We start from the raw sequence: 243,793 nt of genomic DNA on the forward strand, positions 1-243,793 counted from the left end.
AAATAGAAAATCATTTATTTTTCTCAAAGTAAGATGTCAAATAAGCGTCACTTGGAATCTGCACTAATTTCAAAAACAATCCACAGTCTGATCCACCAGTCCATTAAAGCTTGGGTAGACAGTTTATTTTTGGTTACCGCACAAAAAATCCATAATAACTAATATGTCATTTGAACCGGGAATGAAACTCAACAGTCACCTCCTCCTCCAGAACTGTTTCCTGTACATTTTAGGAGTTAAAATGTGCTCCTCGAACAGCTGCAACATTGAAATTCTAGTTAGATATTAATGCATCAGTAATTATTACTCTATGCAACAGTGTGAAAGGTACCATACTGCATGAGAACTTTTCGTCTTGATAAAGTGGTGCTGATCAAAGCGTATTATGTTGATGATACTTTATAATACATGTACACAAAATATGTACAGGACTTTCGGTCATTAAAGGAGTATTTGTATGTTGTACAATCACTACCTTTAATAGGTAGCAAGCAAACAAAAGTTATTATAGGGCGCATTTAAGTCCAGAGTAGATTCAGTGTGTTTGACAGAAAAATAAGAATATTAGCATTTATAAATGTGTATACATAATGTATCATGTAATAGAAATAAATCCAGGAGAAAAATCTAACATGCAGGAGAAAAAAATTAATATTCTGTTTTTAAACAGTGTTAATATTGAAAGACTTGTGCAATCTGGAGGAGTATTCCAACAGCTTGGATGATAAAAACGAAAAGCCACTTCACCAGCTTTTGTTCTGGCCAATGGAGCAAGTAAAAGATGACCAAAGAAGTCACATTTCAGAAGAAGTTCATATTTTATATTTTTTAAAATACTTTTTTTTCAAAAGAATTTCCTTGAAAAGACTTTAATGTTTGAAATATTGTCTGAACGTGCTCTCACATGAACAGATGGTCAGCACATGCAAAATGCTGCAGATGCCATTTTTGCACTTGTGTTTCCCTCTCCCACCTACTGCTGCTCAAAAAAAAAAAAAAAAAAAAAAACTCTTTCCACACAACCTGCTTTTGCACCTAAATCTGGGCCTCGCTCAGAGATGCTCCTGCTAGGTATGAAATAATGATGCCACAATATGTGTGCTGAAGCTCTGCGGGGGCATATGTTGAGTCAGACGGCCGGGTGAGATCACCTGTCCGGCCAGAGGGGTCGGTGGGCCGTCTGGAGCCTGCTAATGATAAACCTCCAACATACTGACTGTCAGCTCATGGCGGGCCTTCTCCGAGCAGCAGATCCACACAGGCAGCCGCGGTCGCTTCTGCTCCACGTCTCAACCCATATTGACCCGGCGCGGCGGCTGACGGAAGGCCCTCTGAGCCAATCGCGTGGGGCCACGTGAGCCTCGTGCCAGCCCCCGTTGGGGGTGGAGCCGCGGCTGAGCCGGGTCGAGTCACCTTGCCGGCAGCGCTCTGCGTCGTGCTTTAATGAAGGCAGAGGGAAACTTTGGCTGGAGGTGTTTGTATGTAATCATGTCACATTTCCAAAGAGGCAGCAGATCGCTTCTGACTTCTCCAGCAGATGTTTGGAAATGGTGCTAATGTTGTGGATTATGTCTGTGGGTGAAGAAGCAGCGAGAAACTCTGATACTAATGACAGCTGAGTTAACTCAGTGAAAACGTGCTTTTAACACAAATACATGCATAAAATGTTTCTGATAACCAGTTTCATGGAAGTGTTACTGTCATCATATTAGCTATTCCCGTGACACATTACATTTTATTTAAGTTCATTCACACTTACTGGCAAAGTAAAAGTTCTATTTATTAAATTATAATTCACATTACTGCTGTGGTATCTAATAATGTCTTGCATTAAATTTAATACATTGTCTTGTCCTTTATAGTGAAAATATTTCAATGGTATTTCTAATTCGAGTGCAAATGTATGTTTCCGATATCAACAGATGACTTATTTGGCCTTGGTTCATTGCTCCTTTGGGTGTCGAAACATGCACGTGTGCAGGAGGGAAGAAGGCAGAGGTAAGCTTTAAAATGGCTGTGTAGGCTGCATGCTTATGTGGAAATTCTCCCATTGTTCATCAGAATCTTCTGTCGACAGCAGCTAACTGTTACAGCACCCGATCAGAACATTTCCTTGTTATAATGCCTGTCAGTAAGTAGCTTTAAGTTCAGCAAAGCAGGAGCTTTAATTAAGTAACAGATTCACATATTGTTCTGACAAAGCATTGATTACCAGCAGTCAAAGTGAACAACCTCCCAAGGCCTCCAGAAAACCTAAGACTTTTCTTAATTTTTATTTTTTTCCCTTTTTGCCTTTATTTGATTAGTGGGACAAAAGATAAAATAGTCTACAGAGTCATAAAATCCTGTCTGTGTGTATTGCAAACATTGTTTTGGTATCTAATGACTCTTTAACATATTAAACTCTTACTCAAAGCGTGGGAGGAAACAAATCAATAGAGTTCTAATCAAGTCTGGTCTTATGAAAGACACTAATGTCCACTGTTGCTTGTTGCTTAGCATGTGTTGCTCCTGTCTCTTTAAAGGTGGGGTATGCGATTCTGGAGGAAGATTGTTGATAATTTGAAGTCAACAGCCAAACAAATACACTCCTCCCTTTCTGTGCTCCTTCAGAAGATTTACTGTCCCTCTTGTTCCCCCCGTCCCCCTTCATCCTCCCCCTCCTCCTCTCGTCCTGTGCCCAGACAGGAATGCGACCGCTCGGTTATCGGCTGGAATGTTGATGGTTCGGTCCAAGCCGCTTGTTGTTTCCCGTTTACAGAGCCAGTGCTGTGTAGAAACACAGGATTTTTTTTTTCAGTGCACACACAGAACAGACAGCTACTGGACTGTGAGGAGATATTCACTGAATTTGACAAAAAGGGTACTGGATTGGAATTTTATACCCTCATCTTTCCTCATTGAGTAAAATAATCTGATTACACAAGAGTACTCCTTATTAACTTTGCAAACATTTTTAACACTTTAACCTGAAGGGTATAGACTGTCCCTGAGACAGCTTATATAACTGTCCTTCACAAACGCAGTCCTTAATGCACTATAGATCTAAAACCTCTCATCTGTCTCATACAGGGCCAAACTGTTCACGTTGCTAATGAAACACTGGAGTTTTAGCGTTTGAGGCATGCCGTCCTGGCTGTCTCCTTCTCTCTCCACGTCTCTCCATCTTCTCTTCCCCGCGGAGATTCTTCTCGGAGCGCCAGTCCCTAATCTAGCCCGGACCGCAGGAGGGACGACAGATCCGAAACGCTGTTTACAACCTCAGCTGCTGCGCTCGCTGGGCCGAACAAACACAGCCCTCCCACACGCTCGGTGCCACTTCTCTCCATGGCTGGCATCGTTTAACATTACGATATTTTCCTGGTGTTTGCCCACGGATGATGAGGCTCTCATTGCTACGCCTGTGCCAGATGAATCATAAACCTATACCATATGCCATCGCAATTTGCTGATGGGCCCAAGCTGTTTTGGTGGATATAAAATCCAGGGATTATGGAGGCTTGATCCTCAGTGAATGAAGGGAGAGAAGGACAGGGAGATAGAGAGAGTGATGGGGGGAAAGGTGGAGGGTGACGCTCCGTCTCTGCATTTCCATTGGTCCACAGGTCAGTGAGTGTGGAAAGGTAGAAGGCAGGCCTGCTGATTGACACCTCCCAAATTGTCTAATCTAGCAAAGGCTGCGAGGTATTAGCTCAACCTGCTGGTTTGTGAAAGCAAACAAACAATTTGGTGTGCACACAGACAACAACATGTTTGTCACCTTGTCCCCAGTGTCGTATGGTGGTAATTGAAGTAGCTGTCAAAAACAAAGGGACAAAAGCCTGCAGGGAATTACTGCTGTTGTTATTCTCCTCCCTGAAATCGAGAGTATTACACGTGGGCCAATCATCACTGTTGTTAGCGCTAAACCTCCTATTTTAGATAACGCATGTTTATTGACAAAAGGTGAGGAATTCCACAATGAAGGGAGATCATTTTGATTGTTAACCAAAAACAGGAATTAAAAGCTTAGTTTGCACTTAGTGAGAGTGAATGCTTTTGTTTTTCATTGCAGAATACCTGAAATCTGTCTAAAAATATCTGCATTCAACTTGAGGCAGTTCCTATATACCACAAGAACATCTGTTTTTAAAGGAGGCCCTCATTATGCAGAAAACATGTTATGTTCAGGTTAAATTCTTTGGTCTCTAATATTTTTGTAGGAATGTTTCCTTGTAAGTAAATAAAGATGGTTTTATATATTGTTAGAACCTGAACAAATGCGGCAGATATTCAGTGAGGCTCTGGTGAAAATAAAGGATGAGTTCAATTCAATAGAGATGCTAACCTGTGATGTGAATTTAAAAACGAAGGTTTGATTTTAGACTTCACTGGTAAGTTTACTGGGATTTAATGGAATCACGTAATATTTTCTCAGCACATATACAAATTCTATTCAATCAAGTTAATTAAACTTAATGTGTCTAGTATTTTAAGAATGTTTTCTTTCTGTTTCATTTTAATGCACTTTTTAAAGGTCACCCAGTCAAAACTTTGATACTTTTTAAAACTTAAATGTATAATTTCTTAAGTAATTGAACAGTGCACCACTGACGGACAGCTCTAAGTAACTTTTCAAACTGAGAAAATGTAAAAGGAAATCAAATTTGTTTGTAAAGTGACTGATCAGTTGTTGGTTAGTAAGTTAGTAAGTATGTTTATTTGATATGAAAAGTTTAATTGTTTTGAATCATTACAAAATTACTTTAACCTGTCTTTTCAAATGAAATGAAATCGCAAACTTTTAAAGCAGCCTGGACACAAACTTTTCAAAGATAAAACAAATAAGTTACTCCATTATATATCATTACCTCTTTCATTTTTATTTTTATTTTTTTATTTGCAGATACTCTTTGGTAAATAACAAATAGAAAATAGTTAAAGTTTGACTCATTTTCAACATTTCAACAAGTAAGTGGACGTTGAGTTTTTGTTTTGTGTGTGAAAAAAAAAATGCTCTGTTTTACTGCTTTAAGCAAATAATGGCAAAAAACAAAACCTTTGACAGCATTTTAAAATAGCCTATTAATGACTGAGATTTAGTTAGTGTGCAGTGTTAGCTTGTCTGTTTCCTCTGTTTATCAAATCTGAAGTGACAGCAGGTAGAGTTTGTTTTGTCTCTTGAATTCTGGCTAAGATGTGCAGATTTGTTCTTAGTTTTTTTAATTTTATTTGGTACCTTGGCAAAGATCCTCCCTCGACTTTAACCCTACAGTAGTCGTCCAATTGTGCAGATGTTGTGGAGGGAAAAAAAGGAGAGAGAAATATCGACACTGGACAGGCAAAAACGCCATTATTCAGAAATGTCAGTGTTCGTGTCTGGCGATGGGGTTGTTTTGTTTACATGTGGATTAAAGGTTGTCCTTCAAATCACTGTGACTGTTAAAAATGAACATATAGTTTCAGTATTTATATGGTTCACATCGGACATTCAAGTCTCAAGGAAAATAATCCTGTTTACACTGGGTATTCATCCTGGTGAGAAAGGTCAAAAACAAATAAATAAACAGGAAAAGAGGCTTAATTCATTTTCAGAATTTGATTAATATCAATATTTGGCTTATGGACTAAGAAGTCATGTCACGCCACTGACAGTGGAGGGAGGCTTAAGGATTATGTTCTGCAGTAGCATCTGAGCAGCTTTAATAGAAAAACCCTCCTAGTCCAACTTTCTATTTAACTTTACTGCACTTTGTAAAGGTCACCTGAACTTAAACCTTTGATACTTTTTAAAGCTTTAATGTATAATTTCTTAAGTAATTGCACAGTGGACTTAGGAGCACCAGTGACGAGAGACTGTGTTAACCGCCATAACTCAAACTAACAGCATGTATAAGCGATTACCTCGTACTTTTTAATTGAGTGGGTTCAGAGAAGCTCTAACTTCCGAGTTTTACGAGTCTGGGGTCTTTTAACTGCTCGGCCACAGTAATTCGATAATCATTTTCATTTGGTAGAATGCTGGCGATCAATCTGATGGATGACTTCATCAATCCTTATAACACAGTCGTATAGGCCGCGGAGTCTAAGTGTAAGTCGAGAGGCCATGAATCGTCCCTTTATGAATCACATTCCAACTAAAACTTGATTAGTGAGCTATTGCAGCAGGGAAATACAGCCGCACTTGATATTCATTAAGATAAGGTGTTACTGCCAGCGTTACACGGTTTGTGACAATAAATTTCCCATTTGCATGAAAATGGGCTCAGAAATTTAAATGGCAAAAATACAGTCTAGCTCATTGTAGCACAGTTTGGCAGCGAGGAGTGAAATAATTTATTCATGAGGCTGGCAGGATGTTGGGTGCTACCATCTGAAGTGTGTGCTGAAGAGTGCTGATACTGAATATCACTGTTTTCGCAGTATGTATTATCTCTTCAGAATGTATAGATGAATCGGTGCATTTAAATCAACATTTCAGGAGTTTGGCTGATCCTAAAATCCATGGAAAGTGCCTTAAATCAAACATGTCGAGGTCAAATTCCCACACCAACAACATAACAATTGACCAATTGGGTGCAAGTTGGCGAGCCAAAATCGCCCAAACAAATCACACGGTTGATCCCAGATTGATCATGTACAACACATACATGATAATTCCCTGGCTGCCTGCTCCTCTAACCCCGCTGGCCTGCCTTTGTTTTGCTTCAGCTCTGTCATGTGTCCAAACAATCGGTCAGTGAATCATATTTGTACCATCCTATTAATAATTGAGATTATCCTTGTGATTATCCTGTTTTGCACACAAGCTCCCCAAAGCACCAGATTATGCGGAAATAGTTACAGAGGACTTAGGTATGCTCGTAAACATAGGTAAATATTTTTAAAAATTGTATTTCTTCAGCTTTTGGTCACTCAGTTTCTAAAGATAAAGATCAAAACGCATCTTTTTTGACCAACTTTTTATTTACTTTTTGCATTCAAGTGTACATTCATACAAGTGAGTGAAATGTAGATGAAAATTAAGGACAATGACGAAGACATGCTAGTCCCCAGACATGTAATTTATTACTTTTACAGCTCTTGCCCTGCTGAACATCACCTAAAAATGTAACCTAATAGTTATATATACCATACCAGTGTGTTACCTGTGGCTTACCAGGTTTACAGGAATTTAATAGCAAAATATGGCAGAAATTCAATATAATATTCATACCTTTGTTTTCTATAGTGTATAATCACCTGAAAATAAGATTTTCTTTGTTTTTGTTGCCTTAGAATGAGTTGTTTCTATACAGAAAGCATGGATCTTCTTCCACTGAGGCCGACATGTTGCACCACCATGTTTCTACAGTTTCTAAAGGACTTCTGCAGCCACTGCATTCTTCACTTGCCTAGAGGGGTTAGGTGAGGGCGAGGTGTTTGCAAACTCTTTTCAAAATTCAAAATTGCACTTGCCGACACACATAAAGTTCACTAGTTAATCAGTCAGCATGTCAGTTTTGATTTTAGAGGAAGTTACATGGTGTAACCATTTTTGGTGAAACAACAGCTGGACACACCACATAACTCCTATAAATCATAAAGACACTTTTACGTTTCTCTTTGAGTACAACTTAAAAAAACAAGATACAACATGTTAAGTGAACTTTAGAGGGGTTGTTTTAAAAAGAGCCAGCCTGGCTGTTATAGTAATGCACCCAGACATTAGACTGGTACTAATTTTCTAATCTCTATCGAATAATTGTATCACCCAACAATGTGGAACTATTCCCTTAATATTCTAGGGACTTTCTATTATAAAATAATAATTTTCTTAGTTCCATGATGATCAAAATCTCCAAAAGATTTATTTTTGTTCTGTTCTGCTGTGAAAGAACATTCAGTATCCGTTTGACATTTCCTGTCATTTTCCTGTGTCAACAAGCAACAAATATATCTTCACTCTACATCTACCATTCAATAGTCACAATCCCAGTGACTGTGAACATTCTCCCCTGTCTGTATATTACAGTATATTTCTCCTCCTCATTGACTTGCTCCTCTATCAAATCCTTCTCGGACAATTGGCTGGGACAGCCTCAATCATCTCATCCGCCTGGATGGATGAAAGAGATTGACATTAAGATAAAGTGAGAGTGGGCCCCGGGGCTTTGTATGGCTCTGCGGTGAAGAAATCCATCTCCAGCACAAGATTCCCCTGACGTCTTCTCACCTGAGGAAGCCCCTGGGCGCAGGTTGACCTCATCCACAACCCACTATTCGTTTCACTACCAAACCTTCACTCCCCTGTCTCTGCTGGAGGACACACAGTCACTGATATGAAGCTCTCACTGTAGTCTTGGGTGAGGATCCGATGTCAGCAGGACCTCTGTGTTTCCTCTATTCACTGTGGAGAAGTCAATACAAGTAAAATTTAAAAAGAATAAAAATGTTTTTCTTTTGACAATTTTGCATCCCAAAAGCAGCAGATATCATTAAGTTTGCAGCTTTGGTCCATTTACTGAAAAAAGACCATAACCTATGTACAGTACCAGCCTCCATGCTGCATTTTATACAGTCTTCTTGTAAACCTATTTCATTATTTTACAGCCCAAAACATCCAAACAAACTCAACTTGACTTCGACTCACTATTAACACAGCATTGCAGGTTGCAGGCAGTCTGGTGCCATGCAGCCAACATGGCTTAAAAAGACTTAAACAGCGGGTGTCTTATTACTGTAGCTCATTTTGAAGAAATAACTGGTACTACTGAATCGAGCTCAAACATGCAACAATTTACTCAGTTGCCCAAACATTAGGATTAGTTGTTAAGCCTCTTCACACCAGGAAAATAACACCATTTAATTCTTTATTATAAGATTTAAAAATGTGATTTTTGAGATTGTGAGGAGCAGTGTGTTGACGAATGGCACTGCATTGTAATTACAGTTCTGCAAAGAAACACTTATGCAGAGGAGGGTTTTGTGGGTAGCCTAACTTGAGGTGGCAGAGGCCCTGTTCAGATCAGGCTTAAACATGCATCTTGACTGATCCGATCACAATTGGATGGCTCTGTAGGTGTGAATGCACCAAAGAAGCATTGAGGTTGCATTGACATCTGATTGCTCAGACCACATTTACTGAAGGCCCATCTACTCAACTGATGTCCTCTGTCTATGCAGCATTACATATTAATTTGTATAATAATGGCATCATATATCTATATGTGAAACAAGAAGAAGAAACCACAACAACAGGAAAAATGGATTCTTATGGATGGAGTACACACAAAATTCACTCTCTGCTCTGCCTCTACCCTCTTGATTTACAGAGCTTCCTGATGGACAAATAGCTTTACTTGTTACTTAACTAACCCCTAGCTAGCTGCATTCAGCTAGTTAGCTTAGTTAGCTCAGTTAGCCATGCAACTTGGAGTAGTGTTGGGGTAGTGTTGGTGTTACACCACTAGCCAGGAGGAGGGGGTCTAACAGATTTACAGGGATTTATTAGCAGAGAGGCAGTCTAATATTCATAGGTATGTTTTCATTGGTCTATAATCACCTGAAAATAAGAATCATTGTGTTTTTGTTATCTTAGAATGAGACGTTTATATCTACAGAGAGCAAGAGTGCGCTCCCACAGAGCCCAACATGTTGCACACCCATGTTCTCTGGTAGACGAATGTAAAATGGTTAGAATTGGAGGGAGAAATGAAGAGTTTGTAATCTGCAAGCTCACCACTAAATCCTATACATTGGTCCTAAATAAAGCTAATAAAGCTTTTTTAAGCTTTGAAGCTAAAAGGACCACTAGCTGCATGGCTATCTGTGCTAAGTAGCTGATGGCAGCTACTTGGAACTTACTTTATCAACAAGTAGGCTAAAGCTATCTGTCCATTAGAAAAGAGTTTAGGGAGTGAATAAAGTTATAAGTTGTGTTTTTGTATGGTAACCAGTTTTAATTATATGGTGTAAAGCATTGCGTTGTGTGGCCCAGCATGTCAGATGGGATAATTGGTTGATCCAACTTTCTGTTATGAGGCTGGTTTGAAACAGCTTCACATCAACATACATGTTTGCTGACATGCAGCACAGAGACGCATGTTCATGCCTTTAGCCTGCAGCCACTTCACTGACCTGAGCCCTGATAAACAGATGGATGTCTGAAGTTTCTTAACATTTTTAGCAGCCAATTATAATGTTTCAAACACAGTCAGTCCCTGACTTCTGTTCCACTTTGGTTCCATGAAGAGTGTAACACAGAGTTGTACTGGATTTACGGCTAATACACATATTCTGCCTATGGGGATTCAAGCCAATGAGATCAGTGAAAAATCCAAGGTCTTGGCTGCATTAAGAGGCTGTCTGGTCCCTCAGAGAGCTCAACCAGAGATCAGAGGTGTCTCTTGGGGTATTATTTGACAAAAACATACAGCATGCACTGACAACACATATGCATTTTCATTTGTAGTGTATGTACACTATAATCCTCCATATTTTATTTGTCTGGAGATACTGTTGTAATCTCCAATAGCGTGACCAAACTTCTGTGACCTCCAAACTTACACTGGAGGATCAATGGCTATTAAGTCAGTGATGTTGTCATGAGGGCCAAATGAAAATCTGGTGGGGAATCTGCTGACATATTACACAGCTTAACTCCTGCATTTCTTAAGGCAGGGAGTGGCAATCGGAAGTCACGCGAGGGCAGCTCTGCAGCTTATCCTGTTTCTGGTATATTCTTAATACTGTAATGCCTGGAAAACATACATGAAATGTCTTCCTGTACTCAACATGAGATGAGATTAAAATATGTAGAACATGTATTTATATGAAACTGGACAGGAGCAACTCATCAGTTGCAGGCACATGCTACTTTCGTAAATGCATGCATGCCAGTTTATTTTCTTATTAGTTCTTCATTCATATGATTAATTATGTTAATTTTATTATACTTTCTATAAATTATCAGAAATGTCTCTTGTCTCAGTATGATTCAACAGCACCACAAACTGAAAATTGATGATTAAGCTCTGCTCTCACAGACAGAGAGCAAAGACAGCAATGTACCAGTTGGCCGCTATGTTTTTATAGAGTCCCGACCTCAGAACCTGTGCATTGCTATCAGCTGTCTTACACTCAGAAGTGTCACAGACACCAAAAATATGAGAAAATAAGAAAATACAGGCACAGGGCAGGGCCTCTGCAGATCATGAGTGGTGACTGAGAGGGATTATTTTTGTATGGGTCCATTCAGTGTTTTGTTTTTGTAAGGAAAATCCTTCATAGTATGTCTTCAAAGGATAAGTCTTCTACTGTTCCATATTATTGTTATTGTCAGCAAATCCAATGAAGGCACCTCTGAACAGTTTCATCACCCTGTCTGTGGCTTCCCCAAGTCTAATGGCCACAAGAATCTTTAAAAAAAAACATTTACCTTAATCTAAAAAAAGGGCTAAATGTTTTCCCAAAACAGCTGGGCAAAGAAAAGAAGGAAATGGTGCATTTGTTGGGGACTGTTTTCAGTGGTGAAATAATAATACACTTCTGGTCTCAAGGGAGTATTTTAGGCAGCAGGGCTGTGTGTGTGGGATTGAGTCAAAATAAACTACAGTGTATGTGTTCATGGTAATGAAGGAACATGTCATGTAGTGCAGCAGTGTGCCTCAAATAATAATAATAACAAAAATCGAGAAAATCACCTTTTTATCCTTTAATTGTTACACAAATTTAAACTATATTGATGCTGTTGGCTAAAACATGTAGGGAAGTAATGGACATTATGTTTTAATATCAACGCATCAGAGACATCTCTCTCGTATACACAATTATAGAAAGCCTCAGGGACAGATAAGATTGAACTTTTTCTAAATCAAATCAAATCAAATGTTACATGTGGGGATTCTTGTCATTTGAACAAAGATTCATTCATAAATAGATATAAATTACATGTTGTACTACATGTCAATACTGACAAAATCTTTGTGTGTGTGTTCTGTGTGCATTATGAAGTAGTATATGTAGATAATTAAGTACAAAAATATAAAACTGCAACACCTGAAGCTCTTCTCAGATGACTCCTCAGTCATTTTGTGTCTTTAAGGCCGTGCACATTAATTACAAACCTCACTCAGAGGCTCTGTAACACAGCCAGTATTAACACAGCATGTCATTAATAAGGAAGGGAGAGTGACATGTGAAGGTCTCACATTGTGACTAATTGAAAAGGCATCAATCATCCGGGGCCATTTTACTTGCCTCAGCACCTGCTACTGTATGGAGGAGGTCACACTTTGAACAGGATCAAGACAACTTAATCTAGATAAATTAACAGTGCAGACTGTGCCAGGAGGAGGCCTGCCACATCCCTGATCTCATCCTGCACTTTCATACAAAGCTTTTATCTCATGGGATCAGCTCCACCCTGTCTCTTGCTCCTTCAGGAAAAGAATGTAGAGTGGTGTATGTATATATTTATATATATAAATATATATATATCCCTTGTTTAAGTCAAAGGAAATTATACAGTATTTCAAAACACATGTTCCCAAGAGTTTTTCAATGTTTCAAAGTGGTAGTGTTCAGAGTGGTGATACTCTGCTAAAATTACATGAAGTGAGATCTGAAAAGCAAAATTCTCAGCTCTGAATCACACAACAATCCTACCTGCTCCTGTAAATGTACTGTGTTATGGTCATTTTCTGGGAACGGGTGAAACAGAGAGGGTTATATCCAGTATTAAGGGTTTTTAGAAGTCATTTTTCAATGACAGTGCTGTTGGACTGGCTATTTAAGACTTTTTGAATCGTATCACAGGCATGAAACTCTCAACCTTCAAATCGTCCCATCCAGAAATTCAATCCAAGACATCCAATCAAGCTTATAACTCAGTGTTTGCACTTCTACTTGTGTTGGAATTTAAAGGTGCAATAATCAGTTCTGGAGAAAGAGGGGGCACCAACCCAAAGTGTCAGTATCTGACAACCTAAAAATGAGACTCAGCAATCACCTATCTTACTGACCTATGATTGGCCAAAGTCTCCCATCATGGGCTAGATTTTCTAAAGCCTAAAAACAGAGCCAAGAGGAGAGAGAATGTAATTTTCTCAAACCAAAAACAAACTGCCTGCCTGAGCTTTTAAAGCCGAGCTTGGTAGTTTTAGAACTCAAACTGAGTCCCTTTTGGTTTTTTAGATCAGTTCAACAACTTCATAGTGGTGTTTTCTTCATGATTGCAATGATGATGATGACATTCAGCACAATGGGACGGAAACAAAGTATGATTTTTCAGGATCAAACTGAAATTGCCGTTAGCTAACCCTATAGTCTTTATGTCCCATTTTTTCCTAAGAGTAACTAACATGAGTTCATGCTCTAGCGTCCTGTTATTACAGGACAAATCATGGTCTCCTGCTTTTTTCTTATTTCTGTTCTTGGAGGTAAGAGCTGAGGACTGGCACTAAGTGAAAAAAATCTTCTTTTTTTTTCTCCCAGTCTCCCAGTCTGTGTCACTATCAATGGTTTAAAATTAAAGAAGAGAATTTCCACTGCAGTGGTGAAAAATAATGTTTTATGTCTTCCTTTTATGTCTTCTAAGTCCTATTTTCTTATAGGATAATTTCCGTGTCTTATCTGCTTTCTTTCTTTTGCCTTACTTCATCACAAGTGACTGCAATATGAAATATTAGAATAATGGTGTCATGATGTTTATTATTTCTTAGATTACCCTATTACTGTCATGGTTCTGTTTTTTTGTTGATTTCCTGTTTTATTTTGGTAGTTCTGATCCTCTCTTGTGTGTCTGCTTTTTACTTCCTGTCTTTGTCTGTTTTCCCGCTCTTTTTGATTGTGATGTGTTTCACCTGTTTACCCACCTGTCTCTCATTAGTTCTCCCTATTTATTCCCTGTGTTTCTCTGTGCGTTTGTCAGTTCATGCTTGTTTTCAATACCAGTCAGCCTGCATCCCCTGTGTTTCCCTCCCGTGTTTCCACTGTGGTACTTTTTCACCTGGGCTGTTTTTTGAGTTTGTCTTTTGTGGATTCTGTTTTTCTTGGACTTTGGATTTTTACCTCCCTGCATTCTGTGTAAGCCTTTATTTCTTCTGTTTTATTTCATTACACCTATTTGAACATCTACATTTGGGTCCACCTTGTTAAATCATAACAACATAATCTTTTTTTTACACAGCATTTGCATTCAATGTTTTTTTTAAACTATGAATGCAACATTTAAAATGTATGTTATAAATTAGCAACATTGCATGCATCCAGTTAAAGTGTAATCAGAGATGTATGTAAGACCTTCTCACTCTGGAACAATCATGTGATGTGGAGAAGTTGTGGGAAACAAAATAAGAGAGATAAGTAGCTCAGGAGACAGGATGGAGGATCATCAATAACCCACCGGCCTGAACTCACTCCTGTGTTTTCTTTTCTACACTTGTCATGTATATTTCATTCTCGCGTCCCAGCGGCTCAGGCTAGGTCACCACTGAGCAGCGCTCCACAGAGGCTGCGGCTAAACAGATGTTTGGAATGGCAGATGAACACAATTTAGGCCTCACATATGCTGCACAATCAAGAGTTGGGAGTGATTTATTCATACCAGTGAATAATGTAAACACACTTTTTTAGCAAGCAGGCTCTGGTTCGAGTGTGTGCGACTCACGACAAACTGATGTTTGTGTCACAGGAAATATCAATCATGTTTCATTGTGAGGTTAACTATGGATGATTGTACAGATGCACACAGCAGCAGCCTCTTTTTCAGTCTTTTTATTGCATGCTTTAAGCTTTGAAACAGCGCTGCAGTTGAAAAGTTTAAGTTTAGTCTTTCCAAGTCAGAACAGGGTTGAGATCCTCTACAGTTTAATGCAATCCAATACAACAGATCTGCCACAATTTTCTGCATTTTCTTTAATTGCATTTATTTATTTATGAAGAAAACACACATTAATCAACGTTTCTGTGAATGTGCCAGTGTTAGCCAGCTGGCTAATTGTCAACTGCAGTCCTTTGGCGAGATGTTTTGAAACCTATAAAGTGATACATTTTATACTGTTCAGCTTTGTTGACATTGTCAGAGAGGTGTTAATTCAACTATATGTTTATCACTGAAGTAGTTTGTTGTTCTGGACTGGATTATCGTGAAATGTGTTGCCAATGTACAATTCCTTCTTCTTCGTGTTCATAACTGGAGCAGACAAAACATTAGAAACACTTCTCAGTATAATTTAATAATATTTTATGGTTTAATGCAAATTTACCTCTTAGTGTCAATCAAATCTTTGTAAAAGCTTTTTATGGCTGAGCTGTTGTGTCAGATTGCATTAGGTTTTACAGGTGTACCTAACAAAGTGGTCACTGAGTGTATTTACCATCAATCAGTACAAATCTTTGGCTCTAGAAAAGTGTGATTAAGAAAAAAATGCTCCTCCATGAGTAACTCCAGTCTGCAGTCTGCTAAAAAAAATGTCAAGGCACACACATTATGTCTTAATATATCCAGACTTGAGCACTACAGCCCTGTTTTGAGGTCATCATTCTGAAAATAAAATGTTTCTCTCTTATTGCCACTGGAATGAAGGGAATACTCTAGTTTGGTTTCTAGAGATTTGATTTGATATAAATTGCAGTATCAAAAATGAGTGGGCTCCACATCAGAGGTGGGACCAAGACTGACAGGTCCCAGGTCAAGCCTCAAGTCCTAAACTTACTTTGAGTCCTCAACACATCATAATGTATCAGTGAGTTTCCATCCTCACTGATTTACAAAGTTACTTAGCTTTAAAGCTGACATTAGCTAAACATTAGCATGCTAATTACGTTAATATTAGCCTCGACTCTACCGTGCTTTGCACAGCTTGGATGAAAATTATAGGGTAAAAGGCATTTTAAAGAGTTTTTAAAAAGCAAATTCTTCTGTAGGTCAGATGTCAGTGGCTAAATGTTGGTGATGTAAGTTCCAAATTTTAACCTTAATCCAAATGAAATTTGTAATGTAAGATGTAATGCTTTTGAAGCTGATCTACCTAAAAACATTGTCAAAGGTCAAAAGAGAAATAATAAATACAATAAGCTGTGTAACTGTAAATATTAATGTTCATGCAGCTGAATATCGTGATGTAAAAAAGATGGTTGAAACTCCCTGTTTCACATATGCCTTCGTATCAATAGGATAGAAATCAGCAGTGAATGAGTTAATTTCCTGCCCCCCATCTCGTTAAGAAGCCTGTGATGGTGAATGGTGAATTAGATATCTAAAATGACCAGTGTGATTGTAATGACAGCTCTCTGTAAGAATCATTTCATCTGCCTACATTACTTTGGAAGACGTGATTAATGAAGCGCAGCGTCCTTCACATTTCTCCTCCGCGCTCGCTCTCATTCCCAGATATACTGATCTGCTGACATTTACTTAAGTTTGGGCTAATGTATTAATTCCAAAGATAATTATTCAATATACTTTTGTCACTGTTGATATAGCTCAGCGTCACCCTGCGAGCTCTGCTCTGCTCTGAGAGCCTCTATATGACTTTGCCAGATGGGAAACCGACTCCAGCAGAGATCTCGTTCTTTGAAGAAGGCCATATGGGAGAAGTAGCATGGAGAGATAAGCAGACGTGAGACAAATGGTTCTCTGGGAAACAGACATACATTGTCTCACTGATACATCTTTGACATACTGGGCATACATACATATATATATATACATATATATGCATATATGCTGGTGTCCATTATATCCTTGTAATAGAGAGTACAACCACAAAACCATATGCCTGTTGTGTGCATTTGCCATCAAAATAAGCCTGCCAGCAGTGAACTGTAGCTACAACTGCAACAGTGAAGCTTAAGTGGTTTATCTAAAGAGCCGAGTTTGTTTAGTTGGTGCAACCATGCAAGCAGCAGGAATTCTAAATTACTTATATCAACACTTATGTGTCATGACATTTAATTATCTAAGATCGGAAATTAATATAACTAAATATGTGTTTGCAGTTCATCTAGATGTGGCATCAGACGTATTTTGTTGCCTCAAACTTTTTAAATGTCAATATGGACAATCTCAAGTTAACAATGAATCCATATTTTTGTATTTTTATGTCTGTTGATGTTGCTAATTGTTGCACAATGGTAATGACTGCTGGTCAACATAGTGATAATGAACTGCAATCAAATTTCATACTTTTTCTGTTGTCTGGCAATAGAAACGGAAAAAGAGGGAAAGGAAAACAACGACATTGTGAATTCAGCTGCATTAAAACACAGTAGGCCTATTAGGTGATTACAGAAAGCAGCAAGGTATAAGAGAGGTTCAGGCTGTCTCCCTTTTTCCATCCATCATCATCATCATCCTCTCTATAGTTTTGCTTTGATAATGAAGACGAAGTAAGAAACAAATGTGCATCACTAGAAATCACCAGCGTTTATATACGTTCACATGTGAATTTCACACTTGAGAGACACAACTGCTCTGGGAAAAATACACCAGACACACAAAGAAAGTGGAGCAGGGATGGGACCTGCATAATACACTCCAGACATGGACAGATTGTCTCTAACAGCTGTGATGAAGGTGGATGTTGTGTACATTTACCTTAAGTTAGCTAGTTGGATGGATGGATGGATGGATGGATGGATGGATGGATGATCCTTCTGTTGTAAAACGAACTGCTAAACCACAGGGTAAACAAGTTGCATTGTAACTCCATGGTTAGCACTCAAGCCAGAGCAATCAAATGGCCACATAGATTAGCATTGTCTTGACGGCAAACATCACGTCAGCATCACATTTGCTTGACAACAGCATTCATGCCACAATGAAGCATCTATATGGGATCCGTCTTGTTCGTGCAATTCGAAGCCCCAGCAGCAAGTGAGCGGCCAAACTTTTTGTGTAGTGTGCAGTTTTCCTGCAACTGTACTCAGAGTAAACAGGTGGCGCCGATCAGAGCAGAGAGGGAGCTGTGAAGTTGTCTAGTGGCAGTGTATGTACAGGTTGCCCATGAATAAACACTGCAGAAGGAGTTCACACCATGATCACACCATTCTACAAAATGTCGATGTAAATATGTATTCAGTGCTTTTTCACTGAGCACCAAGTTAAATTTACATTTGAAATTCGGTTTGTTTAAGTCATTGTATCCTACTCTCTTTCAATAAAAGTGATGCAGGACAGATTCTTTGATGTAAATGCATAAATGTCGGCGTGAAAGACTGCTTTACTTCATATTTTCTCAGGCAGAAAAATGAGAGTCCTTTGTGAAATAAGAGGAACTTTTTGCGCATGGAAAAGCAACTTATGGTCAATTTTTCAGAGATCATTGAAGTCGCTGGCTCGTATGAACCGTGGGGTCATCTGTCAAATAACACACTCCACCTTTCAACATGTTGGATTGCCAAAACATCTGGTTGAGCTCAAGTCTGCCTGAGCTGCTCAAATAGGATCCATATGCCATTGACTTCTCGTTTTTTTTTTTTCTTTACATTCTGTTTTTTATGTCTCGTAATTGTCAGCAGTATGGCACATACCCCAAGGAGCTGTAACACAACAGGTGTGGGGGTGTATGGGACGTCTATGAGAAATAACTTGGCAGAGGTCTCCGTTTCCCTTCAAAGTGTGATGAGATGGTATCGTGAAAGCTGAAAGAGTCCAGGAACCTGAAACTCCCACTGAGAATGAAACAGCTGATGAGGTGAAGAGAAAAGCTTGAGTGTTTCCTGCAGAAATATAATCTTTTTTTTATATCTGGTCTATGATATGGTGTAATGGAGCATGAATCATTATCTGACAGTAACCAGATGTTTGGTGATACATTGTTATATCTTACTGTTCCTCCTCTGGGGTCATAATTCTATCAGCCAGATAAGCAGGGAATCATTAAAGGCACCCGAAGGAGGTCTCACTGAAATCAAATATGGTTTTGTTTACATTCAGTGTTTCTCACCAGATCATTTTTTGTTCTAAAGCCTAACAAACATGTTCAATGTAACTCCTGCCTTGTTAAACATTTATTCATATTTTAGTGGAGAATACATTTCAAAGGCCACCAGTTGTCCTTATGTGGAATCAAATGAAGCTGAAGGACACTGAAGGTCTCTGAAGTAACGTATTCACCAACACGTCAGGTGATCTGATGCACAGGTAAGACTATCCTAAATGAGTTTAACTGGATAAACCCACCTCGTTCAATAAATCTGCTATATTAGCACAATAAATTGAAACGTTTAATTTAAACTTTAACAATAGATCCTTTTCACAGCAGCCATTTTGAAATTAAACTGTAATGTGAACAGGTTTTACCAGTGACACTAATTAAGGTTCAGGTCAAACAGAGTCAGGGTGCTGCTATTGTGCATGTTGGCTCACTGGAAAGACTCTGCTACACTAAATGGAACAGGACCTTAATTAGTATCATTGGTAACACCTGTGTTTACCCTGCTATTTCATATCTGCTGTGAAAAAGATCTATATCTAAAGATCTATAGCTAAAGCTCAGTAAATCCTGTCAGACAAATCTTTATAACTGATTGCAGATTCATTATATGATCATACAGATTGATGTAACTGTACACTGAATCCTACTGCAGTCTACAGGAATGTGTATCCCATTTTCCTCATCCAAGACCCTTGGAAAATCACTGACCTACTCAGCTCAAATTATATTGAAAAGGAAGGAGGCCATGTCTATTTACTGACAGCTGACTTGAACTTTAAATTAGGAGTTATGTTTGATGTGTGTGATAGTACAACCTTAAATTTTGATTAGACCTGGCCCCTAATACTCAGCCAAACTGTTAGTCAATGATAGGAGTCTTAGTCAATCTTCAATCAATTTCATTGATCTTGTCATTAGAGCCGTGAAGAAAGTATCAGGTGATTGTTGCAACATTAGCCTCTTCTCTTGTAACATGGAAGCCACTTACCAGTCCAGACTGGGACACAGCCTCAGACACCAGTAGAGGCCAGTTTTACAAAAGTGAAAACAGCACCATGGTGATTTACAGCGGCTCAGCAGGACTGTGATTCCAGGGACAACAAAGACATGGGTGACACTGAGAGACGTTAATTAGGGGAAGAGTGAGACTGTAGTGAGTTAATTAGTAAGCATACCTCATCCATTGTGTTGGTAAGTCCATAAATATTTGTTCTTGTAAAGTCAGCCCTGATGCCCCCCCAAATTTAAATAATTAAAATATCATAAATGAGTGATGTTTAGTCAGCTAATGGCAGGACCCAACAACTAATAGTTGACCAGAAAAATCTTAAGTCGTTGGCAGCCCTAATTTTGAATATGACAATATCACTGTGACCATAAGAAGATCAAGCAAGCCTCATAACTGCACAGTACACAGGCTACACACTTTTTTCAACATATATTCTCAATAAATTATTTCTTGATTTCCTTTTTTTTTTCTAAATGTCATGACTTCCTGGTTATCGACATCCACAGTAGAAAAACTGACAGAGGTTTGATTTTGTAGGACAATAGGCAGAACTGAATTCAACTGTTTCAGATCTTTGGTTTATTTGTAGTTGATGTAATATTATTTATCCATTTTTATCCATTATCCATTTTGTATCTTCTTAAAGTGGATGCCATTTGCATCAGAACTTGTCTCTGACCATCTGTTTTATGCTGCACACTGTGCTGTCAAAGTTAGCTCTGAGGATTTTAAAGGGCTGCATTTAAGCTCCAGATGTAAACACACATGAACTGCAGTGACATCTCCAGGAGGACTTGAACACCATCAGACGTACTAACAATCACACGAACCGAAGCAGAGGGGACGAGGACAGGAGGACGTTTGAGTGACCGTCAAAAGGGCTGGACCGTCCTTGAACCAGGCAAAGATTTACTATCTGAAAGGCCTTATCGTGTTTCAAACAAAGACTGTGAACATCGTTTCCTGTTTGCGTGTCAGTCTCTCACCACACAACACAAGAGGAAAACAGCAGGAGCGGGATGAAGCACATCACAGCGGCGTGCTTGTCATGCACCCAGCAAAGACGACATCACAGCAGTGCACACATCAGTGGGGTTGTGTGTCCGAGGCCATCTTGCAGATGTCTTTGTTGTGTCCTCTCTCTCCGGGCTGAGCTGGCCACTGTGTGTGTGTGATGGATACTAGGAGACACGGGGAGGCCGCCTGTGATATTTCAGCAGCTGTTTCCTTTATGCAGCTGCACCGCCGCAGACAGGACACTTCAAATCATGCTCATCGCTGCCACCACTGTGTGTGTGTGGCAGTCCGAAGGGATCTAGTGGCCGACGTCGCAGTGAGACACAACAGAGGGTCGAGGGGCACCCTACATCTATCACTGTGGATATTATCAGCACAGAGGAAACACAGGTCTACTGTGCAGGTCATGTGTATGTCTATGGGAAGAGTGTGGCACTAGCTATGTTGACATGGATGTTGTTATTCCACACATATGCATAATAAAAGCTAATCACATCAAAAATGCCTCATGAAACCTGCTCAGTGGGAATAACTTGACACACACAGGCAGAAATCTCATTCTGTTTGACAGAAGTGGAATAAACATGTAAAGATCCGTTCAAAAGATTCAATTTAGTCTTAGTTTCACCCTTCATTTTCCTGTTGTTTTTTAAATCATCTACTTTGTCTGTGCAACCTGGCCCACCTGAACAATACATTTGCTAATTTATGAGATATTGTGAATCTCATGAGGAGGTTTTTGGGTGGTGTTCTTGCTGTTAAAAACTGTAGTAACATTCTTCTACTCTTTTTAGTGTGTAAAGTGTAAACCAGGTTCAAAATACTCATATCCAATTCAAACTTTGCTCCGCCCTGAAAGGATTGTCTTCGCCGGGGAAATGACAGCATTGCCCATTTCTTCCAAAAGCTTAAAACAACCTATGGTTAAGGATGAATTTTCATTCTGAACCTCTGAAACAGTAGTTTGATAAAACAACTCAAGGTCCATCAAACCCCATTCCCTTATAAAAAAAAAAACAAACCAAAATGTGATTTGACTGAAAGCTCTTAAATGCAGAATATAGAAGTTCTGCTGCTCGGGATCTCTGTCACATCAAAACAATGACAAAAGACAAAGTCTGATGGCGCTGTGAATGGGGTCATGGGAGTTATTGTATTCATTGCTAAACAACCACAATTGCACAGTCACCTTGATTAAGTTATAGATTTGAACATTGTTGGAAACATTTGGGATAATCAAAGTATACAACTCAACAAAATATAGAGCATAGGTCTAGTTTCAGATATTTTAATGGAGAATGTTACATATTATAGCTGTGAGGTTTGGTTAAAAGCAAAAGTAAATTAAGTTGAAACAGTTTCATCAAAATTATGTTTACATTCAGAAAAAAGCAAAATAATGTGATGCTCTTATCGAGGACTCATAAAGTACATATGTATGTCTTTTTGGAATTCATCAAAAACATCTTTTAGTGCTGTTATACTGTAGAGACTGTCATGGGAAACTTTAATAGTGTAATTTCTAATAACGTAACTGCAGCAACTAAATCCCATCTGAACTTTCTGTGTTAAAAATGCCCTTTATAATGATCAATTAAGCCATTCATAATGAGAATACTTTATGTTTACTTTGAGGCAGCAGTTTATGGTATAAAATGTAACTGTGTATAAAATAATTCTTAATTTAGAGACTATAATCTGTCCATTGCAATTTTAACCACAGTAATTAAACAGCTGTAAATAGCATTTTGTTAGTACATTTATTTCTTGTTCTGGTCTAATGCTTTTTTATTTTTTTATTTTTATTTTAATGCTATCTTGCCCACAAACTCATATGGATGTATGAAACAATTAATCTTTGTATAAGAACAATAAAACTCCAGCAGGAGCAAAATGTTGGCTTCTCTATGAAACATCAGTATCAGTGACAGCCTTCAAAAACGCAGTTGAATCCAAATGTCAACACAGAGTTTTCCTGGCCACAACTACACACTTGTCTTTTATTTCCTCATTTATTTTTAATTTAAAGCTGAAACCACATTGGTGTGCCCATGAAAAATACAGATTTCACCCTTGTCCAGTTGAGGGAAAAAGATCCAATGAGGCAGAAAGACACATCAACAGGGAGGAGAGGGCAAAAGAGGAGAGAGGGGAAAAATCACACAGTGTGTCCTTTGAGCCGGTGTCACCCTGCTGGGCGGAGTTTGACATTCAGACCATGCGACAAGGCTCGACCCAGGGTGGACGGCCCCCCTGCAATATTAACTCTCATTTGGAGAGCAGCTGTGGCTATGAGCATGAAACATTGAAGGAAACAGCTGCCATGGATCCAGTGCCATCGCACCACCTCTCGCACTGTCTATTAAAGTGCCCTCCCCACTGTTCCCTTAAGCCTGCATGGAAAAGCACACAAACTGCCTCTTATTCCTCATGTAATTTCCCTTCTGACGGCCGTCTCTGGGCGACTCCGCCTGTCTGTGTGGTGCTCGAATGGCCTAGGAGATGTCACCAACATCTGGACGAGGAAAAGTGCTTTCAAGGCCTCTCTGTCTTGCTATTCAGCAGTTCGTGTGTGCTCAAATGTAATCAAGGAAATGACACAGAAAGCGTTGTATAAGGAGTAAATAAAGGCTATAAAGGGTACAGACAGTGATGTGTTTTCTAAGATAATACTGAAAGTTTAAACAGTAAACTGAAAGGCAGGAAGCAAAAATTGTTCTGTTTGCTGTTAAGATTTTCCTTGAAGATGAAAGAAAGTGTTATTTCAACAATAAATACAATACAAAGATTAAACCCAGAAATGAATTTATCCTGCCAACAGGTGTCTTTGTAGCCAGTCATACTTATTTATGTTTAGTATAAAGTCCAAAAACACACGGTGGCATATTCTTGCTGAGAATGACCTTTACCTGACGTGGAGCTGCTCTCCAGGTATCAAAAATGCAGCCACAGAGTTGTTTAAGGATAAGCTACACCCGACATGAACCACCGAGCACTATAGCATGAGAGCATAAGGCTGAGGCTACACGAAGAATACTCAGGGATAATTTTTCATAAAAATAAGACTTTAAAATAAAGACTTTTCCAAAAATAGTGGCAAGTCTTAACTGAGAGCAACGAGACAGAACGGCAACACACTGGGTGTCCAACCACAACCTTGTAACATTATTTAAACTTCCAACGTTCTTAATGTGAATATTCAGGCATGTTGAAATGCACAAGTTCGTGCCATTTACTCGCGTCGCTGTTGGTGTGTTATGGCCTTTAATCACTTATGACCCACTGTGTTTGGCAGTGGTGAATAGCCCTTGCCAAGTGCACATGTTTTGAGGTTCGGTGTCTCCGTCTTGTTCCTCTGCTCTCTGTCTGTGAGAGCTGCAGAGGCAGAAATGCACACAGAGACACATGTTGGCAGAACAGACTGAGGATCGCTTCAGCTGTATTCACACAAAATCTGCTGCTGTGTGGACGTCAAGCCATGTTTATCTGTACCGCAGAACATAACTGCAGGGCAACAATCAGAAAATAACATTTTATTTCTCTGATTCACTGCTTTGCTCATGCTAACGTCAGCTCTCTTAATTCACTTTCTATGTCTCTTTCTTTCAACTTTTAGTGGTGCATTTACAAACAATCCTGCATATTCTACCTTCAACTGATAGACATATACATTTCAGATTCAAGCCACAATCACAAGGCAAACTCAGTTCTTTTTATTCCAAGCAAACCTGATATGCATTATACTGCATTTCTATGATGAATATGCATTATATTACTATAAGACAGGAAATGTAAAAATCCTTGATGATGTGCTAGTGGGTCGACTATTTTTATAGCTCTGAAATTAGATTTATATTAATGAAAATGTTCTTTTAAAAACTGAATTACTACCGTTACTATTGTAGTCCTACAGGTGTTGAATTGGGTTGAGATCTGGTGATTCACATCATTATCATATTCATCAAACCACTCACTGAGCCGTCATGTATGGAAGCATTTCTCTGTTCATTTTTTCAGCTTTTCCCTTTAATTTCTCACCTGTCTGTATGGTGATATTCAGTGTGCACTGCTGCTGTAAACACTGATTCTCCCTGATGTTGCATTCAGGTGCCTCCCACTCCTCCTAACCCGTCATTATCCTCCACCCTGCAGTGTTGTAGCTATCACCACACGCCTGCCTGTTCTTCCTGAATCACTCTGAACGCTACAGCGACTCTGCTTCCATTTTACAATCACACGTTCATAAGACACGCTGTATCTTAAAAGACCCTCGCCTTGTAAAGGAGCTCCTCAGAGACACATGCTAATTTACTTTAGCCTCGGGAGGGGTCGGAGGCATGGGGGGGGTGGGAGCATTAAAGGTCGTCGGTGACTCCTAGTGACAGGCTGAAAGTAAGTCTGAACCTGAAGCTCCGCTGGGGCCTGGACCCCCTGGTGTTCTCCTAGTAGCTGTACAAGCTCCTGTCGTCCGTGCGGTGTGTCAGTGACTGATTCAAAGGCAAATGGCTTTGAATAATTGATCAGTCAGGTCACTGCGGCTGTGGATTATAACCATGTGAACACGCTCCGATTTGCGTCTGTGTGTTTAGCCGTAATGAAAAACAATGTTTAAAAAAAGTAAAAACATCCTGCACAACAAGAGCATGAATAGTAAATTCTCACCCTGCCATTGTGGATGTAAATGAGGCCCTGACTTTTTGCCAGCAACGTGGACAATTAAGCTGTTATTAATTATTCAAGAGTGGAAATAATTGATCAGCGAGGTTGAAGTGGCTGTGGATTGTAATGGCATGGGCACTGCCACTTTCACGGGGGACAATTAGCAACAGGGGTAATTACACTTACAGCCAATTTGTAATACCAGCGTCTCTTAATGCCACATGTGTACGCTGGTGTCGGCATGCAGGATCATGCTCCGACTCGACAGACTGTTTCATTCCAGGTGAAAGAGAGCTGAGGTGATTGCCCTGCATTTATAAACACAAATGATCTAAGCCATTCAGAGGTTAACAGCGGGAGAATGCAGGTATACTGAGCAGCTTCCATATGTGAATAAATGAGAGTCAGTTGATCGCATATGATCAAGGGACAACTTTTCAAAATGATAATGTCAGTAATAGTCAGTGGGTTTAACTTTGTGTCAAGCAAATATTTTGCATATCTAACTGGTAGCTCTTTCTTTGGCTGGTTCATCATTTGTATGCCTTAACCCTGATTCTGATTTTAGCCATTAATGTTTTAAATTATTTATTGCAGTGGCATTTGTTATTGCTCTACAGTGTTACATGGAAAAGGACAGTCCACCTCAAAATCTCTTACCTGTAGTGCTATTTATCCATCCAGATAGTTTTGGTGTGAGTTACTGAGTTTTGGAGATATCAGCTGCAGAGATTTCTATGTTCTCAAAAATGTAATGGGTCTAATTGGCAGTCAGGTTCTGGAGCTTACCAGATTTGAAATGTGGGATCCAGTGTTTTTTAAACCAACAGTCAGTAGCTGATATGAGGGGTGATGCCATCCCCCTTGTTAGCAAAGTAACCTAAATGCATCCTCCCTCTCCATCTCCCAATAGTGTAGAGAGTGCAGAGGCAGACGGGTTGTTTAGCTGAATTTGTTAGTCCAGTCTGCCAGACTCAGTGACCCTTCATCTGATTGATGTCTGTGCAGGTTAGAGTCTTTGGCCCCGACCATGCCTCTGAAATGTCTGTAAATCCACAGCGCTGTCCGTGGTGCTGAAGTAGCAGATGGACTTGCTCATGCCTCGTGCCCTTCTGTCATTTTTGTCTTGGATCTATAATAATCTTACTTCTAAACAAGCTTCTCAGCAACAAAAGAGCTGCTCATGAGTCAGTTCACTACTCAATAGAATACAAGAGCAATTTATGTTTTTTAATCTTCAGTAGTTTTGTCTCACATGCCCAAGGCATGTTACAGGAATACTTTGTTATATCTACTGTAAATCCAAATACCCCTTTGCACTAAAGCATTAGCTAATGATAAAACGTGAATGTGTGTACCTCATCTTGTCCTGTACTGTTGGAGCTGTGTAGTGAGTTGGTTGAGCGTTAATGCAAACCAGATACAATCATTTCTGCCCACTGTCATGGTTTGACCCATCACTTACATTTCCATATTGATTGCTCACCTTGTTTAAATGTCTCAGAAATGACCAGTTAGTATCTCATTTCCACTCGCCACAGTGGTAACATCAACTGATGAACTGAATCAGAGGAATCTCCCTATAATGTGTCACTGCAGAGGAGGTGACTGGTGAAAATGCATGGCATGTTGAGGAATTCACTATAGTCAGAGAAGACTGAAACACCAAAATATAGCATTTGTACAAGCCCTACACTCTGGTTGCTTTTTTTTTAAGACAAAATCTCCATAAAAGTATTTCAGCTTGTTCTCATTTGGGATGACATGCTACAAGGAAGAAATGAAGCTCAGAGATGCTTTAGAAGAAGCTTTCCTTGTGAATATTGTGTGTGTTTTCCTCTCCAAAGTCCTTGGCAGATTTCCAGTGTGAAACAGAAGAACGAACATCTACAACCAGACATAAACTTTTTTGTTTAGTTTGTTAAGGGGTGCATGAATAATTCATTATCTTGGAGCTGAATCGGGTGCCATTAAGAACACACAGAGCTAGGTAAATCAGGAACTATACTTGTGTGTGTACATGTTTGTCTGTATTTACACGAGTGGCTGAGAACATAACTAGTTCAATGTGATGGATTTTTCTGGCTGAAAAACTCCTCTGTTAATCTTAGTGTCTGGGATATGCTGGCAATATACTGTAGTAAAATCGCTGGCAGTGAGGATTGTATTTTTCGCCGGTGGTTTTATGGAGTAAACTCAAGTGATGCTGATGTTGTTGCCATTTGGCAGATCACTGCAAGGATGACTGCCTCACACGACCTTTTGTGTCAAGGTGGTAAAGGTCAATAGCACTGAGTGTTGTGATCCTGACGTGGGTGTTTTAGGAATATTCCACCAGCTCTGTTCAGCTCTGGATCTTACAGACCTGCGGATAATTAACAAAAATGTTAGGTAGACCACAAGGTGTAAATACAATAGGGAAACTGCCTCTGAAGTATTCGCTATTTGGCTGATATTGTATTCGAGATCAGTTTTTTTCAAGGTTTTTGTGTCCAAGGCACACCAAATGGCAACCCAAAGGCACACATGTATCTATGCAAAATAGCCTCTATAATCAACCAAATTACCAATCATTCAAGGCCTTTAAATTCCCCCCATCTGACAAATGTGTGAATGGTAGTTTGGTCCATTGGAAGGTTTTTAAAGGAATTTTTTTAGGGACAGATTTTGCCTTTGTTTTAGGAAATACTGATACAGTAAATTAAAGAATTATTCATAACTTTTTGTTAAGTTGAATATCTCAAGAAAGCTCAAGTAGAGGTGGCCTCAAGAAGTCATGAAAAATAAATTAAAATATTAAGTAGTAGTACTAAGTTTGAAATTACTATAAAAGATTTATGATCAATTTAAAAAAAAAAAAAGTAATCAGAACTAATAAAACAAAGCAATGGGCTTTAAATTATGTGTTCTTCTTCACTTATCTGACCTCATTTAACAGGTGCTGCACCGTCTTTGGTGACATGTCACATTAACACTGGAACATATCTTATATCGCTTCGCTGGTATGATTTATCGCAGTTGTGTAAAGGTTTGGGTGGCCCACAAAAGATTTTCAGATTTTAAATTTCACCCTGGCATTCTTAAGCTCGGGAACAGCTGCAATAATGTGCACTTGTCACAAAATCCCATGAAACACCAGCACTGCACATCGTTTGGGAAACAGTGCTCTAGACTGTGGTATTTTAAGGAGTAAAGTATTTTGAGCTCATTCTAAGTCAGACATATGATGTGAATATTATAATATTTTCTCCGTGATTCAGCAGGCATAATCTTGGCAGTTTTCTATGCGGGGTTTCTGAGCAATATTACTGACTAAATTAGTGACCAGGAAAGAGAACTCACAAACAAACATCCGCCTCTGCTCATACAGTGAATGCATAATAATGACTCAACATTAAGATAGCAAATAAAAAACAGTTGAGCCTGTTTAACTTCAAGTGAAACCACAATGGGCCTGATTCCTGCTCACTTTATTGTGGCTGTCTGATGCACACTCCCTCTCTCACTACCCCTCTCTTTCTCATTTCTCCCATGATTCATTTCCAATGTGCCCTTTGCAATTAAACCCGGGGGTTCCTCACTTAAGACAGACAGGCCAGGGGAGGCGGGTGTCAGCCGAGACCATCAGTCATGCATGGACGCCGCGCTGTGGCTCTGTGGATGTGCTTAAAAAACCAAAGCACTGCGCTGCAAACAACTGCTGGCTACCACACACACACGCGCACACACACACACAAGCACAGACACAGGCACACAAACAGTCAATTATCAATAAAATGGCACAACACCCCGTTTCTTCTGTACACTGCTTCTCTTTCAGTTGCTTCCTTTTCATACAGCGTTCCTGCCTCGCTCTCTCATCACTGTCTCTTCCACTTCCCCTCCCCTCTCTCTCTCCCCGCTATCTCTCATTGACGTTTTAGCACATTAATTGACTCATTATTCCGATTCGTACTCGGGGAGGGGGAAGGGGCCGTTGATTAACGAAGGCAGATGCCCAGTCTCTGTAGAGAAGCTCTGGATCACTGTTGTTTGTCCCATACGTTTACATGACTTATTAGAACAACTAGAGAAAGCTCACTGGAAGGAAGATTTGCTTGCCAATTATAGTTCTGATAATAAATTGTTTGTTAGGTCATTTATCAATCAAAAATGTCAAGCATTCTGCAAGCCAATCAGCATCCTAGAAGGGACAACTGGCAGCTACTAGCGTGGTTTTAGGTGTGACGACAGCGAGAAGAGTCCATGGAAGCGACTCATCTTGAGCAAACAATGGCGCCTCCTGAGGAGGTTAGTGTAGATACTGTGATAGCATGAGCTAAATCAGAACTGGTGAGTATTTCTTAATTGACAGAAGAACAAAGAACAGCACTCAAGTCTTTTCTTGATGGAAAAGATGTTTCGCTCTCCTCCTACTTCCAAAATAGTTTGATTTGATTGGTTAAAGTTAGCCCACATTAGACGTGATAGACAGATGGTTCATTCATTTTTTTGAAAGTGCCTGCCCTTTTCTGAACAGCATCTAAGGATGACTTCCCAGATGGTTCTGTGTAACAAACCATCTGGTGTGTCGGGTTAACAATATCTGCCACTGCCACATGTAGACAAAGTCAAAATTAATGATAATGTGAAAACAAAATCCCTGTCCGATTGTCAGGCATTATAATGTATATAAGAAGGTTACAAAAAAAAACCTGTATCTCAATTTACAAAAGCCAAAACTGAAACAGGAAATCTCCTCATGACTCATGGTCCTCACTCCCATCCCATAACTCTCTGTGTGATGCAAGCATAGGATTTTTGGGCCATATCTTTAACCCCATTGTTCCAAGGTGACAGCTCAACATTTAGCTGCCCTGACACGTCCAGTTAGCTACAAGCCCAAAGTTTACCTGACACAGGGTGGCCTACTTATTGTTTCTTGCCCCGATTCTTCTTCTACAACCCCACCCATCCAATCCACCACCATCACCAACACTCTGTCTCCTCAGCCCCCCCGTCCCTCCACCCTCCTCGTCCTATTTGAGAGAATTAGGAGGGAATCAATCATTTGTCGTGGGCCTACATGTTGTTACAGCCGGCTTTGCTTCACGGCCAGGGCAACTATCTCCTATCTCCAGGCAGACAGGATGGGGTGGCGGGGTGGCGGTTTGGGAGGGGGGTGGATATCATGTGGCGAGACCAGGAATTCAAAGTGACGCAGGTTGGAGCTCTGGTGGCCGTTGAGTTTCTCTGACAAACTGACTGCAACACCCCCAGGCTCTTCTTCCCTCTGCCTTCCTCTCTATCTGTCCGTCTCACTTCTCTGACGTCCCCTTCGCCGCCGCCACACTGTTCTGGCATTCAATGAGACGGGAAGCCGCCGCCATCACTGTTGTAGCAGCCAATGGGAGGCTGTCTGTCTCTTTGATCTGAGTTTTAATTGTCTGAGGTTGGGACGCTCAGGGAAACACAAGCTGCTTTGTGTACATGAGTGCTGCGTAAGCACTTATCAGTTTGGATCAGAATGGCCTATTTTAAAGGAGAACGGGGTGCAATTACAGTAAAAGTTGAGGCGGGACAAGAAGAAGGAGGTGTATACACAGAGGTTACGAGCATCCTGAGAGTGATGAGTTTTAACAGAGGCTGTCTCACTGGATCCACTTATGATTCAATCATAGCTGCTGCATAAAGACCCACCAGGATGGTGAACTTCAGTGGATCCAACAAACTGACCTGACAGTGTTTTAGTGTTTTTTTCTCATTGTTTTGGCGTTATTTTTCATCTGTGGAGTGTAACTAAGTACATTTACTCATGTCAGAGTCCTGTACGGGTCCAGTTTTGCAAACCCGCCCCTGCCCACACCAGCAAAGCTGAAATCCAGGACCGGCCCGTTACCCACAATAACCTCTGAGTCAAATCCGCACCCACCTGGAACTGTGAATATAAGCCTCGCAACCCGACTCACACCCGCGATTAAACGCACATACACAGTCACTCACTTGTGTTCTCAACTGGCGCAGTGCCACTGCTCCCGCTGCTGTCGATGTGTTTCCATAGTGACAACGAGCCTAGCGTGCAGCTATCTAAAGCTAATACTTCTTGAAACATTTTACGAGCAGCAAAGCCAGTGACCACGTTATTCTCACAGACTCAGAGCGAACCAAAATCCTCCTAAGAGCAAGAGTGTTGAGAAGGTTTTCCTTCTTCTTAATGTAAACTAAATGCTCCTGAAATTGAAAGAGAAAATTAAAAAAGACATAAATATAAGAATACAAGCATCAGTAAAATGCAAAAACTGAATCAATAAAGCGTACACCCAATGTACATGTACCACAACATACCAATCAGCAATAAAAAATCCAAACACACACAATTTTTGTACTTTTGATACTTGAAGTACATTTTCCTGATAATCCTTACATACTTTTACTAAAGTAAAGTTTGGAATGCTTTTTGACAGTGTGGTATTAGTACATTTTCAGAAGTAAAAGATCTGAATAATTCTGCCACCACAGCTTTCTGGCCTTCACTGTTTTGGTTCAGTCTCACCAGCTCTCATCAGGGTCATTTACAGACGCAGCAGGCAGCTCTTTTCAGTTAAAAAAGGTCTAAAAACAGACTGTACACTACTTGCATATGAGCTTAAGTCAGTGGAGAGCAAATAGAGCCACAAGGAGAGTAACTATTTGAGTTACATTCATCGGGTGGACATAAACAGAATTCAAAATTAATGCAATCGTTGCTCCCTGTCAGTTAGATGTTTGCTTACAAGTCATCAAATCAAGTAATGCAGGTTTAATAATACAACTCAAAATAAGAGAAAATAAAAACACATTCTGCTTGTGAATAAATAACAGGCAAAGGGACGAACAGAAAGAGCACACCTTTGGATTTTGAGATGTGTTTTTTTTTTATTAGAAATGAGTGGCTTTAAACAGTGGCTTTGTAATATAAAATTCATTTTGTTTCATGAAAGAAGACTTGTGATTTTTTTAAATGTTACAGCGCAACACAGCTTTCTTTATCTAAGATAGCACGTTCCATTTGTGTTCTGTAATTTTTGTCTTCATTTTGTCTTTTGATTTTTTTCTCTATTATTAATTCTTAAATCTGTTTATTGTCTTAACAATAGACCTTTGTCACTGGTGTCATATTGATATGAGATAGTAGGGTAAACACAGGTGTTATGATTAACACGCACAATATATAAAGTCTGCCACTGGGGGTCTCTCACATTAAAAGGATAACAATGAATGTAGTTTGATGACATCATGAAGTAGTGTGGGATCATGGGAGTTATTTTCTTCACTTTTAAACAACCACCATTGATGATGTAACTATCTGACATGACTCAAACAGAAATCATGGTCATGGATGAGATAATATTAAAGTTTTATTCAGTTAGTCACGTATACTAACTTCCTGTCTCACTCTCTGACATATCTGATGTATCCTGACGTATGTTTTCCCAACAGCTAGCTAGCAATGGCTAGCAGAAACGCACTGTTCCCTTGCATAAATTACAAATTTTAGGGATGCACTGATACTTTTTTCAGACTGAATACAAGCACAAGTACATTTGGGTACTTGCTGATACGAGTACTTAATAATGCCATTAAAATTCTTACAATAACTTTTAAAACATGTTTTATTTTCATGCTCACTCTCTAAATGTAACAAATCATTGTTGCTGTTTCGTGTTACAAGTGTAACCATAGTTACTGTACACATTACATTTTTAGGTTATTTGAAGTAAGTTGCTTTCCTGATTTTGTGTTCCTTATTAAGCTGTGCAGTTTACTGTGTATATTTCAGCATAATAATTTCACATCATTATTATGGACTTGCAGAATTAAGTTCACTATTATAAATGGTGTTATATATGATAATTATTTCATTATCATTTACAGCATTTAACTAGCGTTTTAATACTACATATTTACATGTGTGGTATTTAAGCTTCTTCTTCATGTCCCTCTTGTCTAAGAGCTAATTAGTTCCTACCTGTCATTGTTTAGGGGGGGGCAGGTATGAGTGTGGTGCCATGTGTGCAACAGTTTTATTGACCCTGCTGTGAACACTGAAGAGTGAAGTTGCGTGTCCTGCGCTGTCAGGCCGTTTTGATGAAGAATAAGTTCACAAAGAGAAGTTGCAGCAGTTTATTACGAAGAAAGTCGCGGCGGTGTTTTTTCTTCGTCTTCGGATTAATTTGCCAAGACATTTAACTAGTTTAAACCCGCCAGGACTCAGTGGACAGCGGCTGGCTGCGGTCTGCAGCTGCACTCTGTGTATTTATTTCAGTTTTACATGGACTTCCATGGGATTTTACGGACAGCTTCCAAAGTGTCTGCGGTCATTAGAGGATGACAGCGAGTCTCTCCCTGATGATGACGACACAACCAAAAAAAAAGAGGGTAAGCGTCAACAAACGTCTTGAACTCTGCATCATGGCGGGTCTTTAGAGGTTTACTTGTATCAGCGGCTGCTCTTCGTGATGGGGTATCTGGTGTGGGATATCAAAGTAGTTTTAAAAGTAGGAGTATGTGTACGGGACAGTATCTGACCGATACTCGATGCTGGTATCGGTATCGGTGCATCTCTGCACTGATATCTCTTTGAACATTGTTGGAAACAGAACTAATGTAAGAATGCAACTCAACAAAATATATAAGATCTAGCATTTTTAGACATTTTAATGTGCGAATGTTTTTAAAGTTGTTCCAGTTAGTGTAGCAGAGCCTCTCCAGTGAGCCAACATGCACGTTAGACTGCTGCATTGATGACATAGTTATATTTGTGGGTCAGTCTGCAAGTTAGCATCGCTGTGGTTCCCTCAACAAAAACCGTTGGGATTTTTCCAGTTTGGATTAGTGCTGGAAATCAACCCTGCAACCCAGTTTATAAAACTGCACGTTTTGTTCAGTAAGATAATCCCCACAAACAATCTGTGATTTTTGAAGTGCAAATGAAATCACCAGAGGTAAAATGCTAACCACCAAGTGACTAGCATTCAGTGTGATGATGTTGAAGGTCAGCTACAACCACTGTAGTGTAATTTAGCCACTTGTTAGCAACTGAAGGTGAAAATCTGTGTTGACACTACTGTTTCATATCAATATTGTGTGGTTTATGTGGCGAAAAACTGAAACTAAATAAAGCTAAAGTGAAACCTAAACACATTTTGCAGAAAACAATGAGTGTACAAGGAGTTGATCTGGTGACCTGGTTGACACAAACAAGAACTCACACAGCAGATGAGATGATAATCGACATAAACATAAACAGAACTACAAGAAAAAGTAAACTCACAGTGGGCATGATACACAGTTAAATATCTTATTACAAAAATAATGAGATGAATTAAACTGAAAATGTGTCCAGTCGCACCAGAGGGAGCTGAAAGTGCCTGTAAATCTGTGTTTGTAATGACGTCATTAGCTCTCAGCTGTTTAAATAGTTGATTAAGGCCTGTGCAGCTTGCACACCGACCCCTGACACCCACAACATCTGTTTTGTTTGTGTGGGCTGAAAAGCAGTTGCTCTCACACTGCGCAATATGTGCCTCCATAGCAAGGTGACATTAGCTCTGAGAACAACATACCCACTCCGATTAGCTGCACACTGGAGCGACTGCAGAGGTCTGACTCTTAAATGCAGCGATGCTCGACTGCTGCTGCACTCTGACTCCACGCCTGGGAGACGCAGTTTGAGAGGAAATATACATGTTTGAGTTTTGCTGATGCATTTTGTGTCCATGGCAGAATATTCAGGAGCGATCACATTTTCATATCAGCAGTAATTCAGAATAGAATATGAAGGTAGACTTCTCAAGAGAAAATCTGTTTACATTTGGTGTTTTCTTTTTTCATTTTTTTCCACATCCAAAAGGCATACCAACATTTTGTCACAAAATTATTTTGTCTTTGTACCTGTGTTCGGATAGAAGTCTAGAAGTCGGCGTGGTTTATACCAGTCACATTAAAAGGGGCAAATGTTTTCTAACCTAATAGTCATTGGCAATGCAATTGTTGTTTTGCCTGTGCATAAAAAATGATTTCCTAATGGCATATAATTAATTAGGAAATATATTTTCACATCCTCATACTGTACATTTCATCCATCTCTACCACTCTGTTTTTATTTTTATGTCTGTTTTATGTTTTATAAATCAAAAGATTCTGTTTTGCTTTGGAAATAGAAACTTTACAGTATACAAGTAGATATACTATTCTTCAGTGTAAGGGAATAATCTTGGTGCATTAAATCAGTGATTGATTGATGCAACTTTTTATCTCTGCTAAAGTAATTATAGGGCTGACTTTTTCCAAATAATAAGGAGAAAGGTTTTATACATAGAGATCAGTTTCCCCATCTTGAGGAGCGCTACTTAGCCTTTGTTCAATGTCTAAGGTAGGGTTCATAGAGTTTGAAAGATGTGATTGTTTACCAAGCAGAGAGGATACAATTAAAATTTGAGGAACACCAACTGGCTCAGTGAAACTTTTCTAATCTCCAAGAAAAACATCAGAATCTGTAATTTGGGAAAGCACAGATAATGCAATAGAAACATTCCTGCATAAGTGCTTAATCTTAATATTACAGTATAATATTATTATGATATATGATAATATTAATATAACGTTAACTACAGTAACATTGGCACATCAAGAAAAATGAATACAGCATCATTGCACTTTGACTTTTTCCTTCATTTGAAGGATATTTTTATATCTTTACTATAAAGAGTATTTATTTCCAATAGAATCGTTCAATTTATAAAAGTTTTTTTCAGTTTTTAAATGCTGACTGTTCCACCATTAAAGGGTGTGGCGACATTCAGTTCATAAAAACTTAATTTTAATTAAAAATAAAAAAGAGAGAGATGAAAAGTAGGGTAAGAGTTTTCTAAATTATGTCCCAATAATAAATTGACTTGATGCTTTAAAAGCACAACAGCTGCATTATCAAAGAAAATTAGTTTATAAAATACAACGTTTTCCCAATTTATAGTGATTTCCATTGTAAACTATGTCCATGTCCAGTCCTGCATCTGAATACAGATACAAAGACAGATTTTGTTGATTGGACAGAAACAGATACAGATAATGATGTCTCTGTACGCCTCTGTAACTGTTGCTGCTGTCTCTGAAAAGTCATCACAGGACATGTGTTAGATTTCAGCTTGTCTTCTAACAAGCTAACATTAGCATGTGCTAATATGTTTATTTGTTTTGGAGCATAATCTTCCACAGAGTCACCGCCCCCTCCCTCCTTTTGCTTTATCTAGACTTGCAGATGGTGACCTGCTCTAATAATAGTCACTTAAATAGGACATGACTTTCCGACGCACACATATGTTTGCTTCCTGCTCCCTCTCCCTCTCTCTCTCCCTCTCTCTCTCTCTCTGTCTGTCTCTTTCTCTCTCTTTGTGTGTTTGGCCCGTTTGTTTTGTATCTCACTTTGTGCGATGCAGCGCTGGCTGCTCGACTATCTTCCTCGCTTGTCGTACGCTCTGACGAACGACCCGCTCATGCAGAGCAGCCATGGTGCCGATGCCGGGCATGAAATGAAACGTTCTCTTTATCAGCTTGGCATGTCAACAGAGAGTGGGGGGGTTGATGGAGCGATGAGGGAGGGGGGGAGAGAAAGACAGAGACATTCATTGAGGATGGGGGAAAGAGTACAGAGAGAGATCAACACACATGGTTAATTCGCGATGAGCCCGGTCGGAGAAGTCACTTCACAATGCATATGCACATATGTGTACACATGCATCCATGTGAATGTAAACACATCAACACACACACACACACACACAAACACACTGTTGCTTCAGCCTCATATTCTGACACTGAAGCTTCTCTCTGCCCATATGGAGGGAGAGTCCCCGCCATATAAACATAATACTGTTAATGACGAGATAAAAGAAGAAGGATCTAAAAGTGTGTCCCTCAACTTCAGTAAATCCACGGGAATTCTTTTCAAGAATGTGGCCTGAATAATGTAAACTATAAAATTTCAGAACTAACATGTTTGTTGATCTGAACTACTTGACCTGATAAGATCTAAGAGATCTGATAATGACAAATGATGCAGGATTAAGAACTTCCTGTATGTTCTCTCATATTTCAGCATGGTGATGCTGCAGATGCCAGTTTAGCTTAGCTGTGCATTAATTAAGGATGTGATGGGATGTAAAAAAAAAAAAAAAGTAATACAGTAATATTAATTGAACGAAATGCTATAAAAAAAGTTGAGAAAATTCATACTTTCAAAGTAACTGCTTTTTACTAGATTTTTGAGTTGTGACTCAAACTCTTACGTTTTGAAAATAACTAAATAATGGTTTGCCAACCATTAGAGATAATGTATTTAGTTAAACATGAATTTTTGTGTTGTGAAGCCAACCCCCAAAAAATGTGTATTTCAAAAACTGTTCACAGTGAGCTGTGAACCTGATTTGTCTTTATCTAGGTGATTGAAAATTAAATTGTTGCAATTGAAAATATTAAAATATTGATGATTATTCACTTTCACTTAAACAGTTTTTGAAATATAAATTTTTGGTTTCTAAAACTCAAAGATTCAAGTTAACTGAAACAGGAAAAGAAAATTATGTAGTTGATTGGCAGAAAATGATCCACAGCTTCACTACTTGTGTACTTTTAAGTAACTTCCCAAATTAAAGATCCCAAATACTTCAAAGGTTCAATCTTAATTATCGTTAAAAACTGACTCCCTCTGGATTCTTTAACAGCTGTTCAGACAAAATAAGGTGCTGAAGGAACTCAACCTTGAGCTCTGGGAACATGTCCTTATTCACAGACACTGTGTAGACAGAACAATTTATAGACTAATCAGGTAAAATCAAAAAGACTTTACATACTTGTAAACTTGTCAAAACAGCAGGATCACTCTTATTTTTCACTTTAAAATCTGTATCTAATCACAACAAAAAGGGGCAATAAATAAGACAATCCTCTCAAATAAGTTTGTGAAAAAGGCCTAAAACAAGATTAAACAATTTATTGTAAGGAAGCTGCAATCTGAGCAGCTTTTATGATTTCCTTGAAGTCCTTTTACTTTCTAGGATGAATTGCAGTACAAGCTAGAGATCCAGCCCTGCATGGACAATGCACAGTACACAAACACTGCTTCTTGGCCTCAATCTAATAATTGCTCCATTTTCATTTGTCAGTGACGGCTGCTGCTGCTGCAGACTGCTAAAAGCAGCTTATAGGTGGGGGAAGCTTCAAATTCATCCTCTTTAAGTTTTTTAGCTTATGGAAAAAAAAGCATGACACAGATCTTACATATGTCAGGGATTATAATGTATGCTGGACTAACAGCACGCACGGTTGTGCCAGAACTGGGTGGAATGATCCCTGGGTTGTGACAGAGCCCTTTTCATTTTCACTGATGAGATTTGACTGTGATGGAACAGTGGTGGCGTAATACTGACTCCAACCAAAAGAGGGCTCTCTCAGCCTCCGGAGGCCTTTAGAGGTGGGGGGGCTCGCGACTGCAGAGAGGGGGCATGTAAAGCCATAGAGAGGGGTGATTTCTAAGAGGGTTTATCGGTTGGAAAATCTGAGTGGATGGATCAGATATAGTCAGAGCTGAAGAAATGTTGAGGGAGAGAAAATGAGAACATGCATGTCTGCACAAGCTGGCTTTGCATATTAGTGACCAGTGCACTGTAAAAATCATACAGGAATTTAGTGAAATCAGCTGATCTTTTCTCATTTACTTAACTTAAATATACAACTCTTATTTATTCAAGTTAATTAAACTTAAATTTTCTAGTATTTATTTTCAGAACACTTCAGAACTTATAAACATGAGTTTTTCTAACTTGAAATCTTTTGACTTGAAATGATGAGTTGAATGAAATAACTGAACAACCAACCAACCCTATGTCTCTAATAACTAAGATAAGTCACGGTTGCTTATTTTCGTAATATTGAAAATGCTAGAAAATGTTTATTTGTTTTGAATCATTACAAAATTACCTCAACTTGTCTTTTCAAATTCAGTCAACTTAAAATTTTAAGGCAGTTACTTTTTTTTACAGTGTGATGCTTCACTGTAAAAACAGACCAAAAAAAGGAGAAAATTCAACATTTCAAGACAACTTACTACAATCAGTTTTTGAGTTTGAGCCCACTTCAAACTGTCAAGTTATGAAAAAGCTTTACCATCTCATACTGTTTTGTTAAGATATTTTACTTTTCTTCTTTTTTCTTCTCTTCAAAAAAGTGTATTTGTTGAGTAAACCCATTGAAGTGAAAGTTAAAAATGATTAATAGTTAAATATTTTCAGCTGCATCCATTTAATTTTCAAGCACCCAAATAATGACAAATCAGCTTCACAACTCACTGTGAACAGAAAACTCAAAACTGAAAAAATTCTACTGAAGGCAGTTGCCTTGAAAATATGAGTTTTCTCAACTTTTACCTTGAGCATGCTTTGATTAAGATATCCCTTCTTTTTTATAGTTACAAACATATATGATGAAAACCAGCTGTATATCTCTTATACACATTATGATAAGTCATGATTGCTTTTTTTCACAATAATGAAACACTGAAACACTCCCTACAAATTTATTGTAATGTGTGACTCAAGAATTGTAAGTTTAAATTAATATCTTAAGCTTATTGAACATATTTTCTTAAGTAAGACTGAATTAATATGAAGCGTACTACTTAATATTAGTTTTGAATCGCTACAAAATCGCCTCAACTTGTCTTTTCAAATACAGTCCAACTTTTTTACAGTGTGATGCTTCCTGTTCCTACATAACTGCTCCAATGGAGCTGCTCAGTGGCTCACTATAAATCTCTGAGTTGTATTTTCAGCGCCCAGGTGTAACGTGTTTAACTGTGCTGGAAAAAGATCATTTTGTGTTCTCTGGATAAGAAAAACTGATAAAAGATGTTGTTTCTACTTGCTGCCATGTTGTAAAAAATTTCCACCTCAGCAACTACAAAAGTCACCTGTACTGAAACCTGGCACCACATGTGCAAAAGTCGTTGAAATTGGGCGTCCATGCTGGCCGTTTGTGATAAATTGACCATCCAGCGGAGACCATCACGGAGGTCAACGGCTGCCGCCATGAGAGCAGTCTGGGTGCTTTAACAGCTCCACTGTGGGCGACACCGATCTGACACACCTCACATCCCTCTCTATTGGAATAACGTGGGGGTGGTGTGACAGAACATGTTTCCCCCGTTGATATCTTGTTCCCCCGTCGGTGCCGTCCGACAGTCATAGTTGCCGCTCCGGGGAGAGCATGGCTTTATAATTGTAACCACATCCAATTAAATTTCCAATTCAGCCCCCTATTAATCAGGCCAGTGATCAGAGAGGCAGACGCTACAGAGCATTTCCTGCAGAGACCTGTGAAGGGAGCTGTGTCAGATTCACTACATGAGGATCGTTTCTGAGGGGAATGTTTTTCTGCCTCTGAGCGTTTGGGGTTAAACTACAGGGGGGATGTTAGTTCTGTGCCACCAAAGGTAACCAACCATTATTTGAGGGCTATATTCTCTTTCTCTCTAACTACCTACTCTTGGTACTGAAATATTCTCCCATCTATTTACCTAGATTAGGTCTTGCTGCAGGATTTCCTTGTTGTCCGGTGGCTTTTTTGTACGTCCTCGTGTTTAATTAAAAAAAAACCCAAAAAACTTTAATTATGCTCTGCAAAAATCATACAGTTCATCAATGAGGAGGTCTTGGATCAGCTAAATATATTAGGTTTACTGGACATGTTTTATCAAGTACTACTTAATTAATATGAGGTTTATTTGACCAAAAAAGTTTATTTGTGTTGAATCATTACAAAATTAATTGTTATAACTTATTTTCAATTTCAGTCAACTTAAAAACTTTTTTTTTTAATTAAAGCAAATTGTTTATTTTTACCAGCCACAGTGGGCATTAAAATTAGTTTACATGCCTTAGTCTGTCACTGTATAATAAATATGAAATGTCTATTTCTCAAGCCATCCATTTCATTACCTCATGACCATTCTTGACTTTTGTTTAATTTGTTTACTTTCACTGTGTATGTACCTCCTCAAGTAAATCCATTCGCACAACTTCTGACAAGTGAAAACAGAATTAAAATGTGCCTTCAGCAACTACTTATGCAAAGCTGTTTGACTTGGTGGAACAGGGATGGATTTAGTGATTTGGGGTCCCCAGGCAAACATCGTCTTGCTTTACTTTTCATCTTTAAATGAATATGTAGTTGTCAGCGGTAGAACTCTTAATAGTAAAACTATTAGTAGCATACAGTAAAAGTTTTATCTTTTTTTCCCTGCAAGTTTTTTCAGGGTATAAACTGTTTCATATCTAAACATTGTTTAAGTTCTTCCCTGCCACTGTCATCTTAGTACATATTCTAGGTGGGAACTGGTGGATCCAAACAATATGAGAAAGTAGCATGAAGTGAAAAACTTCTATTATGATAATAAAAACAAAATTTACGTGACTTGACTGGTATCAACTAATGGGGATCTTATTGAACAAATAAATATATCAGACTTCATAAATTTCCCTCCAGAGCCACAGAAGACATTGTGCAACTTTTTCTAGTGAAATTAATCCACATGAGTAAACTGAACTAAATGTGTGAAAATTGGTGGGGTGATCTTCTGTTTGCGTGGCCCTCCTTTTGTTCGTGATGAAAAAGAGCCCCAGTAATGCAGAATGCAGTAAAACTGTGGGGCCACATCTGTCCTGCACATTATATCAGTGAAATTTTGGCTGCCCATTATATAAATCATGCACCCATATGTAACCCAAAGTATTGGGGTGTGACAACTGAAATGATATTGGGACGCGGTAATAATCATAATCCATCTAATGGATCAGACAGGTCTAATCCACACATAGTTACAGTTGAGCTGGGGGGGCTGCTAAATCCACATGCAGCTGCCTGACAAACAATAACAGAAATGGAAGTCGCTGTGGCGAGCTACCTTTTTTGTAATCCCCGTGATGAGTTCAAGTGTAAGAGAAAGAGCTTTTTGTTGTCGGACAAAGCGTAATCTGCCTGACAGTGGGGGTCGCTACAAGTCAGTGACAGTCACCCCGTCATCTCTGAGGGAATTTGAACCAGCTTTAATCTAAAGCACCTTATAGCTGCAGCATTTATCACCTCAATCAAAGAGGTTTTACTTTCACCCCAACACATTTTCATCACATTTAGATGCTGATCAGTGGAATTTAAATGTATATCGGGTTTTACTTCAAATTATGAAATTAACCCTCCTGTCACAGGCAAACACCACGCACGAGGTGGCTTTTATAACAAAGCTGTCAGATGTCAGAAAATATATATGCTTTAACCCGAGTTTGAACTTACTTTAGTATGATTATGACAGACAAAAACAATTTCCCTGTCTTAAAAAACCTGAGGAGATTTTCATGCTTTACACATTTAACCCTTCTTAACTTTTCCAACCTGTTAGAGAGCCGGTTATCACATATTCATGCTGTGCAGCCAAACCTGCTGTTCAAACCTGCAGAGACGAATTTTTAATTGCAGAAGAGGTCTCAGAGTTTCCAAAGACTGAAGGTAATGTCAACATGTAAGGTGAATATTTGGAAAATGTGAATAAAAAAGAGAATATTTCTATTTGATGGAATGGTGCAGCCATAAAACATGAATATCATAGAGCGTCAATGAAGAGTTAGGAAAAGATAATGCAGAATATATATAATACAGTGAGACATAACATGATTTTAGCAAAATACTAAGCAAGCGACTTAAATATTATTTGTCTGGAATTGTAATGACTCTTTTCCTTTCTGCTGACGCTAATTTCTTGTTCAATTTGTCTGCATCATTCTGTCTGTGTGAGTAACATAATGTTAAGGAAGCTAAGATAGATAATAAAAGGAAATCTGACATGATCAAACTAGAAGAGTAAAGACCAGCAGCTTGTCTGGGAAAAAGCTGATTTTTGGGTCAGTGGTTAAGGGTGGGGTTAGGTTAAGGTTAGTGGTGATGGGTAGAGTCAGGGGAAGTCTCCAGGAAAAGAAAAGGGACCCAAGTCAATATGCATGTGTGTCCACGTTTCAAACAGAAGTTAAACTCAGCTGTGGGAGTGGGACGGGGGCATCAACAGAAGGTGTGAGTGCATTAACCTGGAGACTGTGTGGTCAGAGGCTGCAGAGGCCAACTGGACTGACTCATAAGTCCATTGTCACTCAGCATGTGAAACATGGATAAGCCCTCAGCCTGAACAATGTATCGCCCCCCCTGTAAAGGTATCTGACATGCTTTAGCTCAGATTAGTGTGTAAAATATAGGTTATCCTCTGATTTAGGTGACAAATGCACTTCGTAGAAATGTGATGGCGATTTAAGTGCCATTGTTTTAAAGCCTCACCCATAATAATGCTGTCTAATGATGTTTGTTTGTTGAACAATATGCAAATAGCTGTGATTGATATGTAGAATGGGGTGAGTCCAAATATAATAAACCATATTTCTTAGAAATAAACAGATGTTTAGGCATCTAAATGTTCTGCAGAACTGAAAACATTAACATTTGTTATATTAATCATCATGAGGTCACAGGTCAGAGCAATAGAAAATGCTTTAATCATCATTTTAGGCTAAACTGTTAGAAAAAACAATATTTTTGGAATAATTTGAATAGAAAATATTTATAAGTCAGTGGAAAATGGATTAAAGATCAATCAGTGGATACAATAATGCAAAGCAACTGGGCACAGAAATTAATTTAAACCATTAATTGCTCAATAACTCACTAACTGTACATATAATATTAGGCCGGGACAGAAGCTCTATTGTTTTATCACCCGTTGCTTTTAATTCACACATTTGCATTTGTGATAGGGGGTAATTAGGATCTATTTATTATTCACACAATCCCTCATAAAAGGCTAATGAGCATTTGTTTTGACGACAGTAAAAATGCAAGAGAAAACGATTTATATTTGTTAGCACTCACAGGTCATTATGCTGTAGCCATTTGTCTGGGGCGTAGCATCCCCTGCTTGATCTGAGTCAGGAAGAGAGCTCACTCATTCACTCCTCCTCTCAGGATGGACTGATCTGCCCGACAATGTGTCTTCCCACCGGGGGTCCATCTGTAATTCTTAGAGGCCTAGGGTTTATTTGTTTTTTTTTTCACCATTGTATGATTTCACACCTCACTTCCAGCTCAGCAGTGCTATTTCAAGCATTAATTCTTGATAATTCTCTTTGGCTTTTTTTTGTTTTGTCTTTTTGCAAGGTTTGTTTCTTTTTATTTCCTTTCTTTTATTTTTTTAAAAGCATCTTTTGTTATCTACCAGCATTTTTATTATTTTTTGTGTGGACCCTCAGAAAGACTAGAGGCTGATTTTTGGAAACTAAAAGTGATCCAAATAAAGAATAATGTAATGTAATTTAAGCAAGTAAGTAAATAAATACATTTATGGGAACAAAGGTGGAACTGTGGTGAGCTGAGCATCCAAGCCATAAACTGTCACGTCAAACAAACAAACTCTTAATTTGATGAAAAAGGGTGAGGCTGAGTTGAGTTTGGGGTGAGCAAACTTCCACAGGATGAGACATCTGTCTGTCAAACACACTCACCAATAAGACTGGTTAATACATTAAATTAGCCCTTAAGAACATATAAAATCAGAAACGACGCAACACTATTGGTATTTTGTATTTTCAGGAAATGGGAAGAAGTCATGTAAACATCAAGAGTTAAGACAAAGAAAAACTTGTATTATTAAGCCCAAACTATGGCCACTAACTGGAAAAAAAAAAAAAATCTCGACAAACAAAATATTTAGCTAGTGAGCCTAACTTGGTGTGTTGGACTAGCTAACCTCAATATTTAGCCAACAGTTACTTGGCTAGCTCAGCTTCAAACTAGCCAGACTAACTTGTAGGTATGTCAGACACGCATCTAGTTCACTTAAAAACCTTCTCGCACCTCATAATGAATGCCATTTGCCATTTATCTATTGAAAAGTTATTTAATTTTTGCCAGTCAAGGTTAGCTAAAATCTAAGTTCTCTAATTAAAGTAATTTTGTATTTGATATCAAAGTTTTTAAACCAATAATTGTCTCATAAACAACTGATGTGTTTGCACCAGTGTTATGTTGCCTCTATTAGCCCACTGCCTTCTGGGTTGTAACAAGGGGAAATATCAGAAAGCGCTGCCCCTGATGCAGAGCCGAGGCATTAATGGCTCAAAGGTGAGAGGGCCGGTGAACTAGCATGTCTTCACTCTCCCGGAGGCCTGCTGGCCTTCACCTGTTCCCTGTCCTCCTCTCATCCACCGAGTTTTCCCCCCTGCCCCTCAACAGACGTCTTATCAAACGTGACTGATTGCTGTAATCTGGACTGGAGCCATTAAGCAAATTACCTGAATCATTGCGAGGATTAGTCTCATTAACACATGATTAGCATCAAATTAAAATAATGAGTGTTTAACTTGTGATGTCTTCCAGTTGTTGGAACAGCTTGATCAGCCACGCCAGGCTGACAGAGGGGGCAGCCCTCCGTGTCAGGGATCCTGAGGTGACAGAGGCCGACCCTGGTGTGGAGGTGGACTCTCCGGTGCCAGACGACCAACCCCCAAAGTGAGTGTCCTCTGTGAGGTTTTTCACAAGAAAAATATTGCAACACTTTGTTTGGCTGAAACACAAGAGACCGTGGGAGTTTGGCCCCACTTTTCAAGGTCAAGCTAAAAAGGATGTTAAAAATCTGCACTTATGGTAACATGGAACTGATCATAATTTTAGTATATATACACTTGGCTGCCATTCATGCAATAAACCCGATACTAAACAGGATAAAAGCTGACACAATTTAGATAGATTCAAGAAACTTTTATTGTAATTTTCTTTGAGAACAAGATTGCAATTTTATCTCCAATCAGCCCCCACGTCACCAAGACATATTAAAATAACAGCATCAGAGTACCCAATAAACTAACAAGAAAGATAAGATTAGATCTGTTTGATTTTTAGCATTTAACTAACTAGCAAGTGCTGCCAAATGTTATTCTTGCATGGGGGAAAGTATTTTTACCCTGGGCATACTTTTGCTTGTCTCTGCCACTTCTTCGCCTACGCACCCATCAGCATCACTAGTCTATATCTCAATTTATGAGTGGACACAAACACAAGAGCATCCAGTTTTATTAAGTTTACTGCAGTTAAAGCATGCTTTTTGAAATGTCTCTGAAAACATTGTCCTCTTATAAAAAATAATGTACAAGAAAGTTGTGAGAGTTTACAGTAAATGTTGGAGAACTTTATGGGAGTTGTGATTTTGGAAAAATGTGTTACTGATTTTTAACATGCAACAGCAGGCTGACATAGAGAAACAAATAAGTAAACAATCAAACAAGTACTATAAACCAAATACATGCATTTGGTCACTCATTTACATGCTCTGACTTTCTGGGATCACTGTGCGTCCTTTGAAATTCAGTAGCACCATAGAACAACAACACAGAGACAAACTATCAAAGCTCTGTGTGCACATCACCTTGAAACTGGCCTGCAGCACCTTGAGCTTTCTCACAGATGTCAATCAAGACGCTCTGTGTCCCCAGAAGATACCCTGTAGTGAGCATCTTCAGGAAGAAGGGAAGGACATGATTTTGGGGCTGTTTTTATAGTGCAAATTTGTCTTTGTCATAGTTTTTTTGTGACTTTTTAAAAATTCCTCAGGGAGGCTTTTGGTTATTAACTCAAAAACTAATTCTCTTCTTCATATTAGCAAGAAAACCAGGGATGCTGAAGTCTTCAGAAGGTTTTGTATCACAACACTCAAGTGGACCTTTACGCTGGGGTTACTATACTACATAGTTAGAGGTTCTTTACACTGTCAAATATGGCTTGATATTTTTTGAAGGCAATTTTTCATTTCTAAAACTTTCTAGTTTGTAACTTTTTTACTCTTAAAATTCTGTAATAGTTGAAACTGTCTGCTTCTGCCTTTTTTCTGTTAGCTGAAAATATTTTGTTCTCATTTTAATTCATGCATGAACTGTATTAGAATATATATTCTATATATTCAATATACTCTTATTAACTCTCTCTGGTTTGTCCTACTTCTGGCTTCTGTCTGCTGTGGATGGATGAAATGGGACCATATGTAAATCCTGCACATAAATCTAAGAAAAGTTTCAATGCTTATGCCACTGAGTGCGAAATAAAGTTGTGCTTGATGTCCACATATAACCCCACATGCTCAGTGTGGATAACAGGATTGGACGAGGCTTTCTACTGTTTTCTCAAATCCTGGACTCTGCAGACATTCAGTAACATCTGTCAAACCATAATTAATCACCATTCGCAGATGTTGCTTTCTTGCAACCTGTTGACATTTCCCTAAAAAGCCCTTGCAACAGAGAACATCTGATTCCATGAATAAATAGTAAAATGCTGCATTATTATCATCCTCACAATCCAGCGTCACCCCCCCTTCACCTCACCAAGTGAAGATGAACAAATGGCTCGAAGCAGGCAGGGAGTGTAGTGCACCTTCTGCTTTTATCTCAACAGGAGATTTATTTTAATACCGCAAATGCATATTTAGTAACCGCTAAGTGTAGTTAAAAACTATAATGCTAACCTGCTGCTTGGAGATTATGGACCCTGAATGACATTATGTTTTATAAGAGGGGTGGGGGAGTATGCAAGTCAAGTGCTTGCCCAGCAGCACGATTTAATATCATACGCAGCGAGTACAATTCCTTTTTGCACTAATGAAAACAATAGCAGCACTAAACACTCCAGCCTACATTTAATTTAATCTTTGAGGGATTATCTTCCTCGGCTAATGTCAGAGTGTAAGACGGCCTGTGAATATTAAATACATTTCCTCTGCAGATGCTCCGACAACATCGGCGGGATAATGTCAACAGATTTTTTTCTGAGTTTCTTCATATGGGTGGAATTACTTCATGAAACATTTATGGGGAAGCGTTTGCCTTTGCGGAGTTCTCCATTATGCTTGAATGTCATGACACAAAGGGGGCGGGGTTTGAGGATAAAATTTGTGTTAATGGCCTTGTGTTCCTTTGGCTTTGGCTAAATTAAAGGGCTTAGCAAATCCATCTTAACCGTGACTGTACTGCAAGGGGTTGAAGGGAGGAGAAACTCACTGCAGTGTCATGCAGAATATTATAAATAGGGTCACTCAGAAGGTCTGAGTCAGTGCAGTTCAGTATCAACTAATTAAATTAAATTCTTGTGTAGTCTGAATAACTTTCATGTTAATGTTTATTGTTATCGGTCGCTTTTTAAGCAACTTAAAACCCAAACTATTTTGAATGAGGGATGCACAATATTGGATTTTTGCCTTTATCCAAAATGCTGATATTTTCTAACTCATTTTTGCCAACTGACCCTTTGCTATGCACCACCCTCCTTAGATACTGTTGCTATACCTGCCAAGCTTTCCATTCTCATAATGCATTTATGCAATTCATGGTGATAACAGTGGCAGACTTAACATCGTCATTGGGAGTTTAGAGATGTAAACAAAAGCAGATTTTCATTTCTAGGTGACGACTGTGGATTTGGTCAGCTAGAATAATGACTTGCAAGTAGATTTCATAACATCTCATATAACATTTGTGCTAAAACACTGAGGCTAAAGCTAGCTTACATCTCAGCAAACATTGGTCAGCGGGTGAATTAGGGCAGGTATATCCAAATGACAGAAGACAGAAATACACTCATCAACATGGGAAAAGGAAGTGCAGGGGCTCGATCAGTGCAGCAGACCGTCAGACATTTGCTCAGCCAGACTAGCAACACTGCATTTGAAGAGGAGAGGCGGAGCAGAGCCAGAGAGAGATGCGTGGTCATCGACTCACTTTGATTCTGCATCAGCCCGCATCCTCCCTCTCAAATCCCCCACATAACAAATGCAGATGCAGTGGTATCTAACAAGTTTAGTGGGAGGTGAAGTTACTGCAGCTGGTAAACTAGCATTAGTTAGCCATGCATGCTAACATTCACAGCTTATGTTAGAGCAGATGAAGACAGAGATAAAGCCATTCCCCATAACTGTGCTCTTGTGCTGCATGCTCAGACTGTATTGTTTGTTGTTTTGTTGTTGGTCATTTTTCCTCAGTTTTTGTGCTTCTACCAAGGGACAGTAGGCTATGTAGTTAAACTGTTTCTTTTCAGTCTGTTTAGATGATGATGCACATGGTGTTTTATTTTGGGAAATCTGACTGGATTCTCTGCGTCAGACTTCCTGCTTGCTCGATCTGTTCTGTGCAGCTTGATGCGACCTCTGTCAGAAATAGACCCTGCAGAGTCATCTTTAAGGAGAGTAATTATCCCTCAAGGTTTTATGCAGGATGTATACATCTTTAAATTCAGATAGGCCCACCACGTGTTGAAAAAAAGCATCATAAACTAACCCAGCAGTGTTCACTTGATTCCAAACATGGTGGGAGGCCTTAAAGGTGTTTATGCCCAGGGGTCCTTCTTTCTATAATCTGTTTGTAGACTGAATTTCTAGGTTGCAGTGCGGGATGTGAAGCTGTTTCATCTGCAGGAGAGACTAGCGCTGCTGGTATACTTTCTAAAACTCAGCAGCCAGCTGGAGTTTTAGAGTGTAAGTCAGCCTCAAAATGGCGTTTGCTATTTGCTGAAGTCACTGATAAAGTAGACAAACTTCACAGCCACAGCCAAAATGCACTAGCATTTGGTTAGTGGCTGACAATAATTTCCCCACATTGTTGCTACTTTATGTCTGTCTGAGCCCATCTGTGATCTCTGTAGCAGCGCACAGTATCTCTCACTGAGTGCACTGTTGTGTTGGTGCACTGTTTTCCCTTGCAAGTGAATGAAAAGTCATCCTAAGGACATAGCGACACCGCCTAATTGCAGTTGATTAATAAAATACTAGCGCGGGCAGCAGTTGGCAACTCCATTATTATGTTTCTCAAACAGATTAATTGCACTGAACAATATGAGCCTGCCACCAGTGATAGCGAGACTTTGGATACAAAGGCAGTCATCAAGACTGAGCCCGGCTCGCATTAGTCATTTTAAATAGCTCACTCAGTGATTACTCTCATGTACGATTTCAGTCTGAGGTTCAGGGATGTGGTGGTGTGAGTTTACAGATGCTCAGACTGCTAAAAGAAGTACAACTGACAGGACTTCATCAATACAAAACACATTAAAATCAGTGAAATCCAATCACTGTCAGTTTAATCAGTGTAAAAAGAATCGGTGTCTGTTTGTTGAAGCCCCGAATGCACACAAACGCACTCACAATGCTGCCTCTGGAGTTTGGGCTTGAAGCTCAGACTCAATTAATGAACTTAAGCTGAGGGGAAAAGGGGCTCCCTTCCTCACGACAGCAAATAGCCAAGGGCAATAGCCGATAACTAATGTGTGGAATATTGCAATTAGCATGGCAAAGTACTTACAGGGATCAAATTAAAAAATTCATTAACGCGCGCACTTAATTAAGAAACACTTTTCGGTTTACATGATAAATTATGACACCTATTAAATCTTCCACTACAAGCTGTAATGGCCTTCTTTGCTCCTGGGTATAGACAGTGTTTCCTTTCAGGTTCAAGGAACTCTCCAAGGACCTGAAGTATTTATTAAAGAGTTTTATTAGGAATAATGTTTCCCTGCGAGGGATACAGGAGCAGCCATTTTTAGGGTGTTTTTTCTCCCCCTTTTGCTGCTGTTGCGCCTCAGCATCTTGTCTGAACATGTCAGCCTTAATTGAAACAAGATTGGAAAGAGCCTTGAGTTGGATGTATTGTTAAAGGGGAATTAAAATAATGAATTAAGGGGAGTTAGATGAGAATAGCAACTTCCATGTTAGAGATGTAGCTATTATACAAGTCCTACAGCACTTTTCTCTGCAAGCTTGTTGAACTACTTTTGTCTGTTTGCTGTGAGGTTTAAACAAAACCTCTGCTCTGCTCAAAACCTCAGCCATAATTTATATTGATTAGGGCTGCAACTAACGACTATTCCCATCATCGATTAATCTGCCTATTATTTTCACAATTAATTGATTAAACTAATTGTTTAGAAGTGGCATCTTCAAGTTGCTTCTTTTGTCCAACCACAATTCAAGTCCACAATTTTTATTCTTACTAGAAAATTAAAGCATCAAATCTTTTCTGTAAAGATCTGATCCCTCTTAAAACAATGTATCTTCCAAACTAGTGTCTTTATAGAAGTATCATGCTCAGTTTTAAAAGGGTTTGTTTGGTTTTTCAAGTACAGCACCGCTGGCTGTGCTGTGACGCTTTGTGTCAGTTAACACCTTATAGCACACTAGACGTATCATATCTAAGAAGTAGTCAAGGTGCAGGAACCTGAAGTGATTGAATTTCTGCTTTCTGAAGATTAGATACATGTCAACAATAGGAAATGGGACAAGGCATCTTTATAAGAGAGACACACGCCAACCTTTATTAATGTATGTTAAGACACCACTGGTATGCAGACAGGTCTGGAATACGCTAAAATATTTCATAATCAATTTGAAACAGCTGATTTGCTAAAAATCATGAGAATCATTTAGTGATCAGAGACCAGTGAAGCTTGTAAGACTTTGCATCAGCTCAGAGTTTGTAAATGTTATCTCATGGACCTACAGATGATCACGATGTTGTTAAGATTATTAAACATAAAAGTCACCTAAACTGCAGTTAGGAGGCTTCCTGTTGATGAACCTCTGAAGATCTTTATAGTTGTAGGAGTTGTCTGAAGGAGGTGTGCTTACTTTTATTACCTGCAGCTTTAATAACCTTTTTTTTTCCTGGCAATGTCAACTACAAATTCATATTCCTCTTAGTAACCCTGTTTAATGTCGTAGTCATACAGATGAAAATAAACAAACCTCAATCGCCTATAAAATAGTCCCAATGGTGTTGAGAACTGGCACTGTTTTTATTCCAAGTCAAGACTAAACATTATTATTCTTTTGGTCTTTACCCCTCTACCCTGTTTAACCTTTATAAATTCACATGTTGGATGAATTAATATACTGCAGAGACACACACATGAATCCTGAGGAGTGGATTATATCCTCAGTCCAAATAGTTCTCATCATCTGCATAGGTTTGTTAATCAGTGGTTTGGCTGCAGGCTGCAGTATCCTCAAACCGAAATGACTGCGTCTTTATGCAGACTCACAGAGAAAAAGCTGTGTGAAGACGCCAGCTGATAAGCACACGATGTGTGTTGAAGTTTGGTTTCATTGTGGAGGCACCGCTGTGTTCAGAGGCGGCTGTTCAACTCCCTGAGCAGGGAAGCCCTGCGGCCTTAATCATCTCATTTATATACCAAGGATGATTCCACACACCAGTAAACATTAAACTGATCATCTCAAACAAGCAAGTAAATAAATCTCATTTGCAGAACGGCCCTCCACAGATGAACCTGTTGGTACACAACAGAATATGAGGAGAGGAAATTATATCAATGCAGGCGCCTGCGGTGGCCTTAATGTGCCAGTGCTTCCTCCCAACAGTCAAGAAGCTCTTGACAGGAGGCCTCTTGAACTTTGATTGGCTCAAGTGGCCATCCTTGACAGCCTCTTCATTTTGGTAATTTGAGTCTTCCACTGGATCCAAAATGGCTTCTGAGCCTGGCTGCATATGGATGTAGCATTTGCCATGATATAAATTCATCTACAGCATAAATTATATTGAAAAAAATCCCCTTGATGAATTTATAAGTCTGGCTCACAGGATGTGGGCTGTTGGAATAAGCCTGCCCATTGGTTGACTTATCAGTCCACATTTTCCTCCTTCTGCTAAATACATGTTACTGTTTTCATTGTTCTAGTTACAAGATGAAACAACATCAACCTCCGAGTTAGCAACTTAAATGCTGAAAATGGTGAGTTACCCGAATGCACAGCTGTAATCAAGCTAGCAACTGTTACCTTTTCTTTTGTGTGAATTCAGCCATTTTAATTTCCTACAGCTCGCTTCCTGCCTACATTCAAATGTCCCCTGCCCTTCACTATTTTGCAGGAGCACCGCCCAAGATTATTGTGATTGATTTGAAGAAAAAGCCAGAGTTTTTTTCTCCTAGTCCAGAATGATAATAGTGTAACCATTTACCCTCACTTTGCGTTATTTAATATTGTACCTCTGTATTTCCCCAAACATACAATATTTCAGTCTCTTAGCATGGATGGCGTGTCATGGAAGGGGGCTTCTAGTGGCGTCCAAACAAGCACCTCTATTGGAAGTAACTGATGAATGAATGAATGAATGACTATAAATTTTACTCGCTTACTGGCACTCTGACTTAAAAATTCTTGAAACCCAAGCCCAAAGAATTAAAGTATGTTATTTAAAAACTGCCACGAATAATTTAATGTTCTGAATCAACAAACATTAATACTATTCATTCCTAGCAAGTCCACACTTTGCTCCCCAGATCCACTTTGGTGGAAACCAATACGAGAGCATCCAGTCAAGCTGTAGGAGAGAACCATAAAGAACTAACATTTAAAGTTGCACAATGAATGGTAAAAAAAAAAATGGCATTACATTTCATGAAAAGCACTTGACTTTCTGAATGACTTGAATTTCAAAAGTTTAGGACTTGCGACTGAAGTGCAAAGACTTAAGACTTATTTGTGACTTGCAAAACAATGATTTGGTCCTATAGCTTTGCAAAATACCAAGGGAACAAATAGCTGAGTGACACGAAGGTGGGGGATGGTGCTCTGGTGGGTAGAAGGGAGACCCGTAGCATGTACCTGTGTCCATCCATGCTTCCTGGAGGTGTCTTCATACCATTTGTTAACTTTTGCAAAAAAAGACAATTTAACTTTTCCAAGTTTAATGTAATTTCAATTCCCATCACATCAATCATAAGTGAAGTGGATACTATCCAGTGTGTAGTCGTAGTTTGTGAGTTTCCAGTGGTTTACTCAATTTATGCCATTTTGTTTGAAAGCTGCAGACTAAACAGAAGTTCAGAGACAATTAAGATCTTGGGTGTTGAATCGGAGTATTGGACAGACAGGGAGTTCAGGGTTCAACAGTTCCCTTCTGTTCCTGTTTCTTGGCTGATCTTATATCAGCTATGTTTTTTTTTTTTTTTGCATTACATGGCTTTTGCTCCATCTTTCTTCATCAACCCTTTGGGTAAATAATTGCCAGACTGTGTGACAAAATGGCCGGTGGACAAGTCATGAGTGCGCAAATCTGCGGTTAATTTGAAGCCTTGATGCAGGCCCTGGCTCACTTCTGTTAGATTATTTCAAACAAGTGTCCAGAGCCATGTGCCATGACTAAATTATTAACTGTGTATTTCATAATGTTACTGACAATATGTTAACGTGTTTTTTCGCCTCCCCCCGCCGTGAACAGATGGGTCCTTTTACTTTATTTTCCACATCAAGTATGATTATTTCTTTGTGCCAAAAGCCACCTGCCGTTCCTTGGTCTCTGTTCTAATTATTTATGTTGGTAACACACAGCAGGACTTGTTATCAGTTGGATGGTATCTTAATAAAGGAAGGCACATCAACATATTGACATCATGTTCAAGGGGAAAATTTATCATCATGGAAAAGCGGGCAGAGGGGGGTACCAGAGCAGATCAGGCCATGTGCCAACACCTCCGAATCTGACCTCCTTTTGTTCCCCGACTCCTGAGTTCCCTCTCTAGCACACATCTGAGGAACCGTGTGATGATAATTAGGTGAAAGCCCATTAAAAAGTCAAATAAGAGAGAATACATTATCATTGAGGCACCAGGACCTGATGATTTTCTGTTGTGTGTGACAGAAAAGGACGAAGGCGTGCAACTGCTGCTTGGAAGAGACAAAAAGTAACTACTTGTTTGTTGCGCATACAGGGTGTGATCACTCCTGATATTGTTTCTTTTGTCCGCCTCACAGTGAAAAAGTTAACTGTGATGTAAATTTCTCCATCAGAGGGTGTACATGTGCATGCACACACACATACAACACACGATGTACTACTTATGTGTAGAACGTGGGGATTTCAGAGAGTATAAACAGAACTAATAACTGTCCATGTCCACAGCTGTCTGTGTGTACGCCTCCATTTGGGAGTGTAATAGAGCCCTTGCAGCTCACAATCTTTTGCTAAAGCTTGTCAACAAAAGTTGTGTGAACTCACAAGTGATTTCTTTATTGGACCGAGTTCTGGTGTATTTTCATACCAAAAAGACTTTACAGACAAGTCGTAGACAAAACAAATCTGAATCCAGTCTGTAATTTTGGCAAAGAATTAAATGGAGATGAAAAAGTACGAACATTTTGATTATAGACCAAAATTATCGCAGTTATCAGTATTATTGTGGTATTGTTGAAAACCTGTCAACAGTTTGAAATGGCATCTAGAGCTGAAATGATTTTTCTGATAATTAAAATATGAAATGGTATGAATTGTCTGGGATTTTACCATGATTCATCATGAAATCGATTATTGTTTAATCCTTATAGCAACATGAATCTTTTAACGCAGAGGTAGTTTGACAGTGGCCTCTAACCCAGACCCAGAGCAGTTCCAAAACTCAGTTTATATAAATGTTTTCTCATCTGCGACTAGAAGAAAGAAAATATGCAAAGAAAATATCAAGAAATGATTCATCTTTTGCTATCTGCTATAGATACCAAATTTTGTTTTAAACTTCACTTTAAATACTTTTTTTGTCACTCATGTATCATGACAATAAAAAGATGGTTGTTTATGAACTTTATAAGTAGTGCAGTGGTTAAGTTTTTGCAGCAGAGTCCACTCTGTCTCTATTCACACTTCACCTATTCACCACTTTCCTCCTCATACTCTGGTTTCTTTCCACAGTCCAAAGTCATGGTGATTACGAAATATAAGTTATTAGATCATGCCAAACTGATGAAAAAAAAATATTTCACAATGCTTTTTATAATGATCTCCTGACTTGTCCATATAAACTGAATGAAAAGAGAAAATACTGCACAGAAAAAAAAAGCCAAGGAAAAAAAGCCTTTTCCACCAGCGCTTATTAGGACACAAGGGAAACATTACATCAGTGATTCCCCACAGAGCTAGAGGATGAAGATTGAGTCAAATATTGCAAATAAAAGTAGCAATTAAGTTAAGTATTAATGGCATTTCAAAGCATCCTGTCGTGGGGATGGGTCACTCTTAATCAGTGTTCCACTGTTCTAAAATGTAGAACACTTACAATTAAACATACTCAATACTTTAATCCCCAGAGCTAAAATGAATACACCATAATTACAATTTCACATGTACAGCTCTGCTTGTTTCTAATGTGACTGGAAATGGGTTCAAAAATATGTCATTGATGACGGCCGCTGCATTATAATTACAGATTCCTCTATCCTTTCAAAGCTTCTCTATCCATCCCGGGCCAAATACAAAAGCCACTGTATTACCCCACGAGGGCAGTAAGCCATTGTAGCACTCCCATTACGAAGCCAGATTTAAAAGGGTTACAAAACCTTTATCTACCCATTTAAGAACATATATGGGCTCACGGTATCCACAAGAGTGCAGTGAGGAAAAGCCATTGTGGAGCTCAGACAATGCACTGACCATAAATCTATAATAGCCTTTAGGATTAAAGAATATGCTCTCTGAGTTTAATTACATATTGCTTCTGAGAGGTTTACCCCGCTGGGATGGAGAGGCACACTGCCGCTCCTGGTGACTGCAGATGAGGGACAGACGGCCGGAAAATTAACAGAAGGATTTATTTAATCTCAACTAGTGAAAGTTTTTCTGTGTTAATGCATCCCTGTTCGCTGCCATGTGGACAGAGTTAGGGTAAGAACAGGCCAACTTACAGTATATCTTTTAAAGACGGACATACGGCGCACACACATCTGTGCACGCGCACACACACACACACACATCAGACCCGCCTACTTTCACTACATTATGCACTCACTTATTTCCTCTTCCTGTTATTAAAATAGAAATTTTCATGCAAATAATTGTCCACTTGCGATAAGATTATAGTGAATAAACCTACATCTGTCTTGTAGAAAAGTGACAAGTGACAGTTCTGTTGTCAAACGACTGCGTGAAATTAAATTGGCAAAGAGCAGCTCTAAGTCCTGTTAGCATTCCTACAGTAACATCTTTTGTTATTTCTCCTTCTGCATCCTTTGATCAGGTGAGCTTCAGCATCGTTGCAGGTGAATATTCCCTATGCTGCTGAGCCTTTTGGAGGCGACAGGCTGTGTTGAGGAAACTGTCGAGGAGGGCCATATGTTTCCGCCGCTCTGAAGGGACAGAGCAGTGCTGAATGTAGGTTAACACCTGCTTCATAAATGCAATATTGGACTGAACTGTTTTTAAACTCCCGTTGTGCTGCAGAGCAGACACCTGGGTTTGTAGATGATTTGTATGAGCATTTTTTTGGTGATGAGTGTGCTTACTGAACACTTCGAGTCTTCGGGTTAGAGGATACTACCTGCAATGTCATGGGGAGGAATTCATTAAAACCCTGTGAGTAGTTGTTTGATTTATAGCAGGTCTTGGATCCCTTCCTTTGAATTATAAAGTCTCGCAATTAACAGATTGAAAGGACATTTAACCCTGTGTTGAGGGTGTGCCGAGAATTACAATGAAAGAAGCAGAAGTTTTGCAGCAAGAAAGTTTAAAACGAGAAACGCTTACCCAGTAGAAGTGCAGAAGTTACCCACAGTACTGTAGGACAGTAGGACAATAATTCAGTAAGTTATGGAAATGACTTCTATTGAGTACACTCCTTTGAAGAATATTGGGAAGATTATTACACTGGTTTAATTAGTATGCAAATGTATTTCTTTATGATCACTTTCCTTTTTTCTTCATTATATTTCATCTCTCTATTTATCCTTCAAGAAAGAGAAAGATTCACTTCACTTTGTCTTGTGTTAGAGTGCTAATTTATTGCTCTGTAATTAATTTCAAATACATTACCCATTAATCAGACACATCTGTACAATTATGTGAACAGAATTTCTTTTTCAGTGGCTGAACTTACCTGTCCATTCTGATGTCTCGCCCATTTACCATCAAGGACATTTAATTTGACAACTTGGCGGAGGTCAAACAAGCATTTGAAGTGATATTTTATTTGGCTGAAGTGTTTTTAGTGCCCATACAGTACTTCCCAGAGTTCTTGAAATCAATTATCATCATTCACTGGCTCGCCTTTTGTAATTTTAGCATTAAAAAAAAAAAGCAGACACAGCACTAGTTCTTAAACTGGGACTCAAGAGGCCTGTCAGAGGTCACACAAGATTTATCCCAGTGATTACAAATAAAATGTGACAAAATATATACAGTATACTACTATAGATTTACTCTAGAGTTTTCCCTGCCTGTCTAACTCGAAGGCTGGCTGCCTTTGTATTTTTAGCTGTCATCTTCGATGAAAATACCATCAGAAATGTTGGCTGCTTAACGATTGTGCCTTTTATTTTATTAGTGTGGAAGTAACAGGGTAATTCCCCATTCACAATTTCTGCAAGATCAATATAATCATGAGGCAAAAGAATGTGTGTTTAATGATATTTTAACCTGATCAGTAGTTCAAAAGCTGTTAAAAGAGCAGTGCTTGTCTCCCACTCCTAGTACTTTGTCCATGCATTAAATTTATTAAAAAGCAATCCTTCCATAATTAAGCTCTTAATCACTTCTGTACAAGCTGCTACTTTTCCATCCGTCTTTACCTGATTGATCCTCATGAGTCCTGATAATACGCTGATGATCTATTTTTCCTTGGTCCAGACCAAATGAAGTGAACTACAGGTGTGAAAACCCGCTCAGTTGAAGGTTAGGTCACCTCAGGGCGATGCTCTTAACCACAGGGGTTTCACCGAGGGACAGTCGATAAATTAATGTTTGAATGACACAAACCATATAACTTTGTAGTGACTTTTCTTTTGCTCCAGTTCATTTGTGTACCCTCAAGTTTGTAAGCAAAAAGTGAACTCATGATTTTTTTTCACTTAAGTGCAGGACATTTTAAAGGTGTGCGTCCAAACTGTGTATGCTGTGTGTGCAATGCACGCCACATGCGTTTTAGAAGAGTCAGAGAAAAACCCTGCTGAGGTATAAAAGATCAAGAGCCGATGGTGCAGTTTCCAGTCAACTACAGCAGATGACACCTGCAGAAGTCAGTATAAAAAGCTGTTCACCAGAGGGTCTCATCACATTGCAGCTATGAGGCTTAACAGGGAGATCAGTCAAACCTTAATCTCTCCATAGTTGTCCATGCATGCCTTCCTCTGCACCTCTATTCTTATTCAGATAATGTTTAATTCCCGTAATCCACGGCCCTTGGCTATGGTCTGAATTAATGTAAGCCCACAGACTTCACAGCTAAATGAAACAAGACCCTATTGTTGTCACAACAACGTATATATATTACAGCAAGGAGGAGGGGGGTTGATTAAATCGCCACCTTCCTGTGCACTGCTATCAATGCTTTGTTTTTTTAATCATTGCTGACTAATAAGAGCCCGCAGAGCATCCCAGCTCGCAATGAACAAGATCACATTGTGGCAGATCACCTGCGCTAACCTTCTGTCGAGTTACAATGCCTGTGATGTAGTGTGACTGCTTCAATCAAAGCAGCAGATTTGAATATCCACAAGACTTTCCAGTAACAGCCTCCATGTGAGATTTATGCCCTCATTGAGAAAATTACATTCACTCCCTGTCCTCACTGTTTGGCATCCATTACAGTTCATTATTATCTTCTGAAGCCATACAGCTCTGTAATAAAAAAAGGAAAAAAAGAAAAGCCGAAGTTTGTGCCTAGATTGAGGCATAAATTGTCCCGTCCCTGCTGTTGCAAAACACTTGGCCGTATCTAATTATTTTCTTTCTGCTCCTCGGTCTGTCTTTCTGTGAGTCCAAGCATACTTTTTGACCAAAGTTGTGCTGCTTGGCTTCACATTGGACTCACTTTCAGCCGTGCTAGCAGTGTGGTGCAAGAGATGGCGGCTTTGGTCGGTGCATCCGTCTCCTGATCCAAAACTGTGGTCCAGAGTGAAACATCTTGACAAGAACTTTCAGTTGTATTCACTTGTCTTGTAAACAATTCTTTAATCTCTATAAAAATTAGCACCTTAATTAATGCTAATTAAAGGTAAAGGTCAACTTTATTATCACATATTACAGAGTACAGCATACAGAGAGATTCATCTCTCCACCATTCCTACTCCAGACACACGTCTCTCTCTTAAAGGCCCTGTGCAAATTAAGGGTAGCAGTCGCAATTTTGCATTGCTTGTTTGCATCAAGTTCATCTTTGGTGAACTTTGAGGGGACAGAGGAACATCCTCAGTCGATAATGTGTGTTGCTCGCTGCAATGGCCGCTCCTGCGCATTCACCTGTGTATGACTGGGCCTTCACACAACGTCGAAAGCCTGGTTTGTCTCATACAGCTGCGGATTGGTTGACATTCAACTCACTTGAAAGCCTGGTGCGTCTCTTTCAGCCGCTAACCGTATCGTGCACGTCTGTATGAGTCGCCGAGGGGCAGTGACAGAGTGATGGTTTTTGACGAGCTGGGAATGAGAACGGGCTGGTGAGGCAGATGTCAACATCTATCTGAGGTGAAAATTCTGAATTGCTCATCTCACTCCTCCATGTGTAAGCAGGTGTCTGGTTTGCCCTTTGGAACAATTATAAAAGTATGTTTTTCATTTATTATTTATTTCTTCATCACCCGCTATCAAGTCCTCATGCTTGATGATATGAAATTTCAAGGAAAGCACAGGTGCAATTTGTTTTTTTTCTCTCCAAGTGTGTTAGTCATTTCAGTTGTTACCTTTGGCGTAGAGGGACATTAAGACAAATGTTTGGAGATGACAGTGGTAGCAGCTAGGCTAACAGCTGGGACAGCCATGGGAGCAGGTGATGTTGGGGCATGAGCAAGGGCTGATACTCCCACCACACACACACACACACACACACAGCGTCTCATCCCCCCCTCCACCTCCAACATGCTCGGTGAGGAGTCTTCATAAATAATCTTCCAGCAATCTGCCTCTCCCTCCACTCTCTTATTAATTACTTTTACGGCCAAAATCAAACATCTGTCATGCTAGAATATACAAATTAATTATGCAGCTTCTCCCCATCAAGATCCATATAACATTGTTCCTCAGAGCCTCACTGGCTTCAGAGGTACAGGCAGCAGAACAGGAAGTAAGATTGTTTATATTGTCGGTTTTATGTTTTAATTTCTTTAAAAAGATCTGAGACTTGCCTCTAAAGCTTTTTATATTCACTGTGCTGAGATTTAAAGAGATTCAAAAGACTGATTCAGAGAACCCAATGTGATTTTTATGTTTTTAACCTTAACTTACTCAGGGAAACTCAACCGAGCATAATCGCTCTTCTACTGAAACAAATCACTTGATCTTTTGCTATGTTTGGCAACACCATAGATCTATTTTTTAATCCCATCCAGTTCTTAGCTCCTTTTTTAATATCGTACTTGTAGTGAGACAAGATGCATAAAACGGTGCAATTTAAACTAAAATACTAAAACACTATGCATACACATCATTTATCTGGTTTTTCATCATATTTATACAGCTGCATGTTAGTGTGATTCTGTTTTCTTAGCTTGATTTCCTCTCCCACAGAGATGGACGTTAACACACTCTTGATCAGATGGTTTGCATGTGAATAAGCTAACTATGTCTGCTGCACTGCTTTATAAAAGAAAAGTGGAGAGGGAGAGTAATATTCATCTCACTGACTAATAGTTTATTAGACTATTAGAGGGCTGCCCTAAAAAAATAAGAAGTGACGCAGTGATACATCCTTCTTTGAACCTGTTCTTCTGCAGCTTGTTTTAAGAATATATGCTTCAGTATGTCAAAAAAACAATCAAGTCGATCAGTTCTTCATTAAAATAGACTGTGTGTTATTTTTTGACAGTCATTCTGACGAGATTAGATCTGTATCATGTGTAAAGGGGAAACATCACAGCTGGAACATTTTTAGTTGAAGTGTGGATGTAACCTGAAGTGTCAGTGCTGAGGTTTTTTGTACTGTCCTGTACATCCCTGGTTTATACCACTTTTCCTGCTAAATGACTGTGTGTGCAGAGAAAGATGATCTTTGAGGTCCACGGGCCCACTGACAGAAGACAGCTGTCTGCCCATCCTCCAGATCGGCTCTGAGGTGTCCTGGGACTCTGCCTGCTCGCAGGTCAGGACCCCAGAGGGGAGGCACCATTTGGTACCAGTTACCAAGCGGCAGGGGGGCACCGGTGCCTTCCTCCCTCCTTTCAGTCAAGGTAACGCCGGCCACGTGAACCCGGGCAGTTCCTGGCTGGCTGGCTGGCTGGCTGGCTGGCACGAGCAGGAGCTACCCATCATGCCACAGTGGTGAAGGGCCCGGTGACCTTGAGACAGGCCGGGCTCCTCCCCCTCGCTGTGCTGCAGACTGCTTATGAGAGGATGGATGGATGCACATTTTGTATGGCTTGTGACCGAACAAAACATGTGCTGCATGAGTGGAACTTGCTGTGATGCATTTTTAACCTGCCTTTATTGTGTAAAGGTTGACTGAGCACACAGTAAAACTGTTAGTGTGCTGGAAACGCTGTTTATCAGCAACACCCATCTTTAACTGTTCACACAGCTGCAGATGCATTTACACCCGACATGGTGGGAGATGCTGGATTGAACTTTGAGTGTTCAGTCTTACAGTCTTTACATGTTAGAATAATACTTTATAAATACAGGTGACACTGGAAAACAAGGACCTAGGTGACAGAAAATGGTGAATCAGATCATATTAAGCCTAAGAACTGTGTGGTAGACATGAGAGCATTAAGTGAATGAACTACAGGGAACTGTTTCTGAGTATTTGGCACATTCTGATTATTTATTGGTAGTTGTTTTCTCATGTATTCTCAGCTGGAGAAGTTTCAATACTACTTGGTACTGAGTTATTTCAATGGATACCTTGAAAGTATTGAGTACTGATGCCCAGCCCTAATTTAAGGGGAGGCTCTGCAAATGGAAAAAATGTTATATTAGTGGTTACATTACTTATGAAAAGAATATCACCCAGAGTAACCTTACTATCTGTGATTTGGTTAAAGAGAGAGATATCATGTAATTTATTAGCACAGAAACGGGACCCTGCCACTTCCCAGTAGCGTCCTGTTGGCCAGTTTTATATATCTACAGAAGACACACATTATCATGGTATCTTAGGGTGAATACATAGAAATACATTTTCAATTCAATTTCTGTAGTTTATTATAAGCTTAAGTGTACATTCAAGTGGTAAAAATTCTGCATTGTAAGACCACAAAGTAACCCCAGAAGATTGACTAAAGACACACTATGATAAGTTTCAAAGCATGGTCTTAAGATGCTGCTGGGGGCTGTGAAAATAACAAACAGGGCAGTTTATCTTCAAAAAGCTCCTGATGAAAGAGGGATGTGAACCTTGTCAATACCTACACAAATATCAAACACTACATGAAGAATCCTGAGATGCTTCAAATCTGAGAAAATCGTCCTGATAAATCCCATCAGCTTTAAAGTCACCTGTATCTGCACATGTATGTTAAGTGCGTACCTGCTGTTGGTGTGGTAATCTCAGTGCACAAGCCTTTTGTCTTTGTCATCAAACCAAAAGAAAACTTACCAATCCAAACAATTTATGACTGTTAAGCGTGGCAGCATATATTATGACAAACAACACATGCTCCATTATGCCAGCTGGTGTAATGATGTGGTAATGCCGGACTCATTAACTTCTGCACACAGTTTATGGTGGCCTTTTATGACAGAATTAATTGATTCACACATGCATTAAAACAAAAATAACTGGAATGAAAATGCAGTTGGATGCTGGCCTCTAATCTGTCATAAACACTTCTGGTGCTAAAGCGGGGTGACATTATTCATGTAAATGACTGGTCATATACGTAATAAACAACCCCAAACAAGCCTTCACAGCTAGTGTTGGATTTCTCACAGAGCACATACTACAGTGAAAAATCTGTATCTTTAACACCCGTTAATTACTATAGTCATGTTTTAATGTATGCAATTATTCCCAAGCATCTTGAATCCTATTTCTTCTCTCAAGGAATATTATTGTCAGTTGTGTCATTGCTGCTGGTGAGCTGTTTTGTTTGTTGTTAAACCATGTATGCTGATTAAAACTTTATTCATTATTTGTTCAAACAAGCCATTAAGATTAATTTGTAGTCACACACATTTTAATAGGCTGGATTTGACACCACAGATTGTGGTTAATCCCACAGATTTTACAGTCTTAATAACTTTTCAACAGTTTCTCTACAAATGCTGCATTACTTATACACTTTATTTATCCCTGAAACAGAAATAAGGTAATTAATTGATGGTTTTAAGCCAGATTTGTTGATTGAAAGTGGAGATGGGTGAGATTCAGTGCTTTAAATATTTTCCGTTCAACTTTTGTTCAAAGTTTTTGCACCTCTGGGCTGGCAACAGCCGTGTCCCCTCTGGTTAGCCCCATTATGTTTTCGGGTTGTCCATCCGTCCCATTCTTGTGAAGTTGATATTTCAGGAACGCCTTGCTTTGGATGGATGAACTGATTGGAATTTGGAAGGTCAAGATATTAAAGGACAAAATTAAGACTAATAGGTTAAAATAGTGATGTGATGATGTTTCATATCCAAAGAGTCAAAGGTCATCTTCACTGTGACATTGTAATGTTCAGCTCTCTATCACTCCTCTGTACTCAGCTATAAAAATAGTTTTCTGTGTGAAGACAGCACTGGACATTATTCGCTAGAATCACATTTAAATATAGTGATAAATTCTATTTTGTCAAAAAAACACATGTAATAGCTTTTATTAAGTTTTCAGCATATGTAAACTGCAGAAAAAGCCTCTCAAACTTTACTGAGACAGTCACGAGACATTAAAACTCCAAACAAAACCTTTTTCTATGCACAAAAACATTTGAGCTTTTATCTTTCCTGAGCTATTTCTTTGGCTGTACTGCAGCACATTTTTTCCAACTAAATCAGATGTAATAGCTTCTCTGACAATAGGTTTGTCCAATGCAACCTCCAAGCTGATTCATTACAAGGATGGCAGCATTATGTCTGATGTCTTCATCATGGTCAGGGCACAGTTTAGATCTCTTTTTCTTGGAACAGCCCAGTAAGGAACCTCTAAGGAAGAAAAGGGATTTTCATCCAGCATATGTGACAGTGAACGTCTGACATTTAATCAAAGATAGAGCTCGCATCAAAAAATGAGAAAGGGCTCAGGCTTCTGCCCCAGATGACTACTACCCAGCCATTACCAACAATTTGAGCCATATGTTTAAGAATTTCCCCTGAATCTCCGGGATGAAATGAAGAAAGGATTTAGCTGGGAGATAATTTTCTGTCCCTCGGCTGTGACGAGGGTCACATCAAATCGGTCCCAGCGTTCCATATTGAGGAAATGATTTTTATCTCTTTGGCTGGACTTAAAGGTAATTGTATACAAGCTGTGCTCCGCTTCAAAGCCATAATGAATTCCTTAATCCGAATCTCATTGTTATGAACCATGCAATTACTTACCCAAGGATGTATAATCCATCTTTTGAAGCTGGACAGATACTGTACTGTTTTTAGAAAAGGACGCTCAATCAGTGGATTGTGTGTAAATTTCTTTCACTGCAGTGTTTCACTCTCACTGCTCCAGTGTGTTTTCACAGAGTGTGATGTGTTTCTGTTGTTCATGTACACCCTCTTTTCTAAAATCAGAAAAATAACCCTGAAAAATCATTGTTTGCACATGATTAGGCCAACTGAAAGAAAGATTTTCTCGTCTTTGATACAGTCAACATAAAAGCCTTGTGTTTTGTTTTGTTTTTTTCAGAACAGCATTGGCATGGAATTATTTTTATCTGGAAGCAACCATTACTTTTTGTCATAAAAAAACAAAAACAAAACAGTAACAGCTAGAGGCGTGCACTTAGTAGAGTGCAGATAACCGCTGGGCAACATGTGGTGAAGCACCTACTGCAATGCCACCACATGTGCCAGGTGCAACCAGCAGAGATGTATCTGTATATATTTTTGGTGCTTTGAGCACCACAAGGCGAGTGCCATTTAGTTCCATAATATTCAAGAGAAAGCACATATCTCTGCAGCTGATATCTCCAAGACTCTGCAGCTCACACTAAAACAATCTAGATGGATAAATAGCACTACAGACCAGAGAAAAAAATATATTTTTGATTTGGGGGTGAACTGTCCCTTTAAACTTCTAAAACTACACTTGTAATTTCTAGCCAGTCTGTCCTGTGGAAAACAGTCTAATAAAATACAGATGTAACTGGTGACCAGGTCTGCACATAATTAATGTGAGTGTGTATAACAAAGTTCTTTTCATTTTTTTTAAGTATGCACTGAAGTGCCACTGAATAGAGCGGCTTAACCAAGTTTTTGGGACAAATGTGGAGACTTGTGCAAGCAGATGGAGAAGTTCTTTCTCATTTCATTTCGGGGGTAAAATATTGCAGGGAGACGCTTTGTTGCTGTAGCTCAGATTACAAGGAGCCTCGGCCACCGCGGCTCAACAGCCGCTCAAGATTTCATGTCTGGGGCAATCCTTGTCACAGCTTGTATCACCTCACCGACAGATGTCAGCGAAATCAGCGACAGCCGATCATGCTGATCCCCCCCGTAATCATGTGCGATGATCCCGTCGTGACACGGAGCTGTGGGAAATATGTCCGTCAATACCATCGCCGCAGGCAGATGCACCAGCATACTCCTGCCCATGCCTACCACCTGCCCCCCCCATCCCATCCCTCCTTCCTTCACCCTCCTCCTCCGCCCTCCTCCTTGCTCCTTCCTTCCTCCATCAGCTGTTGCCTTTTCTCTTGATCTCTCCATTAAGCATCTTCCCTCCTGGCGGCTGTATGTTTAACTGCTTATACATTTCTCTTTGACCCCTCTGACCCACGTGTTTCTCCTGGAGTGTCATTTTGAGTGTGATGACATGAATGATGTGGAGGCTTTCTGAGACACAGATCTGTAATGCGCGCACAGTAACATGGGGTAAAATCTGTGAGGAGAGCAGCATTGTTGCTATATTTCTGCTGACCTTGTGTTTTTGGCCAGGTCATGCATGTCATAATGCTCACAGAGGGCTGGACAGCTGCTGTCCCTGACCGGCCCTTCCTCCCCATGGCCAGAGAGTTGCAGCTCTGTGAAAAAGGCCACCGCACAAACACAGACTCCCTAAAACAGAATGTGGCATATGCTCGACTAAGGAAGCGGCATCAAACATTCTTGCAGAGCTCAGCTCTATGTGGCTTCTCTCCATGAAGGCCCTGCAAGGCAAAAGGTTTCCAAACAATTTCACGTTTTCATGTTGAAACCTTGCATGAAAAAAAAAAAGAGGACAAAAAAACTAGGGGAGCTTTGCATATTCACACATGCCGCGGGCTAGCACAGTTGCTGCTGCTAGCCTCTGTGTTTCCAGCAAAACCTTGACAAAGGTCACAAACAATTTGCCCGATCCCATTATTAAGAGAGCTTTAAACAAAAAAAAAAAAAAAAAAAGAAAGAAAGAAAGAAAAAACAGCTCTGATGATCACTTTGCCCAGCAGCTAGCTTCATCATCTGTAGCCATTCCAACATATGCTTGCAAGATAATAAAAAATGTGGCATTAAACATGGCAGCAGATTGAATTTTGTTCCAGGCTACATATAGCAAGTCAATCCTTCCCTCTGGAAACCTATTTAATATTAGGTAGTTAATGCCACCAGTCATGATGATGTTTCTTGCATAATATAATTTATAGTGGATAGAGGTCCATAAATGGGAGGCATTGTAAAATATTTCCATTATGTGGGGAATGTCAGTGGGTAATAAAGGCTTTATTCTACTTTTTATGGCTCTCAATCTGTTGTTGTTCCCAGCAATTTTTAAATCTGTTAAAATTCAGTGAATATCTTAATGTGCGTGTTAAAAGCAGGAAATATCAGTGAGTCTTTTACAAAGTGACTCTCGGGGCGCGACTTTTTGACTGGGAATAAAAAAGACTGCAAGTCCAGTAAAGTGAAAGTGCATCAGCTAGACTCCTCTTTATTACCCCGGCTTCTCCTTTTTATGCAGAAATTATACATCTTTCTTTAACAGTGCTGTAAAGGTTACACAGTCATTTAAGCAGCAGTTCAGACAGATTGATGTTTATGTCATTACAGCAGCGGATGAAATGTGCCTCTCTCCTCTCTTACTCCAACATAAAGCAGAAATGAGCTTCATCCATTGATGACATTGGAGATACAATGGAGTCAAAGTTGGGGAGAGGAAGACAGTGGTTATTACCTGTGCGGGGGGGGGGGGGTTACCTGCTACTGTTATAACATGACAGCAGTCACTTTGACTGGGAGTGTTGGGGCTCATTTTTTCTTCACAGTGACATATAGTTTTTTTTTCTTATGCATTAAAGACATATTCAGAAATATATTATTTCTATTGTCTTCTATCAGAGGGTATAACTGCAAGCCTACCTGTACTTCTGTCGTCCTTGTACCTTCAGCATCTTTTACTGTAGCTAATTAAACATTAGAAATCACTCAACCAGTACAATATACATCCTCTGAAGCTGCACAGTCCTCTTACATTAAAAAAAAAAAAGAAAATTGGTGATACAGAAACATACAGGGAGGGTGGATTTTACACCAGCCCTGTTTAGTCTGGTTGAACTGTGGAGCTTTTATCCCACTGGTGCGGTTTGTTTGGGTTGGTGTCAACGCTGGACTCAAACTCTGGTCCAAACCGTTCAGCTGCTCTCTCTCTGTGGTGGTACAGAGGCTGCACATTTGGGGGTTGTCTCACACTTTTTAAAGAAATATAATTACAAAAATACTAAAATCTAAAAGGTGAAAAGCTTTTTAAAAAAACAAAAAAACAGTTTGCTGTTAAAGGTATGATGCTCCAGGAACACTTGAGCAGCAAACAACATTTGTGCTGAGGTTGGAAATTACTGTATAGTGTAAAATTACATAATCCGTTTGCATTACAGGTATAATGTTTTTTCGGTTTTTGCAGTGGGAAAACAAGCTGACACATTAGTCGAGGCTGAGACACTCTCTGATGCTGTGAATTGTAGATTAGCTTGTTATGGCTTATGGGGTTGCACCTGTCCTGGGTGACAGTGCCAATAAAGTCCATTCATGTGCAGACATAATTATGGTCTTTTCCACTGGCAGTGATGCATTTCACACAATATTTGTGCCTTGATGCCTTGAAATCAAGCATCACTAGAATCAGATAAGGCGTACCCATGGCTTTACCCCAAACGTTGCAAAGGCTGATTCAAATAAACAAAAGACTTCTACAATTCACAATCTTGTTCCACAACAAATCCACCATCTTTGCTGTTGCCTCTGCTTGCTGCAGACAAGAATGTGTGGAAACAACAATAACATAATGTGCTATTTTGAACTACCAACACCAGCCTCCTTATTTCTGAATATGTGCAATTACTAAACTTTTTTTTAAAACCTACATACATTGACTTTATTTTCTTTTTTCTATTTTTTTTTTTTTTTTTTTTTTTTTATGAATAAGAAAGAAATAACAGATTTTTAACACTAAATTGTCAGCTTTGGCACAGGACAAAATCTCACTAGCACCCAATAACATCACACTTTCATTTGACTTTTGTCTTCAGTGGTAAGCAGTGCACTTCGCAATCATTTCATGTCCAGCTCTGATCGGCAGTGATGGAAACATGACACCCAGGTGGACATGCTAAATTTTGCCCCTTTTCAGTGGAGGCTATGAAGGCTTGTCACTTCTGTAGGTAACTAATGTGACTCTTTTGCTCCTTACACAGCTACTGGCTTGACTTGACTCATTTTGACTTGGTGCGTTAGCCTAGCACAGCATGTTTGCACCCGTTTAGTGCGTATTCAAGTGATGTCTTGAGTCAAGCAGCTGTAATATGGTGGATAAACACAATAATTTCCTATGAATTCTTCACAATAAAAGTCACCTGATATTTTGTTGTCTTAAATCTTTTATTATGAAACAGCAAAATCAGGAAATGTTGGGTTTTCATCAGCAGTAACTTAACATGACTCTAACAGCTGTACGGACACACAAAAGGGCAACTCGTCTACTGGCAATAGAAAACAAGTCAATCACTTATTCATAGTGAGTTTGCTTGTGTTTACATAACCTGCATATATGTGTTAATTTTGGTGTAAAACTGTATGTTAAGTGCTATAAAAGAGCACTGAAATAGTACAAGTACACATGGATTGCACTAAATTTCTGGACATGCAGCAATTTGCTAAAAATAGTCTATTTCTTCAATTTTCATGGCACTGTCACTTGTAGGGACTAATTAGTGGTGAAATGACACAGATACGGCCACTATTTAAGTCTTTCTTCTGCATGATTTACAACATTATTGCTGCTCTTTGTCTCCGTCCCCTAAAGGAATTATTTGCAGATTACAGCTCTCATTTCATTTATCGGAGCGTACAAAAAAGTTCTGATAACATTTAGGATTTCTTGTTATACTAATTTGGTTCTGCTGACATCATTTTTTAAAAAGAGGATTGTCTGCATGACTAATTTTGCGGTGGCGGAGGCTGCATGGACCGAGCACGCCACTGAACCCATAAAACAGCAGCAACAGTCCTATCATAACGCCATTGTATTCACTCAGCCAGAACGTCCCCTACTGCCCCCATCGCCATGTGCCACCATACTGTAGATAACTCTCTCCCTCAAAGACTTACCTTATCTGATTATGTACCGAGTGATCATGAGAGTTTCATATTATTCCTACTTGATTAATACAGACATAAACTTGTCTAGTCGAATCCCCTATTTTAGCATAATCAGCTTTCTGCAGATAGCTGGAGGCTCTTCAGGAACCCCCCCTCCCACTCACTCCTCCCCTCCCATTCCCCATCCCCCACCCCTCACCCCCATTACACTTGATGACATGTGTTTGTTTATTTATATTTCAGAATATCTGCCCACAAACGTCTGTCCAGCCCTCCCCAAGAAGGAATAATCCACAAGATGAAAATGTGTCTCAATATGTCTCAGTATGAGCTTAGCCTGTAAAACGCTGCAACTCGACCCCAAAAACTCATTCACAACGACCGCCACCCCCCCTTCTATCCCAAAAAAATACTCTCTAATAAATGCATGGTATGAATTAAGCATCGCCTTGTTTTTTTGGGATTTAAGGATCAGGCATCTGTAAACCACCTCTTTTAAAGTGCGCCAATATGCTTGGTGTAGTCTCTGGTGTTGTAATCTTGGGGAACGACATGAAATCAGATCAAAGTGGAGTTGGAAGGTGACGAGATGAAGATCTGCTCTTGTGTTTTTTTGACAACAGCTTGAGAGGCGGGACAGATTGTCATTCGCTTGGTTTTGGGCAGTCAGTGCATTCTGGTGGTTGGATTTTGGATCAGACAACGATATCTGATGATCTGATGATACAAATGTTCTTCTGTGAATTTTGCATTAACGCCATGAATCATTTTTCTTGGAAGTTGGAATTAGGTCATGTCTTGAAGCACATGTTTTGTTGGATATCTTTATCTTAAATGCAAAGAGAGAAGAAGAGTTTTTATTTAAAAAAAAAAACAACTTTGAAAAAACATTTGAACAATTCAGTTTATGAATAACTAACTGACAAAGCCGAGTAAAAGGTGATGACCTCAACTAAAAAACTATTATTCCAATTTTCAGTAGCTTCAAGTAAACCTTTCTAACCAACTTCTGACTTATAAATGAGAGCAAAAGTTTAGTGCTGCAGGTAATGACTAATATCATTACTTTTTTTTTTAATTGTCATGTTTAATCTAGGGCTGCAGTATCCGAAAATAGTGAAAAATATCCATCTCAGTATCTCAAAGTCCAAGGTGATGTCTTTAAATGTCTTGTCAGTTCAAAAAAGACAGTTAGTTTAATATAATACTAAAAGTAGAAATACATCTCCTTATTTGAGTGTCTGAAAAAAGCATTTTCAGCCATTTTTGCACGAAAAATTACTTGTTTAAAAAGATGAAATCAGAGAATTTGCACATTTTTTCTAAAAAAAAAAAAAGATTAAGTGATTATCAAAATAGTTGGCAAATAATTTAATAGTTGACAGCTAATTGATTAATTGACTAATTGCTGCACCTCTATAAAACTTCAGCAGTAAAACAAAACGTTGGACTTCTACAATGACCCCATTCGAACCTACATGGCCTGTCCTGCACACATGCATTAGTGTGAGCTCTATGCAGACTGGACACAATGTGCACCTCAGAATAAGTTGTAACTGCTGATATTATCATGTTACAATCCAGTCTTAGAGCACACTGGAGGCTAAACCTTGCCAGTGAAAACTTCTAGATCCACACAAAAGCATAAGAGCACAGAGAAAATCTTCTCTTTTTTTTAATAACAAAAGAAGTTTGCACTGAGGGCGACTATGGCTGAGCGGTCGTGCAACCTGGAGAGCTTCAGTGAGAGGAGGCGAGGGAACACAGGCAGGGAGGCAGGGACATCAGCGCGATCTGCAACACTAGTCACGGCAGATGGACATATCACAAGGCCCGGCGCGAAGTTGCTATAACACGTAATGTTGTTTGTGCCATGTTTCCAGTTCTCAGTGCTGGGCAACCGGCACAAAGGCCTGGATCCTGAACTGAAACAGCTTGACTCGGTGTAATGAAATTGCCTGGATCCCAAGTGCATCCTCCTTTCTGCATCGCTGTATCGGAACAATCGCGTTGCCAGACACAATGGGAAAAGCCCGAGAGGATGTTGAAGATGCTTCTCGCCGCTCTCGTTTTTTGGCGAAGATTTTAAATGAGATGCGATTTTCTCAGTTTTGTTGTGGTGGAAGTAATACTTGAGTGCATAAAAACACGCCAAGACTCATGGATACAGTTTGGTGAATATTGGTCTCCTCTGCTGCCTCCCCTCACTTCCCCCATCCTCTTTGCTTGTACCCCCCCCCCCCCCCACCTACTCAGCATGGAGCCATGTTAAAATGATCCTCCCTATTGTCTGCTGACGGTCAAAATCCAACAAAGCGGGTTTCACTTACCATGAGATGAAAAGATTATGAGCTCAAACATCACTTTAGTTATGGGTCAATAGCTTAGGGTTTTAATCTATCAGCCCCCAAACTGCACCATTGTCATCATCATCATCATCATCATCAAGGGGATCAGAACACTGGCACAGATGTCTTTGCTTAATCTTTAGGGTGCTGGGAAATATGCAAAAAGCATGAACTGCACAAGGATACAGAGATGTGAGAAACTTTCACTGACTAGCATCCTGAACTGTCACTGAGTCATGTGTAAGGCAACACAAAATGTTAGTGTGAAATTAATGTGGACTTTGAGATATTATCCACTAATCTAACGCTATCGTTTGTTTTCACTTGATGTCCCGGCTCCCATCTGTAGCCAGTTTGCACCAAACAATCTGTAATAATAAGAATAGAAATAAAAAGAAGGATGGCTACAATAATTATTCAAAAACATAAAATCAACAATGGGAAATATGTAAATAGGGCAGAGTCATAAAATGAAAGTCAAAGTAAAACAAATCTGTCAAAGAAAAAGGTCATTACATAAAATGTAAGTCTATAAAACCAAGTTTTAGTAGGTGGTTTAAAAGATGAAACAGATGTACCAACCAGAGCTTGAGACACACCAGGAGTGTGTGATTATAAATGTTATCCAGTTCATCTTCAATGTAGCTGGGAGCCAGAAACATCAGAAAAGGGATCGGTGAAGGCTTTAAAACTCGGTAGAAACCGCTGATCATGACTTATTTAAAATTTGAATGATTATGTGATGCATTTAATTGGACTAAGGAGGCAAAATGTGGCTAAAGAGAAGGGCTGATCTTTCGTGACTGCATATTTTATTTGGACATGCACAAGCCTCCAAAGGTCTGGGCCCAGCTCTAATTTGATGACTTTGGTTAAGGGCTTCATTTGTCTTGGCTAAAGAAATTTTGACATGTCTAATAAACCAGTCCTTCCAGGAAGTTGCGATGTTGATGAAAATTTTCCTGTGAATTCTGCACAACCTTTCAATTTTGTCCAAAGACAACTTTTACACAAAATTGATAGCTACGACTAATGTGAGAGCAGGGTGCTGCAGTACGTCACTTTAATGTTCAGTCTACCAGCACCTGTTGGGTTGATGACAATTTTACTGAAAACCAAGAACAATGAAGGAACAAACAAAATTCCACTGCATGCTTTTTCAACACATTTAACATTTGTCACTTTGCTAACATTCAGCATTTACCTTTGCCACAAAGCCAGGAAGTTCCAGAGGAACATTTAAACTGCAGCAGAATACTTTTACCTCTGATAACTAATATCTGTTAACTAATGCATATTTTATACATTAAACAGCAATTAAAATATGTTAAGTACTTTAGGAGCTTCTCTTTGAAGAGTGCATTATTGTTTTAGGAATGGGGGAATGCCTGTTGTTACAAAACTGCAATAAGTCGGAAAAATGTCCTATTCACTGAAAGTTCATTTGTCAGACAGCCCATTATCCCGAAAACAAATGCAGATTCTGACACTGCAAATTTGTCTGTTACAGTAAAATCACTTGAAATATTTGGTGTAAGGCCAAAATCCCTGCTGATTCAACACCATGGACAAAGCCAGTAGTCTCTGAACTTACTAACTTCTGGGAGAGTGTATATTTTCAGAGCAATGGATATTTGTTTTTAGGACAACAACGCTGTTGGGCAAATTGGCTTTTGGTCCAAATGGACATCAGAACAGTGACAAGGCACCTTAGGATTCAAGCCTGGTGAAGAAACAATGGAAACTGATCACCTAAATGAGAACATAGGAGAATAGGAACCAGAACAATACCTGATTTAAGTTATGACCACTGTGAGCCAAATGCATAAATTGTATTTTTATCAGGAGCTCGTAAATGAAGTCACAGCTTCATTAATTAAACATGAATCAGCCAATGGAGTTGAGTGTGTTTCGGGATTATGTCAGAAGATTTCTTGTCACTGCTATCATTTTATAAGTCCAGAATGGAGGTTTCATATGTAATAGTAGAGAACGTTTGAGAAATAGTGCAAAGGCATTGTGATGTGGAGACAGTTTTATGATTCAAACAAGGAGGTGGCTGATGTTAAAATGCAGGATGGTTGGAGAGAGAAGACCCAGACGTGAGAACAGAGCGATTCTATGTGAGTCTCCTTCAGTGAAGTCTATCGAAGCTCCATTTAGCATTTATAGCAGGACGTTCATGCCCTTATCCCGTCACCTATCACCTGCAGGGCACATCACACTTTAACAGTACTTTTTGCACCACTGTAGTGCTGCGCACAAAACAGCTGCTTTGGTAAGTGTCAAGCTAATGTCAAAAAATAACTTGTCCCTTAATATCTCGAGCAGGGGAGAGATCTACAGTCAGAAAATTAAAAACGCCCAGATGTGATTGATGTGGGACAGGAGTGAAGGTCTGGACCTCAAAGTATCTCTGACTCTGTCGTCTGCGTGGAGAGAGTGATTCTTTGCGTGCCGATTAAACTTTGAAGTATAAGGCCACATTAGCTTTTCTTCCAGTGATTTATCACCCAGTTCCCTTGACTGTGTCCGGGGGCTTCAGACTCGTGGGTGTGATTTATTGCTTCTGATTCATTTAAGTTCTTGAATAAACATTGTGTGAAGTTTCATTAATATCCTGAAAGGTTGAACAAAAATGATACCTGTGCTGAAGTGAAGTTCTGCAGTACTTTGTATGTAAATATCTCAGACAGGCCAAGGGTAAATGCATTTAGCAGATTAGAGGGGAAATAGCTGCATTATTTAACGGCAGTGCCAATCTTTAGTTACTCTAATGATGTATTCATGTTCGGTAATCACCATTAAATAAAGGTGAATTTGGTCTCTGGCTGTGTTTTGAATCACCCAGTCAAGTAATTTTATTTGCCTTGATGTAACTAAACTTTAACCATAGAGGTGGCAGATTAGAAAAATGCTCAAAAGAAGCATATTTGTAACGTTATCCTGACAATAGAGGTGTCGTCCAGAAGTGGTCATTTTGAAAGGCAAAAACTTTAAAAAATTCTGTTTAGTTTGGAAGTTTGGGATAAGATTTATGAAACATGATTTAAGTGGGACAGACTTACATCATTACATTATTATATACAAAGTTGTACTTAAAAGTAGTAAAAGAAGGAGTCATCCAAACTCACATTAACCTCACAAACCTGAGATGATCTTCAGTTTCCCACAGCATCAACTTTAGAAACCAGGACTGGTATATTCATCTTATTATGGAATCAGTTCCTCATTTAGGTCAACACTAAACTTTTCCCGCTCTTGCGTGCTGCCTGTTGGTTTCTTTATCTGCGATTAGTGATGTGATGCTCTCGCCGTAACTCCTCATAGTGGGTTGCACTTTTCTCTACAAAGAAGTGTCAGCTGAATAACGCTTTAAATCCGCAACATAATGATAGCCTCAAACCCACATGAAGCTAGCTTTCCACCTGACAGAAGCTGTTTACATTCAGCTTGTGAAATCCATCTCAACAGTCTGACTTTGGTGGAAATGATACATCGCATTAGCGTGGCTGGGATTTTAATTAACGCTAAAAACAAAAGGCATTTGCTCCTGCTCACTTTGACAGTGCAGATATGAAAAGTGAAGTCTGTGTCCATATGAAGTAGCTCATCCTGGTCTGCAATTCAGCTCAGGGATACTTCTTGGATGACGTGTGGCTGGTGCGGCGCTCAGTGTGGAAAACAGCAGCCATTAGTTCCATCATTAACATTCCTTTGTGCTGCACTGCCAGCACAGAAGGCTTCTTTAATTAAATCAGCAAGGAGCGCAACAACAGTCGCCATAAGGCGTTTATTTGTCTATACGTTCTGCCTGCGGTCGCGTTCGTCCAGGCACGCAGTCATGGGGTTATGGGGCATATTTTCACATTGAGCTCAAGGAAGGAACAGCTCCTCCTCATCTCAACGAATCTGAGTGCAGCTGCTTGTTTACTGGGTGATTCTTTGTGAGAGGACAACAACAGCATTTTTTACACTGCTTGCATCTCTGGAGCTCTGCTGCTGGCTAGTGTGTCTTTGTGTGTATGTGTGTGAACATTTTTAACTTGTCTGTTACCAGAACCCGCCGTGTTTCATGCTTAATATTGGATTTTATAGTGCAAATAGTAATAACAGTCATTATATTTGTGTAACACATTTCTTTACGACAAAACAGATGAAACAGAGTGAAGCAATACAAGATGTTAAAGGTACCACAAGGAATTATTTCGGAATATAGAAAAATGGTTATGTTTCCACAGTAACAACCACAAATATAATTTAAAAATAAAATTCGCTAAATAAAAATCTCCTGCTTTTATCTGGCTAATGTATGATTCACTGTAACTTTGCCTGGGAAAATGTAAACACAGGCTCATTTAATCTCATTTCATTAAGAACAACTATACAGAAATCTTCTGGCAGATAGTCTTATTAACTCAGGTGCATCATGTAGAGGCAGCAGTAATAAATTGAGATTTCGTAACCAGTTAAAAAATCCTTGTAGTAACTTTAACATAATGTGGTTAAACAAGATAAAAACAAAACATCCAACAGAATAAGACATTAACAAATAATAAAGAATAAAACTGGTAAACACAGAGTTAATAGGGGAACACAAATGCAAGTAAAAGAGTAACTTGTAAAACTAAGCAAAGAATTCTGAATAAATGTTTATTTTTCAATAAATTTTTGAAAGGCTCATTATTTTTTTTTAGCCCCTGGCTAGATGCCAGACTTTAGAGAAAAATATTACAAAACACAACAAAAGAACACAATTGTGTGCTTCCAACTTCATGGACACCGTTTGTGTTTGGCCCTCGCTATGTCAGCATGATAATGGCCCCACGCACAAAGCCAGCTCCATAAAGAAATCAGTGGCCGACTTCACTGATGCTGCTGTGGCTGACAATTAGGTTACAAAATTTTGGAAAAGACAGAAGAGCGGAGGCTGTTAGAGCAGCAGATTATATCCATGAATTATACCTACCAAAATATTTTGATTTACATCTAGATCTAGATGGTAAACCCAGATCAAGTAAAACTAAAACTACTAAAACTTAAACTAATGAGACACAGACTGTGATTTTTGTGACTTGTTTGACTAGTTAGAAAATCAAATGTTTTTGTTTTTATGTCTCATTTGGATTTGTGGGTCTAGTTTGACAATTAATTTGCTTATTTGAATTCAAAATTATTAATGCTTTTCAGGGACAGTCCCTGCAAAGTGAAATACTATTTTACAAGAAAGACAGGGCAGTAGATCCTGCTGGTTGATGTCTCAATCACGTTGTGCTTGTTTTGGCCTACAGAGGGGGCTGCTCATTACAGCAGCTTCACTTCACTTAATTTCACTTCACTCTTCTTCTTCTTCTACTTGCTTGTGCTAGTTATAGAGAAAACTGCTGTGGCCAGAAATGAGCATTTGTCAAGTGCATCCACAACATCACCACAATCCACCAGCACCACTAAACATCTTTTGGGAAGAAGAGTTAAGGAGAAAGAGGAGGAAGGTTTAAGGTATTATTACTAAAGCTGCCAATTTGTGAGTAAAGAGAGAAAGGAAGGAAGTGAAGGAAGAAAAATAAAAGGGGAGGAGATAGATTGGAGGAAAAGAAAAAGAGATTAAGATAAAGAGGAGCAGAAGGAGGAGGTGCATTGTGCCTGTTACTGGTGTCTTACAGTGTCTGATATTTTTGTCTCTGTAACAGTGTGTCAGTCTGGTTGTGCTGCTTGTTGCCTTCTCTGTCTTGTACATATAGATGTGAATGAGTGTGTAAAATGTCTTGAACCACAAAGCTGCTCTGTACATTGATTTTAGTAGCTCTTTATTTTGTCAAGCATTTTTCAGTTCATGTTTGGAAATCAGAAGCCTTTGCCTGTTTGCGTCTTCGCGCCCCCTCGTTGTTGCGTTCATGTCTTTCCATGCATGCTTGCGGACGCGCATGCCTGCACACATGTCGTTGCATCTGTGTTTATAATATGTGCATGTGCTCTGTGACAGAGTAGCAAAAGCACGGAAGGAATTCCCCAGCGTCCCAGGTGCCGGAGTGTGTGTTCAGTGGAGGGTGAGGACCATCTGCCGGGGCTGGGTGAAATCAGTGCAACATGCAGGTGCTGAGGTATTTACCCCAGCACGCAAGGTAAAAAACACAAAGCAGGGGGTGGGGGGGGTCACGACCCACAGAGAGCGGGGTGTTTGGCCTAGAAAATTCAGACCTCATGGTCAAATAAAGCATGCATAATTGAAAGGTCTGTCACTTTTTTTTTTTTTTTAGTTAGACCACAAACCACCATGGTGCCATGTATTTAACAGTGGTAATCTGTAAAATCCATATCCAATACATAATTCCATATGGAAATTTTGCTGCGGTCTATCTATGACAAAAACACACAGATCATTTAATAGACAGTTCTTGAAATTAGGGCTGCAGCTAGCAGTTATTTTAGTAGTCAGTATTCTTAACAGTTAGTATTCTTGATAAGAAATACTTTGGCCTTAATAAAGAGCAATAGTAAATATACACAAGAGAAAATAAGACAACAACTAATAAGAACAACTAATATTAAATGTAAAAACCAAACCAAACCCACTGAATATACCTGCTGTGTTGGATTGGTGTATTTTAGGCTCCAGTTGTGACTTACACCTCCTGGTATTTTGCTCTCTGGGGTACTTTATGCATCACTGTGAGGGAAGTGTATGTGGATATCATGATGTTCAGGCTTTCACCAACTGACTGTAGTGTTTTATGTTCTGTCATTATTTTCCTGAGGAAATCTTGGCTAACTTAAAGACATCATAACTAGCTGCCATATTAGATCTTTAATTAATAGATCATAATTTCCATCCATTGCCAATGGTCAATGCCAACACTGGAACTAACTTGCCTTATAGGTAGCAATGGAGACTGTGCAGTATTAGTGTGGAGTCTGGATGATGGGTGTTTGTGTAGCATGCATGACTGTAATGCAGAGTTCACCTCACATGACTGAACTGCAGTTAACTAATGTTAACTTTTCCAACCTTTAACCAATATTAAAGACGTTTGCATGGGCAGTTGTTGGTATTGAACCTAATCTGAGTTTTTTAGAAATTCTCAGTATTATAATATCTTGTCTTGAGATAGGATTGCATCTACCAGTATCACTTAGGATAACATTAAAGGCCACTGTGCAGCTATGATTAACCATTAAACCATTACTTAAATGCCTACAGTGGGTTCAGGGGGCTGGGCGTGAAGCAGGTTCTATGTAGGGACCCCAAAAGGCTCAGGCTGTCCATGGACTCGTTGTTAGCTGCTAAGATAGGATCCACAAATTCCACTTTGGAATGTTCAACAGTTTCAGATAAATTTCAAGCAGAGAATCCGAAATATAAAGCCCAAACCAGTGTGGCTGCCTGAATATTACACACTTATGAGATACAGTAGGGAAACCTAATCATTTCAGAACCATGAGCATTAATCTGCTGCTGTAACAGCCTCCACTCTTCTGGGAAAGCTTTCCAACAGATTTTGGAACCTGGCTGCAGGGATTTGCTCACAGACCTCACAGAGCTCCAGTTTGTTCCAAAGATGTTGGATGGGGTTGAGGTCAAGTAACTCTCTGTGCAGGATAGACAAGTTCTTCCACATCAAACGTGGGGAATCATAAGCTGGTTTGTGTTGTGTTGTTGTGTTGTTGGAAGCACACTATTGTCTGTAATATCATTGTATGCTCTTGCATGTGCTTAGCCTAACCCTAAAAAATAGTGGTGATGTTCAATCATATTGTATAAGTAAATTCGAGTTCCCCAAAATTTGTTTGACATCTTCAGTGCACTATGGAAGTATGGAATTTCATTTTAGTAGTTTCCAGGTCTGGATGAGTGTGGAAAAGAGGGAAAAGAGTGTGGAAATATCTCTGTTTCCAGACTATTGCCGCTATTTTGTTTTCTAAAATATAATATTCTGAGTGAGAGTGTTTTTGTGTTTTTCATGGCACATGCAGCAATATCTTTGAATTACATATATACTTAGCATTACAAATTAACAAATATTAAGCTTGTCTGAACATTTAGGAGCATTTATAAGCAAAGTAAATGGACTATTATTCCAGTGTAAGGAAATCAGTTCTTTTATTGCTTCATCCATTGTCATTTCCCTGAAAATACATTTTTCAATACATTTCCAGTTCGTATTTATAAAAGAGGCTCAAAAGTACAGTGGTACAAAGTATAGAGGGCACAGTAATATAGTATTATTTGTTCAATATATGAAGGTATATTGAGCTGAGAATTAGTGTAGTTTATGTTTGGCCAGAGATGTCTGATAGTGGGACATCATCCAACTTTCTGCGTAGGAGTTTTTACTGAACAGTCACAATAGTTAAATGCAAATTTCCCTGAGCTGATATAAAGCCTTGATGGTTTTCCAAATGGGAAAAGAAAGCTTGATGAAAACTTTGCATAAAATAGCAATTCTTTGTGGCAACATAATATCATACATAGTCAGAAAGTAACATACAGGTGAACAGTTGGATTTTAAAACCATTTATTTGCATAATAAACACCCAGTTATTTGTACGCGGGTGTTAAATATGGTCTGAAAAATCTACTGATGGTTGGTTTTGCGTCACTTGGTTTCAAATCTGCATTGATTATATATTTCTTTTTGTTTTAATGTTTTTCTCCCATCATTTTTATACATTAATATAAGCTAAAGCTGTACATTATAAATCCAGCCACCAGATCAAGATCATTCATCAAATTGGAAGGCGCAGTATACATGTCTAGTCCAGCACAGAGCAACAGCACACCAACGGTATGCCATCAATATATATAACACATGCTCATAGCATAAACCAATTAATTCTGCTTCCATTATTTATGATCTGCCTCAGTCATTGAGGACACTGGGATGTTGAAATACACACAGCTTAGAGCCCTCCAGTCTGCCATACATAATTCTTTCTGATGAATTGTTGTACAGATGTTTGCATGTTCTGTCTGCAGACTGCAGTACACGCGCTCAACAAAACCAAGCCTTTCACTGTAATCCTGCACGCAGGGAGGGCGGGTGGATAAAATTAAACAGATATGCTTATCTAAACTATTTATTAAAGAACCATATCCGAGATATAATCCTAATATGTTATCAAGAGCCGGGGGGATTTTGGACGTACGTGCAGCGCAGAAATCCAGGTGTACGGGGTCGTAAGTCGGGGGATTAGCAGAAAGGTTATTGTAATTTTTTAAATAACACAAAAGCAGATTTCATTATTAAAAGGCTGAACGGACCATCTGGGAGGAGGAAAGTACTTTGGTTTCATCCACTGCGCTGTGCTGTACTGTACCTCCATACACCAATTATTATTATTGTTTTTCATCAACTCAGACCAGCGGGTCAGTTTAAATGAAAAGCATTTACAAAAGCATATCTGATCATGTACTTGACTTGTAGCATGAGGACACCACGGTCTCTATGAATAGATTAACAGACTGTACTAGTCTGAGTTATATCAGAATCACTTTGTTCACCATGTACAATGGTTTGACAGTAGGAGTGGACAGCTTAACCTGTACAAAGGGCACACCGGCACAGACACCAGGATACAGATTGTTCTGTACCATTCGTATTGGTTTAACCTGGATTTTAAATGTTCCATCACTGCACTCTGCAGCACAATTCACTCTGTGTCAACCTGTAAATCTGTTCACCTTAATGTCACTGACAGACAATAAACACACGTGTGTAGGTTTCCCTTTTATGCATAAAGAATGCAACCATCAGCAGGACAAGTCAACATGTTTAATGCCATCTTCATTTTTTATACATTATCTTTGCATGGCAGCAGCAGCGTGGGTATCATTAGGAAAGATCATGATTATGGTAAACAAACTATGTTTATAATTTTAGGCAAGTAAACTATTTGGTTATGGCTAGAAAAAGATTGTGGTTAAGGTTTAAAAGAATGTTAGCAAGAATTGCTGGTGTGTGAACAAAGGTGCCACCAACCTGCCTCACACCCTAACTTTCTGCCTCACTGCAGGAAGAGTACACTACTGTCTGCACCAAGACATGACAGTTAAATGTGGGCAATATGGCCAAAATCATATATCACAGTATATGTATTTTATATCATGGTAATTGTATATATCACAGTACAGTACTTGTTCTGTAAATTCAATTAAGAAAATTACTGTACAGTGTTACAGATTTTAAGGTTGACGAGCAAATAAATACCAGTCTGGCTGGGATGCCTTCTGCTCTACGAGTTCACTCTCCTCCATGTTTATTTGTCAGTCTTATGAGGCCCAAATCATGTTACCTTGTGAGGCAGCTGGATTTGTGGTACAGATGTCACAATACCAGACTTTTAAACTTCAATGCTAGTATGAAAAAATTCTACTTGGTGCCCCTTTTGATACCACGACAAAAAGGGAAAAAAGTCCTGTGCACACATAACAGGATAATTCTTTCTTTTTAAAAAATTAACAACCTGCACACACTGCTAGTACAGAAAGAGTCACACAACACTGTCTGTTGTTTCTCTGTTTGCTGTCTAACTGTCTGATGGGAATTCTGAGGGAGATCAATCTTCAACATGAATTCAACATAAAATCTAATATGACAGCCTTCGTGGGACCGTTCACATTGTTTCAATGGCAGCTCAAAAAAAAGCTCATAGCAACAAAGATTATCAGCAAATATGGAGACAAATTAATAGGGTCTCATAAATTAGCATTTACACACAGTAGGACACACTTAGCCCTCGTAGAAAACAACCCCAAACACAGTACAAAGTGTAGAAAAAGTGCTGACGGATACAGACTCACTGTTTGCTGCGCTGCTGTGCTCATATTCGTCAACGACTCCCTAAGCAGACTCATGTGACACCAGCCACCTCGTTTTTGAACTGCGCTTGCAGCTTTCTGTGACAGGTACGCCAGTCGGCATCAACATATCCAGCCACAACAGCCGCGACTCACGGCCCGGAGGTTCATCCGTTCTGACGGATATTTTCTGTTTGTTGCCCGAGGGATTACAGGCCCCGAATGAAACAAAGGCACAAACATAATGTTTTGTGTTGGAGTTGCTTCTATCTCCTGTCTGCTGCAGAGACTATGCAGTGCAAAAGGTGATATTTTTTTTCCAGTCTTTTTTTGCTGTGTTGTTTTTTTCATCAAAATAATATTTCATGAACAGACTGGACATTTTGTACTTTAGCTTTATGAGTAAACATTTAAAGATATCTGCTTTACTTATATAGTTTTAACTTAAATCTTACAGTACTGTATAATGTTAGGGCTACTGACTTATGTGTTTACTGTGCCTGCTCAAAGTGCTGACATGATCCTAAAAGAAGAACCAGAAACACAAAAGACTGACTATTAAAAAAAAACGAAATGGCAACAAAAAGTTGGGAGTGAATGGTAGTGTCCTCAACTAGCTAAGATGTCTAGCTAATTTTTCATCAGAAACAATTCCTTCAGCAAACTTCACCAAACCTCACGGTTATGGTTGTGTTAAGTTGTGCTCAGTTGTGTGAAATTACCTGTTCTTTCATTCTCTGTATTGTTTTTACATAAGTTTACATCTGAAACACTAAAAATGTTCTTTGGTCACCAAATTTAGGGGCTTGTTGGCCTGTGAGGCCAGTGCTTAAACATATTAGTGTATACAGTTTTAGTTTTGCTGTAGTGACATTACTGCGCCTAGTCTCTGATCGATCACTAAAGCACTCATATATCAGCACAACTCACAATAAATCAGTGACCTAGAGAGCCTCCGCTGCTCGACATCATTTAAAAGTTAATATGGCCCTCAGGGACCGACAGAGGAGCAGGTGGGAAATACGGTGCATCTCCCTGTTAAGACAGATGATGTCTGCACATTTACACATGTGACACAGAAGTGGAACTTCATTGATTATTTAACAGAGTTTCCTCTGTCCTGTTAAGTTTATATCTACAGTTTTTAGTTTTGCTGCTTAGATATTAATGATATTTGCTGTAGTAACATTACTGCACACTTTGAAACATTTAAAATTACTGAAAGGAGCCTCTCTGATCAATAATTTTCAAGAAAACTCTCATGTATCAATACAAAACACAATTAAGAAATCACCTGGAAGGCGTGCGCTGCTCGACATAATTTCAAAGGTAATATAGCCTACAGGGATGGTTAGAGGTGTGGGTGCAGGTCATTTGTATATTTTGTAGCACCGTTTTTCAGCAGAGCACAACAGGATATTAGTGAATAAATATTAGATACACAGGAGATTGTTTTGTGTTTAGCTACACCTGCGGCCTTTGTTGTAACTCCCACAAATCCTCAAAATTAAAAACTCACTAATGAGGTTTCAAATATTAATTCTGAAAGAGAGTTTTGAAACAGTGAGTTTGTTTTAAATTTCAGGAAAAGTGGTGGACTGCATGATTAAACAAATTCAAAGTAAGTAATAAAAGGATTTTTATTTTGCCACACAGCAAATACAAACTGTTCATTCTCAGGATGCTTGCAGCAGAATCAAATGTGGTACACATTAAAACTGTACATCTACATCTTTGTTGTACTGCACCTGATATCAGCATCGTAAAAAGTCCAGCAAGTTTGTCATGCATTAAGACATTTAAAATAATCTTAACTCAAGCTTTCGATCGTTTCTTAAATGTTTCTTATTTCCTTCACGTTTTGTCAAGGACACCTGGTCAGGACTTTGCCTGCAGAGTGGATCAGACCCATGACCTTCTGCTGACAGGACACTCTCTTTCAACCATCAGGCCCAGCCTGCCACCTCACAACACGGTCAAATCCCCCAGACTGCTCATTTCACCACGGCAGTGCAGACTGTTGGTATTTACAGCTGATGAGCACGCTCAGTAGGGGCCCGTACGCTGATGTATGTGGAGAGTCACAGTCATGCTTTAGCAGGGGTAAATTCAGAGGCATCGCACAGTCGGGGCTCTCACAGCCCGCAATATTGTTTAGAGGGAGAAGGAGGTTGGGGCAGAAGGTCAGCCGCTCCATACACAACACAATTAGAGAAAGACACACTGTGGCGTGACTGACTGCATATCTAATATCACAGAGGACATTTCCAGTAAAGGACTCAGTAAAAGTCTGGACAGGACACATAACACTGAAAAAGGAGGAACAGCCAACATACTTCATATATCGATATACTATCATAATCGAAAATGTTTCCCAGATTTATTGATGCACCATTGAGTTACATATAGTTTCTGGTAGTTTAAAGGACCAGTGTGTAGGATTTAGTGGCATCTAGCGGTGAGCTTGCAGATTGCAAGCACCTTGTCTCACTCTCCCCTTTAAGCATGTATTTGATCCTACAGTGGCCATGAAAATCATGCAAAACACAAAAGGATGTATCTAGAGCCGGTGTTTGGTTTGTCCTTGTGCAATATAATAGACCCAGCGCCATTTGTAGATTCATTCATTCATTAATTTTATAAAACGATACTTATTTTCAGGTGATTATACACTCTTGAAAACATGCATTACTCATATAATAATATTATATTAATTTTGTGCCACATTCTGCCAGTAAATCTCCCTAAATCTTACACACTGGACCATTCAAACAATATGCTCTCTGATCTCTATCCTTTGAATATTAAACGCTGTAAAACTGGCTGTCGGATACTAAGCATTAGGGCTGCCACTTTTTCAACGAGTAAAGTTCAAACAAATGAGAACTAGGATGTAAATCATTCAAATTAACACAACCCATGTGGCCTAATCCCTAATTACCTTTTAGATTTCGGTTCGTTCGTGGTGCCTCTGCTGTCCCACCTGAGTGACAAGCTAACAGGTCACTACAGATTTGCTGTCGTGGTTATACTACTGTTGGAAGTTACATTTCACCAAGTTGGCAAACAGTCTGTGCCTGTGGTCAGCTTGTATTGTCGATGCTGATCTCACATCAAAACTCCACAGGAACTTAACAGTCCACACTTGTAGTATAATCCACTTCTGCAAACTGCAAAAAATACTCACCTTAGCTAATTTTTCATCAGAAACAATTCCTTCAGCAAACTTCACCAAACGTCACGGTTATGGTTGTGGTAAGTTGTGCTCAGTTGTGTGAAATTGCCTGTTCTTGTATTCTCTGTATTGTTTTTACATAAGGTTATTTAAAACACTAAAAATGTGCTTTGGTCACCAAATTTAAGGGCTTGTTGGCCTGTGAGGCCAGTGCTTAAACATATTAGTGTCTATTCCTGTAGCATTGGTTTTGGTTTTGGTCTCCTTGAACAGTGCTGGCTGTGTTTGCGAGAAGTCGACTACCAACATTCAGCTTTCATACCCTCTCAGAACATTGATGTTGCACAGTTTTTAAACCACAATGCCAGTGTTTTTCAAAGTAAACATATATCATTAATCCATTAGAACATAATTCCTTGGGTCTTGTCTTCCTGCTGTCTTTATAGCTTCATAAATTCCTTCCCATCAATATGTAGTGAAGAAAAAAAAGACCAAAAAAAGGACAAATTGAGAAAGAAAAAAAAAGTTGCTTCCGTTGTGTGATTTCAGTGTTGCTTTGCTCTTTTTTACAGTCCCACCCAGCCTGTTCTGGGTTAGGCTGAATGAAGGGACGTGTGCAAATGGCTGTCTGAGACTAACATCTTTGTTTGCAACAAATTAGTAATTACAAGACATGAAAAATGCTGCACATAAACTACAGAGACTCCACACCAAAAGACACTATCAGCAGTCTTCATGTCAGCCTCTGGCTCAGGTTTTCCATGTGGCCTCATACGGGTTGAAGAGTTTCAGTTAAGGACATTCAGAGGGAATTCATACTTCAGCAAATATCAGAGAGAGACACACAGATCTTTTATATTGCTTGGAAAACAGAATTAATTATCACCATAACAAATGTCTGCTGTCTTCATCTGTGGGTGTATGTGTTTATTAGTGTGTTCTTGTACTTGTGCGCCTGTGAGAAGCAGTTTGAGTTTCAGACATTTGGTGAGAGGACAGTTTTACAAAGTGAGGTTATTTTGAATCCTCCTCACTTCTTTGCTGCAGAAATTTATAACTTTTGAAATGAATGTGTCATTGTTGTATCTATCTTTATGGTTTAAGGTGCTGAAACGCTAAAAAAGTGTGGATTTACTGTGGCTGCAGATGCTCTCTGCTATTGAGAAATGTTGATCAGATTTGTCAGGTCGCACCTGTCCCGTTGACAGTGCCAGTGCTGTCTAACTTCATCTCTTCAATGAATAATATGTTTGAATCAGATGGTCTTTTGAGGATATTTTCACTTCACAAACACTTTGGATGCTCTGTCATCTTTGTTTCAGTTTATATGTACGGGAACTGTTTCTATTTGAAGGCAACACTATAAATTAAGTTCAGAGTTTTGGATGAGGATACACACACGGTCCAGTTTAGGAGAGTGTTGGAGATAAATTCAAGGTTAGTTTAAAGGAGAAATATGAAATATATTTACTGTGCTAGATCATAAAACAGAACAGAACATCTGTTTTTGTTTTAGCCACATTGCTCTTTTCACATTTATTCACCTTACATGGGGCTAAAATTAATACTGAATGTTTGCCGAATTAGTTAGCGGCTGTTTGTGAGTTTTAAGAAATCATTAACGACCTTTTAGAAAGAGATCAGACAGACAACTGAGTTATAAACAGCAACTTACAGAGTAGGACTCATCAACACTTGTCATTGTCAATGTGTAACGTTGCACTCGTGTAGATTTGGTGTCCGTGCAACCTGCAGGCAACCTGGGAGGAGGGGTCAGGGGAAACAACCTGCTTCAACCTATTTAAAATACTCTCTTGGATTGCAGTACCCATGTTTGAACGAAACCAGGAAAGGTTTACACTCCTCCTTGTTGGTAGTTTTAGCAGCACCTTTTCAGCACTGTGCAGATTACGATACAGTGCCACGCCGCCACCAGGCCGGCGCAGTGCCGCAACTGCTGTTACAAATAGAGAAAAGTCAAAATAAACAAAAATAATAGTAGTAAAGGTACAGGAGAAGTTTTGCTTAAACTGGGTAAGATAAAGGTTTGATGCTGAAATGTAATCGATAAAAATCCCTCACAAGTTGGACTGATACAAATTCTCTACCTCTTTGGGCTCTCCTCCTTGCTCTTCACAGATCAGTAGCAGTCCTCCAGCCCCGGCCCCAGTCCTGATGATGTAATTATTTCCCAGTGGCACCTGGGAGCCACGGCCGCCATTCGGAGGCATCGCTCACAGCCAAGTATGCAGATGTTTCTAATTGCTTTCCATTACCAAGAATAACAGCTGTTTATATCTATCAGCAAATAATTCACAAGAGTTCCAGACTGTTAGGATAACATATCCCACCTGGTCACCATCACCAGTTGTCAACAGCCGAGCACTGCGCTTGCCAGGCCTCTTGTTTACCGAATCCCCCGATAAGCTTGGGCTTAGAGTCACCTTCAGCCATCTTGCTTTGCACCTCTCAGGATTTCCTGTTTTATCTTACAAGTCAATCTTTTATTATCATCACAAAGAAGGACCGAAACTGACATTTTGCTCTTGTTATGATACCCTGTGCTGTAATAATGGCCAGTTATAGCAAAGGGGTTTTACATTTTTCGTGTTAAGCTCTGCTAAATATTTATCATGTTACCAATGGGTCATATAACCACCGTGTGATACTGTATAAATTCTCAAAAGCACGGTATCATAATATCATGATACATGGAAAGATTCATGGTAGTGGTTTATTTGTGAGGCATTGATAGTAGTGTTCTTAACTATCATCACTGCTCTGATTGCACAAAAAAGTAAACTATTTTTACTCAGATTTTGTGGATATGGTGGTGTGTTCTGTATACTATGGCAGTTTTCCTTAATTAGATTTAAAAAATAGCAATATATCACCACAACACTATTGCAATATATTGAATTAAGACCTTTGTATCGTACACATTGTGTTGCCAGATTCCTTGCAATACACACCCGCACATGTAAGCTGAAAAGTGTCACTAATAATGGCAAATCCACCAAATTGTGACCAGCTTTTCTGATGTTTTTAGTCTTTTTTTTTTTTTATCTTGTTTTGGTTTTACGGCACATTAATCATTGTGCTCAGACTTGGCGCTCTTGGCTGTTTTCAAAAGCAAACTCTGATCTGATCAAAATCTGATCTGCCCAAGCAGAGACAGATAAAGGTGCCATTTAGCAGCTGAAGAGACACACATTTTTCTCAGGAGTTGGTGGAGACCAAAGCCAAGCAAAAAGTAGAGTGACAATTGGACTTACATTCATCATCAGTTATGTTTTGTAAGCAGCAGAGTTGGGACCAAGTCATTGTTTAGCAAGTCTTTGCATTCAAGAACATAAAATTTAATATGCTGACATACTTACGATATCACTTTTGTACAAACTAAGTAGTTTTTAATGTTGCTGCAAACAAGTCGAAGTTAAAAGACCCAATCCAACCTCACCTTATGACTGAGCATCTCAAGGTCTTTCTAAAGGGGAACAGTCGGCAGCTGGTTCCACAACTTTGCCTCTCGCCTCGTTTGTTATACCGAGTTGTTGAGTTGTGCTGCCGGAGCGAGCAGGCTCACCGCGTGTCCACAGAGCTGTTTTATTTCTGAAGTGATGACTTGGTCGCATGGTGCTTTAAATATTATTGGCCTTGCAGCTCCTCTTACATTTCTTTTCATGGGGCATCAACCTTAATTTGGTCCAGCAGTGAAATCAGGAAAGCTCATCATTGTCCCTCCCTTTCACTTAACTGAAAGAACTTAAGATCTACGACGTCTCTCTTTATGCTTCAATCAAATTGTCAAATACAGGTCTATGGAGCATCCACCTGTGAGTTTAACCTTTTAGCTGTCACAGCCATCTTCCACAGCGATTCTAAACATTTAGTCTGATGCTTATTTTCTCTTACCTCTATTTATTGTTCATTTTGGATGGGGAATTAAATGTGAATTGAATGTACTGCAGTGGATTTGACAGTGTGTCCTGGAGACTGCACTTCTTCTCCAATCAACTGGGCTTTGATCCCTTTTTTTATTATTTACCATCAGCTGTGGTTTTTGGTATGTAATCTGAGTGATTCATAGACAGCAAATTTTGCTCTTCTCTGGCGTTTGAAATATTGCGAAAAAAATCCAAAGAAAATGCAAATTAGGCACATTTCCATTATCTGGCTTGGAACAAATAATTTAGGCTGTCAATGTGTTGTTTCATCAGACGTTGGTGGTATAGGCTACGTTAACTGGAAACAAAACTAGTTGCAGCCACAAAAGGCCTAGACGAAGACAAAAAAGAAGTAACAAAACCAGTCACCTTGACCACTTATGTGAGAAAAATCTAGAGCGGTAGGTGATTCAGGAACTGTCTTGAAGTGGAAACAGCTGATCAGTCATGTGTGTTAAATGTTCGCTTCATCAGAACTAGGGTTGCACATTTTCCTCAAGCTATAGTTTAAAACATTAACAAACAATATTTTTTCTCCTTCTAATTTTTTTCTCATTTTAAGCTTCCTTATTCAACAAATGGCTACACCAGGCAAAACAATGTCTGATTACTGCCATTGATAGACTATTGATTAAATCAGTTAATTCATTTCAAATCTGTTGTATGTTTCCGTCTCCCATTAATTGCATTCTTTTGAAAATGACAAAAAAAAAACACCTCAAGCGAGATTAAAAACTTTTCTGTGAAATTGAGGATGTATTTTTTAATTTTTCTGTTTCCATCAACATCTTCTAATGTGATACTTCAAACTGTGCAGAAAAATACACTAATGGAAACACTGCTAACCTTTTTAAAGTGAGACTTCTTGTAGCTGATGTTTCTTATTTCTCTGTTCAACCATGATGGCTGCTCATACAAACTATCCAGTTTCTCAGTTAACTGAAGGTAAATCTGTTGTAAAATCTGTGTCACTTCCTGTGTACCAGAGGTTTTCCCCCTGAGAATACCTAAACTTTACTGAACGTTAAGAGCAATACACAAAGTGAGATAAAAAAAAAACATGAAAAAACAGTGCAACAAAACATATTTAAATCAGAATGTCACAGATAATTACATTAAAAGTAACATGCTGACTAGACTGAACGGTGCGGCCTTCCCACAAATGAAGTCTGCCTTTCAAGCGCCATTCCTGTTGTCCCCCTGTTTCTGGCGGCGAGGCCCGGCCCAGTATTGTGTGTGTGCTCTGTCTGACACGCTGGCTGTTGGGAATGAGCCATCTGACGGGGAGTGACTGCCAACAAGAGCAGAATGTCATTATGAGTGGAGGCTGCTGCGGGCCTGCCACCATCATAGGGAATTCATCACCACAAGTGATGATGATAATGGACTTTGCTGCAAATGACTTTGGATGAGCAGTGTTTTTGGCAAGCGGCGCAGGGTCTGACTAGAATTTTTTCTCCGTACCTCAGAAACGGGGAGAAGGAAGCTCTGGGTGTCCCAGCTGGGCCGTGGGATGCCCTGTGGTTGAGGAATTGACATTGTGTAAATACATTGTGTTTGTGCTGGATTGGACTTCTGGGTTGTGTTACAGTCGGTGTTGACGAGTCAGTCAGGAACATTTTGATGAACTGTACTGTCTGGATCTAGCAGAATAAATTACATATTTACACTGGTGTTCAGTGATCTCAAGCTATTTTTATGACCTTAAAGGGACAGTTCACTCCAAAATCAAAAATGTTTTTCTCTACCCTGTGGTGTTGTTTATCCACATAGATTGGTTTGGTGTGAGTTACAGAGTTTTGGAGATATCAGCCATAGAGATGTCTGTCTTCTCTCTGATATAAAGGGACTAAGTGGCACTTGGCTTGTGGTGCTCAAAACACCGAAAAAATCCTTTTAAAGAATTCAAAACCACTGTCTCTTTCAAAAAATCATAACCTGGTTACTCAAGATAACTCAGACCTTGTTGTGAGCAGTTTTATGTGGGAACTAGAGGCTGCATTTTTTCGGGAATCCAGTGGGACAGGCATCAAGACTAGGACAGGACAAGAAAAAAAGAGGTAGAATCATAATAACACTATGTCATTTTTTCCTATATAAAAACATGGAGACAGACTTGTGTGGACTATGGAATGAAGGGAACAGGATGGGACAGGAATCATTCTTCCAGGATTGGGACAGGACATGAGTATTTTTGCACAAATGGAACGGGGCAGGAGTGAAAATCCACTTGAAAGGAACAAAGCAGTTCCAGTAAATTCTAAAAAAAGTTCTGATAGATCCGACTGCACAGAGAAAGTAGTTCCTTCATTAAAACTACTCACAACAAGGTCTGTAGATTATCTTGAGTAGCTGGATCATAATTTCTGGATTTCAAGTGTTTTTCTTTTGCCATCTAGTTCAATTATACTGGAGAGAAGACAGAAATATCGGTGGCCGATATCGCCAAACCTCTGGAATTTACCAAAACAGTATAGATGTATAAACAGCACTCCAGGCGAGAGGAAAATATGTGTTTCTGATTTGTGGGTGAACTGTCCCTTTAACCACATGAGTCATTCAGTCACACATTGATAAACATTTCCTATTTGGACTAATGACATTTCCAACAACATCACAAACACTGCTTTTTTACATTTTAATAAATCACTTTCCATAATTGGCCGGTTCCCTCATGTTCGCTCCTCTGAGAGCCCAGGGATTCAAAAATAATTGTCCAACTTTGCCAGAGTGCTCAGAGCAAAACTCATCAAGTGATAACTTTAACCGCCTAGTATCGCCTCCACGGGAGAACATAGCTTTGGGGAGGTGAAAAACTGTGACGACTCCATTATGATCTACAGGAAAAGGAACTATAACAAGGCCGGGGCTCATTATGAAAAGTGACAAACAACAGTTAGTTGGGATTGGGAGGTTTTATCACGATTCTTTGAAAGAATCCCTTTCAGTGAATATGAAATGCCTCATTAAAGAGGCACACTTGAAAGCTTGCACAATTCGACGTGAGATCAAAATGCAGGTTGCCGTCACGAGAGGGGAGATTTCATTTGCAAATTAAATAGTAGGTAGAACGGCTCAGTGATAGACTGTTGACCACATAATTAGCAGTTTCATCCCCTTTTTTCATAAATGCAACATTCTGTCATGCATATTCAAATATGCGCCCTGCGCTGCCATTTTAATTGGTTAAAGAGTTTCAACTGACAACAGAGACGGGAAGGATGGCGGCTCTTTTTTAGGCAACGCTCTGGCCTCGCCTGAAAGAGCCGTCAGTCTGTCTGTCATGCAAAACATCTTTCGGGGTTTGTTTACCAGGCATGTAGCGGAGTGAGTACTCTCTGGCAGCTAATGTGACAGTTGCACTCTGGCTTTCAGTTCAGTGGACATGTTGTTTTGGAGAGAAAGCAGGAGGATGGTACCCAACTTATCTGATTACCGATGATGTACATCACACATCCCCGACCGACTTCGCAGCGAGACAGCCAAGCGAGAAGGAAAGGATGTTGGATATCTGTAAACAAGGCTTGACTGACGTGGCGGCAGACAATTTGTGAGGCTCAGCTGAAGATCCGTGCCACATGCATGCCACTGAACTGAAGGGTATCAGAGTAAAGGCAGCCGCACAACAAGACACTGCGGGTCAAATCGGCGGTCATACGACACCTGATGAACAGCTTCATATGCAGCTTTATGGCACAGTCCTGACTGCTGACTCAACCCATGGATTGTATTGTAATGCATAACCCCTGATTAATACTGATTTAACATATATTCTATGTGTGACATGTTTCTTTCCTTCCACCTATTTTAATACAGATTTTGAATTTGTGTAAAAAAAAAAAAAAAACATCAACACCAGTGGAACTACCAGAAATTCTAAAAGATTTCAGGTTTTTGCACTTGTCATATGTAAAAGCGATTGTGTTTTCCATAAATCGTAAACCTAACCATAACTGTTGATGTAGAATCAGCAAAACATGACACCCAAATGTGATCGAACATCTTGTTCGAAAACTGCACCCATGCTGCTACAACAGCCTCCACTCTTCTGGTTTCAGGCTTTCCCCCAGATCTTTTGACCTGGCTGCAGGGATTTGATCCCATTCAGACACAAGAGCATGAGTGAGGTCCAACACTGATGCTGGGTGATAACGTCTGGCTCTCAGTCGGTGCTCCAGTTCATCCCAAAGGTGTTGGCTGGGGTTGAGGTCAGTGTTCTGTGTGGGTCAAGTTTATTCACTGCTGGTATTGACTACTAAAGTTCTGGTATCATGGCATCCTAATCCAGATGACTTGGTGGTTTAGGATAAATACCAGATGACTCCAGTGTTCCTGGTCTGGGTTCTAGTCTTTATTCCCAAATTTTTATTTGGTATTTTCAATTAAAATTAGCCCATAGTGCCACATGTAACCCTCAAAGGGTTCAGGGAAGCTGCATATCCATTGAATCTGCACAAACAAATGTGAAATCTAGCAGTTACGGAGCTCTTGTTCTGGTGCTACGAATTTAATTAATATATTATTGTGTATTTTGGGTAAAAAAGTTACTAATTATTTGCAGCTAGATTGTGTATTTTTTTTTACTGGCTCACTCACAGCCTTCTGTGTTACTACATGATTTGTAAAGCCAAATGACAGAAGTGCCATAAGCCTTGGAGAACATGGAACCATATGGAATGATATACAACTCCTCCAGCTTCTGTTTTTAACATGCAGTCAACATGCCACCTGATGTTCAGGTAAATAGCTGCTTATTTACCTGAATTCATTTGGGTTCCAGTCATATGGCAGTCATATCTCTCTCCACCTCTTTTACTGTAATAATTTCATCCATGGGTAGCTCATATTTCTTTCAGCATCATGTACCCTTATTTTTGTTATGGCTAAATAATGCCACAGGGACCTGCGTTAACTGTAACCAGCCGTAATCTCAATTTGCAATGCATATGTTTCAGAAAAGAGCCCCACAGTTAGTACACAAAACCCCCCATGAGCGCCCAGGCAGTGACTGCTGTGGCGGAGGTCCATTAATATGCATAGCTTTGCTAAAAGCTCCAAAGTGACCTACATGACAAGGTTCAGTATACACTCCAACTGTGTGCTACACTTGTGGGACTTAGCCGCACGTGTTACCTTAATTAGTGTCTTCTTGCCACGGATGGCTTTTTTCTGGAGAGGCTGTTGAACTTACCCGTACACTTGCATGCCGCGGTCGCCGCAGGTCGCCGCGGTCACTCCAAATGCCTGGCCCTCGACAGCTTGGGCACCTCTCCACAGCCGACAAAATGGTCGCCATTAGCCTGTAGAGGAGGGCCGCTAACATCCCCATTAGATGCACTTTAAACTCCTGCGGTGTGTCCCAGCCGTCAGACGATGACACTCCAGCTCTTCCAGGTAATCCTCGAGGCCCTTCACCGACAGGATGTATCAATTAACAGATTTGTTTGCTTTCCTCTCCTCCGACCTCATTTGCATAGCAGCCAGCTAACGCACTGCACAAGTTCAAGAGCACTGTTGACACTGTATTTTTGTTTTTTCCCTTTATACCCTGAAACAGTCGGCAGAGGGGCCAAAACTAAAAATTACCATACATATTACAACTCAGCTGCTCTGCTGATCTAAAAGTATCCAACAGAAGTGGTTCGGAGCACAGAAAGTTACAAGATGTTAGCAACCACTCCGGGGCGAAGCATTGTTGACACTCATTCCTGTTCAGTCTTCGTCAAAGGGGAACTTAGCATTTGCAATGCTAAAGGACAGCTGTTGCTGGCAGGCCTCTTTCTCACTGGCGGAGGCACCACTGTTTAGGGCGGTAATCTGTCAGGGCGGTGGCGTAGCCAATGTGCTCTACCCCTCGGTGGAAGCAGAGAAATGTGGCTCGGGGCTCTATGCATAGCAATGAGGCCAGACAGATGTAAAAATCCACTGTGGTTTTACAGCCTCAGTGCTCTCTCTGTCTGTTTGCCTGGATCCTCCCCATCAACCTTTTGAACGCATGCATTCCCATGATGCAACACTGTTGCAAGGACACATTTATGCTGTTTGAGTGGAGGCCTTCACCGTGATCCAGATAATTCGTATATTCCCTGACTGGTTTACATTTGTGGAAACAACACAGCAGAATAACATCTTAGTGAAAACCAGACACAACTAAACTCTCTTCTGTATTTCATGTGAATTCCTATTTACTTCTTATTTACTACTTAGTCTTATTTACTTACTCAGTTCTGGACCAATTTCAAAAAATGATTCCCCTTTCTACTAAGTTGTTTGTTAATATAGAAAACAGCAGACATAGAGGAATGAGACTGATGAGAGCAGTTACTCTGAAACATACAGTTAATGTGACATGCACTGTTAAATAAAACTATTTGTTTTAACTTCAAAAAGTCAGATGCTGGGCTGCCTTAAATTTTTAAGTCGACTGAATTTGATAAAACAAGTTGAGGTAAATTTTTAATGATTCAAAACAAACTTTTATAGTCAAGTAAATTTTTATTAATCCAATTCAATACTAACCTTCAGCATGGTTCACAGTGTTGCCATTATTATGAAAACAATTAACCATGATCATGAAAAACTAGACATGAGTACAAGTTTGCTGCTGAATTAACCAGGATTTGGTTTTATATTATATCAGGGGTAGTGTTGTAATGTGAGGCTCACCCAGGGAAACAATGAAACTAAAAGCAATTAAATGAGTTAGTGATTATAAAGCCCCCCAGAACAGTTTAGGATCTCATCCTTTGCTAATACTTAAAGCATGTATGTTGTATAAGAAGTATTTTGCATGTATTTGTTTATTATAAGTAGTAGAACTGGATTTTTAGTGACTTTTTTAAATGACCATGTAACATTCAGAAACTGTTGGGGCTTATAGAGAAAAAATACAGTTGTAGAAGTGATTATTATCACTGCTTCCCAAAACAACAGTGGCCTTTTACATTCAAGGACGATTTGCATTGAATCTGCACTTAAATGCAACATGCATTTAAGAAAGAAATACACAAACATACACACACACACACACTGACACTCCCACAGATAATTATCAGTACCACTTGCATACTGTTTTCATGATTAGGTGTCAAAGTTCGGTATTCGTTAATGATTGTCACCACACATCATCGCCTGGCTGTACAATTTGTGGTTAGTTGGGAATCAGTGCACTCAGGAGCTATAGATTTAGAAATGTCAATCACAATGAACGAGCAGGGAAATGGGGAGCGAAATGTAAACACTGAGGGAGTATTTTTGACACCACGCATAAGGACACGAGGCAAATTATCCAGGAAACGACGCCGTAAATATGGAGCCTATCCGGCTGCTTAATTTAGCTAAATATGCTAAGGTCTTCTTAATTATTACCACAGCAATTTCCATCACTGCTGCTGCTGGTTTAACCGCCGCATCCTGCAAATCAGTAAATTGCACAACTTTTCTTATTCCACACAAGCCTGCAACTATACTGATTTCTATAATTAACATGTATGTTTTTCTAATCAGACAGAATTTCTTGGAAACAACAAACAGAAGGCCTTGTAGCTGCATTACAGAAAATACAGAAAACCAAACCTTTTTCTCGTCTTCTCTCTGCTTCAGTAGCTTTGATCTAGTCTTTTATCATACAGAAAGCTTTAGTACATGTTATATTTTCTTGTTATTGATCCTATGTAATTTACCCTGATCAACACGTGGTATTTATTACTATTTAGACATAAAGATTAGTTCTAATCATCACCTCAGCTGTATATAATCCAGTTTATATCTATAGCATGTATAACTTGCGAATGTTTGACACAGGAACTGAGAAAATAGCACCCATAAATGTATTTTTTCTTTTTTTTATAACACACATGGATGCATTTAACTGTCCTGAAATCTTTGAATATCATCCTCCATTATATTTTTAAGCAGGTGTTTTTTCTGAATCTGAAATGCTGTCACTCTGCTTACTGTAAATACTGCACCATACATTCCCTCGCACGTAAAGCTTCTCAGTATAGATGAGTTGCGAAAGGGCCAGAAAATATTTCATCTAAAATATTTAACACAATAGTAGGGGTTCTATCAGGTCAGTGGTCAATAGCCTGAAAAATGTTGAAGACCCCAGTTCTATACTAACTAGAGTACGATCTAGACTTAAACTGGAATCCTGCAGTCCTACAAAAACTTACAGAAACTGGAGTCACATTTGTTGTGTTTCTGAGTTTTCATCCTGGTGGAATAACAGATTACATAAACTGCTCAATAAATAAATGTCTCATTCATTCATGCGTCTCTACTTTGATTGTTGCTGGGCAGGTTGATCCTAAATGAAACAAAGACAAAAATGTGGCGACTATGACTGTGGTTTGGAGAGACACAAATACAACTGCAGGTGAGATGACACCTGTGTAAAACCATTTCCTGTGAACAGAGCCCATTAGAAGCACACATCGTAAAACGAAGATGGACTACAGTAAGTGACAATGTGAATCATGGGGGCATATAAAGCAGCCTCTCAGCCAAACGCTAATGATTAATGAGGCACATGGGTAAACCTAGCTGCAGATTCCTTCCTTCTCCCACGTGCACTTGTCATCTGCAATAAAGTTTGCTCCTTCAGTTTGAAAACTTTAGAAAACATTTAGTATGACATGACTCCCTCCGTGTGAGGTCAACTTTTAGATCTTCAAACTAACAAGCAGGCGTCGTCAACTTTAAAATGTAGAAGGGCTTTAGGAAAACTTTAAATCCCCACTTGCAGAATCACAGCAAGAAACTCTTTAGGGCTTAATGTGATTAAAGAACCCCAAGGTGCATATTGAGTCCCTCTGGATCTTGGCTGAATCCCCAGTGAACTCCTAGTTTTTATGGTGTAAATCACACGTGGTATGTTTTCATGCCTCTTATCAACACTTCAGATTAGCGGGCCTGCAGTTCACACATTTTAGTTCTCGGCCTGTTAGGATCCTCAGAAACATGGTCCTTTGGACATGGTCACACTGCCAACAGATGGTGAGAGCATCTTAAGGCTTAGCGGATGGAGACAGACAGCAGATAGCTGAGTGCTTTGGTTAAAGAGACCCTTCCTCACCAACGGAAACTCTTCAAGACGGTGACACGGAATGTATGTTCCCCTGAGGCATAATTAATGTTTTTAAACTTATGTGACCACTTGGGGATGTCGTGGAGACGAAGCTTTCATCAGTAACTGAGGGAAAACTGAGACATATAAAGGCAGGCGTAATGACAGTCAGTATGACGTTTTTCTCAAAAGGGATTAAGATATCACTTGAGGTATGATGTTGATTAAGAATTAACACTTTATGGTGATAAAATGGATTAGAAACTTGCTTTGGAGTTAATCATCTTAAAAATCATATTAGTTCCAAAATAAAATGCTTGATGCTACTGTCTGTTGTGACTGCTTTAAGGTGCTTCGATAAGAAGGTACATTGATTGACTGATTTTTATTGAAGTGTCCTGCACCATATGGGTCACACACCATATGGGCTTACAAAACACAAATGAGGTACAAGGTACAAATTATTATCAGTTGTAAAAACACTATATAAAATGATATATTTACTATACATATAAGATAACACATTTCTAGTGCATCTACATTGTCAGCTTTTTTTTTTGCAACACTGTCTTTTATGTATCTGTGTTAATGCCGAACATTTCTGCAAAATTATCACTACCAACATATCAAACTCTCAGATATCTTTTTGAGGCAACTGAGCACAATTACATCTGGACAATGCAAAGCACTTGGTTACACTTAAACTTGGGGTAGGCAGGTTATTTTTGTCATCACTGGGAAAAATAATAACCTTTAAGCATAATATAATTAAAGTGGTCTGAGGGAAAGCTAGACTTCTGCTCCTCCTCTTGGCTCCGTTTTCAGGCATTAGAAAATCTTGCCTGTGACGGGAGACTTTGGCCAATCACAGGTCAGTAAGAAAGTTGATTGTTGAGTCTCAATCCCAAAACATCACAACCTGGGAATGAGACTCAGTAATCGACCTTCTTCAAGCCACCAATCCCCAAGCAACGCTAACTGACCCCTCCTAAATCCCGCCCTTTTTCGCTCTGTGGTCCAGTAACAGTTGAGCAACCTTAACACCTAGTGGAACCTCAGTCAACTTTCTCCTTAGTTACATCCTAAGTTAGTTAACGTTAGCAAAACGCTAGCAGTATGTTATGTCATGTCAACAGCATGTCATCCCACCGGGATAACTCCAGTTTCTGTTACCGTTGAAAATGGCTGCGCGCTGCTCTGTATATTGCCTTTTTTAGTTTAACATTTCAGTTATAGGTCTTAACTGAGAGTGCAGACCATTTGGTAGAAGGTTTTCAATCTCGTACAGCTATATACACTCACAGTGGAATCTCTTAGTGTTGTCCGCAACTCCACTGGGGACATTTAGGCTGAATAGAAACTGTTTCAATGGAAGCAAGATAGTTTTTTTTTTCTTTCTTGTTCATATGCTACAGTCTAGCCCAGGTTATTTCTTTTGGACAGATCACGGAAATAAAAACATTTCAGTATTAAAATATGAATAGTTATGTCATTTAACTCTGTTCACTTATGCAAGATTTCCCCTCAAACAATGCACAGACTCACACAAAAATAATCCATCTCAATCATTACCTTCAAACCCACCGGAAGTATGTGACAGCGCCTGCAGCTGCAAAGACTGCCTGTACTTTCTTATTGTCTGTTATCTTTCTGGTGTATCTACTCAACTGAGAAAACCTACATATACTACCAAGAAAGTCATAAAGAAAGATAAAACGTAGTTCAATAAATGACAAGAGTATGAAAATGTACAACTAACATGATACCAGTCTGTCCTCTTTTGGTCAAGGAGCACATGGACTGCGTTTTATCTGCACATCCTGATCATAAACACGCTGCAGCTGAACAATGCCTGTGTATACAGGAAGCTAGTTAAAGATGAGCGTCTCCTTTAGTCGTAGCGACTCACAATATGTCTAATGAGGCATCAGGATGAAGTAGTTTGTTGTCTCGTGTAACCAGATGGATGTAGGCTGTGATTAAAACCAATTAACTCTCCCCCAGATCTAAATAACTTTTCTGTCATTAATGCACATATTTTACACCTCATTAGAGGCACGGTGATTGGAGGTGGAAAAAAAAAATGAAAAAAAGAAAGGAGAGGAGAAAAAAGAGGGAGTCATTTGCATTTTAGATTCACAATATGCTTAGGATGGAAAAACAGGATCTGCATGCAGGGAGGAGAGAGAAAGGGAGATGATGGAAAGTGGCTTAAAACACTCCAGGCCACATCTGTGTGTGCTGAACGAGCTTCAGGAGGTGACACATGACTTCTTCTAATTAACTGTAAGATTTTTATTTTTTTTTTGGTTGTTGTAATGTGAATGGCCATCGCAATCATCCCCTCCCCCCCCTCCTCCTGCGCTGAAATGTGCATCGTGGGGTGAAACGGGCAAGATGTTAACTAATTTTATTTTTAATCTTCCCTTTTGCCGCCGAGCGTGTCGTTCGGGCATCGCATCTTCTGAAATTTCCTCGCCTCTTTCATGGAAACATATTGGGGCAGAATTCGCCAGCTGTCGGCCTCCTCTCCCTTCTGCTGCCATTATCCTCAGGCCCCACCCCGCCTTATGGCCAGCCAGCCTGCCAGGAACGGGGCCCGTCCAAAATCAAAAGGTGGCTCTTTTCAATTCAGGCCATCGTCACACGTCCCCACACCGTAACCCCCCTCCTCCTCCACCCCTCCACCCTACAGCCCCTCACCCCTCACCCTCCACCCATCCACCACCCGTGCATACAACCTAGACGCCTCAGAAACACGCGATCCATATTTGTTGCCACAATGCATATCATACACAAGACAGGACTTTGGCTCTCGAGCTCGTGGTAGTGCCTCTCATGTGACCATATGCCAACCTCTCCACCCCCACATCCCCTCCTCCCACTACTACCACTAAACTACCCTAACCAACCTCATCATCCCTCAACATGTTCATCTCTGCATCGAGATGCGCACATGCTATGGAAAAAAGTTAAACACCCTCCAGCCCACATTTCCAGTCCCATTCACACAGATCAGGACTTTCCTGTTCACTACAAACTTGATCGATGAACAATTTTGGGGTTCGGTAAAAAGTTTTCTTAAGAAGGTAACAGACCTCTACATCAACATTAAAGCTACAGTATGTAACATCATTAAAATGGTATTAAACTTATATTACTTATATTATTCCTAATATAAAAACTCTGCCTCTGTTAACTGGGCATATAAAAAGTTTATTCAAGGTAACAGTGTGTTTTCTACATGCCACTAGTTGCTTTAATAATAAGGTAAAACGTTATACATCAGAGTGAGGAAGGAAGTCAGCAAATGGGACTAAAACTTAAAGGATCAGTGCGTAGGATTTAGTGGCATCTAGAGGTTAGCTCGCAGATAGCAAACACCTCGTCTCACCCACTGTGGTTGCAAAGGGTTCATTCTGAGATAACAAAAACACAACTGTTCTTATTTTCAGGCGATTATTCGGTAATGAAAACCATACTGCAGTGTTTCTGCTCAGCGCTTCCCAGAAATCAGTAAATGAGATCTTTTTCCTTGAACTTTCCTTTTTAATAGTTTAAGTTTCTGTGTTGTTTTTGTTAAACCATGATGGATATTACGGCTCATCATTACTGATAATTAGCAAGTTCTCATGATGATGGAAAAAATGGAAAACGGATGACATTTTTGTTGACTTTTCTTTGACATTGTTGATCACTTCATCATATTCTTCAGGGTTGCAACTATATTTTCATAAATAATCTGTTAATCAAAAGTAAATTTGACAAAATGCCTGTTACAAAGAGATTAATTACAAACAACCAGAACACCTGTCATTAAATGAATCTACTTCAGCACTAGTCTGAACTTCCTGTTGGTCTTTAGAAGTGAATTATTAAGTCATTATTATTATGGTATCAGTGCTGCAGTGGACTGTCGTTAATATCTCCCCCACATTAAGTGAGTCTGTCTCCTGTGAAGCTCGTCCAGAGGATTATGTAAGGATGACTTACTTCCTCTGCCCTCAGGCTCTGTGTCATATGCTGCTTTAGGACCTGGGGGACCGAGGGGCCCGTCCCTGTTGTTCTCTAATGGAATCCATGCTTCCATGGAGATCTCGGAGACGTCTGTATGCAGCATTATTGCTCGTCACAGTCGGGACTTGTCAGAATGATATGAGTGTCTTTTGTCTGACTGGGACAGTGGTTGTCAAAATGGGGTTTGGGCTCTTGCAGCGTCCCTGAGGTGACTTCTCAGGATCCCTGAGAAACAGAGGAGGAGTATTTGAGTGTACGTCAATAGAAAAAATGCAACTAAGAGTTACAGCCAAAATACATGAACGCTGCGCATTTTTCTCCAGCACCCTCCAACATAAAAACTATATATTTCTGTGTAAAAGGGGAGTACAATTACAACTGATTACAATAAATACCTCATTGTCCCAGTTGCACACATCAGAGAAGCCTATGTGGTTTGTTGCGTTCGTTCCCCATGTGGACAGTTTTACTTTTTTCCGTTTTCTTTTTTTAATTTATTTACAGAGTTGCAGCACTGACCTTTGCACTCTTGTTCTGCTTTAAATTATCGGCTAACATGTTGAAAGGTTTGTGGTGAACATGCTGGTGTTTTAGGAAGAGGTCAGTTATATTTGGTGAGTGTTTCCTGCCGCTTGGGTTGCTCTCTCTCTCAAGGCCAGCTATCTGTTGTGGTTGGAACACGGGAACATGGCTGGCATTTCCTCATTAGGATATTCGTTAGCCTCATTTTGGCGCTGTCACAGCCAATCTCTGTTACATGTCTCCGACTCCATCGTTTCAGAGAGGGAGAAAGACAAGGGGTAGGAGAATCCATCCGAATATCTCAATAAATACTCTCTCCTCTATTCAAGGGCTCAGGGCTCATTAGGAGAATGAGGAGATTGTAAAAGGAGGCTCAGGTGGTTTGGGTAGATGGAGACAGTGGGAAGACATTTTCATATAGCAGAAAATAGATCGAAAACCAATATACAGACATCATTTACAGACATCATTGGCATAAAGAAAGCACTTACAGCATCTGTAAACATTAAATCTTTGATTATAGTGTTGTCTAGTAATATGCAACTTTTTCCTTAACAAAACAGTCTATAGGCTCTAAATATAATCCCTTTCAGTCATCACTACTGAGCCACTAGAAGTGTGTGGTGGTGGGTGCGTCTGCAGAGCCCTCACCTTCTGCTTTTATTTGCTTATTCTCTCATTATTTCGCTGTGTTTGGGACGCTTCACCGACCCAAAGTGTCAGTATTTGACATCCTGAGAATGAGATTCAACTATCTTTCTGCTGTGTTTATGAACAGCTCGGAAAATCCTATAAAGAACGTCGAAGTTCTGGCAGAATATCATGAAATGAAATAAATAAAAATTTAAAAAGTAAAAATATTCAGTCATTTTATAATGCAAACTTAAAATAAGTGCAATAATTGAAAGTCTGTTAAAAATTGCTTGATTAAATATAAAGTTCAGAAGCATGAGTCTCTTGTTGCATCTATTGTAGTGCTCAAAATAACGTGTTTAAAAACAGGTATAACTGTTCAATTTGACAAATCCAACATATTTAAGGGGACATTATTAATTTTAGGTCTGTGTCTGGGTCAGTCTGTCAGCCAGTCAAGTATGTGTGTTTGCGTGTGTGTCACTAAACTAATGTTATGCTCAGGCTTCTTTATTTATTTATTTATTTTGCTTGTGTACCGGCGTTAATTCGGTCTAACGAAAGCGCTCATTAGTTCTAATAAATCCTGTGACTTTGCCTTGTTCCACTGGAGCCTGACCTTTCTCCGTGCACTGCCCGTAAAATCTCCTGCTAGGATTTTCACTGTTTGATGCCTCCGTTAATTGGGCATGATTTGAGCTTTTTCTTCTGCTTTTGTCGCCGGTCGAATTCAGCATGGAGCTAATGGCAAATGTCACTGTGAATTGGCGGCTACATTAGCTGGGAGAGTGCGTCATTTTTTTTCTTTTTTTTTTCTCTCCTCCCAGATGATGTATGTACACTAAAACGGAGCTTCGGAAGGCCATCCTCCTCATTAATGGGGGACTTCCTTGAAAGCGAGCTACGCAACAGTTGTGGGCATCATGTGGAATTGTCAGAAACAACAGGATTATTTCAACCTCACTAGCTCTTGTCATTAGCCTGTGCCCTCCACATCTTAAACGCCACTAATGAACAACAACGATTTGCGGTGCAAAAAAAAAAAAAAAAAAAAAAAAATTGGCCGGGCAAAGATTATAAAGCAACAGGACGATCAGATCTAATTAAGCTTGTACACCTCAAACAGCATGGCATTTGGCTGAAAGGTCAAGAGAAATCCCCAGCCTTAATCTGTCGAACCTGTGCCTCCTAGCCCTCTTGGTTAGCGGATAATAGCAGCCAGCAAGAAATGAAACTGAAACTTAACCCCTGAAAGAGAAAAGCTCAACTTTGCTTTTTCTTTGAGGAAAGGTAGCAGCTATTGTTTGACATCATGATGATTCAAGTACAACAAAAGTGAAATGAGACTGCAACAACTCTGACAGCTGTGCAAATATTAAATGTAGAAGAGAAAATAAAGAAATATATATAAAATAACAAATGGGGTAAAGTAGCAGGATGTCAGTATAACAAAAGATAAGAGATTAGATGAGATAAAACTTTATTAATCATGAAGGAATTGCTTGTTCCAGCTTGCTCCAAAATTACAGTAACATAAGAATAAGTAAAATATAAAGTATATAAGGAGTAAATGCAAAGAAACAGTGCCTAATACAATAACACTGGAAGATCAGTTCAGTAGAAAAGTAAGCTAAAATAGAAAAAGTAGTATTGGTAGTTACATTGAAAAATAATATTTGCAGTGATATTGAGACGTAATTAAAAGTTATACTGCACCAGATAATGAATGTAAAAAATAGCTCAGGATATAATGTGTAATATTATGCATGATTAATGAAAAGTAACATTGCAAATGATGTAAAAATGTGACTTTGTACATAATAGAAAAATAATATTTCACATGGTATGAAAACATGTCTGTAGTATGTACAGTTATACAGTTTTTTAAGAGCAAACACAGTGAAAAGCTCCAAAATAAAGCAAAATAAGATTACACTGCACTGTGATCTTGAGCGGCTGAGTTATTTGAGGGGCAGTGATGTGTGAGAAGCTGTTCTTTTTAACTTGCCAGTGCTTTATTACAAACTAATCAAGTGTGTTGTACACTAGCATTTCCAGAGTAAATGTATGATCCAATTACTGGAGTTAAAAACACAATGGAAAGCATGTAAACACTTGAACTATTGTCCTCCCAGACACGCTGCAGACTTCTAACTTTATTCGTCAGCTCTGCCAAATAATGTGCTTTTGTCCTTATCTGTACACTCCCTCAAATTGTATTTTGTTAACAAACATGAAAAATAGCAGGCATCAGATTGCAGTCATTCGGTCACACACACTCTGACACACTCACACACACACACACACACACACACACACACCCTTGAGACTGTGTCCTCTCAGCTGATATTGCCTTCCATCCCAGCGGATCTATTTGGAGATTGAGGATTGGGACGGGCCATTTTCAAAATGCTATATTCACCCATCATGTGCTAAAAACATAGTCTGTCATAAAACTGATTATATTTTTTGCTGTTAATGTGCATTGTGGGGGAAAAAAAGGATGGCAGGCAGTGAGATGGAGGGGATGAGGGGGGGGATGATAGGGAGAACCTTGATTAAAGTAAGATGCATGCGCCTCTATGAATCAGAAAATATAAATCAAGAGTCAATGTAGCAGTGTGGATCTCGGCAGGCGGTGAGTAAACAGCCCATTAGATTTTACTGAGCATCATCACGCTCCGAAGTCTCTCTCTTCTCTCTCTTTTTGTAAAAGCCTTCTTTTCTGCAACTCCTGATTCCTTAATGCTTCACCAAACTGACTTTCTGCTTGACTTCTATAAATATGTAGCACTAAATATGTTGCGTTATACATCCTCGGGTTTCCTCGGGGAGAGAAAAAATGTGTTTGTCGGCATTGGTAAATAACTGCAGTCTGACAGACTGTGCCGTGACTGAGTTCCCCTCTGTGTTGGGTGTCTCTTCGGTGCCTTGTCTCCTCCAACATGATTCACCAGAGCAATAATTGGGCACTTAGGCATGCTCCGGTTTCTGCTTTTGCCCACATCATCATCACGCATGGACTTTGTCGTACCCCCTGCACATCGGGCAGTAGGGCAGCAAAGGTCCGTTTCAGGCGCAGCAGCAGCTGGACGATAGCAGATGCACTTCTCCGAAAAGAGAAGTGAGTGTAAGACGTGTGGCAGAAATCTGGGGGAATGGGGCGAGAAGGCGTCGTCAGGGCCCGGTTCATCTCTGCTGCTTGTCTTGTCTCGTCGAGCGTATGTGTCGTCCTCCCTGCTTCTTACAGGCAGCAGCTGAGCCAGTCGCAGTGGGGTCTGTGCACTCCCCACTCCACTCAGCCTGGCGTCCGCCGGCTCGGGGGCTGACATTTCCAGAGGTGCTAAGTCACTCAGCATCTTGTTACTCCCTCTGACAAGTCAGGCTGCATCATAGCGAGCGCCAGCAGACTTGAGCCGAGGCCAGGAGGAGAGGCCTCTTTCACACAAGTCACTGATCTTCCCTGCTGGAGGTGCCGAGATCTCAAGGTGTTTACAGAAGATCGGGCGAGGTGTCAATCACGCTTTTGGCCCGGCACGCTACCCCTGGTGCCAGTCAGGTGTGAGGAGTGGTGCGAGGGCGAGGCGGGGGATTGGTTGATGGAGGGGAAGGGCATCGCAGTGACAGCTCCGCGGTGTCAGCGGTCAGATTGCCCAAAACCAAACTTCATGGCTGATTTTCTTGGGTGCAGTGGTCGAGAGTGACACAAGTTCCCCACCCGGAGGTAAAAATAGAAGCTTGATGCACTTGTCATTTTGCACCGAGTGCAGTCGCAACACACCATGAAGGAGTCCGGGATCATCTGCTCATTCGGCCTGTCAGCCGGAGAGTTATTGGAGGGTTTAGAGAAAAGGTCACTCTACTGCTGAACTGACTGTTCACTCTTTTAGTGAAGGAGAGAGTCCAGTCATTACTGCATGCTGCTGCTACACTACAGCTGCAGTTTGAAATCATATCCCAAGAAATATTATTTTCAAAGATCAGATTAAACCCAAAGACTGTATATTAAATAGTGGATGGAGATTACAAATTAAACCAATGTGGAAGTGCCTTGAACCTGTATTCTTTCTGCTGCAGGGGCATCTCTACTGGTTGCAAGATGAGCCTAATTGTATGTACTCTTATGGGAAAATGAGCCTACTTCTCATTTGATGAATGACCTTAGTGACAAGTTTCCTAATGAGTTTATGGCCTTAGTCACTGGATTGAAGTCTTCTTCAATACAGCATGATGTTCATTTTGTAAATTATGGTCCCATTTATAGTAAACAGACAATAAAACAGGGTATGCTTGTAATTGACAATTCATTCTCTATCCATTGCAAAACAGGGCCTATTTCTCACCTAAGATGTTTTTGAAAACATATTTTAGTGTGCTGTTTGGTTCTAATATGTCAAAGATAGTGATCTGATTTCATCCAGGCAGCCATCATTGTGTTTCCAGTTTCCGACAGAGCATCCTGATCAAACTCAGATCGAACTGCTGAACTAGACAGTATTGATTAAAAAGGGATCAATTATCTGTAATCACATTGCCTATTTCTCTCTTAGAAACATTGAGAAACATATTTTAGTGTGCTGTTGTAATATGAGAAAGATTATTTCCTGCTGAATGGATGAGCTGAAACCAAACACAAGCACCATGCTGTTTGCAAAAAAAAAACAAAATGGCAGCCCCAGTAATGCCAAACTCAAGGCTTCAAAATGAAACCAAAACTAAAGGGTGACGTCATGGTTGGTTCACACTTGGTTTAACCTGTTCCATCAGCCATCAGACCATATGTAAGATGCAAAAAATCAATTTTGTTGCAATTATTACAAAGAATTTTCTTATGCAGGAGTCAATGGTGGACTCAAGGGGGTGCTGGGGGGGCAATCAAACCCCTTGGGGCCCCCATGTTTGTAAAACACCACAAAAGTGCTCTCTTGGATGTCCCTATGGTAGCTAAAACATGATTAATGTCCTCTAGATTGTCCAAGTGGCCACAGCCTTCAGTGTGCTGATGCCCCACCGCATACAGTTGGTGCCTATATTTTTGCCCCTGCCCCTTAGATAGCCTGAGTCCACCACTGGCAGGCAAGATACATTATACAGTATACTGACAGAAAGTGACTCAGTGGGATCTAATGTAGGAAGACTTTTCAAAAATCAAATTAGATCCCCCCACACAGTTTATACCTTTTCTGGCCTTTTTCAAAAACTTAATTCATCTCAGCCATTCACCGTGTTGGTGAGACAGTCCAAGTGATGTGATCCACTTTCCCGTTCCGAAACAACTGTCTTAACAAAGTAACACAACAGATGTAATTTGATGGCTCCATTTTTAATTCCTTTGAAGTCACTCAGACGAAGAGGGGAGGCAGAGAACCACTGTTCTATTATGTATGTGTTGCCATTACCCAGTGAAGAGCTCGGCCTGACAAGGTGGCGTATCCCATCATGAATTAATCACCCTGCGCTATTCATCAGAGGTGACTTTGAAATTTTGAACATTTTAAAACAGCCAGACTGATTTTTGAGGGCATAATTATTTAATCTTGAGGTTTACACAGTGCATTGTCAGCCATGCCTTGGCGTCCATTTGCCAATATGTATCTCTGAAGGATTCAATACTCTGCACACAAAGATTAACAGGAGAAAAATGGCTCTTCTCGGGAGAAGAAAGACAAATGAAAATGTTCTTTTTTTTGTCTCCTCTGAATTTATAGTAATAGCGGCCTTCCTTTCAGATTACTTTATACCGGCATTCTTTTTACTGAAAGCTATCACTACACAGGACAAGCAAGGCCTGCCTGATAAGCCTCACTCTCAAATTAATCTATTGGAAAAGAGGAATATTTGGCTATCAGCTCTAATTGTAACATGTTCCGCGAGGCTGATAGTAATGCATGTGGTGGAGACTACTAATTGAGATGGTGGAGACAAAGGGAACGTGCACGATTACAAAGAAGTACAATGAGAGAGAAGGGAGAGACAACCGGAGTGAAAGGGAAGGAGATGTTAGCTTGGTAAGGTGCGCAGAGCTTAGCTAAGTTCTACATAGGGCTCATATTGCATGTAGGATTCAATCCTGCTAAACCAATAAACTGAGCAGATAAAACACTTAAGTTATTCATTCACCTATTAACCTATTACCTCATTAACACCACAATGACTGGTCTGTTCCAGGTGTTCCTATAATTATAAAACTTTAGCATAAAGTACACTGTCTTGTCTGGTTTGACTTACAGCCATGTAAATCTTGTTGCTGGATTTTATTCTTTTCATAAATTTTAAAACATTTGAACGTACTTATGATGGACGGTACATTATGTTGTCAGCTGTACCATATCTTCAACTGGCTTGCTTACCCACATATTTGATGACCTACTAGATGTTTTCACTTGTAGTGCATTAGCCTTCTGCTACAACCAACAGCTGTATAAAGAAGGCTAATCTCTCAGCATATTAAAGCAATAGCATGCACACAACTTTTACTCAATACAATGCACACTGAAGTGTTACTATGAAGTCTAAGTCGGTGGTCGAACTGAGCATGTCAAAAAAAATAAATTTGGCAGTGTATGCAAAAGTATAAACAAAGGCTACTCCATATTCTCAATACACAAATCAAGACACCTGAGTATTGCGATATTATGTTTAGTTTTGGTCAGCGATATTTTTTGCTTCTTTTTTTAGCTTTTTAGCGTTTGCTCATTGACTTCCATAAAGCACATGCTAAGATGTTTGTGTGAAGTACTGGCTTTTAACAAAGTGTTAGCAAGGACACAATTGTCAGGACTGGTGGACTCAAGGGGGGCGTGGGCAGTTGCGCCCCCTGGTTCCCCTATGTTTGAAATAAACAAAAAACAATGCAAAAGTGCCCTCTTGGATGCCCCTAGGATGCCCCTGTGGTATGTAAAACATGATAAAGTGCCCTCAAGGATACCTTAGAGTGTAGAAAACTTGATGAAGTGCATCAAGACGTGGTGCCCCACTGCATACAACTGGTGCCCTTTTTATTTTCTTTGCCCCTGCCCCTCTGACAGCCTGAATCTGCCACTGATTGTCAGCATGGTGTATTCCAAAGTGTTAGCATGTAAACTACTATCAGTGAATGAAGCATTTGCATTGGGCACCTGTGTGAACAGTTTAGTATGGGCACATGGACGATTTTGTTGCCTATGTCCTCAATTAAGACCTAAATTGGCTGATGTGAGAATTTCTCAGTAATAGTCCTGTGACATTTTGTGTCCTCTCTTTGTTGGCAGGTATTTGGGTCTGCGTTCTCTTCTTTGTCTCTTGTTCGTACTTTCTTTGTATATCTCTGTCCTTTTTTACTTTCTTTATCTCTCTCTCTCTCTCCGTGTCCCTCTCTTTCTCCCTCTCTCTCTCTCAGTCTCTGTGAGAGGTTCAGTTTGGGGAGAGGATGTGGGGAACAGCTGGGCCCCATCACTTCTCATTGCGGGCCTGGGAGAGACGTAGCTGACAGAGTGATGCACAGAGCCTGTCCTTGCTAATGACTGCGCCATTCTCCATCATTATCACCATCATTAGGAAATTAGGGGGACAGAAGGTATTTACTGTAAACCTGCCACCTCCCAAGGAGAGATAAATAGAAACTGATAAATGCGATCGTGTGACGCTGCCTGTCTATTAACCTTCCCATTTTCCAGCTCCAGCATATGCACATTTAACAATCATTAATATTCTCTAATTGGGCCAGATTTTAGTGAGGAAAATACTCTTGAAGAAGGACTCTGTGTTTGAAACAAATACAGTTTTGTGTTACTGGTGTAGAACTGCAGCACTCTGGACAAACCACAACTTACAATGAGCTCTTGAAAGATGCTGCTGTCAAACTGGAGTTTATTTTATAAACAATAAAACAGCATTGTGATGTTTTTCTTTGGTCACCTGCTCCCAAAAAACATTATATTCTTTTCTTTTCTTTTTTTCCATTACCTTTTATGCTTCTTTTATTCATGGTTATTACACAGTGAAGGTTTACACTCAAAAGTCAACTCAAAAATTTGTTTTTAATTGTGCAACAGAGCCTTGCTTCATTTTAAGCCTGATTTAATTATTTTAAACTTAGAGTTTTGATAAACTCTGGTTAGATCTTAGATTTAATCAATATTCATTGGTGGCAACCCAGAATCCTACATTTTACTTTCTCGAGTAGGCAGTTTATATATAAAGGATCGCAATTTTGTATGTAGTTAAATCGCAAAAAATATATGAATAGATGGCAACTAACAATTATTGCATCAAGAGGTCTGTCCATTTATGCCTGATACGTAACTTGCAGGGAGACACCAAAGTTCTGTTACATACAGCCACTTTAGCTCTATCGTCTGACAGACTATATGCTAATTCACATATTGCTAAGTGTTTGGCAGCATTGCAGAGGCTGATTGTTCAGTGTCCTTACAGCTGGATAACAGCAGGTCAGGACTGCTGTCAAGGGCACACACACACACACACACACACACACACACACAGACATGCACAAAAAACACACAGGCACCCAGTTCTTGTTGGTCTGAGGGAATATGAGCTTGCTCAGCATATACTTACAGTATGTAACCGATGTTCTGTGTGGATGCTTACTGTATGAACCACACACACACACACACACACACACACTGACACAGACAAAGACAAAGACTCAGAATTAGCTGGGGGCAAGGAGACTGTTGATAAAGTAAGCTTTCACAACTGTTTAGCTTTTAGATTTCTAGAGTGACGTGTAACCTTGTTCCTCTCTTGAACAGCAGAATGTTTAACAGTTGTTTTGGTCAGTGCCACTTAGTCTCACTTTCACAACATGTTGTCTGATTATATTTATTTTATTTTATTTTATTTTATTTTATTTTATTTTATTTTTTTACACCGGTTAATTTGTCCTATAAGTTTTATGTTTTTGCCCACATTTCTTCTGGCTTTGAGTTTTGTTATCATTCAGTTTCTTTCTCTATCTCACCTTCAGAGTTTGTGCATCATTTGTCTTTCTTCTTTCTTCTCTTATCTAAACCTACACAAGTTTAGGGGATCAGTCAAATAAAAAAGAAAATGTTATGAAGTATTGTCTGACCTTGGGAACCACTGGTTTAGGGGTTTCTGTGGATTCCAGGTTTGTCTTATACAGTTTTACACCAAAATTAGCGCATACATGCGCACACACCTACTAAAAAATAGCCAATTGACTCCTTTCCCATTGCCAGGAGAAAAGTTTGTCCTCAGTGCATGGCATGCACACTCTACCAGCTGTGCTTTTGTAGCTTCTAACTGAATCTCTGGATTAGAGTGGTGTAAAAATTAGCATGTCCACCCGGGTGTCGTGTTTTCATTGCTGTCTATTGTAGCAGGAACCGATAAATACTTGTGCCTATTGTGGAATCATTTGACCGAGGAGTGACTGCCAGTCTTACTCAATGAAGACAAAAGCCAGATGTTAGTGGGTGTTAGTGGGTTAAAAATAAATATTTAGCTTACATGAGGATTCTGTGATCTTAACCTTCCTTACCATTGCCTGCATGTGGATCAAGTTATTTTATTTTTCACTGGGATCTGGAAACATTGAGAGCCATCGCCACAATGAATGCAGACGTTACCACTGAGTGGACTTTATTAGGCATTAAATGGGCACAGCTACCATTCCCAGTGATTCATAACTCATCTCAATGAGAATATTTTCAGCACGGGCGTACTGCATTTATGTGAAGCAGGATTGCATTGTGTTTATGGTTTGCATCAACACCAAAAAGTGATTTTGGGGCCCCCATCTGAGAGACATCTATCACATGTTCATTAAATAGCTGTATGATGATCTGGGAGTGTGTGAGTAGGTTGACGAGGGACAAAAAACGTCCTCCTCAAATCACTGACAAGGCCTTGGTGGACGGCATCAATGCAGCTGATGAAATTAGATAACACAAGTGTAATTTTATAATGAAAAACAAAAACGCTGATGTGCATTTGATGCAGCAATTAGGGGGGTTTCTAATGATGATAATTTGAGTTTTAATTCTGAACCCACTAGTGACTGGCAGAGTCTATCAATTACTGCATTAAAACAGGCCCCAGCTGCAGCAGCCACGGCAGCCGCCTCCCAAATTGTCGTCTAAACTGCTGTCGTCTCCTCTCCCATCGCTCGCCGCCGTAATTGCAGTTTAACCAGTTCATCATAATCACACAACAGTTTCCCCTCCCGGTAGAACGGGGATGTGATTTTCACTTCAGAGTGTGTTTGTGTGTACAGATGGCTGTTTCGAGACATATACGGGTGGGTGTGTTTTACAGGCTAACACTGTGTTTAATCTAATTGGTTATAGTTAAACTCCTTGGTTAAGTTACCGTTTTATTCATTGTTTCATTTCTCTGACTGACAAAAACACATCTGTCATTAGGTCCTGCAAATAACATAGATTATTAAAAATAGTTCTAGTATTTTTTCAATTCAAAACTAAATCAGAGACTATCTGACATATCTCGTTTTCTCTCTATCCATCTATCAGAGTCAGGTCATCAGGGTAATGAACTGTGATTGGCTGACGGCTACTCTTTTCATTGAGTTGAAGAGTGCAAGTTGTCAAAGTAGAATTTGGTCTTTATTGTCAAAAATGAAAGAAGTTGCCTTGAAATTGATAGTTTTCTCAACTTTTTTTTACCATGATTCAAGGGTTAAAAGAGTTCCACGTCAGCTTGCAGCTTTTTATAAATGAGATAAAAGTAGAGGCCTTTAGTGATCATTTTGTGTCGCTGCAGAGTGTAAAAAATGTGTTTTAAAAAACTCAGAAATCCTTGTACCTAACCAATATACACATAATCACTGATGTATACACAGAGAAATGATTAAAATCTAAAAATAGGGTTTCTGTAGCTCCTTTCATTTGGAAAATCTCACTCTCCTCCCTTGTCTAATTTTTCTCTTTGAAAGAGCAAAAGCAAATTTCAAGGTAGAACAACTCGAGCATGGTTTTCTGCATCTCAGCCACATGCCACTTAGCATGATCAGCATTTCCACCGCCAGCTGCAGGCTGGAAGACAAACAGGGCGAGTGTGTCACACCGGATACTAACCAAGGCAAGCGTGAGCGTGCACTCCTCACTTATTGGCCGCTTGTAGTGTTGGTGATCTGTAAGATGAAGCTCATTCTGCTGTTTCGGGCATCGTAAATCACTGTGGATAGAAGCATCAGCTGAATGCCTACAGTGCCAAAATGCTTCTGTTCAGCTGAGAGGGAAAATAACCATGAAGTCTGGTCACTGTGCACACTACAGTAGCAATTTACTGATGATAAATCAGGGGATGAGAACACTGTAAATAAAGAGTGGACCCACTTAACATCCTGTGACGTGTCCTCCACACGTGGGACCAAAAGAAGAGACATCATTATGCTTTCTGTAGTCTTTCTGTAGTCAGACGTCCTTTGGAGACTGTCAGTCTCTCATGACCTCCATTCTGCATTAACATTATGAACTTTGGATAGGAATGTTCTTGATGAATTTATGGCAAAATAATATGGTGGAGGGGCACACAGAAGTCTTGCAAAGTATGCACAGCTGTATTCTGGGTTGATTTCTCCACCAAACGAGAAAATTTCTCCTTTGAGCCACAGATTTGTCATACAGGTATTACATGTCATACCTTGTTAACTGGTTTGCTAGTTTAGTGAAGACTTGTGAAAGTATTCGAAGCAAACCTGCTGTGTGCGGTCACTGGGTCCAGGTGTTGGTCAGCAATGTAGCTCTAATGCATCAGCTAATTGTTGGTGAATTTTCTCATCCAGTTATTCACCTCAACTCCAGAAAACTGAGCCTTTATTTGGAGCAAGATTCTATTTGCAGCAGAACTGGTAGCACTTTATTTGAAGGGATGTGCATGAGACTGTCATGACCTTGTCTTAACCATGTCACAACATCTGTCATGAACATGAAGGAGTCCCTATGAATGTTTGACTCTTGCTGTCGGGTGTCATTTGGTCAGTGATGTAGACATTGTTTGAGAAGTCTTTGTTATGGCAACTTGACCAGTCTGTTACTTCCAAACTGCTGGATAAATTACGGGGATTAGCCCCAAAATAAACTGAGCAAGAGCGTTAAGCTAATGCTACCACTGGTGTTGTACTTTTACAACATCAGCTCTGTGTGATCGTATCCCTTCCAGAAGCTTTGTAATGCACTTTGAACTGCAGTGTCTTTTTGGAGAAAATTAATCCAAGTCGAAATAAAATTTGCAATGATGACTATAATGAGCTCAGCCCTGCAGCTGGCATCACATGACCACGGTACTGCAGTAATGCAGCTATCGCCACTACCCGAATCTGTAAAATTGATGTTTCTTTTCTTCTAGCAGCTTAAAACACAGCCCAGTCTTTACTTGTGTTGTCAGTTGGAACTTGGCCATTATTGGAGTACAGGCCTTTATTTGAGATAAGTATATCTATTTAAAGATGCAGATACAAAATGGAAATAGGCCAACTTTCGGGTTGTTAAAGGAACCTTTAATGGTGCTAGGTTGTCTCTGGACTCCTCACCTCTCTTAGCTTCGCAGTATAGAGCTCTCTCTTCATTGAACTTTCGCTAAGAAAGATGACAAGTCTCTTTTCCAAAATATACGCGTATTCCTTTAAATACACACACACTGAAGAACATAACTATAGACACCACCCTAACCCTTCATTAGTCCTATATAATCACACCATCTTAAATCACACCACGCATCCAAACATCCCTCTTTCTCAGACCCATGAAGCTTGATTGGCGATGTTCAGCTCGCATCCAAATATTTCCAGAAGAGCAGACGAAGAAAGAAGTCGGGAGGCTGGATCAGCTGGCCTGTGATCTCCTGTGCGAGCCAAGCTGTCTGATTGGCTGGAGGGCTGGAGGGCCATCTTGCCTCCCTGGCAGGCAAGTGGCTCAAGCAGTTTGGTTGAGGAGGTGTGTGTGTATGTGTGTGTGTGTGTGTGTGTGTGTGTGTATGTATGGGGGTGAGAGGGGGGTAAGAACTTGGAAAAGCAGAGGGTGAAAATGTGTGGGTGTTGGAGTGTTGGGAGGGGAGGGTTTTATGACTGAGAACTGTGAAGATGAGGAAGAGATAGCTTTTCAGTGTGTGTGTGTGTGTGTGTGTTTGCATGTGTGCATTGTAGCATATGTGTGTTTGACTGTACGTGTGTGTGTGCATAAGAGAATCTGCAGGTCCTTAAAAAATATGAAAATGTCTGAAATTGGCTAATTTAAGGCCTGAAAAATACAAAACAAATAGTAAAAATTCAAGTTTTTTCACTTTGTAACTTCACTTTGATGTTTCTTAAGCAGTATGTCTACTTTTAAACTAATACAAAATGGGTTACAAGTACAGTCTGCTTACTAAACATATGTACTTGTACATGACACATTTATTTCCTCACAGACTTTTTCATACTTTGCATATTTATAGTTGCGCAACTTTCAGTCACTCATGACCTTAGAAGTTTCGTATTTTTTCAGGTTTATCTGATCATTTTTCGTCTTAAAAGGAGAAATCTAATATTTCCTGTAATGAAATGACCATGATATGTCATCAGAAATGAAAAAAAAAACAACTCTACAGCCACTGTATCATTTGAAGTTTCCATTGTGGGATTGACTGTTATTATTTGGCCGATTCATGTTTGTCAGGTTTTCAAACTTTCAAAGGTTTATGAGTTGTGTCAGTAATAATCTCTCAGAAGGAGTAGATGGTAAAATAATAAGATAACATTGACAGACAAAGGACGCTTATTAACAGCTGATAAACTTGCATTGTAGGACTCATCATCACTTGTTATTGTCAGTTTACAGTGTTACATTTGTCTTGTACTCCTACAGTATTTCTGCAGCCTGGCTGAGCTTCCTCAAGCCTGGTGAGAAGGGAGTGGGGGAAACAATTTGTTTCAACCATAGATCGTATTTTAAATAGGATTTCAGCCTATTTATTTGGACTGCTGTACTCACTTTAGACCATGCAATTGTTACATATTGGTCCTTTAAAGTTAGTCTTAAAAGTCCTACCATCTGCTTTCTCTGAACTTTCAGATACGTCTGTTTGAGCTTACTTTGATTTAGTCCTTCTGAAGGAACACATTACAGACAGCACAGCAGTAAAATACCACCTGAGAGACTGCAGGAGACACGCACTCACGTACTCTATGTGTGTATATGTGGGCTTGCTTGTGAGAATGTGTGTATTTAACCGTGTTCAGTCTGAATGAGACCGATTAAACTAAAGGAACGACCATTTCATTGCTCAGTTATGATTCTGCAGGTAACAGACGTGATAAAACCAGATAATCTAATTCTTCCATCCTTCATTATCATAAAATTGAATGTTTCCTCTGATTAGAGTATAAAAGAAGCAATGAGATTTTGTTTTATCTAGTTTTATGTCTATACTTGTGTGTGTGTGTGTGTGTGTGTGTGTGTGTGTGTGTGTGTGTGTGTGTGTACAGTCTCATTTTTAAAAAAGTGGATAGAAATGTGTTCCCATTAAGACCGTTGGTGAGATCCAACACTGATTGTCATGTTGAAATAAGGAAGTAACAAACACAAACTGTTTCCAAAAAGTTGAAGGCACACTATCGTTGTGTGCCGTAGCATCCCATCACTGAAACTGAGCAACTGAGGATGACTGTCCTCTTCATGTATCTGCAGCTTTTGTCTGTGTAAAAAAAATAACAAAAGAAGTTCATTTGAATATCCATATCCAAACCCCACATGAGGAAGTGTTGGTTTGTTTGTGGACATTGAAATATTTGCAGCTCATGGTGTATTTTTGTAGACTGTGTACAGAAAACTAATTTCCAAACCTCAGATGGTGAAGCCGAGCCTGTGGATGGGCGGGTCAGAGCGTAGCAGCAGGCCAGTGTTGGCTCTGCTCTGGGCTGTAGCAGGGACACAGTACAGGCTGAAATGTTAAACCAAGGTCCTTTGTGTTATTGCTGACATTATGTTTCATTCCCTAATTCCCCCCCGGCGTGCACTTTTGATGATCGTACAGCACACGCAGACACAGACACTGAGTGGGCGTAGTGGAGTAGGACAGATAATGACCAGTACTTGTACCGTAATGGCCGCTAACGCCAGAACAGCGGGGGCTTTTGACCCTCCCACTTCAGCTGCCAGGTCCTCATCTTAAAAGACATTGTCTTTCCCCCAGTCATTTCACAGTGCATGTGGAGTTTGACTTTTCAAGACTTATTTTGTTGGAAAAATACAGACTTTGCAGTGTCAGTGCTAGCTTAAAAGTGCAGTCTGAGCTAACAAAGTGATAAATTGTCTCCCTGGAGAATTTGTTTTTCATACTGAATAAGGAACCGTGTCTTAAAATCCTTGTGTGAGAGGAATATGTGCCTTCAGCACAGAAAGTTTATGTGTGAATCCTAATACACCGAGATTGATCATAAAAAGCTGCAGACTGATCAAGTGTTTTGTGTTGCCTTACATTTCAAGTCAGATATTCCGCACACTTTAAAGGCTGATGGCTGTGGATGTAACATGACCATTCTTTCTAAGTTGTGTTTCAGATCACTTAATGAATGTAAGTCCAGTATTGACTCTCTCTGTTTCAGGTCTTTATTGACTCCCGAATCAAATATCTGGCTCTTTAGCTGCTCAATGCTATGTTCACCAGCTAGTCCCTCATTGTATCTGTCTGCAGTTCAGTGCTGAACAGGTAGCGTCCTGTCTGCCTGAAAGCAGCTGCCAGACAGATGTGGGTCAGACAGCAAAACAATGAGCTTGCTATAAAGCTGTAGATTCAGGTGATAATTCTCTGCTGGATTTTTATTACAATCAACCTCTTTCACATTGTCACTCTTGTTATTTAATAGATAGAAAAAATGTCAGTTATAGATGCTTTAACTCTAACTATAACTAAATTTGTTTTATTTGCCTAAACTCAGTGGCAGCGAACTGTTTCATGTGATGAACAAGAGTTTCAGTGTTCATTTAAAGTCATATGTGAGTCTATTTAAAACAACGTAATAGACATTAATGGATAAATTTCACAATTTTCAGCCTAGTCATCCACTTCATATCTGTCTCCCAGAGCAGAAAAACTTGAACCCTAATCAGCGCAGTTGTCCACAACAGGCACATAACAGCTTGTACTTTACGGGGGACTGCCCATTGGTCCGACGGCCCATTACTCCAAAACCCCAATAGTTCCATAAATGTCCCATTGAACATGCTCTCCCTGCAGTTGGGCTATGGTTAGGGCAAGGTTGGTGTTTACCCAAACGACACAGGTGACACATGCACGCACTGAGGTAAAATTCTCATGATTTTATTCCAGCATTGGAAATTTGACTGCAAGAATAAAAATCGCCAAAAAGATAGTCTACTGAGGGCAAGCCCCCTCACAGATTTAGTACCATGGACCTGGCAGTCACTAAACTGCTTTTGGACTAACGTGCCTTTGGATCAATGGGTGTGTTGGAATAAAATTTGAGCATGTCATTAGGGTCAACACTAACCTAACCCAACTGCAGGGAGAGTGTGTATTTTTGGATTAATGACACCTCTCTCTGAACATAACTGTGTCTTTTTAGGCTTCATGTCTATTTTCTTCTGACTCAAGTGTGCTGTAAAGACTGACAGAAGACTGCAACCAATGAAATGCTGCTTTCATATGTGGCCACACAACAATTTAAAACACAACTGTGGACTTAACCTTTCACAATATCCAGTGGTGGTGTCAGTCCATGTGTTTTCTCTGTGTGTGTGTGTGTGTGGGTGCGTGTGGTATGACATCATCCAGTGTGGGGCTTCGTTGCCGTGACACCCATGGCCTTCTGGAGCCCAGACACCCCCTGTGGAGACCAGAGAGACGTGTCACCTTGATCAGTGTGTCCCCGGGAGACTGCCACACAACACACACACACTCAAATTTAAATCACTATGGTTGTGGGGACATCCACTAACTACATTCATCCCCCATATCAACATCTACTTGTTACTACTAATAATAATGCGACATAAACCCTAGATCCAACCAAGTACCTGTTCCCTTACTTTAGAATAGTTTCCTTACCTTCCTATCCTTCAGAGGACACATCCTTAACCCGTCTTTGCAATTAGTCCCATAAAAAAGACCAAACACTATTTTCACATTTTGTAAAGCAGAGAAAAGTAAACTTTTCTAACAATTTTCTGCTCAAGTTTTTCTAGTCATTAAGATAAATTTCCATTTGCAGATTTCCATCTTATTTCAGTAATAATTGAGATAATACCACATTATTATTTTTGGCCAAGATGATTACACTGTAAATATTGACACAGATTAGATAATTATCCCTGTGAGGACATTTTGTCACAGCAACAGTAAAAATTAAAAGGATTCTAGAGACAAAGCAATAAAATAGAATAAATAAAACAGAAAAACGTTCAACAAGTTGTGTGTTGCGAGCATGGCTGGCTGTATGGTACTTACTGTACATGCCGTTCAGCAGTGGAGTTGCACATATGGATGGATATATGAAAAGGCAGCATCGAGCTTTACGTGATCAAGATGATTTCAAAGCCCTCAAATCAATTAAGAGCCAGGAGACAATATGGACGTCGGCTGGCCAGCGGCTGCAGCCTCCCACCAGGGAAATCTTAATCTTCTCTTTCCAAGCACGACTTCCAAGGACGGGTGTGATGTCTCGCGAGTGGAGGGGTGGAGGGTGGGCGGTGGCGGCAGGGAGCAGTGCTCTCCAGAGCAGCCGGTGTCTCTCTTGTGACAGGTGATAAAGTTTGAAATGCCAACCCAGTGCACTCCGGGCGCAGGTGTGGAGAAAATGTCCAGGAATAGCCAAACCCTCTGTTCACAAGTCTCATGACACCGCTGCAACAAATATCGCCCCCGCAGAACAACCGCCGGACTGGAGACAATGATACGTGTCACCTTGGGTTCGTGTCTTTTTGTGTGTGCTTCCTCCTGCAGTATTGGTTGGGATCCTTGCATCAAGGCCAGTAGTGATTCCTTCATCTTTCATTTTCATAAATAAAATAAAATCCTCATCTGAGAAGTGGTGTGACAGTGGCATTCAGAAAAAAAGGCAAATTGGCGCTTGTGTTATAAATGTAAAAGTCCTTATTTCTTATTTCCAGATAGAGTTAGAGGTGTAGGACCTTTGTTATAGAGTGAAGCAGACCAAACAAAATATAACTTGATCATACTCATTATTGGGACCATTATCAAATGATGCATTGATTGAACCTTCATTTGACCGGTTGCCACAATGTAAACATCACCATATTTAAAGGACAAGTGTGCATCTAGAAGTGAGCTTGCAGACTGCAAACAAGGAGGACAGTGAAACTCAAACTACACGAAAGACCATGTCTAGAGCAAGTTTTTGTTTTGTCTGTTCTGGTCTACTGTAGAAACATGGCTGTGCAACGTGGCAGACCTGTGGAGGCAAACCTGCTCCCTCTGTAGATAAATGCCTCACTCTGAGGCAGCAAAACCACAACAATTCTTATTTTCAGGTGTGGAAACATACGCGTGAATATAATATTCCATTTCTGCCATATTCTGGTAAAACACTGAACACTATTTTGACTTTTAACATTTTAGGTACAAATAATTACAGTATAATCCATGGGAGCATAGCCAGAGCGTGATTGCAAAATGGTAAATAGATAATTTTGGGTATGAACCCAGTGAACACTAGTTTGGTGAAATGCATGTGCATAAAGCTGAATGTTATCTACCTTCCTGTAATAAAAAAATAAAAAATGCAATAAAAACTGTAATATAAGCACTCTACATCTGTTAAAAACATGCACATTTACTTACTAATGTTACAGAGCTCAGTTTTACTACGTCTTAGGTCTGACTTTGCTCTGCGTAAATGAAAAATCTCCATATATACTGGTAGGCAGAGGTAGAGCTCGGCTTTGATTGGCTTGCCGTTCCATATCAGTGACATCATCCTTGGTCCAAGTAAAGCCTCAGCAGTTTCCTCATGTGGAGGCAGACAATGGCCTTTTGAATGTTACACTGTAGACCCAAATAAATACACTGTAGCATGCAGTTCCTTGTAATTTCGGACAGCTGTTGTTCTTATCGCAGCTCATTTTACCGTTTATGCCGATGTTTTACTATTCTCACATTAGCCTCCTGACCACAGTCTCTCTGTGGCGACAGAGGCTTCAAGATGTTTTCAAATCTCTGCTGCTAATGTCTTGCTGGGGGTGGCCATCTGTTTTTGCATCTCCCACCGAAGCTGTGCCGGGGACGGGCTCCTGGCTCCCGTCTTCACTCAGCTTCTGTTGGGGGTAATAATGTGTGCTGGTTCTGGGAGCCCAACTGGTGTCCATGAGTTTGTCCTTTACCGCCACTCATCCTTGTCCCAGTCACGCCACAGCGAGGGCAGAGAGCCATGCCGTGATGGAGTGGACTTCAGGGGGCTGCTTTTCATCGCTGTGAGAGGATTCTGGGCAGCCAAAGTGGAGTCACACTCTCCACACGCTGCAGTGTCTCTCCTCTGTATCATGTTATTAGAGCTGCATCTTATCTTACTTTGTAATGTAACATTTCAGGCTCTCATCATTACACTCTTATCCAAAGGGGCATATTCAGATCGAGACTGCAGACAGTCTATTAAGCTTCAGTTTTGGTGAGTTGCAGGTGTAAACATAAGCATGCATCTGCCTAAACAGGCTGCATCGAAGGGTTTTTCTATCTTTCTTTAAAGATCCATTTACCTATTGTTACCTACCTTTATATCTTCCACATGTGGCAGTCACCCCTCTGCAACCATTTAAATGCAGTTGAAATAATGATTATATGAAATATAAAAATACTGTATACAAAACAAGAATGCTGTTATATAACAAGATTATAAATTATTGCTTTCATAAGTTATTTGCTACCATTAGTCAGGAAGGTTAGAAATCAATTACTGTGACTTCATTACATATCTCTCTGGATTTCTGACTATCAAAACTAGTCTGTCATCCTGGAACAAAATTACGAATGTTCTGGATGTTTGTCCGTCAGAACATTTTTCTTAATTTAATGTATTTCATGCAAAAACAGCATGTAGGGGTGGAACGTAATACAGAGACGCTTCCTTCCAAAGTGTAAACCAATGAGCAGTGGGAAACAACATAGTTTGATGAAAAAGTAAATCACTTGTTTTTTGTTTGTTTGTTTGTTTGTTTGTTTGTTTTTGGCTCTACCTAGCAGTACATGATAAGGTAGCCACCAAAGATCAACTGTTTTCTTTAGAGCAAAAGTCATGAAGGTTCAGTGATTTTAAACAAAATCCATTTTGGTGTCACCATTACGAATAAATGAGTCTGTAGTATTTTCACAACACATCCTCATACCTACATGACAGAATAGGCTGATTGCCAGTGACTCCTAAAACAACTTATACAACCAGTGGAGAGCATCAGCAGTGATGGGCTTACTAGACCTTAACTATGTTACATAAGTCATGTTATGTAATTCACCTGACATTGAACTAACTTTGTAAAATGTGCAACCTGGTCAAAATGGATAACTTTGTAAAATGGTCACAGTTTGGTCAGGTTTATGCAAAGATCATGCTTAGAGGTACAATAAGTATGTTACGTATGTCACATGACAGAAGTGACGTCACTACGTAAGGAAATATAAGCAACTTACAACTTTAAATAACTTCACATTACTTTTTAGTTTCACAGTCTCATTTGTGTGTTTGTTACCTTCTGTTCTCGCTCTTTATACCTCTCCTGTCATACTACAACTACAACACCCACTACAGATTGGCGCCTGACAATAAACACAAATATGAGTTGTTATGAGCTACTTGCACATTCAATATAGAGGCTTGTTCTTCTGACAAGATTCTGAATTCTTCCTCACAAAATCCAAATAATCAATACAGGGCAGTGCATATTACCGGTGCAGACAAACATCCCTGTGCGCTTTGATTTATAGTTAATGATGGAGCGCCATATAAAAAATAAAAGAGGAAAAGTAGCTAAGAGAATGAGTACAAAACTCTGTCTGGAAATACGGAGGGAGAAAGTGAAGTGATTCAGGTTTTTATCTCATTCTCCACTTTGTTTTATAGTTTTATTAACCGCAATCAGTCTAATACATGGGGCTATTATTACAAACATTATGACGTTTGTAAAGGACACTGTAGAATCTTTATTTCAGTCTTCATTCAGTTTTATCAGTCAAGTTATTTGGTTTGCCCTTAACTTCTGGTTCATCTGGCCAATCCTGGAACAAAAAAGTAGTTCTCCAAATCAATCAAGCCATCAGTGGAGCAAAGTCAGGACTTCCTCTCAGGCCTTGCTTCTGCAAATGTGCTGATTTTGACAGTGAGCCATTAAAGGGGTGACTTGAGCCATAGATCAGGGTAATTGTGGCATTAGGCTGCAAATTGGAGTTAAAATAACCAGATGCAGGGGCAGATAGCCACGTCCCACTCCAGTGACGGTTATCCCAAGTTCAAGGAGAGTTCAAGCATAGAGAAGATACTGTAACCCGGCCGGGTCCGAGCGCGCAGACTCCTCCAGAAATTATCCTCACAAATATACGATTTCCGAAGGGTGTAATTGTCTTCACGCTTATGGTCATTCATGCCTCATTTCATTTTCCATAAGTCTATATTTTCCTTGGCCTATTACAAGGGTATGTTGCACCTAAGGCTGGAAGATGATACGGCCCTCTCTTTTTGAAGCTTTTCTCTGAAAACTCCTGTCAATATGGATTGTAAGAGATGGCGGTCGTGTAAACTTTTATGATGGCAATCAAGATCCGCAGCACCGCCCACCTTCACCACCCCTCCCAGCCCCCCATTCCCCATCCAATCCCACATTCCTGCACCCCAGCCTTAACGGGGAGAAACATGGGATGTGACAGTGGCCATTAGGAGACTATTGTCCAATGATTTTCACCTCTGACATCAATCTTCACTGTTTCCTGGTGCGTACTTGTGTTTTTCAAACATGACCTCTGACAGGAAATCATTGTAACATGCATCACAGCATGTTATTGCCATGGTGAGGATTCAGTCACTCTATAGTGGAAGTTGCCTTCTGTATTTAAGGGAAGTAATACACTATATTTACTATAAGTAAATAACAAGCTGAACGTTGAATGAAATTAGACAAAACATACCCTAACTAAACACCATACACCTAACAGTATAAATTAGACAAAAACTAGATATAATGTTCTTTATTAGACAGTATTAGACCGTTTATTAGACCCTTATTAGAATTTATTAGGGCATAATTATAGCAAAAGTGTATTGCAGACTGAAGTGTATTATTTTTCACTTTTAGACCTTTACTAGATGTTTTTGGAGGGTAATTACAACAGAACTTTACTGTAAACTAAAGTGTATTATTTCCCACTGTTAGACCCTTATTCAGCTTTATTAGAGGGTAATCAAGGACACATTATAACAGAACTGTACTGTAAAGTCCAACGTCCACTTTGATCAAATGACATTATCTGTGTACACTTTTACAGTAAGTCTGTGCGATCACCCACAGACAGAATTTTCCTCTAACTCTGTAATTCTGGCCTTTTCCTGGTAATTTTAGTTCACAAACAGGGAAGAAGCAGATGTGTGAAAGTGCAGTTCTGTTGTAGTGTTTCCATAATTACTTTATAATAAAGTCTCAAAAAGGCTTAAATATTGTCTTCTGAATAACATTATTTCTAGTTTTGGTTTAATGTCATACAAAGTACGGCTTGTTAAGTTTTATTCGAGTACAGTGACATAAAATGTGACCAATGTAATAGATATGTATGGATCTTTTTTAATCAAGTATTTCAACAGCACATATTTTAGCAACCAGTTATCGAAGTTTATGCAATAATCACTTTAAAAACAGTCATGATTTTTTATTTTGTGCCATATTTAGTCTTTTTTGACAATGACAATTCATAGAATGTAGAAATAAAATTTAGAAGAAAAAGCAAAATCTGGGAAGAAAATCTTTACATGCCATTTGCAGTTACTTCTGCAACATAAATAAGCTCAATGCCAGGCGTGCTGTGAATAAGAACCCTTAATATTATCCATCAAAATTATGAGAATTTGTTTTCATTTTCTGCTTGATTTCATTTTTTAAACTGGTGGATACATCATTTTGCAACAAATCTCGTGTTGTTTTCTTAAACATCACCTAATTATTGTTTTTCATATAAACTGTCTAATGCTACAAGCTGCTGAATTACTTTTAAGACAATCCCAAAGAATCATCCTTTCAATTGCATCACTTCATTAGCTTCTACAATGGGACAATGAGTCCAATTACCCAGAATCCCCATTCCCGCTCTCTATGGCTCCATCTCTGACCGTCTGCGGGGGCTGGCTCAGTGCCAGGGTGCATTCAGCGTGCTCTGATTCACCGTAGTTATCTAAAATGTTCATTATTTTGCAATTTATTCAGACGGTGTGACAGCGTTTAAGTTTTGCCCAGTTTTCTCAAATTCAGATGAGGCCAGAGGCAGAATGGCTAAATGAATGGTCACACGGATTGGCTAATATGGAAATGTGTCTGCAATTAAAGAAGATGTTGTGAGGTTAAAAGGAAGAAGGGATATTTTTATGGCCACGTGAATTAAAATATTTGAATTGAACATATAATTTTCCCAGCCCCAACACATCAAACGAAAAAACAATCACCTTGTTTTCAGCCACTTTAATAAAAGGCCCAGAGAGGAAGCCAAGCTTGACAAAACTTTTTACATGAAGGTGGGGAGGAAGGGGTTGGAGGGGTCGGGGTGGGGAGGGTGACGGGGGGTCCGTGGCTTTAGGCAATGACTAAAACACAATCAACCTTCTCCCCATCTCCTCACACTGCCGTGGCCCCCAAGCCCCCCGCTAATTAAAGTGATACAACATCTCACAGGCCAGTGCGCACATCTAATGGGCTGGGTGAGGCCCTCCTGCCTCATATACTCTCGCTCTATAGCTGTGACCACACACACACACACACACACACACACACACACACACACACACACACACACACACACACACACACACACTCACTGCCTCCAAAGATCATGAACCCAGCATGGTAGCAGCGATCAAAGCCTCTTATCCTGACCTCAACATCCAATGTGTATCTGACCTTAAACAGGGGCCTTGTCATGTATTTAGGCTCAAAATCGCTCTGCTACACTGATACAGGAACAGATACAGAGAACAGGGAACATGCTGGTGTCCTGTGGCACTCAAGTAGTGCATGATTTCTTCTGAATGAGACAGAGGGGAGCAGAACAGGAGAAAATAACCAAGAAAAGAAAAAAATGTTTCATTTCAGACAGAGCGAGCTGAAGAGGAAGATGTAAATCACTCAGTTTAATGTTTTCTGTAACAAGGATTTTAGTTTTTGCTGAATTTAGTGAAAGCCATGTAGTTCTAAAACATCAGCTTTCATGAAAATTCAAGAAAAACAGCATTTATATAGCATTTGATTTATATAGTTTAATGGTTTCTGTTATGTGTAAGCTGTGTGTTTCTTTCTGTAAGGGTTAGTATTAAAATTAGCCATGATTACAGCTTTTGGTTTCTTTAATGATTTTTGTCTTATCCATCACTTACAGGAGCATAAAAACCTTCAGCTGGGTTCAAAATGCAGAAATCATTAAACTTCAAATGACAAGGCTTTACACAACAATAGTGGTTGCAGTGTTATTTCACTCAATCCTGATATAGACGGCCACAATCAAATACTAAATAATGGAATGGAAGGAAAACTAAAGGAAGATATAGAGAGAAACAAAAGTAGGAAAAGAACCTGACCATGAAAGTGATAAAAAGAATTAAACTATTTTGATTAAACCATAATTTTCATGCAAAATAGCAGAAAATTGTGATTTCAGCCTCTCAAATATGGAGACTTCCTGCTTTTCTTTGTTTATTATTACTGAACTGAATATCTTTGGGTGTTGAACTGACAAAACAAAACATATACAGACACCACTAGGACGGGGAAACTGGGACATTTTTCACTATCTTCTGACATTTTATAGATGTTGCAGCCCTAAATAAAGCATGAGAACTTTAGTCTTAATTGTTATTGATAACTGCTGATAAATCTTAAAAAGAAATGTACATGGGCAAGTAAAAGTTGACTTTTGGCAACAGAGAAAAAAAAAAAAAACATTGACAATGGCCAGCATTTAAATATTGTATCCAGTGATTAAGAGGAAGGAAAGACAGAAGACTGAATGGACTAAAGCAAGAGCTGCCAACAAATTTTAAAAAATGACAAAAATTAGAAAGAAAGAAAGAAAGAAAGAAAGAGAGAGAGCGTAAAATATAAGAACAAAGAAAGAAATAGAATATTAAAAAAGCAAGGAAGCCATCACTGTAAGGATTGGCATTATAAAAAAAAAGAGAAAGACAGGCGCTAATGAAAGTAAGACAAACAGAAGTAAAATCTTAAAGAAAGTAAAACAGGAAGAAAGAGAAAATAGCAGGAGAAAAAATACATAGAAATGCTTCTTAAACAAAGGGGAAAAAGCATCCAAGACAGACAGAAATATAAATATCAATACAAAGAAGAAGAAAGAAAGGGAATGAAAGACAAACAGAGATACAATGATGGACTTCTGAGATGGAGATGGAGAGAAAACAAAGACGAGGCGAAGCAAACACTCATCAAGCAGCCTGTGTTTGGTCATTTGGAAACTCTTCTTCTTCTTGGATGATGTTCCCTTGAACCCAGTGTGTGTGCGTGTGTGTGTGCTTGTGCGTGTTGGTGCGCGCACGCACACACTGGCCACCGCGACTCGAGTTTCGCCTGCCAACATCAAAAATGAAGTGGTCAGCGGACAGCTTGGCTTGTCACAGGAAGCAGTAGGCAGCCATGCCACATGTAGCTCAGAGGACAGGCCAAGGAGGGGCGGGGGGAGGAGGGGGGAGGAGGAGGGGGAGTTGGGGGGGTGTCTGAGAGGAAAATAAAGGGGATCAGGCAGTGAGGAAGCATCTTCGAACACCCCCTAACCTGATCTCATCACGCCACATCTGTTCAGCAGTGAACCCGTGAGGTGCAGGTGCTCGTGGTGTCGTCATCCATATTTGATGAGCATTACAGGTTTTCTGTGTATGACTTAAATTTTACATTAAATTTTCCTCCAGTTACCCCCCCCCCCCTACATTCATCATCAGTACTGAATCTGTCTTTTGACTTTGTTAACTTGGACTCATACTTACTACAAAAGCACCATGCATGTGTTGTTAAAGAGGCAAACACCAAGGTAGATCATTGAAGCTGCTGTTCTTCTAATAGCCACTAGATGCTGGCGCTATAATATCATTATAATGATCATTTTTAGGCGTTTTACAGCATACAAGCGAAAATGACATCATGCAGTACAACAAAATCACAGCAGACAACCATAATAGTGCAATAAATGAAGAATAAAGAAAAGCAGGTTGAAAAAAACTGGATCAAATAAACCAACTTGAGGTCAGCTGTATGGTAAAAGTGTGATTTGAGAAGCAATTTCAAAGAGGATGTAGACTCAGGGCTTTAATAGAAAAGACTTGGTCAACCCTGGTCCTTAGCAATACTTTAAAAGTGAGCAATGACATTTCAAAATTAGTTTTAAAAAAGCAGGTGTAAACTGCCCCAAACTGTTCAAACAAACGTCAGTGTGTTCGTCTGTTTGATTCGGTTCGTTCAGGCTGCTGTGAAAACTGTCAACTGAACTGTGATCAGGACCAGGACCACTTGAAAAGGGGGTCATAGTTCAGTACATATTGGACACTGGTGCAGCTGATTTTCTTGTGTGAAAGCTACCGGACCAACCACAAGATATTTTGATACTAGATGTGTTATTTTAGAATTAATTCAAAAGCTAAACTATTATTAAATCCAAGATCCTAGATCAATTGGCAGCTATGGTAATCTGTGTGCATAAAAGCACGTGAGTGATGTATTGGAAATTTCGCTGGATACATCAGAGAGTTTATTTTTAAAAAGTTGTGAAACATAGCTGCTGTGGACCAGAACTAAAAGGCAGTAATGGCATGGCAGGTTTATTTGTGTAACATTCAACAAGGAAATTCAAAGTGCTTTACATAAGACATAAAAGAATTAAGACAAGCTATAACACTGTGTCAAATGACTCTGTGTAATAAGAAACATCATAGTGATAGTGATGTGTAAATAGACAATTATTTGTTAGCCCTAACAACTTACTCAGGTGCGAATACATACACATATATCAATACTGTATGTTCAGCTTGTCCTTTTAACCCCCAAGTGTCTAAAAACAGTCAGTTAATTCTGCTTTAAACAGCAAACCATGTAATAACTTCCACAAGGTAAAACAAAAACTTTAGAAATTTAGAGGAACCAAATAAGACAAATGTTAAGCAATTACTATCCTAACAACGCCATTACTGGTAACATCTTATAATGATGATGTTGCAGAAATGCGACACATATTCTTTTAAAAACGCTCTATCTGCATTTGGATTTATATGTTTTCTTTTGTTATCTCATGTGACTGTTGTAACAGCAGGAGCGGAGCAGCCTGCCCCTGTCTGTATGTTGAGGTGGCATTCAGACTCAGAGGGCTCCTGTAATTGGGGAGACAAAGAAAGAAGAGCGAGCGAGGTTTTAACAATCCCACGTCAGCAAGGCTCCATCAGCCGTGAAACAAAAGGGACCCAGTGATTTATCCAGCAGAAGGAGGGGGGGGCGAAGGCAGCGAGGAATTATCCGGAAAGGTCATCCTCAATTTCTGTCCAGAAATGATCTTTTCCCACTATGTAATAAACATTTATCTGATCCCTTTATTGGCTTTATTAGATCTGACAGTTTAGTTAAGCCATTTCCAGCCGCCGCCGCGGGTCGTGACAGTTAACGTTGCGCAAAAACTTCCATTGCCCAGGATTGTATTCAGTGGACTGAGGGGGCAAGGACAGTAGGTCTGGGCCTGGCATTATTACCACTGTGAAACAAAGGCTCTGCAGTCCTGCTCGTGCACATTTAGATGCCCATAAATATCCCTGCAGCACACGGCAGAGCAGAACATCCAGACACCACAGCAGACTGGGTGTCGTGTTTAAGGAGAACATCTGAATGTCAACTGGACGTGATTATTGTTAAAGCTGCACTTATGTAAGAGCTAACTGGGCGTGACACAAATAATGTAAACACCTCGTGACAAAGAACCTGATTTTAGCAAGAATATATTTTAAACACTCAATGCAACAAATGTGGGTTGCATTTGTTGAACGACAGCTGCAGCTGACCACCACAGGTCTGGCAATCACTGCATTCATATGTGAGTGTTTAAAGCAATATGCAACAACAAACAGAGCTATTAAGATGCCAAATTAACTTGAAAACAGAATTCTGAATTAAAACTCCTGAGACTGAGCTGTCCTTCATGCACAGTATGTTCATTTGGGATTAGAAAATGTTTGGATCTGGATCAAAATACCTGAAGTTAAATTACTGGATACATGTGCCAGATAATTAAAAACAGTAAGGGCAGTAGTTCTTGAGATAGTTGCGACTGAACTTTAAAAGAAAGTCCAATCTCACCTTGTTAATAAATCTTATGATAATGTAATCTGAATAATTCTGATCCCCTCTCTCACACTTCCTGGATTCAGGATGTACTGTATGTATATGATGAGGATAGAAAAGATAAAGTATTATCTGTGAGGGGCAGTTGCTAAATTTGACAACATTTGATCTATGTTCCCTGCCCTGGAACAGGTAGAAAAGCTGTCACTTTAGTTTATAGCTGTAATCGTATCAATTTTATCCTGAATTCACAGAATTTATATCAACGCTTATTGAAAACTTAAATAAAGAAGACCATAAATTACAAAAAGAAGAGGAAATCCTTTAAACAAATTAATGGGTCTTTTTTGTTTGTGTGTTTTTTACCCTTTTTATTCTGTCAAATGTACTTAACATCTCCTAAAGGTTTTGTGATATCCGGTGAATAAACTGACATCCAGACAACAGAACAGAAACAATTGCCTCAGTGGAAGTAATTAATTTGTCATCAGGAACAGTGCTAACAAGATGACAGTATGCAGTGGTTATATGTTAAAATTCACAGTGAAACAGCATTTATAACCTTTGTATTCCATAATGTGTTGTACTTTGAAGTGAAACATTTGGTGCAGGTGGGGTATCATTTCTCGATGGATTTGATCAAATCGTTCATGCTTTTGTGTTTTGTTTTTGTTTGTTTTTGATCATTCACATGACTTAGAAAGCATGAGCCTCTGGAGGAGACGGCTTGTGTTGTTAGATTAGATGATGAGTGATTCATTGAGATCACGACCACTCAAGTTTAAATAAAGATTTTTCAAGCTGATGTCCCAACACACACCTCTAACTCATGATATTGGACTGCAAACCAGTACGACATACAAACTAATCGTGAGAGTTTAGCTAGTCGCCCCAATTTACAGTTTTAATGGAAATGTTTATATATTGAGTGCACGATGAGATATCAAAAATATGAAAATGAGACAGGAAACGTATAGGAGATGCAATGTCAGTCAAGCTATTTGGAGTCCAACAGCAAATACACAAATGCATTTGAAAAATCAGTCAGTATCCTATCCTTTAAAGTGCGTACATTTTTTGTACAGGTGTTTCTTTATCAAAGGTCATACAGTGTATCATTCATGGGCTTCAGTAGAACTAACACCAGACACTTCTTTTTAGTTTCCTTGGGGTAAAATGTATCAATACAATTAATGCATGCACTGGATGAAAACTAGAAAATATATTCTTACTTCACTGTCTTTAACTATTCAAACAATTGTAAATATTGTAGCATCTCTGTGTTAGTTTTTGCAGTGAGATTTCATTATGACATGTTTGACTGCCTCCAGTATGTGCACAAAAAAAGAAACAAAAAAAACGTCATCTTTAGAAGTAATGGACATCATGTCCGAATGTTGTCCACACGCCAGTATGCTGGAAGTAATGAAAGTAACCTGCCCTCTAGTGATTAGCAGGTTACAAATCCTTTATAAACGCTGATAAATGTTGCTTTAAGACGCTCTGCTGTCCCTCTGTAATGACAGCCAATCCTGCTATTGATGCTTGCATCAGTATGCAGCGATAATGGTGCGGTTGCAGAAGCAGTTGGGGTTGTAAACAACGTCTGTCATTCAGTTTAATAGACTTGGGGGCATTGTAATGGCTTTGTACCGCTTTCACATTCACTGCACCAAATGTGTAGAGTAAAGCGCCGGAAGATCATTTTACCTTGAAAATAGATTAAATAAACCTTTCATCTCTTTCATAGCTCTATCTTCAAGGACGCCCCCCTGCTAACACGCCACCCCTCAACCCCCCCACCCCACCCTCCACACTGCAACTGCAGAATGTATTCTGTCTCTATTTCAATCATTTGTGCAGGCAAATGACAAAAGGTCTTTGAAATGAATTCTTATTTGTCTATTTGAATGTTTCTGTATTTACTCAGCTGTCGTCGGGTGAAATACAGTCCATCTCCGCCACATTACCAGCCGCCTCCTCCCCCGGCTTGACTGATAAGAACACCACATACAGTATTTTCAATCCTCTTCCAAATAATGACCAGCCTGTGTGCTCATGTTCCTCCTATTTGAGAAAGTGCTTCTTATTAGGGAGATTTATGAGGCCTCCACGTCGCCACTCTTGTGGTGGACCAGCCACCTCAGAATTAGTCATTGGCATCCCAAGGTTAATTAGGTTGATCATGTCTTTAAATAGCAGGATCATCATTGCTCTTCCTCTTTCGCCTGGCTCTCTACTCCCTCTGGTTCCCTCTGCCGGATTGCAGCAAGACTGCTCATCGGCTGGGCTCCCATTCAGGAGCTGTCAGGGCTTTTTTTTTCTTTCTTTTTTTTTTTTTTTTTTTTTTTTACCAAATCCTGGCTCTCAATGTGGGGCAGGCGGGCTAAGTTAGCGCGAAAGTGAAGTTGTCACTCAGAGACAGAGGAGGTGCGGTGCAGTGTGGGCCGGAGGAGCTAACGGTTTGCCTGCGCCTCGCCTCCAATCCAGACCATCTGTGGCCCCAGCTGGAGTGCCAGCGATGGTCTGGCACTTGTACCGCGCCATATTTACAGATCTAAACACAAATGGCTACTGCCTGATTGTTTCACGATTCATTAGTCAGACAAGCTCGGCTCTCGCGCCAGCCCAGCTGTTACAGAGTAAACCTTTGTCACTTAATAGGGCTGCTTATTGCCTCCCCATCAAACGTATTGATCTGTGGCCTCCTCCTTTAAGGTGAGGTGACTGGGAGCACGGGGACAGACAGGAGGAGGAGACAGTGACACAGCAGGGTCAAGAGGATGTACGGAGGGTTTATTAAAACATGATCCACCAGGAGAGACGTGAATGAGAACAGAAAAAAATCTGCAATTGATTTTAAGCAGCTTTTTTTCGTATCACACGGTCTGTATGTTCTCTACAGAAGTCGCTCGCTGTTCACCTCGTGCAAGATTTAACTTCAGCCAGACACACAGCTTGAAATCACATCTTGAATTTGGTCAACATTGTTTGAAATCAGCTCTTTTAGTGTTTGATTGGCTTACAGGCTCTCAGATTTTTTTTTAATCAAATAGGACTCACTTGCCAGCTCAGAAGAGACTCAGGTACCAATACTACAGAAAAAGTCTACTACCGAATATAATGTCATGAGTGGAAACGTATAATTTCTGCCATGTATGGTACCAAAAATTTAGCTTTTACCCCAGACATGCTGAGCTCTTCGAGGCATGTCCAGTAGCTTTTTTGTCGACAGGTTGTGGAGTTTTACCAGCGCCAGATCTGACTGCAAAGATGTATAATCGAGTTTTAAATAACCCACACACCCATATAATAGCCATAACTGGATTTAAAGGTCCACTGTGTAAGATTTACAGGGATCTATTGGCAGAAGAAGGCAGAAGTGGAATATAATATTCACAAGTATGTTTTCATTAGTATATAATCACCTGAAAAGAAGACTTATTGTGTTTTTGTTTCCTTAGAATGAGTTGTTTATATCTACAGAGGGCACAGATCCTCTTCCATAGAGGCCTCCATGGTGAACCGCAATTTTTCTACTGTAGCCCAGAACGGACAAACCAAACACTGACTCTTGAGATGGCCGTCAGTGTTTTTACAAGTTTTGCAGTCAATGTAGGTTCTCCTACATACCAGGAAGGGAAGGGTGAGGCCGTTAATTTGCAATCTGCAAGCTCACCGCTAGATGCAAAGGCAGATCTATAAAGAAATTATTTTCCTAGTTTGATGTAGAGCAGCAGTTTTCAATGTCTGGGCCACAATTTAGCTGAATTTCTGGATGTCTATGGCATAATGATTATACTGTTCGAGCCCATAGACTTTCAACAGCTGAGCCAGTATAGCCTCATATTGCTGTTTTACATAACCTCAAACTATACCAAATAAATAAAAAAGGTCTGTCGAAAAGTATTTATTAGTTTCTGATTCTGGACTCTTTTAGACTCTTCTGTGTGACCTCCTTTTTACAACTAATGTAACAGATAACTGAGAGATTCCCTGAAATGGTTTGGCCTTCCCGCCCCCACCTCCCACTGGAAAACCTCTGGTGCGGAAGAATTTGACTGGCCCGCGCAGAGCCCTGACCACAACCACATCCAGCACCTTTGAGATTAACTGGAACACCGACTGTAAGCCAGACCTTATCACCCACCATCAGCTGGACCTCACTAAACCTCTTGTGGCTGAATGGGAGCAATTTCTTGAAGCTAGGTTCCAAAATCTGATGGAAAACGTGAAAACAGAAGACTGGAGGTTGTTACAGCAGCATATCATGACATCCTTAGCAATCACATAAGGATGTAATGTTCAGTGTATTAATATCTTCGCTAAATGCATGTGTCACAGAGATTTTAGTGTATTTATGTCACCATTCGTTAGGCGCTGTAGCTTGCACAAACTACTCTCTTTCCTGTTTCTGATGTCAAAATCAGGTAATAGGTGAACGTGAAAGGTTGGAGTAAGGTTGAGCCCAGATTAACAAGAGCCAAGGCCCTACGGGAACAGCATCCTCAGCAGTATGTGTGTCACTGCAAAATAAAAGCTGTCCTCAAACTTACGGACCCATTCCTTAGAAGACAAAGAGAGGGGAAAAAAAACAAAAAAGTCAATCCTCGGGTCAAGCGTTTTACACTGGTTAGTGGAGGAGGGTGTATTGATTTCACATTAAGAGCACCGGGACGGTCTCCACACTATCAAAGTAATTCACTGATCTGGACCTCAAAGACAAGCTCAGCTATTGGCTTTCTGCCATTTTCGATCCGGCTCAGTAGAATCTATGAACAGCAGCTGAGCGTGCGGCGTATGGCAGTCTAAGCGGCGACATTGATCCGATAGTGTTTTTGTGTGTAAATTTGTCGCAGCTGATCACGAGGAAAAAGAAATTAGACTTCTTAAGGGTGGAGGTCGGCGGGGTCAGGGGTCAGGTGGAGGGGGATAACAATGGTGAAAGTAGGGAAACCCCAAAGGATCGGATTTAACACCGTGATATTTGTATTGACTCGCTGTCCTCCCTACTACAACATGTGTCTACAGACGTACTGTCTCTCTCTACAGTGACATGTATACGGTAGAATAAGCATTACATGTCTCAGAACTTTAAATACCTGATTTAATTAACATGTTATTAGCTAATTAGCGCATGTTGATTAATGCTCTATTAATTCTCCTCTGACCCAACTGAATCCTCAATGGCTACATTGGACATCAAAGTGGCAAACGGTGTAATTAGCAGCCTGAGCTCTGGCGGGTTTGCAGCTGTGCAGAATTAAGATCATTTACAAATCAAAGCCAAAATTTCTTATTGTGTTGTTTTTCTGTTGTTTGCTTGTTTAACAGACTCACTGTACTGTGTAAACTTTGTCTGCATGCATTCATGTGTCTCATTGGGTCTTTTTAGCTCCTTCCCATGTGTGTGCACATGTTTATGCAGTAGTGGAAGATTTTCAGAGTCGTCAGTTTTACTTGTTTAGATCCAAATCATACCAGAAATCATTTCAGGCATTTTTTTTATATAGAGCAATTCTTGGCCACACTTTTAACAATATTATTTACTATTTATTAAGGTGACAAAGGTGAAGAAAAATTTCCTTTTAACAGGCAGAAACCTCAAGCTGAACCAGACTGCATAAGCAAACCTCTGCATAAGTAAGAAACAAAGTGTACTTAAAGTATCAAAAGTAAAAGTATCATTATGCTGAGTTGTCTTTTTCAGTGTTACATTATTTATTATTCTTTATGCTTTAACATTAAACAGTACTACAGCGTTGTAGCTGGTTGAGAGGGAGCTAATTTTGACAATTTATTTACTTATCAATTCTGCATATTTTACCTGAACTAGTAGATACACCTTTCAAGTAAATATAGTGGAGTAGGTATAATATTTCCTTTGGAATTGTAGTGAATCAGAAGCACGAAGTAACATAGAATGGAAATTCTCAAGTAAAGAACAAGTACCTCAAAATTGTTCATAAATATTGTACTGTAAGCTACTACAAGGAGTTTTCAGCTGGTCAGCAGGTTTATTTAATGTCCATTTATTCCTTTCTTTGTTGTGAATGCACACTTAGATTGAGAGCAGTAATCACACACATGTACTTTCTTAAGTAACACCTCAACTTCAAGTAAACTGCCCTAAACTTATTCAGGTTTTGGGCTTGCTTTTTTACTCACACACCATCATGGTCACCAGAATCAAGACCCACAGTAAATATTTTGCAGTAGTAGTAGCAGTATTGACAGGTTAACCTGCTAACTGGATTTTTGTGTAGCTAATGTTAGCAGTTGGTCCTGTAAATGTTTTTAAAATAGATTTCAAGTCTTTGGATGAAAATGACATTTTCACAGCTGAAGGTAGAACTTGCATACTGTGATGTTGTTCTTTTCTAATTCAAAGACAAAATAATGGGGACATTTCCTCCCAGGGAAGCTTTTTTTTTTACGAGTGGCCGTGATAATGAATTGTCTGTAGTGAGACTCGTGAAGTGTTGTAATGTGTAAGCACTGTGCATGGTAGTATAACATTCTTTATTTTAAAATGCATTTTAAAATTTTAATCCTGCTAATAATCCCAGTTTTTACCGCATTAGTAATCAGATTACATCATTGTTTCCTGTAACTGTAATGCATTGTTAGATATAATCTGTACTCCCCGAGCCTGCTTATGTGTCAGTATGTGTGTTTAAGACAAGGTGTTTATGCAAATGTGGGTTTGCATATGTGCAATTGTGCACGCATCCCTGGGACTGGAGGGGTGTGCGTGACTCTGCGTGTGTGTGTCTCTGTGTATGTGTGTGTTGCTTTTCTGCACACACAGACACACACATACACACACAAACACACACGGACAGCTCAGGCTTTGTACAGCTGCCGACCCTCAGAGAGGCGTGCTGGGGGCAGCGTGAGCCTCCAGTGCATCTATCATCACGCTGACAGGGCTGCCGTCCCCACACACTGTTCAAAGTGAGATCTTCAGTATGGCTGCTTAGCAAATAATTGATGGGGTGCTTCCCGGTTTTTAAGGAGAGGAGCAGTTAGACGGCAGGCCAGCGACGAGCACTTTTAAAGTGACGCGTGAATCACTCTTTCATGACCCATAAAGCCATCTGGAATAACAAAGCACCCGGCTCCCGTTTGGGTCTTTATTCAGAGTTTCAGAGAGTTACCAGGGATCTTTCTTATTTTAGGCAACCATGCCTTGTTCCTGGTTCCCTGGTAGTTCAATTTTTCTCCTGTTACCACAATGTCTTTCTCAGGCATCTTGTCATATGTTGTCAGTAAGGTTTCATAGAAGTCATGTTTGTACTTATGTACCTATTTGTCTGTTACACAAATAGCTGTGAAGTAAATGTCTTGAAATGAAAGCTGTCTAAAAGCTGCTGCTACTAGATGCTTTTTGAATTTTTGAGCAATAACTACACACATTGGCCCAAGGTGGCAGGGATTTGCATCTCCATCACAACAGGCCTACCCACTTGTAGTGATGGCGAATTAACACTCCTGTAAAGTCTCCCCAAAAAAGTTCCCAGTTTTTTTTTTTATTCAAATGCTTTTGCTTGCAAAAAACAACTGATTTCCTGAAGCAGCAAAATAAGAAAATGTTGCAGTAATTTAAGACGCCTACTCTTTGGAAGAAGGCACACCTGAAACAGTAAAATAAAGCCAGTATCTGAAAGTACAAACAGTGACACAAGAGAGAAACTAAACTTCAAACGACAGACATTCAATTAGAAGCTACAGAAGTACTGAGAGCTGACCACACGGAGACTTTTGAAGACATCTCTCCCTCTGCTCTACTGCGCAGACATGAGCTGAGTCTTACAAGGGGAGAAGGGGAGCTGTCACGGGTCGCCCGCAGTCAGCAAGACGTCACTGCAGCTCGCTTGGAGGTGGGTCTGGCGTGCTTTGGCCCCACTCCATAGAAGGTTCATGTCCCAGCTTGGCACATTAAAAGTGGTAACAGAAATGCAAATCACCGTGGCGCGGTTTGACTTGGCATGGCCAAAAGTTCCAACCCCATAAGGCTGAGTCAGCTAATAAAATGTCATTAACAGCAGTTACTTTAGCAACAAGTATAGTAGCTATCATTTGGGCTTGTCATTTTTGAGAAGTCCAAATGCTACCACTTTAGCTGAGGAAAAGGAAAATACTTATGACTCACATGTATAACAATGTCATTAAAGATGACATAATTGAACGAATGATACCTATTGACAACACTCATAAACATTCATAAAGACTCCTTTGGTGTCATTTCATGGCTATGATTATATGAGTTGCCAAACTTTCAGTCGGTTAAACTCCTGACCTCCCAAAAACCATGGTCTAACACTTTAAAGTATTTGCTGGGTAGAAAATCAAATAGATCTGAAATGGTCTCAAGCTGCTACATGCAGAACCACAAAAGTTCTTTGTGTCCTGTTCCAGGAGAAAATAACTCATCTTGGCCTGACATCTGTATTGACAGAACATAGTGAACAGTGAAGTGTGATGCCTGCAACGTCTGCGTGCTGTCTCTCCACTTCCTGTTATTGTCCAGCATGTTTGAATGGCGTCTGGAGCCCACTGCACCTTCCCAGCAGATGGACTGCAAATATGGCCTCTGATTTATCTGGCCACTGATTAACTGTGAGAAAACAACACTCCACCAAATGTGTATGTGTATGTGTGTGGTGGGTGGCGGTGGTGGGGAGGACGCTAATATATTCATGAAAATGTATTCATAAAAAATGATAATTGTGATCGAAACCCCTCCGTGGCTCAGAGGATGAGTCAATAAAAAGCAGGCGAAATTGACAGGCGCCTGTTATATGGACAGCACTTGCAATAACAGATGGGGGGGCAGAGGGATGGACTGTGCACGGGCGCCTGATTGATCACACCAAAGTGGGTGAGTGTTAAAATGTTACGCAACAAGCTTTTATTTCCTTCCCTTGCACTACCTCATCATACATGATTATTCTACGGTGAGAGGAATATTTTGTTCAGTCTATTTTCAGGATGCTACAGCTCAGATCTTAACACTTTCTGTCATTATTCGCTTGTAATCATGTGATACAAAGTCATTTAGGGTTAATCCGAGGTAATTCCACTCACTTTAAGACTGGGTTGCTCCAACAAAGATTTATTTAATCTAAGATTAGTGCCAATCAGAGTTCAGAAGAACTAACTTTAAAATGAGTAAATCCAGATTTAAAATTAAGCACAGCTCTGTTGCACAATTAAAAAATTAATCTCAGTTTAGTAAATCCAAGTTTGCTGTTGTTGGTGTAAATTAAAATTAGAGTTTAATCAATATGGAAATGCTTGCTAGTCCAAGTTAAATTAAATAAATAAACATACATTTCAGTCCTGTCATAAGTAAAAAGGGTTGTTTGCTAGCTAGCTAAAGGATTTTTAAAAATATTAAATTGTATACTAGTCGGTTAAAAAGTCAACTAAGCTATCGTTCGCTAGCTAGCTAGCTTGATTGTTTGCTTGACAGCTAAAAAGTCAGTTAACCTCATCTTGTTCATCTATGCATGATGCTTCAACACAGAAGCTCTAATTTTTGAAAATGACGAATAATTATCAACTGGAGTGACACAAAAAACAAAACAAGCCTAAACTGGGTTGCGTCTCTTCCCTTAACTTAATAGTAGCTTAAACTGGAGTTTAAATACTTTTCAACCCAAATCCAATATAGTCTTCTCACCGTGTAATTTAGGGTCTCATTATCATAATAGTAAGCATATAAAAAGTTAGAGATCAGCTTTTCATCCAAATTCGAAATATTGTCATCCAAGTTTTGGCACACTTTCCTGTATTGGGTTTAAATTAGGCATGTTTGTGCTCAGAGATTTATTGCAAAACTTACGCAATTAATTCTTCAAACTAATCATAAGAAAACCATGTCAGTTGCTTTGTGGTTTCAGCAAAACTTCAGCTGTTCTCTGAGTCGGAGAGCTGAAGACATTATATCACTTTCATTGGTCCAAATCAATGTCGGTTTAAGTGTACGCTATATTTAGAACATTTTCCCTGCTTTACATTTGCTGTTGGACAGCTTTTATCAACAGTGAATTGTTAGTTCAAGTACGAATAAATGCATTAAAACACAGAAGTCATGCTGAAATCAAACAGTAACACAAACTAACAAACAAGCACATACTCCTACAACAAGACTGTTTCTGTCCATGGAGTCTGGTGGTTGTAAAGAGAGCAGAGACCACGACAAGTTTCAAGTTTCTAGACGCTTTAAAGTTTTGGTGCAAGAAAATTGATTAATTAATTAGTTAATCTAGGTTTAGATTCAAAACTACACTGAGGTTTAAATTTAATCTTGATTAATTTTAAGCTAGTTGAAAAGTTTGGCACAACATAATTGATAAAACAGTGATTTAAACAGGTTTAAAAATGAATCCATGTTGGTGCAACCCAGCCTAAGTGGCAAATGTTAACATGTAGAAAATGACACAGCTTCATACTTTGAGATGAGTTTGCACTCTTTTTCCCCCCACAAAGTTTTTTTTACTCGTCAGACTTCAGCTCCCTCGTTGTGTGAGCGTTAAGCGGCGAGTTGGACAAGACTCAGACATAGATGAATGTCAGCCATTATCGCGGGCGGCCATTTGTGCTGGTATTTGACTCACTAATGATCGTCTTCCAGGCAGGGTTCATCAGCCTCAACACAGACACCCACACACACACACACACTGAGACTCGGATTCAAACTTGGGGCTAATTTGTCCCTCTAGTTTATCATTTCACCATAACAATCAGCTCATCCACACACACACACACCCTCCCACTTTGCCTTTTAAAGCACTCAGTCAGTATATGTGTTTTATGTGTTTTGCGGAAGGACTTTGGCAACAGGTCTTTCAGTGTTGGAGGTATTTTATCAGTCCTGGTGGACTCTTGGCCCGGTCGGACCCCCCGCTGGCCTGTGCCAGCCTCGTGTGTTGGCAGGTCCACCTGGACGCAGCACCTGCTTCCGTCACTGGGCATGGCAGGCTGATGAGTGCTGGGAGGAGGGTATTTGTTTATTTGCAAGTGCCTTAGGAATAAATCACAAACAACTCAAGCTGTGCAGGGACAAATCTTTATGTGAGAATAAAACAGTTTTATCAAGAAAAAACACAAACCTTTAGTAGGTTGGAACATAATTTGGACCATTATTATTCAGAGGCAAAAATCATCTCACTGTTTGTGTTAAAATTGAATAGGTGGACCTAAATAACTTTTTCAGAGAACAACTATTTGAAACTCTGGTCAAAATGTGAATATGAAACTTGTTCTTTTTCTTACTTATTCCCACCTGGGAGCAGCAGAACAAGACGAAAACACAACATTGATGTATTATCAACTCATATAATTGGTGAAAGTGGCCCATTTAAACATCCAGCAGATGTGGAAGAACATTTGGAGTTGTTGTTTCTGGCCACCCGATGACATGAAGTCTAATATTCCCTCCCCTGTTTTAGTTCCAGAAACTTTACAAACTAAAGCTCTGAACACATTTGTTTGTTGTATAATGACTTTGAATTGATTGCCAGTTCGGTACTTCGCAATACCAAACCTTGTGAACAAATAGTGGGTGTTTAAGATCTGAATAATACATGCTTCAGCTGCATGGCCAAATTCTTAGATTATTCAGACGCTCATTTTGAGTTAAATTGATATATTTTATCTGTACAGTCCAAACTCACAAATGTGTCTCAGAGTGCCAGATAATCTGCACAACATGAGTGTGTTTTGGCAAGAATCTGGCGATACGATACTTATTACAACACAGGGGTTATGATTCAATATATTATGATACTGGGATACTGTAAGCAAGGCGATGTGCATGTTTTTTCACCCAATTTTAGGAAAATATCACAGTATAAAGAACACTTTTTGAAAATAGGTAACACAACACACTGATCAGTCTACTGCTTAGGAATTTTTGGGCTACACTGACTGATGACATGTTCAGGAAGAGGAGTCGGGACCACATGACCTAAAACTCCAACATTCAGTGGTTCACACTAAAAGTTCACACTAAAATCAAAATTACATATTTTCCCCCCGGCCTGTAGTGCTATTTATGTTTGTGGCTTGTGGTACTCAAAGCTAAAAAAAAAAAATACATTAGAAAAATTAAAAACCAGTGTCGCTTTCCAAAAATTGTGACCCGGTTATTCAAGATAATACACAGACTTTCTTGTGAGCAGTTTCATGTAGGAATTTTCCTTCTACTGCTTTCTTCTTTCTAATGGAAAAAAAGTAGTCCCAGTAGATTCTACTGCAAGAAAAAATACATGAAACTGCTCACAACAACGTCTGTGGATTATCTTGGGTGTTTGGCGTTTTGTGCACCACAGGATTTAGTTCCATTATGCTGGACAGAGGGCAGACATCTAAACAATATCTTCAGAACTCAGTAACTCACACCAAAACAATAGATGGATAAATAGTGTTATAAGCCACAAGAAAAATATGTATTTTTGATTTGGGGGTGAACTCTCCCTTTAAACTCAGTGTTAAAGCACAAGAAATCCCCATGTGCTCGAGCTTAATGTGTCAACAGAAAACTATTTTATATCAAAAACAAATTAATCAGCTGATAAAAGCAAGGTCTTCGGGAGTTCAAACTCAAGCTGAAGCATGAAGGCAATAATAAAAGTTACAACACAGTTTTGATTGGTTGTAACATTGTTTTTTAATACTAAATCACTATGTTGCCATGTGTGACCGCCACACAGTGGTGCAGATGAGGGGAGTGTGTTGGGGGGTATAAATGGAGAGTCGACAGAGAGAGACAGACAGAGTTGGCAGCATCGTCTGAGCCCTTCAGTAAGGTCAGTTCGCTCGCCCCACTCCAAAATATCCCTGGGAGAGAGAGAGGGGAAGTACATTATACCTAATGATGCCTCGCCAAGAGTTGCTGAGTGTTGGGCATCGGGCGGGAGAACAGGGGGAGATATATGGCCAGGGCCCAGGAGGTGAGACAGAGGGGGGGGGGGTGAGGGGAGAGAGTGAACCCGACTGTGAAGACTCGTCTCCATGAAAGTCAGTCTGTCTGTACATGCAAACACGCCAGAGATCGATTGAAAGTGGATTTTTGAATGTTTTTTTTTTTTGCATCAAAGCCTCTGCCAATATTCATCCATGTCATCAAAAACATGTCACTCATTTAAATGTAGACACTACATCTACATCTTTTTCTGATTTTGGCACCACGTCCTCGGTAAACTGGGATTTTCACAACACAGAAAATGGGCCTTTTAACTGTATATGTAAGATCAGAGCTAAAGAAATTGGCGCTACTGTATAATTTTGAAAAAGTACAAGTTGCTCAGTTTTGACAGTTTTATCAAGTTCTTGTGTATCAAAGTGATTTTTAAATGTGTGACCAGTCCCAGCTGTACTTTGTCCATATGTCGCTAAAACAGACTCTGATAGAGTAACCATCAGGGGATCAACAAATGGCATACTGCAGAATGGCACAGCAAAAATCAGCCTTTTCAGTGAAAGGAACACATTTTTAGAATGCCAAGAGAAATAAAAACCTAAACTGATCTGAAAACATTCAGTAAAAAGGTGAAACACTGGCTGAAACAAAACCAAACCTTTGACAACACTGATTTTTGTCTATGCATTTTTACTGTCTATTTTGTACTTCATTTTACCAATGAATTTGTTGTTTTTATGTAATGATTTTTTAGTAGAAAAGCCTAACCAGGTTTCAAATTAGCCTCGGCTATAAACTCTCCATGCAACACATCTGTATCTCGTAACCTGCTACAGTATTTCTTGCATTGTCCCTGACAAACAAAATTCTGACTTGGAAATTCCATTGTTCACTGTCCCGTGTCTGGTGGAGGAATGTTTATTCCTTTGGGAACAGAATATTTGACAAAATCATTTAGGCTGGAAGGGCCGCATACAGTAGAAGCTTTCAGAGCATTCACACTTGGATCTGGCTCAGGATTCAGTAGGGATTGGATAGAGGCTTTTGATGCAGTAACCAAGGAGTCTAAACAAGTGGTTGCCAAACTTTTTCTGCCATGACCTGCTTTAGAAACTGAAAAATATTCATTCCCCCGCTACCCCATTATTATTATCAATCATAACTGGGGAAACAAGTTAAGTTCTGGTGAAATAAAGGTCAGATAGCATCAGCAAACTCTCAATAAACTGTTGTTTCCCCTCAATAAATCATATATATTCAACTTTGTTTCATTATATATTTTCTATATTCTGTATTTTTCCTTTACTCATCCACGCCCCCTCTGCAGTCGTTCTATGGCCGCCCTGAAACAACATGTGAGTCAGTCGGAAATGAGACGCAAACAGCGGTCCACTGTGTCAGACTTGTGGCTCTGTAACAATGTCACAGTATTTCCTCCTTCATCTTACTGTAATTCCCAGAGGACTTTGTCACTTCAACATAAACATGTCGTTTTTAGGCATTTGCTGAAATGACTGATGCTGTCATATTTTAGGGAGGTCAATCTGTTACACACACACACACTCATACACACACACATCCACAGCTGACTGAGAGCAGCTCTGCAGCGCTCCAACACAATTGAGATACATGAACAAATATGAATATTTAATATTTAAGTGTTGATATTAATTATTCATAACGCCGGCACTTTGCAAATGGATTAAATTAATTATGTTGATAGAATTAGACTAGATTTGGGGGTTAATATAATAATGTTTGTATTATATTTGCTGTAATGGATTCAGAGCCATCTCCTATTAATTGGATTGATGACAGTTCAAAGCCGCCAGGGTCATTTGTGCATCATCAAGGCTTTACATTAGTCAAGTCGGATGAAGTGTGTGCACGACTTTTATAAGCGGAGATGCTGGATAGAGTCTCCTTCTAATGTGGTCCAAAACTTGACTCTGTCAGTGAAGTACCGGTTCAAAAGCGTGTTGAGAATCATGCAAATTCTCCTTCATTTGTCCTTTGTTAACACCATAGATTAGGTATTTACATTATTCATTAATTACACAGTAAAATTAAATTAGTTTTATAAGCCAGTACTTGAATGTATCTCAACAAACTGTACAATTCTTTGCAAATATAAATCCAAAATGCTGTCTGTACTGAATATAAACATGTATACAGACACAAACTGTTTATGATCTAATACTTAATCCATTTATTATCCATTTAACTTAAAACCTTACATGTGAGCACATACTTGCCAGTAAAGTATGTACTGTAAAATGTATGGAGCCCAAAGTGTTACCAGACAAATCAAGTATATAACCAAATATGACTGAACTGATTTTTGTTGGTTGTGGCTCAGTAAAGAATGAAGAGAGAGTAAATGACCTGCCTTTTGTCATAAAATCTCTGTCATTGCTACCCTAGTTTTAGGTGGCACACAACAGTCTGATCTTAAAGTAGTCCTCCTACGAACTTACTTGTTCAGTACGAGCTCAGTACAGGCAAACCTTTCACTATGGTTGTTTTTCCTGGTGTAGCTGGTCAGTGTGTTTGAAGCAGCATTAAATCAGCAGTTATTTTAGTAAATTTGGAGTTCATTTAATCTCCAAATTAATTAAAACAATTAATTTAAGTTAGTTTACTTGCTGTTTACTTCCACACTGAGATAATAACATGTTTGTGGCAAGAGAAGAATATAAAAGAAATGCATTTTAAAACTGCGATCAGAATAGTAAAACAAACGGTGGCCTAAAGGCTGGGGATGTTCGCTGCATGTCGTCCCCCCATCTTGCCTCATTTCCTGTCACCTCTCTTACTATTTGCAAACATGTACACCAAAAAAGAAATTTAAAACAACCATGAGTAACAGTGGCATCAGGTGGCAGGGTTTCTCGCTCTGCGTGTGTGTGTGTGTGTGTGTGTGTGTGTGTGTATTTTGCCTGTGTGATGTAAGAACTTAGCAACATCCTCCAAGCTGTGGTTCATGCTGTGAGCTCCTGACCTGCAGGGGGGCGGAGGGGGAAACCCTGTAGCAGCCACAGCATAAATTAGCCAATTAGACACCTCCTTTAACTTAGCAACAGCATAATGTGTTTCATATCCAAGTCCCGTCACTCCCTCCTCCTGTCAAGGTTACCGCAAGTTGACCTTTGACCTCCCAGGGCTGTTAGGCAAGATGATAGGGAGACATAACGTTTAAATGTGAGCAGAGACATTTTTTTATTTGTTTTGAATATTTTACTTAACGTCATTTTCACACTTTTTTGTCAGAGTTGTATTCATTAGATGTTTTCAGTTGGCCTCTCATAGATTTTTAACCTGGTTGACATTTTTTCATATTAGTCCAACTTTTTTACAGTTTGAAACCTTTCCTTTCTGTTTTCTGTGAGGTGAAATGACTAATTTTGCTAATGGAGTTTGCATGATTTTGAAAGAGTTCCTGTTTAACCCCACTTCAAAAAGTCCAAAGTATCCCACTCAATTTTTAGGTTCAGTCTCTTCAAATGAAATTGTTGCAAATTCGTTTTAAAGCAAACTCAGAAATCTATCCCCAACTTGGTGTTCAGACAGTTTTACCACCCTGACAAGAATACAAATCTACAGGAAACTATGAATCATTCTCAATATTTGCCACTTAATTGGGCAAATTTGAAAATGTGGAATATCAGCAGAAAGTACCGGAGATCAGCAGCTTCAATCCAAAGACAACCCTTAAAAGCCTCCCATCAGTCAAACTCTAGTTTCAAGTGGTCCTGTCCCTCCTTCCAGCCCTGTGCCAACACACTTCCTCGCCTTTAAAATCATATTACATTTGCTGAGGCTTGCGTATAAATTTTCCCTGCGTCTCATCAGGGCCCCCCGCTCAGTATGGCCTCTCCTCTGACTGATATTGGCTCATCATACTTAATCTAGGGTGAAATTTCCTAGTCTGTGCTAAATGACTTGCAGCCTTCACGAGAGAGGAGATATTTATTTTTCTCAGGGCTAATGACCTGTCCCCCGGACCCACCCACTGATGGTTATTTACTAGGGCCCAGATGCTTGGGCTCAAAATGAGTGGTAATGTCAGCGGGCGCCATCCTTCATCGGGCCGCCCCTGATTGAATCCGAGTGATCCCATTGACATTGACTCTGTGACTTTTAAGGCCATTACCTTCCACCGCCCACGATGATCACCTCATCATCGCTTCCGAGCTGACAGCTGATTAGCAACAAATTACTGACAGGAGAAGGCTCTGACACCGGGTGCAAGAGGTTGGAGTGTGTGTGCGTGTGTGCGTGCCTGTGTGTATGTGTGTGTGTGTGCAGAAAGAGGTGGAGGAGGGGAGGGGGGGTTGCCAAGGAGTCAGGGGCCTCCTCTTCCTCCTCACACACACACACACACATAGACAGAGTCAGACACCCCGCATACACTCAAAGTAATAGCCGTGTCTATGATGCAGCGGTGCCCTCGCCACTAAGCTCATGGTAATGTAATAAGTGTGGAGGGAAAACGCCAGGGCTCATATGGTTAGCCTTCCAGCAACGAGTACACAAGCAGCTGCTCCTCATTGGTGGAGAGGGAGCGCACTTTAAATACTGAGGCTTTCTGTTCAGAGGTGATGTGGTTGATCCATAAAGACACACTGTAGACAGTGAGGCTTCACCACTTAGAGCTTGACATGGATAATGAAAAGTAGACCTTATTGTACAAGCTTGTAAGCTCATTAACAAGTTTATGCTTTTGAACCAAATTTGCTCATTTGTCTTGGATATGTAAAATGCATTGTATTTATTTATTTATGCCTGTGCATGGGCAAAGAGAAAGGCCAAAAAAATTCCCATTAGTAAAGCAAGTTATTATTTATATAACAGGATCTTTCAAAATAGTAGTTACGAAAGACCTTTCTATACAGATGTGCTGGCTTGACTTGACTCAGTTTGACTCTGCATCAACCCAGCACAGCAGGGATTAACTTAGGATGTGCGTGTCTAGAGTCGAGTGCCTTTAAACTGCATTTATGTTCCTGTAAATTCTTCACAATTAAAGTCTCCCATTGTTTTGTTCTTTAAAAGCTACCATTGTGAGGCAGCCAAATCAGGAAATGTTGTTTTCATCAGCAGTAACTTAGCACTGCTCCTATCCAGCTGAAAGTGAATATGTAACAGTAAAATAAGGCAGATACCTGAAAGTAATAATGGTGACACAGGGGAGTAACTAAACTTCAAACCACAGAGATTCAGTTAGAAGCTACAAAAGTACTGAGAGCTGAACACACAGACTTTTAAAAACATCTGTCTCTCGACTGTCCTGCACAGACATGAGTCTTGTAACACCTGCTTTTATGAGTGAGAAGAGCAAGGGTCATCAAAACAATGGGCCTGGAGGCAGGTAAGTGGCCCCACTCCGGACACGGTCAATAAATCGGGTGCGACTTGGCACAAGTCGACATATTATAAGTGTTAATGGAAATGCAAATCAGTGTGGCATGGTTGGCCAAAATACATTGATTCATCTTTCAACTAATTCAACTCAGATTTGTTGCAGTTTCCCTTAAAAAGTAATGATGGATTGCAGTAAGTATCGAGCAGGTGGGACCACATAATATACTAACCCTAACCCTACCTATCTAATGTCAAAGGTTCCTCTGGGATATTCAGGGCTACATTAGGGTCTTGATACAAGGTCAAAGAGGTTCTCATATATTTCAGTTCCCTTACCTTTTATTTTATTTTCCTACTGCAAATTTAAAGCAAGACTGTCTAACCTTTCCAGAATAGCAGCCACTGTGGCTACAAGTGGTAACTCAAGATAATGGCACATTGAATTCCCCATAATTTCCAAAGATTCTCTTGAGTCAGTTGATTCACTTTTAAAAGTCATTTTAATCATAATTTGAATCATGAAAATCACCAAACTGTCTCAGTAATGTCAGCAACATAATATCTACGCAAAGTTAGCTAACATTCACTAACATTAGCCACCACAAACTACTAATAATACCAGAACATGTAGCCGTAGCTTCAAAACATCTGAGTGTACTGAATTGAGCAAAGTTATTTTAATACCTAGAAATATAACTTTTCATTCATGCATTATAGCTGTGCATCTTTTAAAACTGTCTTGATTCTCACAACAGATCTCTGATCAAAAAAATCAGGAAAAAAAAAGACTGCATGCTTAAATAGAGACTATTATTATTATTATTTTTAATAAAGTTGTGACCTGTCATTTTTAGACAGCTGTTTCATCTTTCAGCAACAAAAATTCTGACTTAATGCCTTCAAGGATCCTCCAAAAAGCCTCCAGTCGGTCACAGACATCCACTTCCTCCTGAGGCACAAACAAACCGCCCTCGCCTCCTGGAGGAGCATCTGTCTGGGCCTCCAGCCCTCAAGGACCAGACAAGATGGCGGGAGATGAGCAGGGAGATGCTCCATTTGCTGCCAACAGGATCCATTTTTAATGCTTGGGAGCAATTTAAAGCCCCCTTTTAATTACACATAGGTCCCAGTATGCCAGGAGTCATGGATGGAGGGAGTGGGAAGTGTTTGAGGGCTCAGTGGCCTCATAGGTGCTTTGGTTCTGGTCTGGGGACCTCAGTGAGATGCTGGAGTTGACGGCTGACCCCGACACTGTGAGTTCTTCAAGAAGTTCAAAGTCCCAAAAGTGCCAGAGGGGAGGATGAAATGGTCTCCACTTGTGTCTCTCAGGGACAGATACGGGACTGAACTGGCTGGAAAAGCACTTTCCTGCAATTACAGAGGCAGAACATCTCACATATGTCCCACCGGTGGATCATCATGATGGGTCAGGACTGGAGATGTTAAGAAAGGCTGACACAGGTGGATTCTTACCTCTTAGATGCCCTCCTGGGGGGATCAGGGGGCAGTGAAGTTACATGCAGAGCTGTGGCACTGCTGAAAGTTTCAAACTTAAAACAACTAAAATCTATGAAATGGAGTCAGTGCTGACTTCAAACTTTGAAGAACCTGTTTATTAGTGACCCTTTTATTGTACCTGGCATGTGCATGGTACTTCATATTGATCCAAAGGAAATGTTCAGCAGTTAAGAGTAAGAGGACAGTGGTTGTCATGGGTATAACAAATAGACTTGTGTTTTCAGATAACTGAAGTCTTTGTGCCTCACCATTTAAACACTGGGTTTGGACTCGATCGCTACATGTGAACTGTTGAAAGACGCAATCCAAGAACTCATCAATGCTTTGCAGAGGCCCAAAAGATATCAAGCGGAATAGATATCTGGTCAGGTCAGGGTCAGCTCAGTTGACCATCAGTGAGCTACAGCCAATGAGGGCAGATACCGAAGGAGAGAGATAGAGCATCACAGCAGCAGATAGAAACATATGCAACACAACAAAAAACATGTCAACAAGAAAACTGCGGTCCACAACTTGGTCTCCTTGTTTCTTGTAGACAACCATGTTGGTAGAAATAAAATGTTGCACGCATCGTATTTCAGCATTTCCCGTGTCACTCCCCACGTATATTTTAGTGTCAAAACAGCTTGGAGAGCAGACAGACTCCTCTTGCTGAAAGATCTTGTAATGTGTGACGTCCTGTCGCTGATAAGTCACAACCAACCTTAAGGCTCCTGATTAAAAGACAGAATGTTGTGTAGTGTGAACAGTGCAGCGATATGACTTTAAAAGTCATGAATTGTGGCCAAGGTGATTAAGTGATTAATACATTTTACTGAGCATCGCAAAATCTCAGAAATTACTATCTGTCTTACCACAGCCTGATCAGTTATACCAGTGGGGCATATGGGCATGTTCTCAACCACCATATGGAACGTGGTATCCAGTTCTTGCAATACATCCATGATTTGTAACCGTACTATGAGGAATGTGGATTATCGTTTTAGTTAAGAGTATATTTGCAGTTTATCTTAGGTTTGTTTTGGCCGTAGAATATATTATACAGAATGTGCATTAGTCAATCACTGCCATAGAGTTTTGTCATGTTTTTTTTGTTTGATCATTTAAGTTTCAATCATGAATTCAGATGTCTTATGATGGCATGTTGCAGCTTTTCATGGTTAAATTTATTGTCAAAATCATTTATTCAGCTATATGCACATGGACTTTACTGCATCAGGTAACTGTATAGATTTCAGGTATTTTCACCATTGTTTTTCCTTTAAAATAATTATTTAATGTAATAAGGTTAATGGACTTGTTTACAACCTGTCTGATCATCTAAGTTCTCATGTTCTCGCCTCAGTGTCACTGTCCCCACATCTCAGTAAATAAATTTCTGATTATTATCAAATATAAAAAGGTTTGATTGAAGTAACACTCGGGTTATAAAACGGCTGAATTTACCAAAAGATGACTGAGGCCAGTGTGTGTGATAGTAAATGTTTTAGCTGCTGCCAGAAGACCTTTGAGTGCAGTGTGTGTTCAGCAGCATTATGCTTGATGCCATACATCATCCTCTGTATTACACTGTCTCTCTGTTTGTCTGCTCCCTCCCCTCAGCCTCAGCCTGCTGTAGCTGAACTCTGGTCGCCGCGATGCATCACGGCCGCTGTTTGATCGGCGGGGGGGTCGCGGGCCGAGGTTACCCTGGGCTCAGACCCAGTCTTCTCAGTCTCCGGCCTCTGAGAACATCAGGGCATTTAAGACAGTGATGAAGCCTTCCCTCTGGTGGATTGGGTCACATTGGCGTGTCTGTCACTTAGCCCGGCTGACTCTCCCCTCTCTATCTCCCTTTCTGTCTGCCTGTCAGGATGGCAGATGACAGCGGGGGCCACCGGGGGAATCGCTGGCTCCTGGTGAAGCTCCATTTGCTGCCCTCCGTGGAGAATCCCCCCCACCAGCTGTATTTCAAGACCATCGCACTGCTGTCACGGCAAAGACTCGGCAACAAGGCGAGGCCTCTCCCATAAAACATCAAAAGCGTCCGCTGCAATGAAAACACAAGTGAGGGGGGCCTTGTCAATCTTTACAGCCCTTCTTCTAAGTGACTGTAGCCCACCGCCACTACACACAGCTTCCACGCTATTCATTCATTTTTCATGCTGCACAGTCGGTGATCCAAAATGTGCCATCTATTCTGCAGCTGACATGTCCAAATGTCTGAGTTACCGTATAATGCCGCACATAACGGAGCTGTCTGTGAAAAGTTTTATGATATGGAAATATGTTAAGAGCCTCTGTGATGAATAGACATTATGGGGCCAGAAATAACACCAGCGCAACCCTGGTGCATGCTTTGTTGTGGACATTCAAAGCCGTTTTTACGTGATATTTGAGTGACATGCTCTCATATTGTTGTACAAAACATTCACTAGTGTACAACACTGAGTCATTAAAGCAGTTAAATATAGTTGATAGGGTTTAGCAGCAGGACATGTTTAAACTGAAGTTTGCGCAGTAACTGTGACAATGGGCAATACCTGTGGCAACTAAATTTGCAAAAACAACCAAATTTGTTGAAAATGTGCACTACCTCCCCAATGAACTATACACAAAGTCTAATCTTTTAAATATTTTTGAAACCTGTTTTGTTTATATCCACCAACTGTTGATTGATGGAGTGATATAATGTTGGCAGGACCCCATGCACAAGATATGAGCAAAACAGGGGCTTCTTCATAAAAACTTTCCTCACTCTAGCCCTATTACTCTTAAGTCTACGGGTCGGTTGGTTTGTTCACATTCTGAAAACAGCTTAATTGGCAAGTGACCTCTGAAGGTTGTTTTTTCTTTGTAGTAAAGTCAGAAGTAGGATGACGATCTTAAACCTTCTCAACAAGTCTTAGAGATGAGATTGTTCTGAATCAGGGGTCTCAAACTGTTACTTTGAATTGGTCATTAATATCCCTGATGAAAATGGGTAGCTGAGCATTCTCGGTTTTGTCTGTGTTTTCGTCAAGTACAGAATTGTGTTTTTACTTCAGTTGTATAGGGGTAGGAGATCAGTTATTGAGAGAAGTGCTGATTGATTTGAAGAAGTGGAGGAACAGAATGAAAAACGTCTGATGGCCCAGTGGTTCATGTTTTAATTTAGGCAGAACAATTTGACGTTGTTCCAGGTTGTTCAAGTCTGCCATTTGAAGGGGTCTTTAAAAATCACTACATCAGCACTGTATTCACTAATCAATAACCCTAAAATAGTCCTGTAAAGACCTGAGGACCATCCAGAATAGCCTTTTGAAGCACAAATGTCTTCACTGTGAAGGTCTCCAAGTCAACATAGTTCTCATAGAGATAGGAGCACACACACACACACACACCACCCCCACAGAGATGAATCCTGTATGCATTATGTCCAGACTGACACGTAAAGAGGCCCTAGATTAACTGCTCCCCCCTCCAGACTTTTTTATCCCCTCCGTTCCAGGGGCCACGCTCATTTACATAAACAGATAATACTTGATAAAAATTTCCATTAGACAAAGGTGAAATGGATCAATTTCTGCTGCCAAGATAAATCTCACGTTTTACACCGACAGGGTCATTACACAAGCCACATTTCAGGAATAATGTATTTAAAAAGTCCGCCGATAGCGGCCATTTCCCGCTTTCCAATTACCTTAAAGAAAAGCTTATTCTGTGGACAATAAAGCACATTACGGCACAATATGATACAGTCCATAAAGATCAGCGTGTTTGATGAGAGGTTAGCGAAAGCTCAGCATATTTCGGAGGGGATGTCACAACCCCGTGGTTATCGCTGACACCTCGCTGTGCTCGCCATGCAAATGTCCTATTACGCCCAGTCCAAATAGATTAAGAGGCCTGTTCAGAAATAAACACTTTTTTTCCTGTTTTTTTTTTTTTTCTCTCTCGGCAGCGAAGGTGGGAAGAGAGAAAGATGGGAGGGGAGGAAGAAGAGGAAGATAGGGTGGTTGGTTGAGGAGGTGGGGAGGTGGTGGGGGTGAGGTGGATTGACAGGACAGCGAGGTGATGCCAGCGGTCCGGGGCAGGGAGAGAACGGAAAAACTCATTAGTTTGCTTCCACCCCAATTCGCCGCTCTGCCTTTGACCTTGAGACATCCACTCCCCTCCGTGCCCTGCCCACTCACCCCCCACCATCCACTCCCCCCACCCTCACCCTCACCCCTCGCCTCCTATTTTAGGTGAATCACACTGCGGGGTTCGGATGACAGTGAGAGGGGGCAGTCAGACCACAGGAGCTGAATGAGGCTTCCTGCACGCTGCAGAATATTTCAAGCTGTTTCCCACTAAAATACACTTGTTTCAAAAATTTTCTAGAATTTTTTGTCTGTATCCTAAAATAAAATATTACCAAAAATACTTGAAACAAGTTAATTTTCTAAAATATTGAGCTTGAATGTCCATTCTTAACATGGAAACAAAAGCTGCGAAAAATCTTTTCACAAAGTCCCTGTTTTTTTTCCAGAGCTTTCAGCCACATCTCGTGGACTTCCTTAGTTGGTGGACTTCGTTCTCAGTTCTCATGGATGATGTTCTGTGTTCTCTTTATGACCACCTGTTAATACATGACCAAAATTGCAGAGCACATGACAGTTTCAGCAGAGCAGATTTTATTTACAGAGATAGGGTAAAAAATGTGGGTTAAAGCTTCAGAAAAACTAAGTAAGTGGACTTTATGATATGAATTGTTTGTCAAAAAAAAGCTGGAATATTCTTACTGCACCAGAGGGGTCTTTCTCACATTAAAACAATAACAAGAACATGACGTGGCGTGGGATCATGGGAGTTGTTAGCAGTTCTTCACCATTAAACAGCCACCATAGCTGCTGAAAATCTATCTGACATGATGTTCATGGACGAGGCATTATTAAAGTTTTGCTCATGTTATGTTTAGTCATGTTTGCTGCCCAGAAACCATAACTAGCAACTAGCTAGCAACAGCTAGCAGAACATGTACCCTTACCTTGACTAGATTACGGATTTCACTGCATTTGATCATTGTTGGTAACATTTGTGATAATGGAAGTACACAGCTCAACAAGATATATGACAAAGGACTAGTATTTTTAGACATTTTAAGGCAGAAATGTTACATATTAAAGGTTTAATCTTCGTGAACAACAAATGTTGTGTCTCTATATTGGAGATGCCCAAACTTTTTCCCTTTGAGGACCAAAACAGAAACGTAATGGTGAGCCGAGGGGCCAAAAGCAAACACGTATTCTATTGTATTGTTAAGATGCAAAATAAAAGTAGCACACCATGTTCTGATTCTAAAAAATATGAATAACAATTAGGGAGCTTTTTTTCCCAAAAAAAATAAAGCTAAGATTTTACAAGCCTCTCATTTATTTATTTATTTATTTATTTATTTATTTTCAATAGAAGCACCTGTGGGCCAAATCTAAGCCTTATGGCGGCCCAAGTTTGGCCTGCAGGCCCCACTTTGAGCAACTCTGCTTTGTTTAATTCAGATCAGAGGTTGATCATGTGTGAATAGTGTATGGTGGTATGTGAATGGTGTTAGAATATTAAAATCTTCATGTTTGAAGACATGATTCATTTATTCAAGCACTGTATTTACATAACTACAATTTTTAGATAATTCCACTTGATTATTTTCACTTTGTGTAACTTTGTACTGTAATCCTAGCCAACTCCTACTACATTTCAGAATAAAATACCCTTATTATTCCACTTCATTAACACCCATCCTGCCGTATTCAACATACAAGGACTACAGATTGGGGTCTCTGTTGATCCCAGGAATAAAACTACTGTAAGAAACAACTTTCAAAGCAAAATGTTAGTTTATCTATTTCCTATAACATTATTAGATATATCATTAATGTCATCCATGTATCATTGGGAAATTTCCAGTGAAAAATAGAATCTTTTGATTTATAAAACTTTTTTTTTTTTTTTTCAGTTTCATGTTTTTCAATATCCCCAGTTAAAGGGGGAGGGAGGGAGCTTCAGGCAGTTCATAAAACTTAGTTTAGATAAACAGATAATTCTTTAGATAATTTTATTGGTTGGACAGATACAAATAATGACGTCTGCGTGTACCACAGTCAGTAGGATTAAGCTTCATTTGTCATCATTTGTTACTTTGCAGGTTGATTTTTTGGCACGCTAAACATGCAGGACATATACACATGATATGATACTAAATATTAACCACCTAAAATATATAATAGTACTAATATAAGAGCTGTTTTTACACCACCCACCATAGACCAGTTAAAATGATCTTTACATGTGAGTGCATCAATCATTTCTAACAGTATAAAAGAAGTTCATTTGTATAGTGAGTTCTTTTGTTACTTCCGGTACACCTTTCAGTCAATATTTCTATTTTATGAAGTAAAATTTGACTTTAATTTGTAATGGATTTTACACTGTCATGTTCTTTTTGCTCAAAACGGAAAAAGGATTGTCCTTTGTTATTGTCCACCTGGACTTTTTGACGTCACTTTCAGTTTACATTGTTTAGAGATAGTTTACATCCATACAGGGTCAGATATGAAAACAAATGATCATGGATGTGTTCTGTATGAACGCAGCCGGAGTGCCTGTAACAGATCCAACATGACCTCTCCTGAGGTGACAGGTTGAGGGCTAACCACCCCCACTGTCTTTGTATGTGTATGCATGTGTGTGTGTGTGTGTCTTTCTCTCCATTGTACAGACAGAACAACCCGTCTACTGTGAACAAAGTGTCTCTCCGCTGTCCTGGCTGGAAACCCAAAGTCTGCTCACAGCCTCTGACCTGAGGAGAACACACACTGAACTTCTGAGGTATTCATTTTGTGTTAAAATGAGCTGCAGTGTCCCCTGCGTGGCAGCATGTGCTGTGGACTCACAGGGTCGAGATGCCTGCAGAGATGAGGGAGGAAACAAAAGAAATCATCAGCAGAGATCTTCTCTGTCCCACCAACCACCACCACCACCACCCCACACCCACACCCCCTTTAACGCCAGGAGACATGAAACCCATTATCTTGATGGGATCAGGCAGCATCCATCTTAATACTGGACTGCATATGATGACAATGATGATCCTCAGAGCAACATGCCACCAGCTCCAGAGCTTCCTGGCGGCAGGTTTGGAGCGAATCCCATGAGAAAAACCTTTTTAAATAACGCACTTACAAAAAGGCTCGGCTTGTATCTCAATCTGGTTTAATCCAGCTGTGAATTATTTATCAAACCCGATCTCGTGTGTGTCTGTCCATCCACACATCCATTTTTCATCGTCCTCGGGTCCCAATCCTGTCATTTCCTTAATCATAACTTCAATTATTACCCTGATCTAATGCACTAACTTTTAATAAATCATACCAGTTGAAACAGCCCCCAATTGGTGCCTTATTTATTATTGGCCTGATGCAGGAGCCAGTTTTGGGGGTCTCATGCACTTAAGCTCATGCAGGGAGTTGATGTCTCTATGGAGGATGCAGACAGAGATACCATAGCGCCACCTGCTGCCTGTAGAGGGAAGTCGAGACATCATTTTCCTCTCAGTCTCGTCTCTGATTCATTGCTCTGCAGCTGTGAGTCTTTTGTTGTAGCCACACAGTGAAACAGCAAGTAACAACAACTGGGTTTAATGTGTGATTCACTGGACGTAAGTCACACAGCTGCTCATTCAGACATTTATTCTTGCTGACATGGACAAATTATTTCATTATTGATAAATCTGATGATTATTTTCTTAATTAATTGATTAGCTGTTTGGTTGAATTGGCAGAAAAGGGTAAAAAAAATGCTGATGAGTGTTTCCCAAACATTTCTTGTTTTGTCCACGACCCAAAGATAGTTTACTGTCATAGAGGACTAAAGAAACCAGAAAATATTCTCATCTTGTCAAAAAAGTTAATAGATTATTAAAATAGTTGGCAATTAATTCAACAGTTGATAACTAACCATTTAATCGACTAATCGCTGCAGCTCTACATTGTTTAGGTGGTTTTGGTGTTTTTTATTTAAATTTACTTGCTTTTAAATGTACAAAGAGAATAAGTTGAATTAAGTCAGACCACCTTTGTTTTGTGTCATTCCCCCTTTTCTCTCCCCTCTTATCTTCTGTCAGCCCTCAAGTATTAAATAAAAGCAAGAGATCCTTTAAAAAAACATAAAATAGCATGTAAAACAATAATAAAAATTATGTTATAAATTAAAATAAATTGAAAATTTGTAATTGATCGTGCTCTGGAATACAAGGTTGACTTGTAATACTATAGGCTTGTACAATATGGTTTTTAAAAAATCATATTACAAATGTTTTGACAGATATTACAATTGCAATATGACTTATGGTCAGAGGGAATTTTCATCTTTGCATTACAATTTTCATTTTCACTGGAAAAAAATCTTACAATCATGATAATGTGACATTTGTTGAGGTCTGTACCAAATAAACATGCTGTTGTCACATTTTACCTTTATTGAAAAAAAAAAAACTTCCTTGATTTGGATATTGCAATTTCAATAATTCTGTATTTCAATTTATTGTGCAGCCCTCATGCTGACTGATGGAAAAAATACATGGTTTTCATTTTCCTCTTTCTTTTATCTCTTTAAAATGTTGAAAAATGAAAAACATCAGAAAGACATAAAGGTTTAGTATATTTTACATCTAAGGAGGTGGAGAACTGAGTCAAATGAGCAGAGTTACATTAATTCTAATGATGATAATATTTGTCATTATATCCTACATGGCCACATACTGTACAGTCAGTGTCTCGTCACTGACGGACAGATTAGATTCATCAGTTGTTTTATCAGAAGCAGCTCATGTTTCAGTGTGTGGCCTTCTGCTGCTCTGCTGCTGCGTTCACGTCCACAGCAGGTACAGAGTGACCTCCACAGGACGCAAAGTGAACTGCAGCCTCGTGTCTGTCAGTCAAACCACATCTAAACATGATCACTGATGATTTCCAGCAGCAGCTCATTTGTTGTTGTTTTTTTACTTTTTACTCATTTCAGCAACGAACCTCAAGAATCAAAGAGTTCAAACATCTCGTGTGTTTAATGGATAAGATGGAGTGGCACTGAATGAGGGTCTGTTAAGTTGAACAAGTTTCTGTCTTTACTTTGAGGAGATCCATCAGTTTAATTTTACTTCCAAGATAGATTTACGCAGCAATTAACGTCCACCAGTTTGATAAATTTCAGTGAAGAGGCTGCTGTTTATCGCCCACACTCAGAAAGTTTGATTCTCAGACTCATATGTAATATCCAAATTAATTCTCTCTTCAGCTGCCCAGTGATAAATAAAAGACATCACAAATTACTGCAGTATTTTCTCATGAATCTTCTTATATAGACTAAATAGCTACAGAATGAAAACGCTTTTACTTTTTTACAGCGCAGTAGAGTTGGAGCTGAGATACATTAATATGGTGACACAGAACATAATGTATTTCCGTACTCAGCACAAATGCCAAATGTATATTTTTGACACTAGTGCTGCATCCTAACATGTTAAACATAAACTATCTATTAAATAAATTAATTTAAATCTTGTGCTATATCATTGGCTCTGAACTTGTCAGCCAATCTCATATGCTTAAGCATAATTTTGTTTATTGTACTACTATATATAAAATAGGATTTAAAAAAAATACTGTCAGTGTCGTAGCTATCATTTTAGGTAATGAGTTTGAATTCTGCAAATACAACCTCCAAATCATAGACTGACTTTCCACCAAAAACACTGTAAGATTTTCTGACAATTAATTATATTTTTCACATTTAATTGACTAATTTACTACTGACTGTCTAAACATTATTTTTTTTAAAACTCTTTCCATACCATTAGAAATAATAATTCTGGTAGAGACATAGTTCATCAATTCATCTGATTTTAGAAGAAGGCGACATATTTTATTAATCCCTCTGCAGGAAATTACTTGTTTTTACAATGTTGCTATTTACACACATAGGCCTGATAATGCGCACATGCATCAGTGCAGAGATGTCAGAGCGAGGGGGCTGTTGCCACATACATGCAGTGAAGTGCTCTGAGCGGTTAGCGGGTCAGTGTCTTGCTCAAGGGCAGTGCCCATAAAGTCCACACTCAGGACTGACTGTCAAGTCAAGTCCCTACAGACCGGGTGACTGCCGCCCCTGATGTGATTGGAATTTTTTTTATTTCTGCCTACAAACATTTTAAAAATATTTGTAAACCAAACCAAAGCAATTTCTTTTTAATTCTCCACACCTGTTATTAAGCCTTTATGGTGTGCAAGAACTATGTTGAAATTGTTACCTGTGAATATATGAAGTCTAAAACTTAAATATAATAATATTAATGATAAATGCATCCTTGTGTTTTTGTGTTTTTTTTTTAAAAAAACAACACATAAGACATGACTTTGGTGTCCCTCTCTTGGTGTAACTTTTTCTGTCCCTCATCAAAAATCACTGCAGTGAATTCACCTGAAATAGTTTCAGATTTGTTATACTGATGGTTTTATTTTGTAAATACTCTATGTACATATACCAGTAGTGAAAAGATTGCTAAAAATCTGTAGTCAAGTAGAAGTACTGTTAAATTACTAAAATATTACTCAACTAAAAGCAAAAATACTGGTCTTAAAACAATACTGAAGTCAAAGTACAAAGCACTCTTCTTCTTCTTCTTCTTCTTCTACTTCTTCTTCTTCTTCTTTTTTTTTTTTAGTTACCAGTGGATTACAGTTGATTCAGTACAAGTAAAATTACAGACTTGAAAAAATGCTCAAAAAAGTACCCAAAAAATTATTTAATTACAGTGATTTGAGCAGCTCTGATTTGTTACTTCCACTCCAGCATATACATACCATGCAGTGGTATCACGCCAAAGCTTAGACCTGCTGCCTCCCCAGATGTGAACAGTGCACAGTTCTCATTCAGCAGTCAAGTTTGCAAAAATATAGCCTATATGTGACATTTGGTAACACTTCCAAAATGAAGCTTAGCTGACAAAGATTTCAGCGCAGTTTGGTTAGACTGAGCCAAGAAATCTACGTGGTTAGGTTTAGGAAAACATGATCATTTTGGTTAAAATAACTTCCTTAAAACGTTCAACACTAACTAATGGTCTCCTTTGTGAAAGTCCTGATCCATTCAAGCCAGCCTCCTCTCTTCGCAGTCTTCCTCTCTCTTTACGTGCGTCCTCCCATCAGTATCACCCCCTGCTGGCACTGCACCTGCACGTGTGTACTTAGCTTAGCACGCCTTGGTGAGGTGACACGGTATCCTCTGTTGGGTCAACTGGTCTGTTACACGGCAGTTCATGTATTTTTATTTAACCTTCACTTGACCAGGCAAGTCCAATGGAAGTATTAACAAGTATGACAAAAGGAAAGGCCAAAGAAAGCTAACGACAGAGACACAAAGGCACAAAAGGTGGAGCACAAAACACTTTCCACCTTTGTCTGAGCATTAAGGAAAGACAACAAATACACATCTTATGATCTGCTGGAACGGCCGCAAGAAATCAAACAAACATCCTTCAGTTTTCCACGTCATGTCAGAAACCCAAAGCAAGTTGTTTTAGGTGAGTTGTTACCAAAGGTGCGGAGGTACAAGTAACAATCACAAAATGCTTTTTGGTTATGAAAAACACACAATTACATCATTTTTAAAATCTAAATCTTCAAGAAAACCAATCTGCGTCCCATGTAACCCTGCAGAAAGAGGATAACTGCAACAGCGCATATGCAGGTCTAATCTACAGTCAGTTGTATATTAAAGGACTTATTGTGGTATTGTTCTGAAAATAAAGCACCCTGCATACAAACTCTTAGTGTCAAAAAGCTTAAACAGTTTGTCTGAGTGATGAGGATGGGCTTACTATTTCTGATCCGTGAAGGATTACCAGGAAGTTATGTCCAGCTGCAAAAAGTGCAACACATCGCAGCAGTTGTTGCTGTTCGAAGGCATTAATCTCATTCGTAACAGCAGCTAAGTGTCCTAAAACAACCACTCTGCCCTCCGCCTTAATCCCTCCACTGTTGTAAAAATTGTTTTCGCTTTTCTTTGGAATCCCGGCAGGAATTACAAGATAGGGAACCAGATGTATCTTCTAAGACTAAAAAAAAAAAAAAGTAAAAGGAAGCATGGAGATTAACACTAATACCTTTCAATATTGTTATACAGATGAAACTTTCCAAAAAAAAAAGAAAAAAGTACAAGAAGACTAAGCAATAATGCCATTTCATTCCCAGAAAGAGCTCAGTGGCCCAGATGCTACGAGGATAGATTCAGACATTAGTGCCGGAGCATTTGTTGATGAAACATTTCATTTTTACTTCATTCGTGATGCACTGCTCTGCATATGGCATCCAGGCAGAAACATAAAGTGAAGTTGTTGTATGATATTTCTGTTTTTTTTTTTATTTGATTTGATTATTTATGAGGAAAATACACATTTTTAATCAACGTGGACATTTTGTAAAATATCAGTGTTAATGTTTCTGCACAGACCCAGCACACCTAAAAAGAGACACAACACAAAAACATATTCAAAAACAACAAAAATGTCAGTTTTTTTAATCCAGATTATTTTAAACAGCACAATCAAATAGCCAAGATTTAGATTTAATCTCAACCTGTACTTCTTATGACACTAAAAACAATCAGTCAGAAGTATCTTGGATTTTAAACAAGTTCGCTGTCTGTCTGTATGCCTCTATGGGACTTTTCTTCAGACAGGTACCATCTTGACAAAAACTATGGAAATAGATATCACTCAGAGACTGACATGATTGGACAAACAAATACTGGTCTGGATGTTAAATTTTCTACATGGGAAAACACGAAGGGGTTCCTTACGGGCCAAACCACGCTGCATTAGATATTATCAGAAGAAACCTACAAGATTCCTCCTCATGAAGCATTCATTTTGTGAACTGGTCTTGACATCCCCTTATATAAAACTTCAAATTACTATATTTAAATATTAAACAGGTCCTTACCACATGTCGAAGCATAGACACTGAAATGCTGCCATGTGTAATATAAAAATCTAGAAATATTTTTTGCTTTTCAACCAAATGTAGCTAAATTTCATCCTAGTCTGGACTATCTAGACTTTCTGACTTGCAAAGTACTTCATACTGAGTCAGTATGAATATGATTATTACATTTGGTGCCCACGATCTGTAGCAGAGATAAACTGGATTTTGCATGATGTTTGGTATTGTTCCCTCATGCAGAGTCTGTTCCTCAGGTTGGTTCTTTTCAGGAACATGTAAACAGAGTATTTTCACACTCCCTTGGTCTGTGGCAGTCTGACTTCACCCCCCGCTCTGTGGGAAGAGCAAAGAGCTGTCCCCGGCACTTTGTGTCAAGGCCTGAAGCACGGTCAGCCAGAGACATCCAGACGTCCTCGATGTGAGGAGAAGAGAATGGGAGAGGAAGAGAAACTCTGTGTGACACTGAGGGGGGAGACGAGGAGGAGGTGGAGGAGGAGGGGGGGAGGGAAAGGCGAGGCCGCATCAGACGACTGCCGAGATGCATCCAAGTGTCAGTGTCCCAAAATAGTGGCGAGCAACGACCAGACTGAAGACACCAAACAAACAACAGCTCTCAGATCAAGTAAACATCGGCTAACACACAAGACACGACAAACTGTGAAGCCTCCCTCTGTCTTCCGGTCTCGTTAATCAGAGCTACGGAGAAAGCAATCGGAGGGGACACCCGTCCTATTAGAGGAGGCTGTGGCCGTCTCTTCCCCTCCTCTGACCGAGGTCCTCGCAAACACTTTGCCTTCGAAAAAAAAAAAAAAAAAAAAAACGTTGACAAGCTCCCTCTGTGTGGTGCTGTGTGGACACAGAGGACAGAGTCTCGTCTCCAGCAGATGTCTTGTGGCGCCGACTATAAATAAAGCCAATGAGACCAGCCGGCCGCTGACGAGCACAAGCCGCCGCGAGGCCGTGTTAGCTTTGCAAAGGGCCTGTCTAGTCTTGGCACGGCAGGCGGGCTAACATTTGGCGGGCCCTGCGTCGAAGCCTGTGATGCCTGTGAGCTTTGTGTTCAGGGTTTGAGAGGAAAATAAAGATTGTAGCCCCTAGATTTGAGGTTTTATCAAAGTTGTTTACCATGTAGGAGCAACAGGGAGAGGAAACGGTGGAGGCTGAGGTGCACAAAAGGAGCTACGAAGTGCCTGAAGAAACAAAAACGGGGATGCAGTGGAAAACATGTCATGCATTGTTAATTTCTTCTCTGTGCAGTATCATATAGTCAATTTAGCACGCGTTTAACATCAGTGAGATAAAGTATAACATCTAATCTATTTACCACACCGTAATGTGCCATCAAATACAGTGTAACAGTCAAAGAGGAGCACACCAGTGAAGCCTTGTGTTTCATTGATGACCCTGACAATCCCAAAGGACATTGGTAGCCCGAGGGCCTGTCTGTCTCTATTTAAACCAGTCTAACAGCGCCTTGTTTGGAAAGGACAGACTTTCACTTGCCAAGACAGTGTAGGCAACCTCAATTAAGATGTAATGCAGTGCCATTTTATTGCACATTTCACTGTAAGACGTATCCACAGTTAACGTTTTATGAAGGAAAATATCCCAAGTCGGCCATAACATGGAGTACTTACTGTATCTCTGTGATAATAATCACAAATGTGATATTTCCACACCGATAAAATGTCTGATACACAAATCACCTCCTGCTTTTATAAGAAACATTCAGAGTATAAGTAGGAGCACTTTAATTTCATGTTCCATTACTCGCCGCCTAAACGCACAATTACATCGTGGCACATTTCTCTATGTTAAGTCTGACAGAAAAATGGAGGGCAGAAATCATAGACAAAGATTCATAAAAAAAAAAAAAATGACGACAGATTGTCGCAGTGAATCAGTGAGGAGTCAGGAAGAAGGTGTTGGGGCGGGAGAAGGGGAGTGGTCCTTATGAAAAACAGGCTTCAGTGCATGTAAGAGGTGTGTCCTCTATCAGGACTGTACCACCGTCTGATCGTGAATCCTGTTTGGACAGCTGGAGTGACCTTAAGCCACTGCATTATCCTAAAGGAAACAACCAAAGCACATAAAATTACTTAAACTCTGTCATTTCTGACCTTTGTGAAAATTAATATGTCAGAGGAGGTTGTGACTGCACGCAATTTTGGTGGCTGGACGTTTGCACGGTGTGTGTATTCCATGTAGTCTAAGCTGAGGTGAAAACAAAACTGATCTCAATCATTATACTCTCAGTCACAAATGATCAACAAATTAATTGTTTTTTTCCCAATGCAATTGTGTCAGCGCTACATGTTGCACTTCCTCGAATGGCCACTAGATGCTGCCTCCATGACAACCTGGACTGCACTGTGGAAAAACCTCCAACTTCTCTCTTTTTATGAGTCAGTCAATATTTTGGAGAATTTGTGATTTCTCTTTGTTGCTGGGAGAAGATCGATACTCACTGTGTTACTGGAAACTATTAGCTAACCGGCAGCCCGGCTCTGTCCCATGTTAAAAAATATACCTACCAAGATCTAAGGCTCACAAATTGTGTCTCATTTATGTTTTAAAACAATTTTATGTTTTTTTTGCAAATGCTGCCCAGAACCTTGTCATCACTGTGGCAACTGGTGGATATGCACTAGATAAGATTGAAAAACTGTTTTTTGTCAAGAAATGGTTCCAGCTTGTAATCCCCTCTAAAACTAGAAATTGTTATTTTAACATTTCTGTTTGTGTACTGATTAAACACACAAGATACGATGTATGAATAAAGGTGCTTTCAGACAGCGAGCTCCTGGCCACTACACCACAGGCTGCTGCTACCCACAGAGTAAAATCTCGTGATGAAGCTAAGAGGAGATGTTCAGCAAATATGATACCTGATTACATTGAAAACATGGCGACAGCAGCTATTTTAACTGTCTGAAAGAAACTTTAGAGAGCTTTAGAGGCGCTGGTACTATACTTATATGTCCTATTGGATCTACTGGACTTTCTTTTATTCTAAGCTGGGCTAATGGCTTCCTGACTGTGGCCACCAACTTTAGTTTTAATTTTGTAGCTGCAGCCATCATTCTGGTCACTAAACAATCATTGAGTAAACTAATGAGATCTGAGAGTGAGGCGATGCTTTTAAAAATTAAGTCAGATAGAGAAAACTTTTCATTATTGCCAGAAGCAAAAACAGCTGAAGTCATTGTGTGCAAAGTGGGAAGACAGTTAGGTGTTTAACAGATTCAGAACTCCAGGAAAGAAAGCAGAAGGAAAAGACATATTGTACATATTCCTTAATGTGTTGTCTATTTTCAGCTTCTTTTACTACCTAAACCATTTATATCAAATCACTGCCAACTGTAAGCTTAGAAAAATCAATTAATAACAATGAGCAGCGACTGCAGCAGCAGGAGATTCGTGTTGTTTGCCCTTGCATGCATGAGTTACTATCTTAACTTGGCAGCTGACACTTTGCCAGAGTGGATGTGCTGAGAGGTGTATTAGAAGTGATAATGAAGAACACACTTCCAGTTGAGAATGAGGCAATTAAAGTGGGGTGTAAACAGCAGAGGGACGAGTGAGTGTGACTTCCCTCCTGAGGGAATCCTCCAACATCTCTCATACCTGAGAGGTCTGTGTCGCTCTGAAGACGATTCCTGATGACAGGCAGCGACAGGAAGATGTAACACAGCGGCACGCTGCAGCGGGATGACAGTCAGGAGACTGGGAGAGCTGCACTGAACAGTCTGCATTTAATATGGACCACACCTGCATATCCAAGCATACTTTTAAGCTATATTTTATAAATTATGAAACCTTGCAAGAAGCCTACAGGGCTAGATATTAGATATTATATAGCTGATTTCACAGGCTGAGTCATAATCCTTGTGCAGAGTAAGCTGAACTTAATGTGCAAAATTGGTGGAGTGCCCCTTTAAAATTTAAAACATAAATTCCATTATGCATAAATTAATCTGGGGATGACATGGGAGTCTGAGTGTTTAAAATGCTGACTATGTAATTGCAGTATCTCCCCCTCACAATCCCGCAGGCCTGTAAAGGCCTATACTAATAAAAGCAAAAATGACAAATAAATACTTGAGTACTTACTTGTTATTACTATGTGATTAAATAAGTATTCCATACTCATGGGTCAGACCCATTGACATAAATTAAGATGGACGATGCATCTCCACCTCCTCCCTCTAACTATCCTGGATACAAGTGCTGCTAATTTGCACGGGTGTCATCATTTGGAGCCTGAGTCTGCACAGTAGTGAACTGCGCTGGAGCTGCACGTTTGAGTTCCTGTCCACACAGCCAGCTGACTGAACCATGAGTAGAGCTCTGCTGACAATCATGATGTGAATCCCTCTTTTTATAGCATCAAATAACATAAAATAATTTAAACCAAACTTATCACAAAAATGAACACCTGGACAAACATCAACGTGATAAGAACTACCTGAAATGACAGAAACCGTGCCAATTTTATTTGACTTTTTTTTTTTATCTTTTATGTTCTATTTGCTAAAATAGAGGGGATGCAGTTTATGACCTACACTGCAACCAACCACCAGGGGGAGGGATCAACATATTTTTGTTTTGCTTTTGGGGAACCATCATATTGTCCATGTTGGACCACACACATCTTCAAAGTAGCTTTCAGTTACACACCTGTAAAGTTTTGTGACTGCAGCTTTAACAGTTGTGATACTATTGCGCAAAAACAAAATCTATGGTCAGATGCATTAACACCTGACAAAGTACTAAAAATCATTTGTTGCCATGATGACATATGCATGCACACACACACACACACACACACCATAAATTGTTGCTTTCAGTAGGCTATACACATATATAATAAAAAGTGAACATTGTGTTTTTGCCCTAAAAACGAAATGTAAATCTGTGTGGCCTGGCAATGTAGGCTCAGTATACCAAATATTGTTCTATTTGCTGTATTTTCTAGTGTGTAACTTTTAGCTGTTAAAATATTCAAAATATAGAGTCTGAAAGTTCATTGATAATCTTTAGACAAACAAACAAAAAAAATGACTTTGCGTCCAATTAAAAGTTTTTTTAATCTTTCAAGCGCTTTCAACCGCACCACGCTGCATGGTTTGGTCCAACATGTTTAGGTCTGTTATTTTCACTCAGGCAGTCTTGGGGCACAGCAGAGGGGTCCATTACTGATGACGTCTCTGGTGATTTGGAAGATGTTGTAGCCGAAACTTGATAACCACTACGTTGTTTTTTGAATTAATGTTAATATATGTCTACAAATGCGAAGCACGTATCATAAGCCCCAAAATGGCACAAACTGCACGTACACCAAACTGAAAGGTGAGTTTGTCGTGAATTTGTTTGCTGTAAACAAAGCGGCGTGTTAGCTAGCCACTGTTAGCCTGTTCAGACAAACGAGCTGTAATTAGCCTCTGGCTGCCAGACCGCTTTGAAAATTTGTTTATTTAAAGATTGACTTGATTAGAATTAGTGCTATTTACATGATGAGACTTAACCTAAAATGGGTTATACTTCAGCTGGTTCTTTGGGCACAATCGGCGTATAATAATTTACAGAGCAAGCACTTCCTGTCACAAAATCACACTTTTATTAGTGCCCATGGCTAACATTAACTGTCTGTGTAACGATAGCCAATCGGTAGGGAACTAGTTACATCGAGGAGGATCGCTTGTAGAAATATAAACTTTATTGATAAACGCTGTTCGGTCTATCATCTGCTTACTGAATTTAGTTTGGATCCTGAAAAAAAAAAAAACTCTTGAGTAATGTCCTGGAAGCTTGAATGTTTGGCTAACACCTTAAACCGAAACTTGCCATATCACTTAAATAACAGAGTTTGGTGATGGTGGATATAGTCAGTGCTGCAGTTTCAAAGCAGCAAATTGGTGTTAGCTAGGAGATGGTAGAACTTATATAAAACGATATACCGAGAATCAGCTTTCCTTTGCCTGCACTTGTTGAATTCAGGAAACCATTAAAGGTACAGTTTCAGTACGTAGGTCACTGGTATGCCAGCTTCACGGACAGTTAAACCTTGAAACATTGGCTGTTAGATCTTACAAGCCACAGTCACCACGGTGTAATGTTGAACCACAGTTGTTCTGTAAGATGCAACCTTAATTAGGTCTAATATGATATGACTTTTTTATTCTCAGCTTCAGGTCTGACTAAAGCAGACTCCTCCGGCTCAGCCATGCCTCAGAAACTACAAAAGAGCGCCCAGACTTCACACTACATTGAGCTGGGAGGTTATCAGTATTGGCCTGTGCTGGTGCCCCGAGGTATCAGACTGTACACCTACGAACAGATCCCACTGTTTCTGAGGGAGAACCCCTACATCACAGATGGATACAGAGCGTACCTGCCCTCCAGGCTGTGCATCAAAAGGTGAGGAACAAAGATCAGAACAGGGGCTCAGCAGGATTTCATTACATAAGACAGAGATATAGTGAATACAAAATCAAATGCTGGTTCATGTCTTCATAGAGTGGCTAAGATGGTGTGCTGTCATGTTGGTTGACAGTAGCCCGTCTTATACAGAAATCTGGCTTTGTGTGTTTATACTGAACCGAGCAGTGTTGGTATAATTACACACCAGTGTGTCCTTTTGCACAGTGTGCTGGCATTGTGGAACCAAAAGAGTAATGACATAATACAGCCGCACACCAGTGAATAGGTGATTTTGCTCAACTACTCTGTTCTAATCACTCACAGAGCTGATAACCTCATGAATTTATAATGGAAAGCTTTTTATGTGTTATGGAATAAATGGGCCGTCACTTCTTCTGCCACAGATAAAAGTTAAAAAGATTGCATTGTGTGATGATCTGTGGGGAGGGATTCCTCTCCTTCTGCCTGTATGTGTCTGCCAAATGCATGCAGTGCTGTGTCAGTGCTGTTCGCTTGTGTACCTCAATCTCTCAGCTTAAAACAACTGACAAATTTATGTAATAATTTAAAGAAGACAGTCATTAACAGCGCAATATTCCCTCATTGAACAGGCTGTGTAAAAGGGGCGAGCGTTTGTGTACAGCAGTAAGTTTCTTACCATCTATAGTTGCTTTATTATCTCTCGTCTTGTCCTGTTTCCCATGACTGGGAAGTCAGAGTACAGTCAAGTCCAGAGGTTGCCTTTGAGATTATTCAAAATAGCTGTTGCATATTTCATGCATATCTTTTTTTCTTTTTTAAGAGAAACTGCTGTAAGGGGTGGATGACTTCTTTATGACAGTGTAGAAAAAGCAAATGTTTTCTTTTTTCCTGTGGCTGGTGGTTTTCTCTGTTGTTTATTTTGCCAACATATATGCTGATATTCATAGAGACTGCTGGCTGTGATAGGCCAATATTTGACCAATAATATCGATAAAATGATATATCCACGGGGCTTTAATTCTCATCTTACCCTACAGGTTAGCTTTCCTATTTGTCTACTTACTGACAATATTTAACTCCTGAAAAAGTCAATGGCTTGAAGCAATTTTGATCCTGTGAAGCAACAGAAGTTTGCTGGTTATATCTAATTAATACCTAATTACACTAAATTCTAAATCTTAAACCTTGCAGGAGTCACAGGATTGACTGTCTGTTTGTTCATACAGCTGGAAGATGTTTGAATTTAAATACCGTGGGCTGTGTGGTTGAGATTACTGATCTCAGTCTGTTGTAAAAGTTGATTTTGTGAGGAGAATGGCATATTTTGAGTGATTGTTTTAAAGTTTGTTAATCCTCTCTGCAGCCTCTTCATTCTGTCCAATGAGACGGTGAATATCTGGAGCCATCTGTTAGGCTTCCTGCTCTTCTTCTGTACCGGGGTGTACAACATGTCCTCGGTGCTGCCGGCCGTCGGCGCCTCCAGAGAGGACTACGTCATCTATTCCATCGGACTCTTCTGCTTCCAGGTACAGAACCAAGTTTTACAGTTTACTTCAGATGTGACAATTGGTTGAAATGTCTGGTATCCTAACCAGACCTCTTACGTTTACATTTACATCACTAGTTTATCAGACCCATTGGTAAATTACTTTGCTGATTTTACACTAAGGCTGAGCTCTAGTTAAGATTAACGCTGGTATCTATAATGTCTTTTTGAGTTCATGTAGTGTTAATAAGTCCCTCTGTATGGTGGACTATTTTAAAATGCAAAGACAGCTCAGTAATACTGCCTCTCCTTAGTCAGCTGTGCTCAAATGTTGATCATCTTGTTGGGTCAGATCTGTGCACTTAATGCTGCCAATTATGGACTGCTCAATATAGAGACATAAATTGGGAATGACTAAGCCTGTGGAGTCAAATAACGATAGTTTTCCCAATGTTGTAGTGAATTCTTTAACTAAACAGCAGGATTCAACACAACCATCATATTTTATGTCACTGAAACACCATATTAAATACTTCTCACCTCTGGAAATGTGTAGATGATAAATTAAAAGATTGTTTTATCTCTGGAAAGTTGCACATTTCGGATTTAAAGGGATAGCTTGGATTTTTTGAAGTGGGGTTATATGAGGTACTTATCCATGGCCACTGTATTACCAATATGTAGAGAGCTTGGAGAAGCAAAGAGGGGCAACAGCACAGAAGCTAAGTATTGTAGTGCTGTGGACAGCATCAGCAGCAAAATGTATTTTAGCCACTTAAACTGATATTGATTTTTTTAGGTGTCCACTATATTTAGAATTTTTTCACTACTTTACCTTGCTGTCAGACAGCCTTTTCTGACAGGAAACTGCTAAAACACTAAATATAATATACACTAACTGATATTTTAAATAGGGCTTTTTATAAGTGGCTAAAATACATTTTGCTGCTTACCCTGTCCACAGCAGTACATTGCCAGTACTGTGTGAGTTGGACTAACCCCCATTTACTGTAGACACTACAGTGACTATCAGTAAGTACTTCATACAACCCCACTTCAAAACATCTCTCTAATGACAAAGCATGAACTTGAACATGGTCATCAAATCCTATCAGTTTGTTGTTCAGTTAATAAAAATGAATAACGATTAATTGCAAAAGATGCTTCAGGTCTGTTTCTGTCATCTTTACAGTATGTTTAGCCAAGTTTACCTAGGCAGGGCTCATTTTATGTTATGTAATGTGTTCCAGGCTCATTAACAACAAGGTTCTCCTTGTGTTGAGCAATGTGGTGCTGTCAAATTAGCCAAATATCTTGGAAACTGAATATGTGGCAATTGCATGGTGTTACCTTAATCTGAGTGGCTACAGAAGGACATCAGACCTTATCCAAAATATTGGCAGTTATTGTCAACAAATGAAAAATAATCAGTCCAGCAGTTGGCTGGACCAGGCTTGACAACCAGAGTCTTCAAGTCCAATTTAAAAAAAGTCTATTAAAAAAGGCTGAATTTTGAGATGAAATGGTTAGGACACCTCTCGTTAAATCATAAATATTTTTCTACTTGTTATCTTGCTATCCTTTTCCTGACTCTCCCGTTGTCGTCTCCTCTGGATCTTTCCATCTTTTCCGTCTTCAGCTGTGCATGCTGTGTTCGGTGGGTTATCACCTGTTCTGTTGCCACCGCTCTGAGAAGACCAGCCGCCGCTGGATGGCGCTGGACTATGCGGGGGTTTCCATCGGCATCTTGGGCTGCTACGTCCCCGGAGTCTTCTACACCTTCTACTGCAATAATGTAAGTTCATCTTCAGCCTGCGGTTCACTAATCTGACTATATCTGCATGCCAGTGTAGAGATTTTATTTAATTTATGTTGATATGGTAGATGGATTACTTCACCCTTTAACGTACCAGATCAGATAAAATAACAGACTTTAATGATCCCACACAGAGAAATTGAGGTGTTTCAGCAGCAAGAATAGATGCATAGTATCAATAATAATAGTATAAATAACTTAACAAAAATATATACAAATGAAACATAAAAAATATTAAAAACTATATACACATATAGACATAAAGTGTATTAAATTAAAAAATAGTGAAAAATAAAATGAGGAGACAAGGAAGTTGAAATAAAAAAAATAAATGCAGAATCTGTGTGTTTGAACAAAAATTGCATGTAACTGAAGTCTGATCACACGTGAGTTATGTTTCGGTTGGCCAGGCAGCTCAGTTGGTAGAGTGTATGCTGTGACTCCGTAGGTTTGATTCCCGCCTGCTGCTTTTTGCTGAATGTCATCTTCCCACTCTCCCTCCCCCTTTCCTGTCATATCTTCAGCTGTCCTATCCGAATGAAGGCATAAAAGACCCCCAAGAATATATTTTTTAAAAAGTTTTGTTTGCGCCAGAAAAACTCAGCATCAGAAGCAAGGTCAAAGTTAAACTCTCCAGACAGATTAGTCGCTTGCTTTGTCACGTCTTACATATGCCGCACCACCGTCTCCCTCTGAAGCTGCATCCAAAGATCCAGAGCATCGGTTTAAATCCTTGAGAAAAGGATAAATGTGAAAAGCCACTTTCCAATCCTTTGTGACTCAATTTCACTCTGGCTCAGTTTAATTGTAAATGGCTTATTCTCCTTGTGGAGTGCAGTTCACAATCATCAAACAAACTGCTCCGCTGTTGCAATCTTGTTTCCATACATCTCCTCTGCACTCACAGTTATTTTTCTTTTATCTGCTTTTCTTCAGAGTACATATTTCTTAACTCTTCCATGATCTAATGGAAGCCATGCTGTGACTTTTGCTGTCTTTTGAAAGTTTTCAACACTGCTTTGCTACCAATACCAAAACAATACAGTTTCTGATACCTTTACTTCTTATATTTGAAAAGGTTTGTCTACAAAAGTCTTTGTTGACATTATAAAGGAGAAGAGGTAAAAGAAGTGAAGTTCTCATATGTTACATTTTGTCTAAACTAGAACTGGGCTCTATTTGAAAAATTATGATACCAGTCCAAGCAAAACCATACAAATTGGCAATTTCTCTCCATGCAGATTAAAAAATAATCAAATGCAGGACAATTTGATTGAAGAAATTTTGATATTACTTGGTTCTGGAATATTTTGGTCGATACCTCAAAGGTGTTGGGTTCTGATACCCAGCTATAGTCTAAATGCAAGCAACAAAATTAGCTTGATCACTGGCCTGAATTCATCCTGATATTATCTTCCTACAACAACCTTTACAGCTTGTTGCCATTTTTCTTTTGATGTTTTACATGAATGTGGTTGAGTAGCCAGCAGGCTATGCCGGAAGATGACACTGAAGTCCTTGATCCCTCCTACAAAGCTGTGACTGGTCACTTTTTTCCCTCCAACTGGGGAAAGAGTCATCAGTGGGCACAACACACTGAGATGTGTGCGTTGATTCTGAGGTCTGGAATCAGACTGTCGCTTTTTTGGTATTCCTGAAGATTTCAGGCACCTTGTGGTCTTCCTCAGTAAGATGGAACTGGGTGTGATGGGGACCTTGTGATGAGAATTAGTTTGTCAGACTGCTATTTACTGAGTCCAGAATAAACTTTAAATGACAAATTTATGGTTTAGAGTGGGAACTATCTGATCAGAGGATAACTAAGTAGATATTTTGGAGCCCAAAAGTTTTTGATACTTGCAAACAGACACATTTCTGTTGGTACCAAAAAAGCACTGTGCTCTGATACTCAGCCGAATTTGCTGCTCATATTGTTGGTAATCAGAGGATGGAGGCTTATTTTACTGTTTATTTTCCTCCTCCACTCAACTGCACCTTCATGCACATTATAGATAATGTAAATATGTTTACGTGAGCTTCACTGCACGTTTCACCGCTTTAACGCCTAACCACCGTTCTCCCTGGAGACTCTTAGCACAGATCCTGGGCCTGAGAGGCAGTAATTGAATAAAGCTGAAGTGGAGCCCACAGTCTGGCTCTGCTGATTGACTCATTGTTCCTGGTGAATAAGCAACACGACACCTTTGCTGTGCTTGCCGTTTGGAAAACAGCCTCCGATGACACAAGCCTGTTAAGTTCCTTATTCCAGCCGCCCACCACCATGTTATTTTTTTTCCCTTCCTGGTTGCTTCTCTTTTCATTTTTTATTTATTTATTTATTTTTTTACTCCTGAAGTATTTGGCCGTGCTCCTTACTGTTCGCTTTCCCCCGCATATTGGAAGCGCCGGGTTATTTTGCCCCCAGAACGCAGCTGAAATCTGCTCCAGCCTAAACCAGATGGCTGCGTTCACGGAGCGGTCCGTCACTCCTGTTCCCCACCATATGACGTTCGCAAGTCTGGGAGCTGTCTCAGCGAAAGGGGCCCCCCGTCCTTGCCAAGACTAGGGCTCCGCTTCTGGGTGGCTCCACTCCTGTGGCAAGCCAAGTCCCTAAAGAAAAACTGATTTTTATATTTAGCCATTCAAACTCTTGTCTCGTCAGAGTGTTTTAGAAATGCAGATTTGGAGGAGAGAACATGGTGTCTGTTAGGAGAAGAGCTTAAAAAAATTGGCTGGAGCCGAGCGGGGCCTTGTTCCTGGTGCAAATTTATTCACTGTGAAATTCAGCAGGACTCGTTACATGAGGACGTGTGACTGGACGGAGGCCTACATCCACACAAATGGACAGAAGGGACGGAGACGAGGCTGTCCAGACTGTGCACACAGTTACTTATAGAAGTTAAAGTAACAGCGAGGACTGTACATTTGGTTTAGTATGTTAAAAAACAGTTGGAGGCCGTTTTTAGCACATGTATAGATCGTCACTGTTTTACCGAGGAAGTTTGTTATATTATCGTGTGCCAGTACAATGAACCCATACATGAAATGGTAGAGATCAAACACCCTGAGGTGTTATTTTAAAAAAAAGTGAAAAATGGCACAGAAATCCTCAAGTGATTTGGATCACAGAAGGCAGTTTATGGCCTCAACAAACAATTATTTTTATTCTTGATTAATCTGTATTATTTTTTTCAGTTAATTAAAGAGAAGAAAACAGTGAAAATACTCATTGTTTCCAGTCTCCAGGGACCAAGGTGAAGTTTTAAAATAGTTTTTTTTTTTGATGTATCTGACCAACAGTGACTCTGCCTTCAAATGTCACTCGTGATTCGGACATGGGAAGTCGTGTACAAAACCCGTGAACTCAAAGCTTTCAGAAATTTCCACTTACAAGATTGTTAATCCCACAAGAGGGGGGCGTTCATATGGACTCTTCCAGTGAACACAGCAAACACGACCCCATTTGAAGGCGGCATGCAAACCAAAGATGATATAAAACAGAGAAAAGCAGCAAATCCTCACATTTGAGAAGCTTGAATAAGCAAACATTTGCCAGTGTCGCTAGATAAATGAAAACTTTCTGTCAATTGATAATTACAACAGGCTTATTAGTGTCTGATAACATTATCGAAAGGATCTCTGCAGAGATAGATTATTGTTTCTGAAGAGTAAAGAATAAAGGGGTGGGTGGGAGCGGGTTAAAATGTTTATTGGGTTTTGCATAAACATAGAACTACAGATATTGGACGCGCTGACATTTTCATTAAAAAAAAAAAAATGGAAAGAAAACAAAAATATAACAGCCATGATTATACATGTCTGTTGTTGAAGAGGGGTGCATACCAGTCAGTTATCTTGTGATTCATTTGCATTTTCCACTGTGTCATAAATCATCCATTCCTTACATTTATGAATAAAAACATTTTCTCTCAGTCTAAGCAGATAGGTCATTTTTTTCCTGTAGTATAAATGGCACCTCCCAGAAATGTGTGTGTGGTTTGGGTCTCTATTCCCACATATCCTCCAACATGAATGTTGTGAACCAGTTTGTTTGCCCTTTATTTTAGGTGTGATGAAATAGCGGGTTGGATTTTTCCACCCAAACTCCCTCCATGTCCTTGAACATGTCATGGTAGAGTATGTTGCGCTCTGTACATGCTGAGCTGTTCTTACATTGTAATTACAGTATTGGGTTCCTGTTTAGCTTTCATGTGCATACATGAAGAAGCTTTACACTTTTTTGGTGTAGTGCAGAAATTGTCTTAAATAACCTCCCATTGTATGTTCATGGCATTAGATCAACTATTACATTTCATATTTTTAAATTTTGTATTTCCTTGATAAAATAATCCCTACACTGTAAATATCTAAAAAAAAAAAGTCCTAAATCTTTAGTTTGACTTTGCACAGCATGAATGTGTTACAGTGTACATTTATGTGTAATAATGTAATATTTTACCTGCAAAGACTCTTGAACCTGCAGAATCTTGACAACAGAGGAAATGTAAAGATGTCCTAGTGAGAAATATCAGTGTACTCACTATGAACAAGATGTGTGTTTATAATTGAGTACATGGTGTGATTTAACCACTGAGCTTCTTGTCCCCGCAGTACTGGCGGCAGGTGTACCTGGTGACTGTCCTGGCTATGATCCTGGCCGTCTTCTTCGCTCAGATTCACCCTCATTACCTCAGCAAGCAGTGGAAGCAGCTGCGCTCGCTCATCTTCTGCTCGGTGGCTGGATACGGCCTCATCCCCACCGTCCACTGGATCTGCATCACTGGAGGCTTCTCCTCGGAGCTTGTCCAGGTGAGCACGCTCAGCTTTGTCTCAGTAACCAGAATATTCACCGCTTTGTTTGCTTTTTTTTTTTTAATGAGTGCTTAAAATTGACGTTCAGCTGTTTCAAACTTGAATGTAACACATATATGTTTACCTTTTAAATTTAGTATCAGTTCATCTCTAAAAGATTAGCAGCTCTTGCCAATAATTAGACTTGGACAACATGGTGCTGAACCGTGTTTCTCTAATAATTGTCTTTATGTTATTAATAATAACTCATTTAACAGGATTATGAGTCATTTTTTCAGTTTGTTGATTGGTGTTGCATACAGACATCATTTGATATTTTACTGACCTGTTCTGAGTTCTCTGAGTGTTTTGTTGCTGCTGTTCAGTTTTATCCACACGTCAGTAAAATATTTTTTTTCCCTTCAGGCTTTTGTTCCTCGAGTCCTGGGGATGTACTTCATCGCTGCATTAGCTCTCATTTTCTACGTTTCAAAAGTACCAGAACGCTACTTCCCAGGTGAGACCACTGTTTGATTTCCTCTGTTGTCCAGAGCAGCTTTTCTCAGTCATTGACTTGTGACTCAATAGTTGATCAGAAATTATCAATATTAAAATGCTGATGTCTAAAACACTCATGGTTGTAGTTTATTTTTGAAAGGAATGTTTGAAAGGAAATTTTAAGCATCATCAGTGTCTCCTTCTCATCACATTTTAAGTGTCTTTAGAGCTGTAAAGTATGTGTGTTAGTGTGCACGCATGTGTGTATCTCATGTAGATTATCTTCTAAATCACAAATAATTTCTGTGTTTCAGTAACTTTTTTAATTTTTTTTTTCCTTGCTCTTTTCCTCTGTGATGCTGCCACAGGTCAGCTGAACTACCTGGGCTCCAGTCACCAGGTGTGGCACCTGCTGCTGGTGCTGATGTTCTACTGGTGGCACCAGTCGTCATGTTTCATCATGGCGTACAGACACAGCCAGCCCTGCCCCGACGCCCCCCAACACACCTAAGACGCTGTCCTGCCACTCCGGGATCCCCGACTCTCTTCAACTGTAAGCAGCACCATTATTCCATTATATTTCTCTTTGTCCTTGTTATTGTTACCTCTGTGAACAATAGCAAAGGTGAAAGGTGAAACCAGGTTTTGATCAGTTGTGTTGCACCAGTTTGTCTGTCAGTTGAGTAAGTTTATGACACAGTGAGCAAAAACACTCTAAATATTAAAGTTCTTTACCTTATATTAATAAGTGATCCTCACTGAATTAATACGGAAGCTGAGAACATATATGCGACATAAAACATAACATGCTTAAAGTTTTTAATTGCTGTTGAGATTACAAGTTAATTATGTCACTATCTCAAAGCAATTAAGTTTGTTTCTTTGTGATAACGTGTTAATTTATCATGAAAAAACATGATATTAAAAAAAATATGTTGGATTTCTCTAGATAATTAATCATGAGAAAATGATCACTGAAATACACTCATCAGTGAAGCTGCAGCCAGGACAGTACTCTCCTAAACTGACGAGGTCTGATCTAACTTTCTGAGCTCAGTCCTGATGCACTGATCAGTAATTAGTACCAGGTCTGCAACCAGGTTTATTTTCATTGCCGATATTTCAGTCCTGTCACAATCATGCCAAAACTGTTTGGACCTATTTTTGAAGTTCTGTAATTATTATTTTCATTATTGATCTATGCTCATTTTTGGGGTTTATTGATCAGCGTTTTCCAAAGCCCAAGATGACGTCTTCAAATGTCTTGCTTTGTCCAAAACCCACAAGTATTCAGTTAACTGTGAGAGAGGAGTAAAGAAATCAGAAAATATTCACATTTAAGAATCTGAAATCAGAGAATTTGGACAGTCTTTTCTGACAAAAATTTTACTTGAACCCATTAATCCATTACCAAAATAGTTGGTAATTAATTTAATAATCATTAATCATTGCAGCTTTAATTAGTCCTCCTTGATCTGACACTTAGTTTAAATCAGATGCTGTATTAGACGCCATCTATACATGCTGGCACGGCGCTCCTTATCCCTGATAAACGTAAGTAAAAAGGGAAACAACCTTTTGTGTTCTTGCGATAACATGTTGATTATTTTATCTCAAGATAGCAAAATAATTAATCTGTGACCTCCAGATAACAGCATTAAAACATATTTTACCAACAAAGTATTGAGGTTTGTTACTCCACCCCCATAATTGTTGTATTTCATTGTTTAAACCTGTTTTGTTCTCTCTCTCTCTTTAGGTTGGTGAATGTCTGCAGCGTATTCCTGCAGGAAGGCAGTGAGACACCATGGACAGGCCTTCAGTCCATCTCAGCGTCACCGCAGATGGACACATTCTTACCTGCCAGTGTCTTCAGTCTACCTGACCTGTGAGTCTGTAAACGGGAATCAGACCTGTGACCTCCAGGATGTGAGGTGACACATGTTGAGTGTATGTTGATATAAAACAGGAGCTCTCGAGCGAATGTAGGTTAACATTCACAGTGGCCGAAACTAATTTTTACTACAAAACACAGAAACTCTGCAGTCAAACAACAAAAATCTCCTGAATTTGAAGCAACTGTACTTTTAGTCAAGTAGCATTTGCCACACGTTTCTGTAAGTGCCTGTAAATGAAATCATGTAGCTCTTGTTAAATTAAATTAACTTAATGTAAAGTTTTTCTACTAGAAAATTTTAAACACCCCCAAAAAACAATCTATTTTGAATATAGTTCCAGTTTGTGATAGTGCTTTTAAAATTAGGTAAACTGCCTTTGGCCTTCCCTCAGTAAATTATTAAATGAAATAACCTTTAAAGGGAAAATTAAATGTTTTGGGTGTTGATGTCAGCACTCTGCTCACATGCACGCATACTTTTAGCTTACCTGTGCAAACACGCTGATAGAAGTGTAGAGGTCTGCTAAACCCGGTTCATTTCCAAACTATTAAAAAGTTGTTTGTGGTGACGCTGAGATACTTCTGCATGAAAACAAGCAAAAACTAAGCAGAATCTGTCCACACAATTCATGTTTAGGTAGAAAAAAACCAAAGAGTCAGAAGTAAAGCTCCAAATGTAACCTTCAGCTTATATATTACGTTGTTCATTTTGTCCTTCAGTGTTACTGTTTTGTGCTGCTGAGTGATACAAACAACTTGACTGTTTTAGTCCCAGGAAATGTATTGAGTCTAACTGCAGGTACTATAAAGACCTGTGAGCTGCAGATGTGTTAGTACCTGACGCTCCATGTTGTCTTGTGTTCGGCTGGTCTGCCTCTGTGTTCAGACTGACTTATTTCAGAGCTAAATACAGTTTATTAAAACTGCAGAAACCCTAATTACATACCAGATAAAGTGATTATTTTATTGTATTATTATTTTCCAGCTCTATCCAGTGAAGGTTAAGGCTTATTAAAATAGTGTGTGGTGAATTTATATGTGTTAAGGAGCAGCTTGTCCTCTAGGGGCTGCTAGTGAGACTTTTAGACCCTAAAACTGTGTCTCAGTTCTAAACGTTAAACTTACCGACGTTGATTTCTACAATATGAAGTTATGTTGACTGTGAATTACTGAGAGGCTTGTACGTTCATTTCTTGGAGACTAAAAGATACAAGTTGAGAAAATTATTTTCTACAGAAATCACAGTGAGCAGTGATAAATAACTTAAAAGAGCTTCAGCCAATTTTAAATCACATTTTTTTTGGAGTGTTTATTTTCCACAGATTCTGCATCATGTTTTGTACTTTTGTCTTGAGATGTAGCATCTCATGCCCGTCGTCACTGCTCAAAAATCAATTGATTTGATTTTTACTGTAATTGCAGTCAGTTTAAAATAAGTTAGAAACTGGGACACGTTTTTTTTTTTTCAAGCACTGATTCAACATTTTGAAAATTTGTACCCACATGAATTGCAGTTCATATTGCAACTGCAACTCTCGTCTGTTCAGTGCAGCCCTGCTGTTATCTACTGTAAGTTCAGATGACTTTACTACTTTTTGTTGTTGTTAAAATAGTTGGAACTACATTAGACACTATTTTTGCGAACTGCTTTTTCTGCCTGAAGTGCAGAGACAATGTTTCACTGTTGGTAAATTCAAACTTTTTTTTTTTTTTCAGACACAATAATCCACAGTACTTTTTCTCCAGCTCATTTAGGGTGATGTGCAATGTTTAAGGTCAACTGTTGTTTTGTATTTTAATGTCTTCATTCCAAAATGCAACACGTCCGTGTCCGAAAGAAATCTTAACTGCTCAAAATTACAAAAATATCTTTCAAGAGTCTTAATGCTCAAAACGTTACAGCATGTTCCATTAGCATCCAGGTAACTCTTAGCCATCGCATTTTGGAATGAAAGTCATTTGTTCTCTGTGATATTTAAGGTTTTTAAGTTTCAGACCGATACAGATGTTCTCTGGTTACAATTTCAGATTCTTTTTTGTTGTTCTGTATTTAAATTATTCATTATGAACTTGCTCTGTACAGTCTAACATTTACTCTAAGGTGTTTTGTCTTTGATAAGCTCTAAGAGACATCAGCTGTGTGTCCAAGACTCATTTTGTAGCAGCAGAAATTTTGTATCTTGACTTTTCATACTGGAGCAATCAAACTGCTGAACTTGACTTTAAATAAAATTAACCATGTTTAAAATTAAGTGTAAAACTGCTTTGTTTTAAAGTCCACTTAACAGCATCCACCTCGAGCTGCACTGAGATGACTTTTATTGCATCATACAGCAGTATAGCATGATAAATACAATAATAGATTTACCCTTGTGAAAAAAAGATGGAAAGTAGTTGTATCGAATGATTCCACTGGTGAAAACACAGTAACCTGCAGGTTTAATTCAAACAGATGTGCCAATGGTTAGGAAGGTAAATGCAGTGCTTAAGGCCATTGATGTCGAGCACACAGAACTAGTTCATGGAAGAATTCAGCGCTGAAAAGTGCATTCATGAACACAAATGACCTGATTTCATATCACAGATTTCTCCAGCTGTCCTGAATTGTTTTTCCCTTTATGAATACGCCAATTCACGTTCTGCAGTGGAAAGACCTGTGTTAAAGAATAACTGGTGATATTTTACGTTGTTCTTGTCAACAATTAACCTGAAAAGACCAAAACCAAAAATGAACTGATCCTGCTGACAACTGATATATCTTATTCGTCCTTGCCATAGAGCTCCATGGTTGTCCAAAAACTGTTAAAAACACATCAGTGAGCCACACCGTTGCACTGTTGATCCTTCAGTACCATGAACACACACACTGTCATGTATTTTGACTCGGTCCCACATACACTATCCTACTGCCAGAAATACTCATTAAGGCACCAAATGTGAATTAATCCACAGCTGAAAATAGTCACTAACAAATGCACCTTTTTCTCCTGTTTCAGTAACACCGATCACTACAGTGACCAGTGGTTTTAGGACATTACTGAACCTTTTTTAAATTGAAAATAAGTATTTGTGGTCTGGTTTGGGGCAAAAAAACTATCACTGAGAGTTAGATTACACCAAAAATAAACTGCTTACCTCAGTTTTAACTTAGCATAAAGACTGAAACAGCTAGCTCTGTTAAGGTAGCAACATTCATAATATCTCATTTGTTGTTGTGTGATTACATTGGATTAAGCACTGAGCTGTCTCTTATCTGGGCCCAGTAACTTCCTGGTGTCACTGTGAGGTTACCAGGAAGCCAGAGGACTCGAGGTTATCACTGCTCCAAGCCAAGAAATACTGTTGTATACCACAGAGTCGCATTAAAATTTTTTGCATTCATTATTGAGCTTTACAGATGCTTGTAGGTATATTTTGGTACAGATGGACACATCCAGGCCAACTATTTCCCTGTTTCCAGTCTTTATGCTAAGCTACCAGTCTTCTGAAGTTATCTCTCAGCAACAACGTTAGCAGAATAAGTGTATTTCACAATTTCAAACTATTCCTTTAAAGATTTCCATCTTTAGTAGGAACCAATATGCTTAGGGCTAAGAGCCAAAGACAGAGTAAGGAAGTCAGGAAGTACTGAGAAAAGCCAACACATTGTTGGTTTTGGTCTTTCCATGGGATTTGTTGGCAATAACAGTATACAGTATATGGAATTACCGCCAGCCCTATCCTTTAACTAATGGTGCAGTTCCTGTTATGTTTAAGCATAAATTACTCTGAAAATGTTATGACATCTAATGTTGGGAGCATGTACATTGCTGAAAAAATAGCGGTACAGCTTGTGAGTTTCTGCAGGGGTCAAAGTTCCCAAAACACAAACCTAGACTAGTGCTCTAATGTGGCTTTGTGTTTTAATTTTTTCTTACTTCTAATAGAATGTGTTGAGTTGTAACTTTAAAAAAAATAAAGTTAACAGTACTTACATTGAAGTTTACTGCTAAAATAAACAGTTAAGAGCCTAAATTTAATCCTGAACCAATTAACAAATCCAACTTTTTTTAAGGAAGTACAATAAAATTCGATCCCTTCTAAAATTCAAAGTGTAATGCAACACAACTGACAGCCACATTAGGCTGCATAAAGACTACTGTGAAATTATGCATAGAGAAAGGTCTAATAAGGACAAAACAAAGTGGTTAAGGTCAACTCCCAAACGATTCCACCGACATTAAAGGCCAACGCAGGCCAACTGTGTCGTGGTTCCCGAGGTACTGTGGAGCAAGGCAGAGCCCAGCTCAGGTAAGGCTTTGTGGTGCTAAAAACAACATATCGGTAGATCAGAAGGCAGGCCGAAGAGCTTTTTGCAGCGAGCCAAGCGGTCAAACGTTAAGCTTATAATGACAGTACAATTTTCGAGTGGGCTTTCCTTTTCTCCTGGTTCAAACGTCTTTACAAGCGTTAAGGATGCAGCATTAAAGGCTTCTCAGCAAACAGGTACAGCTGAAAGATATGTGGAAACATCACTATCACTCCACAGGATTTAGGTTTTTGTTATTGAAACTAAGAGATGTATTAAAATGTTCTCTAAAAAAAAAAAAAAAAAGAGTTACGACGCGGTTAGCTTGTCATTTCATTGATTGGTTGAAGATGTTCCCAAACCAAGAAAAAAGCTCAGGGGTTATTTAACAGCAATTGGCTGAGTGGGAGGATGCAGGAAAAATCACTGCTTCGAGGGAAAAGGGGCAGCTCCGAACGGGTCCAACTCCCCCGTCTGCGAGGGCGGCGGCTGCTGCTGCTGAGGTCCACTGTGGACGACCATTTGTGTGAAGGGCACTGCCCCGAAATCATCCATGATTCTGCTTTCTCCCAGAGCACCATGAAGAGAACCCGTCCAGGACTTGCCATTGGCCGAGCCCAAGTCGCCCTTGCCGTCAGTGAGTCCTTGATACTGGCCATGCCGGCTGCCGTCCTGAGGATGGAAAGGTTTGGCTCCAAATGGGTCTAAAAGGGCCTCGTCTACCGGCAGAGATGCTCCTTTGTCTTTCCCTTCGGCCATGGTTATATCAACACTGATATTCTCTTTAGAGTCAGAGGTGCTGAGGAACTCGTTGCTGCTCTGTGAGTCTCTCCGGCCAACCTTTTTGTGTCTGCGGACTCTCTCAGGTGTGCGATAAGTTGGCTTGTTGGTCTTGCGGCCTCCGGTAGGCGTACCGTGGTGGCGTTTGCCGTTGCTGCCACCTGCTGTGGCCTCCTGCTTGGTTTTTCTCTGGCGTGACGACAGTTTCTGGAGGCTGCGCTGCTTCAGCCTCTGTTGCTGAGGGCTGGACTCCTCATAAGATGTCCGGAAAATGTCTTCTGCGCTTCTAGAGGTGGTGGGAGGAGGTTCAGTGGGGCCCGGCTGGAAGGGAGAGAAGCCGAAAATGTCAGTGCCCTCAGGAGAAATGGGTGGCGTTTGGCCCATGGGAACATCACTCTTCCCAGACTTTGAGAGGTTCCGGTTGAATGGCGCTTTGGTAAAAACATCAAACTCGTCCGCAGCTTTCTGCTCATGGCTGACTTGCCTAAAAGGCGCTTTGGCAAAGATGTCCGAGCTTTCTGGGGGCGCACCAGGTGAGGGTCCTCCGAGAAAAGGAACAGCACCAAAAACATCCACAGCATCCATAGCTGGAGCAGCTCTCGCTCCGCTGGGTGACTCAGGAGGGGTGATCAGAGTCATGCCTGAATCCTTGCGAGGACTCCTCCTGGTGGCAGCCGGAGCTGCTTTACCAACCGCAGCTTTCTTTGAGCGGCTCTTCACCCTGCTGGGATCGTAGTCCGAGTCAGAGCTATGCTTGTCTTCGTCCTCCTCTCCCTCTTCTTCAGAGTCCATCAGTAGAGGCCTCTGTCCTAAATTCTCTGGCTCAGTGTCTTCACCATGCTCACTGTTCAGGCCCTCCTCCTCCTCCAGCTCTTCATCCTCACTGCTTTTTGGCGAAGGGGGATCGGACTCAAAGTCGCTGTCGGACTCTTCACCAGGTCTGCAGTTGCTCTTTCTGCCTGGTTTGTGTTCCTTGACCGCTGCCGGCTGCAGACCCTCTGCAGTGGTTGAGATGGGTGCAGGAACGCTGACTTGCTCATTGGTCTGCTCAGTCTTTCTCACATCAGTACCTGCAGAAACAAGACACATGCAAGAGTTAACCAGTCATCATGTATTTTCAAGTTTTAATCTCAAACCCTTCCAGATGTTTTTAACTTTGATGTTTGAGGGTGAGGATCTCTTGACCCTTTGCCATTTAGCTGTCTAGGCTTACCATAGACAGATTGCATACTACTGCACTGAAAAAGCAAACAGGCAGAAGCATGGCTGCTTGTAATGCTAGCAAGACAGATGAGTAGTAGTTTGGTCTAAGGAAGAAACTACTATACTCCTCCAGATATGGAACAAAGAGCGCATCAGATGGCACATGTCAACAATACACAAAAACACTAAGGTTTCCCTTCAATTTTAAATTTGCCCCTCTTATGACAAACTGGCAGTAATCTGTGTGGAAGCACCTCGGCTCCAGAGGAACTATATATAATGTGAACAAAAAGACGACTGAAGCCCCATCAGAGCTGAAATAGACCAGAATAAGAAATGGGTGGTCTTTAAAATGAACTGAAGATGTGAACGTGAAACAAATTCCTTTTTCCCTTTTCTGCTGATACACTTTTTGGTCCATTTTAAGATCATGGAGTTCGGATGGATGACTATTATGTGAAAACACCCTGAAATATCAAGATGAGTGACAGAAGGAGAATCTTGATGCCAGAAGAAGTTTTCATTTCTGAAGAACATTTCTTTGGCACCTTTGACCCCTGTCATATGTATTACTGAAATCAGGATTACTTGGCTTACGTTTGGAAGTCCACAAATACAAATCCCAACAGTTTGTCCAATACTGAAGCAGAAGGAGCGGCGAAGGAGAAATCACAAAACTCAATATGGTCTAAAAGCTGCTCTGACTTCTCTACTCTGACCCTGCAATAAGATGAGTAGGCTTAGAGGCAGGAGAAATGAGATGCCCAGCTTTTCAAGATTCATAAAGTTGCTTTTAAATTTAAATCTCTTGGTGAGAAGATTTAAGCTGTCAGTCATCTTTAGACTTAAAAAAATAAATCTTTGTTCTGCAATTACTACTTCATGCTTGTGCATTTCTATAAATTCTTGCTCGTATTTGGCATTTGCTAAAAACTTTGTGCCTTGTGTAAATTTATTTCCAAGAGATTTGCATAATGACAACTTAGAAATTAGCCTAATTAGCAAGTGGATAGTCTCCAATTATATTGAAAATAAATTGTTCCATACACAATGAGCCAATTTATTGTTCCCTATTAGTGGAAGCTCTACATTAGAAAGCAGAGAAGGGACCCCCTGCTGTGAACACGAAAATGGAAACCTCTCCACGTCTTCAACCATCCAAACTGGCAGGACGTGATGACAGATTAGCCAAAAGCTTTGTTTTTGATAAATGAAACAAGGCAGCAATAAAAGATAAAAAAGTCTCTGGAATAAAAGGCGAGGTGCTCCTCTACATCTGTTCACTCCACCCGACTTGTCCCAGATTACAACTTGTAATCAAATTCACCTCTTGGAGTGAGACAATCTCACACCATCTCACATCTTTAATCAGGAGAGAAGATGACAGACTGACACACAGATTTGTTTTGTCGATGTTCCTTTGGGTAAAAGCTGAAGGATTACATGCTGCGTCTGATCTCTTAAAGATACAAATAAGTGGTGAAAACATGCATGTGATTGTTCTCTTGTCTGATGGAAGATAAAGTCTGTTAGAAATGTCTGACAACAGGCAGGAGCTTAGTGAAGTTTCCTCCCTCACACAGCAACGCTGCTGCTGAACCTAGATTGATTTGATGAAGCTGCAGAGGCGAACATTTACAAGACTAGTTGACTCTGAACCAAAAGGTTACTGGGAACAATTTTTTTTCACAGCAAAATACTAAGTGTAATTCATCAAAATGATGAATTACAATAGAGCTGAATTGATGAGCATAATGTGTTATATTATTATTAAGACTACTATTAAGAAAATTGATGCTAAATGTCCCTTACATCAGTTTTTTAAATGTTAAATTAGCTGTTTTTTTCTCCCTTTTATGTCATCCAGTCATTTTAAATTTGCATTGTTAAATACCTGAAGGTGTTGGTCTGACCCTGAGATACCTTTTTTGGACATTTTGTAGACTCAACAATAAATCATAAAGGAAAATAATCATTAGTTGAGTCCCTAAGTACATGGCATTGCAGTTATAATTATTATTAAAAAGAATAAAATAAACATACTTAATACAGTATAGCACATTTTCTTACATTCACACTGAATGCAAAAGCTGCTTCTGTTTGAGAAATCTTTTTTTCAACCACTGGAGCTGAGAAACAGATCAAATTTCTCTGATTTTATTCTAACATCACACTATGGAAATCCATAAATAGAAGGTCAATCAGCAGACAACCTGCAAGAATGTAAATGACCCCAGTGTGAAATCACTTTATAAAGATATGGTACTATTTAAGTTTGTTGACACAGTCTGCTGTTGATTTTTACAAACTGAATCGCAGCCTGCAGACTTGAATAACAGGATTAGATGGATTAAAATATCATCGAATTATGAGCCCATCTGGGGTCACAGCAGAGGATTCACACTTTTACAAAAGGTTTGGTAAAGATGTCAGTTGTACCACGTGTCATGCCATTCTACAGTACATCATACATTATTATTACTGTAGTATATTTGATCAACTAAATAACCATATGTTAACCTGAATTGTAAAGACAATTGTATGTCAAAATGAGAACAGAAATTACTGTATGTAACTGTTTTTTTTTTTTTTTAAATATGCATATTTCAAGACCCAACTGGTAATTTGTTGCACTTTATCAGGCGTACTTATATACATAATTGAGGACTTTTAGTAAAAGAAACAGCTCCTGGCTTCTTGACTATCCTAAAAAGATATTCTGATGCTTCCACCTCAATGAGCCATCTGTAATTGTTTGTGTTACAAATTATGCAGCTACACAAGAGAAGTAACACTAAAAACAGAGTACAGTCTACAATTAGAGATGAACATGAAGAAACTGAGGTCATAATGAAATTGTCACTTGTTAAAATGCATTTAAAGGAAAAAAAAAAAAATGAAGCCAGGGAAAAATGTTACAACTTAAATTTACCAAACCAAACTGTAAGGATGTAACAACATGTATATCAAATATCATGACTTTTTTTTTTTCTTTTTTACAAATGCTTAGATCATGGCTGGCTACTTTTATTTAATCAAAGAAGAAAAACAGATTAACTTTATATTGAAAGAAAACATTTTATGCCAACAAAAATGCTGTAAACATCAGATTTACTATTTAATAAAGGACATTTTTCAAGTTGTCCTTTTCTTTATTTTTTAATATTGCAATAAATATAACATTGAGTAATTTTTATAATGGTTTTATCATAAACTGAGCATTTGGTTTATCAGGACTTTAACATGAACGATGCAGGCCACGTGTCTCGAAGAGTAAGCTGCTTACGTTTGAATGTTACACACATCTCACACACACCTCTTTGCCCAGGACAAACATGGTCGACTTGTTTTGTGCGTTAAGGTTTGTTTTGACCATCACCTTCCCTACATTAAATCTGTTTAGATTTGTTGTAATTTGATTAGAGAACAGGGAGCTCAAACAAAGACAGCCATGCTAACATCAGGAACATCTTGCACGTGGTGTAGTGGTGGAGAGACTCTAAACTTCCCAATACTTTAAAGAGCTATAAAAAAGGAACCAAGGTGAATATTGATTTTGAATGTTTTTTATTTATCAGTAACATTCTATAAAGAAATACATTCACACTCACAGTATGATACAGGACCTTTTACATAGTCTGTTGCAAAAACAAGATATGTAGAAGACAATTTATTGATCTATAGGTTTTTATTCTTTCTGCAGGAGCGGTACCAGGAGCTGCTGATATCGAGTATAACTAAAACTGAAGAGTTATGGCATTATGACCTCAAATAAAAAAAAATTCCCAAAGTTTTAGTGATCTGTTCTGGGTCTTCCAGCAGGATGTAAAGCTGACAAAAAAAACAGACCCCGAGACGCAGTGGCAAAAGCACAGAAAACTTGCAAATGTAAACAATATATAACAACATATTCAATGTCTATGTTTGCTTGTTCGTCCCACAAATCCTGGGATAATATTTCACGTTTCCTCACACTTTAAAAAAAGAAAATAAAGTGCAGTTAATGGCTCTGGTCGTCCCTTTCATTTTTCTTTTTGGCTTTGATGGTTTGCCTGTCCAAACTATAGATCCATCCACCAATACACATGAACAAGATGTTTCTGAGTATGGCTGTCTTACTAAATGAAAAATGAATAGAAACAAGCAAATAATAAAAAGAACTGAACTGAAATGAAGCAAGTATATATTTTTTTTTTTCCACAAAGGCTCAATAAAAGCAGGCGGTGATATGAGCGCAAACATAAAGTGGAACAGAAGCATCAAGTAATGTTTACTTTTCTCCAAACTTACCTTTAGCTAAACATGAATTACATTTTACCAGTTAATATATTTGTACAAAAATGTGTATGATTCATGTCTGCATGGATGACTAAGATGGGTCACGTTCTCACTTGCTGCTTTAAGGCGGAATAACAGCAGCACAGCGAGGGTTAAAAAACATACAGCCCTTTAGGATTGTATGGATTTGAAGAAAAAATAAATCAAAATGTTCACCATTTTGACAGATATCATCAGCACACTCTCATCAAGCATTCCTTTCAGGACGACAATTTACATTTACACTACTGAATGTGCCATCAGCCAGTTGTGTGCGACAGAAAGAAAAATAACACAGTTTAGAGTACCACGTTGCGTCAGTTCTCATTAAAGTCTATCTACATAATGTAGGAACAATGCTCAGTACTGTGCAGAATAACTTGTTCACCTGCCTCCAGTACTTTTAACATACTTTCTGATAAAACCTCTCTGACTGGTAGCTGGTTACCACAGAGGGTCATCAATTACACTAACGCATCAGTGCCAGATACATTTAATTTACCTGCCAGCTGGTTTTAATGTCTTTCCTTTAATCTAAACTTTGGGAACTGTGAAAAAAAACAACTGCTGCTCAATTCCACTAAACAACATTTCATTCTACAGTGAAATGAGACAAAGATGAAATTCTTTTGTAATCGCTGTGGGGAAAAAGCAAAAAATGTGTCAGCATTGTTGGGCAGGTAAATAAAAATGCCACGCAAAGGCACTTTGTATCTAGAAAAGGAAAACATAAGACTTCCACGACAAAACAAACCCTTACGATTGTTTAAAAAAAGTTGATGCTTAAAAAGAGGAGTCGAAATGTGCAGTCACACCGCCAGCAACTTACTTGCTGTCATACTGTCTGTCCTGGCAATGCTAGATGGTCAACAACTGCTCTGTCATTCAATGCAACAACAATTAGTTGATTAAAGCTACTACAAGGAGTTCTTACGGATTATTAAAGAGCCTTAATTTAATACAGATGCCTCTACATAAGCAAACGAGACAACTAGTTATTTCTAATACCTGCTACCAGTTCGGATTCTTCTTGTAATCAGATGAAACTAGCCTTCGTTCATGTTTTTTATCAGTCAAAGTTGTAGCGAGTAGTTAACATTTGCCCATGAAAAAGAGGAAGAAGAAAAAGAAGATTTTTATTTAGATCATTTTATTTTTGATAGTAATATTTGGTGGTTATTACTGTGTTAACACTATTCCTTTTGTCTACAGGGGCCTCCAAAAATCAACAATATATTAACGTTACGTAGATGCGGGTCATAGCAGCAGTCACACTGTAAGAATTTTGTCCTAAATTTTGGTCTTTGGTCTATACATCCGTTGTCAGGGGATTCATCTCACATGGTGGTCTAAAAACACTGTCTTAGATTGACAACATTAGTTTTCAATTTTGTCTTATAACTGTCAACTTTTGTCTCGTACGGTCTAAAATCACACTCTGCGTAGGCCCCTTTATTTTTAAGACAGAAGCACTGTAACAGAGTGGAATGATTTGACAGGATGGACTTTAACTTATGAAACTAAACCTACTGTTACAGCAATTCTGCCTCTGAGAAAATTTTAAACATCAACATCAACAGCTGATCAAACACTGGTGTTGCCATGTCAACCAAAGTTCACCCAAATAAGGACAGAGACACTACGGCAGGAAATAAGCCTGACTGATTAACACTAATGAGACGGTGTTTTTAAAAGTTGCCAGCAGTGTGTTAGCACAAGAATATTTAACACCTGTTACCTAAATAACCAGCTGACAGACACTGTGATGGCACAAACACAGAAAGCTAAAAGGCTGATCAAAAATTAGTTGCAAATTTTTTCATGCCAGCCTGCAGGAATGACACCCAGTCCCGAAAAAGGGGGTTTATTTCACCTTGCTGGGTTTTAAATTCAGTACAAAAGTCCCTTCAATCTGTTTGGTTTCTGTTTTTGGTTTCTGATCCAATTTGAACTCAAATATAATTTTATATTCTTTAAGTAACAAGTGAAGACAATAAAATATTTCCACACCTACATTCAAGTGCTTAGAGGGTTATATTGCATCATTATCTTGTCTTATTCTGCACTAAACTGTAGCCACTGGACTTGCATTAAGCCTGCATGATTAAGGACACAAGAGATGAACTGACTGTAGAAAAAAAAGTCTACTCTCACTCTCCTCTAGAAAATCTCTAAGTGTTTTAGCGTTGATACTGTTCATCATTAAATATAGTCTATGAGTTACAAACAGCGTTTCTAAATTACCTATCAAAACGTAACCAATTCACATTTAAGGAGCAGGAGGAGTACAGAGGCACAGAAGCTTATTGCTGCCACCGATGTAATATATGTAGAAATACTGCACTTTGATATTCACATTGTTATACCAAGGCTATGATCTGTGTCGGGGTTAAACCACATGCAGTCTGACTGGTTAGTGAAGCCAAATGAGAAGTAATCATCAGGTTATATTCGAGTGGATGTCAACATCGGCCTCCACAGTAAAGTGCACGGTCCACACAAGAACATTTGAGGCTTCGTCACAACAATAAAAAAAAAATATTTTGCAATTTGTGAGGAATCTTTGCATCGCAGTTTCAATGGCCGAAGAGGGTTGATGGAGTTTGAATGTAAACAAACGGCAAAGAGCCACAACTTTGGAAGTTCAAGCCTCGTCTTTTTTTGCCCCCAACTGGAGTTTAGAGTACCAGAGCTGAGCGATGTTTGGGTTAAATTGGTATTCGGATGTGTTCATCATGATGAAGAGCTGAATTTTTTGTTTGTTACCAAATTGATTAGGACTTACTATGAAGAAGCCAAGCCTGAAAAGGGAGGGATGGGTTTGACGGGATTATTACAGTGCCAGACACTGAAGTTCAGAGGAAGCATTTGACAGTCAATTCATATTCTCATGCTCATTTGCTCAACATAAATTCTAAACATTACAAGCCTGATTGTACAATTGAGAGCTAGATCACTTAAACATTACAAATAATTACTCTGGGAGGGAAAGAATTAGTCACAACCAAGAAAACAGGATTGGACAAACTACCCTATTCCAAAAGCTACAGCCACTAATAAAGAGGGGGGTGTCATGACTCTAAGAAACAATATCAATTTTCGACAAAAACTTAAATCACAACATCCCCACTAATTAATGAACCATTTCCTTCTGGAATCAAAGTAAAACACAACCAAAGAGGTCGATGTGAGCTGTAACTACAACAAAATGTTTCACACTTGCTGAACACCCAATAAGGAGCTTCATTAAGAGAAGTACACACTGTATTTGCTTCACATGGTGCTCTAATACGTTCTGTGAAATTCTATTCTCAAATACTACAACTCCATACAGTTTAAACAGCATGAAGAAGCCTTGAGACAAAAACCATATGCTTATGATTCATGACATTTGTTCAAAGCCGTAGCTTTTAATTAGATGGCCTATGCATGTATTCATTTTTTTTAACCAGTAAAGGACAACTGTGAAATTTTAACATCACTCAGCCCTAATAAGTACCAGCCACATGTTGTGTTCTTCACACCGACAAATTGTCACTTCAGCCTTGTTATGTTCATATTGCTTTTAGTGCCGATGGAACTACAGCAACTTTCTCCAGCTGTGCTCTTTGTTGGACACAGTGAGTTGGAACTTTTTGCTCTTTTTCTTTTTAAATGCACTGAAATAAAAATTGTAATTTTATGCAAAGCGCCTCAGCATGAGAATATACTTCTTTAGCCTGCATAGTAAGACTCCTATGCATTAGTACCTTGCTCCAGCCAGTTTGATCTAGACAGGGAATGTTACCCCAAATCCTGGCAGAGTTAGTGCCTTGCTTCACCCAGTGAGCTGTAGAGGAGACTCAATACTTATTCCAGCTGACTTGCATAAAGGTTTTGTTACAGCATGGCAATTAAAAAGCCCAGTATTAAAAGCCAGACCGGATTGCAGTGAACTCAGAAAGTGTTTTTATCACTTCACTGATGCACCCACTACTCCTGCTTTTCTTCCTAATTCAGTCACAGAAAAGCAGAAGCCTCGGCTCACCCTTTCCTTACATTTATGCTGACAACAGAAGAACATCTGATCTGCCAACTAACATTAGGAAACAAAACAAAAATCTGACCGATCATTGGTTTTTAACGCCCCACTGTGGGGTCTGTGTGGCATAGGAGCTCCTGACTGGAGGTCAGGTGGGAACAGAAGAGCTGGACAGAGGGAGAGGGGGCAGGAGAGGGCAGAGAAAGGGCAGGTGGCTCCACAGTGCTGGGTCCTCATGGTAGAGACTCCTAAGACTTGCCTGCGCTGGCCACAAACGGGACTGAGCCGAACAGGTCCTCTGGTGGTAGGGGCTTGGCAGTGGAGGCAGCAGGCTGCGATCGGTCCGTTTCCACACTGGCTGTTCTCTCCACTGGCTTTTCTGTATATAGAAAATCACACAGCATAAGATACTTAGATCATCTACAACTATAACACCTTGGCAAGTTGTTTTATTGAATCACATGGACCTTGGAAAACAAAAAATCTTTAGAAATGTTTAATCTGTATCTGGTTATACAGAAAATACACATGCATGCATGAATACATGTGCCAAAATGTCTTTCTGTCAACACAAAAGTCATCTCAAAGACAAATGTTGTGATGTCAAGAAATCTTAAAAAATTCTGAATCTACCCAAAGACTAATCACTTCCTTTAAATTTAACTGAATGCTTTTAAACACTATAACAAAATAAGTGAAGGGGTCACTTGCTTGCTCTGAGCATGTCAAATTCCCGGTCGATGAGCTCCTCCTCTGTCAACTTGGAGAAGTTGTCTTCTCCAAAAGGGTTCCATCCCGACATGTCAGGGGGATTACTGACTGTACTGTTGCTGCTCTGAGCGGGTGGCGTGATCCCATCTGAAGCAAGCAGGAGGTTTCTACTGTGGAAACAGAACAACAGCGATAACCTGTTACGGGTTGGATTCACCTCCAATACACATTTCTACAATGATGACAGATAAATGAGTCTGTAAAATAATATCCAAGACCAAAATATACAAGTTCAAGGAAGAACTTTTGGCGGAAAATTTCTGAAGCTTAGGAGGTTTGCCTGTCACACATAAGTTCACAAATCTCAGATAACAGGCAGAAGTGACAAGTGTGGTTTTAATGTTGAGATGAAATTAAAAATGCCTTTTAAACCCTTTTAGATCACATCTCTGGTCATATTGTATTTATCTATTTAATAATATGTGCTCAAACCCCCTAAAAAATGTGAATTTATTTTTATTTTTCTAGCAAAATCCAATCATGCTTTCTTCTTGTAAAACAAAAAATGTGTGACATCTACTCATTAATCACTCTTCAGTTTTTTTGCAACAAAGAGCCGAGATTCATTAGTTAGCTACATAGCAAAAGCATGGTACATAAGGTTATGACACTCCCACTTTTTGAGATTCAAGTCAAATTCCCCCCAGTGTTATATCTTGCCTGCCAAACTCATTTCACTCAGAAAAATGTCACAATACGTAAGCTGGATACTTTCGAAGTGCTGTTTTATTCAAACTTAATTTTTTTTTATGCAAATAATGAAAATTCTCAAATTCTACTTTATTTTGGGAAAATTAAGTGTGTAAGGTTGGTCTCTAGGCTACTGTGGGAAGAGTATGGAATTGAGATTTAATCTAAGTGGCTGTGTGTAATACAAAGTTAATTAAATCCTTGTAGTAGGAAATAAAATGAACCTAAGTTTTTGATATGTAACAGTGAAAACTAGGGATGCACGGACTGTAAAATTCTGGGCCAATATCATTTGTTTGTTTTTGGTGGTTATTTTGTTTTTGTTGTTATTAGTTTCTGTTTTGTGCCAGGAGAACAAAGAAATCTTCATCATGAAACACACAGCATCCATTGCAGGAGTTGTGTCCAGCCAGTGGCTTCTTCTCAGAAACAGTAGCTACGTATACTGGCTACTGTTGTCCATCCGCAAATGACCAACATAACATTTAGAGGGCACAAAATTGATGCTGAAGATAAAAATGGGCCACTGCCATCAGTAAATGTCACTTTACTTGCCGATAAGCCATTAGTAGTCAACAAGGTCAATGTTGGCCAATAACAATATTCAGGCAATAGATCAGTGTATCCTTAATGAAAACTCAAAACCTTTGCAGAAAAATCAACTACCTGTGATTTGAGGGGATTTCTAAAAAGCCATGGACATAATTTTTAATAATTTGTTTCTATATAGAATTACATATAAAAAAGTTCAGGGGACGTTACCTGGGGTTAGTGTATGAGGGATCCACAGGTGATGGTCCGCCCATCTGGCCAGGTGCAGCTCCAGTTCCTGCAGGGGGTGTGGTCGTGTTATAGGAACCCAGCGGGATCTGGAACTCAAGAGGGGAGGACATATAGGGGAGAGGCTGCTGAGCGGGATGATGCTGTTGCTGCTGCTGATGTTGTTGATGATGATGCTGCTGCTGCTGCTGCTGCTGCTGCTGTTGTTGCTGTTGCTGCTGCTGCTGCTGCTGCTGCTGGACAAAAGCCTGTTGGTACTGGTGCAGCTGTTAGGGAAGGAAGAGAGGGAGAAGAGGGGGGAGGGAATGAGGGACGGAGCTTTGATTTCATGGCACACAATGATGGCAACGAGATGATGAAATGTTGTTAGAAACCAGTTCTGGATTTGAAAAGCTGGGGACACATTGGAGGGGAGGGGTGCAGGAATGAAAGTCAAACAGCAAGTAGGACAACAAACTGAACACATGAACTAAGTTCCAAATGTAAAAAGGATGAACTCAAACACCAGCTGAAAACCTTAAAGCTGCGTTCATTGATTTTTTCGGGGATGAGCACTCTCAACATATCATTAGTTAGTTTCCTGTGTAAACATCCAACAGAAGCAGAGCAAGATTAAAAGCCCCTTTCCACTGGACAAAAACAACTCACTATCATCTGGCTTTTGTCTTTAACAGGAAAGGGCACAATCAGCATTCATTCTCAGGTCAAATGACTCTGCAGTAGTCACAGGTACTTATCAGCTCCAGCTCTGATTGGCAGTTATGGAAACAACCAGGTGGGCATGCTAATTTTCTCCTTTTCTGCAAAGTATAAAGAGGGCTTGCCACCTTTGTTGGTAACTTCAGCTCCATTTTCATACACATGTATACACTGTTTTGACTCAGTACATGATGGACGGTGTGTATTTATAATGCACTTGTCTTTAGTAGCATGTCTGAACAGTTTAACATTTTATTTCCTATAAACTCTTCACAATAAATGTCATTTTGTTATCAAAAAACTTTTATTAAGAAGCAGCAAAATCAGGAAATGTTGGGGTTTCATCTGCAGTTGAAAGCAATCATGAAACAGTAAAACAGAACAGATACCTGAAAGTATAAACAGCAATGAAGGACAGAAACTAAAATTTAAACCACAGAGATTCTGAAGCTACAAAAGTGCTGAGAGCTGAAGACACAGGGACGTTTAAAAACACCTTTCTCTTAGCTCTCCAGGACAGAAATGAAACAGAAAAGCACTTGCCAACTGGCAAAGGGAAAAGGGTCAAAACCTTCATATACCTGCCAATTTTGGTGTAAAAACAGTGTAACATTCATTTGGATCATTCTGCTGAATTCCAGTATTCATTCTCTTTTAGTTGTTGTTTGGTCTCCATCAACTCCAATTAATTAAAAATGAACCTCTTATTTTTTGTTTCCTTTTTTGTTGCTTTTATTTCAGGCTTCTAATCAGATTCTTGTTTCTTTAAATCTTAATGTTGCTATTGTTGCTCAGATGTTTTCTTAAGCAATTCTGTACACACCACTGTTGTGCTTTTAAAGAACTGTACAAAAAAACTGATCTGATGTCATCAAACCATATAACAAATTTGCAGTCACTTAGCAAGGATTCCTTGCCACAATAAGGAGCAGGTCTAAGATCACAGAGGAAATACTGCTTTTAAACAGTTAGCAGGTATCTTGGGAATAAGAACAGTAATTTTGAGAGGTGCTCTCTTCCCCTGTGAACTGCTTCATATGTCAGGATGCAACACAGAGGAAACTGCTCGATTTCACCCTCTGTTCGATCCCCTCGTGGCTTCGCTCAGACCAGATTGCCTCTGAAATAAAACAGATGGTACGCATTCGGTGGGAAACAGACTAAAAATTGCGCCGCCCTAGCAGTACGCATTTGGAGGACCTGTGTTTGTGTGTTTGATTCAGTAGCTGCGTAAATACTAGTTTTCTGAATATTTGGACAGAGTCAGTAGGAAGTTTGAGCGTCTGCTTCCAATGCTGCTTGGCACAGAAATAAAGCGACTCGACTGAAGAGGACTGGCTGCCAGTGTTTGGAACAGAGAGAGCAATTTTAGGGCATTCTGACATTAAATGAAATGTTCAGCTCTGTGTTATTTCATGCTGTGTCTCCATGTGTTTCGCTGTCATTTGCTCAAACTATTTACTGCAGTTTTGGATAAAATCTTCTGCTCTGAAATTCTGTCGTGATTTTGAGTTTGAAGCTTTCTCAAATGCTTGGAGGAACTTGAATGCAAACAAAAGCAAATTCAATTTGATGACCGCCCATTTTAGCGCAGTCCATCAAATTCAAATCTTGGCAGCTGTGGTGCCAGGTTCAGAGTTCTGATAAAACTCACCATGGCTGCGTACTGAGCCTGGGCCTGGGCTTGAGCGACCTGCTGCTGGTACATCGGCTGCATCATCATCTGTTGCTGCTGCTGGAGGAGGGCCTGCTGCTGCTGAAGCTGGAGGGACTGCTGCACAGCCTGTTGGTACTGAGGAGGGTTGTCAAGAGATTAAATATCTCAACTTTTGCTCTTAGTGACGGCTCAAGCTTAACTTTGACTTCCACAATGATGTGTTGCATGTTTGTCAGTCGTGGTGGATGTACCTGGAGGTATTGGAGTTGCTGTGCATTTATATGTTGTTGTTGCACTGCTTGTTGTTGTTGGTGGTGATGCTGCTGCTGTTGTAGCTGCTGTAGACGCAGGTCGCCAGGCTGTAGCTGCTGCAGGACTCGGTGTTGTTGACTGCTAGGCTGGGGCTGCACGGATGGCTGCCCGGAGCCAGGGGTGGGAGCTGAGTGGACAAGTCAGATCAATTTTATTTATAGAGTCCAATATCACAAATCAGTTTACCTCAAGGGTTTTTATTGTGATTTGTAGTGTAGACTGATGGATTTATTACTTGGAACACCACATCAAGCACAAAAATCACATCAAGTAAACTATAACTGAAAGCCTGATAAATGCTTCAAGCAAGTTCAAGGAAATTTTGCTGTAGATGAACTTTTATCTCAGTACTTTTTCAGATTTTACTCTTGAAAACACACACAACACAAAAGTACACACACATGCACTATTATCACATCCCAAATAAATGTACAAGAGATAATACTTAAAACACAATCTATGATAAACTTGATTAAGGCTTTGGCACCTGTAAATAGTAGTGAGTGATAAATCCCGAACTCTCTGTTTTTGTCTATAATTCTTTTGTCTGGAAGAACCATTTGTGAGTATACTGTAAGAACTGCCATTTCTTTAACCTGGTTTGTGCATCTTTAAACAAATTTACACTTTTGTGGTAAAATAGGTTCTTCTTTTCTTTTCTTTTTTTCATTTTTTGTGTAGAGATGAGACCACACTTTCAAGATGATGGAAACTTCTACAGATATAAAATATAACTAATGTCCAACAAACCTTTCTGGCCGTTGCTGACAGGTGCTGAAGGCACGGTCATCTTTACTGGGGTGACAGTGGCGAGGGGCAGGACATTACTGTTTGCTGCTTTTGGCCTCTGTCTGGGAGCTATTGATGTTTCCGTGGGGCCCACAGAGTCTGTTATCCTGGAAAGAAGGAGTCAAAAATTGTGATTTTATTTTTCTTACCCATTATCAATAAATAATGACTTTCAACATCTGGACTGTATTTATTAAGTTAATGTTTATTTGTATAGTATAGATACATATACAATAAAAACTAAGCCACACACCACAGCATTTATAGCCTCAGCTAATTTGCAGTGTCTGTCATTAAATGGGCTTTTATATCACATAAATCTCACCAACAAATATACAACAGACAGTAAAAATGTCAGCTGGGTTTGCACTTTGCACCATCCTGATGTCTAGTGTGTTATTCTGTATAGATATAGAGTATACTAAATTTAGATATAAAAAGATATAAATTATTCTTTAAAGTACATTAAATTACTTTTTTTCTTTTCTTATTCTATTTTGTAAATTATCTGAAGGTATGTTTTACGTTTATAGCGGACACTTTTTTGAAGCTTTTCCACTGTATCAGACAGTGGTGCAAATAAAAGACAAAATGTGCTTTAATAATTTCTGAAAAAATAAAGAGAACATCTTTGACTTTGGCATAAATAAATAAAATACTAATGCCACTTAATGTCAACGAGGTGTCCTGAGAACAGTTATTCGTTTACAGCACGTATAAAGAGGATTGACAACAGAGGATCAGTGCCAATGCTAGTTTGTATTATAAGAAAACTAAAATAACAAAATGTGTTGTCAGTGAGCAATACCTGGCTTTTGTCATACTCTTCTTAGCAGCGACCTCACTAGCCGTTAGAGGCTCTGGTAGCGACGTAGGGATGGGAGAGTTCTGGAAAAAAGGGCAGGAGAATTATGTTAATAAGCAAATGACTGCAAAGGCTATAGCCAAGCTGATTGCTTCATTTTGGTGACTTACAAAGAGATTTGGCACTGGACAATCTTTTCCAGCTAATTTGAAGGCAAAGTAGGACACTTGGTAAATGTCTGGTCTCTTCTCCTGGTCTGGTTCGAGCATATATCCTGGAAAAGACAGAGAGGTCATTTCATGCAGCAGAACAATAGTGGCTGATTCAATGTAGTTAATGTGCATCTTCTCGCTTTGACCACTTGGTGGAGCTGTTGGTCAAATAATTGAAAAAAGGAAGCTACTCTGTGGGCTGCATTTAGGGGAAGTGAGATAACTCCAGCAAGGCTGTCATGACCGACAGTCCATGACTGGTTCAAACAGGCTTGAGTTGTGTTAAAGCATAACAACAAAAGTAAGGTTATAGATTGCTCTGTGGGTGAACACAGCGGAGAGGGAACACTGTCAGCACAACACAGCAAAACAAGATTGTGGGCACAAATTACAATTTAGCTAATGGCAGAAAATACATTAAATGACAAACAAAAATTGAGCTCCTTCTGGAAAACCACACTAGAAGTTCCCAAACTTCTGTACTGCATTCTGTGTAATTGGGTTCCTAACTATAATTTGACATAGTCAAGCCTAAAGTCAAGTTACATCATATGGAGAAAGCATTCCACCTTAAACACGCCTTATCCTCCATAACAGTATAAACTAAAAAATATAGCAGAATAAGTACTACCACACTGTTGACAAACAAATCATCAGAGCAAACACATACTGTTTAAAAAGGAGAAACAGAAGTAATAGTTAATAGTGATAGTAAGTGATTCTGAGGTAGTAACTAAATGCTCCTAAATCAATAGAATCCAAATTATGACATAAATCCATGTTAAGTAACAAAACTTACTGATTAAACAGTGCAACTTGAAGGAGAATTTGGAGTTATCTGGAACAATAAAGGTTCCGTCACATATGGCAACTTGACTCTCCCCAAATGGAAGTGCGAAGAAACACAGCTTGTACAACAAGCATCCAAGTGCCTGTGGAGAAAACAGAAATAGTGTTGTAAAACAACTGAGCAAAGTAACTTTTCAGGTTGGGCATTGCTTAAAATGTTCAATGCCACTGCCAATATGATACCTGAGTTTTGGTGCCATATTGTATTGCGCCATATATTTTGGCATATATTCAACAAATAGTCCAACCTCACTGCATCACAGTTTAAATTTGTGTAAATGCTAAAGCAATAAAGGACCTTTGCCTAAATAAAAGCAGATGATACAAGAAGTCAATATATGATATAAAAGAAGAAGCTGCAAGACTTAACTGTTTGGTTAATTTTATGTTACAATAAACAGCTGTGTTGTTTGTAAGACTTGAAGGAAAATTACCTACTGTACTCATCAGCACTAATCACAGATATCAGAAATATTCTTGAAAAACAGACTTCTACATCCACTCAACATGTTAAAGTACAATCCAGCCTAGCGGGAAGTGAAGCCCAAACCCTTGAAATGTTGTTGCACTGAGAAGCACAGCCTGCTACGCAAAGAATTAATGTTCCTTATGTTGATGGCTAAAAAGCTGCTTTTAAAAAGAGGCCCAGAGTCTGCTCCCCTGGCAATATGGCTGTCCAAACACATCCACATGCAAAAGTGCTCTGCTCCCAAATCATATATTCACTTGGCACTATATTTGGCTCCAGCATCTTTTTGTTGATGATGCACTTGGAGATGAAAGAGACTTTGGAATTAGCGACAGTGTTTAGGGAATGTTTTTTAAGCGCTCTATCTGAAGACGGATATTCTTCACAGTTCTCCACTCAACAAGCTAATCCAGTCTGATACTAAACTCCTAATCCGTGTCAGACAGCATATCCGCCAACAACCCCCAAATGCTTGGATAAATTCATGTGACATTTGTCTGAAGCACAATGTATAAAACAGAGGAGTTTTAAACATGTGGCTAAACATAGAACAGGAAGTGAGAATGCAGCGGGTAGTCCACAGGAAGTTGGTGTTTTTGTTGAACATTGCACAGTAGTTGTCTTCCTACAACCAGAGGGCTGTATATCTGTTTACATTAATATGTGTTTACATTAATGCAAACACATGGACACACATACATACATATATATATATAAAATAAAACTATCAGTGCAGACTAATCCATAGTGGCAGGTTCATTAAAGGAAATATGACAAGACTGGTTTCAGTGCCTGGCAGGTAGACAATTACCCAAAGCCACAATAAATCAGCAAGGGACAGGTCACCCTAGATTCAGAAATGCATACTTCTCCTCTTACCTGTGATACTGTTTATCTATCTAGATTGTTTTGGTGCAAGTTGCAGAGTTTTGCTGATGTCAGTCTTGGTGATGTCTGCCTTATCTCAAATAAAACAAAACTAGACAAAACAATTCATTTGAAAAACTCAACAGCAATGTTTGTTTCCAGAAATCGTGACCCTGTAACTCAAGATAATCCACAGACCTCATTGTAAATAGTTTCATGCAGGAATCATTTCCTTTAGTCCAAATTACATTTGCCGTACATTGCAGCTGAGTTTTCAAATTAATTTTTTGTGTCATCTAGTTTAATTTTATCCTAGTCTGTGGAAGAGCCCAGAGCTTGAAATGTCACACAATTCTAATGCAAATAAATACCTTTCCTTCTCTGTTCAGGTATTTTTATGGTCCAGCACCCATCCCATTGGGCTTATGGATGTGCCTGTCTTTCTCATTTTTTCATAACATTCTAGACAGGGCTGACAGGTAGAGTGTCTCACTCATCTGTCATCTCCACCAACATGATTTGGTAGAGGGAGAACAGAGGGAGAACAGAAAAAAAGACAGATGATTTAAGAGCATGTAGCATTTGTAAGAGGTGCTGGATTGACACATATGTATTACTAACATGATATCAATATATCATTTGTTTAAAACTTGGCAAGAGGAAATGTATACATTTTTGATTTGGGGGTGAACTGTCCCTTTAACTAACTTCATTATCAAAATTGTATATTGTGTTTAGCTTAAGGTTGGGCTGATGGACATGGTCCTATGCCAATACGGTAAGCAGTTAAACTTACATTTTTAATTTGCACTGGTTAACACACAGTGTTTTATCATGTGTGGTCATGATAAAAACATCTGGAACAGGTCTTGATTCAAAGTTGAACAAACAGAATGTGGAAAAGCACAAGCAAAGTGCATAAGTTTATATGCACAAAGTGTCCCATCAGTGGTGACATCTTTATATCTGGACTGATTTAACTCACTGGGTTTTTAGTGCATCAGTTTGTACCGCTCCTCAAAATGGCTGCTGGCCAAGCAGTTGCTCCTGCCTCTCTGCCTCGCACCTCTAAAACAGCCAAGGCCTATTTCACACAAGCTTATCAAGGTCCTCAAGTAGGCCTAATTACCTCAAACTGGGGAAAATAGAAGAGGACAGACAGAAGGAAGGGAGGAATAGGATGAGGCGGAGTCCTGGTTTTGTCCTGAATGATGTTGTTTAATGTTTTATGAGGGAAAAACACTGTTGGAGAGCTGGTGGAGGCAAACAGCCCAGGGTGAGCCAGCAGAGAGAGACAGAGAGAGAAGAGAGGAGGAACCTGTCGGGGCGGAGTGACGCCCAGGACACTGCCAGGACAAACCAGCCCTGCAGGGTGCATAACACACACAGACACAGATACTGTACACACATACAAAGTAGGGCCTTACCCATATATCAGCTTTAGTGGTGATGGCTTTCCCTGCGTATAAGTTAATCATCTCCGGCGAGCGATATGAAAGGGTTGTGTACCTGTGAGACACAACAACAGGAAGTAGTCAATGATAGGTCAATGTTCAAGGGACTAAGCACCAGAGTACATTTACTTGAATATAGCACTTGAGCACAGCTTTTTTTGGCCACATGGGTGCAGCTGAAACAAGTTGTGAACACAGCAGACATATCATCACCTCATAAGTTAGTCTGGCAATTCTGTTGGCAAACAATTGTATTTAATTTATTTTTTTTACACAAACAGTAATGGAGCTACTTTATCATACATCTGGATTCTTGTTTCTGTTCACTTATGAATGTAAGTCCAATATTGACTCTCTTTTGGACTTTAGCAGCTCCTGAGGGAAATATGTGGCTCTTTAGCAGCTTAATGCTCCACTATGTTTACCACCCAGTTTCTCACTGTTTGTCTGTTGTCTGCTGATGAGCAGGTAGCGTACGTTTTGTTTTGTTTACTGGTGAAACATCTGTTTGCTGAGGGTGCACCAAACGAATGAGGTTGCAGCCTAGCATTTTATTTTGTTTTCTATTCAGAGTCATTCTGATAACATGCTGGCTGTGTTTGAAATTAATCCAGCTGAGTTATGAAAATGCAAAGCCTGTCTGAGTCACCACAGTTCAGAGGACTGCTGGTTTCTGTATGACCAGCGTCACAAAGGAGAGTTTACACTCGGCCATATATTGCCGATAAGCACCACATATCACACTTTACTGCAGTTATAAATGTGTGAAAAGTTAACAGAGCAGATCTGAGTGGACTGCTGGGATTTAACACTACACAGACAGAATGCATACACTGACAGTGGGGGCTGTGACCACAGTTATCATGCGGCTCTTTGCCATTTTCTCTTGTGTGGCTGTGTGATATTTGCAATCATGAAATTTATGGCTGTATGATCTGATGAGTGAGTTCTGGTTATTTTTCTGCTTTTGACCCACATAAAAACAATTAGCAAATAAAGTCCAACTAAATTTCCTATTGGTTCACACCCTCTCATTAGAACTGTCTCCTGCTGCCTCACTCTTTTCTTGCACTACCTGGGAAGTTGGCTCTATAACTCTATTAAAATGTTAATAACATTACAAGATATTTGCATCCCAGAATCCATGTCATAATATCTTGAAGGATTAGTTTGACCAGTCAGTGACATTCAGTGGTACAAACTCTTCCTTGATAGATCTTGGACTGTTGTTAATTACTATCTCAGAAGCACAGAATTCTGAGGGGGTAGGGTCCTAAAACTGAAAGTGAAAATGCAGAAAAGTTTTATTAGAGTTTTATTTTTTAAAGTACTGGATTTCTCACAAAGTTCCTGTGGGGCAAAAGGCCCATTTTATGCTTGTATTTTTGGCAATGGTTTTACATGACAGACCACTCTGACAAGTAAAACAATATTGTTCCAGCAGTCAGAATATAGAAGTGGCAGGTATATATTATGGTTTTACTGTATTAAGTGACATGCAGAGCATGTCTTTCGCTGATGAAAAAACTTACTTCTTAATCTCATCCTCCACAGCGGTTACTCCGTCTTTATGTGGCTGCAAAACCTTGTGAGTGGCACTGCCGAAGTCACAGAGCACATAATTTCCCTGGTCGTTTAGCAGGATGTTTTCAACCTGGTGAGGGAACAAACAGATCTTCGACTTAAACAATGCAAAGAGACTTATTAAAACTGGTTTTAACTGCTTCTCCTGTAGGTTTGTTCGATTATAGGTTTTCCCCTAAGATTTCTAACTGGTCTGACAATGACCAAACAAATCTGCATCCAGTGTAATTCAGCAAAAGCTAGACTGCGGTCGTGATTGAGACACATCATTCTATCAAAAATCACATCAGCTGTGACTGAAATGACTGTGGCAGACGGATGAACAAACAACCAACCAAGCCGAATCTCATCTCTAATTACATCATAATGGGCATGGATGACAATTAGTGGATAAAGTCGCTTGTACAAACTCACAAATCCCACACCCACACACAAAACTGATTTAATACACAGTGATGAAGTAGTGCGACAAGGCCTCATTACAGTAATTCTGGCACAGGAGTCTATTCATAGTATGTTTCCTGGTAGACAGAAGACAAATAAAATGTCTGTCAGAAAATAGATCTGTTGCTTATTTGCATGTTATCAGATGTTTCTTATTTGGATTTCAGGCATCAGTTTTTAAATAAAACTTTAATTTTCAGAGATTACAAGCCTGATAGCAACAACAGCAAAGAAAGGTGTGAGAAATAATTGAGTAAACTATAGAAAGAAATGATGGCAGGTGGAGGAAAGATGAGGAAACATGTAGTGAAGAGACACAAAGTAATAAAGATGAAACTGTCTGAAAGTGCAACAAGGGCACAAGATGTAAAATGTCAAGCCAGTAAGACATTTGTCTGAACTCTGACACAGAAGAGGAGGAGAGACCAAAAAGAGGATCAAGAGAAAAAGATTTCAAACTGTCCAAAGAAAACCGAGCTAATGAAAGCAACACAGAGTGTCTCAATACTGTTGACAGCTCAGGGCTAAGGGGCTTTTTTTGCACTCTCACTTCCCCTGGCAATGCGTGACTGGGCCTCCGTGGTCTTTTGTGTCCCTGCGATGTTATGTAAGCCATGTAGGCTGAACAGATAGATACAGACAGCGAACAGAGGACAGGCCTGTGGAGCTGAAGGGACCGCACTGTTTAGAGGCTTGTCCAACTGGACAGAGTACAGCGGCCCACTGATGGGGCACTGAGGAGAATTCAACCAGGGTGGGAAATTACCAACAGGCCTCCGAGCATCAGCAAAATGAGGGTAAATCTGGCTTATTGCCACCGTTGACTTGAAAATCTATTCTAAAAATCAAGTTAGCTGAAAGTTGGTGAGGAATTTCAAGACGTAGCAGCTACTGTGACTTGTATAAAGACTTTGGTGCTCTGACAAGAGTAGGTGGAGGAGAAAGAGGAAAGGGAGGTGGATGAGCAACAAACAGGGGGTAATGGACAAGAAGGAGAGGAAATAAGCGAACAAGCTGGCAAAGGAAGCGGTGGAGCATAAGAGGAAGCAGAGGAGTTAGAACAAGTAGTGAAGTGAAACCAAAGCGTTCTTTCTTCTGCTGACCAAGCAGATTTTCATCACTTAAGTTTGAAAACATCACTGTTGACACAAATGTAATAAATTACTGTTCAATCCACAAGTCCCTTATTTTGATATTGTTGTTTGATATCTTTGGAAAGCCTTGCTGCAGATCTTGTGCAGAAAACTGCGCTTCAAAACAGTGTGAGGGTTTTTTTGGTTTCTGTTGAGGAAGTTTGTAGGTGAAACGCTTTCCTTTAACCGCTCCCAGTTAACCCAGAGTTATTCTTTCACCGATTCTGTTCTGGTTTCCAGGAACATTAATTTTTCCTTAGTCAGGACCTTTCACATCTACTAGTTGTAAAGTGAATATAGCAGATAGAGAGCCATACCAGAATTAATATGTACCACCCACTACCACTGTATTGTACGATTATTAGTGTTTTTCTTGAGGAAATCTTGAAGATCTGTGTTTACTGATGATTTTTGCCAAGGGTTGGAGTAAGTGCTTAAACAATCAATCAATAAAAGTGGTAAGTCATTCAGCAGAAAATTATTTGGCCACAATGAATGGTTTAAGTGACAGCTGCAACAGATTCTGATTCGGTAATGACTGTCAGAGAAGTCAGCTTAACCACTTTTGAGCCAGCCGGCAAGTACAACCTTGTCTGTAACTGTCGTCCACTGTGATTGACTCTCGACAGTGCTGTCAACAGGCTGGCAGTAGAGACGCTTCGTGGTCGTGTCGTGGTCATGTTATAACTTAACTATGAGCAGAACACACACTTTTCACATCAGAGATGACAAACACAGGCATACAAACATGAGGTAGGCTAAAACATGGGACTCATGGAGGCTGATATATGGCTTTAGTGTGACAAACTGAAAAAAGGAAAGAATCTGAGTTGCCCTGCAGCCTTACTTTAATTCAATTATCAAGCCCAAGTTAGAGAAAAGAATCTGGCTCCACCTTTCAAAAAAGTGAGGACTTGAAGCTTTTCTGTTAAATACCCCTGTAAACTGTTTTGGACGACTGGAATGACAAAGCAAGCAACCTGAAGGGCTCTTGGAAAACTGATATGTTCATTTTCTTACTCTTAATCAAAAAACATTGACACTGAAACAATCATTAGTCACATCCAAATAGTAAATTAAGGGGTCCTACTGAAGACACAGAGGAAGGAGGAGAAGGCAGATCCTCACCTTGAGGTCTCTGTGGATGATCGGCGTCTTGCATTGGTGCAAGCGGGCCACGGCCTCACAGGCATCACAGAAAATGTGGAGGACCTCAGCCTCACTGAAACCCACATTCAACCGTTGGTTCATCTGCTTCACCACCTGACCCGCTGCAGGAGAGAGGGGAAAGGACATCTATAGGATTCAACACAGCTCAGGCTGGGAAACAATACAAGCCAGCATGTTTGGTGTTTTGATGCTTGCAAACAAAATTTTCCAGCTGGGTGGTTTCAGTCCTGTATAGTGTTTACATTCACACACTCTTGTTGAACCTGACCTGATTAATACTCAGAATTTACAGTACAGCAAATGCCATCTAAATACCTTAGATCTTTTGATATTATCAAGTCAGGTAAGGCTGTATTTTGTGTTACCCTAACAAAAAACCACAAGCATAAAAAAGGAGAAACTGCATGTGTTGTTTGAGTACACGACATTATCTTCTGCTTTTATCTTATACTCAGCAGAATGTGAGCAGGATCAAAGTTTCAATCTGTTTCTACGTAAACCAAGTACATCACCATGTCAAGGCTTCTTCTAACTATCTGATTATGAGCAGTATCCTCAGTAATGTTTGGGGGTAAACTTGTCCAATGAGTGCAAAACTGCTCAAAATAGCCCTCTAAAAAGCCAAGTGGAGCCAGTGAGCTGCCATGATCAACAGAGGGGCACACACAAAAGACAGTAGCAACAAAAAAGGATTTAACTATTTGACATATTAAAAAATACAAAACGACCGACTTTCGTCTACAAGCCAGTTAAACTACATATCCTGATAAACTAAATGAAGGTGAATGTGGAATGCCTTTGTTATCAAATGTGTACAATATAAAGCTGTTTTTTTAAGGCAGGTGTTGCTGTTATTTCAAAAAGAGGTGATGTGATTTGAAGATCAACCATCAATCACCATCATACAGTATACAACAAGGACAGAATACATAAAATTCAGACTGGTTAAAAAAAACCAAAAAAACATCAAGTTGAAACAATTCCTGTAGTTTTGCTTCAACTTAAATAAAGCTAAATTGTGAATGTGTATGAAACATGTTGGTCATACCAGAACATGTGTGCTTATGAACAGAGAAGCTGTACCTTTACAGTATTCCATGAGGATCAGGACCTCCCAGACACTGTCCGACACTGCATTGATTGTGGAGTCCAGGTAGCCGACAATGTTCTTATGGCCTGACAGCTCCTTCTGCATACAGGATAAAAAGATGAAACTGATCAGGAAAGGAAGACGCAGAAGTATTCAACAAGTGTTGAGCAGGAAAAAAAAATTAAGATCCTACTAAATATGGAAGATGTGTGGATCTCCAGAATTTAATTGTTAAAGACACTGCTTCTATTACATATACCTCAAAAAAGAAAAGAAATACAAGAGAGCTATTAAAGCGATTACAAAGGATATATGTGGATTGTGTACCCACACTTTTGTTACTTTCAGACAGTGCTGAAGAGTATTCATGCTGGGACTTGTGCAGTGTTTCTGCTATATTTTGTCAGCAGTGAGACACTGCTACTCAATGTATAATTTGAAATGAAGAAGGAAAAAAACTGCAGTCTGGGATAATGCTCTACTGTTTCTTTATGTCTTTATAAGAAACAAATGTAAACTGCATTGAAGATGGCAGAAAAATCGATCATGTAAGAAAAGTTACAGATAAACCAATTACATCCCTTTAAATTTCAGACAATTGAATCAGTTTAGTTTCAGGCAAAACAAAAAAAAACACCATGTTGAACTCTGAATACAAATTTCAAACCCAAGAAGTTCAGCATCCAGCTGAATTCAGTCCAATCTTTGCAGTCAAGCTACTGTGTGTGGCAAGAATGCTTGTTGTATTCTTTCATGTTCTTACGCCATGCTGATCTCCTAACACCACTAATCTTTCTTCACTAGATTCATTCGCTGGATTAAACCATCAATGTTTGTGTTGTGTTGGTTGTTAAATGCCAGCGTGAGAAGAAGAGAGACTGCTGTGTGTTGTGGAAACCGACACACCTAAGGCAACGTCCCAACAGGCCAGAACTGTGTCAATGTTTAAGGTCAGCTCTGTGTGTGTCTGTGTGCGTGCATGTGTGTGTGGGTGAGCATTACACAGCTGATGAGGCAGTGAACAGACACACAAAGCTGGCCAAACAGCTCAGAGTGAGCTGTTCACTGACACACTCGGGTCAAACGTTCAAGATGAGACATCTGCTGTTGTCCAAGCAGTACATGTCTGGTATATTATAGAATAAAGGAGAATATTGAACTTTGAATGACATAAAACACCTTGAATTATTGGCTGTAATCTTGTCGGTGCCACCTCTGTGTGACAGATCAAAAGCATTTGTCAGTGGACCAGGTGCATTAATACAGTGTCACCCAGAACACAGCCAGGAGCCTTTTGCTCTTGCCAGACTGGTAATGCTGGAAAACAGGATGGGTTAGAATGATGGAATGAAGCCATTTATATGCACCTTCTTTTATGAGAGCACAAGTCTTTATGAGGGCTTGTGTCCCATTTGAAACAGGAATTATGTGCTTAAATTAAAAATCTGAAAACTGAGAATGCCCTCATGAAATTTTCAGATAATGAGCACAGTGTCTTCAAGTGCAAATAAAGCCCTTGGTGCACAAAAAGTGAGAGAAATAGGTTTTCCAGATGGGGAAGGATTGGAGAAAAATGCAGCTAAAACCAAGACCTGAGCTTGTGCTTTTAAGCACTTTTATTTTCTACTCCAATAAGCTGTGTTCAGTACACAACTCATACAAATTTCTTCTTCAATTAAGGTTTATAATTATGATTAACACAAGCTACAGCTGCACAATTAAGCACAGGTAATAACATATTTTAATTTCCTCTTCCATAATCAATATTTGTGTAACTGAAACTAATGTGCAATGAACAAGCATATTTAAAACAAAGCTCTTGCAATAAAGATGAGCAGGAATACTTCAGTTGAGTTGAGAGGTAACTTTAAGATAAACACTGCAATGCTCTTCTCACCATGATAGTGATCTCTCTCTTGTAGACATTTAGGTCCGGGACGTTGTTGACGTACATCCTTTTAAGAGCACAGCGGACCCCGCTGTGTGTACGAGCCAGAAACACCACTGAGAAGCCTCCTGGAAAAACACAAGATGACAAGTTAGCATTACATCAGCATACTCGAGCCCATTTCACACATGAACATTATTTTACGGTGATGATGTGATGTTACCAGGGTTCACAAAGAGGTCTACAGTGTGGGAAAACTGCTCATTGACCATAAAGGGTAAATTAAGCAATGTTCACATGAGACTTGATTCCCCCACATGTGAATAGAATAGAATTTGGCTCATGTTCCTGTAAGACATTTTAGAATTAAGACCCATGTCACAGGCAAATTTTACATGTACATGGGTAGTGAGTTCTACCACCACTAACTCCTTTTCCCCACAAACATCTCATTATTCCTACAGATTTATAATTTCTGTTGAGCTGCCCATGAACAGACATTTCATGCATTCAAGTGGTACAGCTGTGCTTCTCAGTGGACAACGGTGAAGGACTGCAGGTGTTGTCAGGTGTGAATGTTGAACATATATGGGTTAAAAACACATCAGTGCTTTAAATGTACACTCAGATCTTCTCTTAAAATAAATATGGAAAGTTACCATTTTCATTTTGTTTTCAACACAAGTAACACTCTGCTCATATCGTATAATGTATAATCAAGAACCCTAAACCTGTCACTTATTTTCTTATCTTATTTTGATTTATGTAATTTGTATTAGAATTAATCTAGCCTCTTCAATTGTGAGCACAATTGGTTAATTGCGTATTTTTGTGACAGAATGTGTAAGTATAGGTTATACGTTGATGTCCAATGTTTGCATAACACTGGGAAAATTAAAAAAAGGATTTGAATAATAAGCCGATGTAGAAAAATGTGTATCAATCAGATGAGGTGTAATCAAGGATTTATAAAAGACTTCCAAGAGCTGATTTTTTTAATAGCAACTGAGCTAATTGGTCATTTCATGAGCAAATAAGCTGAGCTCATTTAGCTTGCATTGGCCAAACTCCAACTGGGTTAAATCCTAGAGTAAGTGGAGCTATTTTCTTTATAAATATAGCAAAGTTTTACAAGTAAAGTTGAAACTGTATTGGGTGAGTGGATTTTAGGTGGGAAGTGAGCTTTCTGGTGAGGTAGTTGACTGTGTTGACAGGGATGAGATGTTTAGCTTGGGTGCCAGTGACTGTCGTCACGGTCCTGTGTGCCTCTCTAGGTGAATGGACACCAGCGCTGTGATGGGACAGTCCCTGGTCTCATTAAGAGGGGTTCAGTGAGTCACTGAGTGGTGGGCATCAAAGTCCATTGACTGACGAAGAGAAAGAAAGGATCAACAATGGCACGCTTGTTGCCTAACAAGTTACCTTAGATCAGCTGAAAAACAGCATGGATTTAGATTGGGAATGAGCAGAAGGGGAGGGGAGATGGAGAGGCCGGTGGGCACAAAGGCCCTCATTGAAGAGCCCATCAGCACTATGTTTAAACAGATTTCAGCTGTTGTGTTGTTGTTGCTGTTGTTGTTAACACAGTGCAACATAAAAATCCTAGGTACAAATAATTCATGCAGGTTAAATCTGTATGTCACCACAAGGACAGTAAACAAAAGATAGCAGAAAGTCAGGCAAAGCAAACATAAATAAACTGAAGCATTGTGTTTGCTTGTATATAGTCACAACAGTGAGAGTTACTGTAGCAGACATCATCAGATTAGAAAGGATGACTGATGCCGTTCTGCAGCACAGAGGGATGAACAGGCAGCTAATGAGACAAAAGACAACCTGCTGTAACAGAGCTGCGGCTGTTCATAAAGCGAGGCACAGCAGTGGATAGTGTAAATAAGAGACCACCATGAACCACTAATACAATACATTTTGACAGGGACTAGTAAAATCTGTTCCGTCTCTAGTTTTTGTTTGCCTAATTTCAGAAACAGTATCTTAGACTGGCACTCCTGCTGACAGACAGTTGCAAGGTCAGGGTTAAATGCACATATACAAATGATGAAAAACTAGCGCAAAGACAATTAAAAAAAATACAAACTGCTGAAACAACAAAAAAGCAGGTTATTATGCTGATGCCGCTGAAATGGGTGACATACACAGAATGACATCGAAAACCTATTGAAAAGGAAACAAAATACCGGAAAAGTGCCAGGATTCGACTTGTATTCTAAAAGGCAAGTATAAGAGCAGTTACAATAAAATAAATAAAAATGTCTGATGATATTTGCAGCATGAATGAATGGAGCCACCCAGCAGCTGTATCTGCAGACCTACAACCATCTCAAAAAATATACAACTAAAACAGAAATTCTGTCAAGACAAAGTACAAGAGCCAAAGCTGTTTACGCCTGCTGGATGCTGTTCATTGATTTGCCTTGGTCTGCCCTGTGTGCTAAGGTTAGTTTGATGGTCACTCCAAACTGCGGGCCAGGGTTAAATTGATTTCCTCTAACGAGGCAGCAGAGTGCAGAGCCATCCAGAGACTTGGGGGAGTGGGAGAGCACTTAAAGCTGAAAACTGAATCATATGACCTAGTCTTATGAAAAGGCTACTTTGAAAACAGCAGGGTGCACCCATTTATCAAGACTTTCTGCAAGCCGAAACTCAATAATATGTGATACAGCCTTATCTTCTATATGACCCTGTCGTATAAGAAAAAGCTACCTGTGAGTCATCTTGTGCGAATCTCAAGCTTTATGTCTTCCTTTGACATGAAGATGTAGGATGCAGATGAAGTAAAGATCAAACTTAAGGCAAGAATGGAGCAAAGAGCATGTGGGGGTTGCAAGGGTACGATGACAGATTTTACAAGGCAAAATCCATTTGCTTGGGCAAAGGGCAGGATGTTTTTAGCATGCATGGACAAGATACAAAAAAACAATTAACCTTCTCCAAAACAGAAAACTGAACAAACTAGAGAGCTACACTTAACAACCTAACAATAAAATTCATCCCCACTGTGTTGCCTTAGAGCAGACTGTAAGATGATATTGTCTGAGGGCAGGTTCACACCAGCCTTGTTTAGTCCAACTGAACTGAACCCTGAAGAATTTACCCCCTTAGTGGCATTTGTTTGGGTTGGTGTGAGTGCCAGACTCAAACTCTGGTCTGCCACAAGTGGGTAGTCTCGGAGAGCTGTCAAGTGAACTCTGTAGCAGTTTATTACTGATGTGAACACCATTCAAACCAATCTACAAAGTGTACGATTGTGTGTCGCTTCATTGGTTAAAAGACGCTTCTTCTTCCTGTTTTAGCAACTGGTGGACTACTAGCGCATTTGCCATGTGGACTGGCAGGACAGACCTGGACACGAAGTAAGAAATGAAAAATGAATAACTCAACTCTACTTCCTTCCACTGTACAAAACTGAGGCCAAAATGTCCCAGATATGAGCGCTGCCATGATGTTATTTGGAGCCAGAGTCTGCACAGTAGTGACCAGAGTTGGAGCCGTGCTTTCAAGTTCGGGCCGACTCAATCACAAGCTGCGCTCAGCTGTCAATCATGATGTGAAACCTTGTTTTCAAACATCAGCTTGATAAGAACTTTCTAAAATGACCGAAACCATCTTTGAGAAAAAATTATTTGATGTGTACTTGTACATGTTTTAAATTGGCTCATGCAGGAGGTGATCGAGATGCTTTGGCTTCACTTTAAGAGAGCTCTCATGTTGTCCATTTCTATATACACAGTCTGAGGTGTGAACTCACCCTGAGACTGTTGTTAAGTTGACTTGGAGATGCGCCAATGACTCAAGTGATCTCAAGATGAGATGTACTGATAAATACATTACTAGATTATTCCATTCAGAGATATCCATGATTGGAGTGAAAAATCATCTCTTGTCCCGGACACATCTCCAAGGTGCTCCAACTACAAGCGTGTTGTTATTGTCTACTACAAAACTTTCAGTCATGAAAGTGTGTAACAGTTGACGACAAGGTCACATCTTTACACTGAATTCTTGACAATCCGTTGTGAGATTCCCTGACACCAGCTGTTACCTGTCTGTCATTAGAAACCAACTATTTACCAGATCCTGGCAGCCGGTGTTGTCACCCGAGGGAGGTGGTGTTTGGAAAGTTAAGAGAGGACAGAGGCCTCAGCTCAGGCCATGCTACGAAACGCTTCATGTCTGCCTATTGGCCTAGTCTGGGACTTACTGGGGCCATATGCTCCAGGATCAGATTCTCACTAAATCACCACCCTGGGGCTTTTGTTGCCTCCCATGACTATGCCAGCCACGGAAGTTGTATGCTATTGAGTGTATTATTCTCCTGAGTGGCTCTGGATGGAATGATTTGTTTTAGAGGGGCTTTGTGCCCAGCATACCAACTTCCTGGACAAATAAGGGACCCCTAAACAACACAAAAGATCCCTCACTGTACAGGAGACTGGCTTCAACCAATGACAACAACAAAGCTGTCTAACTGACAATGGCTACACAAATAAACCCTAATATGCTATGCCAAACAATGACCTTGTCTAGATAAGCACAGAACTGTTTTTCTAATGATGACTGTTAAACAGAAAAACTCTGAATTCTGAAAAAAAAATCATAAACACAGTCCACAAAAGGCAAAGAGCATATTTCATCCTTATACTTCTTTTTTAAACCAAGTTGTTCTCAACTTGTTTGGACTGCAAAAAGATATGATGCCTAAAACATCTGGTAGCCAACTGTGCCCACAACATCAACAACAACAAGTTAAGGTTAGGCTGTGATAGTCAGGTCCATTTCGTATGGTTCGAGTTTGTGATATATATATATATATATATATATATATATATATATATATATATATATATATATATATATATATACATATATATATACATATATATATATATATATATATATATATATATATATATATATATATATATATATATATATATATATATACATATACATATATATATACTTTTTTTAAAAATATAAAGTAGTGTGAAAACATTTAAGGAGCCATTTAGCAAAGCAAATAAATAATATATCTAGAAATTAAGTGAATATCAATCCTTTGTGATGACCACCACTTCTTAAATATCAACTTATTTGTAACTTTTGTAGCCAATTAAATACAGATAGATTTGAGGTCAGGAATTTAAGAGGATTGGATAAGCAGTTTTGATACTGGATTCAGATTTGAAAAAAATGCCACTGAATCCCAAATCTAGGAACCAAGAGGTTGTGGCTTATTTAAGAAGAAAGACTAAAAATATAAGCCAAATAAATCAATATTTCATGAAACATCTGTACACTCATCTCCTCATATCTCTAAACTTATCTTGAACTTAAACAAAGAACAATGACTGGAGACAAATTTTAAGTGTAACTGAATTATTTCAGTGTATTATAAGGATGTGGAAGTTTTTTATGTGGACTTTTCAGGAAATGTTTTTTTTGGCCTTATGTCGTCCAAAAATTAATAAAATAAATCAAAATCATCCTTAACCATTAAGTTAAATTGATTATTTCTGTGGGCTTAAAATCATTGCTTTATTTGATGGCCTTGCTGCCCTAGCATTTGACCTCTGTGCCTTCAAGAAATTGACAACACCAAAGGGCAAGTGGACTTGTCCCTAAAAGACTGAAATTCCAGGCCTGGTTATGGACTCTATTTCTAAGCTAGTGTTAGCTAATGCACACTGTTGGTGCTGTAGGGGAGCTGAAGAAAGGTGAAGCACACGGGAGTGCACATAAACTTCACATCCTTTGAATTTTACTGACAAAAAAATGGCTTGAGCTTTTTTACATTAAAAAACAATCAGTCCACAGGCTGTTGCAAGTAACTGAGAAAGTCAAGGAAGGTCTCCGTTTTGAGTAACGTTTCAATGCATTCACACATCGGCAATACAAAGCATTTAATACATGTAAATTGCTTCACATAGTACCTTTAAAACATCCCTAATGGGCAAGTCTATCTCTTATCCTTAGCGCCCATCACTGTTATTGTACCTCCCCTAATGTTCGTCTGTTAGCTGGCTGCACTGTGGAGAGGAGATGGAAGCACGTCACCATGACATGGTCAGTTGTCAGTGACAGTTGGGAGGAAAACCCCAAATCCATCAAGCCAAGTAGAAAGGAGGGGGGTACTGACATAAAGCCTGGTACTGGGCGAGGGCTGTAATTACTGGAGAATTTTCCCCAGCCCTGCATCCAGCACTAGGGACCCTGACATCACTCCAAAGCCTGACTAACTAGGACAGTCAGAGGCAGCCCGCATGATGGCCTGTGGAAGAGGCTTGAAAGAGGATCTCAACAGCCTTTGCAAAACAGGCACCCAGCATGCCTTGTGATATAGGCAAGGAAAAAAAACTTCAGAAGTGGTGGAGGGGTGTCACAAAAAGATTAGAGGATTTGGTAGCAAGCAGCGAACAGAGATGATACGTTTACAGTTTCTGCTCAGGCACAAGGCACAGATGTTCATCCTCTGAAGCATGATGTCATCTGTGATAACAGACCGCTCTCTGACCAACAGTCTCTGTTCATCTTATTCTCTTTCTCTGTCGGTGTCACTCAATTCAACCCACAGCTTTATACTTGAGTTTGTGTCACATCTTAGCTTGTTAAAAAGCTACAAAGTAAGAAAGCAGTTCAATTCAGAGTGCCTCCCTCAGTTGCAGAGCTGTTTTTAAGAGGGAAGAATGCCATTTCTATTGGAGAACATTTGGAGCAGGCTTAGGTATTTCCTCCTGGAGGCCCCCCATCCCTGAACATGAGCCCACAACACTTTCCCATCACATCTTTACAGTTGTAAAGTTTCAAGATAAGAGTAACTAGCTTATAATAACTTAAGAGTAGCCTGTGGTTGCATTACATTACAAAGTGTTACAGATATCTCACTTTTACTTGCCAAAAAGTTAAAACATGTAAAATCTAAATACTTGTATGGATTTGATGAAATTGTACAATTAAAATGATCAAGATGAGTAATCTAGTGAGAAATAAGAGTTGTGCTTTGCAAAGCTATTCACAGTTTTCTGTGGCTCCTTTGGCCTGCAAAACTCCTCTTGGCCTTCTTCCCTCACTCAAGCGAGTGTTATTTCATAAGGATTAAACTTGGAAAGGGATCCCCTTTTGGGAAATCTCTCCAAAGGAACACAAAGCCTAAAAAGTTCAATTTGACCACAAACTTAAATGTAGTGGGGAAGAAGTACTCAGATCTTGTACTTATGTAAAAGTAGCTATACCACAATGTAAAAATACTCTGTTACAAGTAACAGTTCAAGTTTCAATCTTACAATCTACCCTTGCACCAATCATAATAGATCTACAATCTAAGTGTTGTAATCATCTGCCACTTTGATACTGACGATAAAACCTAGAAAGTCTTTCCGAAGTGCACAATTCATACACAAATACAATATACCTCACAATTAAGAAAAAAAAACTAACATGCAACACTTCACTTGAGGTTACATGAAAACAAACTAATTAGGTAATAAAAGACAACTCAATGCAACAAAACAGAAGCTAAGTTTTGATCCTGCATGGTACTGCATTATTTAAATTGATATTTTAAAAGGTATTGAGTAGCCATACTAAACCCTAACTTTGATGAACTCAAACAAGTGGTAAACCTACGAAATTACACAATACCATCCTTCTATGTAGCTCAAATTGTTCACGCAGACTAACAGGTGCCGTTTTTCCACAATAAATGTAGGAAATGGACTTCCATTAAGAGGCTTCAATGTCTTTGCCAGTTTACCATGCTGTGCCAGCTGCTCTTGCTAATTACCAATAATGACTTTATGATCCCCAGCGCTTTAGCAAATCCTTTGAGATTTGGTATTATACAGACTAATGCGGGAAGGACTTTTGGTCTTCTGGAAAATGTTATGACCAAACATGCCATTTAGTGACTGAAACTGGCATTACAATAAACCTGTAGAACTGAAAGTAAAGGCAGATGCACACAGACCATCCACCCTGAGATTTTTCACATTCTTCAGGCACTGACAGACATGTCAGTTTGCAAACATCAAGCCCTTGTAACCCACTTTAAGCTAACTACTATCTGTTAAGAACACTGCTTAATCTGTTTCTCTTGAGTCCTAAAAAGTTACACTTTGGCGATACTCAGAAAAGCATCAGTAGCATAGGTTGCTGACCTAAAAATAGACATGCACTTGTTTTTAGCAAGCAGTTGAAAGATTCTGCACTCTGTGAGTGTTTTCCTGACAGAACACCACACTGCCATGTCATCTTTCTGAGACCTTTCAGGGTACAATTCTAACCTTATTTGGTTTTTGTATAGATGAAAGGGATTGAAAATGGATAAATTCTGTTTTTACTGTAGATTTATACCAAGTTTATTATTTTACAAGTCAAATTTTGTATTAAACATAAACATAGACGACATTGCCTAAGTCATACGTTTCTAATCCCTTTACCTGTAAACATGCTCCAAACATACTTTCCCTCAAGTTTTCTCCTCCAGTCAAGTCAAGTATGCACAGCCACAGCAAGGAGATAACCAAGGTTGTTGCAGGTCAGATATTTTTAAACTTTTTGAGGTGAGGGTGGAACTCTGCCAAAACACAGAGGTGATAGTGGGATGCTGCAAGCATACTGGACCATAATGAATGAAAGATGCATTCAGGGGGCAGGGGGACAGCTGAAAGGCTCAATCTGGCAAATGTTCCAACATCTGGGAGTGTGACTTCGTCATAAGCAGCGTGAGCATGCTAATCACATTTCAATGTTACCAGTTTTAGAGGACACAGATTTTACTTTAACTAAAGAGTACAGTATTTATCTTAAAAAGTTTTTCTTGTCAATACAAGATTGATGTTCCCCTGACATTTTTATCAGGTCTTCACTGACAGAGATGAACCTAGTTTTGAGAAGAATCATGATTATTCAGAGGGCAACACAGACAGAGACGAGTTCATGAATTATCAATATCTTCTGAAGCTCTGTTGTGTGGAAATTGTTAAATTATCATTTCACAAACATTTTTTTCTTGTAAGGATACTTAGTTCATGAAATATCATCTAATCAGAATAGAATCTCTGATTCTCTACATCACACTTACAGGTATATGTGCTCTGTATTCAGCACCACACTGCTCTTCCTAACAATGGAGAGGTCACTTTTAGCTCGCGAGTGCCTTGTACATCTGCTTAGTACCTGTGCACAGTTTGAGCATGACAGCATTGCATTAGCAGCCTTGCCAATTGTATTTCTTTTCTATGATTAAGTACTGTCCAAAATATGCAAAGCAGTTGGTCCCGAGTGCAGCATTTAATAGCTGCTTTTTTATTTTTACCTCTAGTAGTAATATGGAGCCGTTTTATACATGAAGATGTACAGGCTGGCTACACACTGTACACATTACTGCAAATAGTTTCAAACTAATACACTGATCTAAAAGTGGCCTTAACATGCCAAGAAATACAGCAATGCACCAACAATAGCAGTGAAAAGTAAAACTACAATCTAGTAAACATGGATGTAGAGCTGCAACGCTTAAACAATAAACTGTTTGTTTATCAATTCTTAAATTAATTGCCACCTTTGATAATCAATCAATCACTTTGAGTCATACTCAAAACATTGGACGACATCAACCTGGACTTTGGAAAACAGCCCAACAAACAAACATAATTTTCTGATGTTTTACAGACCAAGCCACTTATCTGTTAATAATCGATTAATCAAGGAATTAATCAACTGATTAAGTGATGATTAAAATAATTGTTAGTTGTAGCCCTACATGGATGTAAACGATGTTGGATATGAAATACTTAAAAGAACTGCTTACATATCATAATATGAGGAAGGAAATGCATTCAACACATTTGCTATTTGTTAAGTAAATGCACACAATGTGTTTTGAGGAGTAAGCCTAACTTCCATTTGTTTACAAGAAAACTCCAGAAGCCACCTTTAAGTACAGGCCAAAATGAGACTGGAAAAATGGTTATATGTACATAATCCCCAAATGATCCTGTCTGATGAAGAAGACACATTGCAAAGAGCTACAAGAAAATAAAACAGCAAAGCATCAGTGGCTGTGAAGAAAATATTACAAAGAAAAGACAAAGGAACAACCTTGAGTAATGCCCTGTCAGCTTTGTTTTAACCACCACAAATGTAACTCTTCTATCTTCCCCGTAACACACACCTCGGTTCTGGTGTGCACAATAACTCCTGCTTGACAAGTGAGAACTGCAAACATCGCAGCAGACACTCTGTGATATGCCTCACGAAACTGTCAACCTGGACTACAATCCCCCCCTCCTTTCTCAGTTTTCTTTGTTCCACTTTGGCCTATGTGTTAAGCACAGGCGTCTTGACTGCAATCAATCTAATTTGTACACTGACTCAGGTGAATGATGCAAGTGTATGAAGAAGTCTTTCTAAGTAAAGCAAGTCCATAAAAGGTAATACGAGGAGGTGCGGCAATGAGTGTGCATGTTTTTTTCATCCTGGGCTTAGTGAGCTGGAAGGTTCTGGCAGTCGGTTCTCATACATCTTACCTCAACAGTGTTTACAACTGAACAGACAGACATAAGTGGCTGCGCTTTGGAGGCATTATGATGAAACTGGGGAAAAGACAGAGGTGGTGCTGGATGAAAAGGATATATGAGGGTGAAAACATTACAACAACAGGGTCAGTTGAGAGAGACACACGTCCATGTTTAACACCATACTGACATACAAAGGAAAGCAAGAAAAGAAGAGGGAAGTACTAGTGTGACTTCAGAAATGTGGGTGTAAAAATGCTGGAAAAAAGCAAAGATAGAGAGCTTGAGGAATTATCTCCACTTTTCTTATTCTCTAGCAGAGAAAAATCCATCACAGTACCATGAAAAGTGTTTGGACAGAATTTAGGATGCTGCCAGATTGTGATGAACAACAGTTGTCAATGAGACTGGAATCAAGCAAAACAAATATCGGGATGGACGGTTTCAGAGTAGGATCAGACTATAAAATGTTTAAAATTCTGCCCTATGTGGTCAGTTCAGACTAAACAAGTGGCTGGGTAGGTAAGTGAAGGAGAATGCCAAGTGCCCATAGTTTACATCAGGGGTCTGCAACCTTCACTATCATTAGAGCCATTTTTGACCAAAAAAAAAAGAAATCTGTCCAGAGCTACACTATTACATTCTCCATTTTTCTTGGGGTTTTTGTTTTTGCCAACCATACTTAAGACAGAGCAAAGAAGGCAAAATTTAGGGGAAAAGACGCCGAGCCGAAGACATAGGGTTTGACTCATATTTTAGTTGTCAAAACTTTTATTTAAATTCTCTACAAGCTAAACATTTTCACAACTGGAGAACGTAAGAGTCACTTCAGACCTGGACAACAATGATAGCTTTGATAGACAAAAAATAGCCATTATTCATTTCCATATAATTTGTGGCCAAAGCCACATGCAAGTCTGCTCGAGACACTTTGGTATTATCTATGTATTCCAAGGGCAAATTTCTGAGGTCGACATAGAACAGGTTGCAAAACCTGCATTCTAGACAAATTAGTACTTTCTCGTCTTAAGATGCTGTTGCAAGTTTGCACCACCACCATTGCTCAACTAAACTTTTAATTAACTTTAATTAACCTTTAATTACTTTTAACAGCTTGTTAAGATAGTGTAATATTATGCAACCTGTAATTAAAATCATGGTTCTAGCAGTTTAAAAACTGCATTTGTTCATGATTTTCAATAAAAACATGATGAACTATTCAGCTAAAACCCTTTGCATTTAATGTAAACATGATTATATGTGAACATTGCCAACAGGGCCTCTTGAATTTTGCATAACATTACACAGCAATTGTAATGATTTTATTTTATAGTGTACACCACAAAAGCACAAATCAGCTGAAAAACTAAAACTGAAATCCCTGTCATGTAAAGTGAAAAATCAAAGGCAGACAGCCATACGTTTTTCCTCAGTTAAACTATTTCATTTGATTATGATGGATGGATGCCTGTAAATTTTTAACAAACTATTGTTAAAACATCAAGATTAGAAGTATAATTTAAGGTTTTAAAATGTTTATCAGATTCAACATACCCTCTAGCAGACCAGAGTGACATGTTGGCACCAATTTGTTTACAGTGGCTACAGTCTCAGTCATTACGAGTGAGGCAATCATTCATCACTTCTGACTCGCCATCCAATTGAATGTAGTCATGCCCGTGTCTCTGTCATGAAGTCGAGTGAATTCACATGAGCCTATGATCAGTTTCCAACCTGTACTTAGTTACTCCGGAAAGCTGACCTTTACTAAGAGCACAATAGCTTAATTTATTATCAATAATAATATCCATTTTTGGTCAGCTTCTGAATAAGTAACAGGTATGTGCTGAAAAAAGTGTTGAAGAGAACCTCCTGTCCCCAAGAAAACAAGAGTTAGCTAATGTCAGGGTTAAAGTAATTACCAACAATACACACAATCTGTTTTCTTTAGTCTCAGAAAAAAATCCGAACTAAGCACACTTAAAGATGAGGTGTCACGAAAACTCGGAGCTTCTCACAAACACTCATCTGCAATCACACTGATAAAAGTCTTCATTCGAGGTCATTACAACCAAAGAATTTCCTTCATAAAAACACAAAAGGCAATACTGCGTCCCAGTTGCACTGCTGCATTTGAGTTAAATTTATCATTAACTCTCTAAGGGGATCAAATTTCATCCTAATAATATACTATATATGTGACTCAAACATGGAGTGATGATAAATTCACAATTTGTCAATACAAAAAGACATAAAACCGTTGCAGATGTTGTAGTGGATTTCTGAATCAATGTTCTTCTGTTTGCTGTCTCCATATGACCCTAGTTTACTCCCACATTTGGCTTAATGCCCTCCTCAGATCGGGTGATGATGAATTGGTAGAAAATAACTCATTTGCAGTTTCACAGAGAGGGGAGGGACAGCAACGCAGAGAGGCAGATACAGAAGGCCTCAATGAGCAAGCACAAAGGCAGCGATACCCATCACGGGACCAAGTGCTGCATCGTACCAGCATTCTTTCTAGGGTGCTAGAATAAGACAACAAAGGGGCACAATGTGCCTATTCATCACCAGTACAGTATGCTAATAATGTAGATGGGATGCATTCTCACCACCCTCCCCTGGCAGAGAGGGAGGATCAAATAGGTAATTCAAAAAACATTATCAAAAGGAACACTCTAACCTGCACTGCAATGACTGATGAAACCTCTTTTAAGCCACACAAACAACAAGTAAACCAATTAGACCTGCAATAGTTTCAATCAAATTTTGTGTGCCCAACTATTAGCAAATACTCATTCATTTATCTACCTTTGGAACTATATCATGATGACATTGTGAAATTGTTCTGTTCAGTTGTCCAAGCAAAGTAACAGTCCACAAGATTCACTACTCCATTTCACTGGGCACGTCACATCTGTGACATGATTTTTTTTTATTGTCCTGCATGCGTCTTTATTCCCCACCAGCATTTTTTACTTGCTCAGAATTTGTTGATTTGGTCATATTTCCTTGCTTTTTGTGCTTCTTCCATGGGTAAGTAGGCTACATAGTTAAATAGTTTTGTTTTGGTATTTTTGTTGTTTTTATCATGATTCTTTTGATTTGAAACTTGACCGATTCTCTATTTTGCTACTGTGTCTGACTTCCTGCCTACTTGACCTGCTCTGAGAAAACTGATGCGGCATTAGTTAAAAAGTGCAGCTAGTGCCTGCGATACTGTGAAAATGAGTATTGAAAACATTTTAAATATTCACTATCAATACATCACTATTTTTGACAACACTACTGTATTGTCAGTTGTACTGAGTAAGAGGCAAACACTTTTCATTGCATAATTTTCAATACATTTGTTATAGAGACGAGTGAGGAAAAACAGAAAAACCTGTGTAAAGAAGTGAAAAAATCTGCAGATAATTCCTTACATAGTGACACATTAGACCATGCTCAGACACACAACAGCACTGCAGAAAAAAAAGACGGACCTTATTAATTTAAGAGACTGCCAACAAAACAAAGACAGGTTTGCTGACCTGAGAAGTTGACCATAGCTCAAGTTTGACATTTTTGTCTGTGTTGGCCAATCAAATACTTGCAAGAGGGCACAACTGAGGCATGACAGATTTACCGCTATAACAACTTCTCAGAGTTGTAAGATCTTTTCTCTTACATTGCTTTAAATGCAATGTTGTTTTTACCCGGAACCAGAGTATGGGTATTGTCCTCCAGCACCATCGTAAGACCACCAAATTAGGGAATATGTTGTTCCATCACTCCATCTTGAAAAAATATTGTTATTAATACCATGAAAGTGATTTCAACCATATCTTTCTGCACTAAGCCGGCTGCTTTTCATTTTATCTAAACTGTGTCGGGGCCAAAAAGGCAGATAAACAGTCTATTTACTTAACATTTGGCTTTCATTTATCATCATCATCTCTGTAACAAAGCAAACACAGCTAAAGAAATTCACAACAAAGAGGTTATCAAATGTACTTCACAAACACTGTTCCATCATATCAAGTGAGGAAAATTAAGTGTAACCATATTTGCATTGGTAAATTTGTTCTACAAATTTCTTATAGTGCAGAGGCCAAAAACCTGTTTGGTGAATGCATGGTGTCAGACCAGATCACAAGTGGCGAAGGATAGGGTGAAAAAGCCACATGTTCACTGTGAACACAGCAGCTGTTTGCATGGAAACGGTGTTTGCGTTTGTGCTGTTTACATGATCTGTGGATTGTCGTGGTCAGGGAGTCCCTGTGACCAAAGCTGAAAGACTTACACTGCTTTCATCTCTTCTGCCTATGACTTACAAAGAGCCATTATAAACCCCAGTGTAAACGTTTCAAGATTCTGCTAACAGCGAGCAAACAGGGCAAATTTGTGTAAAGTCAGCATATTCAGAGAAAAAGTTTTTGGTTTGTAACAGGCATGTGTCGCTTAAAACTCACAAACAACACACAGAGGACCAGTCAGCTGAGGGTCAAGCTTGTTTTGGGGCCTTAGTATGAAAATGGTTGAAATGATGCATAAAAAGGGGAACCACTATGAAACACAAAGTCTGCAAATCACTGGTGCTTTGAAGATAGAGGTGACCCTAATTAGATGAGGCAGTGATGAATTATAACCTTGCTTTTAACATGCTTGTAAAACTGCAAACATAGGAAGTGAAACCACTGAGCCAAGGTCTTCCTGTTAATAAGAAAGAAGCAGTGACATTTTGACAAGAATTAGCCAACATATGCAAACATGATTTGTTTGCCCTGTACCTGCAGTGAGGGACAGGTACAGCCCTGTAACGGTTGTGGTCTGGTGAATAAATTACGGTGACATAAAGGCTATTACGCAAGCTAAGCTGACAACAAGACATGTTCCAGAGGCAGTTATCTGTTAAATGCTTAGCGGCTGTTCACCAAATAGCGTGATAAATATTCCAGCTGCAGGTACAGAGCGTTCATTATGGGGACAGTTTGCCTGTCTACTAAAATAATGACTTTGAGCATCACAAATAAGACTAATAGAAGTGTATTCATGAGAAAATGGATTTGTTTTGCAGAACACATATAATTAATTAAATTAAAAAAGGGTTGGTTAACAAAATCGTACTCAGTTTCCAGTCCATTAGCCATCCTGAACTATAACTAATGTGATCTCATACAACAGCAATAACTCCTATTTTCATGAGAGTTGTATCGTTTGTTTTTTATTCTGTCTGTTGAACTGTATACTAGAGATGTTCTGATCTAATTTTTTCTTTATGTTTTGATCTTTATAGTATCAGCCAATACTGAGTAGAGACGTTAATGATTAATCATTAACCAATTAACCAATAATGTACATTTTGTCTACCACTTCTCCGAAGCTCATAGGTTTTCTCATAATTTTGTCTGATCTGCTTTGTAAGAAATGGCAGCAATTTCACTCCATTTGGCACGGTTTTGTTCGGTCATTTGATTAATATGGACAGGTGGACAAGAACAGCCTTTGGACCGAGAGCCTTATTGTTTTATTATTCTATTAGTTGGAATAGTTTCTGCTTCATGAATTAATGTTACTCATAACTAAAGTGCTGCTGCAATTATTTAAATAAAACTTAAAATGAGAAAAAGATGTGGGTTTTGTATCGTAATATTTATAAGTGAGTAATCTATTGTTAGCATTTTTTAACTACTGGTTAAGATACAGCTGAATAGGCTACTTATAGGCTTGCAAACTCACCTATACTCAATCCAGCATTTTAAGCAGAAACCACTGTCTGCATAAATGCAGCACCACAAACTACATCCTCCAAAAGACTGTAAAGATGAATCAACACCTTTCTACAGCAGCTCCAACAAAAGCTTTTCTAACCTTCATGAAGGGAGGATTTATTGTTGGACTGCTGAATTTGATTACATTGGTTATAGGTTGGTAGATCTAATAAAGTGGCAACTGAGTATAGATAAGTAGGGGTGACATCTGAGAACAGGGTCCCTACATATTATCTATTTTAAAAGTATACACTTTTTCAGGTGGCCTGGTAGCTCATTTGGTGGAGCATTTGCCCTGTGTACTAAGGCTGTGAGTCCTGTGAAGCAGCCATGGGTTCAACTCTGGCCTACGGCCCTTTGTTGTATGTCATTCCCCCACTCTCTCTCCCCCTTCCCTGCCATATCTTTGACTTTCCTGTAGATTAATTGCATAAAAAGCCCCCCCAAATGTATATTTTTAAAATGTATAGACTTTTCCAGACTTTTAACAGAATATAAATATTTAGTTAATAGGTGCCTGCCTAAATTAAAATAATTCCTCAAAACAACAGCAGTTCATATGTGTTGAATATGACATCCCAAAACATTGTCAGGCTTTCTGTACAACTACCAAACTTTCCAAACCCACAGTTTATCAAATTAATTTGTACATATTTTCGGAACTTACAGGCCCTGACAAGGAACCCCAAATGATAAGAGTTTGTGCAGAAAGGGTGACATGCTCACAGATGCATCCTGTTTCTGAATGTCATTTCTGTGTTCCTCTAGGAGACAGCATCATAGATAGAGCTCAAGAGAAGCCACAAAGGCTAAAGGGGAGGGGAGGGAAATGACTATGTTCCTACTGAATGTAGGAACCATCCAGCTCTGCAGAAATGCCATCGGGAAAAAAGAGCTAACCACATAACGCCAAATGCATTCTAATTTTGAATATATTCAAAAGAAGATTATGCTGTTTGCACCATTTGGTCAAACATAAATGATCATTCAAGCTTGTTTCCATCAGTTTCTCCTCTACAGCAAACTATAGTTTGTGTGTGTTTAGCTTTAAGGGAATCTCGTGCTTTTCATTAGACTGGCAGGGCTGCAGGATAACAATTAAATAAGGGGGTAGAGAGGAGCCTCTCATAAACATCACATGATCCACTCAGTGCCTATACATCAGTCCACAAGTGACCCAGTGCCACACACTGCCCAGCAGCAGGTTTGTTGGCCTGATCATACTGGTGCACACCAACTTCCATTATGGAAAGATGGACAGGGAACTAACAGACATGATTTGCCTTATCTGGTATCAAATATGATTATGCACACAGGAAGGAACAGATCAATACGAACATCAGTTTTAGGTGTGGTTGTGTCTTATCTGATTCTTGTCACGCAAACTTTTCTGACAGTCCTAATTTCACTTAACACATAAAACCTCACATTATGGCAGACTTCTGCAGTTAATTCAGATTATAGTTTACACATCAGTCAGTGACCACATGTTCAATGTTAATATTGGCCAAAAAGAAAACCTCAATGAGTAACACCTTCAAAGTTTAAATACACTATTCCAAACACACTTGATGCACAGCTACTTGGTGGCCTCTGGGCCACAATGGCAGGTAAATCCCCAAATTAACCTCAACATCTTTTATCATGTTCCCACCATAGTAGGTCCTTAAATAGAACAGAACCTCCAATGATGGCTGGTTACCTGCCAAGTGGTTCCGGCCACAAAACCCCAAACCTCAGCAAAGAATTAGCAGCAGTTGGTTGGTGGTTAGAAGTCCTGTGTTGCTGAAAGGACAGCACATGGGACCAGCACTGACCGAGTAAAATGCTCCCCATTCACTCATGACACTGTAACATGCTATATTTACATGAAAGCTGCATCTGCAAGCTGCTCATATAAGTCTGTATTTGCATCATTAATGCATTTTCTGAAGTATTTTTTATGACATTTATTTTAATTCTACTTGAGCAAGCACCCAATAGATCAGACATGCTCTAAGCCAATAAAATAAAATGGGTAACTTATGCTGAAATCACTGAAGAAATGGCTAATGTGTTGGGGTTTTTTGGCGCTATAAATACCTCATCAAGGTTTTGTTTTGTTGTATGTATTTTTCAATTTCAGGTGAATTGTCCCTTTAAACAGACTTTATACCTTGCACTTGTTCTCCACCTTAATGACGGTGGGAGAACATCCTACTGTTGGAGTCTCACTTGAACACTGAGTCTATTTCTAAATGCAGCAAACACTGTAAGTGAAATGAAATGGACAAATATAGATTTAACTGTGCAGCACAGACAGGCACAGACACCCTGCTCTTACCTTGCGACAGAATGATGAGCAAAGGTCACAATGTAACCCTGTGCTGCTGGTAACAAAACCAACCACAGCCACTTCACATGATTGCATGATGACACAGACTCATGACTGCTTGCTGCTTGAGTTTTTTTCTCTCTCTTTTGGGACGAGTGAGATCAGGTTTACAGTTTGACTCAACAGCATGTTTACAGTGTTGTCTTACTTGAAGAGAAATGCTTTTCACGTCTGAAACGTTTAGTTATCTTTCTATATTCTTAGTGACTTACAAAGAATGATTATGGTTCTAGTAATGATATTAGTTCACATGCAAAACATATTTAGTAGTGTCTCTTAACTTTACGCCTCATTTGATTTTACGATAAAAAGTCAGCGGTAGTAGCTCTGCACTTTAGCACAGTTTCCCTGTCACCCTCACCAACCTTTTCAATTTTACTGGGCTGACCTTGACTTAGTAAATCCTCTGACAGCGGAGAGAGAATTTGAAAGAACAATTAGTTGGTTTAAGTAAAACATCTGTCATCAAATGCCATCATCCCTCCACAGAATAACCCATATCCAGTACCCACCAGAGGGATCTTTTAAAATCTAGTACTCATTTCAGACTAAAGTGTATTTGGGAATGTTATTCTGATGGGTGAAATTTGACTGTGCTTTTCCAGTAATGTCTAATTACTTTACTACTTCCTAGTTAGGACCCTAATGAACAATTAGTCAACTAACTGGCTAAGCTGGGATAGCTGAGGTAGCTCTATAAATCAAAGGATTTTTCTAACTAATACACTATGGTAAGCACTATGCCATTTGTGAGCACTGTTTTATGAAATATGTTGTGCTATTTCCACACTTCCTCATTTTCTGCCTGTACATGGAGGAGATTCTCATTTCAACATTTCTGAACACAGGGCTTTGTTAAGCCATGAAGGAAATTTCTAACATTTCCAAGAGGCCTGTCGACATCCTCAAGAGCTGTACTAGGAGACAGAGACATTGCATAAGTCATCCTTTATGTCTTTATCCAGAAAGCACTGTTGTTACTTGTTTCAATGTTATGCAATCTAATCAAATTAGAACATCCTAACAAAAAAAATGTGTGTGTGCGTGTGCATCTCTCAGCCAGCCAATGTAAATTTTAACAGCTGCAAAGAGAGCTAAACTTTTCATTTTCCCTAAAAATCCAGATGGGACAAAAGCAAACTGCAAAGGACTTGCTTGAGCATGTTGGACAAAGAGTTTTTTTAATGGCTGGATCTTTTCATGCTGTATGTTGACACAGGAGGCTTGGTCGGTTGATATCCTGGGGGTAAACTGCCCCCCCCCCCCTCCAGGGGAGCAGCTGAAGCAGGATGTAAACTACAGCTGTATGGGGAAAAGTTACCAGTTACAATTTCAGCTATGTACCAAATCCCTGGTGCCCCAGTTTAAGTACCAACGTGTTCATAGTCTGGAAGAGGAGAGCGACCTATTTCAATCTCTCTGCATATAATTTCTTGGAAAATAAGCAGATGTTCAGGGGAAAAAGAGCTGTTGCTGTGGGGTGTAAATCAATTACCATCCCATAAAAGGCACAAATTTTAAGGAGTTGCTTCACTGCTGTGTGAGTTAGGCTATGTACTCATTGCAAATCTTGGATATATTGCTGAAATCCGATTTTTCTTGTTTGTTTATTAAACGTATCCAACACCCTAAATGTGTCAGATATCAAAATCTGGTGTGAACAAGCCACAGTACAGAAATTAACCACAGGCACAGAACAATAACAAAGACTTCACACTAAGCACACTGTCATATGAAGGTAAACATGAAGGCCACTGAAGTGAGTGATTATTAGTTTTGTGGAAGTGGAAGCCAAAGAATTTGTGAACAGATAAGGATGAGAAGAAAGAGAGACAGATTTACTTTTGACCGTTTGTGGAGCAATGGTTGCTGCTTTTGTTAAGTAGTGTGTGTGGATGCAGAGTTGGAGCCAGGACTAGTTGGATATGATGTGAATGGCTTCATAGAAAAGACTTTCATCCGAAATTTCAGGATGTCAAGAGACTGCTACTTTCAACTACATCTGTCTCCACAAGAATCTTGCAGCAATACACTTCAGGCCAATGAAATATGTAAAAGTTACATATTAAAGTGGTAAAAGATTCTATGTGATTTGTGCTGAACACAATGTCATGAAAAAAACAAACCTGAGTCACACGTGAACAAAAAAAAGAATAGACTGGGGCCACTTTTGCCTGCAGTGTGAACGCAGCCTTGCTCTCTCCAAACACGGGATGACGGGTGTGTCCCAGAAAATATCATGGTGTCTAATGTGAGAGAAGTGTTACAGAGCACACACTGTAATGCTAAGTTACTGTACATACCCTCTGCCACAAGCTCCTCCACGGTTACTTGAAACCGGCCGACTGCGAACACTTTCCCGAAGTAGCTGCTGACTCCGGAGCTGGAGCTGGACCCTGACGCCCCTCCGAGCCCGCCGCTCTCGGACTTTGGCATCCTGGAAAACTTCTTCATCGTTTACTTTCTCTGTCAGTCCGGCCACCGAATACAATCCCGGTTTGGTGGCAAATTAACCACACAGTCCAATTTTACTCGGTTGTGTCCGACGTCCCCTATCTTCTTATCTGAAATCTTTTCTCCTCCTGCATGCTCCGCGTCTGGTTCTTCTGGAGGGACTACTAGCTGTCGGGTGATAAGACATTAAAATCCAGTTTATATACAGTCGTCACGGTGGGATGATACCTCTCCGCTGGTCTCCCAAACCTCGTACCAGTGACAGCATCCACTCAAATGGTCAAAAACAAAAACTGTGATAGGCTGGTTAGCTAATGTGACACATCACTGTAGATGGCTGCAGCGGAGCTAGCATGCATGGACACAGCGGTGTGCAGTGAGGACGCTCCGCCAACAATGAGAAGAGGATAGGAAGGGAAGCACAACAATATAGCTGGCACTGGTGTCGATAACGCGAGCTCCGGTGGCAACCAGTCCCTCCCGGGAATATATCCAATTCAGTAGCCCTCCAAAAGAAGCCGCGGCGTCGTTAGCATCACACGCCGCGACTTGTTCACTCCACTCGGGCGAAAGGGCTAACTTACTTAGCTCGCTAGCTGCGGTAGTTAGCGGCTAACGTTCGTCGCTAGCCGCCACAGCGGTTCCCCTGCAAGTAAAGCCACCCCGGGAGCAGGTGGGCTGACAAAGTAAGAACCCGTGCCTCACGAAAGTAAGCTTCCGTTTCTTACCAGAGCCCCCTCGGAAAATAATTTTTCATTAGCTTCGTCTGTGTCATCTCCACTCGTGTCATTTTCACGGAGATTCGCTAGCGTTAAACTTCTCGTGACTCTCCAACGGTAGGCTACAAAATAAGTGGGTGGTTTGTTATTTACCCAATGAGAGTGACAACCTAACCTGACGTGGCTCCGCCCCCTGCCATTGTTATGATTGGTGTAAGTGGAGAATGTATGGAAGCCCATTAACGCCAGGAAGAGAGAAAAATGAATGAATGAAGATAAGTACTATAAAAATCAAAAACTCATGGTAAGTCAAAATGATGACATACAAAGTCAAATTTTATACCTACTTTGTAAAAATTATGGGATAAATTCAAATTCTAGGATAAAATAACTTATTCAAACCAAACTATACCAAGTTCAAAGGCCTACACACATCCTTGTGATTCAAACTTGACAATTTGAACTAGGTCTCTGAAGTTTCTAAAATGGGAGACACACTACACTCAATTTACAATTAGGGAATGAACGGTCAAAATATTAACCATTACTTTATTGTTAGACAAAATGATCTGACAACAGTTAATATGAGATTTAAACTCTGGGACCAACATTTACCATCCAAAAGATATTAGATTATAGAGCCACTGGTAAATAACCAAAGGGTTTGCCAAAACCAGACTGTTCTCTAAAGGATGACGATGGATACTGACCGGCCAGTCATGTTGGGAGCTGGGCTGGGTTGGCCGGACTGACTGATTTTTTATGATGATGATGATGATGATTATTATTATCATTATTATTATTATTATTATTATTATTATTATTATTATTATTATTATTATTATTATTAGGTTGGATACTGCATACATGAAAATGAACTGCATTCACGTTTATATATATCTACACTTTTATCCACACATATTTAGACACAAATATAAATGCCTGGGTACCTGTGTTAATTACAGTATTGCTGTAAAAACAACATTTAACAGGTTTGAGTCTGATTAATATTTTATTTTGTCACTTCTGGTTGATACAAAATGCATGCTGGGATACTTGTCAACCCCAGGTCCATAGAAGTCACCTTCTAAATCACTGTAGATAAAACAGGCATAGCAAGAACGGGCCTTTTTCTTTTTTTTTTCTTGGTGGTACTGGGCCTCCATAAGAAGAGCCCAGACAATGCTCATCTATAACTGGGCGGTGTGAGTGACAAACAGACTGAGCAGTCTGGCTGAGGAAGGGGAGCATAAAACAGGCTGGAAAGAATGCAGTGCATGGAGAAATAAACAAACCTCAGGGTACACTAAATGTTTTATCCTCAGTCCCATTTATCATCCTGCTCATTATTAAAAATCCTTATCAAAACTCTGCCTTCATCTGTGCCTTTGTTCTGCTTGTTAAGCCTTGCTGGTCTGTTTTTTTTAGGGCATGGGTTAGGCTGCTACTTCCTCAGCATGTGTGAATTGATTTCACATCATTCCCTTCAATTTTAATAATTTTCAGTGGAACAAACAATGTCATTTTTCACCAGACACCGCCAATGAGGAAGTGATGTGACAGCTGCTTCTGCGTTGTGAACAAAGGCATGTGTGTAGGCTGGAGAATCCACCTCATGATTCTGCAGACTTTCATTCCTTCATGGTCTAAGTCATGTGCAGCATCACCCAAAGTCACCCCTGTCATCTATACATCAGCTGCTAGATGCGGAAAATGTCCATTTTCTTCTGGTAACTGCTCAAAATTACCATATTCAGGTCAGTGGTTATAGGGGGAGCACATGGCTGAGATGGGGATTACATAAGAGATGAGGAGGAGCAGAGCGGGATCACATGACTGTATAAACCCCCATGTCTGGACACATCCTGCTCCTGCAGGGGGGAATCTTTCCTCTCTGACACACTTATTGTTGTCTGGCTGTGTGTGAAGTATATGCTGCCACCTGTTGGTGTTTGAATACACAAATGCACACAGAAACATACGGTACACATCATCATCATTCACTAAGTATGCTGACAGACATAAACCTTGCTGGAGTGTGTTTGAATAGAAAAATTAACCAGTTTGAGGCTGAACTCTGACATCCTGGATGTTTGGGGTACAGTTTCTTTGAACAAACAGAAGAAACAAACCAAAAATAAAATTTCAAAGAAGGGAAAAATAACATTATACATTATTTCAAAGGCCATAAAAATGTATTTTCTCAATCAGCTTGAGTCTGTAAGTGATTTGTTCCTGGATGACCAGACTGTTTTCTGCCGAAGTTAGGGAATTCTATAAATTCTTGTTTTCAATTTAGCTTTTCTCACTAGTTCGTGATCACTGTCAATAAATTCTGATCAAACCACACATACGCAGGCTTGATAAAGTAGATTAAAGGGATAATTAATCTAAAAATGACAGTTCAGTCATTATCTGCTCACCCTGATACCAACTGAAGGTCAGGTTTTGTTTCTTAGTCCACATGACGCTGCTGGAGTTTCACAGGAAAACAGCGTTGCACAATCTTTGAGGGAATGGTGACCAGTTTTCTGGGGAAAAAAAGCTGAAAAAAAAAACCCAAAACATAATCCAAGGCTCCTGAAGTCCCAACATGCTGTTCACTTGTGTACATATCCCGCACACACCCAGTTCAGACAGTGTGTGCATGCATGTGAATGTGGATCCAAGCTAAGGATCTACAGTGAAGATTTAAGCTAAAAACATGGTGTAAATGACGTCTTTCAAATCAGCTTGGCATGCTGAGGCTTTAGGAGACTTGGATTACACCAGACCAGCAGTACGGTGCATTTATTATTATAGGATAGTATTTAAAGTGCTTTTTGGTGGAAACATGGAAAACGAAGAGGACATTTAAAGGGTAAATCAACTGTTTAAGGTGGTTGGTGATGTCCCTTTGTCCTCAGTACACCACACTACCAGACATGCCTGTAGTCTCCATTCATCCTCACACACAGTAAAGCAGTGAAGCGTTGCTTAGGCAGACTGTGGTGCTGCTATCTATACTGTACTTCTGAATGGCAGTACAGTTTATGAATGGAGACTTTTCACATGGGAAGAATATAATTGGGGAAATTCACAGACAAGCTCACAGTTCCTGGATTCATGTCAGGAGGGATAAAAGCTCTGCTCTCGAATTCTGGTCTGTTACACTTTACACTTGGCATCACACACCAGTTTGGAGTCTGGAGCCCAGTGAGCACGGATGAACTTGGCCTACATTTCCTAGTTTTCCCCAGTGAGCTTCATTTTCTTCACTGGAGTGCTGCTGTGTCTCTAGCACACATTGTCACAGAAGATACAGTCACACATTAGAGGCTTCATGAAGTCTGATGCAGAGAACTACAGTAAGGCTACAAACGAGACCTTATTAGTATGATAACAATGCCATCAGTCCATGTAGGAATGAGTGAATATGATCAGGGCATGAGGAAAATGTAAAAGGCCACTAAAAACTCAGTATATGATTAACATAAAATACAATATTTTCCTAAAGACACTATTACCATTAGTACTTAATGTTATATACCAGCGGTTCCAAACCCCTTTCCTTTTCTATCATTGAGCAAACTGATTATTCCTCGCTAAGTGACATAATTAATGGATATTTCATATAATATTCAGTGCAGAACAACTGATAACCTGTTCAATTAACCCAAAAGGTGAATGCCATAATTGCAGGGAGTTTGTGTAACACAAGCAATTTGGATGAGCAGATTATTTCCTTTCACTATTGCTTCAGAGATGAGTTTTCATATTTTTAGGAAGATTTTATAGAATTTACTGTCAATATTATTATTTTCACATAGTTAACTGGTTTATTTATGACAAATTCTGTCAATTCTTAGTTTGCTTCATAGAAATGAATGACATGCCGACATATAGGCCCACTGTATCAAGAAGTCCTCTCAACCCTTGACCCTCAACCCCTCTCAGGTACCATTTTATCAAAGTCTGAGAGCTCTAGCATGATGAACCAATGAATTAGTGATGCTCAAACAAAAAGTGTTACTACCATCCCCAGTCTCCCCTACAGTACATACTACAACCAAACTGTCATACTTTTTTCAGGTCTCCCCAAATATCTTCTCAGACAGCTTCAGCTCATTCAAAAAGCGGCTGCTGAGTCCAAACAAGGAGACAACGGAGAGTCTTTTCATGGCTTCTGGGACCAAAATACATCCCTCTCAGGTCATCAGGTAGAGGGCTGCAAACTGTTCTCCTAACATGGAGAGACAGCATTTGGTTGCTGTGCAAACTATCAGACTTGCACCAATTTTGCACAAACCACCTCTAAATCCAGAATAGAAGACGTTCTGCTCCGCCTTTACTGAGCCTTAAATAGTCATCAGGAACCATCTTACCTTCCTATCCTGTCTCTGTTTTTCCAACTTTTTTAATTTCCCTTAAAAAGGCTTTCTACCTTTTTAATGAGCATTTTAATGTTTTATGCCGCTGTTCTTTCTTTTTTTAAATGCATTATGTAAAGCACTTGTGCATAAAATGTGCCATAAACCTGCCTTGCCTTCCTTGAGGTGATGAGGCAGCCTAGTTCTCGCAGCAGCCTACTTTAGTTTTGTTGACAGTGACAGCAGAGAAGCTGAGTAAGGGAGATGCAGAGGAAGAAAGTTGTGTTGAGATTTAACTTTTCACTTCACCCACTTCAGTGACTGGCAGCTGTGATGTCAGTGTTTTGCTGACATTGACATATTGACACCCTAAACCGTGACAGAAGATCACAAAATGTCCTTGAGGATTTTTTTGCAGCGACAAACTACCTATTTTGTGGGGTTCAACTGTTTCTTCTTGACCTTGAACACAGCAGTTAACAAAACAATTTCCTTTCAATGTCTGATTATACACTTTTTCCCAGAGCTCTTTATTGTATTACATGCTTTTATCAGCAAATAGAGTTTGCAGTCAATTGTTATAAAACTAGATGTTCAAATCATTATTCAGAGTCCTTGTTTCTGGCTAGATTGATTGGCCGCTGTCACTGAACCTTGTGTACTTCAACTTTCTCCTTGTATTATCATGTAAATGATTTCTATGAAGGTGAATGAACTGAGGGACGAATAAAAGCATCTTCATTTGAATTTAGTTTCAGGACTTGGAAACAGCACTTGACAAAACAATCTTTGCTCAAGATCACTTCCTCACCATTTTGCATGAATATTTGTCAGAGACAACAGCAGCAAGGCCTCACAAGTGAGAGAAATGTCTTGCCTGATTTTGCAAAACTACTTAAGATACAACAACATCAAACTTCAAATGCACACGACAGTCAGGTTAGAACACCATCTTACATTCAGGGAATTTATGATTTCATACTGAGGTATATTTTATATAAGTACATTTGTAACACTGTGCAGAGGTGAGCAGTCACATTTTACTGCATTTTCATTGACAGTGAACTTTGTTTCCAACCTGTGGAAGTTGGTTTGACTGTTTGTTTGACGTTTCAGATTCCAGTCAACAGTAAATATACACTGTAAAAAATATATGGGATTTTAGTGGAATCAACTAATCTTTTCACATAAGCTTGCCATAAATATACAGTTTTTATCAACTAGTACAAGGAGAAATTTGTAATATATTTACTATAAT

At 39.5% G+C, this 243,793-nt stretch overlaps 2 protein-coding genes and 1 long non-coding RNA gene across 4 annotated transcripts; 2 read left to right on the forward strand and 1 right to left on the reverse strand.

Moving 5' to 3' along the window:
- Positions 1-46,067: 46,067 nt before the first annotated feature.
- LOC146320075 (uncharacterized) lies at positions 46,068-156,549 on the forward strand. Its single transcript, XR_014771499.1, has 3 exons — positions 46,068-46,200; positions 89,818-89,922; positions 156,041-156,549. It is a non-coding gene; the product is annotated as an uncharacterized LOC146320075 (long non-coding RNA).
- Positions 156,550-172,358: 15,809 nt separating this feature from the next.
- Positions 172,359-184,376, forward strand: paqr3a (progestin and adipoQ receptor family member IIIa). Its single transcript, XM_084728200.1, has 8 exons — positions 172,359-172,535; positions 173,372-173,603; positions 174,952-175,114; positions 176,714-176,869; positions 181,502-181,699; positions 182,108-182,198; positions 182,548-182,732; positions 183,939-184,376. The coding sequence occupies exons 1-7, from the start codon at positions 172,475-172,477 to the stop codon at positions 182,688-182,690; spliced, it is 1,044 nt and encodes a 347-aa protein (XP_084584326.1). The 5' UTR covers positions 172,359-172,474; the 3' UTR covers positions 182,691-182,732; positions 183,939-184,376.
- Positions 184,377-187,937: 3,561 nt separating this feature from the next.
- On the reverse strand, positions 187,938-238,311 carry bmp2k (BMP2 inducible kinase). Of its 2 annotated transcripts, none has more exons than XM_084728202.1 (16): positions 237,317-238,311; positions 216,358-216,476; positions 214,454-214,559; positions 213,329-213,471; positions 210,572-210,693; positions 209,013-209,094; positions 206,200-206,332; positions 205,359-205,462; positions 205,192-205,271; positions 204,345-204,490; positions 203,534-203,721; positions 203,280-203,417; positions 200,909-201,192; positions 199,397-199,563; positions 198,945-199,064; positions 187,938-190,214 (listed from the first exon to the last, which is right to left on the reverse strand). In XM_084728202.1, the coding sequence occupies exons 1-16, from the start codon at positions 237,465-237,467 to the stop codon at positions 188,788-188,790; spliced, it is 3,510 nt and encodes a 1,169-aa protein (XP_084584328.1). In that variant the 5' UTR covers positions 237,468-238,311; the 3' UTR covers positions 187,938-188,787. The 2 variants fall into 2 exon arrangements, with proteins under 2 accessions (XP_084584328.1, XP_084584327.1); XM_084728201.1 differs by having other exon boundaries at positions 199,397-199,566.
- Positions 238,312-243,793: the final 5,482 nt, after the last annotated feature.

The sequence above is a fragment of the Lutjanus erythropterus genome, chromosome 10 (assembly GCF_056507025.1).
Source record: "Lutjanus erythropterus isolate fLutEry1 chromosome 10, fLutEry1.hap2, whole genome shotgun sequence".
In the NCBI taxonomy this organism is placed as follows: domain Eukaryota; kingdom Metazoa; phylum Chordata; class Actinopteri; order Lutjaniformes; family Lutjanidae; genus Lutjanus; species Lutjanus erythropterus.

Excerpts from the sequence above, each read along its gene's own strand:
- paqr3a (XM_084728200.1), top strand. The coding sequence starts at position 172,475 with ATGCGAAGCACGTATCATAAGCCCCAAAATGGCACAAACTGCACGTAC. Across the intron at positions 173,604-174,951 it reads TCCAGGCTGTGCATCAAAAG|CCTCTTCATTCTGTCCAATG; the intron begins GTGAGGAACAAA and ends TCCTCTCTGCAG. Across the intron at positions 176,870-181,501 it reads ACACCTTCTACTGCAATAAT|TACTGGCGGCAGGTGTACCT; the intron begins GTAAGTTCATCT and ends TTGTCCCCGCAG.
- bmp2k (XM_084728201.1), bottom strand. The coding sequence starts at position 237,467 with ATGAAGAAGTTTTCCAGGATGCCAAAGTCCGAGAGCGGCGGGCTCGGA. Across the intron at positions 214,560-216,357 it reads AGAGAGAGATCACTATCATG|AAGGAGCTGTCAGGCCATAA; the intron begins GTGAGAAGAGCA and ends TCCTGTATGCAG. Across the intron at positions 201,193-203,279 it reads AGGCTCAGTACGCAGCCATG|CTGCACCAGTACCAACAGGC; the intron begins GTGAGTTTTATC and ends CTTCCCTAACAG.